Source organism: Rhinolophus sinicus, chromosome 14, assembly GCF_057876585.1.
Source record: "Rhinolophus sinicus isolate RSI-liver-muscle chromosome 14, RSI-T2T, whole genome shotgun sequence".
NCBI classification, from domain to species: Eukaryota; Metazoa; Chordata; class Mammalia; order Chiroptera; family Rhinolophidae; genus Rhinolophus; species Rhinolophus sinicus.
The window spans coordinates 71,787,461-72,075,818 of record NC_142514.1 but is presented as its reverse complement, the minus strand read 5'-3'; the positions used below and the strand labels follow the sequence as shown (position 1 = coordinate 72,075,818).

Here is a 288,358-nt window from a genome sequence, read left to right as displayed (position 1 = left end):
GTGATCAGAAGAAGAAATTAAGAAAACAATCCCATTTACAATTGCATCAAAAAGTATAAATTTAGGAATAAATTTAACCAAAGAGGTGAAAGACCTGTACTCTGAAAACTATAAAACATTGAATAAAGAAATTGAACAAGATACAAATAAATGGAAGAATATATCTTGCCCAGGGATTAGAAAGACTGATATTGTTAAAATGTCCTTACCACCTAAAGCAATATACAGATTCAATGTAATCCCTATCAACATGCCAATGGCATTCTTTTCAGAATTAGATCTAATCTTAAAATTTATATGAAACCACAAAAGACACCAAATTACCAAAGAAATCTAGAAAAAGAACAAAGTGGGAGCCATGATTCATGATATCAAACTATACTACCAAGTTACAATAATCAAAACAGTATGATACTACTATAAAAACAGATATATAAATCAATGGAATAAAATAGCCCCAAAATAAATCCTCACCTGTATGGTCAATTAATATAGAACAAAGGAGGCAAGGATATACAATGGAGTAAATAGTGTTGGGAAAACTAGACAGATACATGCAAAAAAAAAAAAAAAAGAAAAAAAGAAAAAGGAAGAAACTGGGCCTCTTTTTTTACATCATATACAAAAATAAACTCAAAATAAAGACTTAAATGTTAGACCTGAAATCATGAAACTCCTAGAAGAAAACACAGGCAGTAAACTCTTTGACACTGGTCTTATATTTTTTTTGGATATGTCTCCTGAGGCAAGGGAAACAAAAGAAAAAAATAAATGGAACTACATCAAACTGAAGTGTTTTTGCAAACAAAGGAAACCATTAACAAAATGAAAAGACAACCTACTGAATGGGAGAAGATATTCACAAATAATACATCCAATAAGGGGTTAACATCAAAATACATAAAGAACTAATGCAACTTAACACCAAAAAAACAAAAATTCCAAATAAAAACTGGGCAGAGGACCTAAATAAACATTTCTCCTAATCATCAGGGAAATGCAATTTAAAACCACAATGAGATATCACTTCACACCTGTCAGGATGGCTAGCATCAATAAATCAACAAGTAACAAGTGCTGATGAGGATGCAGAGAAAAGGGAACCCTCCTACATTGTTGGTGGGATTGCAAATTGGTGCAGTCACTATGGAAAACAGTATGAAAGTTCCTCAAAAAAATTAAAAATGGAGCTGACATATGATCCAGCAATTCCATTTCAGGGTATTTATATGAAAAAAACAAACAAAAACAAAACAAAAACCACTAATTCGAAAAGATATATGCTCCCTGTGTTCACTTCAGCATTAGTAGTAGTAGCCAAGATATGGAAGCAACTGAGGTGTCCACCGATAGATGTGGTATATACATACAATGGAATGTTACTCAGCCATAAAAAAGAATGAAATCTTGTCATTTTCAACCACATGGATGAACCTAGAGGGTATTTGATAAGTGAAATAAATTAGACAAAGACAAATGCCATATGATGTCACTTATATGTTGAATCTGAAAAAAATGAACAAACAAAACAACAGAAACAGACTCATACGAGTATATAGAGAGCAAGCTGATGGTTGCCAATGGAAGGGGATGGGGATATAGCAATAAAAATAATAAATGTTTTAAAATTAAATTAAAATAAAAACTAAAATAAGGGCAAGGAGTTTAACTCTACATTATAAAAATGTTCAGTTCATATTAGGGTCCCTGAAGAGAGAGGAGAAATTGGGTCAGGTATATGAGAAAATGACAAAAAGGAAGAAAAAGAGCAGAATAAAGAAACAGTTTATTCCATCATTCCTAAGACATACATTCTTTCATAGGCTATTTTCTGAAATTGGGATGTATCATACAATGGATAAGGTTTTATGATCATGAGGTAAATGTTATACCACAGTTTTGTGAAAATCTTCCTTTGACAACTTCTGAAAAGATCAAAACAGCAATAGCATCAGAGCACACTGGAATTGATGAAATGAGAGTAACAAGAAATGACAGCTACTTTGGGGGGGCAGTTCCTTAGGCTTTAGACAAGCACTTTTGTAGAAGATGAACTGTTCTTCTCACATAGTAGAGTTCCCTGGGGATAGAGGGAGAGGAAGCTGTGCCCTGGTCACCTTGCTCAATGGAGAAACTGTCTTTCATATCCTAGAAAAGGCATTCTATTGTCAACCACTGCAATCCGTTTTTTGTTTTGTTTTGGGTTTTTTAATGAGCACCTTTTTTGGAAATTTTACAGTTTTGCAATGCATGAAGAAATGACTTAGAAAGTTAAATTTGAAAGACAAAGGGTCTTTAAGTGTTAAATTCTTGATTTTACAGACTTGTAAAACAAAAAATGAGGTGATCTTTGCAAGGTTGCATTTAAGGCGTATTGAGAATTCAGTATTTCAGATGGCATGTAGGTTTTTCTATTATGCCATGTTGCCTGTTCCTAGGTTTTAGTGAGTCCTTCAGAAAGAGGGATATAAATTTACTACTCATCCAAAAAGCTGTTATATTGTCTTATCATCTTTCAGGGGTTAAAGCTGCTTCATTTGGTAATACTTGAAAGTTGCTGAACCTTTCAAATCAAATACAGACTTCGGATCTAACTGGATCTTAGTTTGTACTATATACGCTGTTTTGTCATTGCAAAAATGTACTGATTTTTGGAGCACTCACCTCAGACACATTGCATACTATGCCTGTTCAATATATAATAAACTCAAATAAAAATGAAATAGGACTCCTTCAGATACAGCTGTGGAAGAAGCAATATTCACAGATCTTCGACTTCTCTTACAAAGCATTAAGTTCTTCTCTAATTACTATGGCCAACAGCAATCCAGTGCTCAGGCATAGAAATATCACACCATTTTCTTCTTCAAGGTCTCACACCTGAGGTACTCCTCTTTCTTCCATCCTTGTTTCTGGTCTTATTTCTTGGCCTTATTTCATTAAGCTTTCAAGAAGAATACCAGATGAACACATACTTTCCCAATTCCATTCCCACTTTAAGCTTTTCAATTCCCTTAACTGTAAGAGGTCCTGAGTATCTCTCTGGAAAATAGTCCCAAATCATTCCTTGTTTTAGACTTAAGCACTGATCACATACATTAATGCACAGGTAATACGGAAAGGGAAATGTATGCATTGTGCCATTATCAGCTGTTACATTGGTAGCTTTAATCTGCTTATCAAGTTGAGCCACCAGTCACCTAAAAGGGCACCAGGAGAGATAACTTTTGATAATAAAATGTCTACATCATCATGGATGCTCTCAGAGGAGGCAAGCATGGCTGAACCAACTCAGGGAGCAGTATCAGGAAAACACTAGAGGAACGTTGGTTGAGACCTGACCTCGAAATAATGAGTCCTGATCTTGATTCTCTCTCTCTCTCTCTCTCTCTCTCTCTCTCTCTCTCTCTCTCTCTCTCTCTCTCTCTCTCTCTCTCTCACACACACACACACACCATTCCTATAATTTTAGCTCCACATTTAGGAAAGACATAATATTCTACTTCATGACAACCCTTACTGTTATTGCTATGTGGTTAATGATTTAATATATGCAAAGTACGCAGAAGTGTTACAGACATACGATAAGTACTATGTAAATGTTAGCAATCATTACTACTATGTCCATCCATTTATACTTTTTTCCACGAAAACATACTGAGAATCTCTAAATGCCTAGCATTGAAGTAGGTACTACAGAAATAAAGACAACCTAAATATGATTACCAATTTTGAAGATTTTCGTACGATGACAATAAATGAAAACAGGAGCGATACTCAAATCCTTTTATAAACCTTATGAGTTAAGAGTTGTTACTGCCTCTGTACTCATGATGGATTTGAGATTTAGAGATATGACTTGTGAGTCTACAGCTGATAAATCATGAAGCTGGGATTTGAAACCAGGTCTGTTCAAACCCAAATCAGAGCTACAACTCAGAGGATGCCTGGTTTATTTAGCTATAGTAGACTTCTGGTTCAATGGTTTTGAAACAAAAAACCAAGACAGAACTAATTCTATCTGGGAGAACCTGTGAAAGCTTAGAGAGAAGGTGACACTTGAGCAGAGAGGATTTCAAAAAGAAGAGAGGTTAAGGAGAAAGAGGGCATTTCAGCCTCAGGAGCAATCTGCTATTAGGGTTTGGGCTATGGGGTCAAATGGAGTCTGACAGTGATTTAATTCCAATAGCTGCCATTTCCTTGTTTGGGACAGTTGATGTGTTCACCCAAGGAGTATTTATTGACCAACTACTCTGGATAAGGCACCATATTGGGCACTGTCAAGGATACAAAGAACATTCCAAAACACTCCCTGCCTCCTGGATCTTCCCTAAATCAGGAGCTGACCAGGTTCATTCCTCCTTTAGCGTCTTCTTCAGTTCTTGAGATTATTGTGTAGTTCTCCTCCCACCCTGGAATAGAAAGCAGGCATACAACGTTTCTCATTAGACATAATTCCTGTTACTTCAAGCAGCGTTATTTGGAATCCTAGGACACAGGTTACAAAAAATAATTTTATTTCAGAAGAAGCAAAATTTTATCAGTGCCCACAATGACAAGCCTGAAATATAATTAGGACTCTACTCTTAATCTAGACTATGATTATGAATATAAAATGTGATACAAAAGTGAGTTGAGAGAGTGTGTGACATTTCCATGGAGACAGCACTTACAATGAGGGAATTCCAAGCTAGAAATATCAAGAGGTGAGCTCATGACACATGCAGGGGAGCAGTCAGAACTTGAATCCAGGTATAGACCAAATGTTAACAAGCCTTCTCCTTTCAGTGTGGGAAACATAATGAAAAGCTTCTCTGGTTCTGTGGATGGAAGAAAGTGACTGGGAAATCTAAGGTGTTTTTAATGACTTTGAAAAAACGATTACATTTTCTATGATTCTATGACACAACATAACTAAACAACCTGCAGCACAATCTACCTGCCCCAGGGAAAGTTCAGCTGTGAACAAGATGTGTCGCTCCCCTGTAGGTTCCATAGTCAAGATTGATAATAGACAAACATCTAAATACCATGTTTCCCCAAAAATAAGACCTATCTGGACCATCAGCTCTAATGCGTCTTTCGGAACAAAAACTAATATAATACCCTGGTCTTATATTAATTTTTGCTCCAAAAGACACATTAGAGCTGATGGTCCAGCTAGGTCTTATTTTCAGGGAATCACGGTAAGTACTACTGCTACAACTGGTGATAATAGTAGTAGCTAACATGTAAGGACTGCCTTTTATGTGGTCAGCACTTTATCTCCAATCTTTACTCATATTCTCGAGGCAAATATTATTATCCCCATTTTACAGGTAAGTTGACCAAGACTGAGAAAAGTTTACAAACTTTCCCAAAATGACAGTAGCAGAGCTGGAACTCAAACCCATATTAACTCCAAAGCCCAAAGTCTAAGGCCTCAGATTGCTGAGAGTAAGAGAAACGGTAGCAGTCTTGGATCTTGCAATTGGTGGTTGGGCAAGATAACAAAGCTAGGGCCCTGAATTCAGATTGCAGTTGTGCCACGAGCTAACTCTGTGAGACTTAGCAAGTTAACTAAACACATACAGGGCCTTATGTATAAAATTAAGGTAGGTTTTGAGAGAATTATGTAAAATTACATGCTGTAAGAATGCCAGGTCAATACGTAGCACACAACAGATTCTCTTGTAAAGCTAGTTGAACTGAATAACCATGGAAACCAAGAATAACATGCCAAAATCAAAATTTACCAAACTTATGCTTCTATTTCCATTTCCAAAGAAAATGATCCCTCTAGAACACAGTTAACAGGAGACTATTCCTCAGGTGTGTAAAATGTAATTTAATTTACAAACACTAACTTTATACAGCTCTCCAGAGACATTTATTTCATTAAATGAGATGCGCCAAAAGTCTAGCAATTGAGATACCGCATTCCCTTTGCATCTCCAGATATTAAAAACTGCTTTCAAAACAAATCATTAAAAACTTCATAAAATTTGATCAGTCTATTATTTACTATTCAAATCGACGATGGCTTACAAATGGGGCAGGAAACTGGAATGTACTAAATGCCTATCACGTGCTAGGTTCACTACATAGGTTACACCAGGAACTTTACTGGTAAGGTTGACAAACACTGGGGTCTTGTCAGTTACCTACATCCTAGAGGAACACTCAACCCACCTGCAGCAATTCCTCTCATCTGTATTTATAGTGGCTACATACGTGTTTCCTGAATTTTCCAGTCAATTTCAAATATTCTCTCGTCATCAGACCATGGCTCCCAATTTTGAGTTTGGAAAATTTGTTTATGTTATCTTTAATTTAGAGCCAATTTAAAGCATGAATTTCTCTGAAGAAGGGAAGGGGGAGGGCGGGGAGGAGAGAGAGAGAGAGGAAGGGAGTAAGGGAGGGAGGGAGGAAGGAAGCAAAGAAGGAAGGCAAGCCTTTCCTTTTTGCCCACACGTGGAGGAAGGGGGAAACTAGAGCCCTCTGTGAGGCAAAAATTATGAATCCATCAAGCTTAGCAGCAAAGCTTCATCCATTTGGAGGTCTGTCTGCCCTACCACTACCCACCCCACCCCTGCTTTTTAAGGTCATTCATGGTCATTTGTAGAATTAATCAACTGCTAGATGAGGAGTGAATTTGGGTTTTTGTTTTGTTTTGTTTGCTTCATTTGGCAAGACTGCTTCTCCTACCCTGACAAATTAATTACCTGTGAATACCTCCCAGCAGCCTCTGACTTTCTGAGATGAAAGAACAGTGGGTACCCGTGCTCACCATTTCTAAATGCGAGCATAATAAATGAAGTGATCAAAACACAAAGCTCTGGTCTGACCTGGAGCCCAGGACAGGGCCTGCTGTGAGTTCTTTTTGACATTGTTCTCATCAGCATCAAGCACCACAGAGCACAAGTCTCAAGACTGCCAGCAGAATGGATTTAATAGTGCCATGTGGGAGGAGGGAAAAGGCACAGGAGCAAAGGAGCTATTAGAAAGAGAGGCCCCAAGTAAGTGGGAGGCTCAGCCTGGAAAGTTCTCCAGGAGAGGAAGAAAGGGCTTTTTAAAAGCAGAGGAGGAAGAGAGAGAGGTGAAGTAGTAGGATCGTGCTGCCACGGAGAAGCTCTCACCTTCCTTGGGGACAGAAGGACAGACAGGCTGCTGCAGCTGCACGGGGTGTCAGAGCTGGCTCTGGGGACAGCAGCTCCCTGTGTTATACTAGCGCTCATGGCTACAGTTTTCATTATCTTTGCAGGAGCTTTTCCCCAGTTGCCTTGCGATTTCTCCGTAATTGTTCCACCTACTAGGTCTGAGCCTCCAGCTGGTTTTAAATATCTCAGGGGCAGGAACCAAGATGGCTATTTCATTTATAACTTTCTACAGTGCTGAGTAGCAAAATCACATTTGTATAATGCGTTACAGCTTACAGATGGTTTCTTGTGAATCAGCCCGTTTGTTCTTCACCATATCCCTGAGAGAGAACTATTATTATCCTTATTTTGCATGGCCAGAGTTCAGTGTATATATGAATGAGGGTTTATCTGTGGATGATTAGCCCATTTTGTTAAAAGGCGACCATTTAAAAAAAAAAAAATACCCTGGATACCTATTAACACATGTATAGGAGACGGAAAGTGAACTATATACAAGATAAAGGCTCCTATTTAGAATGTAGGTTTTAGTTTAGAAAATCTCCCAGGAGTATAAAAGGATGTGACAAAATGAGATGACATGAGATAAGCTTTGATCTTCAAGTAAATGAAGAATGCCCTGGAAGAGGAGTTTCTTATCTGTCAGCACGAGGGGTTCGCCAATCCTTGTAGAACCAAGCACCAGCTATGGCTGAATAAGTAATATATTTTAGACGTATATACCCATTTTGTGAACGGTAAATCACATTTAAGAATTACTTCACTCACAGTAGCCTTTTTTCATTATACATATTCTCAAACAACAATTTCTAGAAAGATGACTGCTTTTCCCAAGAGCTATCATATTTGAAAGGGGTCCTCATATGGCAGATGGTCTCCCTGCCCGGGTCCACTGTAGGATCTGGGAATGGGCCCTGGATTCTGAGCCCCAGGTGACTTTCCAGGAACATGTGAACAAGTCAGATGGCTTATTGGCGTACATATCATAAGCATCACCCTCCTCCTGATTGATGTCTGAACCTCCTCAATCAAAGCTCTCTCCAGAGCTTATCTGTGCTATGTTCTAAGGAGACTTCCCTCAGGGAAAAGGGCTCCTCTCAGAAAAGTAATGGTACATAACACAGATGGCTCATCAGCAGGACTATCATCTTCACTTGTCCTGATCCTGTTTGGAACTCCAGAAAACGTTCTGGCAGAAATCAGAAATCAATCCTACCACCCTCATCAACTGCATCTTTATCATCATCACTTCTCCCAAAATGAATCTATGTATGCAATATAATTTCCGTCAAAACCCAGCCAGTTTCTTCAGGTAACATTCACACTGATTCTAGAATTCCTTTGTTGCCTTCTCTTGGAGTGACTTTCAGGGGTGCTTGGGGATGGCACGTCAACTTGCCCACGTATGAGTCTTTCTCTAGGACAGATGTCAGGAATTTGAATTTCTAGGTCATAGAGTTTGCACAGATTCAGCTTCAAGGATTCGGTGAAACTGCGTTCAAGGTTGCTGTGCCAGTTTACATTAGACTAATGTTTTCAGTTTTCAGAGGAGACTCTGGCCCAGGAACCAAAGACGAGTCTCAGCAGGCCAGGTCACTGTCTTACTCACTACACTCCATGCTATTGCAGAACTCCATTCCAGGCCCAGACTGATGTTTCCCAAACGTTGGAGTGGATGGAGCAACGGTTAACCACCTTCAAGTGAGACTCAAAGGCCAAGCAGTGTGCATCGTCCCTTCAAGGGACCCTGCAGCTACTGGCAGTGGGTTTTAATTGGGTTTTCTATTAAAGCAATTTTCTCCTCAGCGATTTATCATAAAGAAATGAAACAATTAGGTCTCATTTAGAAACACACTAATGAATTATTTAGCATGGGCTAAGCAAAAAAGAAAACATGATCTGCATTAGCCTCATCTGAGGTAGATGAAGAAAATTTTGAAGGAAGACAAGAGTGTAGGACGCGGGGAAAGTGGAGAGTTATGTATTAAAACAGGTGGTCTCCCTCATTCTAGTGGACCTCCCATCCCAATCTATTCTGTACCATTTCACAGCTAAATCTTGGTAAATTCCATTTGCTGAATCTTGTCTCTGTTTTTCACTAACCCAGGAAATAAGGATAAAAATCCCATAGTCTGGCATCTAACTCTCATCCTACTGGTTCTTCCCTTTCTGGTCTTTGACTTTATCCTCCCACAGAAACGGGATGCAGCTCAATGTCTGACCTTCACAAATGTCTTCTTAAAGAGCCTCTCCCTACAGTGCTAAGCATCATATTACAGAAGGAGACCTAACTCAGGAAACTGGTCCCAGTTTGTCCTCATTCCCAGGCCTGTCCACATCTAAAACCCCTGCATGTTCTCTATAGATTTCAACTAAGCGTGGCAGAAGATTCAGCCATAAACGTTTTACTTCTGCCTGTGTGATGAAGAGAAAAAAATGTCACAATTTATAGCAGCCATTTCTGCCTGCAAGGGGCATGAATAAAAAGCTGTTTCTCCATAGGTAAGCTTTCTGAAGTGGTGGCCTGCCACTAACGTGGCTCACCAAAACAACACGAAAAAAATAACAACTAACTTGCAGTATTTGCCAATCTCTGTGGTGTAAATACTCCTACTATGGCCAATTTCAAACTCCCAATAGACCCCCAATTCCTGAATATTTAACAATCAGCACTTTCTAGCCAGTTCACACTTACAGAAGACTCTGATCAGATCCTTTGACTAGGGAAGGTAAGCCCTAAAGACAGAAAAATGTGACTGAATTATCTATGTGTTTATGGAAGCTAGCAGTTGACTCAAGCAACTAAAGCAGTAAATTGAGGCTTTAGGAAGGAGAGGAGGTCAAAGAGAAATTCCTGCGACAGTCTCCTCTGAGAATGTTAAAAATCAGGCAGGTGAAAGGAATCAAAATGTTGCCACCCTGAAGCTGCCTTTCGGGATTTTGATTTGATGCTGTTTATTAAGAAACAAGACTCAAAAACAACCTTTGACTCTCCCCCGTTCCTGTCCAAGAGATAGATAGAAAAACTTGCTTCAGGAAGAGGATATTAGTATTTTGGTTTTAGCCTAATTTGGATTAAGTGTGATAAATAGACCTGTTAGCTAGATACCTCATGTCCCATTGTTTCTGAGTTGCCCAGCAAGAATTTTCCTGCCATGTATGTTCAGCTCTTCCTTAAGTCCTATAAATCACACAGTCTCACTTCTGGAAACTAATACCCCATCCCTCCCCACTTCCTCCTTTGTCCAAAAATGTCATATATACCCAATGTCGTCTCACTGTCTTTGGAATTTTCATGCTTATGTGAATTCTCCATATACATGCATTAAAATTTTGATTTTTTTCCTGTTAATTTGTCTCCGTTAATTTGATTATTGGCCCAGCTAGGAAAACTCAGAAGGTAGGAAGAAACGTTTTAAATTTTTTCAGCCCCCAGACAGGATATGTTCATTTGATTTAAATGATTTGCAATGTTATAAATTCCCACAATAACCCTGACGCTTCAGATAAAGTCAGGCTCCCTCTCGACCCTATGGAGAGAGTATTCTTGGGAGAAATAGCGTACCAGAGGTTTCTAGCATAGAGGAATATAATAAGGAGAAAGGACAGCACACTCAGGGTGCTGAGGCTGAGACAATCCAACAAATTGGATGAATTCAATAGAAGCAGATAAACAGAGTTAATGAAGGGCAAATGCCCATCTCACTGCATTCATCCAAAAGCCCCCTACCCCCACCCCACTCCCACCCCCATAGAGATTGGGAGCATCCTTCTGCCAGAGGAAAAAAGGTTCAAGTGAATTGCATTTGACCTTCAAAAGCCAGGGACCCCAGTGGACATCTGTATTACGGAGTCAAAGTAAATGGCTTCCTTTCATGTTCTGCCTTTAGGTATCATGTCTTTGACACAGAAATAAAAAACTGGGGTGGGACAGACTGGAAGAATCAAAGCTCCATGTCAGCTGACACAAACCTAGCAGAGAGTAAGGTCGGATATGAGCAAAGCATGTGGCCAAGAGGTCAGCAGCCGTAGGTACAACAGCAGATCCAAACCAAAGTCCCGGAAGCAAGCACAGGGGAGAGAGGAGGAGGAGAGCAGCGTTTTCCAAATGGGCAAATACAGTTCTGTGTCCAGAAAGTCAACACAGTGAAGTAGGACAAACATTTAGTGAGCCAAAAATAGATGAGCTGCAGTTGTAGGACCAGGGATTCAGCAGAAGCAGGAGGGGGACGCCGACATCCCAATAAATGGCTCAGGAGTTAAAGGAGCAGCGATCCCCAGGTGGCACTTCAGGACTTTGATTGCTGCTCACCAAGACAGCAGCAGATGCCCTCCGCCCAGGTGCAGGGCGCCCTCCTCCACGTGGGTACAGCAGATGCCAGCCTGTGGCCTCGGCTGCTGGAAGGAGGCAGGCAGCCCCAGCCTGTGGCTCCAGCTGAGTCTCCTCTGGTGATTTTAATAGTCTCCCAGCGCTGCTCTCAGGTTACGTGTCAACACTGGAGGCTACCAACTTCCTTGATTAAACTACGGGTGGACCACAAGTCATCATCTTTTGTCAGTTCGTTCCTTTCTGTGGGAAGGCAGTTCTCACGGGGAAGCGCCTGCCAGTTGATCAAACTAGTTTATCCCAGGCTAATGAGCCTGCTACCTTTACCTGGGCAACGCTCTTTCACCTTTGGAAACCATGAAGGTAAACACAATGTTAACAGCTTCAGTGACAGGAGAGGAATATTTTAATGGACAACATGACAATCTGCAAAATAAAAACCAGCAAGCATTAGTGAACATTAAATACCCAAGGTGCCCAGTAATGGCAGCCTGACTATAGACCCGTAATGTCACCTTTTAGGAGCGGAAGTCCGTTTTGGCCCCTTTGTACAGAGAAGAATGAACTATGGGGCAATAGACCTATGAGAGAACTGATTGTTTTGAGACACTAGTATATTTTTTCCCCATAAGAATACATTGTTTGGGTCCTTAGCGTCATGCAGCTCAGAAAAGGAGCTTGACAATTAGTGTGCTGCCTGCATACTCAGTCAGGTACACTCCGGAATTCATCTCGGTGATTTTATTCTCACTGGGCTCTAAATTTGTGATTCAGAGCTCAGAAATGTCACCGCCGGGGACTGAAAGAGGTCATCTAGATTCCCAACGTTTCCATGTCCTTTTCAGTCGCCTGGCCAACACACCATGGCTGAGGGAATTAGGCACGAACCTAAAAGACCAAACCATGTCTCAAAGCCATCACTTCACGTCAGCCCACTGGTGCCCCTAACTCTGACCCTGGTCCTCTCCAGAAGGTCTTCCTGCACCAGGCTCACTCCTAAGTGCCACATAGCAGCCCAGAGGGATCATTCTCAAGAACAAATCTGATTATGTTATTGCTCTGTTTAAAACCATACAAAAGGTACCTATTGCTCGTAAGGTGCAGGACAAACTCCTTAGTATGACTTAGAAGGCCCAGCATGATTTGGCCTCTCCCTTCATGCTTTGCTACATCCCTCACCACTGCCCTCACCACAACCATCCCATTGCCATGCTCCAGTGACACTGAACTTCAGATCTACGAGTAACCTCCTCTCTCTCATCTCTGGACCTTCACATCTGCTGTTCCCTCTAGATGAAACAATGATCTCCTTGCCCCTGTGCCTAATTCAGTCTGATTTACTCATCCAGGTTAGATGCAGTTTACTCTGGGAAGCTTGTCTTGACCCCAAGGCCTGAGTGACAGACTCACAGCTCCGGCCAGCGTCTGCCACAATCCTAATCACACGTTCATTTGTCATGCTCTGATTGCTTATCTGTTGGTCCAAGTTCTTCAAAGCCAGGAACAGAGCTTGTCTCATTCACATATACATCTCCAGCACCTAGCAGAAGGCCTGCACACCGCAGGTGCATAATCAGTATCTACTGAATATATGGAAGAAAACAAGAAGCACTGAGTAAGTATAGTACATTTCATATGCATTATCCCAAGTATATTTTTTAAAAAATGTCTAACACTTGCATAAAACCTTAATTTTTTTTTTCAGTCTCTGGTTTTTAAAAATATGTTGCAAATGTCTGAGCTCCTCACCATTGTTAGATTAGGGGTTTCACAGGCAAGTGTTGGTTGACATCTTCAGGAATTTCCATACAAGAAGAGCAAGGAAAGACTGAAGAAAGAGACAGCCCACTCCAGATTCGTAGATGGCAGGTTTAATAAGCAAGGGAACTTACGTATGAAGCTTGTCTTGGAGCGCTGCAAGATGAGTAGTTCCCACACCTGCCCTCTATATAAACTTTTAGTATACTAAAAGTTTATATAGAGGCCTTACCTGGGTTCAGTCACATATACCGTCCAGTTGGTCACAGCACCACGTTGCTCTCTCAAGGTTGCATCCTTGAAAACAGGTCCCACCATGGGAAGAGCGGGTAGAATGTGCATTCCAAGGACAAGGGGAGGAGGAGAGGAGCCTCCAATTTCCTGGATCCAGGTTGCAGGTCAATTGGAGGCCACGTCCTCTAGATGACCTCCTCTAATTGCAAGCCATGAAAGTTGGGAGATTTGTACCTTGTAAGGTCTTGCTGGAACCTACACTTGGGAGTCCTGCCTGAGATGCTCTCCACTGGACCAGACTACCCAGAACTTCACATGGGGAAAAAATAAAAAAACTGATTTCTAACACAGAAAAGAGCCCAAGGGATTGTTTTATATAACATTTGGAGAGCAAAAGAAGTAATCGTGCAATCTATGATTATCTTCAGAGAATTTGTAGGTTGTCAATAGTTTTGCATTTTCTTCAAATTTTTGGAAGAAAAAAACTCACAGTGTAGACAATTTTATTTGTCCTTTTATTTTTAAAATGGGAATATATTAAGGTAAGAGGATAAAAATTCTAAAAATCGAAAAAAAGAACCATTTTCATGACACTATTTAGCATCAATCAAAGAAAATACGTAGGGAGGGGGCCAACTGAGCAGGAAGAGAGAAGCTTACCAATAAGAGCTCAACTCTTCTGTTTCTCTGCCCTCCTGAACTTGTTATTGCTGACCAGACCTCGACACACATAAAAAGTGCCACCTACACCCAGCAGCTGCTAAGAAGCCTAACTACTGTTCAAACCGAATTACCTAATTATTGGAAAAAGAGAACGAGAGAGACAGAGAGAGAGAGAGAGAGAGAGAGAGAGAGAGAGAGAGAGAGAGAGAGAGAGAGAATGAACCAGAGCAAGTCTTTCTGAAAATATTTGAGAACCAACTCAGCTGTATGGGTTTGAAAAACATTTGGTGATGACAGCCCTTTCTCCTCTGTCCTCCTTCCAAAACAGTCTACAAATGTTTCTTAGTAGCAAGAAATCACCCAACAAAAAACTAAGCACCCACTATGTTCCTGGCCCTGTGTTTGCTTCAGTCCAGGACATAAGGGAAGTATCTTAGGCAGAGCCTCTGCCGTCACCGAATTCCAAATCTTTTGGAGAACCAACACACATGGAGAAAAAGAAATGTAAGCAGATATAAGCAGAGAGCTCACAGTTGAAAACAAATACATGAAATTCCAACTTGCCAAACCAATGAGTTACCGCTTGACACCAACTAGAAGAGCTAAAATCAAAAAGCTCAAACACCAACTCTCGTCCATTGCTGGTGGGTTTGTAAAATGGTGCACCCACTTTGGAAACCTGCTTGGCAGTTGCTGATAAAACTAAACATACACTTGACTAACAAGTCCACCCTGGTACCCAAAAGAAAAGAAAATATATGTCCACAAAAAGACTTGTATGAGAATGTTTATAGCATTTTATTCCCAGTAAGCAAACCTGGAAACAACCCAAAAGTCCATCAACATGAGAACAGCTAAATTGTGGTGTGAGAGACATCAGGCGTATGGGGGAACTAGAACTCACAGAACTGTGGTGCCCCAGGGGCGCTCCTGCGCTACACGGTGGGGTCTGTCAGCATTGGTGGGTCTGCACCACAGAGACTCTCAGAACTGAAGGGATCCATTGCTTCTGACCGAGAGTTTGGCTTTCACTACTACAGGAGATGGGGAAGAGGCTGCTGCATGGTTTGGTTTCTATTCTTAAGGCTTCTGTCTCATACTGATCACCTCCTGCCTGTGTCTCCTGGCAGTGACAGAGTTGAGTAAAAACAGGTTCTAGTGGAGAGGGGCAGAGACCTGCCTTCACGTCTCTGCTTTGCTCCTTACCACTTTCATGAACTGAGGCAAATCACGTAATTTCTCTGAGCCTCTGTTTCCTCATCTGCAAAGAAGGGATGCGAATAGTTGCTACCCAGTAGAGATATGAAGGATTAATGGGATAATGCAAGTAAAGTACAGCATCTGATACATGGCCGACCCTCAATAGTTGTTACTAGTTTCTAATTATGACATGTCAGGATAAACATCAAAGGTATGGCCACGCAAAATGTGCAGAGAGTACGTTAAGCAAAGGTATATATGTGTGTGCACGCGCGTGTGTGTGTGTGTTAAGGAGAGCAAGGAACCTGAGTCCTGAGCAGAGGTGGTTTAGTGTTTTGATAACAGGGCTATATTTCAAAGAAGCTCTCTGAAGAGTGGGGCTCTCAAACTGCGTTACTGCCCTTTTGGAAAGCCATTAAGACAATTCCCAGGCTTCAACCAAAGACTGCAGTCACCCCAGGTATCTCTCCCCCGCCTGAGCAGCCTGTCTAACATCCTTTCACACACACGGGTACAATTGGGGATCCTGTAAAGGAATGCATTCTAATTGAAAGCTTGCTGTTTCATCCTTCAGCCCTTCAAGTACTGATGTTTTGCTACCTGATTATTGTAAAGAATGAGATGATGCCACAATTTGCTGTGCTTTTGCACCCCAATCATATTTATTAATCAAGAGTCTCTATTCCAACCTCATACCAAAGTGTTATGCCTTCAAATTGGAGATGCCTCCTTTAGCAATTTTGCTCAGACTCTACAAACACTGGGGAAATGAAAAGAAATAGCTTTTCTGTTATCACTCTCATCTCCCACCTGACACTTCTCACATTCCTGCTGTTAATAGAGCAGCACCAATCACAGGAGCTCAGCTATATTTTCCCCACTAGCAGTGTTGCCATGATACTCCAGGCAAGTGACACCAACAGGGCAGAGCCTGGGTGGGGCTGGCTTTCTCATTAAAACTACCTAACACAAGATCTTTAAAAATGTCATGGAGTGGCACAGGAAACAAAGAGGAAGGAAAGATTTTCCAGAACATTCTAGTGTCTCCCCAATTCTACATCAGCCCTTTTCCAAACATTGAACGTTTCCCCAGCAAAATTGCTTGTGCTTTCTGTTTCTTTCCAGAAGAGAAAGAAGAGCAATGGTATACTCTCCATTAGCCTGCCAAAATTCTGGTAAGCTCACCTGGGCACAGCCTGAGCTGACTGGTGGAGGCTGTCTGTGCATCCTTACTAGACATGGCTCAGCTTGAATGTGGGGTCAGATACCCAACAGCCCATCAGAGACCTGGGAATCAGAACACACGACAGGAGCTCAGAAAGCCACAGGGTTGTGGGGGGTGGTGAGGAGCAAGGCAGGGTTGACTCTGAGTGTTGCTAAGGTAAAAGGAAAACTGGGTGGCCACTTCCTGTGGTCTCTACACGAGAGTCTGCCAGGAATATTCCTGAGAGGCCAGCACAGAAGTGTGGCTGCTTCCAACGTATGCAGACCATTGTCCTAACGCCAACTATATAACACAGGAGCACAGCACAGGCCTGGCCCTTGAGGAGCTCACAAGCTAAGGTTGGAAGTTCTGCCTACGTACCTGCTGCTCACCTGGTTTAGGCTGGGTTCCGAAGGCCCAGGTGTGTGCAACACCCAGTGAGAAAGTAGTCGCTGGGCACATGGAATGAGTGGGCAAGGAGCACACGGAGGCGTTACCAAGACAGGTAGTACCTACAGGAGGGACCATCTTCTTCCAGCCTCGGTTCTTTGACGTGCAATGGGCAGGGGAACAGAGATTACCCTGCTTACTGCTTAGATAATGTTAACTCTCTTTTCTGTCCCAAAGACTATAAAACTCCTGTACAGACGTCAGAGGCTCAAGGCCTGACTGGTGCAAAATGAGCCTTTCCTCCCCCTGTGGAGGGACGTCAGCTCCCAGCCCTCTCCCTCAAGCCACATCTCTGACTGGAAGTAAGATTACTCAGCTAAGCAGAATTGTAGCAAGGAATATACATACTCGCAGTATAAAAATAAAAATGCATGCAGTTCTCCAAACGTTTACCAAAACTAGTATAATCATTTAGTTTTTTCACATTGGTGGAGATTTTAATTATGCTACATCTATAAAATAGAATAGTACATAGCCACATAGTACAAAACAGTGACAAAATATCATGCTCTCTGTTATAGCTTGACTTGTATTCCCAAAAAGATATTTTAAACTCTTAACCCTCACTACCTATGACTGTGACCTTATTTGGAAGAAAAGTCATTGTAGGTGTAATTAAGACCAGTTCAGTTAAGGTGGGCCCTAGTCCAACATGATGGTGTCCTTATAACAAGAGGAAAACACCAATGAAGACAGAGACACACAGAGAGAAGGCCATGTGATGACAGAGGCACAGACTGGAGAGATGTAGCTGCAAGTCAAAGAATACCAAGGATTGAAGGCCACCACTAGAAGCTAGAAAGAAGCAAGGGAAAATTCTACCCTTGGGTGGGAACATGGCCCACCCAACACCTTGATTTTGGACTTCTGACCCACAAAACTGTAAGAGAATAAATTTCTGTTGTTTTAAACTGCCCAGTTTGTAGTACTTTGTTACAACAACCCTAGGAAACTTATACACCCACCATACACTGTTAAAACAAACCAACAGAAAAGAGGACACAAACCCTTACTTGATACCCAGTGAATTAAATATTTTTCTATGTTTATTGGCCTTCTTAGTTTCTTATGGGAGTGATCTGTTCACAGCCTTCCAGGAAAGGTACTTCTGGGGTTTTTTTCAATTAAAATTTATTGGGTTAAGGTTGAGAATTAGTCAGCTCTTCAGCCTAGGGCTCTGGGCACTGCAGGGCTGACCACTCAGCAGGCCCCCTGCGTCTCCTTGGCTCTACACAGAGTAGGAACCCGACACTTTGAGGGTTAACATCTGATCCCCTCCATTCCCTTAGTTCCCTTCCAAGGTTTGGTCTGGCCCCTGAGCTAAGCTTCTTCCCTGGCCTGGAACATGTTTAATGCAAAACTATTTTGCTTCCAATGTTTTGAACACATTTCCTGTTCCAGGACTGTAGAATTAATACAAATACAATAGCTTAGGAACATTAAACATTCCATAAATTGCCTGATTGGGCTCTTACTGTTCTCAGGTTCTTGGATGAGCATCCTTGGACTTTAAGATGAGTCAAACTGGGCAGAATGTATTTTGCTTTCCTATCCTTTCCCTTCCTCACCCAAGCCCTCCACTGGCAAAACCCCGGTGCTTTGAAGTGGGAATTCCTAGGCATGAGAATCTGTAGACTTGGTCCCCTTCTGTAGCCCTCCTCCCCATCTATAGCAAGCCACAGCCTCTTTCTCTCTCCAGAAGAAGGGGTCACAGGGCAAGGCTGGTAATGAGGTGTAGGGCATGGTCATTTTACAGGAGACACATCATTGCAACAGTTGTTTATTGAGTAGCTTCAAACTGTACCCTTCTCATATGTAGGGATTTCTAAATATAATATGCAGTCATTGTAATTTTCCACAATAATCCATTATCTGTTTTAATCTCAAATGAATGACTCAAATTAGGAATAGTCAAAGCAGTTGCCATACATAAATCCTGAGTATATTATAGCCCTTAATCACTCTGTGTTGTGTTACATGTATGGATTTCCACACTAGATTATAAGAACTTCAATTCAGAGTCTTTATTTATTTATTTTTGTATCTTTCCAGCTTGTACCTTACCTGGTACATGCTCAATGTATCGATGTTTGTTTAGAAAAGACTGTTGAGACTTATTTTAGACCTCTTCATCCTTTGAATTGGGCCTTGAAATATTACCATAGTTTCATCAAATGGGAAGGGGAAAGATGGAGGGACTAGCGTGAGATGGTGTACAAGCAGGTTTTTGGAAAACTGTAATTTGCTTGGTGTGGCTGGAGCATAAGGTAGGGAAAGAACCCAATGGAAACTTGCAAAAAGTTCCAAAGTATGTTTCCAGACTAACCCTTCAACAATAATGAGCATAATAATTTTACTGAGGTCTGTCCCTTACTTTAAATCCAACCTGTCTTTCTCTCATTCAGCACACATATTGAGCATCTGTAGAATTCGGGGCACTTTGTTAGGATTGAGTATCTGGCTTAGTTCCATTCCTCCAGTGGGTTAGCCATTGCTTTAGATAGTTTGCCTTACATTGTTTGCCTTAGCTCTGATCATTATAGGACAAGCTTGAAATTGCATGTTTAATTCCTTAATATCTTTCCACAAAATCCGCATAAATAGTTGATAGACACTGTTGGTTAATAAATGTTTTTGAATTGAGTTAAGCTAACCTCAAGTGGAAGTACACCCTGTTTCCCTGAAAATAAGACCCAGCCGGACAATCAGTTCTAATGCATCTTTTGGAGCCCAAATTAATATAAGACCCAGTATTATATTATGTTATATTATATTATATTATATTATATTATATTATATTATATTATATTATATTATATTGTATTATACCCGGTCTTATATTATAATAAAATAAGACCGGGTATTATATTAATTTTTGCTCCAAAAGATCCATTGGAGCTCACTGTCCAGCTAGGTCTTATTTTCGGGGAAACACAGTAGTAGAAAGAAGAGGGATAATAGGCGGAAAGAAAAAATATTTTAAAAGACCTAGAAAGGGAAATATTAGTGTAAGGAAGGAAATAATTAGAACTGAGAATAAAAGAGAATTACTTAGAGGAAGTTAAAAAGCATAGAATCTTCGGTTTAGGAGGGATAAATCTTAGGTTTAGATGGATTTCTTGGAGCCACCACTCAAGGACAGTTAAATTAAGAAAAAGGATGGACAGGACTCTACAATTATCTCTAATGCTAAGGTTCCAGGAAGCACAGAGTAATATTACTTTGACTCAAATTTGACTAAGCAACTGTAGGACGATTTAAATAACCCCAAATTCACGTTCCTGATGCCCATGTTCTGAGCCATCTGACAAAAGGTAGGATGGTAGGTATAGCAGCTAAACTATGAGATGTGATCAAGAAATACAGCGAATGTTTAAATTAAAAATATACATATCACAGTAAAAGACACATTGCCATTAATCCCCCTCAAAATACTCCCTCTCCCTTCAAGCACACTTATCCCATCATTCTTGACCCTTTCTGAAGCAGCTCTAGAAGTCCTCCTTTGTGTCTTTACATCATCCTCCCTCATGACAACGTTCCGTGTCACACATTGCTTCAGGTGCAGCAATTTCTGTCAAATAAAAGCATTACAGTGTGTCCTCATCCACCTTATTCACCAGATCTGACACCATGCAACTTCTGGTTCTTCCCCAAAGTCAAAATGACCATGAAAGAAAACGTTTTGAATCGATTCAGGACATCAAGGCAGCCACAATAGCGCAACTAAAGAGACTCATGAAAGAGGACTTCCAGAACTGCTTCAGAAAGTGGCAAGAACAATGGGATAAGTGTGTTGGAAGCGAGGGGGAGTATTTTGAGGGGGATTAATGGCAATGAGTCTTTTACTGTTTAATTTAAACATTCACCGTATCTTTTGATCATACCTTATAACTCCTCACTACTGGGTTAATAGAATTTCAAAAGCATGAAAAGAACCACAATATTCTTTCTTCTTTATTTCCAAAATACGGCGTCCAAGTTCTAGGCCTGTAAAACCAGACGCCCCTGCCTAGATTTCATACTGTATCCACATTCACTACTTTTGACAGGCCAAGTTAACAGCACTGTTTCTGACTTGTGCAAATCAAACTGCCCCTCTCATTTGCTGCTTCCTGATAGAAGAAACAGTCCTCCAAAGTTCCGTTTCTCCTTTATGGTGTTTATGATATGGTCATCACAGTAGTGACACATAACTCTCCTGTAATGCTGTTGTTACACCAGGTTTGAGTGGACCTTGGGCAAGAGATGACTAATAACACCCCCTCTTCCATCAGTGAGGACAAATGAATCAGGTACCACAGCAAGAAGTAGTGAAAAATATGAATCAGGCATCTTATTTAAAGTTTCGTCTCTACCTAGTGATAAAATCTTGCAAAAATCCCTCTAGGCATCATTATTACCTCTTTTTTAAAATGTGTTCCCATTAAATTTTAAGATCTTGACTCGACTATTCTCCCCAAGTCTAATTGAATGGCTATTTATTATGCACTAAATTTTATATTTTCACTATCTGAATATTATGGAGGACAAAGGACTCTATCCAGGTATTTAGACACCTGCTGAAAAAAACACCTAGCTATGCTTAAGATTTATCTCTATGGCAGCAATTTAAAACAGCGGAAGCCTTTGGCACTGATTCCTCCAGAAAGTAGAGAAGCTCCTCTCCACATTTTGTTAGATGGACATTTTTAGGGCATGTGCATGCAGCTGGCAAAGCTGAAGCCAAGATAAGCTGAGAAAAAAAGCTATAGCACAGAAAATGGGCCTCTGAAATCTTAATGCCGAATTGGGATGCAGTCATGGAAGACCTTACATGGTGAAGAGAGACCACAGATAACAACTGTGAGTGTCTTCAGCAGTGAACAAGGCTCATTGACTTCTCTCTGTTTTCTTCCCTAAAGAATGTGATAACATTATTGGTCTCTTCCTTTACCAGCCACACTATCTTAATGCAATTCAGATGGTGTGTCCACATATGCTCCACTCTCTGACTACAGCAGTCATAACAAACTAAGATGTTCGAAAATGCTGGCCAGTGCTAAAAGATCTGTTCAAAGTTATGCAACAGGTGACTTACACATATAAAGACCCAGTTACAGTTTGTTGAACGCTTATAGGTTAACTTTGACTTTGGTGGGGCTCAGAAAAAGCTGAGGGAATGTAAACCTGCGCTTGTGAACGATTTCGTCTAAGAGGCTTGTCTTGAGAATTTTACAGAAAATGCCCGTGTCTTCACATTGGAGATTTTTGTCGCAACCACCAGAGCATCAGCGAGAACATGTTGGCAGATAAATTGAACATGACTCCAGAAGAAGCTGAAAGGTGAATTGTGAATTTGATTAGAAATGCAAGACAGGATGCCAAGGTTGACTCTATATCAGGTCATGTGGTTATGGGTGACAATGCAGTCTCACTCTATCAGCAAGTGATTGAACAGACCAAAAGCCTTTCATTGAGAAACCAGGTGTTGGCCATGAATATCGGGAAGAAACTTAATCAGAATAGTATATCAGAGGCTCCTAACTAGGCAACTCAAGATTCTGGCTTCCACTGAAAAGCTGTAAAGAAAAGACAAACAAACAAACAAACAAACAAAAAACCACAAACCTATAAAAGATGAAATAAGAAAGCTATTATATAACTTTAGAAACAATAAACATATTGAGTATAAATTTTGGAGAATTTGAATAAAATTGGCTGTATGTCAAAGAAAAAGAAGCACATACTTAAGTCATTTTAAATTATAAAACTATGCTTTTGATTCTCCTTCAAGAATTCAAAGAGTTCATTCATTAGACTATCAGGCTATACAATACAACAGAACTCAGAATGAAGCAAATCCTTAGGTGCTTGCTCCCCAAGAGGTAGGCACATTTCAAGTGTTTTGAGCTACACCATTAATATTGTAAAGTAGTATAAATATGCCAATAGTGGCACTGATAGCATTTATATTTACCACGAAAAAAAAAGAGGAAAATTATCCACAATTTAACCGAGAATTTCTTCTCTTGTCCCATTTTTATTGTGATCATTCCCTTTGATGCTCTCAGGCCCTTTATTAATCAATAGATATAAAAAATTACCAACCACTCATGGAAAATTTAACATGGATGAAACTATACACTAGAAGGAAGATACTTTGTAATATTTCAGAAACTAGACAGAAGATGGGGAAGGGCTTTTTTGAGCAATGGGCTTGCTTCCCTGGAACCCTAAAAATCACAGTATTCCTACATATCAGCCAATTTTGTGTCCTATCACATAGAATTCCTTCACCAGGCATGATTTTATGGATCACCAGCAACTTTTAACATGAACCAATTATCTATAAGTAAGCTCAAGCCCTACCAGCTTTTCTGATAGTTCAAGACTAAACAACTAAGTCTGAAATGATTTTAGAAGCTGCCTAAGGCTATAAAAGTAAGCCTGAGAAATACACACCTGGCTCAGGTTACCCTTCATAATAAATCAGAAGGTTGTCTGGTTAGCAAAGGTTTAGAACAAAGGGAATCAACACTTTCCTCCTATCCACCAAGCAATGGTGATTGAATGAGATCATTAGAGCACCTCTGCCAATAGCAGAGCTGGAGATAATCAAATGAATTCTGACTCTTTCATTCTATGTCTACATTTCCCCTACTCACTTCTGATAATGACCTCAGAGCTATGACTTGAGTAATAATGGAGGTGAGTTAGGCCAACACTCAAAGGCTAGTCCAAGTACAAATATGGGCAAAGAATGGCAATTCAGAATCAGGTGAATTGTTGTGTCACTCCATTAAACATTGAACTGGTAAATACGCCACACAGCAAATATGTATGTGATTAAAACATTCCTGAAGGTAACGTATATGGTGACTTTCGGGGCATACCCCATTCTTCCAGAGGTCTATCCAAAGTTTGGTGGCCTCAGCAGCAGCCAGTGTGAAGTGAGTAATTCACCAAATCAGAGGAGCTGACACCTGTAGGCATATTGCCATTTATACCACTTAAGCTTAGCAGATGTGGGGAGACCAGGTGTGCACTCTTCCTTATCACTAGAGAAAAATTCTTGCTTCACCACAGTTACACCCTTCAACTTTTTATTTCTTACTATGCATTCAAGGCTTCAATGCAATGGGCCTAGCTATGACCTACCCCAGAAGGCAACTGAATGGATTTTAGCTTTTTCAGAAACAACCAAAAACTCTTGACTATATTTGAGAGATATTCTGATCTTGCCTCCAAACATCTTGTACATATCCTTAGCCATAAACTGCCATGCTTAGTAAATACGGATATATTTACTACCTTCTGTCTCAAATAATAACTTTATCCTTGACACTGAAGCTACAGTATAATGATCTCTCTACAGTGACCACAAAGCATACCTAAAACTGTGTCCTGTATTTAAAACCCTCAATCCTAGTGTTTAATATGTTTATCACATACCCATATAAATCCCAGTTCGTTCTCACATGATACCAATTAGTTACAAAAGATTCTCCCTCCAAGACCCCCTCTGGGATGCTGTAGATGCTTGATTACTGTGCTGTACATCTGAAGCTGAAGCTAAGTAATAATGAATGTCAACTGTAATTATATATATTTATACATATATATAGTCACAAGAAGTGGAGTATAACATATGGAATAGAGACAGTGGAAATGCAATGGCTGTATGCAATATCAGAAGGGTAGGAGATTGGGGGAGGGGAGTTATCACTTTGTGAGGGGTATAAATGATAAATGTCTAACTATAACAGGGTTTGTACACATGAAACTAAACAAAGAAAAAAAAAAGAAAAAGATTCTCCCTCCAAACATTTGCCATGATTTAATCTTGATTAAATCTTGACATGACTAGATCTTGACACATCATATCTTTATTTTCACAATGAATATATACCTTCAGAAGGCAGCAATCATCACAATCACAAAGCATTTATTGAGCATGTGCAAGGAATAAGAATGAGAAGTACTTGAGAAGCTTCAAATCTAATAGGAGGAGGTAGGGCACAAACAAACCAAAGAACCTGGAAGAAACACCTCACAGACGTGTAGAGCTATAGGAGTCCACTATGTTTCAAGATCCAGGTCATTGGCCACACTTTTCTCAAAGCCTTCCCAGAACTATCTCATTCATCTCCAAATTACATGTAATTTCTCAGTTCTTTCAGTTCTCACAGCAGTTTGTTTCTCTGTTAGAATATCTTCTACCTTGTATCTTAATTATTTATGTTCATTTCCAAGGACAGATGAAATTAGAAACCGCTGGAGACCAAATCTATGAGTTTTTGAATCTCAACATAATGTAGAAAGCATTGACCATAACAGGTAATAAATATTTGAGGATTTGATCATGTTTTATAACCTGCTCATTTGACAGTTCAAGAAGAAACTAAGAGCTAGAGAAACTATTAAGTATCTTGCCCAAGTCATGCCATTGGTCATGTTCTGCTCAGAAGCTCCAATATGACCTTAGGATGTGAGAATATTGACAGATATCTATGTCGGTTTGTAAGTAGCTACTACTGATCCCAAATGGCCTCCTGATGTCCCAGCTGTGCTGAGCCATCCCTTGGAGTCCCCTGGGTCCCTCCCTCATCCAGCAACCACAGAAGTGGTAACCAGTGGAGCAGGAGACGACTTCCAAGACGCTGCATCAATTCTATAGCTGACATCATTTTAATTGTTCCATGCTCCTGCTACACCAAAAGCATGGAACGATTAATATTGTAAGTATCACCCTGGCATATAATAGTTACTTATAGGGCTCTGAACAAATATCTTACTACTCTTCCCCAAACCTGTGCTAATTTAGCACACGATAAACTGAGTTCTATGGAAAAGAATCCAGAGTAATGAGTTATCAGCAACTGGACTTTTTTAAAGAAGCGGAACCAGACCTCAGCATTGGAGAATAAGGGATAATTGAATAAGCCGAGATAGAGGAGGGCACCCCAAACATGAAAATGAAATCAAACAATGGTTTGAAAGGAGCTCTTTCGTTGGTATGTTCAGTGTTAGCCACATAATTAGCAGAGCCTGGTAAAAAGAAAAATGCAGAACTTCTTGTCCAAAAAGCAAGGAAAAGAATTTTCCTTTTTTTTCCATAGTCTCCCAACCTGTCATGATGGGTTTTTTTACTTGCTATTTAATGATGTGCCCCATTGAACAGAAGATATTCACAGGGGTCTAGGGCCCTGCTCAGCACGCAGGGTGTACGTGCCTCACCCCCGTCTCCCAGTGACCCCCAAAAGCCCAGGACAGGAACAGGGGAGCAAGTGGCCAGGACTCTATCCAAGGAAGGTAGGCAGGCAGCAGGAGGTGGGACCACATGTAAACCAAGGCCGATCCATGCTTCAGGTTATAGGCCGAAAGACCTCGGTCATGGCTGCAGACTCTGAAGTGGCCTGTAAACTGGCTCCAGCCTCCTTTGGCCATGGTCCAGGAGTCCCCAAAAAACACTATCTTAGACAATTACTCTCAGACAAAGGGGCTTTTGTGAGAGCCCAGCATATCCTCCATTTTCCCATTAGACTTCACTTACAAAACACAAATTCAAAGATAAAATTATTAAGAATTTCAAGATGGCAACCATGGAGCATTAAACCCCAAGTGTGGGGCCAGCTTTCGAGCAGAGAGCCCTGTGCACCTGCCCTGGTTGCAGGCCCATGAAATGGGAGCTGGATGTGTCCAGAAGTCAGGGAGCAACAGAGTTAGGCTGGGAGTGTAGGGCTAATGTAGGGGAGGAGTAGAATGGGGCAGCAGAGGGTAGATGTAATACGTGGAGACAGCCACAACCCATGACATGCAGAACCCAGGATAATTCCTATGTCCCACAAATCAATTACTTTGGGTATATAAACAAAATTAAGGAATGGATGAAATTTTTGTCTACCCCAACAGGATCATCACCTCAACTTAATTCTAAAAAACACTATGGAGGGAGCCCTACCACTGCTGGCACCATCACCACTGCCTGAAGTCCCACTGGCCGCTTTGCTGCTGCTGGAAGGACGTCAGCATCATGGTGGCATAAAGCATCTCTAATTTTTGCTACTCGCTCAACAAAAATTTGGCATCTATCCATACACACAAGTGTCTTCGGGGGTAAAACAGGATCCAGCCCATATGGTGATGGAGGAACTTGTCCAACCACATGTTGGGTAATTGTAGACAGATGTTGGCCACAGAGGTGGATCCTGCAGTGACCCATGAACTGATTCCAGACCCTCTCAGCTCTGGTCCAGGAGCCCCTGGAAAATACTATCTTAGACAATCATCCACATACAAGAGAACCTTTCTGGAAGTCCAGGTTTCCAGAGAGATTCCAGGTCACCATTGGAGCAAAAAATATGAACTTGGGTTCATTGGAGTGAGCAAGCAGTAAAGACTGGAGCAGTGACTGCTACTTCAAATGTGAAGACAACAATGCAAAACTTCAAGGAACATAAAAAAATCAAGGTAATAAGACAACACTAAAGGATCAAAATCATCATCTGGTAACAGAACCCAAAACATGGAGATCTGAGATTTACCCAATAAAAATTCAAAATCCCTGTTTTAAGGAAACTCAGTGATCTACAAGAAAATACATAAAGACAATTCAATAAAATCAGGAAAACAATACAGAAACAAACATGAAACGTCTAACAAAGAGATAGAAATCATAAAAAAGAACCAAACAGAAATCCTGGAGCTGAAGAATAAAGTAAGTGAAATGAAAAATGTAATAAAGAGCAGATTTGATCAAGAAGAAGAAAGTATCTGTGAAATAAAACACAGGAGCTTTGAAATTATCCAGTCAGAGGAGAATAAAGAACAAAGAGTGAAGAGTACATGATGTATGGGAACCATCAAAAGAAACAATTTGAATTATCGAAGTTCTAGAAAAAGAAGACAGGGAAAAAGGGTCACAGAGATTATTTAAAGAAATAACAGAACAGTTGAGTACTTTCAAAATCTGGAGAGAGATTGGGATATCCAAGTTCATGAAGTTCATAAGTTGCCAAGCAAAATCAACTTAAAGAGATCCTCTCCAAGACATAAACCTATGGGAAATTAAAAACAAAGAGAGAATCTTAAAAGCAGTTAAGAGAAAAAAACTTGTAACTTACAAGGAAATACCCATAAAACTATCAGCAAATTTCCCAGTAGAAATATTATAAGGCAAAAGAGAGTGGGATGATATATTCAAAGATCTGAATAAAAGAAACGGCCAAGCCAGCAAAGCTGCCATTCAGAAATAAAGAAGAGATAAAGAGATTCTCAGACAAACAAAAGCTGAGGGACTTCATCCCCCCTAGACTTGCCTTACAAGAAATGTTAAACGGAGTCTTTCAAGCTGAAATGAAAGGACACTATCTAGTAACATAAAAACATGAAAACATATGAAACATTGCTAAAGGTAAGTATATAGTCAAATTCAGAATACTCTAACAATATAGTATGGTGGAGTATTAATCACTTAACTCTAGTATAAAGGTTAAAGGGCAAGAGTATTAAAAATATACCTATAACTACAATAATTACAACTATAACTATAATAATTTGTTAATGAATACACAATATAGAGCTAAACTGTGACATGAAAAACACAAAAAGGAGGAGGAAAAGGGTCATGTCTTTTATGTGACAGAATTTAAGTTATCTGTGTATAATAGATTGTTATATCTGTACGATGTTTTGCAAGCCTTGTGGTAACCACGAAGCAAAAAGCAGATTCACAAAAATAAATATAAGGAAATCAAAGCATCTCACTACAGAAAATCATCAATTCAAAAAGGAAGGCAGCACGAGAGAAAGAAGGGAAATACAAAACAGACAGAAAACAATTAGTAACATGGCATTAGTAAGTCCTTATCTACCAATAATTACTCTAAACGTAAGTGGATTGAAATGTCCAATCAAACAACATAGAGAGGCTAGCTGGATTAATAAAACAGGACCCAACTATAGGCTGCCTACAAGATACTCACTTCAGTTTTAAGGATACACACAGGCTCAAAGTGAAGGGATGGAAAAAGATATTCCATGCAAGTGGACAAGTGGAAACCAAAAGAAAGCAGAATTCACAATACTTATATAAGAATAGACTTTAAGTCAAAAATTGTAAGAGACAAAGATCGTTACATAATAACAGGGGGATCAATTGATAAAGAGGATAAAACAATCATAAATTATATATATACATATACATATATACACATATACACATATATGTATACATATACATATACATATACATATATATACATATACATATACATATATATATATATATATATATATATATATATATATCTCCACCCAACATCAGTGCATGTAAATATATCAAGCAAATACTAACAGATCTGAAGGGACTATAGGCAACAATACAATAATGGTAGAGAACTTCAATACCCCACTTTCAACAAGAAATAGATCATCCAAACAGAAAATCAATAAGGAAACAACAGATTTCAACTATACTTTAGATCAAATGAAAATAATAGACATATACAGAACATTCCATCCAATGGAGCAGACTACACATTCTTCTCAAGTGCACATAGAACATTCTCCAGGCTAGATCATATCTTAGGCCACATAACAAGTCTTAGAAATTTAAGAGCATTAAAATCAAGTATCTTTTCCAACCACAGTTGTATGAAACTAGAAATCAATAATAAGAGGAAAGATGGAAAATACACAAATATGTGGAAATTAAATAGCACATTCATGAATCACCAACGGGTCAAAGAAAAAATCAAAGGAAAATTTAAAAATCTTGAAACAAATGAAAATGGAAACACAACATACCAAAACCTACGGATGCAGCAAAAGCAGTTATAAGAGGGCAGTTTATAGTGATAAACACTTACATGAATAAAAAAGAAAGCTCTGTAATAAACAACCTAACTTTACACCTCAAGGAACCAGAAAAATAAATTAACAATAATAATAATAATAAGCCCAAAGTTAGAAGAAAGGAAATAGCAAAGATCAGATTAGAAATAAATGGAATAGAGACCAGAAAAGCAATAGAAAAGATCAATAAAACTGAGCTGGTTTTTGAAAAGATAAACAAAATTGAAAGACCTTTACCTAGATAAGAACAAAACAAAAAGAGAGCGAGAGAAGACACAAATAAAATCAGAAATTAAAAAATGAGACATTACAACTAATACCACAGAAACACAAAGAATCTTAAAGGACTATTAAGAACAATTATAAGCCAACATATTGGAAAGACTACAAAAAATTGATAAATTCTTAAAAATATACAACCAACCAAGATTTAATTATGAAGAAATAGAAAATCTGAACAGACCAATATATGATAATTAAGGAGTTTGAATCAGTAATCAAAACCTCCCAACAAAGAAAATCCCAGGACTAAATGGTTTCACTGGTGAAGTGTATCAAACACTTAAAGAATTAACACCAATCCTTCTCAAATTATTCCAAAAAATTGAACAGGAGAGAACACTTCTGAACTCATTTTAGGTGTCCAGCACTACTCTGCTACCAAAGCAAGATAAGGATAAGCAAGATAAGAAAAAAGTTACAAACCAATATCTCTGATGAATATAGATGCAAAAATTTTCAACATAATATTACCAAACCAGAATCAACAGTACATTAAGAGGATCATACAAATGAACAAGTGGATAATTCAACATACATAAACCAATAAATGTGATATAGCACATTAATAGAATGAAATATAAAAATCATATTATCATCTCAATAGATGTAGAAAAAGCATCTGACAAAATATAACATTCTGTTATGATAAAAATGCTCAACAAATTAGGTATAGAAGGAATGTACCTCATTATAATGAAGACCATATAGAATAAACCCACCTATAACATACTCATCAGTGAAAGGTTGAAAGATTTTCCCCTAAGATCCAGAATAAGACAAGGGTGCTCACTCACCACTTCTATGTAACATAGTACTAAAAGTTTAGCCAGAGCAATGAGGCAAGAATGAGAAATGCAGGGCATCCAACTTGGAAAGAAAGAAGTAAAACTGTCTTTGTTTGAAGATGATGTAATCTCATATTTAGAAAACCCTAAGGACTCCACCAAAAAAAAAAAAAAATGTCAGAATAAATGAATTCAGTAGTTACAGGATACAAAATCAACATACAAAAATCAGCTGTGTTTTTATACACTAACAATGAAATACCTAAAAGAGAAAAAAATCCCATTCATAATGGTATCAAAAATAATGAAATATTTAGGAATAAATTTAACCCAAGAGTTAAAAGATCTATACACTGAAAACTATAAGATTTTGATAAAACTGAAAAAGACATAAACAAATGAAAAGATATACCATGTTTATGGCTTGGAAGAAATAATATTGTTACAATGCTCATACTCTCCAAAGTAATCTATAGATTCAATGCAATTCTTATCAAGGTTCCAATGGCTCTTTTTACAGAAATAGAAAAAGCAATCCTAAAACTCATATGGAACCACAAAAGATCCCAAATAGCCAAAGTGATCCTGGGAAAGAAGAACAAAGCTTGAAGCATCACAACTTCCTGATTTCAAAGTATACTACAAAGCTATGGTAATCAAAACAGTATGGCATTGGCATAAAAAGAGACACATAGACCAATGGAACAGAATTAAGAGCCCAGAAACAAACCTCTGCAAATACAGTCAACTAATATTTTATAAGGGAACCAAGAATATTCAATGGAGAAAAGATAATCTCTTCAATAAATTGTACTGGGAATATTCAAATGTACAATAATGAAACTGGACCCTTATATTATACCACTTACAAAAATTAACTTGAAATGGATTAAAAATTTAAACTTAAGATCTGAAATCATAAATCTCCTACAAGAAAATACAGGGGGAAAGCTCGTTGACATTGGCCTTAGCAGTGATTTTTGTATATCAAAAAAAGCACAAACAACAAAGCAAAAACAAACAAGTAGGACTACAACAAACTAAAAAGCTTCTCCACAGCAAAAGAAACAATTAACAAAACAAAAGGCAATGTATAGAAAGGGAGAAAATACTTGCAAATCTTATAACTGATAGGGGTTAGTATCCAAAATACATAAAGAACTCTTACAATTAAATAGCAAAACAAATAAATAATTTGATTAAAAAGTGGGCAAAGGACCTGAGTAGACATTTTCCAAACACATGCAAATGTCTAAGAGGTACATGAAAAGTTGCTTAATATCACTAATCATCAGGGAAATACAAATCAAAAACACAATGTAATATCACCTCACTCCTGTTAGAATGGCTGTTAGAGAGAGAGAGAAAGAGAGAGAGAGAGAGATAACAAGTGTTGGTAGCATGTGGAGAAAATGGAACCCTTGTACATTACTGGTAGGAATGTAAATTGGTGCAGCCACTATGGAAAACAGTATGGAGTTTTCTCAGAAAATTAAAAACAGAACTAACATATGATCTAGCAATTCCACTTCTGGAGTATATCCAAAGATAATAAAAACAGGACCTCAAAGAGATATCTGCACCCCCGTGTTCACTGCAGTTTTATTCACAATAGCCCAAACTTGGAAACAACCTAAGTGTACATCAATGAATGAATGGATAAAGAATATATATATATATATATATATATATATATATATATATATATATATATATATATATATATATATATGCATGCCATGAAAAAGAAGGAAATTCTGCCATTTGTGACAATGTGGATGAACCTTGAGAGCATTATGGTAAGTGAAATAAGTCAGACAGGGAAAGACAAATACTGCATGATCTAATTTATATGTGGAAACTAAAAAAGTCAAACTCAAAAAAACAGAGTAGATTGCTGGTTGCCAGCGTCTGAGGAGTAGAGGAAATGGGGAGCTATTGGTCAAAAGTTATAAACTTTCAGTGGTAAGATGAGTAAGTTCTAATTTACAGTATGCTGTTTCTAGTTAATAATAATTATATACTTGAAAGTTACTAAGAGGGCAAATCTTACATGTTCTGACAAGAAACAGTAATTAGATAACATAAGGGAGATGTTAGCTAATGCTATGGTGGCAATCATTTGCCATACAAATGTATGAAATCAACACTGTACACCTTAAACTTACACAATATATGTCAGTTATAGCCCAATGAAACTGGGGGGAAAACACAGGGGGTGGAAATCTACCACACACGTACTACTCTGAGATCCTGGGGCAGCTTTTCAGGCTCTGAACACATATTTCTTCTCTAGCCCTAACCTCTTCCTTCCCCATCCCCAAATTATTCTGTTACAAGAAAGGATCTCATTGACTCTTTTATTGATAACTAAAAAGCAAGCAGCTAATGTATTTTCTCTTCCAAAGAGAAACCTGTAAAAAGAAATTATTTCAAATCCCACATATTTTCTCGTAGCAATGGAATTATAAGATCAGCGAAGTAGGAGAGAAAGGAATGCAGATGAGCAAATACACTAGGGTAGAGACCATGCCCAGTACTCCCTCCAATCACCTGCTCCACCAGGCGATGCTAAGTGATCCCACCACTCCTAGCCACTGCACCCTTGAGCAATACTCATCTGCAAAGGAAAGATCCTCTGCAAAGGGAGAGGCTGTGCCTTACAACTGGCCAAACAGAATTTTTCAGCCACAGCGTTTCATTAAATGTGAAACTGGATCTTGTTCATTGGGAACCTGCCATCATCATTAAGCAGAAAAAAGCAGACAGACATCTGTTCTGTCCGGGAACACAGAGAGCATACTAATCACAAGCCACTGCCTGGTACAGAACACTGTAGCCTCAGTTTGAACAGGCTGATGGCCAGGCGGGCAGAGGCTGACCAGGCTGCAGTCCTCCCAGAAGCAATGGAGGCCACCACTGAAATGTCTAGTGGCTCCAGGCTCTGCCTCTCCTCAGTGAGTGAATGAATTATATGGAGCTTCCTCTCCATCACTGTCCCATCCTCCTCATATGGACGCTGAATTCTAGGAACAAATCTCTGAACTGAGCCTGCTAGCTCACTCTTGTGTTTTTCATTTCCTGAGCTTATCATAATACTCTCTTCTCTACTCCTTTCACCCAATTTTATCCACCCGTTAATGCTCATCTCTAGATCCACATCATGAATACTTAATTTGTACAAAAATGAGTACTTAATTTGTACAAAGTGATGTACTAGTCACTCTGTAGAATACAAAGTGAAATGTGGGTAAATCCTTCCTTCATGATATTTGCAAGCCTAACGGGGAGAGTAAATAGATACACAAATAATGCCAATCCAAGGCAAATAACAAAGGGGCAGTACCACAAGACAGGTCAGACTAGATGCTATAGAAGTTCAAAATAAAGAGCAATGAATCGTATTCAAGCATATCAAAGAAGGCTTTATTGAAAAGGTGGTGGTCATGCTAGGATTTGAAGAATAGGCAGCATTCAGAGACACAAATCCAGGGGAAGAAGCATAGAGAACTACTGAAGTAAATAAAGAGAAGAAAGAAAATGCAAGCTGTGTTTGAAGAACACAGAATATGTTCAGTGTGACAAGAAATGAACTTTTAAGGGGAATCATGAAATATAAGATTACAAGGGCAGGCTGAGGCCTAATCACAACATCTCTTCTGAAAAACAATTCAGGAATCTAAAACCTCCACTGACCCCTCTTCTCTGTGACTTTCCATAATGCCTCTGTTTGTATCTTACCCTTTGTGCCCTAAATGGCAGACATTCAATAAATGTGTGCTGAATAATGAATTAAGACATTCACTGGTAAACGTTTCTGTGAATCTATTCAGGGAAATTGTGCAATATGTTCTAAGTAAAAACTTAGCTGTTTCAAACTGATCATCTTTGTTCCCTAACATTAGCAAAACTAATAAATAAAAGCTATGGCTTGTGAAAGATAAGACAATAGTGATAATTCACATTTTAAAGGCATCTTGGAATGAATAAATCATATCTTACTTTATCTCACTAATTCAAGTTACTTCTGATTGAGAGAGAAGCAAAGGCAGATGTACTAGTGGAATCTGGAAGACCTGTGTTTCCCTCAGACTCCTGGCTGGGCACGTCCACCCTCAGCAGGAACTTCCACGGAGAGGCCAGTGATGTCACAGGTTAGAAGGAGATCTGGTAAAAGAGGAGATGAGGCAAATGGAGAGTGTCTGGAAGACTTGCGACTCCAAGCTGAAAATTTTCATAGGCTCCAAAACCATTTAGCTAAATAATTAATAATAATAATAATAGATAGCTATAATTTGTTGAGTACTTACTATGTACCAGGCATTATGATAAATACTTAATAAACACAACTTTGTTTAATTATCATAACTACTATATGAAGTAGATATTATTAGAACCATTTTGTAGATGAAGAAAATGGAGAACAGAGTGGTGAAGAAACTTGATCAGGCTAAATAATGGGAGTTGGCAGAGCCAGCATTAAAATCCAGGTCTCTCCAATCCAAGCCTACTAAGACTATCTCTCTGAATTAATGGATGATGGATTCTTCACACATTGTCAAAAGAGACTAGGACACTTAGCAGAAACTAACAAGGTAGACATCAGGAAATCAGCCCTTCTTGAAGCCCAACCTCTAACTGAAGTGTGCTGATTCTTATGGACTTTCTAGGACGGGAAAATACACCAATCTAAGAATAAATAAATGTTCACCAGATCCATACACTGAACATGAGTAAAGCAAACTAACAAGCAACATGTCAAAACTCCAAAAAAAAAAAAAAAGCACTTTCATGAATACTGAGAAGGGAGAAAGAAACCAGTGGCACCTACAAGCTTAAGTAATGTTGAAAAGTACAGTGGTACCTCCACCCCCCATCCACGATTTTGCATTGCGAGGTTTCAGTTACCTGCAGTCAACCACCATCCAAAAACATTAAGTGGAAAATTCCTGAAATAAACAATTCCTAAGTTTTGAATTGTACACTGTTCTGAGTAGCATGATGAAATCTCCCACCACCCCACTCCTTCTAGAGCAGGACAGGCATCATCCCTTCATCCAGCATCTCCACACTGTAGCTACCCCCACCCATTAGTCACTGCGTAGCCATCTTGGTTATCAGATCAGTATCTCGGTGCTTGTGCTCAGGTAACCCTTATTTTACCTAGTAATGGCCTCAAAGTTCAAGAGTAGTGACACTGGCAATTTGGATATGCCAAAAAAAAGCCATGAAGTGCTTCCTTTAAGTGAACAGGTAAATGTTCTTAATAAGGCAAGAAAAAGAATCCTGCTATAAATTGTATCATAGGTGTATGTACGTATAGGGAAAAAACAATAGTATATGTAGGGTTTGATATTATCCATGGTATCAGGGTCTTGCCATGTATCCCATATGGATAAAAAGGGACTGTTGTAGTATTGAAACTGGAGTAAGGGCTGCAAACCTGTGGAACAAAGATCCTTGTCCTTGGTTCTCCATCAAAACATTTGCTCAATATTTACTTCGGTCAATCCACTGTTTAATAAAAATAGTTGTCCCTTAGTGTGTTTAGGCAAAAATATCACTTATACCCTAAATCTTCTCTAGGAGACAACACTGTAGATTCCAATACACGTTTCCCATTTAGTAGTGTGGCCTGTGACAAGTCAATTGTGAGCCTGTATCATCATGGGTGCAAGTCACTTCTCTCTACACCTCAGCCTCCTCATCTATAAAACTGGGATAATAAAGAATACGTACCATGTAAGGCTGACGTGAGGATTTAATGATTTCATATGCATACAATTAACATATATGCGATGCACCTAAAACAATACCTGGCACATAGGAAGCACTATGTAAATGTCAGGTGTTATTATTATTTCATGTGTAGAATGGCTGTGCAAATATTAACTACCTTAGGGATCATTTTCATTCCATTCCACTTACCAATGTTCTGCAGAGTCTTAGGAAGCAAGGGGTCATTGAGTTTATACACTCTCTTGCTCACACCTACACACATTTTCACAGGTACTTTTCTGGTGTGTTCTTATCTTCATGCATTTGAGTTTTTCTTGAATATTATCATTTATTCCATTTTCTTCATCCTTCTTCCATCTCACCCACTGAAACTTCCTGACTTTGAGGTCAGGGGCGAGGTGAGGAACTGAAAGCACCCAATGCTGACGCAGTAAGGCTTTTTTTTTTTTTTTTTCATTTGGGCAGCGCTTTGCCTGTCAGAAAAGGTCCTCACCCCGTGTCTCCTCAAGGACAAAAAACAGGGGCCAGAGAAGTCTCTACACATCCTAAAAGGAGTGGTGGTGGAAGAAGCAGACTTCAGGTGCATCTGCCTTCTCTATTCATTAAAAAAAAAAATAAGTGTATTGAGCCTGCTGTGGCCAGACATTGTGCTGGGCGGGAGAAGAAAACAGTGGACAAGGCAGGCAAGGTTCCCGTCCCGTGGAGGAGCTTCCACAGGGCACAGACAGGGACGAGCCACCCCCCAAGGAAGTACAGGCCCGAGTTGCAAGCCGGAAGGAGGCTCGCGCGCCTGGTCGCTCGGGGCCCCGCCCACTCGCCGCTCGGGCCTCGCCCACTCACCGCCCGCCCGCGCAGCGCCGATCCCGCCCCTTTGGAGGCAGCCGCGGCGACTGCGCGGGCCTCAGATGCGCGGGCACGCGGGGCGCCCAGCTGTCAATCACACGCAGGCTAAGCTTGGTGCGGCGGGAGCCGCGGCGGCGGCGGCGGAGATGGGACCCCAGCGAGAGATCTGCGGCTAGCTGGCTGCACTTGCTCCACGGGTCAGGGGATCGGAGGGGGCAGGTAAAGACATGCAAAGACCGGGATGCGGTGTTCTATGCTAGGTTTGTCTCCAGTTCTCCCTCTCCTCCCTTTTTCTTTCCTCTTTCTTCATGCACAAATATTCGTTCTCTCTCTCTCTCTCTCTCTCTCTCTCTCTCTCTCTCTCTCTCTCTCTCTCTCTCTCTCTCTCTCTCTCTCTCTCTCTCCCTCTCTCTCATGTTTATTATCTCTACAAAAATCATGATATTAAAATCCGTGGACACTTACAAATTAGGAGTAGCCAACACCATGCTTTGGCGATTTGTGGTTTGTGTTATGTAAGAATTTGGGAGGTATACAGGGACAACTTAAGAGTTTATTTTCTGTGAGACAAGAAAAGTTGTATATTAGGTAAGAGTGAAATATATGTACTTGGAGTTTGCAAAGCTGGTTTGATTTGTTTTCTAGGCTGAATTTAACCCCCACGTGCCTTCCCCATTCCTTTGCCAGGTCTAAAAATATTTGTATGTTTTGATATTATCTCAGGACCACTTCTGTGCTTAGAAAGGGGCGTTGGGTGGAGGTAAGACCAAGGCTGATTACCTCAAAGAAAACTGAGCTGGAGTTAAACAGTTGTTTGCTTAATTGGTTCCTGGCTCTGGAGCAGAAATGTTTTCAGCACCTTGGAAAGCTCCAAGGGCTCCAAGCCAGCCTTTGGTGAAGAGCAAGTGTGGAGTCAATTCCTACAGAGAAAATGGGGGAAGGCGACAGATAAAAAGAAGCGAGGTTGAATTGAGAGAGACACACAGCTGAGAGAGAGAGAGAGAGAGAGAGAGAGAGAGAGAGAGAGAGAGAGAGAGAGAGAGAGAGAGAGAGAGAGAGAGAGAGAACGGGAGGGGAAGGGAGGGGGAGGGGAAGAAAGGGAAGAGGAGGGGAGAGGAGAGGAGAGGAGAAAGATGACAGTGGCTTGTTTTCTTTTGCTTATCCAGATCCAGGATACCACAAAATAAAATTTTGATGCAAAGAAAAAAAATGAATCTTGGAGAAGGTTTAGTTATGGTTCATATAGACAGAACCTGCAAAATACTGAAAACAGTTTGTCAGTTCTCAACTAGGCTTACTCATCTCAAGTCTTTGAGGTTCTCCTGCAAATGGATGGGGAACTGTTCATTATCAGAAAGAATTCTTAAAGACCTCTTGAAAAATATGTCCTCAGTTATTATTTTGTTTCACATGACTAGAATAATGTAGGAAACCAGTAACTCTATAGCTGGCAATGACTTTTAAATTAAATCTTGCCTGGGCACCTGGTTTTCTTAGGCAGATGGAAAATAAAATGATCATGATAGGAAGAAAATGGATATAGGAGTGAAAATCAACCAAATAAGTAAATCATCCAAAGAGCCTTAATAAGTCTAAAAGGCATGTAAGTAGATAGATCGGAAAATGCAATGGCTATAAGATTCATTTATTTTATAATATAATGGAACAGGCGCCAAATAGTTCAATTCTGGAGTATCGAGGAAGCAAGTGATCATTTCACTTAGAATTTGTAAAATAAAATGATATCATTGACTGCATGAGATATAAGTATATCAAAATAAGAATAGCATTTGTATAGAATGTTATAGTTTACAGAGTCCTTATCATTTATGTTGTCTCATTTACTCTATAAACTATCAAGAGAGCCCAGTAGAAAGTTACAAAATGTTATACCTTTGTGTGGAAAAAAAAAGCTATCTCTACTCTTGAACAAGAAGTCCTTTGTCAATGTTTTTGTCAACATTAAAATGATTCTGTATAACTTATGAGAATGGCTTATGAAATTGAGGTTTTTGTCTGGATAACATTCTGCAGACATTTTTTTTCTTAAATAGGATTGAAGAATGTGCCGTTAAAAAGAAAGGTCAAAGAGTAAATAAAACAAAAAGAGGAAGAGTAGGACTTCAAAGGTAAGACTTAAACCTTGTCCCATGTAGATTTATAAACACTTTGTGATGCATGTAGATAAAGAAGAGATTTAAAAAGAATATGGGTTCTTCTTTTTATTTTGGTTTTGGACTTTATTGTATACCTTACTTGAAAATACATCTTGAAAAAGTAAATTAATAAGATAATTGCATATCATTACCCCTCTTTTAAAATTTATATGGTGGCTGCATATCCACTGACTTAGAGGGTATAAAAAAAGCACATACTACAGAGCCACAATCTCTACCTCTATTCTAGGAAAATAAAGTATCTCTCAAATGATCCATTGATAGAAATACATTTTCAACTTTTAAGGTCATGCTCACATAATTTCAGAATGCCTGATTTAAAAGTGAAAAAGCTGTTAACAGGCTTTCATGCCTTCCTGCATCCACTGTGAATCTGAGTCTTTTACGTGAATTGGCCTTTTGGTTTGGTGTTAGATAAATGGTCTGAATCATCTATGTGCCTATACCTTGCAGCACTGGCCCTGTGGAAGAGTGGCTCTAATGGGAACTTCACTCTCATTATCTCAGAATGATTTTATGGGAGAGAAAAGCAACATGAAAATTGAATGATATTTCAAATAGAATAAATAAAACAGGGCCTGTGCCGGGCTTCACAACTGACTCACACAGAGCCATGGGAAAACACTCATCTTTTTGTGTCTCAATTTCCTGCCTCTCTTTGCTGAAGGAGATCATGAAGACAAATATATAAAGTCTCTGGTGTTCTTAGAATTTCATGTGGCATAAAGACTTATTTCTGTTTTCATGGCTATGGACATTTTTTCAAGTAAAATAAAAAGTAACTGCACATATGAGACAAATTTGAATTTCCAACAAATTGATACTTTCATGTATTGGCACACATAGAGATCATAGTAACACATGTATGGGTTTGTTTGCCAACCAGGAATTGTTCAAAGGATTCTCAACATTTGTGCTCCCTCCTGCCACAAATACCTCATTTTGGTGCCCATTTTGTTGTATTTATTGCTTCATGAGTGTTTCTCCTTCTAATCCAAGAGTCCATTGAGAGCAGACTATGCCCCACTCATCTTTGTAACCATCACCTCACATAATCTGGCACAGAATTAGTGCTTTAAAAAACATTGAACGAACAGAGGAATGAAAAATGAAGGACCACTCAGCCTATCACCCATTCCAACCCATGTAGAACTCTGTACTAAGAAATTTCAAAGTGCTTGAGATCAACATGGTAAACAGACAGAAAAAGCCCTGCCTTCATGAAGCTTACAGTCTATCATGTATATGGTCTATCAGACCATAAACAAACAAACCACATAATAGAGTATCAGGTAATAATAAGTGCTGTGAAGAGAAACAAATCTGGACAAGGGGATAGAGAGTGATAGAGCGCTGACATTTCATGTACTGATTGCAGAAAGCCTTTTGGAAGGGTTTGGAAGGGGAGTTAAGGTATGATTTTCTCCTATGGGTTTCTGGGATATGATAGTTGTGCCATGTTGCTGAGAACTCAATACCCATTTAATGTATAATTGTCCTTGCAATTGAGATAGATATCATAGACAGATTATATATATAAAAAAAAAGAAAACCATGGATGGATCCTCACTTATCATCACCTAGAATGTCCTTCAGGGAGAACACAAACAATTGCCTCTTCATAGATGACCAAACAACCAGACATTAATGTTGCTTGTGTTCCATCATGCTGGCCATGCTGTCAGTGAGGACACAACATACTCCACTAGAGTGTTCTATAAAATGACTATTCACAAGACTCATTTAAATATAAGATTGGAAAATATATTCCCTCCCCCAGTGCCCCGCTCATGCACTTCCTAGGATGTTAAGGTTTTCTCTAAAAATTGGAGCCCTCTAGGATCTGTCACGTACAACAATTATAGATTTAACATTACTATTTTTGCTGCTGTTGCTACTATAGCTATTGAAATACGACTATCAGAATTCTCATGAAACCTTGCTCATTAAGCAAGTGCTGAGCCACGCTAAAAAGCTTTTGACATATCTTCTGTTTCTTTGCAACCCTAGTTTATTGTATAATAATTACCCAGCTTTTACAGTGACTTCATTAGAAGATTCCAAGTTACTGTAATATTGTCTATATTGTGACAAAAGGTTACTGGATTCTCTATGAGGAATGTAGCTCTGTTGAGATTTTGTAGGTATAAATTCTCACTCTAATATGTTATATTTTAAAATTCATGATCCTGTAAAGTGTTAATTCTCCTCTAGGAGTGAATCCCAACAAGTTATATGTTTGGGAAGATGTATGAATCCCTAAGACCCTCAGGGATTACTGTTTTAGGCAATATTCATGATACTGAAGTTAACTTATTAAACAAATAAACAACACATTATCATTCATTCTACTTAATACCAACTAATTAAGCTAGTTAATAGCTTATATGCTCTTTTAAACTGAAGCTTCATACATACCATAATAAAGCAGAATTTGGGACAATGACAATCAATCAATGAGGGTGTGGGAGGAGGTGGGAAATCATTAAACCTAGTTGTTTATCCAACAAAAATAATTGACTCATTCTGTAGATTCATGGCCAAAGACTCCTGGAAAACTCCATCAGGAAGGAAGTAGAGGCTGTCTGGTCCAACCATCTTAGGTATTTTAAGGGTGATGATACCAGAGCCCAGACACGTTAGTGAGCTTGCCTGAGCTGCCATGACCAGTAAGTTGCAGATGAAGATCTAGGGTTGGATCCCAGTGTGCTTAGCACCGTGCAGGCCATATTCTTGTGCTTAGAGGGGAAAATAAGGCTCATTTGGATTCCTTTTCTGGAATGTATCTGGCATCACTAAAAATCCATTCTGACTTAGAGTACAGCCTTCCATCACTCAGCCTCAACAACATTTGTTTTTGACACTTTCTATCTCTCTTAGGATGTTACCCATGTTGTGTTTAACAAAGTTAGACTACTGAGTCTCGCGCTATAAAGCAGAAACAGTTAATCCGATGTGCCGGAAACAAGCTGTGCAGGGAATGACTACAGTATGTCACATGGTCCTGCTCTGTATGAAAGTTCAATCTGAGAAAGAATGACTTCAGCATCTAAAAATATAACTCTTACTGTTGCTATGAGGGAGTTTTGTTTGTTCCTATCATATATATTTTTGTCCTTTGTTTATGTTAAGTTCTCTGATGCTTTGTAGGAAATATGAAAAAAATATATTTGGATGAGTCGGTTCTGATTATCCAAGTATATGATTCAGTCCATGTGTTAATTGTCATGTTTCATCTGCTCCCTGACTCATGGTATAACCTTTAGCAGATGATTTTTCTATGCCTCAGTTTCTTCAATGACAAAGCAGAATTAGTAATAATAATCCTATCTCCCTTTGACTGAAATTTTATTAGAATGTCTTAAAAAGAAAGCACCTTTAAAATTATGCATTACTAGTAATAGGCCCTTATTAATCATCTTCATTGTATAAGCAGTAAATAAAAGGTACTAAGTAGGTCATACTAGAATTCAAAATATGAAAACTCGTATGAATACTAGGTTAACAAAAGTATTTGATGCATTAGGCTTTGCTCCGCTAATCTGCCAAAGTACATTCTAAACTCTTGACTTTTTTAATGAAATGATATCCTTCCAAAATGTTTATAAGTTAAAAAAACAAAAGCCTCCCCTGCTCTCTCCTCCTGGGTGATATCTTTAGATGGTGGCTATACCTGAAACAGAAAGATGTTTCAGGGAGGTAGGCTAAATGTAATATTACTAAATGTAATATTAACCAATATTTTAAAAGATGAGGTTATTGGTAACCATCTGTAGCACCTGATTGCATCATGTGTCTAAGATCAAGGCCATATTTTCCTGAATCTGACTACATTTTCTCACGCAAACCCATTTGTGCCCAAGGGCGCACATTTACAAGATATTCTTATAGGTTCACTTTGTGGCCATGGGACAGGAAAATGCTAATTCTCCCTGGCTTGAACTTGGGTGGTAGTCCCATGATTCTATCTAACCAAACCAAATGTCCACACAGGGGCACTTGCTAGAAATGTAGATTATTTTTTTTTCTTGTAGATAAACATAACTACTTAGTTTCCTGATAAGTAATTGGAAATATTTAATGTCTTCTGTTAGCCTGGATGATAGCACAAACTCTGAGAAAACCTGATTCAAAGGGAAAATACCCTTCTATGTTCTTCCTTGCTTTGTTATTTTGAGACTGTGTCCACACAGGGGAAACCATCTAGAGGATAACTATAACATCTAAGTAAGCATTTAGCACCTCCGGCTTCATGCTAATCTGCTTATATGGCAATCAGAAAACAAAGGAGCAGAGAGTAACTGAGAATTCCCTTACTCATCAAAATTGCTGTCTCTCAGTAAATCCTCTTTTAAACCATGAATTAATAACCAAATGCCTGTCTCTAAGGGTATTGAGTAGGTCAAATCAAGAAAAATGCAGAGTCCCAAACAACTCACCTGGAATATAGTTTCATTTAACCACTCTCTGAGTTCTTATTTATACCAGACACTTCGTGGAAAATAATACAAGGCAGGGTCTACTCCCTACACTTTAGCATCCCACATGGACAGATGTATCCACAGACAATTACTGAAATATCAGGTGTTACAGTTAGTGATTTGTAAATTATTGGCCAAGCCATTAGTGATTAATAAAGCGTGAAGCGTAAGTTGCTCAGCAGGTTTTTAATAAAGTGTCTGTACAACTTGACAATTAGTTAAAATGTTAGTGCAAGATACATGAGATCCAAAGGCAGAATTTCAAACTACTAAAGGTAACACCATGTCTTTTCCACAAGGGAACATGGTTAAGCAGCTGAGAGGACTGTCTAAGACAAATTCCATCTGTATAGAGTGACTGCCTGCCTAATATCTAAGTGTAAATACTACTGGATTCTGAGAGATTGAAGACTTCTCATCAAGATAATGAAAATCTCGTCTTCTTTATTGCCATTTCTTATGTGCTTCATGGTTAAATTTTTGCATACTTTAAGTGAACTGTGCTGTTATGTCTTATTTCATGTATGAAGAAACAGGTCTAGTCATTGAGTATTTAGTCATGTTTTGTATTAACCTTATAAGAAAGACAGGTCTTAAAAAGTGTCTTATAAGAAAAGAGCATGCATGACTCAGCCTGCTTCTCACCTTTAATGTGCCTTTAATGATTCTGAGGCCAGCGTGCGTGAGGGTGATGCACGTGGATGTTGTCATTCCAGCTGGGAAGGATGAGTTCTTGTAGCAACGTCTGTGGGTCCAAGCAGGCACAGGCTGCTGGCGAGGGCGGCTACCAGCGCTATGGAGTCCGGTCCTACCTGCACCAGTTTTATGAGGACTGTGCCACCTCGATCTGGGAGAATGAGGATGATTTCCAGATCCAGAGATCACCTAACAGGTGGAGCTCAGTATTCTGGAAGGTAAGTCAAGAGCGTGTTTTTAACTCAGGAAATGGAACAGGTGTTGGATATGGTGAGTACTGTAGCTGCAGAGCACCGGGGAGGTTTGGAACTCTGTGTGTGTGTCACTCCTAGGGATGCTAAGTGCAGTTTTCCTCCCTTAGGAAAGGAGACTATAAACCATGGGCTGAAGAAAGCCTCTAAGCACAGCATCATTGTTGATTTGCAGGTTAAACAGCAATAAGTATAATTGCCATTATTATTATTTTTGCTACTGTTAGTCATGTGCCACTAAATTCACCAACTGTGAAGCCATCCGTGGACCAAACATTATATGCTTTCAGCCTCCCTCAGAGGCTTGCTAAATATTACTTGACAAATTACAACCATGATTAAAAGGAAATAATTAGGAGAGTTAATGCTGAGACATAATACAGTGGTCAGCAAGTCAGCTCTAGCTCTGCTAGCTATGTCATCAAGAAGCTGTCTGAGCTTCAACTTTCTCAAATGAAGGAGCCTCATTAGACTATGTATTCAGTCAACCAACACAGTGAGCACCTATTCTGTGCCAAGAAGTTTCAAAGTGCTGGAGATGAGAGTGGCAAACAGGAGAAGAAAAAGTCTTTGCCCTCATGGAATTTATAATCTATCATGGGAAACAGACTATAAACAAATAAAAACATATAATAGAATGTCAGGTAGTGACAAGTGCAACGAAGAGAAATAAAACAGGATAAGAGGAGCGGGAGTGATGGGGGACTGGTATTTACACATGCTGATTATTGAAAGCCTTTCAGAAGAGATGACATTTGAGCACATACCAGGATAAGCGGAGGAAGCAGACCATTAAATTATCTGGCTGAAGGTCATGCGAGGCTGGAAAAGCAGCAAGTCTAAAAGCTCTGAAATGGGAACAAGTTCAGTGTGTTTGAAAAATAACGAGATACAGTCTGATTGGAGTGGAATGAGAGGGAGAAAGGAAAGGCGATGGATTCACAAAAATAATGGCACAGATAAATTATGTAGAGCCCTGTACATGATAGCGAGGACTTTGGCTCTTACCTTGAGAGACATGAGAAGCCACAGGGACATTTTATGCAAAGGAGTGATACGATCTGACTAATATTTTAATGGGATAATTCTGGCTGCTGTACAGAAAGTAGGTGATAGAAGGACAAGTGTAGAAGCAGCTAGATTATTCAGGAGGCTGTTAAAGTACCCTGGTAAGAGATGATGGTGTCTTATATCAAAGTCATGGTAGTGGAGATGGTGAGAAGTAGTCAGATGTAGCATAAAATTTGAAGACCAAGCGCTCAGGACACGCTGATGAATCCGATGTGAGACAAAGATGTGAGACAAGTCTTGTAGCCCAAGCTATTTAGTGAATCATGTTATCATTCACTGGGATGGAGAATATGAGGAGAGCAGTGGGATGGGTGGGGAACCAAGGGTTTGATTCTGGCCATGTTATATTGATGATGCCTATTAGACATGCAAGTGGAGAACTCTAGTGGCAATTTACATACACTAATTTACAGTGCATGGATGGGGAGTCGTTAGCATGTAGAATGCATATAAGGCACCAGACTAGATGGGAATCACCTAGGAAGAGAGTAGGGGCATAGAAGAGGGCATTGAGACATTCTAACATTTAGAAATCAAGAAAAGGCTGAGGATTCAGGAAGAGATGCTGAGACAATACAGCCTTGGATGATATCTCAGGTCCTATACTGCTCTAACATTCTGTGCCTCAGGGATTTCCAATCATCCTGACTTTCTCCCAAAAGATCTCAGAATTTTAAACATTGATATTGATATTGCAATTTATTGGCAAGGCTGTAACAAGAGACAATGTCACATAATGATTATTAGCATGGACTCTGTGTCCTCAGACTGCATGGTTTAAATCTCACCTCTTCCATTTAATAGCTTTGCAACTTTGGGCAAGTAATTGACCTTAATGGGATTCTTACAGTGATACACATAGTACTGATCATATAAAGTTGTGAGAATTAAATAAGATAATATTTGCAAAGAGCTTAGAACAATGTCCAGTATGCACTCAATAAGCATTCAATGTAGAAGTTACTATTACCAGATGCCATATGGGACACTGAGTTCTGAAGTGAAAATAAAACTGGAAATTTAGTTAATAAATAAAGTATTGGGTAACATAGTTGTTACCATAGATTACCCAAGACCTTTGTTAATTCAAAACCTTAACTAGTGTCACATGCTCTGTTTTAGAATTGATCAAGCCATCATCCTTGCCCTGTAGCAGTGTCACCTCTGGTGAATCCTTACTGGCCTGGATCAACGCAATACATAGCCATGCTTGGCACATCTTGTATTTACCCACATAAGTGGGTGGTTGCTTCAGTGTGTGTCAAAAAGCAAATATTTGCTTGACAGTTCTGTTGTGCCAAGAGCCTAAAATGCCACTGACATACAGAATACTGTCAGCATTCGTGTGGATCCAAAGCAGTGGTGGGTTATGAGATTTGCGATGCTGTCAATCCATCAAACAATATATAGGTATGGATTTAAACTAAAGAACTCACAGTAAATTACCAACCCCAGAATTCAGATTTCAATATTTTCTCCTTTTTATTTTACACAAACAAGAAAGTATTTGTTCCTGTTGTGTTGGACCTACTTCGGAGAAAGAAAAAAAGAACAGGCAAAAGTCCATGGCCTCGTAGAGATTATGTCCCAGCAAAATCCAAATCCTAGACTCAAATCCTAATCACTAAACACTGGCCGTTCGGAACCCTACAGTCAACCTGAGTAACCTAAGTATCACTGTTTCATCACCTCCATCTCCTCAGCAGTGGGCAGCATGGACGGGCTTAATGAGAATGGAGACTGGTATCAAATGGGCCTGAGTTAGAATATTTGCTCTGTCCCGTGGATCTACATAGCATCTATCTCACCGTGCTAGTCTCACTTTCTACAGACATTTATATGTCCACTATGCACAAGGCCATGTGGTAGGCTCTAGGATTCAACTGTGAATAAGATGCTATTCTTCACCTGGGAATAAGATACAGCCTTGACTTGGAGGAGTTCACAAGTAGGGAAGGTAGACATGTACGTAGATGATCACAACCCAACATGACCAACACTCCCAAGTCATATTATTTACTGGGAGCACAGGGTTGGGGGAGGGGAGGACCTGATGCAGCCTGGGGAGGAAATAGCTCCACAGAAGAGATCACGTGTGAACAAGCAGCAACATGGCACCCAATAGAAAGAAAGCACTGCAAAAACTGAGCCGTGAGAGAAGACAGCATGTTCCGGAGGCCGCAAATAGTTCAGTAGGGCTGGGGTACAAGTTCAGAAGTTGAAGGAGAGGGGTCAAGAGATGAATGTTGGACTGCATACAAGAGCTGGATCATGGAAGACTTTTAAAAGCCGTGAAACAAATTTCTCTAGAAGCTTCCAGTTTGAGTACAGTGAGGGGGCAAAGTCATAATAAGCCTAGGCTTTCTTGGGGAGGTTATCTCATAATTAGGTGTACACACTCATGCGCACGTGCACACACACACATAGAATATTGCACACATTCTCTGGGCCTCACATGTTCTGCATTATGGCATGGTTGCCTCAGCCACTACTTTATCCCAGTGCCTGCGACTGCTGCCATATGCAAAACTCTATGTGACATGGTCCCACCTACACACTGCCACCCTCTGCTGCTGCCTAAGGTGGAATGTTTCTTTCTTATCTTTGCACTAGACCTTGACTAAGGCTGTTGCCACTTGATTGTGCAGCAAACAGCCTAAGTATGGCAGGTATGAACTAATGGGAGAAGTCTTCTCACTCCCAATCACTCTTTCCTCACCTCAGCATTATTCTCCTTTTCACCTTTTCCTCAACCCGTATAAGAAACCACTCAAAGGGTGTCCAACAGCCATGTTCAGGGATAAGCCAGATGGCCTCCTCCACAGCCTTTACTCAAAGAAAAAGTGCTTCTCGTCCCTCTCTTTTCTCTCAAGACCTTCCTTCTCTCCATCCTGATCGCTCCAGCTTCCCCTGAGCTAAGTCCGAATTTAAACTTCCATCTGAGACTTGTCTTTAAAGTTTTGCTGGATAGTAAGGAGCTGGTTTTACAGTAAAAATGAGAAGAGCTATGGAAGCCTCTTAAGAGAAACCATGTGGCATTCATTCTGTTTTTAAACGTTTTCTCAGATGGTACTTGAAAGATGGATAAAGCAGGATGAGAGTAGCAGTGGAGACCATCAGAATGCTATTGCGATGATATAAGAGTCGCTGCACCATTAGAGTAGATGTAGGGATGGAGAGTAGAGACGAAATTCAAGGGAGCTTTACCAGGTAGAATCAATAATATTTAATTATCTATTGACTGTGAATGTGAGGAAAGACTCAGTGAATGGGTGGCAGGAACACAGAAAAGTTGGGAAGGAAGGAAGTACATTTTTTAATATTTTTGGTTTCCCGAGTCTTGGGGACGTTTTTGTGTAGATCCTCTTATTGGCTCTCAGAAATATGAGGCTAGAACCTAGGAGAATGATTTAGGCTGGCGTTGGAGATTTGGAAATCATCGGTATATGGGTGGGGTTTGAAATTGCAGCCACAGGTTAAATGCTAGAGAGGACATATTGAACAAAAGATGTGAGTCAAGGGTCGAACCCTGGAGAACACCAATAACTTAAGAACAGTGTCCGGCAAAGTGGGCTGAGAGTGGGTTATTAAAGCGGTAGATGTGGAAAGTGAAGAGAGTTGTGTCAGTGGTAACAATGAGTGATGGTTTTCAGGAAGCATGAAGGGCTGCAGAACATTCAAACGAGATCAAAAGAGAAAAGTCATATTTGATGTGACAATTAGGAGATCGTTAGTAACTTCAGAGAGAGCAATTTCAGTGAAGCCGTGGAGGACCAAGCTTGGCTATCAAGGTTAGGAAGGAGTTGAAGCAGTGGCTGGAGAGGAACACGGGGATCTGGGATACATTTTGCAGGAGGAAGCAACTGAATGCTAGAGGGACAGAGCCTCTGTAAGGTAGAAGAGCTAATGTGGGATAATGGGTATCACTACCCAGGTGAAGGGCAACTGTGAGGACTGTAGGAGGTAAAGCATGTGGAAGGACCTAGATCAGACCCCGGCATAGGCCATGACTTTGTAAAGCTCAGTATCTTTACAAGCAGGTCAGGCAAGAAGGTCAGGAGAGATGAGCTAGAATCTGTCATCACTGCTGGCAAACGACACCCCTCCTAGCTCAGATCCTGCTGAGGAGCGGTCAGCAACAGCCCTCAGGGCTAATGAAGAAGAAAAGCCAGGCTTCACTCCTGATGTGCTTCCCCTGAGTTACCTCTAACCCAGACGGCTCCTTTCAGAGTTAGCTGCAGCCAGCACTCCCCGCCAGACGCTGTTCTTCCCTGCCACTCTAGTTCTTGCTTCCAACAGTCATTACTGCCTCGTCTGTGCCAGAACAGCTGCGTTGCTACTGCTGCCAGTTCTGCTTATTGGAATAAACTGCGTTTTCAGAAATCATCAGCTCATGGAGATACAATAAAAGGGATGTTGGTCAAAATAACAGCCGTCTCTGTCTTGTCGCCCCCAGCAGCAGAATTTCTGGAATCCAAATTCTCTTTATCCAGCCCTCCTCTCCAGCAGCAGGGACTGGGTTTTCACACACCTTCCCTGCAGTCAAGAGAGTCATGAGAAATCACAGCTCAGAAACTGTCTTTGCTGCTGTCTTTTAGCTTTGTTACTGTCTGGGGCAGTCTCTCTCTCTCTCTCTCTCTCTCTCTCTCTCTCTCTCTCTCTCTCTCTCTCTGTTGATCTAATCACCCCACAGCCTCAGGCTGTTCTGGTATACCTGGGGGAGGCCTCTTGCCCAGCAGCATTTCAATTCTTCTGCATGGCCCTGCACAGGGCTGCTTTGGTCTCTTAGATCCTTAAAATACCTCTGTGTTGCATTGTTTTAAGTCTATTTAATAGAAAGCCCCCTTTTAGACCTAGGACCACTTCAACTTAGAGCTGTGACCAGAGACAGTTGTTATGATATTGTATAGCATCACCACCAAAGTTCGTTTATTCTTTCCGGTATTCCAACATGGTACCGGGATTAAGTTTATGCATCCCAACATCCCTCCTCACCTCCATTATATGCTTAGGAAGTTAAGAGGCAGGGAGGTTTTGATCCTATCATTGCTCCTTCGCACCTACTAGCCCAAGCTCTCCCTGGCATGTTTTAACAGATCTGGAGTCCCTCTCTGGCCACACCTCTTGGAGATCCGCATTAGCTTTGCTCTGATGACTCCTTCAGAATCTTTGGAGTTAGCTCTTCATCACCTTGTGGTCCCCTCCATAGATGGCAGGCATCTCTCTGCTACTCCAATATAACAAGGAAAAGGGAGGAGGCTCAAGGAGGCCAGCCACTTTCAAGTTCTTAAAGTGAGCAGAAGTTCTGCCATCTGCAAGTCATGGTTTGCCTTTTAGCTTCTGAGTGATATTCCAAGAGTGGATTTTAATCTATAAAGCACTGCTGAGCTGAGGAGCAGGCTGTTCTGAGAATCAATCACCTGGCTCCATATTCAGCAGTCTGGTGGTTTAGGTTAGTCAGTCAGGAATATTTATGAAGCACAATAAGAGCTGTGGAGAGACAAGACAGAAATAGAAGATGCATAACATGGGCCTCAGTTGCTCTTAAGAACCTCATAAACTAAGATGGATACATTTTCGCTGGCCTCAATTTTTGAGAATGAGTGCCAATTCTTGAGGAGGGACGTAATTTAGTGACATATGAAGCTTGTCCCCATGGATGTTTAAGTTAATTTTGTTTGTGCATTCAGAATTTTCCAATGTGAGTCACTATTTTAAAGTTATTTTTAAAAAATAGTCTTTGGAGGTGAATTTATTCACCACCATTTTTAGAAAAATGTAGAAAGCCATTCAAACTGTTGTATTTTATAAACCAACTTTTCTTGTATTACTAATATCTTCTGTAGAATAGTTTCTATTTTTTTCAGAAGACATTATATTGACTCTGTTTTTCAGTTTTCTTTTTACAATATTACATAATGGAATTTTGTCCATTTATGGTAACAAAAACTCTGTTGCAATAAAAAAAATAGCAGGTAGTATACGAAATAGTAATTGGTGAAGTAACATGGGAAAATAAAAGAGGCGGGGCAGCACTTAGAAGTCTTGCACTGGGTTGGAGCCAAGTCAAGCCACCTGCTACTATGGGACCTGCAACTATGCTTCTTCAATCCTAAAAACTTCAGTTTCTTACAGGTGAAATGGGAATAAAAATACCTACCTCTCATAAGATGCTGGTGAGGATAAAGTGAAATATACACCTAGCAATATGCTTAGCTCACAATAGATGCTGTCAACAAAAGGTCACTGTTACCAATCCAATGCCATCAGGAGTCTCCAATCTGGGGTACAGTAAAAGGAGAAACTATATTCAAGTAAAACAGTTTGCAAGCCTGGGAAACACAACCTCCAGAAGAAACAGAAAGTGCATTCCCCTGAAACAAAGGGGAGGCTGGCTTATATAGGGAAAGATCCCACCCTGGTCCCTGATTGGCCCATTTTTCTGCAATCCAAATTTGCACAGTTTGATTGGCTCAAATAGCACAGTATGATTAGCTGGCACCACTCTGATTGGTCAGTAAAGATGCAAATGAGGATGCAGTTGCACAGCTCTGATTGTGCAGCGGTCAGGTCTCAGCCCATTGGTCAAAATATAATTCCAGGAACTTCTTTGTAACGGTCAGCACACACTGTGCAGAAGCATAGTGTAAGACGCTGACAGCTCAACCTGTGGCTTTCTCCAGAAATGCAGCGTGCATGAGAGGCCTCACCAATGGCTTAGAGACTCTGGTTATAAATTTGAGCTCAATTAACCACAAGGAGTCCTTCTTGGCAGCTATATCCCTTTTCAAGGTCCACAATGCTCAATATACTCGTTCCCCTTTCCCCCCTTTGTTAAGGTGATGGATTTGCAATGTTTTCCTTCTGTTATCCAAACCTCTTTATTAGTGTATTACCCTAGAATGTAATACATAAATAAGTTAAACATACTTTAAATGTTCCAGATTAAATGGTATTATGCATTTTGTCATTTTCCCAACCTTGTTATTCTAACTAAAAGTAATTAGAAACAGGAGGAAATGAAAAATGTGTTTAAAAAATAAATAACTATGCTTGCTGTTCTTTGTTCCAAGTGCTGAGCGTTATGTTGTAATTCGGATGCCAATATAGCCTAATTTTATGAGAGGTACATTTCCCAGTAATAACAGCTACTTGTTACAATGTATTACTTAGCCAGGCACAGGAGTAAGTACTTTCATGCATGTCTCATTTAGTCCTCAAAACAACAGTATGAGGTAGGTACTATTACCATTTATCATTTTAGAGATGGGAAATTAACAAGAGAATCATTTAAGTGACTTTCTAGTTGGCCATGCTAGACTCCAAGCCTGAATCTGTTAACTCCACACCTCTGAGCTTAAACCACTAAATGGTATGTTACATTCCATCTTCAGTGTGCTACATTTTATTAGAACTTGAGCTGATGCAATGTAATCTCGATCTGCTATTCCTAACAGTTCTCATCTGCACAAGTAAAGCCCAAATAGTTTCATGTTAGAGGAGAAAGCACTAGCCGTGGGTGAGATCTGTGGCTTCTCACCCTCCTCTGCAACTTGCTAGCTGTCCATTCTGGGCCAGTGACCTACCCTCTGTGAGGCTACATTTCCTCACCTGTAAACTGGCGGTTATGATTCCTTCCGCCCTTACTTGAGAAAAGGGTGAGTAGTTATACAGACTGTCAATGTCCACCAGCCAAAACCACCGGTACATACCGATATATTGGGCGAGTTGTGTTATTACGCATCATAGTGAGAGAGATGATCCCATAGGGTATTTCAGTAAGGGGGTATGAGAAAGGACATATTATAGGCTTTGGTTGGGTGGTTTGGGGGCGGGTCTAAGGGAACAGGAGATCACTGCATTGTCAGGGACAATTCTATGATTTGATTTCTTAATGAATCTTGTCTATATGGAGAGCAGCCTAGAGCCAGACTAAAGCAGTAATTGGTAAAGAAACAGCAGTCATTCATATAAGTGTGGGGGGGGGGGGTAGGGAGGGGTGTGAGGGGAAGTGTTGTGTATTTTGTGGCTTGCACAATGACCTTGTTTTTGTCTGTGCTTAGAGAAAACGATGAAGTAGTCGCACTTCATCACAGGCACAGAATGAGCTTGTCTGATGTTATGTTCTGTGAGATTGATTTGTGCTGACAGGAAAACAACATGGCCTCGCTGTGAGCTCCAGGCGGCTTCTAACAACAGCTATGCCTAGCGGATAGAGTCAGGCCAGCTCCTGGATATCAGGGCTGCTTTTCTCTTTCCCAAGACCTAATGAGACAATGTAAGCAAAGGGGGGCTTTGTCAACTGCAAAGCATTGTACAAACTGAAAGCTCAAAGGAAAAAAAAAAAAATCAAGACAGCACTGCAATTTCTGGCTGGCATTAAAATCAGAAAGGTCTTCCTCCTGCCTTCTTTTTAAACCAGAAAATCGTGTAGGCATATAAATTAGGGGTGACTAGGAAAATGCACTTCCCTTCAAAAAAAAACAAACCAAGACAAGTCCTGCCCTGGGAAGCTCAGGCATAGCGGAAGCACCGTGCTTATCTGTCTTGTTTCACTGTGTCTTTCTCTAGGTCGGACTCATCTCTGGCACAGTCTTTGTGATTCTTGGACTGACGGTTCTGGCAGTGGGCTTCCTTGTGCCCCCCAAAATTGAAGCTTTTGGTGAAGCTGATTTCGTGGTGGTCGACACGCATGCCGTTCAGTTTAATGGAGCCCTTGACATGTACAAGCTGGCAGGAGCCGTGCTCTTCTGCATTGGGGGCACATCCATGGCAGGGTGCCTGCTGATGTCGGTGTTTGCAAAAAGTTACTCCAAAGAAGAAAAATTCCTGCAGCAAAAGTTTAAAGAGCGAATTGCAGACACCAAGGCGCACTCCCAGCCCATTACAAAAGCTCCGGGCCCAGGGGAAACAAAGATACCAGTCACCTTGTCCAGGGTTCAAAATGTGCAGCCTATCTCGGCAACCTGAACCAGCCCCACGCCACCACCAGTTCCCCCCTCTCTGATTTACTCACAGGGTTACAACAGAGCAAGCCAGCTTTTGAAGTGACAGAGATTTGGTGTTGATTTGCACTGGCCTGTGCTCAACCATGGGCAGCACGGGCGTGAGCTCACACTCGCTCAGCTCAGTGGCTCTGGTGAAAGTGGATGCCATGTGTCCAGCTGTGCACGGGCTCCCAGCTGCTTAGAGGGTGTTTCTGTGTGCCCACCAGAGGTCCTGTCACACTCCCCTCTCATAGATTGTGACTTAGTGTCATTTTCCGTGTTTTTGGAAAACGCTGAAACAGTTTAGACCAGCCTAACAATCGCTAATGTGGCCCATTTTATTTTCTAATATTGGTTTTTCTCATCTCCCCTGTGTGGTGCTGCCTTCCATTCCTGTCTCACTAAGTATAAGATATTGTCATAGGTATTCTTAGAAAAATGAAGTTCCCTGACTTTGAACCAAACATTAGTCCTTCAACTATATCTTAACATGAGGTTCTTGAGATTGGATACAAATTTATCAGAGTTCTCCATACATCTTTTTTTTCTTTAGTTTTTTTCTCTTAAAAAGCTAAAATTGCCAACTGTAGAATCTTGGGAAAGTTAATGTTGGGAGCATTTATTTACACAATGTCCAAAACAACTGACTTAGAAGCCAAGAAATTGGAGTTCCTACTATTAACTAGCTATGTGACCTTAGGGAAATCATTTAATCTCCCAAGCCTCAGTTTCCCCATCTGTATAATGGGAATCCCGGAGTGTGATATCTGAGATTCCTTTTTTATCATGTGTCACCATGTCTCCCCCCTCCCAAGGATGTTTATGATGTTCTTTGGCCCTCACCACAGTGGGACTCTTTCAGACCTGGACTCTTGGAGAGTCGGCCAGTCAGCAGCCTCTGTCCACCTACCCTTAAATATCCAACCCCAGCAGTTTATATGATGCTGCCATATTTTTATAAAGACTAAAGTAAGCCATTGTCAAATAAGAAACTCCTGAGTAGATATTAACCTTAAAAAGGGTTTTCTTTCTCCAAGAAGACCTCTTATTCTCCAGCAAGATGTTTGTCTCATACCTTTGCAATTTTATTTAATCTGTGGATTTCAGTGGACTGAGGAAAATGGAGGATGTGACCTTGGTATTCTCTCAGACTTTGTGCACCTTTGTATTCTTTTTTTTTTTTTTCTCCTCCCTTCACTGGATAAATAAAATACATGAACGAGTGGAACCTGAATTGCATTGTCATTCCCTCAGTGTGGCTCTTTTCTCCCCAACATGTAATTTTCCATTCTGAGGCTGAATGAACTCTGATGTTTCCCTGGCTAAATGGAGGAATAAATGAAGCAATTAGTGCTCTCTGTGCACACTGTTTATTTTGCCCAGTCCAGCATAAAACACAGGGCAAATCAGCCCCCTCAACAAGGATCATTGGCCAGATTGGGGAGAAATAGTTCCAGTTTCCTCGGGAACTCTACCTGCTCGTGGAAATACCATTGTAATTCTATTCTTTGAAGCCATCTACAAGCCCCCAAGTATCTGTTCAAGGCAACAGCATTTGAAGCTTCCCATGCTTGCTTCTGTGCTGTAGACCAATGGATCTCTGAGGAGGAGACCTGACTTTTAAAAGCCTCCAGAACAAAAATTAATGGCTGTGGGGCATGGGAGTTTTTAGGTACAGGCGTGATAGCAGCCACGAAAAAGCGGCTCTATTCCTCAGACAAAGGCCGCAAACAAGCCAAGATGGATAAAGTAGGAGCTGGGTCAGAGTGATTCAACCTGCCTTGTGTTTCCTGTCCTGCCCAAGCTTTGTGGAGGTGGGAATTTATAAGGAACAAGGATTGGGGGCTCTTGTAAGGAAGCAGAGGAAGAAGCTGAAAGGTATTAGGAAATACACCTTGACCTTTGGAAAGAGCACAGGCCTTCTGTAATCAGAGGGCAAGGAGCAGTAGACTGAAGATTTTTTAAAGCAATTTTCAGGCCCAGTTGGGGAGACACCAATGGTACGGCAAAGCAGAGGGTGTCAGGGCTTGGCCTCAGCCTGTTTGCTGACACTGAGCCAATCCTTCAGCACTGAAATTTCTAAAGCAAAGTGAAACCACATGCCTATAGATGGGGAGAGAGGTGGGAGAGAAGGTGCTGAGGCTGCAATGGAGAAACTGAGAAATGAGTTCTGGCCTGGGGACCATATGAGCAGAGGCATGTGGGTGGAAACCTTGGATGATTTGGGCCCACCCCAGGCAAAAGACCCCCACACCCCCACGTCATGTCAGCACTGATCAGCCACCTCCATCTGCTTGAGCACTTCCAGTGGTTGGACCCCTCCTGCCTCAGAAGCAGACCACATCTTATGTGGCTCTACATGGTTAGAAAGCTTACCATTATGTCTTTCCAAAGTCTGCCTAACCCTTCAGCACACTGGACCAAGACCTAGAAGTCAAAGTTACCCACAAGTCTAACCCCTCTTACAAAAGACCACCTAACCCACCCCTGCTATGAAGTTTTTCACTCAATCACTTTAAATCCTGTCATCTCCCTGACTGTCTTCTTCAGGGAACATTTCCACATATTCTCAAAATTCCTAATTGTCCCTGTCACCTATTAAATGGGGTCCGTAGAAGTTTTAAAATGTATTTAGGTTATTAGATTCCCTAACTTCATGAATTGCCTTACATGTGAAATGCATAGGCACCCAGCACCTCAAGCTAGAACACTGATAACGAGAGATGTGTACGCAGCCCCTCTGTGCATGTCCCTGGCCTCCTGTGACCTGTGCAGCTCCTACCCAGCTTTATTCTGTCATGTGTCCTGGAACCTGCATTCTAGCCACACTTAGTCATTCTCCTCTCTAAATGTGCCTGCATTTCAAGCCACTGTGCCTGCTGTGCTCACAAAGCTTATTTTCCCAGCAATAACCATCTGCCCATTCTCTGGCTATCAAACGCTTCATTCAAGGCCATATCAAGAAATAACAGCAATAACGATGAGCTGATTTGTATCCAATGTGCTACTGATGCATTTTACGTATAGTAATAAATTTAATCCTCACAAAAATTCGAAGAGGTCAGGGCTATTATATGCCCATTTCACAGGGAAGGAAACAGGCAAAGAGGTAACTTGTCCAAGGAGAATCAGTAAATGACAGAGTTGGGATTCAAATCTGAGTAACCTGGCTCCAGAGGCAGCAGCTGCACTTTCATCCAATACACTCTTTTGCCTCTGGAAATGTCACCTTCTTTCTGCAGTTCTCTCACCCACTCACTCTCTCCCTCTCCATCTCCTGGTTCAGACTTAATGTCTCTTTCTCAACTGCCAGCATTTTGTACAAACACATTCTGTTGCACTTATCTCTCTTTATTATAGTGATTTGTTTATACATCTGTTTCTTCCATTAGAAGCTAGACTATTAGTTGCTTGGGTACAAGGAGTATGACTTAATGAGTCGTGAACCCTCAAAAGCAAACACATAAAAGCTGTTTGCCACTATTATATGGTCATTTAAAACAATTATTGTATTTTTACCTCGAGCCAGGCATTGTGTGTCCACTACAGAAAACAAAAAGGTGCATATTAGGGACACTAAAGTTGTTGCATATCTGACATACGTGCGTGGACTAAGAATGAGAGTATGGCTATGGCTGCCCCCAAGCAAAACTCTCCTCAATCTACCATTCGGGTTGTGGGGAGTCCAGCCGAATGGTGATCTTGCCATTAGTCCATGTAAAAGCAAAATCCTCCAGCCAATAAGCTGAGCCATAATGCTACTGGTCCTCATTCCTGAAGAGACTGATGGAAGATCTAGACCCATCTAGTCAGGAGCAGAGTGAATTGTTTCCAGCAGACCTGAATAAGTAACCTGATCCTTAACCCTTAAATAGGAAAGTACAACCAGAATCATCAGATATCTGAGGAAAACCAGCACCTTGAAAGAGAATCTATATTGGGAATAAGAGACTCCATGGGAAACATAAGTATTTCAGGTATCACAGGAGAATGCTTTAAAAAATCTAATTAGTCTTCAAGAAAAACTGCATCAATAAGATAAAAATAGAATACTATGAAAAGGAATATCAAATAGTTTAAAAACAACAATTTCACAAGAGAGTAAGTTGAAGGCATTTCCCAAAAAGTAAAATAGCCCCAATAAAAATAACAATATGAGACAAAATTCAAAGAGAGTCAAAGAGAAAAAGATAACAGAAAACAAACAGAAAAAATTATAAATAAAATAATAGAAGAAAATTTCTCAAGGCTATAGAATACAGAAATTTTCATATTGAGAGTGCCTGCTAAATATTCAGCAATGTGAATGGTTAAAAAAAAAAAAATCAGACACATTCTTGTGAAATTTTAGAACCAAAAGATAAAAAGGATCCAAGAAGCTTCCAGAAAGAACCACCAACATCTACAAAGCACTAAAAATCTGAGTGAGAAAAGAGAAAGGCTGCGATTTCATGTAACTAATGATAAGGTAACTTTTAGTCTACAGAAAACACATATGCTTTTATCAAAAAGAAAAAAGGAAAGCAATAGAAACCCAGAAAGAAAATTTAAAATAAACTGCAAAAGGAAATTGTGGTCCAAATATTAAGCACAACTGTGGATTCATGGGGGATAATAGACTGAGAGTAAGAAAAAAAGAAGCCATTTGAAATTTCACCTTGCTACTAGGCACATTCTATTCCTAAGAGAACAGGAGCTGGCATGTTGAACTCACAGAGAGAGAACTGAACTCTGCTGCCTCAGTAGCTCCGCAATGAAAAACATTTTACAAAGTCAAAGGAAAGTATTTGTTTTCTACTTTCAAAATCAAACTATAGACAAAATAATAGACTAAATTATGATTATGAAACAGACTGCATTTGTGACAAATTTGATGATATTAAAATAAAGGTAGAGCTTGAAAATTTTTGAAAGCAAAAGGGAAAAGACAAGAGGAGATCATGGTAAGAATACAAATATTATTGTCTTATTTAGTGAGGAGTCAAGAGTAATGGGGTGGCCAAATGGCTCAGTTGGTTAGAGCATGAGCTCTTAACAACAAGGTTGCCGGTTCGATTCCCACATGGGATGGTGGGCTGCGCCCCCTGCAACTAAGATTGAAAACGGCCACTGGACTTGGAGCTGAGCTGCGCGCTCCACAACTAGATTGAAGGACAACGACTGATGGGTCCTGGAAAAACACACTGTTCCCCATATTCCCCAATAAAATTTTTTTTTAAAAAAGTAATTTAAAAAAAATAAATAAATATCTCATGTTTATGGAAATAAATAATTGCCTAGGTTTATTATTTGCAGTTATAAAGATAACCCAATGAAAGAACTCAAAATTAAACATAACAAATGTTGGAAAGAAGAGAGGGAATAAAAAGAGATGTAGAGAAAATAAATTAAACCCTATCTTTCATGGTAGGAAACCAGTCATTGTTGTCTCAGTTAATAAATCAAGAAATAATAAATAACTATATTATTCAGAGTTATGGGAAAAGCCACTGGAAGAGTTTCAAACAGGAAATATTATAAGAGGTTGACTCTGGGGGGACGGGGAAAGGAAGCGGGGGAAAGCAGGGCTGTTTTCACTCACATAGTCACCGCCAGGACAGATACAGTGTCTGACCTATGGCCTTTATATAGACTTGAAGCAAATCACTGCTGTATTAGATACTATTAAATTTTTTTTTTAAATCATCAAGGGATTCTGTTTACACAAAGGGATTTATCCTAGATTAAGGCTCTGGGAAGGCCTCCCTGAGGACATATTTAATCTGTGTCTTGAAATTTGAATAGAAGTTAACCAGGTGATCCTGGCCAGGGGAATTTGTTCCTTTTGCAGGAGGGGGACAGTGGACTATGGGAAGAGTGAGAGAAGAGCTTTCAAGGCAGAGGCAACAGCGCCTACAAATTCCCAGAGCACGTTGAAAGAATTGTATTACTAAGTGTCTTGTAGCTGAAGGAGCCGGTGTCCTGGGGGGAGTGAGCATGTGTGATGACAAGGGCACCAAGCTGCGTGGCTCCAAGGTGAACGTGGCTAGAGTTGTGGAACAGACCAGACTGGCGCATGAGGCTGCGTCATGGCCGAAGGTGAGGTTTCCTACATAAGAACAAGATCAGACCTGAGGAGAAAGGGAAGCTTGAGGATAGTAGAAGCAGCTCAGAGCAGCAGGGAGCGATCAGAAGTGAACACAGAGCTGACAAGGAGAGTGGATGCTCTGTGCCTCGATGCTTAAGGTGGTGTTGGCTTTCACTCAAGGTCCTGGTCTCCAGCACGTCACCAGCACGTCACCAACATCAAACGCTAGTCCAGAGCACTCCCTGGTTACTTCCATTGCCTTCCATAAATGGAAAATGTCGGCAAGAAATTTTGAGCACATTATTCTCATATCTTGCCCTTGGGCTAATTAACTATCAGCCCTGCGGGTGAAAAAGAGAGAACCTACAATCTGTGTTTAGCTAGAGAGTGTCTTCCGGAGTCCTTACTGCATGAGGAGATGAACTCAGAAATGGAGCAATGCCAGGGAAATAATCAAAATAGATTACACCTATTGAGAGCTTTCACCGTGGCATGCAGTGTGATCAACACTGTCATGCATTTTTGCTTTCAATTTATCCTTGAAAGAATTCTAAGGGTGACTACTTTTATTTTCTTCATTTTACAGATAAGGGAGTCTAGGCTCAGAGAGATGAAGTAGTTTGCTCAAGCACATGTAGCCAGAACCGATCATACCAGCATTTACACCCAGGTGGGATGACTCTAAGACGGCCTTTCCTGTGAATAGATTCCTCTGGAAAGGATGACAAAGTAGCTGCAGCTCATCTCTGTTCAAAACGTCCAAGATCAAACATGCCCATCATCACAGAGCTCTGCATTTTTATAGAGCATAAAAAAAAAAAAAAAAAAAAAAAAAAAAACGGGCAGGAAATATACACATATGTCCATTATGTGGGAATTCTGTCTAACCCAGTGCAACTAATGAAGGCAAAACTCCCTCTGAACTTAAGTGCTGAGTTTACAAAAGATCAGTCCAGACAGCTCTTGTCGTTTTCGCAGAAATTTTATACAAGGCACATCTGCTCACCTGCGAGCTCCTTGAAGGGTGATACCATGTCTTACTCATATTTCTCCCCAACACCTAACACAGTATCTAGTTCACAGGAGAAGCTTGATAAATGTTTGCTGAATCTAGGTGTTGTAGTTCAAACAACTGCAATGATTTTTCTTACCAGCCCAACCTCCTGGTGACCTCCACCACTTTGTATGATATTGATGAGAATCAGGTTTCCCATGCAGCACCAAAGTGCCTTGCATGCTTTGACCCATCCGAAAATGCCTCTGCAGGTGTCATGCAGGGACTCTGGTCCCGCTTGCCACACAAGAACGCAGGATATGGTGAGGCCAAAAAGGACCACCCACGGAGCCATGGATAGGGGGTTTCATACCAGTATACTCTCTCTGGCAGCTGGGTTGGAGACACAGGAAGCAGGAGCCACACGATGTGCAATCCGCATTCCACTTCTCAGCCAACAAACCAACCCCCTAGCTTACCCACGGCAGTTATATCAGTGGCTAATGCCTAACCGGTAACAGCTGATGGCCACCCAGCCACAGCGGATGGCCATCTGATTACAGCTGATGGCCATCTAATAACTGAGCCAGCACCTTTCCACATGAAGCTGAGAGCCTGGAAACTGCTCTCCGGGACTCTGTCCCCACAGCAGGAATTCCTGGAAAGTATTAGTGCCTCGAATCCCATGGGTGGCTTGTGTATGTTTAACTACGGAGCACAGCCCAATCTGATTCAAGGAGGCAGCAAAGCCTAGCAGTGAAGCAGTCAGGCTCTCCAGTCAGACTCCATGCATTCAGATCTTGACTCTATCTCACTGTGTAGGCTGCAGAACTTTGGCCAAATCATTTCAACTCTCCATGCCTCAGTTTCCTCAGCTATCAAGAATTATAACACCATGTACCTATCAGGGTTGCTGCTGAGAATCAAATGAGTTAAAACATCGAAAGCACTTGGAACAGTGACTTACACAGACCCTTAATGAATGTCAGTTGTTATTAGCTGGGGCGTGGCTCATTTAAAATACACCCATTTTAGGTTCCAATGGAAGGCTCCCAATTGCCTGTGTACACATTTTCTGTCACTTCTACAGTCACCCCTACTTTCAGGTCTGAAGTGATTTGGAACCCACCAGACAGGGCACTGACCTTTTCAACATCAAGTTTAATTAAGGCCGGTGAGTAGCTAAAGTGTAATGTTTCATGTCTTTCCATGTAGTTCAGTGAGAAAGATTTATTAACTCGTTAAAATGTCTTGTTAGCTATTTTCAGCTACTCAGAATGACTGCTACTTCCAGCCAGCAACTTGTCCCAGAAAAGACCAAGAATAGAATCTGACTTTATTGATTTCCTAGGCTGGCATTTGTGTCACTAGATCACATTGCTCCAACATTAGGATAAAAAGCTTAAACAAGTGGCGGCTGATAAAAATTCACCTGCCTCTAATGACATGAAAAGGCTGTGGACGGGTCATGGTGCAGCCATATCAGGCTGCCGCCATGCCCTGCTTCTCTGTGCTCTAGAGTGGAGCTGCTTGAGCCAGCTGAGCAATCGGTTCCAAGGAGCTGGGTCTCTGTGATGTGCTGACCTTGCTCCCTGCAGACCAATTGGTTGAATCCCCAATCTCAAGCTCCTCTACCCCCGTCTCCCTGTGGTCCATCAAACTAGTCGTTTCCTTTTTTAAAACAGAACCTCAGCCACTTCCCCAGCTCCCTCACTCACCCTATCCCTTCAATCAAGTTGCAAATGCATAGTCTCCTCTGTGGAAGCTCACTTTCTGGAAGACAGCAGAAATTCCCATCAAGACACAATTCCCCGAATTTCCATCTCACCCCCATCCTGCAAAATGTGCTTAACTTTATTGTACAATAATGAATCCACATTTATATTTTTGGTCTAAATGTGCATACTCTCTATTCTTTCTAGTTTTGTTTTTTTGTTGTTGTTGTTTTTTTCCTGGTTGGATTATAGAAGCAGAACACAGCGGTTAATAATACGGGCTGGGAAGGGGTGAATCCAGACTCTGATTTACTATTAGGTTGGTGCAAAAGTAATTGCAGTTTGTGCAATTATTAACCTTTTAAACTGCAATTACTTTTGCACCAACCTAATAGTTGTGTGATTTTCAGCCTATCACTGACTTCTTATCTTATGGACCTCATCAATAAAATGAAAGCAATGATAGTACCTTCCTTACATGGCTGTTGTGAGGATTATATTTTTTAAAAACCAACTAAGGTGCTTAGAAGAGTGTCTATAGTTAAATACCATATTTAACTTAGAAGAGTGTCAATAGTTAAATACCAAATTAATACTTTCATTTTTGTTCTTGCAGTTATTGTTACAAGCTGCTAGTGGATGGGGGTCCGTTCACTCTCATAGTGCCACGCAGAGATCGATATTTAATAAAGTTCTTTTGATAATGGCTATAAAGAGACTAAGAATGAGGGGAGAAAATGCAAAGTAAGGTCTAGGATTTTAATAAAGTGGGCAAAAATGATTTCCTGAGCAACCAAATTTCTGAATGTGTTTCCACCCTCCTCTCAAGCTTCCTATTTATTATGACAATTTCCTGCTTTCAAATATTGAAAACTAAACAGGAAATTAGTTTGAGGATGATGGTCTCCAGCCAAAGAGAGGAAAGCAATTTCCGTGGCAAGTAACCAGACACTCTTCCTAGGAAATTTTCTTCAGAAAATGAGTAGAATGAACATGGACCTTGAGAAAATCTCCATGGACTTAAATTTTCATTCCTAGAAATGAAGGGTAAAATTGCACTTCCTCGTCTTCAGAGTCCAAAATCATCATCACGATTTTATTTTCTAACTGAAGATTGCCTTTTGGAAATGCAAAGGCTGACCTGATGCTGCAGGTGGCTCTCTGGTGAATTCCTTGCTGTTTGAGGTCACATCACTTACGTGTACAGGAGCAGAGAGGTGGGGAGGCAGAGCCTGGAGGCACGGTGTGGTACATGCAGGGAGCTGAATGAAAATTTCATTAATGATGAAGATAATTTTTAAAATGTTACATTAACGTGATGTCTAAACAGGTATCTGGTTACCCACTAGTGTTTCATAGGCAGCCTTATACTGGCTACTTCACAGATAACCATGTTACACATGTAGAAACTTTCCAGTACACATCCCCATCATCTGTGGCTACCCCACTTGGGCTGCATGGGCTGGGATCAACAGTAATTAAGGCTCTAAGGTGAATACGAGGACAAAACCTCTGAATTTTAGATGTAAACAGTTTGTGCATTCAATGTTGTAAGACTTACCAAAACCCAATGCCAAGATGATAAAACATCAAGCAATGTGGGCTTGATTCATCTCACTCTCACACACACACACTCACACTCCATCAACACCATCTCCCCCTCTTTATACGGCACAATATGAAAGTTAATCAGCAGCTTTAGTAAGAGACAAAAGTTGTGAGCCTCGCCGGTCCAAGGTAATATAGAAACAGACAAATGGAACTTCGGGGAGTATTTTTGTCAACAATGAAAAAGCACCAATAAAGAATCAATTCTGCCTCAAAGGTAGATAATAAAGAAGCAGTAAGAAGCTGGGAAAAGTTGGCAGGAGTTTCAAAAGAAGATGCCAAAAACCAAGTCAGAAAGCTAATAACCATAATTTCTAACAGCTGCAGAGTGATTGCTCTGTGCTGAGTGCTGGACACGCATTCTCTCTATAGATACGCCAGGCCAACAGAGTAGCTACTGCTATTTTCTCCTTGGCAGAGGTTAATTAGCTGGATTGTGGTAATCATTTCACCACGTATATATGTGTATATCAAATTATCACATTGTGCACCTTAAATATATCTAATTTTCATTTGCCAATTGTACCTCAATAAAGCTGGAAAAAATGATTGGTGTTCATTTCTAGAAGCTCTGCTTGGTTTTTCAAAGTCATTCTTTTGTCTATTCAGAGACCCTGTTCTTGTATTGTTTTCTCTGCATTTTAGAATTTTAATAACTTTAAACATACTTACATTTAAATATTTAATTATAGACCCATAAGACTTTAAAAGTTATTATTTCTGCTTCCTTGGGTGTCTATTTCGCCACTTATTGTGTCTGCTAACTTTACCTCATGAGGGTCCTTTCCTTGTATGGATTATTCATTGTTAGTGTGAGACATCTGTGGATTATTTTGCATGAGACAAGTATACTCAGGGTATGGAAATATCTCTAGAGAGGTTTTACATTTCCTAGAGGTTTCATAGTTCTTCTATGTACATCCTGTGGTTTAGGAGTCCCACACTACTGGGGTAGTATAGAGACCTCACGAACGTTGCAAGAATGGATTTTATTTTGCGTAATTATTTTTTTCCACCAAGACGTAGGGTGGATAGCAAAAGGTCCATGCTATCTCTAGGAGCCTATGAGTATGGTTATGTAAGAATGTAAGAATGGTTTAATATTAGGAAGAAAATTAACATAATTCACTACATTTAAAAAACAAAAGGAGAAAAATAATAAAAACCTTAATGGAAGCAATGCAGTCTTGTAAAATTCATTCATAGTTCATCCCTTCAGAGCTTTCAAATAAAACACCTCTTATAAGAAATTTAACATGATATAAAGTATCTACCAAAAACATAAGCAACCATCACATTTAATCTTGAATACTGGAAGCATCCCCTTAATTCAGGAGAAGACAAAAATATCTGCTATTGCTACCTCCATTCAACTTGTTCTAGTTAGTTCAATAAGAAAAAAAAAAAAATGACTTTAAGATTTTAAGAAAAAAAAACCACAAATGTTATTTTTATAGATAACATAATAGTCTTAATAAAAATCCTATAGAAACTTACAAACCATTTCTAATAATGGGTACAGCAAGGTGAATACAAAATCAATTTATAAAAATCAATGGCATCCCTACATATCATTAATAATTGGAAAACATAAATAAAAAATTATTCCATTCAAAATAGCCACAGAACTAGATGATATCTGGGAGTAAATATATTAAAAGATTTCCAAGTTCTTTACAATAAAAATTATACAAATTTCTGGAAGGACTTTATAAAGACATGGCTAAATGGATGTTTCAAATTTATAGAGAGGATATCTCAATATTATGAAGAGCTATGCAGTTCTAATCAAAATCTCAAGAGGGTTTTTCACAGAACTTGACAATTTGATCTTAAATTTTTATGGAACAGTAAAGAGCCACCGTATTTTTTAATTAAGTAGGGCATTGCAAACCAGACACCACTTCTTATTAGAAAGCTACAATCATATAAACATGAAGTTTTGGCATAGGGAGCCCAATAGAACAAAATGGAAGCAGAACATCACGCCAGAGAATCTATGGACAAACCCTCCTCTATAGGTCATTTCTCATGAACAATGTTTCCTTCATCTAGGACTACAAGGACTTAATACACTATTACAAGAATAGCTGGGCCTCCAGGCTTGGGTCATTCCCATCTCAAGAGATCGTATCTAAAAGTTATAAAAATGAAGGAATAAAACATAGACTGCCACATGCTCTTTTATATTGCACTTTGTCATGGTATTTTTTGAATGTTTTGTTATATTCTTTTCTTTCTTTCTTTCTTTCTTTTTTATATTAGAGAGGAACCCTGCCTTTCAATACGTTAGATGGAACATGTTTCCCATTGTATTTTACTATTGTCAACCATCTTGGACATAAAAGAATATAACAGTCACCACATAAGTAAAGAAACATTGTCCAGATTATACCCAAGGAGCTGGACCCCAGGCAGCCCTCTTTGGATCCACTTCTCCTGTAATCTAATACCCATCTAATGTTGGGTATTTTCATAAATAAGAATTTTATAACCAATGCATGCTAGCCATCTTACGCTCCTTTGAAGAAATTACCGTCATTGTTATTGTTGATTGTGGGAAGGTTCTAATGTTGATTAGCCACATTGTCAAAAGAGATGTGACCTTGGAACTCTAGATGCCTCCTTTGCTGCGGAGGTTTGCTTTTTCACTCTTAGGAAATAAGATATAAGGGTCAACTGCACAGCAGGTGCAGTAGTGTAGTCACCTCAGTTAGGGTGCCCGAATCACACATATTTTGTTATCACATATCTAGCAGACAAAATGCTTCTGCTTAACTGCTTTTTGTTTCTCAAACATGAAGAAAAATAAAACTACTTTAATTCAATAGAATGAAAGCAGTGAATATCTCACAAACTGAAGTAGAATTTTAGCCAATTTCTTCATAAAATTGTAAATTTATTCCTATAACTATTCTACACAAAATGTATAATGTGTAATTTATTCTTTGCTTTTAAAGATAACTTTATTTATCATAGAATTCCCAGACTTGTGTTATTCTAATACCATTTCATGAAAGAAAACAAAATTTAAATACGTGAAATTTTTATCAACTGAAATACATGTACATGAAAATATAATTTTTTTTTCTTTACAAAATGAAGTTTAATATTGAAAAATGGAGAAATGCCAGTCAAGATGGCAGAGTAAGTAAACACTGCTCACCTCCTCTCAGTACATCAATTACAACTAAACCACAGAACAACTATTATTGAGAATCGCCTGAAGTCTAGCTGAACCAAAGCCCTACAACTAAGGACATAGAAAAGAAGCCACCTTGAGACTGGTAGAAGGGGCAGAGACACAAAATGGGCTGGTCCCACACCAGCATGTGACCATCAAAAATTGGGAGGGATAGATCTGCTGTGGAGGTACCCACTGAGTAGCGAGGGGTCCCAGCCAAGGTTTCAGCACTGAGGAGAGAAGTCCCCATATTTCTCACTGTGAAAAGCCAGCAGAGATTGTGGCTAAGTGAGATGAAGGTGGCTGCACTCCCAGGTGCTCCTCTTAAAGGGACCACACATAGACTGACTTATTGACAGACTCACTTGCTCTGAGCTCCAGTGCTGGGGCACTTGCTTGAAAGGCACCAGGTATAAATGGAGAGAAAATAAATTGTCTAGCTTCAGAGTGAGGGCCAGAGGGGCAGCTTGCTCCCAGATGGAGGAGCTGGTGGAAGCGATTGTTTCTTTGTTGAGCCCTCCGCCTCCCTACATGCAGACAACAGGCCCAACGTCATATCTGAGTCTCCATCCAATTGGCTAACACCTTTCATCTGCCCTGCCTTAGTGATTCCCTGAGACCATGCCCCACCAAACTTCCAGACACACAAGCCACTTCCAGTGGCTTTTCCTTATAAATGGTCTGCTTTGGTTCATGTTGCTGACTTTCCTACAATCTTTCAAAGGTTCACAAAACCCAAACAAGCAGCATCTGGCTTTGGCATGTCCCACAACTCTGGCTGAGCAACCCTAAGTCTGGCACCAGCAATAGCCGGCCTTGGTTTGTGGCTTGGCCTCGCAAGGCACCTCCAAGCACAGCATGGGCAGTGGCCATCTGTGGATTACTTTGGGGCTCATGCCAGGTGGCCTGAACAGGCAGGGCACAAACTGCGGCTGAACTTGGCCTGCAGCTGGTCCTCTCCCAGGAGGCTCTGAGTCTGGCATGCCCAGTGTCCAGCTTCCAAGTTGGCCAGAGCATTACCCGGTCACCTCCAAGGACAACACACCCAAAGGGCAGACTGAGCAGGCACCAGAGCCCTACTAAAGTGAACCCTGTTCTGTAGGGTCAGCCTCTGCACCACAACTCCTCCACTGTAGTCACAGCCAGGAAGTGAAGGTCAATTCCTCCCACCTACATGCAAACAGAAACCAAGGCTCAACTACAACAAGAGGACACACACAAGGACACACCTGGAGCACCCAGCTCTGGCGACCAGGGAAATTGCACCACTGGGTCCCATAGGACACCTACTATACAAGGCTACTGTACTAAGACTGGGAGGCATAGCCGCCCTACTAAATATACAGGAACAGACAGAGAGACAGCTAAAATGGGAGACAAACAAACATATCCCAAATAATAGAACAGAACAAAGTTCCCGAAAAAGAACTAAACCAAATGGAGACAAGCAATCTACCAGATGCAGAGTTCAAAACACTGGTTATAAGGATGCTCACTGATCTCAGGGAGAACTTCAACAAAGTGACAGGAAACTTAAAACTGGAGACAGAAAACATAAAAAAGAACCAGTCAGAAATAAAGATTATAATAACTGAAATAAAGAATACATTAGAGGGAATCAACAGAATAGATGCAGAAAAATAAATCAGCAATTTAGAAGATAAGATTGCAGAAAATACCCAATCAGAACAGCAAGAAGAAAATACAATCAAAAAAAATGAGGAAAGTTTAAGGGGCCTCTGGGACATCAAGCATACCAACATTTGCATCATAGGGATATCAGAAGAAAAGAGAAAGTAAGGGATTGAGAATCTATTTGAAGAAATAATGACTGAAAACTTCCCTAATTTGGCAATGGAAATAAATATACAAGCCCAGGAAGCACAGAGAGTCCCAAACAAGATGAACCCAAAGAGACCCACACCAAGACAAGTTGTAATTAAAATGCCAAAGGTTAAAGACAAAGACACAATTTTAAATGCAGCAAGAGAAAAGCAATTAGTTACCTACAAGGGAGCTCCCATAAGATTGTCAGCTGATTTCCCAACAGAAACTTTGCAGGCCAGAAGGAATTGGCAGGAAATAGTCAAAGTGATGAAAAACAAGGACCTATAAGTGAATTACTCCACCCAGCAAAGCTATGATTTAGAATTGAAGGCCAGACAAAGAACTTCCCAGACAAGAAAAAGCTACAGGAGTTCCTCACCACCAAACCATTATTACAAGGAATGATAGAAGGATTTTAAAAAATAAAATAAAAAATATGAATAATAAAATGGTAATAACTACATCCCTATCAACAATTGCTTTCAATGTAAGTGGATTTAATGCTCCAATCAAAAACATAGGGTGGTTGTATGGATAAGAAAACAAGAAAGACCCTTACATATGCCACCTACAAAAGACTCACTTCAGGTCAAAAGACACATACAGACTGAAAGGGATGGAAAAAAGATATTTCATGAAAATGGGTAAAAAACAAACAAACAAAAACTGTGGTAGCAATACTTTAACCAGACAAAATAGACTTTAAAACAAAACCCATAACAAGTAACAAAGAAGGACCCAGTAACCCTACTTCTGGGTAATTATCTGAAGAAACCTCAAATGCTATTTCGAGGGGATGTGTGTATCCATGTGTTCATTGTTTACAATGGCCAACATGTGGAGGCAACCTGGGTGTCAAGGATGAACGTATAAAGAGAAGCTGGTACATATATATATATATACAAAGGAATATTGTCAGCCATGAAAGGCAATGGGTTCTCGCCACCTGAAGCAGCATGGAAGGACCTGAAGGGTATTGTGCTGAGTGAAGTATGTCAGACAGAGAAAGACAGATGCAATGTGATTTCACTTACATGTGGAATCTAAAGAACAAAGTAAACAAAACAGAAACAAACAAAAAAAAGTTTAATATCCATCTCAAATAGAAATAGAAGATTTTTTAATGTACTAAATTTCTATATGGTTTAAATAAAAAAGTTTCTATTGAGTGTGTGAAAAATGTCATGCAAAAAATTAATACATGAACTATTTGCAATACATCATAAACAAGCAATAAACCATCCAGACACATTTGAATTAAAAAACACAGATCTATTTACTTGTAAGATACAGTAAACTTTTATATTTTAGAGTGAATACTAATACAGAAGTAAAAATCTAAATGCTCACAATTTGATCAAACCACAAATAATTTTCTGAACAAAGAGTGGTTCTAAACATAAATCATATAAAAGTGAGGAGCTCAACTTAATCTTTACTTACAATATCGATAATCACGCATTATCAGGTTAGTACACATTAAAGACTTAAGGCATAAGAAAAACACTGAAGCAAAAGAAACAGAACAGATTTTCTTCAAATTTCTAAAACTTACTACACTCATTCCCTCTTCCCACATGCCATGACATTTGTGAGAACAGCTCCAACACTCAATTACACTGTGTGGTTTAAGCTCATGAAACTACAGAATTCATTTGGTCTCATTCATGGATTAAAGCTAAATTGTTGTCTTAAGTCAATGGCGCTCCATTAGTTACCTCCTGATTTTATAAATGCTTTATGGTTATCCAGAAATTTTAAAATTCTTTCCTGTTTCCCCATATCCTACAGGATGTTATGCCTCTTCATAAATACCATTTTTCTTCCTTATCTGTACTTGTGGGGACACACTTTCATTCTCCATCCGAGTCACTTAAACTTCATGGTAGGAAATGCACAAATTTCACGTGGTAAGAACAAAAACCAGACCCATATACATACCAAGATTATTTCCTGAAAAGCAAAAATCGTATAGTATTTACAAAAATGATTATTTAATAACAAGAACTGTATGTGCTCATCACCTTAGACAGACTAACCTTATAAAAAAAAAAGAAAAAAAATGGTCCCATTCCAGAATATCACATTCACACAAGGAAGCTAAAAAGCTTCTGCACTGAATATGAACATTAGGTGAACTAGTGGACTAATAAGTCCGTCTTTTATTCTGTTTGCAGTGAGCCTCATTGCTTGGTACCAAAAAGAGTCCTCCATTCATTCATGTAAATCACACATTCACAAGCAGTAATAACCTTCTGACAGAGCCTATGTTGGTATGAAATATTCTGCTTAAGATTGATTCTACTTAAGATTGATGACAAAAAACTAAAGAACTATGTGCTGTAATTATTTCAGGAAAACAAGATTATCTATTTACCTACCTACCTACCTACCTACCTACCTACCTACCTACCTGTCTATCTGAAGTCACCCCTCCCTATAATAAATTTTTCATTAAAATGCTGGTAGCCTTCTTATTTTGAGAAGAATTTTAAATCTCTTAAAGTGTTTGGGAACCAAGTCATAAATCACCATGATGTACATCTTTTCTTAACATTTCATCTCCTTGTGATTTTATGCATTGCTTCTCTAAACAGAACCTTATTCCATTAATAACGCTGTGCCTAAGGAGGCCTTTCAATATTTTAAAGTGTGTGAGGGTGTCTGTGTAAGTACTTTCTGTGTGCGTGTGCGTGTGTGTATAGTCTATTTCTGTTCAGCTTGGCAATAATTCAGATGTAATGCTTTCTGTTTAGCAATTAATCTATTCTACTTCTTAAAATTTTGCCTTTGCTCCTTATTGAGAAAAAAAAAAAGAAAGTACAGAGATAATTCTGCAGGAGAGTCAGTTAAAGAAGCTTTCCTGTTGTTCTGTGGCCACAATTATAAATACACAAATGCTTCATGTTTGCTAGGTGAATTCACTTTATCCTTTGGGAATACGGCAGGTTATTTAGTGAAATTTTTGAGGATGTTGGTTTGTGAGCTATAAGCTGGAAGAGTTAGTATGAATAATTTCATATTAGCATGACTTCGTAATCATGAGCCTACAGAGATAGCTGACTGACTCCAAGCTACATATCCGTAGGATAGTTCTGTCTTTATAGATAATAGCAGAACTAACACTCTCTGAATAAAACAGAAGACATGGAGCATCGCACTTGTCCTATGAGTCTGGCATTCTAATATTCCCCCCCAAATATAACCAAAAATGTCTTAATAAATAAAAAGTCACCTTGTGGCCATTGAAAAAAAAATTAGTGAGTAAAAAGTTGTCTTATGGGCATAGTATCGTGTTTTATAACTAGAAGTTCATGAACGCTCATTAGCTATTTAACAGAAGCTAAGACAAGTAATGAATCCTTAGCAAGAAAATGCCTTTAGCTAAAATCTTTATTTGCTCTGCAAAACTCCTAATATTCCAATTCAATTAATAAGCCACTTGTTTACAAATTTCATAAACCAAATTAAGTTTAAGAAGAGTTCCATAAAATTAAAACTAAGAAATCTATCACAAAGAACTAACATCTTGAAGCATTCTATTTGGTATCATGTAAAAGCTACATGAGTTTTTTTATAGCACCCTCTCTTTATAAAACAATACCTGAAGCCTAACCAAGATCTCTTCCACGCACTCACATAAATGGTCTTAAACCTGGCAGTGAGTCTCACTTTATTTATGGAGCTACTCTGCCATGAATGTCACCATTCCCATGAAGAAAATTTCCACATTTGGGAGGTGAATTAACTTTCATCATTTATGTTAAAGTCATCTCCAAAATGATGTCCACAATTTTCCTTCCCTATAAGTAATCTATTTTGTGGTTAGACAATATATGAGTATTTCATTCTTTTTTTAAAAAAAGTGATTAGTTGTTGTTCATCCCCCCCAAGTTATATCACAACTGTATCTTGTCAACAGGTGGTAAAATATACATGCATATACAAGAGAAATATCACACCGCCAGTTTTCAATTTTTTGTTAGTTACTGTGACCTATCACCACCTTGAAATATACTTAAAATGCCGAACTTTGTTTTTCAGGTAAAATAACATTGTGCTTCATTAAGATGACTCCTAAAATGTTCTTGAAAACCAAAGCTTTCTAGTATGATGAAGAAAGGAACAGGAGAAAAAAGAGAGACAGAATATCTTTATTAAAGACGGAAAAGAGAGAGAGAAAAACTCCTCATTAGAGAAAGGAGCATCACCTTGATAATTAGTTATACTTTCTTGTATTTAATCTGTTATTTTTATAAATGATTTAAAATCAATTAACCTCAGGCTCAGTAATAATGTGAGAATTTAACATTATAAAACCAGATAGTCTTATTTCCCTAGCAACGCAAGATTGTTGCCCGTAGTCTATGGTATTTCATATTGTCTCACTTAAAAAATAAGCCTACTAGGAGACAGTACGATCTAGATTTTATACTAGAAATATAGTACTCCATTTATAATTCATCCTCCCAGATTAATATACCTTTATATCATGATCTCTTTCTAATACTGTTACATTATAGTCTCTGCTTATACTTCCTGTTATGGAAAATATTAAATAGCTGCTAGAAAATATACATCCATTTTCTATAGTATTATTAAGTGCTTTATATGACTACTCTGATTCCAAATGGTTATAAAACCTTGAGAAAAAAAACACCTTTTGTACTTATTATTAATAATGAATTCTATGAAAGCACTAGAAGTTTAAATTTCAAATTTATAATTTCTACATAATTAACAAAAATATCCTTTAATATAAGAAAAATACATTATTTAGATACTTAAGGAAGAACTGCATAATGTCTTGAGAATGCAAAAAACCAATACGATTATGTTTTTCCCCATATATACCTAACAAGGCAATTTTGAGTTAATCAGCCCACAAAATAGTAATTGGGAACTGGCTTCAGTTTGACAATTTTTAAACTTTTTTTCAACAATTTCTATCATGGGACTTCTAATTATATAGAAAGGCATTTGCTTGAGAGTCTAAACATTGAAAATAGATGTTTGCTGATATCCTTAGGGACAAAATATGACACGGCAGTCCTAATAGAAATAAAGCAAAAAGCAAGAGAAAGTAAGCAGTGTCAAACTCTTCATAAGCCTACTTTTTCCTTTCTATTACACTGTCGTGATTTTGTTTTGTTTTGTTTTGTTTTGTTTTTTGTTTTTTTTTTGTTTTTTGTAAGAAAAACTGTTTGGAGAGAATTCAGTCTTTGGAATAGCCAATGTTGTTTCCTAATATAATCACATAAGGGAGAAGAGAGGGATATTATAGGTAAAGGCAGACTGGATCAGTGAAAATCCATAGGATACCAGAATTTGAAAACCATCCAGCCAGGCTCAGTAATATAATTGGATATTCCTTTAAAATTCCATCCTGAGTGTGTGTCATGAAAATCACAAGGATTAAAACCTGCAGCGCTTAAGAGAGGAACATTACAATATTAATCACTACTGCACAGAATGAATACTTCCTCCTTCCAAAATGAATACCTTACATTCTTTTTAATTCTTTTAAGGTGGATTTTGGCTAAGGAAGAAGAAAGGAAGGAATGTCAACAAGTCATGGAAACATTTCAATCCATTGCCATCTCCAAATTATCTCTGAAACTAAATTGCAATTTGTTTAGTCAAGAGTTTATTGCTTTAAAAATATATAGTACATGCTTTCCTATTATCATTTCTTTAATATTCTATGCCTTTTTAGATAAGCGCTTTAGCATAACCTGCCATCTAATAATCTTGCTTCTAAATTTATAATCAAGTGTAAAACAAGAATAATCTTATTCTTTTTTCATCCTTTACAAAAACAATTGCCCAGTTGTCTTCCAGTGTAAATTCCCCTTTATCCCTTTTATTTTTCCAAATGACTTTTAAAAACACATCCCATAAAAAGAACTCACTCTCCTTTAGCAGTTATTCAAAGTTATCTAGTCTTTCCATTAGGCTTCTCGTTTTAAAATTCAGTAGGTAGTATTCAACCATATTGTCACGTGTTTAGCAATAACTATACTTATTCAAGTACGATAACCCTTCATTTTTCGTACAATCAATATACTCTTTAAAAAATCATCTATGCTACGACAGCATAGTCCTTGCTTTGTTGGTTGTCACCGTTTTCTTGTGGACTAGTGATTTTTACTTCTGGCCTTGGTGGTCTTTGAGGGTCTAAGTCAGCCTGGAGGAAAAGAGATCAAAACAAAGATATTTAGCTTTTTAGTTACAAGGGTAATAAAACACACAAAGAAAAAAAAGTACTTACTATTCCATTTAAACATATAAATATTCAACTAAGAACAGTTCCTTGGGTTCCTTTGTTTTTCAGTCTGTCATACCCAGTGGACACCCCAGTCTCAACACTACTGGTGCAGAATCCCTTTCTGGGGCCATAATCCACTATGGGCTTTAAGGGCACAGACTCATTTCTTGTGCTGCAGGCTTTATTTTTTCTCAATGTTTTTCTTTGTTTCTCTTTGAGCTTTTATTTTCAACAGTATATTTATACTTTTCATATTAACATTTTCAGAGAAAAGAGAAGAGAAAAATGCAGCAATTCTACCCTCCTGTCACATTAACCCAAACCCACACCAGCTGTTCTTCTGTTAGTTTTCTACTAGAGTCCACAAATTCTTTGTGAGTATGGTACCAAGAGCATCAAGTATCAAGTAGATAAGAGCAGGACAGGAAATGAAAACACAGAGGCAGCATTTCTCCAACAGCAGCCTTTGTCCCTGCCACTTAGATCTCTCATTTGTTATTAATGATACTGTCTCATTTACCATTTGTTTTTCCCCACTAGACTGAAAACTGAGGCAATGAGATTAGAATTAGCTGCTTCTCAAACTCTGCTCCATGGAATCCTAGAGGCTCCACAGCCCCCACCGCAGCCACCAGTGTGTGCAGGACAGGACTGGCTCCTGGTCTCCCTCCCCTAGAGGCCATGGGTTATGCTCCAAAAAAGAAAATAAGATTACTGGGACTAGCTCTTATTTCACATTGTTATCTTGTGAAGTGTCTCAAATAGCATCTTGAATATAGTATAAGCTCAGTAAATATCAATTGATTGTTGTGTATTTCTCATGTAGAGCTTGCTGTTTTCCTACAATCATATCACATTTCGTTTACAAACTGTTGCATTGAACAAAATGTTACATGGTAAAGTGAATTTTTACTCATTTTATAAGTAAAGAATCCTTTTGAAAATGTTAATTATTAATGTATAATTTATAATTCATATAAATCCGGTTTTTCATATAATTGGAATGCATATACTAATACTTTAGTGAGAATAAAAACAAAATATATCATCATTATAAGAGAGATAAGTCAAGTAAGAGTGAATCTCTTGTGGGTAACTGCTCTGTCTTAGGCATTTGTATTGGCCTTAAAATCCCTAATGAGTCACATACCAGACACTTGTTCATTTGGTTCCCAAGAATTTAGATTTGCTCTCAATACATATTAACACTATACTTCAAATTACATAACCTTCATCTTTACTAATGCCCAATTCCTATGAAAGACCTACTTTTAAAAGTTAAATTTGTGGAATGGAATGACAAGAACTCTACTTACTTGCGTAAAATCTGTTTAGGTTATAACATTGAATGAAGCTAGACCACTGGAGAAATGCATACTTGGATTTTACTGTCTAGGTCCGACATAGAATTTACACTTGATTTTATGCTGTAAACATTCATCAAAGGCCACTATATATAACAAAGAGCTTCATGAAAGCTACCATTGAAGTTGCCATATAAATAACACCGAGGACACTCTACATTATTGCGCTTCCTATGTGAATCCCCAGACAAGAGATTTTGCTTCCTTTGGAAATTTTTTTTTGCTTTTGCTTTCCTTGAGAAATTAGTTTTGTTTCCTTATGGAGGTAAAGGGAATCATGTAATTGACTGAATTCTTTTTGTTTATTTTAGCTACAAACAACTTCAGAATATACTTGTATATATTAGCTAAATTTTAATAACCATGTAGAACTACATATGGGAAATTTCTTAGGACTGTGATTACCTCATGCTGAGAAAAGATGAAAGACATGTTGAACATGTCCCTTTAGATGCTAAGACATTGTTATATAAGCCACACAGTGGATTACAGATAACTTTGTACTGGTTGTTGAAACCTGGCCATAAAAACATTTTGCAAAGTTTTACCATTACTAAACTTGGTCTCCCTGAGTAAGATAAAACTGATGAGTCAATAATAAATAATTAAGAAAAACCCATTCATCAGACTGAGTATCAGGGATGAATGGACCTAGACCCATGTCAGAGGTTCTAGCCTTGAGGGAGGTGGGCCCTGAGAAATAGAAAACAGGAAAGAAGGGCACAAACAGATGGTGACAATGCTGTGGAGGGCACCTGCCTCTTATACTATGAGACTCAACTTGAGCCTGTTCATCAGCATCTAACTTTATCCTATAGAAGAACGTCAGGACTTGAGAATATCCTGCTTCAGGGCCAGTGGTGGGAAAACAGACTGGGAAGTAGGCTTCAAAACATATTTCTTCACCCATGATGTATAAAAAATAGAACCATATATTATTAAGTGCCTGGTATACTGAGCACTTAATTCCATTAATTCGTTTAAGCTTGATTAAACAAACTAAACTTTCGTATTTCTAGAGAGCAAAGAAGTCACCCACAACAGAGACGACATTCTTTATATCATGTCTAGGTCTCACTGGTCTTGTTATTCTTTCCTGGTTTATATATTCCCTGGTCTTAATTTATTTGTACTTTATTTATACATCTCTCTTTTGTTGTATATGCCTTAAGAGCCTCTGTAAATTTTTTGTACAATAAGGTAGAAAATGGATGGATGGATGGATGGATGGATGGATGGATGAACAGACATATAGATTGTCAGAGATGTGGTGGACAGCACTTCTTAACTGATTGAAATAATGTAGTCGAGCAAATGATATTGGATCTTTCCTTACTCAACCATAAGTGGTTTCAATTCAAGTCTTAAGTGCTTGAATCATTCCTAAGTGTGTGCGTGCACACACACACATTCATGCAGGCAAACAAGTGAGCAAAGGCAATAGAAATACCTCCTCTTGTCCACTGCCAGCTCCTGGAGACCTGATTTCCTCATCCACTGCCTCCTGAAGCTCATTATTGACCTGATCCAGTTCCTTGCCATTTTCTTCATCGGTGATGCCATCGACACGAGCAGGACCTGCCTGCTCCTCCCCCTGATCCGGGATCTCCTCGGCTTGCTCGGAGGCAGCCACAGCTTCCCCATCTCCTTCCTCTTCAACGTCACCATTCATTCCTATGAGCTCTTCTTTTTTTCCTGCGTCCTTGCTTTCTTTCTCGCCATCTTCTTCCTCATCTACTATTTCTGCTGGCCTCTGGTGGATCAAAAGGAAGAATGAATAATAGCACAGTAGTGTAACAGAGATTTCCCACTGCACATGATAATAAGGTAATATGATGCTACAATGAAATAAAACTCCCTTACCCCTGCATAGTACTTTACGGTATATAATGTGTTTACCTTTACTGAGTGCCTATTGAACATCACTCTTCACAAGTATTTTCTCATTTAATCCTCACAATAATACTGTGAGGTTGGTATTATTCCCACTTCACAGGGGAGAAAACTTGAAGTACACACAGATCAAATATCTAGCCCAAGATCTCACTGTTTATAAATGAAAGAGCCAGAATTAGAACTAAGCGTGTGACTCCAGAATCAATGTTCTTAATCCCCGTGGCAGGGAGGAAACTACACTGCAGGGTCCTTAGCCAATAGCTAGTGGAGGGCCTGGCCCAGAGGAGGAGGTAAGAGAAACTCTTGGTGGAGAGAATGTCATCCTCACCCCTAGTGCCTGGTATGTATTTATATCTCTAAATACAAAAAGAGCAATGGTGATGGCCCCCAGATGTGAACCTATCAGGTTTCCTAACGTCAGATGTGGACAGCTTTCCACACAATGCCCAAGAGAATTGACAGTATACCCATAGGTACCAACATTGATTGTCATGCAAATCTGAGACCAAGAAACTAGTAAAACTAGTAGTCTTTTCTATAAAAATAATTAATGCTCAAGTATTCTATAAAGTCTAATTAGGCATTTTTACTGTTATTTGGATACATGTAAGGCTGCTTTAAAAGAGAGCAGGAGGCTAAATTCTAGAGCCAAGACTTTGGAGAGAGAAAGACTCAGGGTCCAGTACTGGCCAGGCACTTACTAACTGTTACCTAACTTCTGTGAGTTTCAGATTCCCACTTGTAAAATAGGAAAATAATAAAACTTCCATGGGGATCAAGTGAAATAAGTTATACACAGTGCCTGGCACATCACAAATCCTATTAAAAATTAAATTAAATTAAAATCCCTTCTCATTTGTTATGATACTTTTTTTCCTGGAGCTATCATATTTCTTCATTGCCCCCAATAAAATAATAGTTTTTAGACTGTTAGGACCACAGACCTGCCTCTTTCTAGCTGTCTGACATTGGACAGGTCACTTAATCCTCCGGCATCTGTAAAATGAGGGTTTCAGGCACACAATTAACCGTGACCTCCCTCCAGCTTTGGAAGTCCATTTTCCTTGCACTGCCCAAATGCTTGTTATGGGACTATTAATAGCCTTACCAGTTAACATAATGCTTTTAGTTTTGGAAGTGGAAAAGGAATGACATGAAGAGGAATAGACTAAAAATTCAGGATAAAATTCCACACGACATTATTTTGAAGAGGAAAGAGTTAGAACCAAAAATTTCTATATTCTGTCAAAAATAAAGTCACAAATCTGATTACATTATATCAAAGATGTACTTTTAAAAATGAAGGGAAAAAGTTAGTTGTCCTTAAGATATTCCAAAAAACACAGTGACTGTCATCATATAGATTAACTGACAGTACAGTGAGGTTGCATCTTTCAAATTTTCATTCAGATGCTTAATTTCCAACAATGTAGGCAGGGCCCTAGCCATCCCTAAGCATGCTGCCCAGGGTGAGGCCCTTGAGAAGTCCAAATGCAGGGCAGAAACTAAGATGGGAAGAGAGTAGACCTCCCAGATGGTGCTAAAATTCAAGAGATTCATGAAATGTAACCCACAGTGCTTGGTAAGGATTTCTGGTTTTTATGTACAAGACCTAAATGAATTAAGGTGAGAAAAATCTCCAATTTCCAAAAAGAGAAAACAGTATGTTCCTATCTCCACACCCATGGCCCACCCTGTCTCTCTAGAGAACAAACATGGCAAATCCTGGAAGCAGACACACTTGAAGTGATGAGCAGAGGAGAGTTTAGTGAAGGAAAGGGTGGGCACTGTCTTTATAAAAACAAACCTGAGTATATACCTAGGAGGGGCATTGCTGGATTATATGGTAATTCTATTCTTAATTTTTTGAGGAACCTCCACACTGCCTTCCATAGCAGCTGCACCAATCTTCATTCCCACCAATGGTGTATGAGTATTCCTTTTTCTCCACAGCCTCTCCAACACTTGCTGTTATTTGTCTTGTTGATGATAGCTATTCTAACTGGTGTGAGGTGATATTTCATTGTGGTTTTGATTTCCATTTCTCTGATGATTAGTGATGTTGAGCATCTTTTCATATGTTTATTGGCCATCTGTATGTCCTCCTTGGAGAAATGTCTATTCAGGTCCTCTGCCCATTTTTTAACTGGATTGTTTGTCTTTTTATTGTTGAGTTGTATGAGTTCCTTATATATTTTGGATATTAGTCCCTTATTGGAAGCATTGTTTGCAAAAATCTTCTCCCATTTGGTTAGTTGCTTCTTTATTTTGTTGATGATTTCTTTAGCTGCGCAGAAGCTTTTTAGTTTGATATAGTCCCATTCATTTATTTTAGTTTTTGCTTCCCTTGCCTTTGAGGTCAAATTCATAAAATCCTCTTTGAACCCAAGGTTCATAAGTTTAGTACCTATGTTTTTTTTCTCTGAAGTTTATTGTTTCAGGTCTTATGTTTAGGTCTTTGATCCATTTTGAGTTAATTTTGCTACATGGTGACAGATAGGAGCCCAGTATATACCCCAAAAATCAGAAAACATTTATCTGTAAAGATATATGTGCTCTGATGTTCACTGCAGCTTTATTCACGGTGGCCAAGACAGGGAAACAACCAAAGTGTCCTCAGATAGATGACTGCATAAAGAATATGGAGTATATATACACAATGGAATACTATTCTGCCATAGAAAAGATGAAATAGTGCCATTTGCAACAACACGGACAGATCTTGAGATTATTATGCTAAGCGAAATAAATCAGACAGAAAAAGTCGAGAACCTTATGACTTCACTGATATGTGGGATATAAAACTGAAAACAACAAGGCAACAAAACAAAGAAAGAAACAAAAATTCATAGACACAGACAATAGTTTAGTGGTTACCAGAGGGTAAAGGGCACAGGGGTGGTAGATGAGGGTAAATGGGGTCAAATATACGTTGATGGAAGGAGAACTGACTCTGGGTGGGGAACACACAATGTGATATACAGATGCTGTATCACAGAATTGTACACTTGAAATCTATGTAACTTGCCTAACCATTGTCACCACAATAAATTTTAATTAAAAAACAAAACAAAAACACCTGAAAAAAATGTCCTGGGCCAAAGATGATATTATGGATCACTGAGGAGCAAGGGCTTCTAGGGGGCAGAACCAGGAAGTCAGGGGGCTTCTCAATAAGACACTAAGACAGGGAGTGGACGCCATGGGGGAGAACTGGAATCAGGAACTAAGTCAGAGAAACATGGGTGGCTTTCCACTAACACATCAGAGGAGGCCAGGAAAAGGTGCAGACACAGTTGGTTCCCTTCCTGGTGGCTCTGAGGGATTTAAGGGGATACTCACCATGGGTCCCTACGAGACATTTGTGGGGCTCTCAGTCACCATGCTTGAGTGAATGTGCCTAGAGCACTGGTATGTGGTAAGCAGTACTCCAGACACTGGGCATTGGAAGACAAAGACAACAGTCTCTGACAGCAAAGAGCTCAGAGCAGTGCAGTAATAGTCGCGGTATAATAGGGCATAAGAAGAGAAGCAGTAAGAGTACATGTCAGGAAAGGGACACCCAAGGTGGGGTGTGGCAGCCTGCTGCCAGATCTCACATGTCTGTCATTGAGACTTGTGTTTGCTGGTGAAGAGAATAGATAAGAAGCTATCCATCACCTGTCTGTGCCAAACGTCATGCTCTGCGCTTACAGAGTCATCATTTCATGTAACCTTCACAGTAACCCTATGAAGCACATTTCTTATGCCCACTTTACAAATAAGGAAAGTGGGAAATCATTCAACACTTCCAACATCACACATAGGTGAGCAAGTAGGGCTAGGATTTGACCCCAAGACCATCTTGTCCCAAAGTTCTGGCATTCTCCTTTAAACAAGGCACACAAGAAGCTGCTACTTGCATCTAGTTTCTCCTGCAAGCACATTCCCATGTACTTCAATAGTCAGCAAACATGACATCTGCAGGAAGCAACATTACTTTTGCTGTTGTAATTACTGACCTGAGAACAAAGCATTGATGGATTCGTATTACAGACCTTTGGTGTGATCTACGGAGGGAACATTATAGAGACTGTTAGGCGGAGTACTTGAAGCAGTACTTTAAAAAAAATCCAGAAATACTACAGTACTAATGGGCAGTAAGAGGTTTTTCTTTTTAATTATCACTGAGAAATAAATAATTGTATATCACTCTCCGAAAATAGTTATTGATATTACTCTACCTAAACATCCCTATGTAGAGCAACTTTTGGTTTGGGTTTTAAAGAGAAGTTATACACCATTTCTTAATAAATATATTTAGTAATAATAACAGGAAAAAAATGTAATTTACTATAATCATTTAGGAATCTAGATATGTTCCTTGCTTCTCTGAGAACATATTACAAGAGATTGTTAAGGTGACTGCTTTCTGTCTAAATGGAAAAACATCTGTTTTTCTTTCTTGACATCTGGATTTATACCTGAGAGTTGTAAAATGATTGGTCTCAATAGTTTTTCCCGTGTTACCCATTTCTTTACTCACAGTTCCCAAACACATATATTTTTGTTTCTGTTTTTAATGCAGAGAGCTGGTAAATACCTTAATCTCTTTCTAAGGGGAAGGGGACACCCAGTCCTAAATTTAGGCAATGTTCTCTTCGCTATGATTACCACCATCACTAACAAGCAGAATTATGCTTTCCTACCATTATTTCTATTAGACTTTCCCAGCACAGCTATTTCAGTAGTCATCAAATGAATCCACATCTGGCTAGCTCAGCTTTAAGAAATGCAAGATTATGGTGCTGAAATACCAATTTGATCAATTTAAATAAGACAGTAACATTAGTTAAAAGGCTTATAACTCTTTAAAATATCCTGAGTGTAGAACAAAATGTATTATTACTATGATACTGTAATTCAGGGCAAAAAAAAAAAAAAGGCTGCTATGACAGAGCTGTAATGAATAAATGAAAAGCAATGTGCTTTTTGGTGTAATCTCCTTTGAAGCAGGCATTGAATTATTAAAGATGTTTCCAGTGTGTACATCAATCAAATCATCCCCAGAAGGAACACTGGGTTTTACACCCATACACACACACAGAGAGAGAGATAAAATCTATATCATGATGAGGGCTTGCAAAAAAGAGAAAGAGCGCTCCCTTCTACAAGAAGGTGGGTGTCCACTGTGGAAGGGAGTTATTCTTTAGGATAAAGAGAAATACAAGAGGCAGAATGAGTGAGCTGCATACTTCCTCTTTCTTTTGCTATAGAAAAACTATCTCTCGAAGAGGAATCTGGTACCCCTAACACAACCCAGAACTGACATCCAGCCCTGGCAGTGAGCCTCTCATGAAGGAGAACTTACCCAGGTGAATGGGATTCTTTGGAGGCCAAGGGCAGGACTACGCTTCTGTCATAGCTAGCACATCTCTACCCAGAGAGTCAGGCCAAGAGCTAAAGAGCTATACTCAAAGCCAAACACAGAAAGTCACATATTGTATGATTTCATTTATAGGAAACATTCAGAATAGGTAAATCTATAAAGACAAAAGGCAGGTTAGTGGTTGCCAGGCTTGAGTAGAGGGGAGACTAAGGAATGACTGCTGAGTAGGTATGAGGCTTCTTTCTGAGCGATGAAAATGTTTTAGAACTACATAGAGGTAAATAGTTGCACAACGTTATGAGCGTACTAAATGTCACAGGATTGTATATTTAAAGACAGTATGGAAGGCAACTGGAGATTCCTCAAAAAATTAAAAATAGAATTACCATATGACCCAGCATCTCTTGGATATCTACCCCCAAAATCTGAAAGCATTTATCCGTAAAGATATATGTGTTCCATTTTTCACTGCAGCTTTATTTACAGTGGCTAAGACATGGAAACAACCAAAGTGTCCTCAGATAGATGATTGGATAAAGAAGTTGTGGTATATATACACAATGGAATACTATTTGGTGGTAAGAAAAGATGACATAGGAACATTTGCGACAACATGGGTGGAACTTGAGATTATAATGCTAAGCAAAATATGTCAGAAAAAGTTGAGAACCATATGATCTCACAGATATGTGATGTATAAAACTGAAAATAACAAAAGAAGAAGAAAAACAAATGAAGAAACAAAACTCATAGACACAGACAATAGTTTAGTGGTTACCAGAGGGTAAGGGGGGAGGGGGGAGGCAGATGAGGGTAAATGGGATCCAATATACGGTGATGGAAGGAGAACTGACTCTGGGTGGTGAACACACAATGTGATATATAGATGATGTATTACAGAATTGTACACCTGAAATCTATGTAACTTTAATAACAATTGTCACCCCAATAAACTTTAATTTAAAAAAAAAAGATAGTTAATGGTTTATTTTATGTTATGAGACTCATTTTTTTTTTAAAGCCATATGCCTGAACTCTTGACCACCACATATAACTACCTGGCCACCTCTTGGTGTCTACTAAGACACCCACAGAATGTGCCATGTAACTGAGGAACCAACCTCAGGTTATTTCCCTGCTTTATTCCGTAATTTATTCCATAATTTGACTGTTGGCAGCCACCTAGCATGTCTCAGATATATAAAGCTTCCCTTCACAAAATATCTGGTGATTCTTGGTAGGAGGTCAGTGGTGGTGACGAATGAATGAGAAAGCCGAATGAATGAACTAACAAAAAAATCTGAGAATAGCAGCGTTACTTAGAATTGAAATATAGCAAGTGCTAGAAAAATACTTATTAGATAGCCACATTATATTTTAATAATGTGTTCCCACTCCCCTTCATTCAAAAATAACCCAAAACTTTCCAACTATTTAATTTCCTCAAAATCCCCAAGTTGTTCTCAGCCTCTGCCTATTTAACTGAACCTGTCTGACTGCCCAGCGAAGTGGTGACAGTCACAGCTGGCCAGACACCAGAGTTAGCTCATTGAGCAAAGGATGTCATGTGTACAATGGCCCATATTCCACCTCCACCTCAAAGAATCTTACAAATATTCTGACGACATCTAACAATTTAGATAAAGAAAAGTAGACACAGCAACCAAAAGGGAGGAGTTGGGGGATGTGAGGAGAAAGGAGCAGGGGTACCAAAGGAAAAGGTAAAGTAAGAAATCGCAAATTCAGTTTGAGGAAAGGAGGAAGGAGGAAGAGAAACAAGAAGAAAAAAATCTTTTTCCAGGGTGTCCCTTCTACAGTACAGAGAAGCAGAGCTTCCACATATGACTGCATCTCTCCTCCCTACAGAAGCCAGTTCTCCTGTGATCCCAAGAGAGTGTGTTCGTACCCGAGGAAGATCACTGGGAGGTTCCTGGACAAGACTTATGTCTTCTGATGTTTTCTGCAGTGGAGATGTCAGCTGCCAATGCAAAATACATGCTGTGCAGGATGAGGCACCTGTGGTCTAGTGGAAAGGCAGTGACTACGCTACGGCTTCAGGCCAGAGAATTCACCTCACTGGTCTCAAAGTTGGTTCCCTTTGGAATTTGAGGATGATAATAATGACCGCATAGGATTGCAGTAAGGCCCAAAGGAGACCATACACACAAAAGACCATTGTAAACTGTGCAAGTTATACACACACAGAGACCATACACACACACACAGAGGGTGCCAAAGAAATGTATATACATTTTAAGAAATAATATACTGATAGCAAAACATGAATACAAATCATGTTTGACTTCTGCAATTACAAAAGGTGCTCAAAGTGGTGACCAACAGTGTCCAGACACTTTTGATTACAGTGAACCACTGCTTGAACAATGTTGACCAGTGTTAACATCTCTTAAAATGTGTACACATTGTTTTGGCACCCCAGTTTACACATTTTAAGAAAGGAAAAAACTGTATTAAAATTGTAACACTCAATATATACTGATAACAGAAGATGAATACAAGTCACATGTGACTTCTGCAATTGCTCAAAGTGGTTACCATCAGTGTGGTTTTAATAGTCTTTTCCTTTCTTAAAATGTGCATTCATTTTTTGCCACTGTGTGTACACCGTGTGTGTGTGTGTGTGTGTGTGTGTGTGTGTGTGTGTGTGTGTGTAAAATTGCTGTTACTCCATTTTTCTTGCCATTGAATGAAAGGAGTTGAGAGGTTGTCTGATGAAATATTATAGCACAGTATTGGTACTGATGTTACTGATGAAATTGTAACCTAGTAGGCTACTTAGAGCAGTATGCTGTCTGAATCTCATGAAAACAAACACAAAATAATATCAAGACACTTAGCTATTGTCTTGCTCTTAACAGTTAACACAATTAAAATGCAGGTTAATGTTCAACTTTTGGTCCATTAGACTGTTAGGTGTGATTTACATAAACTATCATTGGTCTTAGTTGTGTTTATTCTTGGATTCCAAGTTCCTCACAACAAATTTATTTTTCAATACCTTTGTTTGTTTCTGAATTGCTATCCAGTCTCAAAAGTAATACAAATGTGCCAGAAAGAGATACCAAACAAGGATGACTTCCACAAATTAATATTTGGACTTAAGTAAAACACAAGTTTGTTTTCAGTTGGAATGACAGGTAGGCAGCAGTCAGCTAGGGGTTTAATAATGACAGACATTTACATAGCACATCATGCTTCTGAAAGCACTTTCATATCTATTTTCTCACTACATCTTCCTAACGGGAGAGCAGGCATCATGATCCCCATTGTACAGAGTGGGAAACAGCCTGAAGAAAAGTCAAGCAACTTGCCAAGGGGCATAGGACCAGTAGGTGATGAGATCTTCCATCTGTGTCATAAAAAATAAAGTCAACAAAGGTTCCAATTAAAAGACAGTGGTCCTGAGGTCCTGATTGTTTGCAAACTGTTCACCATGGTAACTAGTCACCTAATAAGCCCACCCCTAATATATGAGTACTGGTCTAGTGAGGCAGAAGCACTGGCTGAGCTGAGCTGGATTTCATGTCTCTGCTTGCCCCCTTTCTAATAATTGGTGATCATCTCTCTTTCAGACACAGACTCTAAAAGCTAACTCTGTTCCCTGAATATTATTCTTTGACCTGTCAGGTAACATCTAATCAGAGACAAACCCCTTTTTCTCACTGATTGGGGCTGAATTGTGTTCTCTCAAAATGTATATGCTGAAGTCCTAACTCCCAGTAAGTTCCTCAGAATGTGAATTTAAAGAGATAATTAAGTTACAAATAAGGTTGTTACAGTGGGCCCTAATCCAATATGACCGATGTCCTTGTAAGAAAAAGACACAGGCATGTACAGAGTCAAGACTATGTGAAAACAGACAGAAGACGCAATCTCTAAGCCAGGGAGAAAGAGCTTAGAAGAAACCCATTCTGACGACATCTTGATCTCTAACGTCTAGCCTCTAAAACAATAAAAAAATTAATTTCTGTTGTTTAAGCCATCCATTCTGTGAAATTGTGTTATGGCTGCCCTTCAAACACCATTATCTTCCCTCCCCCCAACACACACATTCATATTTACATTCACATTCTTTCCTCTCTCTCTCCCTCTGTCTCCCCTCCCCTCAATTTCCTTAAAAAGCCCTTGGGCACAAACTAGGGAAGTTGGGTTCCTTATAAAGGAAAGAGGGCTGGCTGGAGGTGGCAAAGCAGGAAGGCCAAACTCTGCCCTTCCCAGAGGGCAATATTGCGGGAAGAGGCAAAGAGAGGGTGAGTCCTCTGTGGAAGTAGCTGAAAAGAGCCTTGGCTGTTCCCCCTGCACCATACTATATTATTAATTCTGTTCCTACACAGAATGCTCTTCCTTCCCCTCTGTTAGACCCACCTTACCTTCTCCAGTCAGCCTTCTTGGCTCCTGCAGGCAGTGATGCCTTCCTCACACCTGTCAAACTTCTTTAATACACTCTAACCACAGTGTGCAGTTATTCTCTATTTATGTGGGATATGAAAACAGTGAACAGGAATTGCTATCAAGTAGACACCAAAAACAATGTTAGGAATGATTACGGAATAATGGGGAAATAGAAGTCTTGGCTCTATGAAAGTTTCTAGAGAAAGGGCTCTTACTTATTCATCTTTCTGTCCATCACCATATTCATCATACTATTGTAACAATGTTGTCTTAAATTAAATACAAACCCGCTTCCCACAAATAAAAGCCAGCATAATTATGTGCTCTCAGGAAAGTATAGATGATGATGATGACAGCCTCACATTTATTGCACACTGTCCAGGTATCTGGTACTGTGCTCTATGTACCTCATATGCATAATCATATTTAAACTAACCTCACAACCATTATTTGAAGTAAACACTCAGTATTCGAATTTTCAGATAAACAAAACTGACACATAATTAGGTAAACTTGTTCAAAATCCCACAGACATGTCCAAAGTTGATAAAGGGAAAGGGACTCTTCTTTGACCGCTACATTGTAATAACTATTTCCCCGAGATAATGTACAGAGCAATACCCCAAACTCAATACTATGTTAAGTAGTTCTTTCCAGCCTAGTGTCCTCTAAGCCAGTTCTTCTCCATCATCTGGGGATCCTGTTAAATGCAGATTTTGAGTCAGCAGTTCTGAGCCTCTGCATTTCTGATAGCTCTTGGGAGCTGCTAATCCCCACATAACACTTTCCATGGTAAAGCTCTAAACCACATATAAAACAAGATGGCCATAAATACACAACTTCAAAAAAGCATTTTTGGTTAAAATTTCTAATTGTAATAATACCTCTAAATGAAGATTGTATTTTTATCTTTAAAAAAAATATCAATTTTATTGAAAGCTGGGAGAAAATAGGATTGATTGCTGATAGAATGATGTTTGGCCATAAAGATAGTAGTACTAGATTTATTCTAATTACATCACCGTGTCACTCTTTAGTAAGTCATCTTATAAAAAAGAAACACATAATTGCAAAGGCAATGACTCAGGAAGATATTTTTATCTTTGCTTAAAACCTTCTGCCCTGACATTTATGTCACATTTTAGTCAGTCTGTGACTAAAATTTGAACAGAACCAATTTTCAGGTAGAAATTGTTTCTCCAAAGAGTACATCCATCCTGAAACTTTAGGAGTAGCTCATGCCTATGAGTAATTGTGTAATACTACAGTTTGTAGAAAGCACAGTTCTTATGTTTCACTGGAGTTAAGAAAGGATATTCATTATACTCTATCCTATATATTCACTAAATTGAACTGTATAATAATACAACAGTGATTGCAGAAGTCATCTACTTGATTCCAGCTTCACAACCTCTCTGACAGAAGAACATCCAGAGTGCAGCTAGACTAACAGACACATTACACACACACACACACACACACACATATATATATATATATATATATATATATATATATATATATATATATATACAATTACAGATAATATGTACCCTTAAACACAGAGGGTTTTTAAAGAACTCTATGAGGTCTTTTCCCTTTTTGAGACTTTCACCTTTTAAAAAGCACATTATTTATCCTAAGTGATTGCTGTTGATATTTATTTTAAAAGTTACACCAGATTTTCCCCTTAACCTGACACCAGCACTGGCATCTCAGGTGCCTTTGTCTGAGTTTGCCTACATGTGTATTATTTTGTGATGGACAGTCGGAGAAAATAGTTGATTTGTATGGCAAGACAGAAAAGGTCCAGTAGCTCCTGTCACTGGATACATCCTTGCGGGGACAGCTCAGGGGAAACCATAAGTATTCAGGTTTCCTAGGGATTATGCATGCAGTTACTGAGGTTAACTCAGGATTTCTGAGTGATAAGAGGAAAGAAGATGGAATATGGAAATCACATGGAAATAAGCCACAACATATCAAAAACATCAATTATTTGGAAGGTATTTTCACAGACAGGTGGGGCTGCTCAAAAGATTTCCACGTTAAACTCACACCTTTGACATTATCAGTGTCCCCAAAACTTAGAAATGGGAAAAGCATATAAACAGCTAATGTTCCATCCACATTTAAGTAAATGTTTTGTGTGTTTTTTTTATATTTACATCAGAATTTCCTGAGGAATATATTTTAGCATTTCAAACCTTTGCTGTCTGAGATAATAACACAAGTTAGAACTTTCTAGTCAAGGTATCCTACCTAACCAACCTACACTTCTCCCCATGCCTGCCTATCAGCTCTCTCGCTCCCTGAAATATACTAGACCTAGAAACTGGAGGTCAAAACCAAAAAGAAAAATAATTTAAAAAAATGAAAAGACTACCTCAGATGTCCACTTCTCTATGTAACATTTGCTACATTTGAAATTTGGTTAAGAGTTGAGGATTTGTTACAGGCTTTGGGTGGAAAGCGTTTCTGTGGATTTTAAGGCAGAGTTCAGGCATACATGTTCAAAGTACAGAAGTTACTGCACTTGTTTTTATTTCTATTGCCATGGAAACTAAAATCAGCTCCTACCCAAGTTGAATGAGGTGTCTTGAAATAATCAGTTTCAATTTTTCATGATAGCAAAGCACTGCTTCCTGTTTTCAGCTTTCAGAGGCTTACTTTCACAGAGGGGGGAGAAAGGTTTAGATACGGTCTGAAGTCTCACAGATGTGACCCTGTAAGGACACAAGTAGCGTGAAGCCCTATCAGCTGAAAGCTGGCTCACCAGGCCCATTCAAGTTCCACAAGTTCCTGCAACACCCATATGAAAAGAAATGGAAACAAGCTTTCCATTTAGCTTGCTTTTCAATAATACATTAAAAACTTATATTAGACAGCATGAGAATATTTAGTGATCATTAGAAAAAAATTCCCCATTAAGTTTTCTCACTTTAGAAGTAAATACTGATTTGCTTTCACTTACAGCTGAAATCCCTGAAGGCTACACTTAAGCGTTTATCACCATCTCTATCATTTAAACACAAATCTATAAACGTGATGTCACAAAAAGCCTTGTTGACTATGCACACAGAAATGAAGAGCCAGGTCATCTTCATCTTCATTCTCCCATCGGTGTGTGATGCTTATAGCTCCAAACATGAATATCATTCACTAAGACGATATGACTTGAAAATAAAAAAATGGTGAAAATACTCTTTGTGCCTAATTCCTTTTATTTCAGGGAAGGCAGTGAAGGTTGAGTGGCCGTCCACACAGATAGAATATATTACTGTTTGTGGAATAATAAGAAATCCCTAATCTCCCCCACTTCCCTTGAGGTGTTCAGAAAGAGTATCAGACAGGAAGACAGGAGCCCTGGGCGCCTGTGTGGACTCCCCATCAATAGCTGTGTCTTTGCGGGAAAATGGCATTCCTTGCTATGGGGCTTTGTTTCTTCAACGGCAAAGTGAGGAGTTTGCACTAGCTCCCCTTCTGGTTGTAAACATTTTATAATTCTCATTTTAATAAGTTTATTTCATTGAAGTAGATTTAGAGGTCTGGTCAGAGGAAGCAGCCTCCTTTATCTTTCTGTGTAGTATTTTATTACTATGAAAAAGTAATACAAACCAGCTTTCCATTTAGCTTGCTTTGTATAAGAGAAGCTGGGAGGATTCTCCCTAAGCAGCAAGTAGAGGAAGTGAGGTGACCAAGGCAGGGAATGGGGAACAAGCTGTGTCAATGGGCACATTTGGATTTCAAAGCTTCTGCTTCCACTTACAGCCCCTAGGCTGCAGGTTCTTTACAATGGCGTTATGTTCTATATGTGCAGACCAGCAATCACACACTCAAATGCCACCAGGGGCTGGACAAATAACTACATGAGAATTCAGGACAGGTGTTTGATAATGGGGAGTCTATGGCCTGTCGTCAACTGAAGAATACAACGCCTACTAAAGAGATTTAGGTGTTTAGCCCTGTGCTAGCCAAACAAGATTGTCTCACAGGAGATCTAGTCACAGGCTACCAGTTGACCATACTTAGTAGAGAGTCTATGAAGACAGTTTATTTTCCCTGAGATGAATTAGTGTGAAAGTGATTTATGGTGAAACCCAGCAGTTTGAACAAATGTGTGTGTGTGGTTTTTTCCCTTAGCTCCCTTCTGATACTCCTCTAAATTCTCAGTAAAGGCAATTTAAAAAGGGATAAACCTGTAAGGGCACAGAAGCCTGAAAAGGAAATAATAGCCACAAAATGGAAGGAACAGTCAAGCCGATGGATGTACGGTCAACAACAACAGACCGCAGGAGGGGGAGGGCAATCCCAAAAGCAAGCCTTGGCATGCTGAAAACCCAATAGAAGGCTTGAGGATTGGAGGCACCATCTGTCTCTGGAAGACGGGGTGTGGTGTAACTAAAAATGGGTGGATTGGCTTAAAGTCTTTAAAAGAAGCATATGACTCACAAGGCCCTCCCTGCCCTTGACAAATATAGGAGGCTTATTCTCAAAAGAAGGTAAACTACAGAGAAGCTGGACTCCAGCACAAGGCACCATGGTGAGAAAGGGCGCTGTACTGAAACGAAGAGGAGTAGTCTATTTAATAGCAAGGTCCCCAAGCCCCCTTCCCATAGTAAGAAGAATGCTCACAGCCAGCCTTCTACCACAAGGCAAGAGGTTGGAAGACTCCAATCAGAGGAAATAAAACAACCCAAAAACAACACAAATACTGAAATTGGAGGTCTGCCAATGAAATGGCAAAAACCAATCACCCTACAGTGAAACTCCCCCAACTTGAGGAGCCCTGCCTGTGCATACAGAATTTCCCTAACGCTTCACTCTAAAATCTAACCAGACATACATCTTAAATTTATAGTGTCATATGTCAAAACATTTCAATATTTTAAAAAAAAAGTTAACAAGACAGCTAAATTTAAGTTTAAAATAACAGATTAATTCTTGGAGAGTGAAGGGAAGATATCACATCCATAAAACAGGAATAGGATGCTATAAAAAAAGGGACATTCAGAGAATATGAAAGCTCTTAGAAATTAAAAATATGATAACTAGAATAAAATCAACAGAAGTTAAACACTGACACTTTTTGATTAAAAAATTTTGAGAAAATAGAAAAGAAATGCATAGAGATGGAAGCAGGAGAAGCAAATATAGGATGCATGTAAGAGGGCCTATATCCAAATATTTACTGTTCCAGAAAAGTAGAGAAATGAAGAGAAGGAAACTATCAAAGAAGTAATTCAACAATTTTTTTTTCAAGAATTGAAAAACAAATGTTTCCAGAATAAAAAAGCCTACTAAGCGTCCAGTCCATTAAGCAAAAAGACCTCCACCAAGGCACAGAACTGGAACTTTTCAGAACATCAGGAACAAAGAGAAGAGCCTAAAAGCTTCCAGATAGGGGAAAAAGGGTTATTAACAGTGGCTAAGGAAACAATGTCATCAAAACTTTCCCACTGCCATTCTGGATGGGAAGGAGAACTGAGCAATGCTTTCAAAATTCTTAGAGAAACTATATCTAACCTAGAATTGTATACCTAGTCATACTTACAGACAAGTTTGAGTAGAGAAAAAAGACATTCTCAGGCATGCAAAGTTAAAAAAAAAAAAAAAGAAAGAAAAAGCATCTCCATGAAGCTTTTCTTAGAGGGCTCCTGGAGGTGAGTTCCACAAAAGAAGGTGTAACCAAGAAAAAGGAAGATGTAGAATCCAAGAAATAGGGGCTCCATCTACTAGAGAAGCAAAGAAAATTACCAAAATAACGGTGAAGAAAAATGCCAGGATAACCCTGAAAAGCAGATCTAGAGAACAACTAACCAGCTTGAGGCAACGATTGAAGAGCTTAAAAGATGTGAAATTTCATTATCACTGTGTATGTTCAATTATACCAAGAGGGTAATAGTTCTAGCAGAGTTTGGAGATAGGTTGGTAATAACTACATCAAAAACTAAGCAAATTAAAAATAAATAAATAAACAATTACTAAAATAGGGAGGAGGAAAAAAGGGTTACATAAGAATGGAAATGTAACCAGAGTATACTATATGACTCAACTAATAATAATACTTACATAGTAAAAATAATGTATAGATTAAATATTGACTTAGCCAAAAATATTATAAAATTATAATGGAAAAATATACAATGGGGTAAGGACAGTCTACTCAATAAATGGTGTTGGGAAAACTGGACAGAGACATGTAAAAAAAAATGAAACTAGACCACCTTCTTACACCTTATCTAAGAATAAACTCAAAATGGATTAAAGACTTAAATGTAAGAGTAGAAACAATAAAGCTCCTAGAAGAAAATATAGGCAGTAAACTCTCTGACAATGCTCTTAGCAATATTTTTTCTGATACATCTCCACAGGCAAGGGAAACAAAAGGGGGGAAAAAATGAACAAATGGGACTACATCAAACTAAAATGTTTTTGCACAGGAAAGGGAACCATCAACGAAATGAAAAGACAACTTACTGAATGGGAGAAGATATTTGCAAATGATACATCTGATAAGATGTTAACGTCCAAAATTTATAAAGGACTCATACAGCTTAACACAACACACACACACACACACACACACACACACACACACACACACACACAAATCCAACTAAATAATGGACAGAGGACCTAAGCAGACAGCAAATTAAAACCACAATGAAATATCACCTCACACCTGTCAGAATGGTTATCATCAGAAAATCAACAAATGTTGGTAAGAATGCTGAGAAAAGGGAGCCCTCTTGCACTGTTGGTGGGATTGCAAATTGGTGCAGCCACTATGGAAAACAGTATGGAGGTTCCTCAAAAATTAAAAACAGAAACTACCTTATGACCTAGAAATTCCACTTCTGGATATTTATCTGAACAAATCCAAAACACTAATTTGAAAACATATATGCACTGCTATGTTCATTGTAGCACTATTTACAATAGCCAAGATATGTATGGAAGCAATCTAAATGCCCATCAATAGAGGTCTGGATAAAGAAGAGGTGGTAACTGTATAGAACGGAATATTACTTGGCCATAAAAAGAATGAAATCTTACCATCTGCTACAAAACAGATGGACCTAGAGGTTATTTATGCTAAGTGAGATAAGTCAGACTGGGAAAGACAAGTACCATATGATCTCACTTATATGTGGAATCTAAAGACAAAATAAACAAACAAACAAAACCAAAACAAGCTCATAGATACAGAGAACAAACTGATGGTTACTAGATGGGAGGGGGATGGAAGGGGGTTGAGTGAAAAAGATAAAGGGATTAAGAAATACAAATTGGTAGTTACAAAATAGTCACAGGAATATAAAGTACAGCATGGGGAATATAGTCAATAATACTGTAATAACTATGTATGGTGCCAGGTGGGTACTAGGCTTATTGCAGGGATCACTTCGTAAATTGTATAAATGTGTAACCACTATGCTGTACACCTGAAACTAATATAAAATAATACTGAATGTCAACTGTAATTGAAAAATTATAATGGAAAGGAACAAGGGGAAAGACATGTGTATGTGGTTTTTTGTGCATATGGCCTTATTTGGGCAGGAGGGGCGGAAAGGAGCTGGTAAGAGATCTAAATAATCATCTTCCATAGTCATTAGAGATAAGTTAATAAATAACACCTAAATTTGAAAAATACAGCCAGGAAATATATTTTATCAAATTTGAGATGTCACCAATTAAAAGGATCTCCATTATTCTATGTACTTAGAATGAAACAATAAAAAAGCCAATTAAGTCATACCATGCCATCATTTGTAGGACCCAAAGTCTCAGAGATACTAAAATGGAGGGGTGGGAAGGATGCATGGTTTAGAAATATAGAAGTGTATTCCATGAGAAATAGCAAACTTCGTTCAAATCAGTTACCTCTGTGAAGAAAGAATCCAGGTGGGGAGAGGTAGGGCAGGAGGTCGCCATTTTTGTTATCATTTTTGTTGAACTAGCTGACTTTTTAAAATATGATATGTGTAACTTCAATTAAGAAGTTTTAAATAAATATATCAATACATAAATAAGGAAATAGTATCACAACCTACAATTAAAAGATAAATAAAAGCTTTCGCTGTTTCAGTGTTCATGGCACTGGCTTAATTAAATGCTGTTCAATGAAACTACTTAGCATAAAAACGTTTTGCAATTCTCATTATTTTATTACACAAGATCAACTACAAACTGATGGGGAAAGCTATAAAACAAACCAAAACCACTCTAAAGTTACGGTCTCCATCTTCTGCTCTCTTCTGTCGAATGGAACAAATTCTAAAACATAACTGCTTATTTACCTATTTTATAGTTATTTATTTGCCTGTGCTTCTGAGATGGTAGATTCTCCTGCCTGATGCTCACTTACTAGGGATAGTTTACTTAATGCAGCAGTCTTATTTCTTACCTCCTGAACTTGGAAAAACACCATTTTATAAATGAAGCATATTGACGCATGCGTAGTGAGTGCCAGGGTGTAGCCATAGGTATTAATCAGGCACTACTTATGGACAACCTGACTGATTTGGAACGTAAATGCAAAAGAAATTAATTTTTAAAAGAGTACCAAATTCTTACTAGACCTACAGAGTCCCCTAAGAAAAGATATTTACTCTGGCCTTCCTGAATACATAAAATAATGTGACATTATTCAGTTTCCCGTGAGTTTGGAAGCAGCTTTAACTTGTCTCTGAAAACTGAAAAGAGTCTGGACCCTGGGACAAAGTTCAAACTCTTTCTTGGCTGGAACTTGTCTACAATGCCCCATCACACACACTTCCACACACAAACACACATGCTAACTGATGCCAGTAGAGGCTACCAAGGATGACAAAACTTCTGAAATTTTACCCTACCTGCAAGGTAACGAGGATGCTGGCAGGAGACACGATACTCCAGGGTCAGAGACAGAGGACTTGATCAGTCACAACAATGTCAGAAGCTAGAGTATCGCCACCTACACCTACTCCCCAGGGCAATGTGAAGGGGGCTAAGTGATACACACACTGGCCTGCATTTCAGGGGAAGAACCCCAAGCTTAAAGAACCCAAATCTTTTTTTCTTTTCCAAATATTTTTATAGTGGTAAAATATATGTCACATAAAATTCACCATTTCAACTAGTTTTGAGTATGCAAGGCAACAGCACCAGATCTCCTACCATGAGTGGTAAACCTGTCTGACTTTTGCACCATATGGAGACATCATCTTTATTATACTGGACAATAAACAAATCTGGCCTTTGCTCTACAGCACAGTTTCTCAGTCTCAGCCCTTTTGACATTTTGGACTGGATAATTTTTTTTTTTTTGGGGGGGGGGTCTGTCATGTTCATTACAATATACAGAAGGTGCCAAAAAAATGTACGCACATTTTAAGAGAGGAAAAAACTGTATTAAAATTGTAATAATATATACCAATAACAAAAGATAAATACAAGTAATGTGTATACATCTTTTTGGCACCCCGGTATTTTAGCAGCATTCCTGGCTACTACCCACTAGAGGCCCTCAGTTATAACAAGCAAAAATGTCCCCAGAAATTGCCATGTAAGTATCCCACTTGGAGGCAAAATCGCCTCCAGTTGAGAATGATTGCTCCAGAGAAGTCACTACCCTTGTTTTTCAAGGCTGTTCACTCTCCAAACACCTGGAAGAGTCCAGAACGAAGACAATCAGTGCCTCTGCTCATGGGACAGGCAGAAACACGAGAGCTCCATGGAGAATTATCTCCCAGCAGAAGCCTCAACATTTACTTCTGAAACCTGATCTGCTTTTCAGGCACAGATAAATTACTTGGCCAATTTGCACATATTTTTACAAACACACAACACACACCCTTCTTCATGGCCCTTTGACTAAAGTTACAACGTGAACCATTTAGGTGATGGGAAACCAGTTCAAAGAAGTTTAAGTAGGAATGGCCTGACAGGGAGTGTAAGTATCATTTACGGCTGAGCCACGTAGTATAGGAGGACTGCATTTCCTTTCTACATGGGATTTTTTTCCTTCCCTGTGTTAATGGTTGGTTGGGTGTTTTGTTTTGGTTTGTTTGGTTTTTTCGCATTTAATACTCTTAGCTCAGATCACTCCTATGCTTTGAAGTTAGACACAACTGTATTCAAATCTCAACTCCTTTATTTGGTGGTACAATGTTGGGCAAGTAATTTCACCCATGTGAGCTCACTTTCTTCCTCTCTACAAAGTGGGAATGACAAGACCTATCGCACAGGGTTGTCATCACAATTGCATGAGATAAAAGTGCCTAGTACTTAATAAACAGTAGGTATTGTTCAACGAGGATCACCACTAGGGCACATGCTCAGAGTTGTTCTTACTATAATGGAGGTTACTCTAATGGAACTTGACAATCATTTTTCCACACTCTTAGTTGGTTGTTGACAATAATTATAACATAGTTCCTTAGGATGTAGAGCGAAAGGTCACCAGAACCAAAGAGAATGACTCTAAGCCCTGAACTGATAAGCAACTCATGCCAACCACAAGAGTTAGAGAATCCCAACTCTATTACTAATAGGGTCAAAGAAGAAAGTAATTCTCACCTTTTGTTACCTGGTTTCATTTCCTTTAAAATGACATCAATTTGTTGCTCTTGCCCGGCTTTTACTAATCTAGCCAATCAGTCTCTCTTGCATACCTGTATTTCAATAAGCTAGTCCCCTCCAGTCAAATAAGAAGACAAGTTCTGTAGACACTTATCCAAGGCTGCTTGACATTATCAGTGACCAATTTCCCCTGCAGCCACCCTTCCTGTGAGCATCAAACTTGTAAGAAATATCTACCACAGATTTCATAACTTGTTAAGTGACTAACAAAAATATTTCTCTTTTGGTAATAATGCTATGATTTTTCTCTTGATATCTGGCATTTTGTCTTTGGAATAGAAGTTAGTCTTAGTTTCGGCAGCTATTAGATTTTGTATATACATGATGGTTACTCTTCTTTGTCTTATAATATTTGATTATAGCTTCAGAGAAGGCTTAAAATTCCATTTTCCCCCTGGAAAAAGATACCTATAACTGGAGTTTATGAAAACTTATTAGTTGTAGTTAATCCTGGATAATAAATTGGATTTTTGAAATCTGTGGGATTTTTAACACATTAGGCTTTTCATCAGGAAAGCGATGCTTACAGAAAATGCCTGTGGAATAATTAAGCGGCAACTGCACCACTGAACTGGTAACACAAATGCAACTGAGAAGATCATCTATAGAATTTGCTGGATTGTGGAATTTGCTTTTTGAAAAGGAAATATCACCTAATTGTCAGAGGACAAGTAACAATTCCTAGTGACTTTTCATTCCCTTGAGCCTGGTATTAAGATTTCCCCTCGTGACCTAAATTCCCATCCTCCACTTAGAAGTAAGAAACCGGGTTGAATTGTATTAAAAAGCTTAACTGACTTCTATTTCTGGTATCATTTAACCAGAATTAACACTACTTGGTCCCTTCTATAAGCACATGTGTACACACACACCCAGCACTGTTCCACTGCTAAGCAATAAAATCAATACACACAGCAAATATTTGAATTGCATTTATATAAGCAATTCCTTTACGGAAAAAAATTCCAAACACAATAATTTCAAAGACGCCAAAGGGGAGAATATAAAGGTATTTAAAAAATAAAATAAAACAACAACAAAAACCCTTGCTTTGCTAAATGAAGGCCATTTTTTGTAGATAAAACCCCAAGCCAATACTCTTTTTTTCTATCAAGCTTTCTCCCTCTTTATATCTCATACCTAACTCTAATCCACCTTATTCTCCAGTGCTGTTTATTAAAGATACACCATTTTCCATAACAATTAAAAAAGGACTCTGTCGGAATGGTTATTCTTTCTAGGAATACTAGGAAGAACTGAAGGAATTTTGTTTTGTTTTTTAAGGTCATTCAGCCACATCGCACCTAGAGGATTTAAGTAACATACGCATAGTAACAACATGGAGCAGGTAACACAAAACTTGAAAGGAAAATAGCACTAATTGGTTTATACACATATTTAAAGGCATGGAGATTACCTGATCCACTGGAATCTCAACCTGAGTATCTTCATCTTCTTGGACTTCTGCTGCCCCCCGCGTTTCAGATCTCTCTGCTCCAGCTTTAAAAATGCCTTCATCTATATTATTTGAGACAAGTACACAGTGAAAATCAAAATCCAATTGTGACATCGTGTGGCTGGATGTAGAAATTACAATCAAATACCCGATGAAGATTGTTTTTAATAGGTATTTTTGGTTCCCTTTGTATTGATAGGATTTTTGTGGCCCCCTCCCCACAATCTCACATTTTCACTGGGAAAAGGTTTAGTAGCCAAAACAAGGCTGATCCGGCAGAGTAGGGTTTTGTTCCATTGTCCTCCGCGTACTTTGGCTCTGATTTAATAAGACAACCTGTACAGGCATTGAGATGGGAAGAACTTCACATCTAAACCATCCCTGTTCTCCCCACCTATCCATGAAATAGCGATGATGCTTAGTGCTCTAAAATACTACCTGTAGAAGTTTTCCTTTCCCAAGAGAATGCTATGCACTGAATATAATGTATAATACCCTCTATTCAGAGTAATATACAAAATATTTTTACTGCAACAGAATCATAGCACTGACTGCATCTCACACAAATCAATCTTTTATTTTGAAGATTTCCACAACCTATGTCTCAAAATCCCTAACTATAAATGTAACCTAAATCTCTAAGACTACAAGTTAATCTCCTTTGACTTGTTTTCCAGCAATAATAGCTGTTTTCCATATTTGAAGTAGTTTTAATGTCTTCTCTTCTCCAGGCCAAGGATTCAAGAAATCAAAGAACCATTTGTCATTATGTCCATCTACTTGCCTGAAGACAGGTTTAATGCCTCAGTTACTCTCACAGATGTTTTCTCTGTTCAGTTTTTGAGGATCTCCCGGGATGGGGATATCACCTCCTTCGCTGGTTATCTACTACAGTATATTACCCCTGCAGTCTAGAAAACGTGTTTTTCGTCTTTTGTCTTAAAACTCCCTCTGTTTCTCTAATGGAAGCTGATTTCCCACAGTACAATTATTGAACATGTTTCACATAATACTTCATGTGGTTAAAGACTGAAATCATTCTTAACTAAATGTAAAATATATTTTCACATTTGTTGAGAACCAATTCTGTGTAATGTATAACGTGACAGCCTAAGATATGAATGGGATGTAGAGTGGTCCCTCAAGGCACCTACAGACCAATGAGAAGACAGAGATATAAACACAGCAAAGTGCTGTAATACCATGTTTCCCCAAAAATAAGACCTCGCTGGACAATCAGCTCTAATGCATCTTTTGGAGCAAAAATTAATATAAGACCTAGTATATTATATTATATGTTATAGTATATTTTATTATATTAATTATATCATATCATATCATGTCATATCATATTATACTCGATCTTATAGTAAAATAAGACCAGGTCTTATATAAATTTTTGCTTCAAAAGATGCAGTAGAGCTGATTGTCCAGCGAGGTCTTATTTTTGGGGAAACATGGTAGGTAAGACAACAGAGCACTACGGAGGCTGAGAAGATGCAACCAGGTGAAAAAGAAAGGGACGGAGGGAAGTAAAACCATACTCAAGTCCTTTTTGTTTCTCCTAAAGAAACCTTTTAATTTTCTTTTGTAATTTGCCTGGATGATGGCTTCTCTACTTTCCTTTTTGAAACCTAGGGACAGCAGAGCTACCCTCAAAGCTGATTAGATTAATTCACACGGATTAATTCAATTTGAGGATTATCTACAGCAATTGTTTAATCCCAGACTGCTTTTTCCTATCGTCCAGCAAAGTATTTTCACATTCTCATTCCTTCCATTAGCTCTTGTATGCTTAAGCAAAGCATAATTCTAGTGAATTTTTCATTCAATGACGATTTCAGCATTGGCAGCTATTTTGGATGATCTCCACAACTAACCTCTGCAAGGATGTGGCCCACACACCATGCCCAAGGATTGTGTCCTGATTCTGTTGTGTCTTACAACTGAGGACATGGGTCCAAAATGAAACTGCAGCCAAAAGCTCAGCGATATCAGAAGAAAGAATACAGAAAACGAAACAGAGAATGTGATGATGTTATCATCTGTGCAGGCCTGGAGTAAATGCAGAGTTGTGGTCATACACTCAACAAAACAATCCCTAGGCTAAGAAAAGCTCAGGGAGGGACACTTCAAGGGGTTAGTAAAATAACTTTCAATTACTCTGTCCCAAAGGAGGAAAAGTGAAAGGGAGTAATCCAAGTCTATAAAATTGGAGTCAAAAGGAATGGGGTAAGCTGATATACGTGTCTCCAAATTTTGGAACCTGGAACTCAAGGAAATAATGATAGAAACAATAAAAAACAAATTCTGCTTTATTCACATGTGGAGTTCATAACTCTGAGAATGTGCAGAGGCAGAATAAACCAATTTCAGAAAAGGGGTATACAATTTATTAACTGTTACCCCCAAAATGGTTTAAAAAGGAATATTAGGTATGTTTGACACTCATTTCTACCTTCTGAATTACCTTAGGAGATAACAATCACACTCGTCCACAAAATGCCCCTTGAGTCAACCTGCAGAGATAGATGTTGGACTCAGTAGACTATAGCTGTGACCTATGTACATAACTTTTTGTATAACATTTTTGTGTCCAAGTGTTGCACTTACTTTCAAAGAGACTATAAAGAAAAACCTACAGATACGAAAGGATTATGTTCTTAAATACATTCAATAAAATGTTTAACTGTATCCAAGCAGTGCTATGAATGGCTTGCAGATGTGTCTTAGAATAAACATTTCATCAGAAAAGAAGAATATGATCTCGATAATCACAAATAAAATAAAATTGAAAGGGCACTGGAATGAAAAATGGCAACCATAAGGATATAAACAGCAAAGAGTCAAATCAACAAAAGTCAACATTGTGTACAGTGACACAGATACAGAATTCAAAAATAAAAGCATTTGGCTGAGGTGTGCAGGAGGGTTTTGTTTATCAGTGAACTGAGATGTGTGAGCCATCTCCCTCAGCAGCACAGATCTAGAAATCAGGTCAGAAAGGAATTCATAGGAATAAACAGTGACCAAAAAGGGAAGACCGGCTAGAAGTTACTTTGTGATAGGAGAAAGCCTATTAGGATTTTAATTCTATAAATGCTTTATAAAATTAAAAATGGGGTAATACAAAAATATTTTAAATAGCATTTACTGATGATAAATTGCTTATAAAATACATATGCATTTTAGAACACTTGGGAGATGAAGAAAATAAACATCATTCTAATCTCATGACCTAGAGATAACTACCACTAATAGTTTGACCACTAACTCTCCTCTCTTTCTCTCTCTCACACACATACACACACACACACACACACACAAACACATACACACACATTCATAAAACTAAGATTTTATTGTATATATCATTACATCATTTTTGAAAGTTTTTTTTTTTACTTTAAAATCATAGCATGAACATTTCCCTTGTCAATAAACGTTATGAGAACACATAATAAATTGCTGCATATGATGGTACTATATTGTAATTAAGGGATAATACTGAATAACAAAAAATAGGAGTTCTTAAATGAATAGGGTAGATTTCATTCATTTAATCGATTGGCAAATACAGTAGGTCTTTGGATAATGTTGTTTCATTCAACGTTGTTTCATTATAACATTGATGAGACAAAAAATGTCAATTCCTAGCCGGGGCCACTGTCTGTGTGGAGACTGCACGTTCTCCCCACATCTGCGTGGGTTTTTCTATGGGTACTCCAGTTTTCTCCCACAGCCCAAGGATGTGCACAGGGTTTCCAGATGGGAATTCCCGCCCGTTCTCAGGAATTTTTTTCGCTTTCCCGTTTCCAAATCCCAAGAAAAGTTGGTCGGGAAATTGGGAAAATCGGCTCCTTGAACCCAGTAATACCCACAATGGGAAATAAATGTACTACTCACAATGTATCTCTTAGACATTTTTCCTATTTATCACTACAGTTTCCGGGCGCGAATTCCCGCCCGCTTTTGGGATTTTTTTCGCTTTTCCATTCCCGAATTCCAAGAAAAGTTGGTCGGGAAATCAGGTAAATCGGCTCCTTGAACCCAGATGGTTGGCAGTATCGGCCATCACTTTGTGGAAATGATTCATCTTGGAGAACAGAAAACAGTTTATATCTCAGGATTCGGGAATGGAAAAGCGAAAAAAATTCCTGAGAATGGGTGGGAATTCCCACCTGGAAACCCTAGATGTGCATATTGGCATGTCCAATGGACAGTCGGAGTGAGCATGGGTGTGTGTGATGGGCCCTGCAATGGAACGGTGTCCTGTCTAGGCCAGTCTAGGGTGGGTCCCACCTTGCACCCTGACCTGCTGTGAGAGAGGCTCCAGCCACCCTCTACCCTGAACTGGAACCAGCAGGGTGGAAAATAATGATCTGACTTGTTTTATAGGCATCTTTCTTAAAAGTATGTGGAGCTCACATTTATTTCAATGTCTAACATTCAAAGTGTTTTAGGTCTTTATTTAGAAGTTTGGTGATGACTTTGTGACCAGAAATATACCATAGGAACCTAACTCTAGTTTCTATTAATTAGCCTGGAATAAAGTTGGTTTCACTATATGTCGTTTCACTTAAAATTCCAGTTTCCAAGAACTTATCGATGACATTAAATTAGGACTTACTGTATAGATCACGATCAACTGTGTAAGAGTCACTCTGGGAAACCCGAAAGGGTTGTTCTTTACAGACTCAGCATCTTGTGTTAAGATCACAGATAGATAGCTATTTATCTTTCCATGTACATGCCCTGTGGCCTTATGAGTCCCTTCTTGCCTTACGAGTCCCATTTCCCAAGAGTAAGCCTGGGACATGGCACACAGTAAGTCCTCAATAAATGTTTACTGAAATGAGAAAAAGCAAGTTCCTAGTTTAATCTCATTCTCACGGGCTGATTCCCTTCCACCTCTATGCCCCCTACAATCCTCTACCTCACACACTCTGCTACCATGTTTCCCCAAAAATAAGACCTAGCCGGACAATCAGCTCTAATGCATCTTTTGGGGCAAAAATTAATATAAGACCCGGTCTTTTTTTACTATAATGTAAGACTGGGTCCTATATAATGTAATGCAAAAAATATAATATAATATAATGTAATGTAATGTAATATAATATAATATAATACCTGGTCTGATATCAATTTTTGCTCCAAAAGACACATTAGAACTGATTGTCCGGCTAGGTCCTATTTTCAGGGAAACGCGGTAGTATTTAATTCTCCAATCCAAAACTTCCCCCCAGACATGCTGACAATTAACTCATAAATCCTCAGCCTCTTTACTGAATGTTCCTTCTAGCTCTACTTAAAGGAAACCTCACCAGCCCATGTTTCTTCCCGTTCTGCATCCTCCCATCTGAGTAATCTCAATGCCCACATGATGAGCCACTGTACTCCACTGACAATCCCCTCACCTCCACCTCACCACATGTCCTTCCCATCAAGTGAAGTGACTTCAGTCACAGCCCACACACAGTCATGACCAAAGAACGTGCAGGTCATGGTAGTGCTGTGCTCATTCCTATCTTACTCCACTGCCCCCAAAGTCCTTCCCTGCTTTTATCCTTGTCCCTATGGCTGACACTGGAGTCTTACTCATGGTCTAAATCCTATTCAGTGCTATAAGGTCACCTCAGATCTCATCCTCTAACCCCACAAGCAAACAAAACCATTAGCTTCCCCCATGCACTACTTCTCTATCTCACATACTTCTTTTATTCATGAATTACACCTACTTTTAATGATTTCTTGTACCAATTCTGCCCCCTCCATTTACCCGCTATGCAATAAGCTCCTTCAGGCACAGACCATGACTTTTGTCTGGCAAGTCCTATGCCTAGCATAATGTCAGCCAGAAAAGAGGTTTTGAAAAGATGTTTGTTAGAAATGAACAAATATACAAAACATTATATAAACACCAAATTTTAGGCATTCTCTGAAAGTATTATTTGTAATGGAATTTCTATGTATACATACTTCATCCAGGGCCAAGAGCCGTGAGCTAAAGTGAATGCTCAAAAGTATGTGAATATTCAATATGAAAGTTCAAAGGCAGACCTTAAAACCAGAAAATTAAAATTATTTAACACCAAAGAATTGCCAACAAAGCCAAACTACGATGGAAAAGAATTTGAATGATACAATAACAGTATGCTCCCCTTCTGTCAATGTCATAGTAAAAAGCAACTAAAGATGCACTCCAAGAAAAAGGCAAAGATAAAACATTAAAAAATTTAAGACAACTGCTTGCAAGATTCCACAAGAAATTTGCAAGAATATTAAGTTTTTTCATCAAGGGCAATATTATTCAAGTACTTCAAAACCTTACCACTTTCCCATTAGCATTACAGCCAATTTAAACTTGCATAGTAAATTGGTGAATTTATATAATAATGGAAATTGTTATGTGCAATGGTTGTATAGTTATTGCTGTAGGTACCTCAGACATCCCAACCATAACTCACTGAGGAGAGGTGCCGCCTAGGGCAGGGGGTTGCCTCCAGTGGGACACAGATTTGTGTTAGCATCACTGTCTCTGTCTCCCCCCCAATGTCCCCCATACTTTCTAACCCAGCTTCTGCAGCAGCACCCCACAAGGAACGCTCTTGTCAAAATTTTCAATGACCATAATGGTTAGCTTTATGTTCTCATCTTACTTGATCTCTTAGCAGCTTTTAATACAGGTGATCTCTCCCTCTCAATCTCTTTGTCTCTCTGTCTCTCTCTCTGTCTCTGTCTCTGTCTCTCTCTCTCTCTCTCTCTCTCTCTCTCTCTCTCTCTCTCTCCCCTCTCTCCATTTTACTCTCCTGGTTTCAGACTGGTTTCTTCTCAGTCTCCTTGGCCAACCTATCCTCTACTGTTCAACTTCTAAGTGTTGGACCACCCAGAGCTACATCACGGATCTACTTGTCTAATTACACTCTTCTCAGATAATCTCAAGATCGTGTTTGAATACCGTAAATATGCTGATGATTCTCTAATCTTTATCAGCCCCTTCATAGATCCCAAAACTTTATATATCCTATTGTCTAACTTGACATCTTGCCTTGGATGTCTAACAGGCATTTCAACATTAACATGGTCAAAACAGAACTTTGGTTTCCCACCCTAAGCTGCTCATCCTCTACATAACCTATCCCAGGAAATGGCACCGCCACTCAATCCCAAAACCTGGAAATTATCCTCATTTTCATCTTGCTCTCACTCCCTATATACATTCAATTGTTGTCTTGCCAGATCAATCTCCTTTTAAATATATCCCACATCTGTAAATATTATTTCTGTCTCCTCTATCAACTTGGTCTAATCACTTGGTCTGTTGGATGGGCTACTGCAACAGCTTACAGATTAGTGTCTCTCTTCTATTCCTGCTGTCCTGTAATTCATCCTCCACATAATAGCCAAGTGATTTTAATAGATTATAAAAATTCCTTAGAAACTCTCTGATGTCTTTCCTCATACACAGAATCCAAGTTCCTTACCACGGTTTACAGAGATGTGATCTGGCATTTAACTCCCTCATGGACTGCATTTCATACCACTATCCTTTTGGCCATTAAACTCTAGCTACATTCTGTTTCTCCAACAGAAAACTCATTCCTATCTAGTGGCTTTGTACTTCTTACACCCTCTGCCTGGAATGTTCTTTCCTTCCACCCCCCCAACCCCCCAAATATGATTGCCTGCTCTTTGTCATTCAGATCTTAGGAAACCCTCCTGGTTCCAATTCCAGGAACTACTCAGTCATTCCCATTGCTCTGTTTTAATTCTCTCCCTAGTATTTCTTACTAGCTGGTATTTTTCTTGTTTATTTAGTGCCTTAGTATTTGTCAGTCTCCAACAAAGTGTAAGCTCCAAGAGAGCAGGCAGCAGGCCCATACTGTTCACTAATCTACCCCCAGCATGTAACAGGGCTCAGCATAGAGGTGTTCAACAGATATCTGTTGAAAGCATGAAAAGCAAGCACTCAAAAACATTTGCTTCATTGAGAAAGAACATAAGGAGCAAAGAATTTAAAAGTCACTGGACCAGTTTATTAATTATTTGTATTGTTATGGGGGTTTTACCCCAATCTGGCCACACTTGGCATTATAGCATTTGGACGAGGAGGAGGGGGACAGAGTGGGTTGAAGAGAAAGAAGACTCGAGTACGACCTATACAGGGATCAACAAATTATGCTGCATGTGGTAGGTAAATTAGTCGTCTCCCCAAAGAGATCCACATTCTAATCCTCAGAAACTGTGAATATGTTACATTGCATGGCAGCGGTGAATTCAAATTGCAGGTGCAATTCAGATTTCTAATCCACTGACCTTGAGATGGTGAGATTACCCTTGATTATCTGTGTGGACACAGTGTAATCACAAAGGTCCTTATAAGTAAAAGAGAGGCAAGAGAATTAGTGTCAGAGTGATGCGCTGTGAGAAAGACTTGACTGGCCATTGCTGGCTTTGAAGATGGAAAGAGGCCATAAGCAGAGAACTGTAGACAATCTCTACAGACTGGAAAAAAGCAAGGATACCAATGTTCCTCTTAGAGAGTCTAGGAGGAACACATCCTGGCCAGCACCTTGATTACAGTTCAGGGAGGACCATTTGGGAATTCTGAGCTCCAGAACTGTAAGACAACAAATTTGTGTGTTGTTTTAAGCCGCCAAAGTCGTGGTAATGTGTTGCAGCAGCAATAAGAAACAAATGCACCATATGTCTAAAACGTATGCTCTAGAAAGAATATTGGGGTCAGTAGCAGCTGCAAATCCTCTCTGATTCCTACAGATAGCTGCTTGGCGAGGGCAGACTGCTTGATACCCTCTGCTCAGTCCTCCTGTGACTATGCTGCCTTTTGTTCTCCTTTTCTGATATTACTTCTCTTGTTCAAACCCCTACAAGGTGCAAAGACCACCCCCATCTCCCCACACCCAAACATCTGCCAGAAGAAAAGGGACTAGATTTCTTTTTTAAAGTCTTCCCCTACCCTAAAACCTTTGTAATAAAAGCCATTCATTAACAAACTAAAGAGCAAGGATAAATGTGAAACACAATACTGCTCTCATTCAATTACTACACTGAGGATCAAATTCAATGCTTGGATGCACACTGCACACAAATTCAGCTCTAATCTTTTCTCTTTGAATCACAAATAGACATTTTAGTGTATATTACACAGTAAAGCAATAACAAACACTCTAGTAAAACTAAAAATGCTCCTCAATTATTTCTCACTTATCCCTATGAATTTTATTGCCTAAAAATTGAAAGCAGAGCTGCTGAGGTAGGGCAGTCATATCATTATTGTGAAGTTCCTAGTAAATAGGAATCTGTTTTTCCTACAGAAATGGGAAATAAATGCTTGCGTTCTGTTTGGGTTTTTTTTTGTTTTGTTTTTTCTTTTTAGCTTTTCTGCAACCAGAGCTGTTAAAATGAAAGTATTTCCTAGTTTCAACTCATCAGTATTTCACTTTAGTAATATTGTAATACTTTGATGTTTTCAAATAAGAAAAGTTTCCAAAGCATAAATGGTATAGAGGTCAGACAATTAAGTTTGCAAACTCATCCTAGAGAAAGTGCTACATACCTCATTGCTGAATATCACTATGGTCACCTTCGAAGACTCCCCTTGGGAAGCTATGCACGATGCCAGCATCTAGTCTAGTCCACCCTTCAAAGCAATTTTGCAGTTTTTTTCTGGAATGGCCATCAAAGCTGACGTTGTATTACCCTTGATGTCCTGAATGTCATCAAAATGGCGTCCTTTCAATATTTCCTTTATCTTCAGATAAAGAAAGAAGTCATTGGGGGCCAGATCAGGTGAGTAGGGAGGGTGTTCCAATACAATTATTTGTTTACTGGCTAAAAACTCCCTCAGACAGTGCCGTGTGAGCTGGTGCATTGTCGTGATGCAAGAGCCATGAATTGTTGGCGAAAAGTTCAGGTCGTTTTCATCTAACTTTTTCATGCAGCCTTTTGAGCACTTCCAAGCAGTAAACTTGGTTAACTGCTTGTCCAGTTGGTACAAATTCATAATGAACAATCCCTATAATATCAAAAAAGGTTAGCAACATCATTTTGACTCTTGATTTGGACTGACAGAACTTTTTTGGTTGTGGAAAATTGGCTGACTTCCATTGTGTACTTTGACGCTTTGTTTCAGGGTCGTATTGGTACACCCATGTTTCATCACCAGTGATAACATGGCCCAAAATATCGTCTTGCCTCTCCAAAAGGTCTTGGCAAACTTCGACTCTCCTTTGCTTTTGTTCATCCATGAGCTCCTCCGGGACCATTTTTGCACATACTTTTCTCATGCCAAGATTTTCAGTTAAGATTTTCCCAACTGTTTCTCTTTTGATGTTTACTTGGTCCGTTATGCTTCTCACAGGCAGCCGATGATTTTGACGCACAATTCGACAAATTTTTGCAATGTTTTCATCAGTTCTGCTCATTACTGGCCGCCCTGACCTCTATTCATCAGTGACGTGTTCTCTACCCTCAGAAAAACGTTTAATCCATTTGCACACTGCCATATATTTCATGGCATTATCCCCATAAACTTAAACATGTCCCTGATTTCACTTCCACTCTTGCCAAGTTTAACAAGAAATTTAATGTTTCATCGTAGCTCTAATTCAAGTTCAGACAGCCTCACAATGGCACACAAAAACATGCAACAACGATAATGAGCACCACTCAGCAAGACACTGCCACACATCAACACGAACACAGCTGTGAGACACTGATACACCAAGGTTATGAAACCTTACTGAGCTGTTTGTACAGTGCTGCCAATGTAAGCGCACGGTGGCAAGTTCATGAACTTAATTGTCACACCTTGTATTCATGTAATTGATGATACCTAGTTATTTAGGCTGAACAATATTATTTAAAGAACACCTACCTTCTTACCAGAATTACTACAAATTATTTGAAGTATTATTACACACCATATTTTAATATGTTCAGTGTTTTAGTTGAAACCTATAAGAATAAATAAGATGAAAAATAACAAAACAGTGCCCAGTTCTGAATACTTTATGGAAATATTAGATATCTATGAAGTGGAAGCTCTATATATAAACAAGAAAATTCAGTGTGACTATAAATATTTTACTACTGAAACTGCCTCATAAAAATGTTAAATTAAAAATGAAAGGTTAATATCAAAAAGCAGCTCATTAAGCCCAGATTATTGAGAAAAATATGAGAAACAAGGAGTTTATGGCTTTCAGTATATAAGGTAATATTCTAAGAAGAAAAATTATATTTACAAGGAAAATCGTGCCTTCTTTATATGTGTCACATAAGTTACCAGAGGCAGAATTAAAATTGGTAAGAATGTGTCATAAAAATGATTTTCATTATCTAATGTTTATGTGAACTATATTCATATGTAAAATACACTGAATTTCTAATATATAACTCTTCATAGATACAGATTGTTGTCATCACAACATCTTATCGAAAGTTAAAGAAAGCACTACCCAATGTGCAGCAGTCTTCATGAAGGTGAGCAGGAGTGAGGTAGAGAGGACGGGCAGACTCACATGTAGTGACACTTTCTCATGAGAAGATGTCGGCCAAGCCTCCTCTCATCCTTGTTACAGCTTGTACAATCTCCTCATCACACTACTCCTCTGAGCTAAAGTATATTATCATTAGGAAGAACGAAAAACTAATCAAATAACAGCTAATGTTCTGCACGCGTCTAACTTAGTACACCAATAAAACCCAAATGTTTTTTAATCACTAATCTTCTCCATGTTTTACTATGGCCCATAAACGTAAATGGGAACGCTTTACAGAGACAAGAATATCACAAGTGATATTTTTCTGTGGCAATTTAGAATATTACATGAAAATAACTTTATCCATACACTTATATAGGCTGAATTTTCTTGACTGCAGTTTGAAATATTTGGCTTCTTTCTATTCCCTGACTCCCATTCCAGGGTATGAAATATCATCTGTTATGTAACTGATATTTAAATTTGACTATTAATTCTTTGCATAGACTTTATGTTAACCACTGTGGTTATTTTACCTTGACTTTCAGCAGGTGTAACAAAATTTTCTAAGTGTAGACAGAAAGCAAATGTAGGATTATTATCATCGATTTCCCCAAATCACAGGTAATTTTACTCTTATCCCTACATTTCTATTTAATCTTCTTAGATATGAATCATTTAGATTTTCATCAAAATCAGAAATATTCAGTGTACAAAGAGTGAAGTACATATTTATAATTATGTAGAATTCATGACTCTTAACTATTCTACAACCTATATAAATTTTGGCATAATTTCCAAAGTTCATACCAGATATGTGGGACTGAGAATAATAAATTACCTCTGAGTAGATTTACCTAAACCAGTAAGTATGTACAGCTCCCCTTGTTCATTTTTCATTTTGTAACCTTATAAGAATTATACTGCAAATTATTTTTAGTTCATCAGAATAACTGAATTGTTCCTCTTTGCACCCCAGTGACATGGCATCACTTAATAAGTGGCCTAAGATTCATGATTCCTGTTCTTAATTCTGGCTGGTCCAGCTACCACCAAATGAACTTGTGTATTCCATTCTATAGAAGAGCTAGCCATACTTCAAATACTCCTCTATTCAAGAAGATTTACCATGGTAACAAACGGAGTACTTGAATAGAATAGAATTACATTGTACTCTTGAATTCCTCAAGTTTTTGTTCATCATTCATTTATTACGCCAAAATTTACTGTGCCTCCTTAGGCTCAGGCATGTGCTGGGTACCAGCCAGAGAAAGATGAACAAGCCACTGGCCTCAAGATGCTTGTTGTCTACTGGGGAATATAAATGGAAAAATCAGCAGCACAGAACGAAAGCATAACAAGTGCTACGCGGGCTGTGAAGAGTGCACAGAAGTAGAAAAGGGTAAAGGTGGGCAAGTAGCAGTCAAAGGCAGCTCTGAGAGACAGAAGGTGCAAATCGAAAGACAAACAGATGTAGTCACTGGAGAGAAGGGAAGGGAGTTCTAGACAGAAAGCTCAGATAATGCAAAGACTTGGAGGCACTGGAATGTATGTATGTTCCAGCAACTGCAGGCAGATGAGCCTGGCTGCAGCAAGGTTGCAGGCTGCAGAGTGGCAGATGAAGAGGGGAATGATTCAGAAAACCTTGTCTGATAGGACCAAGAATTTGAACTTGATCCTTAAGATGATGAAGAGCAAGTGAAGGAGTTTAAGCTGGGAGCAAGATACACAGGGCTGAGGGTGTGTCCTGGAAGTCGGGACGCCTGGAAAGATGGGAATGAGGATTTACAGCAGGGTGTGTAGACGGCAAACATGGAAGGTATCACTCAAGGCCCTCTAGGAAGATACTGCTGAGGTACAGATACCAGGTCAGGGTGAGAAGAGTAGCTGAGATTATAAAAAGGAAAGCCCGGAATGTGGGTCAGGCTGAAGTGACAAAAGGCTGGTAGCCTGGACAGTTCAAAGAAATGGAATGGGAAAGAAAGTGTGGAAAGATGAGTCATGAGGTTCTGGAGAGCAGGAATCAGTAGTGGGAGAGGCATTGCTCTCTGGGATTTTGGCGGTCTGGTAGACACGGTAAATCTGGCATGAAGGCAGTGGTGGTGGGACAGCCAGGAGGGGACACATGAGAGGAGCACATGACTTCCTGGATGCGGAAGGTGAGCGAGATAAGAGTCAAAGGGAAACTCTAGGATTTATGGTTTGGGTGTCTAAGTGGTTACTAGTGTTATTCGTTAAGGCAAGGGAAAGAAGAGAACAGGGGTGGTAAGAAGGGAAATGATGAATTCTAATTTTGATATATTGGTTTGAGTCACCTGTTAAGCATGTTGATAGAAATGTCAAGTAAGTGGTCAGAAATATGTCTGTTAAGTAAGATAAAGTTCTAGGATAAGGATATAGATTTGGGAGCCATCAGAATATAGTTGGTGAAGTCACGGGTCTGAATGAGAACAGAAGATGGTTGGGGACAGAATTCTAGGAAACAATATATAAAGGATGGGCAGAAGAGAAACAAAGATTGAAAAGAAATAACAAAAGGTACAAGAAAAAATAAGAGAGTGAGCGATCGAGGGAAAAGTGAAAGTCTACAATAAAAGAGTAATCAGTTTTAAAAAACGTCCTCCAGCTTTGCCATCCCAATGATCTGGTTAACTAGGTGAGGGTAATTTTAGTAGAGGGCGATTATATTGAGGTGCGGTATAAAAGTAATGAGGAAGTAAAGAATGCACTATAGACCAGTCTTTCACGGTGACTGGCTGTGAAGTGGAGAAGAGAGACCATAGCTCTATAAAACTTAACTCAGAGGCCTAAGGCCATGGACATCATAAGAGACAAAAGGGGGTTAAATCCCATCTCGCTGACTCCTCTCTTCCAATAAACTTGTCACAGGTGTGATGTAGGCACCCTAAAGATGATACTAAACCTATGTCCCTAATGCATAAGCTAGAGACATTACACAATAATGTCTCAGCGTTCTTATGAAACTCAAACTCCTGGTCCCATTCACTCCTGGTCAAGTTAAACCAAAATAGATTGTCTTCATCTTGATAATATCAATGTAACTAGAACTGTATTTCATAAAAACACCAATCATCCTTGCTATACAAACATTTAATGAAGTTTGAACTTTAGCTAAAATACATGAATGAATTACAACATGGTAATCTGCCTGCAGGGAGTAAGGGCCTGGGAGGAGGTAGGGCAAGAAAAAGAGAAATCTACAGGGCAGCACTCACCCCAGGAAACAAGGCTCCTTGAACTAACCCCACTGAGTTAAATCATGCTATGTAGTACGGTCATTAACAATCATTTCAGACAAAGAAATAAAAGACTCCTTAGCTTCAGAAGACTACTAAGAATTCATGCAAGGAATCAAGAAAGCCAGAGAGGATAAAGAGAAACTAGAAATGTAAATTTTCAACATCTATCTGCAGTTGATAAACTTGAGATGGAAGACTAAAATAATCCTCTCAATATTTGTTTCCAAATTATACACATAGCATATACTTAAGGGATTAAACAACTAGCTCAGCTCAAATATGAAAATAAAAATGAACTGAAGATGCATTTCTAAAACTTTGTTGTTAATGCTAATTATTACTAAATTACAGGTTTGATAATTGAAAGTTCCAACATCAACATTTAACTATTAGCAATAATATGCTATAAAACAATAGGCTTAGCAGTGCCGACCTTACTATACGTATAAAGCAAGTATTACCACTTTCAAAGCTGATTTAATCCCAAGACAGGTACCAGTGATTCTGTGAACTGTGGTCCTCACTCAGGGTAAAGTGACATTCAGTGAAAATGTGAAAATCAGTCCCAATCAGTCATCCTGAATGGATTGAATTATTTTCTATCTAATCTCATTGGCACTGGAAATATACTTGAATTGTTCATTAAATCTGAGTGAGGGTGTTTTCAATTTACTGTTTCAGCATTTTACAAATGACTATGCTTCTATTTGCTTTAGCAACTCAAAGTGAGATCTCTTGAATACTTAGCATTTCAGGTGTTTATGTAGGTACCATAGAAATTTTTGGAGAGGCTGATAAACTTTTATCAGAGTTGATGTCTTGCTGAAGACATAACTTAGCTTTTATTGGTGGCTAATCTTCCATCTTAACATAAAACGGAAGTTACAATATATACTCAGTTTAGCCTATCTTCTTTGACAATGCAAAAAGCCTACAATTCAAGAAACTGTTGTCAATAATGGTAGATTGAAAACAAATAATTTCCTAAGGTATTTTTATCTTTAATATCTACCATGTTCCAAATTTTATTTAAAATAACTTGAGATAAATCCATCTAAATAATTCTATTGAACTCCATTTTAACATGATTATCTAATCATAAATATCTCCCTATATCAGTAATTGATATTGATATAAAATGACTACATGTCAATTTAGTACCAAATTTTAGAGAAAGAAATAAACATAAAATGTCAAACCATCAATGGGAAAAGATCTCAGCAGCCTCAATTAATGATGGAAAATATGTAAATTTGCTACAAAAAGTACTATTTATTATAAAACTATCAAGGAAGAAAATTGAAAACAGATAAAGACAAATCAGCCAACATTTTGCTCACTCTGATTTAACAACAGGTATTGACTGAGATTCCACCAGATCTGCACTCTTTTCAATTAGTGTTTGACTTAGGAATTGAATCTGTACCTATAACAAAAATGTATGTATGCTGTATTTCTGCAAAGATAGAAAGATTCTCCTTTAGCATTTTAACCTATAACTGAAGTTTATTATCTAATAATTTCATTCCAAAAGGAATAATTCTGGCTCCTTAAGCTCAAGAAATGGTATATTTCAGATACCCTTGCTTCTTTCTTATAATTAAGAAATACCAATAACCTACTTGTTTTAACGTGAGGAGTGGAAACAAAAATAAAGTAACCTTCATTGGATTTTTCATTAAACTAAAATTTTATATATTTCCATGACATTAAGTGTGGTACGAACTAACTTTTGTTCGGTTATTATAATAATTCACATACTTCTAGTCAAGGTAAAACAAATATTGGTAAACCTAAGAAAATATCTATTTTAGAATAACTGGAAATGCTTGCTATTCAGTCAAGAAACATTTTTTCTTCAGCATTTGCCTAGAGCAAGATGTACATTAATAATAATAGCAACAATATTAATAATGATGATGATTAGCTAATACTTATTGGATGGATACTTATTATACGGCAAACATTGATCTAAGCATATCACATGTATTAACTCATTTAATGCCCATAACAACTTTATGAAGTAATTACAATTATTACCTGCATTTTATATATGAAAAATGGAGGTACTCCAAAGTTCATAGATAGCAAGTGGTGGAAGCAGTGTTCAGATACAGCAATCTGACTCACGCCCAAGTTTTTAATGGCTTTACAACTTTTAATGGTAGTTTTCCAATCTGCCTGTCATGACCCATTAGTGGATTCTGACATCAATTTAATGGGTTGCAACTAGTGTTTTCTATTTAAGTATAGTTAGTATACAAAATTATATGGGTTTCAAGTGTACAGTATAGTGATTCCAGATTTATATACCTTACTGTGCGATCATCACACTAGGCCTAGTAATCACCTGTCACTGTGCACCATTACCACAATATTATTAACTATATTCCCCTCCACCTTTTCACCATCTCCCAAACCCCAAACCCCCTCCCCTCAGACAACCGTCACTTTGATCTCTGTTTCTGAGTCTGTTTTAGTTGTGTTTTATTTCTTTGTTTTGATTTTTTTCAGATTCACGTATAAGTGAAATCATATATTTATCTTTCTCTGTCTGACTTATTTCACTTGGCATAATACCCTCTAGGGTTCATCCATGTTGTTGCAAATGGCAAGATTTCATTCTTTTTTATTGCTGAGTAATACTGTATTGTGTATATATACCACATCTTCTTATTTCATTCCTCTGTCAATGGACATCTAGGTTGCTTCCATATCTTGGCTATTGTAAATAATCCTGCAATGAACACAGGGGTGCATATATCTTTTTTAATTCACATTTTGGATTTCTTTGAATAAATACTCAGAAGTGGAACTGCTGGGTCATATGGTAGGTCTATTTTTAGTTTTTTGAGGAATCTCCATACTGTTTTCCATAGTGGCTACACCAATTTATATTCACCAACAGTGCATAAGGGTCCCTTTTCTCCACAACTTAACTTTATACCTAAACGAACTAGAAAAAGGAGAACAAATAAAACCCAAAGTAAGTAGAAGGAAGAAAATAATAAAGATCAGAGCAGATAAACAAAACAGAGACTAAAAAACAGTAGAAAAGATCAATGAAACTAAGAGCTGAGTCTTTGAAAGGGTAAACAAAATCGACAAACCTTTAACCAGATTCATAAAGAAAAAAGAGACCAAATAAATAAAATCAGATATGAAAAAGAGATTACAATCAACACCACAGAAATACAAAGGATCATTAAAGAATACTATGAACACTTATATTCCAACAAATTGAACAACCTAGAAAAAATGTCTCATATACACTAGAAAAGAATGTGTAGTCTGATGTTTTAGGATGAAGTTCTCTATAAATTATGTCCATTTCATCTAATGTGTCATTTGGGGCTGCTATTTCTTTATTTATTTTCTGTTTGGATGATATATCCATAGCTGTCAATGATGTATTTTGATCCCCTACTATAATTGTGTTTTGATCAATTTTTCCCTTTAGTTCTGTTAGTAGTTGCTTGGTATATTTTGGTGCTCCCTGATTGGGGGCATAAATATTAATGACTGTTATGTCTTCTTATTGTATGGTCCCCTTTATCATTATGAAATGTCCATTTTTGTCTCTTGTTACCTTTTTTATATTGAAGTCTGTTTCATCTGATGTCAGTATGAATACACCTGCTTTTCTCTGCATACCATTTGCTTGGCGTGTCAATTTCCTTTCACTTTGAGTCTATGCTTGTCCTTGTAGCTGAGATGTGTCTCTTAGAGGCAACATATGGTTGGGTTTAGTTTTTTGATCCAACCTGCTACTCTGTGCCTTTTTTTATTGGTGAGAAATTCTTAATAATTGTATCTTTGAACTTGTGTTTTGTAAGCAAAGTCCTTTGAGACAATATGGCATGTTTGTCAGGAGAGGATATATACACAATAAGCGTGGCCATGGTTCTTTGCCCCATTCATATCTACTGTTTGCCATGAGCCATTAGTACAGAATTCAGGTAGACCCTCAATGCATGGGAGTTTGTGGCGACTCAAAATGAGTATGAGATAAGCGTGTTATGTTTGCATCTGAGTAAGTGATAGTGGGGTTACTGACCGTCCCATAGAGGCCACACTTTCTATGAAAACTAGAACTTGTTTCCAGGAAGAAAGAGGGCAATGGAATTCTAAGATATAGGAAAGACCCAGGATAATCCTGCCCTACTCTTTCTTACTCATGTCATTTCCCTAGTCAATCACTTAAGTCAATGATGACATGGAAGGAAAGGAAAACATTAGGCAACCCAGTGTTTGGTTTCTTCCCAGTCCTTCCTTACTCATCAGTCGCTAAGGTAGGGAATGCTGGTAGAATGCATGCATATCAAGAAATTAAATAAACAGTAGAGTTAGTTTTAGACAGTATTTTTACTCTTCTGATTAAAAAAAATGTGTATGCAGATATGAGCTAGGAAATACAAATTGTATAATTTTGGTAATTCCACATATGAGTTAAATGCTCTGATATTTTGCTTTTAAAAGTGGCATTTCACAATGGTAAAATTTAATTTTTGTTTACTTAGAATTACAATACTAGCTAATAAAAAATACCATGCCATGTTGAGAAAGAGACCATGGAAGAAAGGAAAGAGTATATATTTAAGTACTTCTAATGGTACTTTTTTTCCCTGCTATTTGATCAGAAGGCCCTCACATCTTTAGTTTGTACTGAACCCTGTACTGGATCTTTAGTCAGTCCTGTGCAATACACATAGGAAGGGTGATTACTGTTTCACAAAACTTTTATTTCATTAAACAAATAAACATGAATACATGTGGATGCACTGAATCATGATGTAAATTTTTTCATACTATGGGTCGCAGAAAGTTTAAAAACCACATTACTATACGGGAGAAAATAAAAGGCATAAGAACCCTTTCTCCTTGTCACCCTGAAAGATAATCCACTTACGAGGGCAACAGAGTTACCTGAATTCCTGCTGCCTGTTATGTTCTAAACTCCGGGCTGTCATAATTTGACCTAACTTCGACTTTCCAACAACGTGTCCACGTCTCTACAACTAGACAGCTCAACCCCAGAGGAACCATGATGGCTGTCACTTCCCTGTCCTCCCCTCTCATCTCCCTTCAAGTGGCCTGAATTCTCCTCAACTCTGTGCCTTTCCTCAAGCAATCTCCTCATAGCCATGTGCCTGTCCATTCTTCCCTTCAAGATGCAATTCAAGGGCCACCTCCCCAGAATTCTTTCACTTCTCTGAAATGTTTATACTTACTCTCTATACCCTAGTAGTGCCACATTATAGGTAATTTAGATATGCACACAAGAGAGGATATGTAATTGCTTCATACTCACTTCTCCCAAAGCCCATGACATTAACATGGTTGGGCGACACAGAGCATTCAAAGCAGGGCCACGAGAGGGAGAAGGGACCTAGTTTTTTTGAATGCCTACTATGTGCTGAGCACTGTGCTAAGCTCATTCCTCACAATACCCTGTGAACAAGGTATTTCTATCCTACTTTATGGATAGAGAACCTGAGGTTTAAATAACTGGCCTAAGGTTACAGAGAGCCAGGACCAAGGTCAAACTTCTCCCACTATGATGCCTTATAAATGGCACCCACCTTAGAAGAAACCTGGAGGAAGGATCACCACTATTAAGATAATAACTGTAATTTATGCCAATTAGACCAAACCTGAACAATGGTTTTAAGAGTTACAGGGGAGATCTATTTTACTTTTGAATTTTCAGGCTGCCTTCTAAGTTATAGATGAGAAGAAGGAAATTCAAAAGTTAAAAACAGAAATAGCAGGCCTGAGTGGGGAGGTGGAGAGGCATGTGGGGGAGGGAGGGTAAGTTTTTGAGATCATTTTGGGAAAACAAATGAGTAAAAGAGAGAAAATACCTGAAAAATAAATCAAAATTGTAGGACAGTGTAAAAAATTAAACTTCGCAGGAATAATAGAGAATCAAGAGCTTTCAATTTAAAAATTTTTGGCAACTCAGGCACAGAACATAAAGTATGAGTTTGAGTCTGGTATATGCCCTGGAGGGAGCTGGAGAAAGAAAAAAGTTTGTCTGTTTTTTGCTTAATGAACGGAAAGTTGAGAGCTCTATCTGTGAGTTTTTCTTTAAAAATTTTACCCTACTATTGAATCTTCTAACCATCTTTTAGGATAATTATTCTTCCAGATGAAGTAAAAGTATATTTTTTCCTCACTTAGGGTTTAACTGTTGGAATCCTTCCATAAAAGGCATAATTGACAAAATAACCACAGGTTTAATACCTGATTATATCAGAAATCCCAGCAGAAATAAAAATGTTAATGTGGGATATGAGTGTAACATGTACTAATACACAGTATGAGACCATCCATAACAATTTTATTCTTAGCTCAAAAGTGAAAAGCAAGAGATTTAATTTCAGAGGAAAGAAATTCTGAAAAACGATCTATTTTCCTTAGATGTTCCTAAAGCTTATGTATGTTCTTTGACATTGAAAGAAGAGTTAAAAATAAGTAAAGAATAATGAGTTGAACTACATATATAACAATAATATATCCATAAAGCAGTAAAATAAACTAGAATAAAAAATAAAAACATTGAATAACAATTTAAACAGTGAAGTCACAAAGTTCCATCATAATCAAAGCTATTTTTATTTCCAATCATATTTGCTTATTTGAATATATTTCCTTTTTGGGGAGCAAAAGCTGAACTTCCATGAAAAAAAGAGTCTGATTAAAGTGCATAGTTTCATATGAGTAAGTATGTATAAGAAAATCAATATATTCCTTTTCAAAAAGTCAGTGGCCAAATGAATTTAGCACACATTAATGAATTCCACAGCTGGTTTTTTAAAGGGATCTGGCAAACCTGTATCAGAAAATGTTTGGAAAAGCTTTTAAGTAAGGAGAGCACTCATAATATCACTGAAATTGTGTCTAAGTGAATTGAGTTCATTATGAATGCTATTCTAAGAACATTCACACAGTCCAATTTAAATGCACTACACGTTCTTAAATACATTTTACGCCGCATGTTTTATAACTAGATGATGAAACCATATGCAATGGTTTTGCGTGGTCACAAAAGAACAGAGGAAAGGTTGACACTTCTGCACACATGAGCAGGGTTAACGTAATGCCAACACAAGAGTACTTCGTGGCTCCTGCTTAACTCTGCAACCACAAGACTACCTTTTGTGCCTCACGCATCCCATCTAAGTGTTCCAACTTATCTATTTTACAAAATTCATGCAGTTTGCAACAATTTTACCTTAATTTTGAAAAGGTCTTTGAATCATCAGAGATGGTACACATTGGCAAATTAACAACTGAAGAAACAAATGCATAAAGACTTTTTTACGTTAAATTAACAGCCTATGCAAATATTTTGCACATCTGACATACTTCCTTGAAATTATTAGCTTGCAAAAAGAAGCTATAAATTGCATTGCACAAGGACTGGGTTCCTTAGTGAAGAACATTTTATATAACAGATTCCGTAATGAAGGTCTATACAAAGGGCTAATGGTACCCTAAAAAAAGAGAGATTATCTATGTCTGAGGGCTCAATGAAGATTTCAAAGGAGACTAAAATCCGAGCAGGCTCTTGCAGGACAGTCGTAATCCTGTATGAAGACTAGAGCAGGCCTGGTAAGACTTAGAAGCTACGAGAAAGAGACAGGACCTGCTCCGGTGAGTAAGAACCACCCAAGTTTCTAAGACAGAGTCACGATCATGTTTGTATTTCAGATGATACTTTGTGACTATCAAGAATAGTCAAGAATAGATTTATGGGGAACAAGACAGGAAGCTGAGAAACCCTGAAAGTAGGATCACTCACGGGCAGAGAGGATATGACCAAGGACAACAGCAGTTGGGTCTAAAGGTAGAAACAAGCCCAGTGATATGTAGGAAACAGACTAAACAGCCTCCTGTGGGATGTAGCAAGGGAGAAGAAACACAGCTGAAAGATGATTCTGAGGTTTCTCACTTAGGCATCTGAGTAGAATATACCAGGAAGACATAATTGGAGGGGATCCACAAAGAATACAATCTTTTGTCTTAAAATCCTGTCACATCAGATGAGGTGTGCAGCTCATTGGGATGCAGGCAGGTGATCCAGAGAGAATGGAGGCCAGAGATACAGAAGGGAGCACCTCTGAGGGACACCACACTTAAAGAAGGGGGTTTCTTCTTCTCAGAAGAGAAGGAACAGAAGAAACTGAGAGGGAACAGAAAAGTAGAGGGGAAAGCAGCAATCCCCTCACAAAAATTAGTAATATTACAAAAATCTAGGGGACAGCATGTGAGAAGATGACAGGGTAACGACAAAACACCAGCGAGATGCACTGATTTAATTAAACAATATGGAGCATGAATACCTTTTTGAAAACAAACCTCTATAAAAGATGCCAGTTTTGTAACTCAGTGAGTAATTGTGAACGGTTAAGATTAAAGAGGGTGAGGATTATAAAGTTTCCCAGGCGTGGCTGTACTTCCTCGGGAATTTGAGTCTGTAGACATGGAAAAGCAAAAATGGAGGAATGGGACATGCCCGGCAACAATTAAAACTAAGAACAGAGCAATGAAGAAGCAGAGATCATCAAGGAACCTAACTAAAGAGACCAGCCTGCTTGGATTCATGTTGAGGGGTTGTGGGAGATGAAGGGGGACCCGTTGAAAGGGCTATCGTGGAGAGCCTGGAGAGTCAAGCAAGACACTGGCACCCACAGGCCCCGTCTGCGAGGAGTTCCCTGCTCTGTACTAATAACTGACCACAACAGCCCCAAGTTGTTCTGGCAACTCTTTCCATACCAGCGCCTGCCCTGATAACTGTCTGGGCAGGAACACAAGATGACAGAAGAATCTGCCTGCTGCATTTGCTGTCCGCACATGCTGCAAATGACCCTGCCTGTCCAGTTTTCAGCTGACCCTGCCCGACCAGTGTTCACAGCCGACTGCCCCCTGATTAATCTGGCAAACAGAAGGGGGCATGTCAGAAACGTCCAGGGGCTTTACCCTTGGAAATTCTCATTCATCTGACTATCAGGGTGGGAAGGAAGAGATAAAAGATCTGGACTTTCCCACTCCTTCAACAATTCCTCCAAGGTGGTGATTCTCACACCTGCAGATTCCATCTTAAAAGAGCCTTGCAAGGCAAGAAAGAACACTGTTCTCTCTTTTTCTCTCTCCTCCTTCCTTCCTTTCTATGCTTCGTGCAAAAACACCCTGGTTTTAATTCACAGGTGGAATGTTGGCAAGCTTCAATAATCTTCTTTCACAATTTCTACTGAACACACATAGCAGCAGATTATATGTGAATTCTCATGATTTTAAATAACTGAACCCGATGTACAGAAAGGGGTTTAGCTCTTTAATTAGGTGAAAACCAGTTCTGGCTTCTTTTTGGAATCTGGAAGGCACTTCCTATTGTAGACAGGAGCAAAAGGTTACAGTAAATCTGAACAAATGTCTGCACCCAGCTTGCAGAAATTTACACATTGGCTTTTTAAATGAAGGCACTTTTTTTATAGCATTAATTGGAGATTTTAAGCAGCAGGTGGTGGGATTTCATTTTATTTTGTAAGGAAAAGTCTAACAGTTGTCAAATGGCCTGGGTAGAAGTGAATTATTTTGAGTTTTTGCTCAAGCTCTCTGAAATGAAGCTTTTACTGCCTGCAGTGTAATGGCCTTCTTTTGCCATGTAAATGTGGGATCAATCTAGTTCTAAATGGAAAGATTTTTCTAATGCATTTTTGGTATTTTTCAAGCTGTGATGTAGCTGATAGGAGTTCTTGTAAAATGTGAATTACAGGAAAATTCATATTTATAAGCTTCTGCGAGTAATTTTAGAGCGCTGACTTTTAAACATCTGCTAATGAGGAATTCCAAGAGCAGCACTGTGCACTAATTCTTAACATTTCCCACATATGCCTCTTTCACTGACACAAGCCCGGTAGAAGGCTGGAAGCCTACCCAGAGTCTCATTCTGTCAGCGTCTGGTCACTGTCCTGAAGTGAGGGAGGGCAGACACTGCAGTGGAGAAGGGATGAGGTCACAGATCCCAGTTCCTCAAGGGCAGTCTACTTCCCTAACAGTTTCACAGTAGCCACTGCCAGGTTTGGCAGGCACAGACTTCTAAAGTGCTTTGTGGTTCTGTTCTTTGGCTTTTAATTTCCCCTGGAAGAATACTGGAAGTCATAGCATTGCAAAGTGGACGTGTAGTAAACACACGTGGACAGGTTTTCCTTTCCTCTTTCTGTATTGATTTTCGATTGCTGCTGTGACATTACGACAAACTTGGTGGCTTAGGACAACACACGTTTTTTTATCTTACAGTTCTGAGGTCAGAGTCTAGATGCATCTCACTGGGCTGAAATCAAGGTGCAGGTAGGGCTGTGTTCCTTTCTGCAGGTGCTAGGGGAGAATCTTATCTTTTCCAGTTTCTGGAAGCCATCTGCCTTCTTCAGTTTATGGAGCCCTTCCGTGTCCGAAGCCAGCAACAGCTCGTCATCAAGCCTTTCTTACAATGTCATCCCTCTGGTCCTGACTTTTCTGCCTCCCTCTCTCACATATAAAGGACCCTTATGATCACACTGGACCCACCAAGGTAATTCAGGTCCATCTGCTTCCTTTCAGGCCACCTGATTAACAACCATTGTTCCCCCTTGCCTTACAACGTATGAGAACATTCACAGATCCGGGATCTTTGCGGGCCATTATTCTAACTACCACATTCCCATTAAATCTTTCAGGGGGAAAAAAAAAACACAAAAGAAAAACAGTTCAAAAGGTTTTCAAGACATTTTTAAAGTAAATCAGCTAGTCAAATGGCAAACCTGGTTTAGTGTGCACGAGTACTTCATTCAGAATATTCACATTCTAATATGATTTTCTTTAAATCCCAGACTCTTATGATCATGTCTTCATACAACCTGTACATGAAGGTGAATTATAGATGTCTCTCTATTACATTATTTTATACCCGTGTCCTTCAGAACCAAACAACCACAGAGATGAGTCCCCATGTCCACACTTACACCTGACTAATCTCAGGACTGCAGGGGAAATCAAAGGGTACTGATCCCAAATCCCAGCACCAGCCAGCTCCCAGTCATGCCCCGGGTTTGGCTACCGCTCCCCTCTGCCCCGACCCAGCCTGCTGCTTGGACCACACGCCTTCTCCTTCCCTGGACCAGGTGTAGCACTTCTTTCCCAACCCCGAAGTCCCAAAAGCAAACAAACAGCCCTGTGAGATTGTTCTAAGGGATTTTACTGTTAGAACACTTGAGAAATACATTCTTTTAAAAACTTTATTAATTCAAAAATAGTTATTGAGCACCTACTCTGTGTCAGCCCTTGTCCTAAGTACCAGGAATGCAGAAGGGAATATTAGCAGAAATATTTGGCTTCGTGGAGCCTGGGGACAGGAGGGACGAGAGAGAAAGAGAGACAAATTAAGAATATATCATATAAGTGCAATGAAGTGTTAGAAAGAGGGTGAGATTTTAAATAGAGTAGTAAGGGTAGGCCTCATTGAAAAAATAACATGTAAATAAAGGCTTGAAAAGCATGAGGAATGGATATGTGAAGGGAGAATGTTCCAAGCAGAGGGAATGGCCAATGCAAAGTTCTTGAAGAGTGAGCAAACACAGAAAAAGTTACTAAGTATTAGGAGGTTATAGGTTATTCACTACAAAAGCTACCCTTAATATGCATTAGAATGCAAAAAGACTAGATCTCGTCTTTTAAAAAAATTCTTCTCTCCAACCATCTTCATTTTGTATCTTAACACTCTGTCTAGTCTGTTCTTTTAATCATCAAACATTCTGCACAGGCCATGCTCCACTCAGGGACAGTACAGGGCCTGTACCAGGCACCTACGAGAAACTAGAAGTCATCACTGAGGGGCAAAAATGACACAGAAAAGAGGGATCTATGGAAGATACACTCTGCCTGACCATGACTTGCCCTCCATTCAGGCATAATTCCAAACGCGGGAATAGGAACAATGAGAAGGTGTGTGCTCAGGTCACAGTTCTCCCTCCCGCCATGTTTCTGTCACAGCTTCACTGCCATCTGACCAGGCCTTACTCTGTACCTGTTCCCTGGTTTTTGTCTATTGCCTTCATGAGAATATTCCCTCACTAACAGCAGGGATCTTGCCTGACTTGCTCATATCACCAAGAGGACTCAGGCCCATTCTAGACCTTGGTACCATTTTATGTGGGATTTCTGAGACCAGGCCAGGAGTCCTGGATACAGAAGCAGGCCTGTAAAAGATACCAGGCCAGAAGCTGATTCTTTCTCCCGACAAATACTGTACTTTCTACATGCAAGAAAGTTTCCTTTTAAAAGAACACACACCTGTTTCCTGAAACATTCCTTTCCAGCTAGCACAGATTGTCTTGGTGGGGCAAAGAAACAACCCTCCTCCTTAACCCCACCATTACTACCAAGTACCTACTTTTTGTCAATATTTGGGGAAACTTTTACCTGAGGGGAGTGCTATCTTCTTTATGCAAATGGAAAGCAGTTGAGCGGGGTAGGAAAGTAATGGCAGAAAGCATTAAAAAAAACAGAACTGTAATTATTTATGTGATGAAGGGTTGTTCTCAGCATGCTGTGCAGAGATGCGATGTGATGGAATTATTCCCATTACATTAATAATAATAATAAAAAGGGCTTTCACCTCCCATGACAAGAAGATGCAAATCTAAATAATTTTATCTTCTCCTCTGAATATTTCCCAGGATACAACAGTAGCTGTCAGGCAGAGAAAAATTATTCACTGAGAACATTAAAATACTCCCTTTCAAAAATGACTTTGAGATAATATTTGTTATGTGACTTTGGTAAAAAAAAAAAAAATATATATATATATATGTATATATATATGTGTGTGTGTATATATACACACACACATATACAGATATATATTCATATATATACAAACACATAAATTTACTAAAATATTCAATTCTGTTGATGGAACAATGTAAACTTTATACAGCAATTTTATCTACTGTAACAGATATAAAATGATATATGTTTATGCCACATCTGAAACAGTAATATCCATGCAGTTAAGCAATGCACTTAAAAATTTATTTATATAAAATGTCATAAAATCAAAGTATCCCATCTCAATTAACTAGGCACAGAAATATTCTAACTATTCTCTTAAAGCAGAATAAATATTAATGCATTAAGATTTCAAACCCCTAAGCAATGAAACTTTACACCTCTCCTACAAACAGAAGGATGTCTTTTCTTTTAAATGAGCACACTGTTGTCACTGTGTTTCAGAACTTTATCTTCTCTGCAAGTTCACAAAGTCAACTCAATCAGCATGTTCGGGCACTAAACAAACTTACAAATACCAAAGTGTAAGCCAGGCGGCCATCAAAATTAATTAGATCATTATATTTTAGAGCCTCAAAGGACTCTAGAAAGCAAATGGTTCAACCCTTTCATTTTCCAATTGAGAATGGAATTGCTGAATAATTTGCCCAAGGCATGACTAGACCTATATTTCTCACACAGGCAATGCTCTTTAATTTACAGTGGGCTATATCGGGTTGATGGACAAAGTATTATGGGGGGGGGGTGAACATGGGAAATCAATTCATAATGTTGACTTAGCAACCATGGAACGCTCTATAGCTTAACACAGTGCCTTCCAGAGAGTTGGTGCTTAATAAATAGTTGCTAAATGTGAATGAATGAATGGAGTTCTTGAAAAAAAGTACACTTGCTTCAAATTATATTTCCTTCTGGCCAGGAGAAAACCTAGTAACTTTCCTTTATGTAGGAGCAACCTGAAAAAGTTTTTCCAATCTGAAGTATATTAGAGCACGCCTATCCCAGGAATCACTTGATGGTTTTCCCTATGTTGAACTCTTTTTTTTTTTCTATTTTTAATGTGCTACCAAGTGGACACAAACTCAGTAGACAAGGTGTCCTATCTAATTACAGTGCTATCAGACTTCGTGAGAAAGTTCTGATGAAATCATCATCCACCCCTATTCCAAAGGTTATGTAATTGTGCAATGCAGGTGTACTGTTATGTCTATTTCTAGAATAACCCTATCAGCCTCACAATTAGCTCAACATAAAATCAAGAGAGGTTCTGTTTCCTGCATCTTTGCCTGATTCCCTTCATAAATAATTTATACTTTTTATAAATTAAGCCTCTGCCTATTCCTATGTGGTGTGGTTGGTGGTTTGCTTTCTGTTTGTTTAAATAATCACTGTTTCATAAAAACGCCAAACATTTATCGTATGTGCCATTGTTTTTGATACTTGACCACTTGCTGAATTTACTGTTACCTGTTTCATGCATATGTCTCCTTCCCCCAATGAGATTACTGCTTAGTATGAGAAGACACATCTTACGATCTTACGATATCACAGGGTGTAGTCAATAAATTCAGATTTAATTGTTTGAAGCTATTGGAAAGAAAGAACCATGTGAAAAGTGCTCTCCAGTCAGGCAATTTTAATTAGAAATCCACTCCTTCCAGAATTGTTTGTGTGCATTTAGGAAAGGGTGCAGTAATGGAAAGAAGTCCAAAATATGTTCACGTAGCACATCGTTAATGAAAAATTTTCTTTTTTTAAACAAGGTTGCTAGTTTGATAGATGAAAAAAACATCAAGCAAAATATTAACACTTCGACATAATAGTTAATGGAGTAACTAGTCCACATATCTTTTTGTAGGTGATGGCAAAATTGGGTTGGGAAATAAGATAATTATGTGCATTTAAGTAGGTTCATTCACCCATTATTTTACTCACCAAATATTTACTGAGTATCTGCTAAGGACCAGATTAAATGCAAATTATTCCAAAATGAGTGAACCATGGAACCTACCATTAACTAGCTTACTATCTATTGAGGGATAAACATAACATGTGGATAGATTTCTGCACAAAGGTATAAACACTACCTATTAGCTATAAACACTAATAAGCCAGACTTGGATGGGAGCAGGAGTCAGGCTCCAGGAGGTCTGGGGAATATCTCAGGGGAGGAGCACACCTAAGCTGAATCTTAAGACAAATACGTTTTAACAAAAAGAACTTTGGGTGGTAGTATAAGGGGAGAATTTCCGACAAAGAAGACTGTAAAAACCAAGACATTATGGGCATGGAGTAAATTACAAGCCATTTAATGTTTTGAAACCATCAAGCTCAGTTTAGGGAGTGACGGAAGACGATGATACAGAGTCAGACCATGAACTTGAATGCCGTCGTGAAGACTGCAGCTTTGTCCTGTAGGACAAGGAGCCACTGGAGGACTTTAATCGTGTGAATCACACAGAGTCAAATTTTCATTCAGACAAATGACAATGGAAATGAGTACAGAACAGAATTCAAGGGGAAGAGACCAGAAGAAACAATACCCATTATGAGGTTACTGTTGCCTCTTGAGAGCAAAGAAGAACTTCACCAAGGGCTGTGGTAGAGAGATGAAAATCAGGGAACTTTCCTAATATTTAGCAAGTAAAATTAGCAGGTGCTGAACAATTGGGAATAGGTGGTAAGGGGAAGAAGTCAAGACGCCCTCGATTTCAAACACAGGCAGATATGAGTAGTGCTAACATTGATGAAAATAGAAAGTTTGGGGGTAGAAGGTGGTTAGGTTAGTTTTAGAAATGTTGGCTATAAGGTCTTTAAACCCCAGAAATGGTCATCAGTGTCTGGGTGTCAATATGAAAAAGAGTCTCTCTCACTGAGCCCTATTTGTGTCAATAAACAAAAATAGCTAAATACCACATAGATAGCACACCGCCAAATATCTAAATTATCGTAAGAGAAAAAAGATAACAAGTGAGTAACAAAATCAAGACCCAAAATGATCCTGACAGTCTGAAATATAGATCAACAAAATTAAATTTAATAGGCAAACATTAAAAATCTTGTATTAAAGGATGGCAAGATGTGATTTGACAGCTGTTCATGTAAAAATAAATGGAAATTTTAGTAGCACTTAAACTTAATATAACCTCTATTGAGTCTGAAAACTTGGACTCCATTCAAAGAAATATGTAATACATTTTTTTAACAGTACATTTTTCAGGTTGAGGTGTGCCACAAAACCCTCAGAGTTCCACCAAAATATTTCACTGGCCACAACAGTATTTATGAGGGAAAGCATGGGCAGGTGGGCCTCCCCACCTGTCCAGAAAACTCCCTTCAACCTGAAAATATCTCCCTTTATTTATTATACAAAGTGGACTTTGTGTTAAAGTTCCTTTAAATAAAGGTTTCTAGAGGAGGCCAGATGGCTCAGTTGGTTAGAGCATAAGCTCTGAACAACAGGGTTGCGGGTTCGATTCCCATGTAGTCCAGTGAGCTGCGCCCTCCACAACTAGACTGAAGACAACGAGCTGCGGCTGTGCTTCCAGAGGGGCGGCCGGATGGCTCAGTTGGTTAGAGCACAAGCTCTCAACAACAGGGTTGCAGTTCCCGCATGGGATGGTGGGCTGTGCCCCCTGCAACTAAAGATTGAAAACGGCAACTGGACTTGGAGCTGAGCTGCGCCCTCCACAGCTAGATTGAAGGACAACAAGTTCGAGCTGATAGGCCCTGGAGAAACACACTGTTCCCCAATAAAAAGTTTAAAAATTAAAATTAGTTAGTTAATTAATTGATTAATTGATTAATTAAAGTTTCCACCTTCCAAACCACTGATTGTGATCCTAGGTTGTAATCACCCATAGTAAACTGCACAAGTCAAACCACATCTTAGATGTTTGTCTCTGGCCCCAGGCATCTCTTATTAAGGTGGCCACTGAAGCACCCAAAAGTTTACAGGTAGAATGTAACCAGGATGGGAGGATCCAGCAACCCTTCTCCCTGAGGAATTGCTGAAAGAATCAGGGACATGTTCACTAGGGAAGACTTAAATGAACATCAACACATGTCTCCACGTATCTAAAGGGCTATTGAATGGAAGAGTCATATTCTCCATGTAGTCCTTCTGATGGCTCCACCAGGAGGCAAAGAGTAGAGGCTATGAGGAAGGAGGTTACAGACTAACACAGGAAGGCACGGAGCCCTTTCAGAGCAATAGAAATAGGTGCATTATAGGATGTGGGCTCCCTGAAGGTATGCAGGCAATTCCATCTGCTAGAGAAAAGTTCATTAGCTTTAACAGCTTTGCTTTGCAACTCCAGAATAAAAGGCACGCACAACCCAACTATATTCTTGTTTGGTGCCTCAACTCTGTGGGAGACTGCTATACTTCCCAAATTCATTTATTCAGCAAGTACCAAGTATTCATGTCTTTACTGACGAGCGGGGAAAAAGGAGAAGGAGGACACGCCAGGGAGGGAATTATTGATTTTTTTAGCAATATCTAATCAATAGTAGAAGTCAAAGGCAACCAAGGCAATCAAAGAACACAATCACATGCAATGATGATAAATGCAATGATAGTAAATAAAATGCAGTTAAGATTAAACTCACATACCTTAATAACAATGTTATGCCAAAGAAGCTCACTGAACTGTGGGGGATAACCCTGGGGAGGTCGGGAACCAGCCAGACCTCACCAGGTCCGCGTCTCCTGATGCTGTAGACTGTAAGCTGCATACAAGTTCCGAAGCATTCTAGAATGATGACAATTCACCAACAAAAGAGCTCTCCCTCAAAGAACTCAGATCTGTCTTATATCTTTTCTCAGACGTGCCTTAGAGTCAAGCCCCTTGTCCCTGCCTCTCACTCCGGAAATGGCCAGTTCCGGGAGGGTCCGGCAGTTACTGTCATAAAAATATTGTTTATCCAGCTGAAGGGCTAGTTCATCCAGACAAGTAACATCTAGTGTTCCTGCCTTGGACCATCAGCCCGAGGCCTTCCAAAGCCTGGCAACGTGCCTGTCACATCCTCCTGATATAACTTAGCTACTTCATCCCTTCATCTGCTGATGCAGGCGGAACAGACAGAAAGCAACCTCATCTTATATCTCCCCTACTCAGGAGGATGAGACCCAAGGGGGAGTCTCTCAACCCTGATCACAGAATTCGTTTAACCCTAAGCTAACCATCACCTCACGTGTGGTAACAGACAAAAGCCTCACAGCACAGACAGAAAGCAACATCATCTCGTATCTCCCCTGCTCGGGAGAATTAGACCAAAGGGGGAATTTACTCAACCCCTAATCACAGCACAGACTTCTTTCAACTCTAAGCTAACCATCACTTCTCATGCAGGAACGGACAAAAGCTAATAAGATAAAAGCTCACATCAACCAATGAAGGCAAATTTTCTTGAACATCTTCCCTACAATGTCACAACATAAACATTTTCAAACTTAAATAAGACACAGTACCAGCCCTCAGGTAGCTCACAGACCAATGGAGGAGGCAGATTTGTGAACAAATTCTTAGAGTACATGCTACGATACCAACCTGGGGAAGGGATACCGTGAATGGCATCCCTTTCAGGCCAAAAGGAAGACTCACAGGATACTATCCTCCTGCTAGACCCAAGTCCCTTTTAGAAAAACACGTTTCCCCAGCACCATTATCTTATTTTGAATCCTAGGTGGAATCCTAGTCGGTCGCTAGGTCAAGATCTCTCTCGTTTTACTTTATAAAAATCTGATTCACTTTAACTGTTGCAGGCACACATTGGGATGACTGCCTGATTGGCAGACAATCCTTTTTTCTTCTTATAACAAGTATTACCTTTCTAAATAGTGAGGTGGTCATGTGACCTAGCTAATCTCCCAGAGAAGGGAACATTTGATGTAACTATATTTCATGCCATCATCCACTAAACCTTGACTGTGTCTCAAGATCAGCTCTCATTTGTAGGTCACAATAAACAGTATAATCACTGGCTTTCTTTGTGATTTTTTAATGGGAAGGTTACAATGAAAAAGTCAAAATTAAAAGATTTGGAGAAAAAAATAAGCAGTGAACTGTATCTGTAGAATACATATATCTTCTGGAATTTTAAAATAATTTCTAAAATATTCCTTAACTAAAAAACTCTACAGCAAATAAAACCAAAAAACTATTTTTCCATATTCATGAAAAGTTCTCTAGGGAGACTGTATATCGTTTGGCAGTGTTTTTAAAGACTTAGAAAGCACTCAGAGAGTAATCTCCAAAGAGCTTATTTAAATAAGCCACCCTCCCCCATGTTCTTCAAACCCGTGACTGTTTACTTTTGGTCTCTCTCTGTTTTAATGTCTTATTCCTAAAGGATAGTAGGATATATGAGTGTACTTCATATTTTATGGGCTTTTCAAATGGAAAATACAATTTTCACACAAAAAGAAATGGCCCAAATAGCAAATTAATAGTTTATTATTGTTTAATGGCACCCATATCATCCGCAAAATAATATCCGACTCCTTAGCCAGGTCCCCAGCTCCCTCCGAGTTCCACACATGGTCGCCTTTTCCAGCCTCCCATCTTCTCACCTCATCCCACACACTTTACTGACCAACACCCAGCTCACTGTGCTGTCCCAGGCCTCAGAGCCCGGGCATATGCTGGTGCTCTGCCTAGGACATCTTTCCTGTTTGTCTACCTGGAGAAGCTGTATTGCAACCTCAGCTCCAGAGTTTTCCCCAACCTTTCCCTGTCCTCATCCACCCCAGGCAGAGTCAAGCCTCTGGTACAGCACTGACCACAGCATAAAAGCACACTTCTAATTCCTCACAGGAGACCTTGAGTTCCCTGAGGACAGACACTGCACTTTGTCCACCCAGCACAGCGCCTGACGGAGGGAGGAAGTCCATAAATGCTGAATGAATGAATGAATGAATGAATGAATGAACGAATTCCACTGAAAAGGCACTGGACACTTCCAATGAGGACAGCCCAGGAGTCTGGCCTCTGAAATATCCCCTCTATCCAAATACATAGTAGTGAGAGAGAAAATAGAAGAGAAAATTTAAAAAGATATAGCTAGACTCAGAAACAAGCCAAACCTCTCAGTCATCAAAAACAAAATAGAGAATCAAAGTGGTAAGGCAGAAACCCTGGGCTTGTGAGTTCCTGATCCAGAAAGAGGAAAAAGGGAGTAGTGCAGGAAGCTCCACACCTGCAGGGTAACCGAGTCTCAGCCCACAGGTGATGGGACCAAAGCCAGGCCTAGCATGAGGCTGCACCCTCTAGAGAGTCAGGGAGATAGCATTTAATCCAGGCTCTCCACCAGCTAGCCACATGATTCTGGGCAAGTTACCGAACCTACCCTGCGCCATTTCAGTTTCCTCACGTCTCAGTTGAGGCTAATAAGAGGCATACCTCGTGGGGTTGTTAGGACTAGATGAGTTTATGTATTTAAAATGGGCAGAGCAAGAACACTTGGCATTTTACATGTGTGGACTATGGTATTATTGTAATTCTTACGATTTTGAAGTATTATGGTTATCCTCGTTAAGAAAATGACAAAACCCCTCTTGTTGTCAGGGGCTGCAGCTTTTATGGGGCAGAGGGGCTAGTTTGGAAGGAAGGTCCAGGCATGTTCTATGGTCATAAGCTGAACCAAGTTGTCACTGATTCATGACTGATCATACCATGCACTGGAGAGTCCATGGGGCAGGAACCCCAGACTTCTGAGGTAAGGCTGGGTATGGTCTGCAGGATCAGATAAACAGAGGCAACCCCAAAACCACAGGAATGGAAGTGGAGGGCAGACTACACAGTCAAGAGAGGTCAGGAGAGAGACAGAGGAGAGAGACAGACAAACAACAGTCTAGAGATATAACTCAGTATGTCCTTACCATTTGCTTCCTAACAGGAGTTAATATCTACTTCCAGTCTCAATGTCTGTTTTTCATTTCAGAACTTACACCAATAATGAACATTAACAAGGGTTATTATGGAGTCACCTGCTAGAGAACTTACCTTCTAATCAATATATACAGTATCATCCAAAAGATCTCTAAACAGACAACCAAAGTTTATGCTTTAGAAGCAGTTGCCATAACAGAAAATATTCAACCCAGAAAGTGTCAGAAGACTTCAAAAAGAATAGATCATGTCACTGCTAACAATCAAAATCTACTTCTGTTCCTAATATTTCTTAAGAAAAATTCAGAAATGGTGAACTTCGGGGTTTGCTTCTAATAGTCCAGATGAAAATATAAGTAAGTACAAAATGATTTGGAACCAAGAAGCCTAATCAAAAGGCTTTTCTTAAAACAGAAGTAGCTGAGATTGGTTTAAAAATAAATCAGGGGTGGAGGGAAAAGGACAGAAAACTTACCCACTGTAAAATTACATGTGATGAGTAGAAACTGCCCTGACCTTTCAGCACATGGCTGCCTCTTACACCTGAGACTCTCTTCTTCACTTGATCTGGCCGAGTAAATGTCACCATGCTCAATGAGAACAAATTCTGTATCTGGAGGGTGAGGGCAGTCACCCTTATGCAGAGTACGGAGCTGGTCTCCCCTGCCTTCCCGTCTGCCTCCTGTGCCCTTCTCCTTTTCCTCTCCATTCCTGGGCCTACAGACCAATGCTCCTTGTCCTCCTCCCAAGCTCCCATTAATCCTTGCCAGTGCTCCAGGTCCTAAACTCCAACAGAATCCCTCAGTGCAAACTCATGTAGCTGAAACTTAAAGTACATGACGGACTGAGGTGACACAGGCTCTCTCCTGCTACAAACACATGAAATTGCACATAAAATGTGAATTCGGAAGTTTTATTCATAGCCAAACTCAAAAGAAAGGGCAGTCTGCAGGTAATATAAATAAAAAAGGGTGTCTCAGTGTTTCAAGGAACGATGGATAGAGCCTTAGGCTCTCGGGGCTGGGAGCTAGGATTTTAATGTCGACAAAATGGAGAGCTAGATGGAGGGCTGGAATGGAGACCACAGCATAAAAGTTGCACTGTTCCAAGGGTTCTCAAACTGTGAAAAGTGAACTTTAAAACTGAGCTAGATCAGAAAGCAGCAAGAAAGCCTGGCATCTGCCTGAGATCCTTCAGAAATCAAAACTTCAACCATGTACTGTGCACAAGGCTACAATATCTAAATTTATACTACTAAAGCAGTGAAGAAACCTCCAGACAAGAAATCGACCATAAAACTACTCCCAAACTAGGGCAACTCCCATGGCCTCAGAAGCAAATGCAGACACTGAAGGATGCTTCCTCCATCCTCGGCACACAGGACTGTCTTAGCAAAACAAACAAACCTCCTATGGAGATTAGCTCACAAACAAAACTTACAAATGAAGTGTAGAAACTAACCACCATGAAGGAGTCAGTAGGCATCACAAACAAAGAGAATTAGCACCCCAAGGGCAGGAGATAATAGAACAATTTTAAAAGATATTACTTAAAAGTGCATTCATTTGCATTCCTATCAACAGTGCACAAGGATTCTCTCTTCTTCACATCCTGGCCAACACTTTCTTCTTGTCTCTTTGATGACAGCCATTCTAACAAGTGTACAATGATATCTCATTGTGGTTTTGACTTGCATTTCCTTAATAGTGACGTTGAACATCTTTTCATGTGCCTAATCACCATCTGAATGTCTTCTCTGGAAAAAACGTTTATTCAACTCCTCTGCCCATTTTTTTAATTGGGTTGTCTGTTCTTTTTGTTGTTGTTATTGAGATGTATGAGATATGGTGATGGATAGAAACTAGACTTTTGGTGGTGAGTACGATGTAGTATATACAGATGTCAAATTATGATGTTGTACAGCTTAAACTTATATAATTTTACAAACCAACATTGCCTCAATAAAAAAATAAATAAAACATAAAGGTACATTAAAGTGATTAGAGAAATAAAAGAAGATAGAAACAGTGCTGACAGAAAACAACAGTATAAACAAAAACTCCATGGACAAATTAAATACCAAATAGATTAAACAGATTATCCCAGCTGAAGAGAGTATTAGTGATCTAGAAGATAGATCTAAAGAAATCAACAGAAAGCAACACAGACAAAAAAGTAAAAATCATGAGAGATTAAATTCCATCTAGTCAAATTCTAAGATAGTAAGCTGAATATTTTTCCATAAGATAACTATAAATCATGAAATGATATAATGTTTATTCTCTAAGGATTATTTATATTTCTTTTACAAGTGTATTATTCTGAATGACTAGATTTTTAGAGTTAAAATGTTAAAGAAAATAAATACCCTAACCCATTTAAATGATATGCCATCTTATAAACATTCACTTAACGAACCTTCTTATAAGATCTGTCTTATACAATAATAATATGTCTTAACTTGGCAAGTGGAAGAGAGTCAGTTTTTTGGTTTTGTTTTTAAATTAACTCTTGTCTTTCCTATATCCATATACATGCTTCCTCTGGCTTTTCTTCATGGAGTATATATAATGAAGTGAAGAGGAACTGCTGTGAAATGAGTCCCATTTTCAGGTTGGTCTTAATATATATAAAAGGAGTCAACTACTGTTATGTTTTAAAGAATCCCAAGAAAACTACACTAAAAACCTTCTTCAGCCACTGCTTAGTACCTGAAATTCTACTAAATTATCCCAGTAAATGCTCGTAATTCTGGAAAGAGCCAAACAATAAAAAATTATTATTTGTAACTTGGTGCAACTGAACTTACTGTAGTCTTTTCAACATGTAATTTTATTGGGGAGGGAAAGAAAAAAAAGATGGTTTAAGGGCCCAGTCATCTAAAGATGGGGTACACTAAAGATAGGTATGCCAAAGAAGGGAAACAAATACTGAAAGAGAAAGAAGAATGCTCCAAACTTTCTAAATAAAACTCTATTCAGTCACTCTCAAATACATGCTGTGCTCTCTTCAATTCAAATAAGGACTGCTTATGTATCATTCCTACACACAAAATGAAACCGGTTTAAAGAGGGCCCGTTTGGACCACAGGTATAGTCATGGGCTTTGGAGCCAGAGTGATCTATGCTGAAACTCAGCTATGTCCCTTAATAGTTGTATAATCTTAATATGTTCTTTCACCACTCTTCAGCTCAGTTTCTGCATCGGTAGATGGGAAACAAAGCATCTTTAGCTGTCATGGGTATTAAATGAAAATATGTTGTTAAGGGCTTAGTAAAACACCAACACTAAGTAGCTGCTCAAAAAATGAAGCCATCTGTGTTACCACCAGATGTGGCACAGTGCAGCTCTGGGGAGAAGGGCTCTGAATGCAAATACCAACCCTTTCTCTTACCAGATCTAGAACTTCACACACAAGGTACAAGTCTCAGATTCCTTACCTATAAACCTGAGATAGTCTCTGCCTCATGGCACTGTTATGAAAATTAAATTATACAACGAGCAATAAGTATAGAGTCTAGTGCTTGGCACATAGGAAGCCCTTAATCAATGGAAGGGATTATTATTATTATTTTTAGGCGCATTTGCTAAAACCAGTGTAACTGGCAGCAGACATATGATTAAGCAAAGGTCACACTGTATGACCTTTAGACTAGTAAGACACCAAGAGGCGGATTTTAATTTGTAATTCCCTGGAGGGCAGAAACTTTTGGCTAATGCTCCATGTATCGATGACTAATCCACATATAAAAGATACAACAGGTGAAAAATGACTATAAACATTTTCAAAATATGAGGTTCTGCATAAATGTTCAATTAAAATGGGAGCTCAATAGGGAATAACTACTAAGATGTTCGAAAATATAAGGCATGTCTTCACATTATGCCAATTAACCTAATGTCCTTACTCCTTAAAAACTAACTACTAATTCCCAATGCCCCATCCAGTGAAAAGCTTTAGTTTCTTTTTTGCATTTAATTATTTTAGGTATTTGTGTTTAGAAATGAAATAGAAAGATGTAAAAGGAGGTGACCATAATCTCAAAGGTCCCTTCTACTTTGGTTTCTGTTATTTCTATTCAATATATTAAAACTCAATCCTACAATAAGTCATTCATTCTGAAGTGACTCGTTTAAGAATACTTGGTGACTCCCTAAACAAAAGAATTGGCAGAGTGAAAGGAGGTGCTTTCTGATTCTATTTAAAAGAAAGTTAACGTGAGTTAATTGCTTTCAATGCCACCATAATTAAAAATGTACTACAATCTCAGCTTCCTGGATATGGATTTGAATGGCTGAAACCTATGTAGTATAAATCGCTAAAATTCTACTTAGGAATTTGATGGGTCGAGTTCTGTGTAGAAAACAGTTCTTTATTCACTAAGATACTTTCTTTTTTCTTTTTTTCAATTGAGAAATCCAATAGAGATTGGCTTCTAAAATTTTCAAATAGTAAAGTCTCAACTTTGCCCACAGCTGTGCTGTTATGACAAACAGCAATGTAACCTTTCCTGAAGGAATAATTTCAGGATGCAACAGTTGCAAAGTGCCTATATTTTAGGTTTCTATTTCCATTACACCCTGTGTGTATTTTATCCAAACCTAAATAAACCCAACCAAAAGCATTAAATTAAAAAACAAAATTGTTAAGGGATGGAGAGTGACAAGAGCCTTCATTGTAATGACTGCTGATGGTTTTGAGAACCACATTCCTCAGAAATATTGTACCCTTAGCTCAGTGCTCGGAGACAGTAGATATTCCACATAGACTTGTTGAGTGAGTGATTCTGGTCCCTCCCTGACCATATTTCCCTTTACATTAACTACATTTAAGTTTCAATGCTCTTTGAATAGTAAATTTAAGAGTTCAAGCTCTTCTGTTCTGTTTCAGTATGGAAACACTACCCACTATAGCATAACAGGATGAAATACCGGGGTTGCCAAAACAATGTATACCCATGACTTGTATTCACCTCTGGTTATTGGTATTTATTGAGTATTACAATTTTAATACAGTTTTTTTCCTTTCTTAAAATGTATATGTTTTTTGGCACCCTCTGTGTGTTACACAGGGGGCAGGAAATAATTTTTCCTCTACCCTCTAAGGTTAAGTGACTAGGATGTGTGAATTGACAAAAATAAATAAATAAATAACAGGACAAAAGGTTTATTTCACACGCACGTGAGGGCATCCCAGAAAATAACTGAAAACCCAAAAACGTAGTTAGGGCGGCGGGGTGGGGTGCTTATATACCATTTTAACAAAAGGTGATAAATTATAGAGAAGTAACTAGACAAAGGAAAGGAGTTGGGCCTTCTCAGGGGGTAAATTTTGGGATGGTAAATACACGGGAAACTAATAGAAGGTGTATTTCAGTAAGGTTTATTTGTGCAGTCTTAAGTCAGTGCCATCTCTAGTAATAAGAGCCTCTCCCATGATTAAGAGGTGTTCTCCTTCTCCTGGTATGAGAAAGGGAGACAACTTGACAAATGGAAATAAACGTACGCTCTGCTTTTAGGCACAAAGGGAGAGGACAGTTCCTCTGATGTCTGTTCCTCAATGATCCTCAACTCAAAATCATTCTTATGCCCAAGTGTCATAGCTTGGGGTGGCATATTCCGATCCCCTTCACTCACTTTAAGAATGTCTGCTGTGTAGCCACGAGTGAAGACAGCAGCTGGCTCCTTCATTATCCATGATGACGGTGGTATGTGCCTTAAGCACAACTATAATTTAAGAGGCTTAATTAGTAGGCTTACGTCCTTTGATTTGTTGGTTTTCACCCCACTTCCTGGTAGCCTCCTCCCCCATCTTCTTGACCTTATCTGATAATCTCTCACCTAAGGGAGTAAAAGTTGGGGGGGGGGGGGGCGGGGGGAGAGGAAGAGGGAATAACTGTGGAAGACACCAACTGGTTAAAAGAACCTCCAGGCAAGTTGGAATCCATTAACCAGAGGTGAGTGCAAGCAGTGATCAAAAGCAGAGAAGCCAAAATCAAATTGTCAAGTCCAGGTTACAGAGACAAAGAGAAGGGAATAGGGCCAAGGGTAAGCAGAGGGTGGCCTGAATCAAAGGCCCTTGTCTTTTGCCAGTAATTATGGCTGATTAAGGGACAGCACCAGAGTGGCCCCACTGTGTTCAAAGGGAAAGGGCCAAAGGGACACTATAGAGGTAATAATTTTGCAAATATTACATACTTTCCTTAGGGCAATAAAAAAATATGTCCTGAGCATACATACATTTTATGCATTCAGTTTTTTAAAGCATGCCGTGCCTTCTAGGGCTATCAGGCAAAAGCTATTGGTGGTACAACCATAATATGCACAATTTGCATGCATAAGTATATACAAAATAAGTGAACAGTTCTTTAGGAAAAAAAAAAAACAGACTGCTTTAGAAGAATGGGTATAATACAAATTATCCTGCAAAATCTCATTTCCCAACTTACATCCCAATCCTTACACCTACCCTATTAATTCAGTACTTAAAAAAAAACAAAAAACATGCACACACAGAAAATATAAATCATACCCCTAAAGCACTACTACACCAAGCACCAAAATTACATAGCATGATGTGGCATAATTATGGCACTTTCAAACAGCATTTGAGAGCATGTCACAAACGATGAAAAATGCAATTTATTTCTACTGACAGATATTAATTGCTCTGTGTTACAAAATTTTTGAACCATTACTGATAAGCAAAAATGGTAACATAAATGCCTCGCAAACAACTGCAAGGAAAGAGGTATAGTTCTAATCATAAAAATTCCCATAGCACAAGGAAAGGCAATTTCTCAAAGAGGACATCTATTATTAAAATTTGCAAATTGTTGCCATGACACAGTAGGAAGAGACTCAAATGTGAAATCACTTCCAGCAGGTCTAAAGCGTTATTAATCTCTAATAGCACTGGCTAATTGGAGTTTAGAATTTTGCCCTGTTTCCTCAGCAAATTGTCTTTGTTAAGGCAAAACTGGATGGTTGCAGGGGAACCTTCAGAAAAGGAGCATACATGACGAATAGATTATTCCTTTAAAATTGAACCCCAGATGGTCAAATGAATTGTACTTGTGGTTTAGGAGGGCTGTGCTTTTCCCTTATTACTATTAGTGCTAGTATTATTGTTCATTGATTTCAGTCTGTTACTTTAGAGATTGTGGAATTTGGACACCAATGTTAGGTTATGTTGGCTTCCATAGCTGGTGTGGCTAAACGTAAGTCATCACAAATCTCATGAAACTGCTATCTTCAAGAGAATTCTAGGTGAGTTCCTCACAATCCATCATCCTCACCACCTTTCCAAACCTTTGTCAACACCCATGTTCTTTCCATTTGAGGAGCCGCCTGAGTTAACCCTCACCTGTACAGCCCTGCTTCCAAGTGTCTGGTCTTGGGCACCATTCTGACACATGGTGCCTAAATTCTGCTCCACATCTTTATATCCCTATTTCTGTCAATAGCACCAATGGTCTCTTGAAAACCTAGACTGGATTTCTTGAGTTATCATTGAATCTACATTATCCCTTCCCCGAAGACTACTTATTAATCTGTTACCACCTTGCTACGGACATTAGCATCTCAAATCACATAATTTTTCCAGGGTCTTTCTGGACCCCTTCTGACTCTATTCTGTACACTGCCATCAGATCATTCTCCCTAAAACACTGCTTCCACATCAAACCACTATGCACACACTCATAATCGCCAATGCCTTGCCTCTGTAACTGCAGGACAATTTCCAAATGCATTAGCTCAACATTTAAGGCCCTTTATGATCTGACCTCAGCCCACCTCTATGGACCAGGCTACTAATTGCCCCCTCTAGCTGGTGTGATCTGTGAAATACAAACACAGAGTCGTTAAGCTTTCTTGCCTCTGGTTTTTCATTCAGGCAAATTCCCAGGGATTCACATCCTTGTTTTCCCAGTTTTTTATTTCAGATCAAATTTCAGGTTCTCTACAAAACTATTTTAGCCTAAAATAACTGCCTTCCTCTTCCTACTATACTTATATAGTTGGGATTATATATACTTCCTTGCGATGTTCAGTATCTGTAGATGCGGGTCCTGATTCCAACCAGATCACAAGCCCGATAAGGGCGTGGATTATGGCAAAGATTTCTAGAACCCCATACTCTGTGCTCAATGAATGCCTGCTGACAGCCCTGCCTGATCACCTCCTTTAACAAGTGTAGTCTACAACCAAGGGAGAGTGCCATGCTGGCCTGCTGAGGAAAGCCACAGACCCAAAGGGATAGAGGCAATGGCTGAAACCAGAATTTTAAGCAGAAACTAGGTCAGAGGCAAATGAAACCATGTGAAAACATATACAAACTCAAATACAGATTAGACCAAAAGAGGAAGCCATGGCAAAAGCAAATAAAAGAGCAAGGGGACTTAATGATCAAGAAAGCGGTGATCATTTCCCAGGGTACACAAATATTGAGTGGTTACATTTTAACTTGAAACTAATATAAGGTTAAATGTCAATTATACCTCAATTTTTAAAAAAAAAAGATCAAGAAAGTAAAAAGCAGATGGTAAGGGTATGATCAGCCTGGGGTCATTCCAAAGCCAAAGTGCAAAATTAAGCAACTTGACCTAACTGGCAAATACAGGACACAGTTCTCAGCAGTGATAGCACACAAACATTTTTCAAGTGCCTCTGGAACTATCACCTAATTTGGCCCTATGCTGAGCCATAAAGCAAGTCTCAACAATGGAAAGAGATCGATATTAGTTAAGTATATTCTATGACTGTGATAAACAGAAAAGCCAAAAAAATTACTGTTTTGAAAATAAGTAATACAATTTTAAATAACACTGGGTCAAAGACAAAATGACAATAGAAACTTCAAAACATTTTACATAAATGATGAAAATAAGAAATAAAACATGTTGGATACAGCTAAAGCTGTGCTTACAGCAAAATTTATAGGTTTATATGTATATATTAAAAAAGAGAAAGACTGAAAATTGATGTTCTAAATATCCATCCCAAGAATTTAGAAAAAGAATAACAAGTTAAACTTAAAGAAGCTGAAGAAAGGAAATAATATGAGGGTAGAAATTAAATAAAAAATAAAACAAATACATAGTAGAGAAAATCAGCAAAGTCAAAATTAGTTATTTTAAAAGACTAATAAAATTGATGGACCGTTGGCTAGACTGATTATGAAAAAAGAGAGAAAGCAAGATTTACCAATATGGGGAAATGAAAAATAGTACATTAGTATAGCTCCTATAGACATATTTTAAAGAGAATATAGGGATAACTTTACACCGATAAATTTTATAATTTAAGTGAAATGAACTTTTAAAACATAACTTAAACCAAAACTAAAGCTGGAAGAGATTAAAAACATGAATATCCCTTTAGCTATTAAAGAAATTGAACCTGAAACTAAAAACTTCACATAAAGAGAACTCCAGGTCTAAGTGGCTGCAGCACTGAGGTATCAAAAGAATAAAATATCATAGCCAATTTGGATGTATTCCAGAAATACAATATTAGTTTTAGATCCAAAAATCAATGCAATTTAGCACATTAGGAGAATGAAGAGGAAAAAAAATCATTTCAACAGATACAGAATAGGTATGTAATATGATTCAAAACCCACTGCTATTTTAAAAATCTTAGCAAACAAAAAATTTCCTTATTAAACAGAACCTCCTATATCTGACAAAATGTACAAAATCTTAAAACAAACATCATTCTAAATGGTGAAATACTGAAGGTTTCCCTGCTGGGATTAAGAATGAGATAAAGATGTTTGCTACTACCATTTGTATTCAATTTAGGATTGGAAGTACCAAAAATGTAAGGAAAAAGTCTGTAAGAGTAAGAAACAAGTAAAACTGTCATTGTTTTCCAGCAAAATGATACTGAGTTTAGAAAATCCAAAAGAAACTATTACAAGTAATAATTTTAGGAATGTTACTGGAAACAATGTCAAATATACCAGTCAACTGTATTTCTAATAAACCAGCAAAAAAAAATAATTAGAAAATTAAAATTTCGAACAATAGTATTTATCATAGCACCAAAAAGCACAAAATACCTATGAATAAATCTAAGAGCTATGCAACACAGACTACATATAATACGTAAGTGAGAAAACTAAGACTTAAATAAATGGGGGGACATACCATGCTTATACACTATTTGACTCAATATTTTAAAGATTGGTCTATTAATTCAATTCAATCCCAACAAAAATTCCAGTAGGTGTTTCTGGGAAAATTGGAAAGTGGATTCTAAAATGCATATGAAAATAAAAGGACCTGGAATAGACAAAACAATCTTTAAAACGAACGAAATAAGTTGAAAGTTTTATACTAACTGGCATCAAGATTTATGATAAAGCTAAAATAATTAAGACAATACGGCACAAACATAAACAATAGACCAATGGAACAGCATAGAGAGGACAAAAACAGATCCACACATAGATAAACATAAGACATAGGAGAGTGATATGGAATTTTGAAGAACTAGTACAGCATCAACAAGTTATTCAAATGTAGAAAAACTAATCTTGATCAACCTCATACCATATCCAGATAGCAGATTGTGGCTTTAACAGTAGAAAGTAAAATAATCAAGCTTCCAAACAAAACAAAAAACCCCATAGGAGTCCTTGAGATGGGCAAAGGTGATTGCTTTTTAAACAGGACACAGAAAACATTAATGCTAAAAACAAAATTCATAAATTAAACTTTGTTAAGATTATGGACATCTGTTCTACAAAACATGTCATTAAGAGAGTGACAAGGCAAGCCACAGAATGGGAGAAGATAATTTTGATAAATATATTCAACTAATGAGTCATTTTATAAAGAACTCTTACAAATAAATATGGGGGGAAAGGCAGACAATGCAATAGAAAAATGGACATAAGACTTGAATAAAAACTTTACTAAAAACATGCCAAAATAGCCAAAAGATATATATGAAAAGTTATTCAACTTTACAGTCATCAGGGAAATGCAAGTTAAAATTGCAATGAAGTACCACCATTCATCTACTAGAATGGCTAAAATTCTTTAAACTGGCAATAATGTAGATTGGGGAGGCTGAGTGGCAACTCCAATTTTCATACACCACTGGTAAGGGTGTGACCTGGTACAGCCACTTCGGTACATTATTTTGCAATATCTATTATATTAAAGATAAAATATGTATCTCATGTGACCCAGTAATTCAACTGAAGTACTTACATGTGTTCACCAACAGATATATCAAAGAAGTTTATAATAGCACTACTCACGAAAGCCCCAAACTGGGAGCAAAACAAAATTCCATCAACCGTGGAATACATAAATACGCAGTGCTATAGTAACCCAATGGAATACTCTACTGCAATGACAATAACAAACTATTGTTATGTGAAACAAAAGGAATGGATCTCACAAACATGAATCTCACAACTTCTTTGAATGAAAGAAGCCAAACATAAAAGTTTATAACACAGTATATGATTCTATTTTTAAAGTTCAAAAACAAGAAAAGCTAATCTATGATGATAGAAGTCAGGGTAATGGTTTGCCTCAGGGGGTAATGTCTGGAAGGGTAGATGGGGCAGGGCTTCCAAGTTGCTCATTGTGATATAATCTGTATTTGGAAATAATATATTTGGTCTTTGTCTGCGTTCCTGACATAGAACTCCTACAACCCTTTGAATTTCCTGAGTGACGAGGATAAAGGGAGCTGCTTTTGTTCTAATGAGGTAACTCTTAGCAGGCACCTAGACGGCTTCAGGAAGCAGGCTGGTTGACAGAAAGACTAAGCCCTGATTAAAAATTTGGAACTTTCAGGGCCACCCCTCAACCTCCAGGGAGGGGAGAGGGCCTGGAGATTGAGTTCATCATCAATGGCTGGTGATTTAATCGATCGTACCTGCATAATGAACCTCCATAAAACTCCCTAACTGACCTAAACGACGGGGTTTGGAGAGCTTCTGGAATGAACATATCGAGATGCTGGGAGGGTAGCACACTTGGAGAGAGCCTGGAAGCTCCGGGCCCCTCTTGCCGTACCTTGCCCTACAAATCTCTATCATCTGGCTTGTTCCTGAGTTGTACCTTTTATAATAAACCAGTAATCGTTAAGTAAAGCACTTTCTTAAGTTCTTTGCATTGTTCTAGCAAACTATCAAATGGTGGGCATGGGGGTGTCAAAACCCCCGACTTTGTAGCTAACTCAGACAGCAGTGTGGGTAACATGGGGACCGGCTACTTGCAGCTGGCACCTGAAATGAGGGAAGTCTTGTGGGACTGATCCCTTAAAACTGTGGAGTGTGAGCTAACTCTGGGGAGTTAAGAGAATTGAATTGCAGGACTCCTAGCTGGTGTCGGAGAGCTGGAGAAATGGTGCGAAAACACCACCACATATGTGGTGTCGGGGACGAAAAAAAAAACACCTCGCACTGGTTGTGTTCTATTTCTTGATATGGCTGCTGGTTACACAGATCTACTCACTTTGCAAACATTCATCAAGAAGTCCACTCAGGATCTGAGCATACTTTGGTATGTATGTCATATGCCAGTAAGAGGTTTAGTTTTTTTTTTTAATGTGCTCAGTGTTGAGTGTGTATGTGTGTCTGTATAGCCACTCACCCTTCTGACAGATAGTTGGATGCTCAGGTAAAGAGAAGAAGCTTCACAAATTGGGATATTCCTGCTAATTAGAGTCTAAGAGAATAGACGTCAAGAAAAAAATAAACAGAGAAGAGTGAGTGGCCTGAATCTGTGTGTGAACAGAAAAGGGATTCTCCCCGAAACGGAGGCTTTAGAATTATAAATAATCTTTAGTCCAAAGTGGCTTTTAAATCCCCTAATAATGGAAAATCTGATATCATGTAGACAGCACAAAGAATAATTTCACATTATAAATTGAGGAAAATTTATCAACTCCGTTTGGTTTTAATAGCCTCCAGTTTTTAGTGGTGTCTTCTTAAAGCTGTTATCTTGGCAGCACAGTGCACCCATTCAGGGGCCATTCGACCATGACTTTTTATTAAATTACAACAAGATTAATTTTTCAGTTTTCCCCGCAAAGAGATATATATTGCACCTCAGCTCTAATTCTGATTGCGTAAGTCAAGTAAGCAGTCTTTTCTCTAACCTATTACTTCTTGAACTTGACTAAAATGTCTCTGCTTACAGGGACATATACCTACTTTGTCTCAAGGCTGTGACAGGCAGAGAGCTTGCTAATCTCTATGCCACTAGGAGATATTTGATTAGCAAATCTGATTTAATCAACCTAAACTTGATGAAGAAATATCATAATAAATATTTGCAATGTCTAAATTCAAATAAAAGCACAGCAGGAAAAAATAATCATACAATATTCAGAAAAATTTGATCATTCTCTCATCAACCTTTAGAGAGCTAACTGCATGTCAGAAACAGGGCCAGATGATGGGCTCACACAGATGAATAAGGCAGCCATAATGAGGAGTCCTGACTCTCAAACCATTTAGGAACCAGTGGAGAAGAAGGGTGTGAGAACAAATGGTTCCCTTATGACAGAAGGCACACACCACTGTCAGGTCGGAAGCCTCTGTGGAGGCAGAGAGGAAAGGCTCTGCTCTGAGACTGTAGGGACAGTTTACAGAATAGATGATGCCACAGTGAGTCTTAAAGAGAAAAGGGTTGATGAGAACTGGGAAGGGATTCTAGGCACATGCAAAGGGGTGTGGAAAAGGCTCCTGCAATCGAGAAACTCTAGAAAGTTCTGTAAGTCCCATATGCATGTAGGAAGCTGGTGGAAGATGGCGCTGGACAAAACCCACGAAAGTGAGAACTTCTGAAGGAATTTCACTAACAGTGTTTTGTGTTTTGGGCACCACTCTGGCTGAGCTGTGAAGGACACACTGGCAGGCACTTGGTGGACCATCTAGAAGGCTGCAGGAGCAGGTGTGAAAACTAAGGAGCTTAAATTAGGAAAGGGAGAAGGGCCAGATTCAAGAGATTCTGAGAAGGTAAAATCAAGGCAAATTAGCATTGACTGGGTGTGAAGAGTGAGGAACAGGAAACATCTAGGCTGACTCCAAAGTTAATAGGATTGAAAGGATGGAAGGGGTGACTTGGAAGGGATTAGAAAGGAATGGGGCTGGGTCCATTCAGGTCCTCATGTCCTGAGTTATCATGGCAAACTGACAGGAACTATGCTCTCTTCCTCTGGCTCCCACCCCCCACACAGGTCACTGCTGGGTGTCTGTCTGCTGTTGGTGCCCTGAGACAGGGAATATGTGAGGCCTGAAGAGGAGAGAATGGATATACATATAAGAGGCAGCACAAAGAATATATATATATATATATATATATATATATATATATATATATTTACCATACACATGTAGGGTGCCTGGGAGAAATCAAGGTAGAAATTTCAACTAGTCGAAAATGGACCTTAAACTAAGAAAAGTGGTTTAGCCTGAAAACTAATTCCAATGTCATGTCTATAAAGAGGCTGTTGAAACTGTTAAGGGCCTTTTAGTGAGGGACACATAATAATGAAAAATGAAAGCCTATCAGTAACTCTAAGGAAAAGTCACACTTTTTTGTTGTTTTGGATGGCAATGGTCGTTAGTGTAAATGGTGACATCACTGTCACTATCATGATTTTTAAGAAGTGTACATGGGAAATTTTGAGCTAATCTGAGAGAGTATAAAAATAACAGTGTAAATTTAAACCATCAATGAAAAGCTTCCCCACCACAGCCAAAAAAAAAAAAAAGAGAGAGAAAAAATTACAGCAATTCTCCATTGTCCAATAAACAAATTTCTGAACAATCCCTCCCCTTCCCTGCTCATATTAAATTACTATACTAATTTGGAGGATTAACACTTAACTACTCTGGGTTTAAAAAGCATTAGTGATTTAACTACTGAGATAAGTCTTGGTTTTCCTTTTTTTTTTCCCCTTCTATATTCTATGCTGAGAACTTCCTCTCAAATAAACAGCAATTCCCAATCTCCGTCAGATTCAGCCTCTCTCCCCTGTCCAAGCCACCACATGTACGTACTCTGTTCTGCTACTCGCCATATTCCTACCTTGACCTAAAGGCACTTCTGAGTCTCCAACTCAATCTTTATCTTCATTTTTACAACTCTCCTCCAAGGAGAGTACTCACCATGCTGCCAGCAAAATGCAATTAAGCAAGGGGGAGTCGGATTAACCTAGATGCTATCTACAGTGAAAGAGAATGAACAGTTCAGGTTATTGTTAGTTTTTTGAAACTTTATTAGGAGAAATTATTTTGTCTGCCCAGCTCCGCTTTTTCTTCACTCTCTCTCCTATTCCTTTCTAAACCTAATGACCTTCTTTAACTTCATCATTCTTCGAAGATTTCTTTAGCTTTGGGCTTCAGACTACAGTGGCAACTGTGTCTTGGATGGGAGAGAGAGGGACGAATAAGAAGGCAGCTACCTAGGGAACCATGAATAATGGGTCCCCTCCCTCCCCGTCTCTAGGCTCCCTAATTGCAAGTACTCAAGTTCCTCATTTCTGGCTTGGAAACCAGTCAAAACTAATCCATATCTCCTTACATAGATACTGCTATTAACCACTTTCTACTTTATAAAAGTGTTTTCTCATTCATTTTCATTAATGTCCCATTATTATAAAAATGTTAAATCACCATAACCGTGCTTCTAAATTATAACCTCAAGGTGAACTTAGAATAAAGTCTAAAGAGAATTTGATTATTCTCCCAAATAATTTCTAAAAATTAAACAGGAAAACTGCCTCAATAATGAAAAAGAGCCTGACATCCATCCATCTACTAAAGAACCTTTTTATTTTTCGTTTCCCTCTTTTCTCTGAGACTTGCTCAGATAATAAAAATTCCTAAGGGATGGACTCATCCATCTAAATATTATTGAGTGCTAGACTGATTAAATCTGGAACTGTTTTAGTTAGCAAACCTTACGAAATTGGAAATGTAATAAATCTCAAACCTGCTATCACGGAAGCAATGGAGAAAATAGGGAGTCCATCTGTCCATCACAGTATTCGCTGGTTCCTTTTAAGTTTTTGTCCCAGGTGGCTACTCACCTTGTCTCCCAAAACAATGAGAGCCCACACCACTCATTCCAAAATTAGATAAAATTATTGAGAACTTTGGTACCACTGAGAGGTAAATGATAGTATTCTTTTCTTTAATTAAGAAATATAGCCATCATTCCCCTTTGCTCCTAGTATGTTCTTGGGCACGTCTGACACAGGAACTGTTTATTCTTTCAACTGGACCTTTTTGGTGATTTTAGTTATAAAGGAATAGTCATTCACTCTCAGATTGAAAAATTTCCACCTCATATAAAAAACAATTTTAGAATTCTGAACTATCATTTTCTGTGTATCCCTCATTAGGTACAGTTTAAGTCAATTTTGTTGCTATTATTTTTTTGGTGTTGAATTACTCTGTGGAATGACTCTGCCTCTGTCTTTGATCTGAGACATGATGCTTTTTTTGCTTTTACTGGTGCTATGCACACAAGGTTTACAATACTGCCGTGAGTACAATGTATGGAAGATCACTGCACTGATATGACTTAGGGTTTAGTGCCTTGGATTTGGTCTTAGCTTTACACAAAACATACACAGAATCTCTCCAACACATTTAGGCTACAGAATAACTATAAAGTCTGATTAAGGCCACTGTAATCATGAGAAAAACTCTAAACTTGGGGGTAAAACAGGCCTTGGTTCAGGAGCTATGATACCTTGGAAATAAATAGCTGCTACTTATTAAATGTCTTCTGGCTTGCTGCAGGCTGGAAGATACTAAAGCTGTCTGTACTTCAGTCTTCAGATCTGTGAAATGGAAATTAGTACTTCCATTTAAGAATAATATGATTTCCATTTGTGAATAATACCTACCCCTCAGTGTTTGTTCCATAACAAGTGAGGTAATTCGATGTATAAGTACTATACTAGTGTTTGCATTTCTGTCTTCACATCCTCTTCCTGCGCTTGTTCCTGAGCCAGGGTTGCCCCTTCTTTTCTAACGCTATGGTCCTCCTAGGGCATTTTCTCCATCACCTTGGCTTCCACTCTCACCTACTGGCCAATGACCCCCGATCTACATCTGCAAGGGGAGTCTTTCCATTTCCAGTTGATCCATGTGTACCCCCACAGAAGCCATATAGGTCCCTTTCACTCAACACGTACAATTTTTCTCTCCTCGTGCACATTCCCTGAAAGGTAATGACACTAATCACCTCCCTTGTGACCCAGGCCAAAATGCTCAGTGTTCCCTTGGATCCCACTTACTCTTTCACACCTTCCCTAGGATCTCAGGCTTTATGCTTTCTGTCTCCTACATATTTCCCCAATCTGTCCTCTCTTCTGTATCCCACTGTCAAAGACTGCCAAGTCCATCGTTGCTCCTCTTCTTGTCTACAGCGGGTCCCCAAGACTTCCATTCCTCCAGGAAACCCTCCTCTAATGCCCTGCCCACATCTTTTGAGCCCGACCCAGAGGTCTGTTGCAGCTGCAGTGGACAGTTCCCCTATACTTCTAGGCCTTCCCATCTCAAATTCCTGAGATTCTGTCTGAGGCCTTTCTCTGGCCACAGAAGCATGTTCAGCCGTGGTGTGGGACAGGCCACAGTACCAGGAATTAAATGTTCCAAGAACAACTCTTAACCAGTGAAGGGCAGGAATTGGCGGACAGAGGTCCCAGTTTCCTCATTGCTGCAAGGGATAATCCTGAGGTGTATTTCCTACACTCAGAGGGTTCCAGCATGATTGAGCCCGTTGCCCACAGGGGACCCTATTCCACAATGCACCCCTTAGTAGCTGTCCTCCCTTCCATGTCTTACCTGCCCATGTTTTCTGCGATCACCTCAAATGAACTAACTGTACCCAAGTCCTTTTCTTAGATCCTCACCTATTAAGCAAAGTTTTGGGGGAATCCAAATTAAGACGAACAGGAATGAGAATGTTATCAGATTTCTTAACAGCAACAATGAAAGTATAAAGGCAGTGAAGTAATACATTCAAAATTCTGAGTGAAAAGTATTTCTAACCAAGAATTCCATGTCTATGCAAAATAAAAATTAAACGTGAGAGTATGATGAAGACATTTTTAGATATGCTGAATGTGATATTGTGATATAATAACAAATATATTTTGGACTATCCATGGTTCTAGGCACACAGCTCCTAAAATCCTTGTAATTCCCTAAGTGACGAAGAGGAATGGGGGCATCTTTTGTTATAATATTTGGTCTTTTTTCCTCAAATAACTCAATAACTCAAATAACTCCAGTTCCTGAAATAGCTTCAAAGCTAAGGTGAAAGGAATGTCTTATTATTCATTACAAGCCCTTTCAACCACATCTGAGTTTATGCTAATGAGGTGACTTTTAGAAATGCTCCTAAGGATTTGGGGCTGGTTGCCAAGGGAACCAACCATGTGATTAGAGGACTGGAACTTTCAGTCCCACCCCACCCACCGCTACCTCTGGGGAGGAGAGAGGGGATGGATGCTGAGTTAATCACTAATGGCCAATGATTTAATCAATCATGACTATATAATGAAACCTCTATTAAAAAATGCCTATGCAAATGAGTTTGGAGAGCTTCCAGGTTGGTGAACACATGCAGTTTGCTGGAAAGACATGGAAACTCCACATCAGTTCCCCCATAGCCTGCCCTATAGATCTCTTCCACCTGTCTGTTTCTGAGTTATATCCTTTTTATTCTAGTAAGTAAACTGTTTTCCTGAGTTCTATAAGCTACTCTAACAAACTGTTGAATCCAACGTAGGGTGGCAGTCATGAGAACCTCCGATTCAGAAGCACAGGAAACAATCTGCACTTGATATTGACATCTGACGTGTAGGGTCAGGGGCAGTTTTGTGAGACTGAGCCCTTAACCTCTGGGGTTTCTGCTAACCCCAGGTATTTAGTGTCAGAATTGAATTAAATGGTAGGACACCCAGCTATTGTCCACAAAAATTAGAGAATTGCTTGGTGTGGGGAAGAAAAAAACCCACACATCTGGTATCAGAAGTGGTGAGTAGACTAGAGAAACAGTGAGAGGTATTCCTTTCACTGAGTCTCAAAACCTAATGACCATCTAACTACCCAACCTCAGGAAACTATTAGAAGATGTCCTCTGCCAAAATTGGAGTCAACCAAGAAACAGGTAGGCATAAAACCCTGGAACTGAGATCCATACAGAAGAGAAGCACAAGGAATTCCCAGAATGATGGTCAAGGAAAATCTAAGACAACATATGTGCTGCAGGCCTAGAAAACAACCTTTGCAGACCGGAACTACAGCTGTGAGGACTCCACAAGGGAGTGTTCCAAGAAAAAATAAAGGAAACTGATGAAACACAGTGAGATTTGCTCTACGTATTTTCTAAGGCGGCAACATCAACACTCCACTCTCCAGCCCCTGTACCTCAAGATGGCCTTCAGAAAGAAGATCCATTTTGTTTTTAGAAAGAGCTTGATTTGGTCATTAACTAAGCATGAGAGAACCCCTTGTGAAATCCTGATCTGGAAACCCAGAATTTCAAATGTCTGCCAGTGGCTGAGTGGTCTCTATGTATAAACATAACTTAGAGGAATACAAAGTGCTGAATAAGATGGTGTCAGAGTGGTAGGGGGCTGTGTATATTGTGTGTGTGTGTGTGTGTGTGTGTGTGTGTGTGTGTGTGTGTGATTAAAAAGGGTAGAGGATGCCTCCTCAGCAGCAGGGGATACCAGACCTCTGAAAGGGGGTCACAGAGGAAGTTTTCCTCACCTTGATCCTGGATCCACCATCTTACTCAATGAGGACAGCATACCTTCTCTCCCACTACCATGAAATCTCATTAAATTCCTATATAGCCAGTAAGGGAACCAAACCTGGTGAAGCAGAATACGAAATAAACAGTGGCTTTGCCTCTTGCTATGAGTCCTCAACCTGTCCAAACATGAGGGCTTTTAAGAGCATGCTGTCAATTTTACTTTTCCCGTCACTAATAAACATGACACTAATAGATATGATTAGTGTGCAGGCCATAGTGAATTCATATACTGTTTGCTGATCAAGGGGATAGTACACTATAGCCCTGATGAGCATAGGATCCAGTTTCACTGGAATTGGGTTCATATAAGCCCAGACAGCAACCTATACAGACTGAAGCAGCAGATCTGAGCTTCCACTATGAGCTGCTTGAAGGATCATATGCAAACTTCTTAACCCTTCAGTGCTTTAGATTCTTTATCAGCATAATGGGAGCGATGATAATAACACCTACATCACAGGGCTGATATGAAGATTAATGAGACTGTCTCCCTAAAGTACTCAGTCTAGTCCCTGACACATAGAAAACACCCAGAAAATGTGGGCTGTTTATGTTAGCTATTGATCTGGTCAGAAACACACACAGAAAAAGGTGTCTCATTTAATTTTCATCACAAATTCCCCCACGCCTTACAACCTTCAAGGAAGCCGCAACGTGTGCCAAGTCGAGCACGCCAGTGCTTCTCAAATTGTGCTCTAGAGAACAATAATCCTGCCACAGGTTCCTCAGTAACAGGGACCCAATGGAGGATTTCCATAAGAAAGGCTCTGAGAAATCCTGTAGCAAACAAAATGCCTTAACTTTGGACAATCCAACGTTTCCCAAATTTATATTTGAGTCTGGAACTCTTATTATAAGAAACACCTACAAAGAGTCCACAGAACTACCATCCCATGGAACCCACTTTAGGAAATGACAGTAAGTTCTCTGGGTAAGAGCTTCCGCCTTCAGACCATTCAGAAGCTCTATGCAACCGTAAGGGGCCACGGAGTAGTGCAGGCTCTGCCAGCCTAGGCTATAGGAGTTGCCCTCAGGGATTTGGGTGGAGGCTTCTTGTTTCTCGGTATGACACAGCACCCGCCATAAAATGACTCCCCATTTGTATCGGCACCCTTACCATTAAGCAAAACAAAGCCTGGGAGAAAGCCAGCTACAATCAGCTTAAAGGTGATAGACCCATGCTTTTACCCTGTGCAGTGGTAGAGGGGGTCTGTCAGCTTTGCAGCTCTCCCAGTGAAAAGTGGTTCTTACTATGGCAGGGAATGAATCCTTGCCCGATTGCACAGAAACAATGTGGTATTATCATCCAATTGCATAAAATAAGAATAAATGGGTAGCTTTAAATCTGCAAAGCTCAAAGGCACTTTATAGATATTTTCTCTTTATCCCCATTGTGAGAGAATACTGCACACTGATTTGCAATAAACTTTTTATCTTATTTCAAAAACAACGCGGGGAACTGAGTAGGATAAAAAATAGAGTTCATATATAAACAGGCCACAGTCTACAAAAGAGACCCACCATGTTACATGTGTGGGGAAATACACCTCCCCTGCGTTTACTACCAAGTAGTGTTTACCAGAAACTATGCTAAACATATGTAAACAGAAATGGCGTTGTTCTCTGGTTCTGTGTTGCCACTTTCTACGTGGACAAAATTGATACAAAGGCCTTACTACCAAGAAGGAAAAACCTGTCAATGCTTACAACATAAACACATTCTGACATTTATGAGTTGTGAATGGAGTTTGGTCATTGAAATGAAGATGGAAATTGCTGCTACTTCATCGAGGAAAATTTCTTGATAAAGATATAATTCTGACTACTGGAACTTTTCTATAGCTAAGTTATAGATTCTGCTAACTTTGGAGGCAGAATCAAGGAAATTCTATGAAATTTGTCGGGGTCCTTGATGGGCCAAGAAAGAAAGAGCCCTTGCTTAGAAGTAGCATCTATGAAAAGGGAGGTTGATACGCCAAAGCCTGAAGCTAGCGGAAAACACAAAGATGAAACAATCTCAACATTATCCTCTTGCAGAGGATCAACTAAGAAAAGAATCTCAGCCCAGACCTCAGTGTCCCCACCCCTGTAATTCCAGGTCCTCCTCAGTTGGCTCCCTCGCCTCATGGCTCAGGTCTACACCAGTAATTTGACCCTTGGCAGTTCTGCATCCCGTGGCAGCAGAGAAACGTGAGTTCCTGGCAGTCTGAAATGGAACTTCCAGTTCACTTTCCCACTAGCAACCAGCACTGCACCCTGCAGGTACCTTACATGGCATCGGGAGTACAGTGTGAGAACTAAGATGTATTATGGCTTATATAGAACTTTAAGGGCCACTTATATGGAAAATGTCAGGTGATTGCCAAAATACACACTTAAAGTTTTGGCATAAAATCTTCCAAAGGTTTGGCAATAGCTATGTAATTCAACAGCTCACGAACTTCTCCTTTTCAAAACAAAAAGTCTCTTCGCATCCCAACCCTGGGCTACATAAAAAATAGTCCCCAGAAGAAATTTACTGCACAGCCTCAACCTATGTCAGAGGTAAAAAATAAAAATACTTTTCTCACAGCACTTCTCCAACCAATGTACAAATTGTATAAGAGGGCAGAATATGAAAAGAATCTTTTCTATAAAGGGCTAGTATTGTACTCCTCTCAGACTGAGATAATCATCTTACCAGCATTCAGCCAGCCTCTACTTTTTCAATCTCTCATCACTGAACCGAACAGCAAAGTATACATTCCTAAACGAATTTTCATTAATAGAACGTAAATGCCACAATAAAATTTCAAGAAATGACTGAAGCCTCTTGCTGTACTAGAATTTTGTTGTACAATATGTGATTCCAACAGGGTCACAAGGCATGGGAAGATGCTTATTTTATAAATTTTTAACATTCTGGTCCTAAATGTGACCCATATGCCACAATACCCATTGCCATTGAGATGGGACGTGATAATCAACAGAAGAACAGATAACCAGTATTTCTCTGTCCTTGGGTTAATGTGGTGGCAACAATGAATCACAAATCTTACCTTACCTTATTAAACAAAACCAGGGCCCTGCTTTGTGAAGTCTCCTTAGTGCCTTCTCATATACTTTCCTCCAGTAGACGATACCCTCTTAGAGGGTGAGACTTGGGAGAGCACATTTGGAGAATGTGCTTCCTGTTTGATCTTCAGGCTCCTTCGTGAGTGGGAACCATGCAAGTGCCTGAGCTGGTTCACCGGTTGAACCAAAGAAGCTCAAGTTTCAATGTCCCTGTGATCTGACTCTGAGGATGGATTGCAGTAATGCTTCATGCTTGGGGCGACACAGCAAGCCATGTGCAGGCTGTAGCTATTAGAAAATTCAAGAGCATGACTGCTCAAGGGCAGTCACCCAGCAAGGTCATACTATTCCGACATCCTTTCCAGGCGTTGCACCTGCTCCCTATCATTCATTAGGAATCTAAACAACACGAACTCCTTGGGAACTATCACAGAATGGTGCTGGGAATAAGCCAGAAACTGCAACAGGAAGGATATTAGTCCGCGTGTGCCCATGCGCACAAGAGCACCCACGTGCAGAAAATCACATCCTTCAAAGGAAACAAGTCTTGGTTTTGCTCACATTTTAATACTCTGCTTTTAAAAAGTATTTAATTATCAATACCACGTAAACCATAGCGATACAGACCAGGCTGTTTTCTCTACAGCCTTCCCAATATTTCTAAAGAACCCTAAATTCACTATCCTTCCTGTGTTCTAAGGGTGCTAAAAACACTAATTTTTTTTCACGTAGAAAATATTTAAAACATCAGTGAATATAATCAATCCCCAAATTCTATTTCAAAGCAATCATCATTACTGCTTTGCTCGTAGTGGAAGAGTGTAGCTAGTTAACAGCCTCTAAAACATATCCCAAGGCACCACAACTCAAGTGGAAAAGTGTAACAAAAACATACGCTGGCCAGTTAAGCTGGTATTTAAATGCAGCACTAAAAATGCATTTCACACCCAACTTCATCAATCACCAACCAATCTTACTTTGCATCTTGGCTACCCAAAGAAAATGGGATTTGTCTCCCTGAAGAAATATGTCACTGCTCTGCTTGAATTATTAAGCTTTAATATTACAGAGAGAAACAGTCAGAGAGAGAGGAAAAAAAAAAAAAAAAAGAAAAAGAAAAAGAAATAAAATTAGACCCAGGTTGCCATCTACAGACTGTTATCAGTACTGCTCATTCACACAGCATTAGATATCAGGATATCAGTAAATACCAGCAGTAAAAACACAAAAAAGAGGCAAAATTTATTACTACAATCTTAATAATAAAAAAAATAAGAAAGCCTACAAAGTCTCTTTTTTTCTAATTAACATGAGACCAGTATAAAAGTAAAGAACACTGGGTCAAAAAAAATTGCACAATTTAACATATTCTATGAAATAATCATAGATATTCATCCTAACTCTAAAATTTAACACTATGAAATAAAACTGAATAGGTTTCTTAATTCCAAATTTAAAATATTTTTAAGTAGAACAAACTGTTTCATCCCTCCAACCAAATTCTTGTGTTTTTATTTTTTGTTTGATATCTGTATACAATGTGACATGATTACTGCAGTAAGTCTAGTAAACATCTGTCCCCATATGCAGTTACACATTTTTTTTCTTGTGATGAGAACTTTAAAGATCTACTCTCTTAGCAGCTTTCAAATATGCAATACAGTATTCAATTCTTGCCTTTTTTTACTCATTATCTTGACTCACCACACACCTTCCCTTTTACTTTGCTTCAATTATCACTTTTATCTTTGTAAAGAATAAGAGCCCTCCTGAGACATGAATATACAAAAGCACACGCTTGGTTCTAATCACTAAAATAGATGACATTAAAACAAAAAAGCAACTGCAATAATAAATAAATATAAAGTCTAAAGGAGTAAAAAAAAAAAATGAGTGCGAGAGGGAGAAAGAGAGATAGACTTCTGATATTATAACCTAGAACATTTCTATAGCCAAAGACATCTGGAGGGACATCTGATAAAGAGAAACACCTCAGTGTTCAAAAGGATAGATTTAAGCTAATAGCCTTAAATTTACCAAGTGATGATTTAATCTAGTAAACTACACAAAATACATATTTCTTCATTTTCCCTGGAAAAACTGTTTTTGGAAGCCAAGATTCATTGTCCAGTTAGTCTGTTCTTTTTATCAAGATGAAAAGATACAAAATGCTTCGGCCAAACTCTTACATATGCTTCTGAATCAGTGGTATAAGCCTCTTACTGGGAAAAATATTCAGTCCCCAAAACTTTCAATTGAAAGACACCAGCAGTTGTTCTATGTAACAATGAGATCCAGCAGTTAAAAAGTCATAATCTGTACATTATAATACTACATTGGAAAATACCCACTTAAAATGGGCAATTACATAAAACAACTGCCAGAATCTCTAAAGACAAGGAAAGAATAGCTGAGAGTTCCTAATCTTTTAAAATCTGACTTGTTTCAGTGTTCAACATTCATCCCCTCGGATACAATTTTTGTTGAAAACTATTTGTGAATTTCCACAAAATCAAAAATACTGATAATTCAACTTTTTATGATTAAAGGCTTCTTTCCTGTGAAAGAGAGAAATGTGGATAAAGCCTCTTGTGTTCGTTCCCAAGTTTGTACAAAAGAAATATCGGACAAGTGGATGGTTTTCCCTTCTTCTGAGGGACAACTACCAAATCTAAAGACTTTAAAAAAATATATCGGAAGTAGGAGTTGAGATTTTCATAAGCTAATAAGAGCCTCACAGAAAATAGCAAGAAATATTTTGTAAAATATCTTCATCAGAAATAATTCACAAAAAATTTAAAATGAGTCCAGTTTCTTAGTGGGTTTTAAAGTATTAGAGAAACTTATCTCTTCTGTAACTTTCATCATTCATTCCTCAGTATTTATTGTCTCATAGCTACCAGACCTGTGCCAGTTTTGGGGGATAAAAAAAAAAAAAAAACTAGTAAGGCATAGCCTATGGCATGGGGGCTTCACAATCTAGTATATATTGATTAGAATAAATATTTGTAATGCTCAAGGTATGGTATGTTCTTCCAGACTAGCTTTTTTCCTTTGGTGTGTGCCATACAATAAGAATCAAAAAAACATTTGTTGACTGCATTTCCCCTTGGCCTCCATGTTTCATGGTCACTGAAAAAGATTGCCCAAACTTAAAAATAAGCAAAGCATTAAAGGAAAATCTTAATATGAACCCACATTTTGCAGGTGGCTAATGGGGCCCCAAAAAAGTTAGGTGACTTGCCCAAGGTCAACAGCAGAACTGGGACAAGAATCTAGGACTATGAACTTCCATCTAATCTCCATCATTTAAATTGTTGAATATTTATACCCCCTTCACTCTTTCTTCTCTATGTAATTAACTCATTCATTAAGACTCTTCTTTCAACTTAGTCTCAACACATCTTTCCTCTTACTCTTTAATCATCTGTGCAGCATCCTCTAAACCCTGACACAAGTTCATGCTGCCTCCTCAATTGTGAAGCCCACATAAGCTGTAATTCTAATGTGATCCTTCATATAGACTGAAATGAGCTGGAGCTCCCAGATGGAAGATGGAGCTCTGGTTATGAATCCAAAACATAATCCCATCCATTCTCTTCCTGGGCACTCCAGTATGTCCAGCCAGCCCTCCACGCTCACAGCATCACCCCATTCTCATGTACCCCACTGAGAACATGCTTGGAATAAAACCAAAAAGAACCTGTCTTCACAAAAAAAAAAAAAAAAAAAAAAAAAAAGCCTACTGTGAAAATTCAAAATTCTACTGCCATGTGTCCTTAGTTCATCACACTTTTATCCTGAAATCTTGCACTAATGCAAATTTTTTAAAAATTAGTTTATACCAGCTCTCCTCTGGTAATGCAAGATATTTCATTAATTTTGGTACATACTGTTTACTGGTAAAGTTTTGTGGGTTTTTAGTATTCTAGTGGATATAAGCAAAATTAGTAAAACATTTTTTTGGGAAAAGTGATCCGTGATTAAAGGTAATTCATAATGCATGTTGACACTGTTTGTAGACACACAAATAAGAGAGATTGGTGTCAGGAGTAGTTGATAAAAATGTTAATCAAGCACTTTCAGTAGGAGCATGGGATGGTAGAATTCACCTTGTTTTATAAGACCACTACTAGAAATATTTTATCTCAAAACACGTGTCCTTGTAGCACAGCCTCTAATTACAAATAGAAATTAAGCATCTCTCGTACAAAAAAAGTCTTCTGTGAAAACTCTCACATATGAAGAAAAGGGGACAGGGAAACAAATGGATCTATTTAGGAGTTAAAATTGTACCAGAGCTTTAAGATCATAATAATATAATAACAGTAACTAACTTACCACTGTTGGGAATTGTTTGTGGTGAATTCTTTAATTTAATATTTTGTTTCCCTTTTGTGGGTTTTTCCAAATTCACATTCTCTTTTTTCCCTTTCCTCTTTGGGGGTTGAGGAGATGAGTTGTCACTGGATCCGACGGTTGACTTAGATTGGCGATCATTTCCCTAAATGGCAAAAGATGAGACCCTTACTACCAGCTAATGAACTTCCAAAGTGATTCCTAGTCAAATACAAGTCATTAACTAGTCATTAACTAGTAGAAAATAGTGCATGGGCAGAAAATGGATGTACTGTATAGTGCTGATTCTGCTGCTGTCCATTTTAGATGTACAATTAACTCTTCCTAGCAGCAGAGGAAGGGTCTCTAAAAGAGGAAGGAGCATAAAAATAATGACAATTGTTGAGCACTAACGATTATTTAGTATTTAATAGGCACCAGGTATGCTATAAAATTATTTCTCTCAATCATCATACCCCTGTGAGACAGGTACTGTTACCGCCCCATTGTACAGAGGAGGAAAAGAAGCTTAGTGGTTGAGCCTTGCCCAAGGTCACAGAGCCAGCAAGGAGCAGACCAGGTCCTCTGCTTCAAGCATTCCTTCCTCCCTCCTGCGCCTGTCTGAAGAATCACCAGCCATCTATTGGATGAGGAATAGGGATAGCCCTCCGTTTGATAAGTTAATGTAGAAACACTTTCTTCACTAGTTGTCACTGTGAATGTATAGGTGTGTCGTCACTTGAGCAGACATATACTGTGCTTGTAGAAATCTTCCAATATTTACCCATATGTTGGTGAATGCCGTGGTCTCCATGAATCACAAATCCAGAGCAACAAGACCCCAGCAGTTCAAGACCACATGCCCCATTCCTGCAAGGCAGCCACTGATGGTCACACCTTTGGTGGTTGCCTCTGGTCCCCATGTGCCTCTCAAAATGAAGACTTTGCATCTGCAAAGAGGGCCCCTCAGCATGAAAGTGAGGCTGAGTGTCAGCGGCTCCAGTCACTAGCCCAAGCGCAGTTCCTGGGGAGCCCCAAAGTAGTCACGACAGTGGTGGCAACTGTAAGTGCCCAAAGAACAGCTGTGCTGATACTCAGCCACTGCTTGGCCATGCTACAGCAAGTAACTCCCTCCCTGGCTCTCAGATGCTCAGGTGCTAAACATACCTGAGTGTGTAAGGTGCCAGAATGTAGGTAATGGAAAGAATGCAAGTTTTAGAGACCCAAATTACCTGGCTCAGAATCACTTCTCTGCCACTAACCACCTATGGGACCTTCGGCTAATTTGTACTTTCTTTGAGCCAGTTTCCTCATCTGTTGAATGGAGTTAATGTACCTGCCTTTAGGTCTAGCATGAAGCTGAAATGGTAACATTTATAAAGTAACTAGTCCAGTGCCTGGCATGTAGTATTCGTTCAATGAATATCAGAGTGCTTTCTCTAAGAGCAAAGAGATAATATCTTTTTCTTAAAAATCATATCAAACACACACCATATTGGATGCAATCTTTATGCAACATCTGTACTATGCTAGTATCTGAAAATGAATGTAGTAATATTAAATAAACAAATCTGCTTAGGAAACTACAACTGCCCATTTTAAACATTTATATATTCAGTCATCCAGAAGCATTTAAATAGTTTTAGCCATCACCCAATTAAGAATAGAAAAATTCACAGGCTTACAAATGAAGCTATTTATGCTATTTTGTCATAGCCTACAAGAAAATGAATTATGCATAGATTTATTAACAGTATGAAAACTTGTCCAAATCTGTAACACTTTTTTGCATAATTTAATTTTTTATTCCAACTGCAGTTTAAACATACAAGCTTCCATTTAATTATTGCATTAACTGCTACGAGAGTTTTTCTTTTTTTTTTTTTTTCTTTTCTCTTCTTTCCTTTTCTTCAATGGTTATTTCTCACAAGGCCATAAAACAGCCTGGCAGAAGAAATAGATAATACGATTATAGCAGAGATTCCAAAACCATCATCCAGGGCTCATATTCCAGTCTATTTTCAACCAAGTCTGTCCATCCCAAGATTTTAAAACTTTAAAAGCCTTGAATGAGGGAAGTAACCCTTCTAGCAAGCCTACTGGAATGTTCAGAGATGCTGTTGGACTTTCAAGGACTAAAGTGAACCTTCATGAATGACAAACTCTGGATCTTGGCACAATACTTTTTACAACTCTCTGGGAAAAGTCTTATTCACAAAAGAGGAATAATAAGGGAGAAGCAGAAGTCCCATCCTGGAATGCCTGGAGATTCATATAATTTTATAAACTCTCTTATTGAATATTCAGGAAGTTCCTGTTTACTGCATTTCTGATAGGGACACTCAAAAGGGTGATTGTAGAGCATCAAAAATGACTAGTCGATTCCAATAACTATATACAGTAATTGACACTCATGCATTCAATTATCTATTAATGACTAATCACCTGGCATTTTGTAGAACTAAATTAAACTGAGAGCAAGGGAAGAATTGTTTTGTAATTAGAAAACTAGAAATAATTTAAATGTTTGTCTTTAAAAAAAAACAAAAATGTTGATTCATCTAAAGTGTTAATATAAAACAAATACATACTAAACTATATAAAAATATATAAATTATACTCATACTTATTTATATAGTTCATTATATAAATTATAGGCAATATATACATAAATTATATATATACCCACACAGAGGGTGCCAAAAAAATGTGTACACATTTTAAAAGAGGAAAAAACTATTAAAACTGTAATACAATGAATGACGCTAGTGTTCATTTGACTAGTGCCATCTTTTGAGCAATCATCATACTATACACATTGCTACTGTAATTCAATTCAACTTCGGAAAGTATACATAACTAACATCTCTTAAAATGTGTACATTTTTTTGGCACTCCCAGTGTATGTGTGTATGTATGTGTGTGTGTGTGTGTGTATATACATATATATATATACATATATATATATACATACAGTGTATATATGCAACACATATATACACACATATACGTATACATATATACATGTATAAGAGAGAGAGAGGACAAAGAAATGGAAAGGGTGATTTTCCTTTCTTTTTTGGGATTCCCACTTGTGACTTATACCTTGGACACACAGATTGTCACTGGTATTTGGGAAGAATAGGTAATAAGGAAGTTTTGCCATCTCATACAGCTATCCCAGTTGATAAAATAATGTTACTATCTCTTATGCGCTAACTACCCACTAACACAAATATTTACCAAATTTATAGATCACTAATCATCACTTTACAGATACAGGAATTCACTTTCTCAAGGTCACTCCAGTCTGACTTGTCTGCTACACTGCAACTTCCTGATGCCAAGGCATTAGAAACACGTATTATATAGTATGGGTCCCTTAAAAAGCCATCCAGAAATGACAAAGTGTGGCTTTATCCCCAAGTGGAAGGAATCCAGAAGCAGTTGAATTTTACAGCATGTCCTATACAGAAGCTAGATCCCAGCGATACATACAACTATTGTCCTGCCTTTTGCCTCGCACACATCTCAGCATACCTGATAGGAACAGCAAATCTCTGGCTCAAACAAACAACTAAAAAGAGCCCTTTCATCATCCCCTCACGCCACTGAAATTGGGATTTTTAAATAGTTCCCGAGGCGACTTTCAACAAGATCCAATCAACTCAGGTTTCTTTCATTACCACAGAAAGCCATTTCCAGCTCCCATGAAAATGTGCCAAAGATACATTGGTCATAAGACATCAAGTTTAAAATAATTCTGTGAGGGCTTTGCCTCACAGGGCAGCCTTCACCACGTGTGTATCTCAGTGATGCCCAGGGAGGGAGACCCGAAGAGCGGGGACTAGACTGGCTCAGGCTGGCGCTCTCACTTGTGTGTCTGGTGAGGACAAGCGTGAGAAGCCCTTTCATCCACACTGGACTCAGTTTCCCCACAAGGCAAATGGAGTTTGGGGAGCATTCGGAATTTTCTTGCTTCAGAGTCTCTCTGTGATGTGTAGATAATCATGATGCTTATTTTTTTAATCAAAAACTTAGTAACTATAATATTTGAATCAGTAAGTTGCCGATCACAAGATACATTAGCCACATGGTAGTAAAAACAACAAAAGACAATTTATTCATTGACTTGAACTTTCAAATACATCTCTGATTTTGCACCTTTCCCACTAGAGGGTGCTTTGATGCTACATGGAGTGACCTCGAAGCTAGAGAACAGCCTCCCGCTGATGGGTTTATTTTTCAAACTTAATAAAACTTAAGAGGACTCATTTATATCTTTGTTTTGTTTTTAAAGTTAGAATCGCAACTTAAAATTATTCACAATTTGCTCATTTGTGTGACTCTCCCAGCACTTGGAGTCTGTATCAGGGGTGGCTCTGGTCTTGTCCTGCTCCCCACAAGGCATTCCCTGGCTGATCCGAAAGGCTCTTCTTGACTCCCAGAAGCCCCTGCATTCCCCACACTTCCTACCATACAGATGGGACCCAGATGACCAGTCGCTGATGGACCAGCAGACTCTGCAGACTATGGCAGCTTTCTGGATTTTGTTTTGTTTTGTTTTGAAGTTCTTTCAGGCCCTCAGCTACACTCCCCTTCGTGATACAATACAGCAATTCTTCCTAGGAAAGCTGTGTGGAAAAATGAATTCCTAAAGATCCAGTTCTGTGCCCCCTTTGACTTGCATCTGTAGTTCAGGGATGTTTTCGCCGCTGATTTGGCAGTTGTTCCTCAAGTTTTAAGCTAGCTCTCCCCAAGTCCCATTCACTCCCCGCACCCCAGCCTCACTCAGTGCCAAGCAGTTAATGATCTTAAAAACATGTACATTCTCCAGGGAACCAATTAATTAAAGGAAAGGAGCGAATTAACCCTTCTCTTAAAAACCGAGTTTGTGACTTTGGAACTACCACATGAGAGGTTCTCTCTGTGCGGCTCGCTGGCAGCCATGCACACGCCCATTAACAGGTTGTGAGAACCTCCCATGTGCCAGGCAGGTTATTCCCCTCAGCTCAGATGAGACCATCTAAAAGAGGCTTTCCCTGACCACTCAGGTGACACAGCGCCCTCTCTCACTTTGTCTTCCCATTTCTTGATGTATTTTTTTTCAAGCTTCTCCCTGACTGATATCAAATGTATTGTGTATTTGTTTGTCTTTCTCCTCCTCCACAATGTAAGCTCCATATATTTAGTATCTTCTCTGGAATCTCTGCCTCCCCTCCCCAATGAGCATTAAAACAGTGCCTAGGACATAATATACACTCAATAACTGGTTGTTGGATGAATGCATCAATCAATGACAACAGTTATACTAGAAGAAGAATGATCACAGACGACCAACTCCCCTGCGGCCACCGGTCCAAGTCACTGGCATCACATGCCGAGGCTCCAGACGTCCCACAGATTCCTGCTTCCATTCTTGCCCCAACCCACTTCTTAACCCGCCACAGCCACCATGATCTTCTTAAAACGTAAATCAGATGATACCACTCTCTTCTAATCCTCAAATGGTGTCCCATCAAGGAAAATGCAAACTCTTTACGTGGCCCCAGGATCAAGCCTCTCCGCCCCCCGCCACCCAATTTCATCTCAGACCACGCTGGCCTTCTTTCTGCCCTCCTCACATGCCAAACTCTTTACCAAGGGCCTTCGGGACTGTTTCCTCTGCCGTGGAGGCTCTTTTCTCCCCTGCCCCAACCTTGCATGACTGGCTCCATTATTAAGTTCTCAGTCTCAGAGAATTTTATATGAATTGGTGTCCTGCCACATTTTATTTTCCTCCTAGCACTTATCACCATCTGAAATCACTTATATATTTGTTTACAGGTTGATTGTCTATCCCCATTCTTCCACCCGCCCCACCACACAGGTGCTAGAATCAAAGTTCCATCAGATCTGAAATCTGGTATGTCTGTTCACCTCTATATGCCAGCTGCTTAGAGTAGTTCCTGGTACTTAGTAAGTGCTCAGTTAATACATGCTGAGTGGATGACTGAATGAGTAGATAAATAGATGGATGATGAATCTATAGAATGCTTTGGGAGCACTGTGGAAAAAGGGAGAAACTCTGCTATCATTTTATTGTTCTAAGTCATAGCATAAAAATGTAATTCTGAGTGTTTGCTTTCTAAAAGATGGAAACAGTCTTTCTTGAAAGGTCACTTTCTCAAAGAGGCCTTTCCTGACACACCTATCTAAGTTCTCCTTTGTCTCCCATATTGTTCTGTACTTTTCTTACATTTTCATACCAAGGTTACTGCTTGCAATTGCCACACAACTGATCACTACTGGTCTGGCAATTCAAAAGGTGTCTAGAAAGAGACACCTCAGGCAGAAAAAAACTGTCAAAGCGCTACTCCAGCATGACATAAAACTCATCTCCATGAGGGAGTACAGACAAAAAATACAAAGAAGAAAATACCTACTAAGTGCTTGTCATAGTTCCCACCTAATAGGTATTTAATAGATATTTGCTGAATTAAATAAATGAATGAATGATGGACGGATGGAAAAGATTTTGATAGGTAACTAAATATTTGGAATGATTCTCAATCTTTTAAAGGACTATACCTCAGGATTAACCTGTTCTTACAAAAACTTCCTTTTTAGTCTTTGTCAGACATAGAAAACCAGACTGGGTAGACACTGATGTCACCGACCACAGCATTTCTTCTAGTTTTATGTGTTATTACATAGCTTTCAACTGTGATATACATTATACCAGGTCTATACACAAAGAAAAAGATACCTATTTTGAAATCTGTATTTTAAAATGTTACCTCTCTTTTAAGACCTTAATTGTAACATTAATGTTCCAGTCTTGTTCCACATAATTGCTTATATACCACAAGATGGCTAAGTTTTATTTCTTCAAATTTAATTAAAACCCAAAGGACAGTCTCTCTGTATCATATAGAAATATAAAACATTAATGAGTAAACCATCTGATACTTACACTCCCTTTAGACTTTTTGGATCCGACAATAGGAGGCAGTGAAGAAGCTTTCTGACTGCAGAAACAAATTGCAATTAGAAATATGAGTGTCACTTACAAATAATATATAATGCAAAATAATTGTCACCCTAACTTGTCGTCCCAACCTGGAAGTCAACTGTACCATATACTTTCCCAATTTCACAAAGACTGCATAAAATATCCAAATTCCATTCCAAAAAACGTTTCATGTTTTCCTGTATACTATATTAATTGATGCTTACAATAAACTTTTAGTACCACCTTAAATTTTTTCATGGCATTTTTATTCAGTTTTCAAAATTTTACACATGAATTTCAAACAATAATTTCCCAAGCTGAGTAATGGTTTTGCCAGATTGAGTTTAAAATAATAAATTCATATACACTTTTTAATGTCTACAATTTCTACCTCTGATAGAAGCTCAGGATGGTAACACAACTGGCATTTATATTCAGGGAGTTTCTAAACCAGTTATTCACACCAAAGAATGAAGAATTCTCTCCAGCTATGAGAATGTTGTTTCACAGATGTCTGTATCATAGAGAAAAGACCTATCCTGGAACTCAACTGAACCTCTGAAAATAAGAGGACATATAGATGAAGGAAAATCTTACTAATTTATCTGAGAAAGGCCACCATGAGTTATAGTTTTCTCACTGCTATCAAGTACACACCGAAGCTCACAGCAGACGAATCTAGTGTTGCTTAGCAGAGATTGTAAAGGATTTGGTTTCATGGATGGGTAGGGATGGTTAGCAATAAGTCTGCTGGTAAACAATTATAATAAAGTACTGGAAAACCACGTGTTCTTGCATACTTCAAAGGGCACCCCTGAAACTTCATTTCATCTAATACTTATCTAGAAACTCTTGGCTAGCCTCTCCATTAGGCTTCCCAAATTGTGAATTAACGATGCACCAAATTGGTGACATTCTGCTTTACCTCTGCATGCATCAACCACCTTAGCAGTGAACGACCACAAAAAGTCAGTTCCCAATAGCAAAGTGGCCATGGAATCTCTGGGAAATGCAGCAGAGGTGGCTGATGGGGCATCATGAACAAGCTGAGGCCAGAGTCTCTCCATGTGCCAGGCGCCAGAGCTCTTCACAAATGCCTTGCTGCAGTCCATCCACATGGCTAAAACAAGGCGTTTTTCCCACATATATGACATTGCATAGAGAAAAAAGTTCATAATGCATTATGTGTAATTAAAATTGTAATCTTTAAAATTATGCATATATGAACTATAAACCCAGTCACTCTACTTATTGTGCTCAAGTGAAATTATATATATTTCCAGAGATAACTAAAATATGAGAGGTGAATGAAGATTTAAAAACTTACCCATAAGACCTTCTCATTGTTGACTTGTCAAAAAGTAATTCACTGTAAGGCAATTTCTTAAACTTATCTCTGCCGACAGCCACATAAAACTGCCCGTTCTCCAACTCGGCCCCATTCTCAACCAGTTTTCCTTCTAAAGTATAAAGTCTGCCAAAACAGGAACGTCAACAATTAAAATTGTAATAAGCATTGAAATAACTGATTAAAATTACAAAGTAAATAAACACATTCTGTTCCTAATTTGGCTCATCATCTGTTATTATCCTAATTATTGAACTACAAATGCCTCAAAGTCATTAGATTCAACTAAATGCCAATGTTATAATGCAGGCACAGTTGTTATCTGGCTGTACAGTGTTTCATCCCAATGAACCTGACAATCTAACATAAGTATCCCCTGTGGCTGCGATATTAAGATTTTAGAGGGACACATTCAACTTGTACAGAATATGGTGCTTTAAATAAAGCTCAGCTTCTACTGATGTTGGATTGTTCTGTTTCTATTTAGTGAGCACTTTAAAAATTTATTTTCTTAATTTATCTGTCAGGTTGATAAGCCTCTTACAGTATTCTGTATAAGAGCAGCCCTCAGCTGAAATATTATATCCAAACACACCAAACTGGGTAGAAAACATGAGTTGAGAGGGTAGGAGGTGAAGGAACCCATCGCCAGTATTAATGATGCAGAACTGCATAGCATTTGTGTTTCTTTTTTTTTTTTTTTTTTTTTTTGGCCTTCCCTCATCTTCCCAGTATCAAGGGATTTCACAAGAACCTCCCTTTACTGTAAAACTATTGCTGTAAGCTACAATTAATATGTGACTTATTAAAAGAACAGTGATAATTGTCTGGACAATTTAACGTGTGCACAGAACTTTTTTAAAGAACAGGAAAAAATACAGACTATTAGAAACCCACACCAGAATGACAATGAATGTTTTTGAAGGTTAGAAACAAGAATTAGTAACTGGAAGGATTTCAAGATACTCATTTAAAAAATTCTCAGACTTCATAGATTACATAATAAAGGTTAGTGACCTTTGCAAAGGAAAAAAAAAAACACATCCATTTACCTGTCTGCTTGTTTACTGATTATATAAGTGGCCATATTATATGGAGCCATGAAGCACAAAAAAACAGCCACCCAAATCCCTGGAATGTGTTTGTGTTGACTTAGTATAAAGATGCTAAAATCTCTTCCTTTATAACACTGTACCCCTACCCCTACAAGTCTAAATATCAACGCTTCACCCAGAGTTCTGGTTTTCTTGCCTTGACCTGGACTAGGATTTCTGACAGTGGCACTGTAGACATTTTGGACCCAACTATTCTTTGTTAGAGGGGTGGAGAGGCTGTCCTGTGGATCGTAGAATCACAGCACCCTTAGCCTCTCCCCACTACATGGTAGTAATAGCTACTGCATCTCCAGATGTGACTACCAGATATGACTGTAGACATTGCCAAATGTCCCCAGAGACATGACTGTAGACATTGCCATGACCTGTCCCCCGGTTGAGAAGCACTGGCCTAGACCCAGACATGCTTCTTCTTTCATTTTCTTTTAAAATAGGAAGGTCTGAACCTGCGGTTAACTTTTATAGCTGGAAATTAACAGGCAGCATAGCTGTGGATCTGGAAACAGCCAAGATTTTACTGGTTTCCTCTGCAGGTAAGTAAAAGGGTACTGAATAAATTCTAGCCCATGATGGTAACCTTTCTTTATATGAGTCTTGTTGACATGCTTTCTTCCTTTGCTACAAAGCATAAAACATAAAAAGGGAGTCAAACCAATTTTTATGGGACGCTTTTGATATAGAAATATACTGATATATGGGGATGATCCAACCATGAGACTTTTTAATGTTTTATTAAAGGAAAACGAGCATCTCCTAAGTGAACAACAACCTAATCTCACTCTGGAATTACATTAAGAATTAAGTTTCTCCAGTTATTCCAGTGTTCAGGGGAGAAATAACTGTATGTCCTTGTCCTGTTCCAGATTTTAGAAGAAAAGCTTTCAGTTTTCCACCATTAAGTATGATGTTAGCTGAGGATTTGCCATATGTGGCTTTTATTATGTTGAGGTACTTTCCTTCTATCCCCATTTTATTAACTGTTTTAATCATAAATGGATGGTGTATCTTGTCAAATGCTTTTTCTGCATCTACTGATATGATCATATGATTTTTATCCCTCATTTTGTTTATGTGGTGTATCATATTGATCAATATTGAACCATCCTTGTGCCCCTGGGATGCATAATCTTTAATATATCATTGTATTCGATTTGCTAGTATTTTGTTTAGGATTTTTGCATCTGTATTTATCAGAAATATTGGTCTGCAGTTTTCTCTTTTTGTGTTGTCCTTACCAGGTTTTGGCATCAGGGTAATGTTGGCCTCATAAAATGAGTTAGGAAGTATTGCCTCATCTTCAACTTTTTGGAAGTTTGAAAAGGGCAGGTATTAAATTATCTTTGAATGTTTGATAGAATTCACTACTGAAGCTATCTGGTCCTGGACTTTTGGGGAGGTTTTTGTGATTGTTTCAATTTCCTTACTGTTGATCTGTTGAAGGGTCTATTTAAATTTTCCAGTTATTTGTGATTCAGTCTAGGAATGTTATATGTTTCTAAGAACTTGTCCATTTCTTCTAGGTTGTTGAATTTGGTGGCATATAGTTTTTCATAGTATTCTTGTATGAGCCTTTGTATTTCTGTGGTATCTGTTATAACTTCACTTTCATTTCTGATTTTGTTCATTTGTGTCTTTTCTCTTTTCCTTTAGTGAATCTAGCCAGGGGTTTGTCAATTTTACTAATCTTTTAAAAGAACTAGCTCTTTTTTGCATTAATTCTTTCTATTGTTTCATTTAATTCTGCCCTAATTTTTTATTATTTCCTTGCCTGTAATTACATAAAACACCCTGTTATTACCACTTTTGCTGCATCCCAAAAGTTCTGATATGCTGCATTTTCATTCTCATTTGTTTCTATATATCTCTGATCTCTCCTTTTACTTCTTCTTTGACCCAGCGATTCTTTAGTAGCATGTTGTTTAATCTCCACATACTTGTGTTTTTTCCCACTTTCTTTTTGCAGTTGATATCCAATTCCAGAGCATTTGTGCTTGTAGAATATGCTTTGTATGATTTTAATCTTCTTAAATTTGTTGAGGCTAGTTTTGTGTCCCACCATTATGGTCTATCCATGAGAATGTTCCGTGTGCACTAAGGAATGTATACTCTGGTGCTCTTGGATGAAAGGCTCTGTAAATGTCGATTATATCCATTTGGTCAAATGTATCATTTAAGGCTAATATTTCCTTATTGATTTTCTTTTTAGATGATCTATCCATTTAGATGATCTATCAGTGGGGTCCCATATTATAACTGTTTTTGCCAGTTTCTCTCTTTAGTTCTGTTAGTAGTTGCTTTATATATTTTGGTGCTCCCTATCTGGGAGAATATGAGGCGTGATCAAACAATATGGGGAATATTTAAATTTAAAAAATGACTACAGTAAAAGATACATTGCCATTAATCCCCCTCAAAATACTCCTTCTTGCTTTGAACGCACTTATTCCATCGATCTTGCCACTTTCTGAAGCAGTTCTGAAAGTCCTCTTTTGTGAGTATCTTTAGTTGCACTGTCATGGCTGCCTTGATATCCTGAATCATTTTGACTTTGAGGGAGAGCCAGAAGTCACATGGTGCCAGATCCTGTGAATAAGGTGGATGGGGACACACTGTAATGTTTTTATTTGACAGAAATTGCCATATACTAGAAGCGATGTGTGACACAAAGTGTTGTCATGATGGAGGATAATTTATGGCACACTTTAAAACACATTTTCTCTCAACTGTAGCTCACACCCAACTCACAGCACTGAACAAGTTGAACCTTGTCACACACTGTTACTAAGGTTCCACACGGTACTTCCGGTAGTGAAGATCCCTGCCTTTCCATTGGATGGCACTCGGCAGCAGCATTCACTGTATTTTATGATCACAAAGGCTCTGTGTCACACATCACTTCTAGTATAGCAATTTCTGTCAAAAAAAAACATTACAGTGTGTCCTCATCCACCTTATTCACTGGATCTGGCACCATGCAACTCTTGGCTCTTCCCCAAAGACAAAATGACCATGAAAGGTAAATGTTTTGAATTGATTCAGGGCATCGAGGCAGCCATGACAGTGCAACTAAAGACACTTGTGAAAGAGGACTTCCAGAACTGCTTCAGAAAGTGGGAAGAATGATGGGATAAGTGTATTCGAAGCAAGGGGGAATATTTTGAGGGGGATTAATGGCAATGTGTCTTTTACTGTAATAAATTATTTTTATTTAAACATTCACTGTAGTTTTTGATCACACCTCATATATATTGATAAGTGTTATGTCTTCCTGTTGTATTGTTCCCTTGATCATTATGAAATGTCCATCTTTGTCTCTTGTTACCTTTTTTATCCTGAAGTCTGTTTTGTCAGATATAAGTATGGCTACGCCCATTTTTCTCTGGATGCCTTTTGCTTGGAGTATTGTTTTCTACCCTTTCACTTTGAGTCTATATTTTTCCTTGCAGCTGAGATGTGTCTCTTGAGGGCAGCATATGATTTTTTTTTTTTCCAATCTGCTACTCTGTGCCTTTATTGGTGAGTTCAGTCCATTTACATTTAGGGCAATTATTGATACCTGAGGATTTCCTATAGCCATGTATAGCCATTTTATCTTTTGTTTTCTGGTAGCTTGGTGTCTCCATTGTTTCTATGCCCTTGTGTTTTTCTCTGTTATTTTAGTTTGGTGGTATTGTATGATTTTTTTGCTCTGTTTCCTCTTTTTTTTATTTTATATGTCTCAGTTCTGGATTTTTTTGTGTGTGGTTACCATCAAGTTTACGCAAAAGAAAGTTTCATATATATAATATTTCTTTTCCTTCTGCATGCATCTTATATCCATTCCCCTTTGCAAATTCAGACCTTTACCCCCCGCCCCTTTGGTTTTTTTGTCACAAATTATCCTTATTTATGCTATGAGTTCATTTCCGAGTTGCAGTAGCTATTTGTCTTCTTCTCTTTTTCTTTTTTATATTTTTACCTCCTTTAACCTTCATGCTATATTTAAGGATATAGTGCCCTATTCTGAAAACGGCTTGCAATTTTCTGCTTCTGTCTGTCCATTAGTCATCTTACTGATAGTTTTGTATCCTTTTGTCTTTTTGTTTCAGGTAGAATAACCCCCTTCAGTATTCCCTGTAATGTAGGCTTTGTGGTTTGACACACTTTTGGTAAGAGTACAACTTAGCACAAACTCTTTGGAAGACAGTCGGCAGTATTTATGAAAACTTAAACTGCATTTAACACCAGACACAACAATTCCACTTCTAGACCTGAGTCTCCTAATAAACTCTACTTATATATAAAGACATGTACACATAATAGCAAAAAATTGGAAATGACCTAAATTTCCACCAAGAAAAGACTGTTAAATTAGGTACCCCTATAAAATGGAATATCCTGAAGTCATTACAAATAATTAAATAGAGCTATTTGTGCTAATAAGAAAAATCTCCAAGATTCGTTGTTACAGGAAAAAAGTAAGGCATATTTATACATTTATTTGTGTGTATATATGTGTGCTCCCATTTATGTTTTTAAGAAATAAAAGATGCATGTGCTTCCATATGCAGAGATTATTTCTGGAATAATGTAGAGAAATACTGGAGAGAGGCACTAGGGAGTCTGAGGTGAGAGAATAGTTTTTATTTATATCTTTTATCCTGTTTGAAATACTTTTTACCACATGTAAATAATTGCTTTCCATTATATTTATATATTTATGTAGTAAAAATATATATTTATATATACCTAATCATATTTAAAATTCAAATGGCAGTGAAACTATATATACCAATGTATATGAATATACATACATTAATCTGTATACACATTTAACTGAAAGAAATAATATTCAATCATTTAAGAACTTATTTTATCACGTGTGTGTATATATATATTAATATATATATATACACATATGTATATATGTGTGTGTGTGTGTGTGTGTGTGTGTGTATATATATATATATATATATATATATATATATATATATATTATTTGTAATCCTCCCACCTATAAGAAAATAAATAAGACAGCTTCCATCAAGTGGTAATTTCATAGGCTTCACAATTTAAAACCCACAATTTTAATCTTCACCTAAATTTCTGAACTTGACAAAAATGCTTTTGATTTCTCAAATTTAGTCAACCCCACCTAATTATTCTCTCTAACCTGCCTCTTCTTAAACCCACTAACAGTTCCAGATATCTAGGCAAACAGTTTGGACCATCAAAGAATCATAAATGTCTCCTGGACAAAAGCACATTTAATTAAGAGCCAAGAAGCTAGCTCACTCGAAAAAAGGTCATTCTCAACTAAAAGAATGTTGCCCATTTGCTCTAAACCAAAAGAATAAAAATAGTTACAATTTTTTGATGTGCTACTATGTGCCAAAATTGTTTTAAACTCTTTATGTGGATTATCTTTATTCCTTAAAATAATCCCAGAAGGTAAGTATTATTATGTACCCATTTTATAGATAAAGAAACTGAGGCATATAGGGCCTAATTGATCAGCTGAAATTCAAATCTAGGGACCAGTGACTTCAGAGACTCCTGGGAATATCTTTGCAACTCTGAAACCCATCCACTTATAAGATTACTTTGACATACCTGTGGACAGCCCCACTCCTCAGGGTTATTTTTTCTGTGACCATTTGTAGCACATGATCCCACTGATTCAAGGCTTTTCTGGGGATGAGGAGGCGAGCAGCGGGGTTTATGAGGTCTCCATTTGCAATCAAGCTGGACAAAAAGCAAAGCCAGTGAGCCACACGATTTGAAATAGTAATGCCTTTAAAGCTACAAAGCAAACCCCAAACCAAAAGGAAACCACCAGCCAATTTCAACTTGAACTGTACAGGACTCCAACTTACAAGATAGTGCAGGGTTCCTGAAGCGGTTTTCTAAATCGAGCTGATACATTGATCTTGCTGTGAATTACTGGTTTTACCTTTAAAAGCAAAGAAATACAAATCACTGAGCTTATGTTATTTTCTTTTTATATTGAGGAAAAACTACAGGTTTCTAGGGAACTAGCTGAGACCTGTTGTGCCTGTGTTAAAATCTTGCCCTTTTCCCACTTATATAAACACTATGGGCTCACACTCTGTCAGTATCATGTAGCCTTAACATAATTCTCAAGAAAATTTTCCTTTAAGCCCTGTGAATACTGCTCATGATCTGTGCCAACACAGAAATTGTTGGGCTATTATGAGAATTTCAAGGCAACTTTTTAAAATAATGCTTTCAGTAAAATAAAAATAAAATAATTCTATAAAATCTTCAATTCTGAAGTTCCACCTCCAGCCACACATCCTATCTCCTGTCATCTCTCTTCGCCCACCTTCATTTCACCTACTCCCTCATCTAGGCCCCTACTGGGTGCTTGAACCCATCCTAGTATCTTAAGACTGACTCCGTCACTTTTTCTCAACTTCACTTCGTCCGCCGTCCATCAGCCACCCTCCCACCAGCGCCCTCAATTCCCATCTGGGTGGGTCTGGTCATCTTTCTCTCTTCCTTGCTTCCAGGGTCCAGGCTGCTGTTAGCAAAACCCACATGGCTCCACGGTACCCTCACCTATGACAGAGCTTTGGCGTCGGCCAGACCTCTCCCCTTCCCAAGTCAATAATTTCTTATATTTCCAGTGGATAGTCCAAATCCCTACTTCTCATCTCAAACCCTAAAATCCCACTCCAGGGAAACACTCACTCAGCAGATCCCTTCCCTCCAAACGTCAAGAACTAGAGGCCAACAAGCATGAAGCCTTTCAGCCTCCTTCTCCTCCACAACCCACCTCATCTACATCTTCACCACTTTTCACCTTTCCTGTCTGTCTTAGAAGAGGGATCTTTATCCCTTTACAAAGCTAATCCCCATCTGGATGTTGTCCCCTGTGGGCCTCTACCTGCTCCATTAATTACTAAGGACCCGCCACCCCACTCTGGTGTCTTCAATTTCTCCCTTGACCTTTTGGCCCTCTCAAGCACTATCCCTCCTTTCTCTCCTCCTCATCCTCCATATTCCTCCTTTCTTCTGCCCCACCCTCTCTTCCATCTTCTGCTATTTGATTTCCACCTCTACCACTGAAAGATAATGCCCACCTCTAAAGCATGGCCTACAAGAATCCCGGTGACCAGTCACTGCTTACTCAGTTCCCTCGCCTCCCACCCACACTCCTTCCATGCAGACCCCTAGTCGTGCACCTTAGTCTACCTGGCCTACTCCCCTCCACTCCCAAAACAGCCTGCCTCTGTCATCTCAGCCCTCTGCATACCATGCCCTCCCCTTTTCTCCACCTGCTGAAATTCCACTTGCTAGGCCCAGCTCAGTTATCAGCAGTCTTCCTCTATTCATCCTTCCTCAGCTTTTCGTCTCAAACTGCTACTACTACTATAGCATTGATGACAGCACTTTTGTTTTTAGGGATTTTTTTTTTTCCTGATTTGAAAAGAAAACTTATAAGCAAAGGAAACTGATTAATAAAAATAGCTAACATTTATAGCACTATATTTAATGGAAAGCACTATACTAAGTAATTTACATGCATTATACATCATTTAATCATTAAAGGATGCCCTGAAGAAAGTATTATTACTACAACCCCATTTTACAAATGAAGAAATTAGAGCTTAATTAATTAATTTGCCTAAAATCACACATAATAAGGGACAGAGTTGTTAGTGAATCCAAATCTATGAACATCTAACAATCTGTTATGCATTTTACTAGTTATGTTAGAGATTGAATATTAACACTAAATAATTTATGGGCTCTCTTTCCTCGGTCAAATTATGCCATCTTTGAGAGGAACAAAGAGCATGAATTTTTCTGTGACTCTCCAGTGACTAAAATAAATCCTTGCAATGCCTGCCAGTTGCACAATAAATGTTTGATAAAATTTAATTTAAAACATTCTAATTTAAAACACATGGATCAAAAGAACAAAATAGAGAGCCTAGAAATAAACCCACATATGGATGGTCAATTAATTTATGACAAAGAAGCCAAGAATATACAATGGGGAAAAGACAGTCTTTTCAATAAATTGTATTGGGAAAACTGAATAGCCACATGCAAAAGAATGAAACTGGACGACTACCTTACATCACACACAAAAACAACTCAAAATAGATTAAAGACTTGAATATAAGATCCAAAACCATAAAAATCGTAGAAAAAACCATCGGGGGTAAGCTCCTTGACCAGAAATAACAAGTGGTGGCGAGAATGTGGAGAAAAGTGAGCTTTGTGCACTGTTGGTGGGAATGCAAATTGGTTCAGCCACTATGGAAAACAGTAAGGGGAGTCCTCAAAAAATTACAAATAGATCTACCTATGACCCGGCAATCCCACTTCTGGGTATTTATCTAAAGGAAATGAAAACAAGATCTCAAAGAGATATTTGCACTCCCATGTTCATTGGAGCATTATTCACAATAACCAAGATATAGAAGCCACCTAAGTGTCCAGTGAGGAATAAATGGATAAAGAAATGTGGTATGTACATACACACACACACACACACACACACACACACAGTGGACTATTATTCAACCATGAGAAAAAAGGAAATCCTGCCATATGGACCTTGAGGGTATTATACCAAGCAAAATCAGCCAGACCAAAAAAAAAGAAAAGAAAAAAAGAAATATATTGCATGCTATCATTCATATGTAGAATCTTGGGGGGAAAAAAGAAAGTCAAACTCATACACACAGGGAGTAAAAAACTGGTTGCCAGGGGTTGGGGTGGAGAAAATGGGGAAAGGTTGGTAAAGGGGTATAGACATTCAGCTGTAAGAAGAATGCTGTCTGAGGATTTAATGTACAACATGGAGGAACAAAAGACACTCCGATTTCAAGCAAAACATTTTTAATTGAATGATAGTTTTACATTTTAAACCCAGAAATTCTTGACCCTAAACTAACATTTACAGTGATAATTTCTTTTCAAATGTTTAACAGGTAATGCATGCAACTAAATAAAATTCAAGTGGTAAAGTGGGGCCTACTGTGAAAAAGAAGTATCCTCTCTCTTCCTGTTCCCCAACCAAAAAGTTGTGACCAGAGTTAGCAATAGTCCTTCAAAGACAGACTATACATACATATGCGTGTTATCTGATGTCCTTCTAATTTGTAAACACAAGTGATAACTCGCTGTACCCCTTCTCCCGTACTTAGCTTTCTCCATTTAACAATTTATCATGGAGACTATTCCATATTGGTACTTAAAATAAGGATTGCTTCATTCTTTATCATAGCTGTGTATATTCCACTCTAAGAACATGCCATAGTTTATTTAACTTGAATGATGGTTTCCAAACTTTGATTATCAGTTTCCAAACTTTTGCTACTGCAAATAATGCCATGATGGGTTTCCTTATAAATACTTATTTGTGTAAATATGTAAGTGTATCTGTAGAATAAATTATTAAAACTGAAAATTTGCTGATATAAAGGATAGCCAACTTTTTTTTTTTTTTTTGAAGATTTTATTGGGGAAGGGGAACAGGACTTTACTGGGGAACAGTGTGTACTTCCAGGACTTTTTTTTTTTTTCCAAGTAAAGTTGTTGTCCTTTCAATCTTAGTTGTGGAGGGTGCCATTCAGCTTCAAGTTGTTGTCCTTTCAGTCTTAGTTGTGGAGGGCGCAGCTCAGCTCCAGGTCCAGTTGCCATTGTTAGTTGCAGGGGGCGCAGCCCACCCTCCCTTGTGGGAGTTCAACCAGCAACCTTGTGGTTGAGAGGATGTGCTGCAACCAACTGAGCCATCCGGGATGAAGCTCAGCTCAAGGTGCTGGGAGGCAGCTCAGCTCAAGGTGCCATGCTCAATCTTAGTTGCAGGGGGCAGAGCCCACCATCCCTTGCGGTACTCAAGGAATTGAACCAGCAACCTTGTGGCTGAGAGCCCACTGGCCCATGTGGGAATCGAACCGGCAGCCTTCGGAGTTAGGAGCATGGAGCTCTAACCGCCTGAGCCACTGGGCCGGCCCCGCCAACTTTTTTTAGTTTAATGAAATTCATGGCAAGCTTCCTCCTGATGGACCTCCAGTCCCTGGATTTATTTAGTTTATACTATAGCACAAGAAAAACAGATGGATCTACAAGGAGTGTGGCTTACAATGCCTTTAAATGACTATGAATCCCTCTCCCCTCAGACTGCTTACTCATACGGCTCAGCATGTTTGACTGCAGATGAGTCTTTACCTGTGTGAGGAACAGGCCTTTCTGACTCTGTGCCTGTGCTAACAGTGGCTTCCTCTTGACATCCTCCCCACCTTTTACATATGACTATACTGCCTCCCTGACCACTCAACTTAAAGCTACTGCCACATCCCTGGTTCTCTGCCACCCTGCCCTGCCTAATTATTTTTCCATGACATATAACTATCATCTGACATGTTATATATGTTATTAATTTGATTTTTATATTCTTGTCCCTAGTGTTACTTTTTAGTTACTCTCAATATTAACTAGTAATGTACTGAGCACATACGTCATACTCAGTTGTTATTTTTTCAAATGTTTTGCCTACCAACCTTGACTGTTTAATACCTTGCAGGACTGTTGAATTAAAAATGAAGATGAATAAGCTATACAAATAAATAACTTTAAAACTCTTTTTGAGTTGGTCAAAATATGCTACTTTTCTTGAGAGAATACACATTTATAATATACAAAAATTCATAAGTAAACGATTTTAAAAATAATGAATAATTTTATTCTGCGTCTATAAATCAAACCACCTATCTTGAACAGTTGTTTTCCTCATTCAGCATAACAAAAATATTTCCCAAATGTTCATGATTAACTAATTGAAGATTAATCTTAAACATATATTTGGAACTTTTTTGGGGAAAAAATATTATTTTCCCTTTAAAACGCAGTTTTCTATTTGGCATTTTAAATAACTTAAGTCACAAAAAAATTTTAAGTGAGCTCAACTGCATATAAGAGGAGTTTTTCCCAAGTCCTTATCTGGGATGAAGTATCGGTCACTTGGTGTTAATCTGGAGACATTATGGCTTTAGATAATGAGAAATATAATAATAAACTAAAATACGTTTCTTACATTTGCAAATTTCCTAAGTAGCCATGCGCTTTCCCTGGCCATTTAAAAATAAATCATATTTGAAATATGAGAATAATGTTAAGTGTCAACACACCTAGTTAGGGAGGGATAGAGACAGAGAACTGGACTATGAAACTCCCACTCAGACCCCTGTGCACAGAAATGGCTCTCGGTGAGCAGGCCGACCAGCGTTAGCTGAGTAATCTGTGGCGGCTATGGATGCAAATCAAATGAAAATAAATCAATGCAAAACTAAAGCTGTGGACCCAGCAGAGCTAATATATTCCTGTTTGGCTTTGTCAGTTGGTGAAGGAACCAGGACGAAGCAAAAGCAGGACATGCTTACACCTGACGTGTGCCTTGATTCTCTGTACTGGGCCAACACTGTCTTAGAAATCCCCGTTTATGTGGATATTCAGAGGTAGGTCAACCCAGTGAATCAGAGAAAGGAGTCATTCTCTGAGTAGAAATGGATGGATGGATGGATGGATGGATGGATGGATGGATGGATGGATGGACGCATGGACTAAATATTTAGCTAACATTTTTCTTGGAAATATTTCCGAAGTCAAAGGTGGCAAAAGTGACTTAATCATGCTCACTCTGCTAGAAAGGGGTAAGGCAGTGTGCTAGCGCTGGTCTTCGGTAACACATCACATACACTTTCAAATACATTACTGTCTCTGTCTCTGGTATCTTATTTAGACTGTGTTTATATCATGAATTATGTCACAAAATTAAAAATAAATAAAAAATAAATAAAAACAATGCTTCATGTGAATCCGATAAATCTAAGTACGTAATTTAACTCAAGTTCACAAATTCCACATGACACATAGTAGGACAATATCACAGCAGCTGGGTCAAACTGAACTTAAAACCTGTGATTCAAAAATATGAATCTATTTGTTATAAAAAATAAACTCAATGAAATTAAAATTGTTGCTTTGAAAATATATATTTGGAAAAATAAGATCAAGGTCTATGATCTGAGTAACTGACTAAAAGTCTGAAATTCTAAATTCCAGGACTAAGTGCCAATTCAATGCCTTATTTTCTTGATCTGTAAAAATAGGGATAATCCTGCTAAACTAGCCCAAAGGGATGTTCCATGTACTAATTAATGAAGTGAAAATACCACCCCCGGGGGCTGTTAGGCTGCCTGAGTTGGAGAATCCACCTGCCTCAAATCTCTGCACTCACTACCTCTTGAAATCCCAGGCCAAGGAAACCAAAGTCAATCTACTGACAGCATCTAAAGAAATGATGCTGCTAAACATTTACCATCTCAAAGTCTAATGACCACTGACCTCTTAAAAAAACTCACTACACAACTTAAATATTCAATTTTAAATCATACATTAGAAACTTTAAAAAATGTATCAGATTTGTGTGACTGTTTGTAAGAGAGACTTAATCATTAAGGGGGAAAAAATGTACCAAAGTTTTTTATTTGTAAAATATATAAGCCAACCTACACAGACAGGTTTCAATTCTACCTTTCTTGTTGCATGGATTTCAGAAGAAGTGAGTTCTCAAAATGGTAACCTTTGAGGAAACTTTGAAAAGAGCACACAGCATCAAAAAAGACAACAAAGTACTCTACAAGCTATTCAATCAATTTTCATCACTTTTTGATAAATGAGAAGAAAAGGAATAAAAATTTTCAAAAATACCAGAGTAGAAAATAACTTACCCTGGAGTCAACACAACAGATGCATCCAAACCATAGGTTATTCTGAAGAGCTTTTAAAAATAATCACCCTTTTTTTCCCAATAATTCTATTTTTTAAGTGGGAGAAAGATCAGCTAAGATGCCTGAAGCATGGAAATGGTACAATCCACCAGGCTGAGCGTGTCCTGTGTTGATAGTATGTATGTATCATCACTAACAATTAGAAAGTGCCTCTATCCGAGAACATTTCATGCTATGAATAACCTGTTTCCCCGAAAATAAGACCTACCTAGCTGGTCCATCAGCTCTAATGCGCCTTTTGGAGCAAAAATTAATATAAGACCCGGTCTTATTTTACTATAATACAAGACCAGGTCTATATAATATAATATAATTATAATATAATATAATATAATATAATATAATATAATATAATATAATACAGGGTCTTATATTAATTTTTGCTCCAAAAGCCACATTAGAGCTGATAGTCCAGCTAGGTCTTATTTTGGGGGAAACAGGGTATCTCCTAACCTTCATGGAATGCAACCATTTGTCATGGAGATACTCCAGATATATGGACTGAAAGAGAAATTTGAAAAGGAAAGGCTATATATAACAAGAGGTGAGGACAATGGCCAAACTTTGCAAAAGAACAGCTGACTCACCATCTCCTTGGATTTCTACTGATGGTGTAACATTAAATGTTAATTTGCCAATACCCTAATCTGCAGATTAAGAGATCTTCTGAGACAGGAAAATTGCATAGTATCACCATCATCTGCCACTTTTTCATACCTAAGGAAATAAGTGCTCATAATTGGTACAAAATTTGATAAACAAAGTGCACCTGCTGTGTTTGTGTCATTAAGATTCTGTTTCCATCACTGACTATGTCGGTGTTTTGGTTTTTTTTTTTTTCCATTTTCAAGCAAACTAAGAGATAGTCCTACTTCTAGGAGGCAGAAGGTTGTGGGAGATTACTGTTCCAATTATGACAACAAAACTGAGAGAAAAGATAAAAATCATAATTTGTAAAAATGCATTGAAGATCTTAGGATGCAAAGAAGCCTAAATGAACTAAATGAGCCCTTTCTAAGTGAGAAAGAAACCTATGGCTGCTTTCACCTTGAAGGGCACAGCAGGCAGAGAAACAAACCTTGTATAGATGACCAGCCAGGGTGTGGGCTTGCATGACATAGAAGACGCAAGAGCAAGTCTACATCGCCCACCAATTCTTCCCTGTGGGATCTTCTTTACATACACAGAAGTGTAACAGAGATAAGTTAAAGACATGTATTATAAGCTCTAGAGAATCAATAAAAAAATCACAAAGCGGCACAGCTAAAAAGCCAATAGGGAAATAAAATGGAATAACTTTAAAAACATTTTATGAATCTAAAGAAGGTGGGGGAAATTATTAAAAAAAACAGTCAGGGGGATGCAGAGTACAACAGAGAGAATATAGTCAATAACATTGTAATAATTATATGTGGTGCCAGGGTCACCTTAGATAGACTTATCAAGGTCATCACCTCGTAAGTTATATAATTGTTTAATCACTATGTTCTATGCCGGAAAGTAATATAATATTGTATGTCAACTGTGATTGGAAAATAAAAAAAAACGTTTCAAAATAGTTTCTCTCCCCTTGGCTACTACCTGTCAAATAATTTTTATTTGATTATATCAGCATAATTTATGAAACCCCAATGGAATGAAAATTGAAATCCTTTCATGCCCCAAAACTTCTAGAAATTCTAGAAAGGCATGGTGGCAAAATCAGCCCAGCCAGTGATATATTTTAGAGAGAATATTTTCATCAGCATTGATATATAATAATAAACTTTCCAACCACTCCAACTTCAGTGAGAACCTAGTTATAGAAGACGTCTCTAATTATAATGAACAAGCTGTTTGGAACACTCCCAGAAGGGTCCAATTAGTTTCCCTGAGCTGATGAAACCACTCCTCTGTACTTGGGTCCTCTACCCGTTTCCATGTTGTTGTACCCAGTCCAGGGGCTGACTCCCTGAGGAAGGGTTAGGATTCATCTGCCAGGTGTGGCTTATCGTCTCTTATTCAGAGGGTTATTTTTCTGCCAATAATGGATACCTTGGGATCAGTTTGCAGATTTGTCTTTTGAACTATTCTCTAAGTGAATGCCTTCCTTGACTGAAGCAGGAAAATAACTCAACACAAATTTTGAATGTAGGTTCATCAATTGTAACAAATATACCACTCTAGTGGGGGGCTATGATAATGGGGAGGGGGGCTGTGTACGTAGGGGGTTTATGGGAAATCTCTACCTTCCTCTCAATTTTGCTGTGAACCTAAAACTACTCTAAAAAATAATGTCTACTAAAAAATAAATGATCCAAAAGATAAGATACCAGTCATAAGTAATACCTTCCTTGGAAAACTCTTAACTGCAAGCATATATTTAAATAAAGTGTCCATATTGCTAATCTTCTCGTCTTAAAACAAAATGCCCATCGATTTTCATCAATTGTGAACCATCAAATTAATTTCCCAGTATATCACATATTTTTAAACTATTGGCACTCTGGTTTAATTTTCTCTTTATTGCACTTGGTGGGCTAGCTTTAAAAAAAAATCAGATAACCCTAAGCATTCTGAATATGTAACGTTGAACCTCATATTAATTAACTTTATTCTAAAATAATTATTTGCAATGGCCACTTCATCTTATAGGAAAACTGAACAGGACTTGAATCATTTTTAAGGCATTCATAAGTAAGTCTACATGGGTTTCCCTAACGTTATGTGCTAAAGAGGATAATATAACCCCCATCAAGTTAAAAAATAACCAATTAACCCAAGAGAACTCTTAGGAGAAATCATGGGAACTACCAATAACCAAGCATTGAAAAAACTGTTTTTTCATTATCCCTTTTGTTTTTGTATTCCTTCTTAACTCACTATACCATGCTTACTTTTCCCCATTGTCATTTTTGTTTGCTTTCCCAAACAGGATTTTGGTTACCAAGCCAATCTAGGCAGTGGAATGTAAAATTTCCACTAAAATTGCAGGGCAGCTGAGTGTGTACATAACAATGCAACATGAAAGTTAGCAATGTTGAGTATGCAGGGGCAGTCCATGTGGGCGGAATGCAGCTTCCACCTGCATTTAAATAAGTCATTTAGTCCCCAGGACTCCCACTGAAGAATGTGCCAACTGTACATGATCTACACTCAGTATTTCATAAATACTAAGAACACTAACAACCCGCCATCAGATAGCAAAGGAAGTGCCACTGACATTTTTAGCAACTATTAGTTTTTCACCCACATTGCACTGCTCTGTGCCCCATACTAAGGACTCTGTACTAAAGAGGGAAGATGGGGGCCTCCACTCTCACTGAGCTGACCTGTGGGACGGAACGTTGGAGTGAGAGGCAATAAAGGAGTAAAGGAATGAATAACTAGCACAGCATTATTCAGGAGCACCGGACTGGGAGTCAGCTCCAAGCCCTAGAAGCTCAGCCCCTCACTGAGTTACCTAAGGCAAGGCACTTCACCAACCTGTGTGCACTTGTCTAATCAGCTGTCTGTAGCAAGAGGGGACTACAGTTTGATTATTTCTAGATTCCCTTCAAGTGTTTATAGTCTCCAAAAATAGTGTTATTAAAATGCAACTCATCTTGAAAAAATAAAAAATAAAAGTTTTTAAAATTAAACTATGAAAAATACGACCTTGCTAACCCTAAGTGTCAAAGAATTGCTAAAGCAATTGGGATTTGAATCTTCATGATTTGCAACAAAACATCATTATGTACACCAAATGGGATCTAAGTACCCGCTCATAACTGTCAGAAAAACATATAAAACTGTCTAGGTTAACCAGATTTTTTATAAAGTCATCTATAAACTTCAGTTCCAACTGCTGAGTACATACCACACAACCATACACTGCCCAAGGAAATAGGATAGCAATTAAATTTGAGTTAACAAACATCAATGTTTTAAGAAAGTCCTGAAGGCCACAGAGGTTCCCTAAGGTGGCTGTAATGCTTTGCACTGTTCACAGGTAGACCGATGACACTACTGACTCACATCGTTCTAAATGGTTCAGTTTTCATATATCACAACCTTAACCAAAACTATTTGATGTGCCAGTGCTATGTGCTTGAGACCTTTCAAAAGAAATATATTTTTCTTGGGCTAGGACTACAACCTAAATTTTAAAATTTAGAGGCATGTTTACCTCTCAAATTAATCCAGCCCCAAAAGTCCATGTCCTCTTTTCCCATTTTTATAATAATAAATATATTTCTCTAATAGAAATACAGTGAAATATGTACTTTGATTTCCAGAAATACACTGTAAGGTCAGGGTTTCAGACTATAGAGTAATACATATATCTACCTATGTTGTTTTGTTTCGTTTTTTCAAATACCCAGCCCCATAATTTGTCCCAGATAATGCATATTTCTGTAGCTCCTTAGTAAAGCACTTTTGAATGAAGGAACCTCCCAGGAATCAAGTCACCCACACCAACCACCAGCCATCACTGCAGTAGTTGGGGACACATGAAGGAAAAAGAAAAGTCATCCAGGGGTGGCACTCTTCTTCCAAAGAGGCACGTCCGAAGAGACATCCCACATTCTGAAATCTGGAGCTGTCTGCAGTAAAATTATGTGAACATCTCACCATTTATTCACTGTCATTCAATGACATCTACCAGGCGTCACCGTTATCTACTATGTGCCAAGCACTGGGGTAAGTGTTGAGTATTCATTGATAAATAAGTCAAGACCCCTACCTTCATGAAGCCCACATGAGTAGAGGGGGTCAGTAACAAATAAAAAAAGAAAAAAACAAACTAAAAGTACATGTAATTACAAATTATGAAAAGTGCTCTAAAGAAAATGACAGTCATAAGATATGATGTATGTGCTAAATCTATGAAGAAAGAAAGAGCTGAGCATGCTTAGAAATGGAAAGGATGCTGGAGCAGCTGGAATGTAATAGGTAAGAGGAGAAAAGGACACGCTGGAAGGCACAATGCAGGGCCTCTTAAGCCAAGGGAAGACGGTTGGATTTTAGCCTAAGTGCAATTAGACTCCAGGGCAGATTTTTACAAAGATCATTCTGGCCGCTACATGGAGAACAGATTGGAGAAGGCAAGACTGGAGGCAAGAAGATCAGAAAGGAGACTGTTTGAGTTACACAAGTAAGAGATGGTGGTGGCTTTTCCTAGGGAACAACGAGGAAAAGAACAAAGGCGGTATATCTGAAATAAATATTAGAAGGAAAAATTAGAACTTGCTGGAAGAGCTTGAGCAATTGGGTGCACAGTGGTTGCTACTTATGAGACAGAAGAAAAATGTGCACTGGCTGTAGACTCAAGAGTCTAGTTTTGGACATTACATCTGAGATGCTTATGAGACCTACAAATAGAGGTGTCATCCATGTAGGCAGCCTGAAGCTCAGGAAAGAAGTCAGGGCTGGAGACACAAATTTCGAGGGTAATCAGCAGATAGATGGTATATAAAGCCACGAGACTGAATGAACTCACCATGAAAGGGAGTCAACAGCAAAGAAAGGGGTTCAGGATGAAGCCTTGGAATTGGAGAAAAGGAACAGGAGAAAATTTTCCAAAGGAGATGGAAGAAAAGTAGACAGAGAAATAAGAGGTAAATCCAAAGAGTGCAATGTTCCAGAAACTGAAAGAGAAGGACCAGCTGCTAGGAGACCGATAAGATGGAGACAGGAAAATGCCCATTGACGAGGTCAACACAGCCACCCCTGGAAAGCTGGACAAGAGTATTATGAGAGGAATGCGGGAGACAGGACCCTGCTGAAGTGAGCTAAGGACCTGAAATAGAGATAAAGAAGTGGAGAAGACTCTTTCTGCTTAACATTATTAATCTCTGTAGGAAACACAGAACCAGTTTAGGACAAGCTGCTTACCATATATATACGTATGCTAAAGCCAGGACACATAGGAGGTATTTAGGACAGGGAGAAAGAGGATTTTCAGCCTCCCTTGAAGTACAGAAGCAGCTAAACTCAAGACGCTCAGCAAGGGCGGAACTTTGAGGTTTTACAATTACCTGTGTCACATGCATGGGGTCATAAATGAGGAAGATGTGGGACCCAATCAGGAGAGGACTCAACATGGGTCTTTGTTGACCAGAGAGCAGGTTGGCTGGGCAGAGAAGGAAGGATGACCCCCAGGAAAGCAAAGCACCACAATTGCACCAGCGCATAGGCTGGAAATCTAACAGGTACCCTGGAAAGTTCATTACTTGATTTTCAACAAACAAATAAGAGAAACACATGCCAAAATACTGCCAAAAGTCAGAATGCTTTAAGAAAATCTAAATTCTGTATTCTTGAGAATAATCAAAAACCATTCTTCTAATACTAGAAAATGTGGGGCAAAACTATGTTACTGATAACATTTTAAATTAACATAATAGTTTTTCAAAACTCTGTGGAATTATATACCCAGAGGCATAAAAGGTGCTTTGTATGTCCTTTGGCACTGAACTTGTCACTGATTTATCCTGATAAAATAATTCAGAATTAGAGAAAATTAATACCTAAAGATATTGACTAGAATATTACAGAGGAAAAATAATGGAAATTATCTAAGTATAATTACCTAAATATATATGTATATCCGCATATACATATATACACATAAATTTGACTAAATAGAAATAAAAATTTATATTGCAAATTCATGGCAAAGAACATCATAGATATACACATAGACAGACAGACACACACACACACACACACACACACACACATATATATATATATATATATGAAGAAAAACTAGAAAAGAATTTACAAAAATTAAATCCAATTCTTTGAATGATGGACTGAGGAACAATGTAGCTTTTACTCTAAAATTTTTTTACTTATTCAAACTACTAATAAATTTTTAAACTAAAATTTTAAAAATTAATTTTAGCAGGCAGGATGGTACTTGTGCATGAATAGACAAACAGACCAGTGGAACAGACTAGAAAGCCAGAAACAGACCAAAGTAAGTACACTGGTAATTTAGTATATGATAAATGTGGCATCTCAACTCACTGGGGCAAAGATGGATTTTTAATAAATGATGCTGAGACTGGGTAGCCTAGGTTATCTTTGGAAAAAGATAAAATTAGATCTATATCTCACACCATAGACAGGAGTACATTCCAAATGAAATAGTGATATAAAAGTGAAAAATAAAACCATACAAGTACCAAAAGAAAACATGGGTGAATTCCTCTTTGATCTTGGTGTAGAAAAAGGCTTCTAATTATGACTCCAATAAAGACATAAATTTGACAACATAAAAATAAAAAACATCATTTTCCACGACCAAAAAACACCGTAAATGAAGTCAAAACACAATAAACTTGGAGAAGAAATTTGCAACATATACCACAAAGAACTAATGTCTTTAATACTATATAAAGACCTTTTCAAAATTGAGTGACAACAGACCAAATACCTGAAGAAAGATGGAGAAAAGACACAAACAGGGAATTCACTAAAAAAAAGAAAAATGTAAAACTGACACTTGAACATATGAAAATGTTCAAACTTGTAATCAGAGAAATGCAAATTAAAACAATACCAAGATCCCATTTATCACCTAAAAGATCATTAAAAATTTAAAAACATGACACATTTTGTTTCCAAAGCTGTGGAAATAGGTACATTAACAATGGGAATGCAAACGGATACAAGGCTTCCAGAGTACAATTTGGCAATGTCTAACAGAACTACATATTCCCTTATCTTTTGCCCCAGCAATTCCACTTCTAAGAATCTACTCTGACTATACACCTCCAACAATACAAAAATACTTATGCACAAGGTTACTCATTGCAGTATTGTCTGTAATTGAAAAATATTAGAAATAACATAATTGCCCACACATAGGAGAACGGTTGAGAAAAGTGTGGTACAGCCATATAATGAAGGTCTCTGAAGTTGCAATAACGAATGAGAAAGATCTTTATATATCAATATGGAGAGATTTCCAGAACATATTGTTAAGTGGAAGTCAACAAAGTGACAAAGACTATCCTGTGGACCTTCATGTAGGAAAGAAAGGAATAAAAAATATACGTGTGAGTGTGTGTATCTACTCACCTGTGGAAAACAACAGGATAAGCACAGGAAGGATAAATCAGAACTAAGGAGAACGGTTTCTTCTGAGGAATAAACAGGAACCAGTTGTAAAGAAATATGGGACTAGGAACTAAACAGCAGGGATGGAGGGAGAGAAGGGCACTTCTCTCAGTACCTCTCTGTACAGCTAGTGACTTTTAGGACCATGGCAAATAATTAAGATCAACTATGATGTGGGGGGAGGACCCAAAACAGAACATAAACAGTAACAAATAAACCTAACAACCACACTGAAAGGGAGGAGGAAACTCCTAACCTAAGTAACTGGGGGAAATAGTATTCTGACTGTATGCTGGAAAGATAAAGACAAAAAGAACTACACAAATGGTTACGTTACTTAATTAAATGTTTCTCATAGAAGTATGGGTTAGCAATTCTAAAACTATTTTGTGTGTACACTAAAATTGAGCAAATACATACATATATTGTGGCTAATGACAGTGGGGCTTCCCACTGTTAGAAAAAGTTACAAATAAGGAATGGGGAAGCCTAGAATGAACCCTGTGGTGCTAGTGTGGAATTGGAGGTATCAGCATGAACTCATTTTTTAAATATATATTTGCATATATACACAGATGGATGCAGAAATAAACATAGATATGTATTTGCATATATGCATATATTTTCTAGCTCTGTCTACTAAGAGGGCCTAAAAGCAATGACTTTTCAGTAGCAAGGAGCCTAATGCTCAAATATTGGTTTCTAAATACCATTCTCCAATAAAAGGAGGTAGGGTTCTTTGGAGAGACAACGCATACTAGAGCTGCAGAAGGAAAAGCAGAAAATGAGCCTGGAACATCTTGTGGTGCTAGAAAGTAATGAAGTGCTCAAACAATGGCAGGGCCCTGTCAAAAGGACACAAAGGCCATCTTGAAAGAGTTCCCAGTGGCCAAAGCAGGGATAATTTAAGTAATCAAATCAACAATGATGGTACTGGATTTTTAACCCAGAGAACAAAATAAATATCCATGAGTTCCAACTAATAAATGTAGAAGGAACAAGGGAAACAGAAAAATCATTATTAGACAAACACCACAGTAGTAATATTTACAGGTAAGAACCATCTATTGACGATAAAATTTGTGGGTGAAACCCTGGATGATGAGAAACAGTGTATTTGCGTAGTCTCAAATTATCTCCCCACAAGATACTATTTATAAAGAAAAAAACAGTAACTGTGCAATGAAGAAACCTGGCAGATACCACCTTAACCAAGTGGTCAAAGCTAGTATCACCCATACTCATAAGAAGACATACAGCATCATGTACTCAAAGGACAAATAAAGAGGATTAATTCTCCCTGATGAAAAGAAAAGATTTTCCCCTCCCTTTTCTCAGAGCATTTACTTTAGAAAACTTGCAATTGTAAGTACTTTCTCCTCTCTTTGAAATGTATATAAAATCTTTTTGAAGAGTAGATATCCTTTTGTCACCTTTATGACCCAGAAGCTAGGATGTAAAGGTCAAGGGAGATAGCACCCCTACCTATTTCCCAGTTTCTGCCGGAGGACAGGAGCCTAACTTTGGTGGGCACCTTGCTCCAGGTTTCAAAACTACTTCCTGTCATAAAGCTATGAGTAGTTTATCTTCTGCATAAAGCTGATTGGCTAACACAGATGGTCAGTCCAACTACCAGGTGAATGTAGATCAATCTATGACAAATCGTGCTGTCAAGTCCTCTACTTGAGGACCAGTTATTGTTTATCTTGAAAATATGTATGTAGTGGGTTGCATTGCGTCTGCTGCGCTATATAAAAGAGTAAGATTTGTCTGTCTTCGCAATCTCTTAGTGGATTGCCTAAGATGAGTATCATATTCTGGTTTAATGCGTATTCAAGAATAAAAGTGCTTTCTTTCTCTACTTACCTTTGTGGAGAGGATTTCTGGATTGAGAGAAGATTTTATGTTTAATTATAGTATTTCCTAACAGTCCCCTCTGATATGATGTACTGAGCAGGGCACAACATCATTTCCCGGTATTCTTGCCAAAAAATAAACAACTTCAACCCCATCACAAGAAAACATCAGGCAACACCATATGAAGGACATTGTACAAAGTAACTGACCTCCAAAGTTCTCACGGTCATAACAAACTGGGGAACAGTAACAGTAAATAAAAACTAAGGTGTGAGAAAAAAACAAATGCAGTGTGAGGTCCTGGATTGGATCCTAGATCAGAAAAAAGACACTAGTGGGGAAACTGGCAAAATTTGTTCTGCAAATTAGATGACTGTATCAATTTTAATGTCTTGCTTTCAATAATTATACTGTGATTACATAGGATGTTAACAGACAAATCTGGGTGGAAAAGGTATATACAGAATTCTCTGTATAATTTGGCAACTTTTGTCTAAAATTATTTCAAAATAAAAAGTTAAACAAATGTAAATGTTTAATACCCCTTAAGATCCGATATATGAGAGGCTGTCCAAACCTGTCTTCACCTTCCTCACCCTGTTTTCTCCCCATAATCTGCCACAACCAACTGTGCACTTAAAATGTAATTTAAAAAATACCTCCTGAGACCGCCAACTGTAGTTTTCATTTGTAACTAGAACAAATTAAAAAACTTCTGTTGTGTAATTACATTTGGTTTGGGGTTAGTTTCAAAGAAACTTGACCCTCTATTGGTTTGTGAAGCTAAGAGACAAGTTGAAAAGAAAGACCAAAAAAAAAAAAAAAAAGTCAAGCTAAATTTGACACTAAACTATTTCTTGCATGACTAAGACAGAGAAGAAAGCAGTTATCTCCTAAAGATCAGTCATGGGTTTTTGTCACTAATATGCAGAAGAAGGGAGGGGGGTCTTTTCTCACATACCAAGCTTACTAGCTCAGAACAATAAGAAACAATGGTTTGTTGTTAACCAGTGAACCCTAGCTTAATTGGGAAAATATTTGCATTCCCTTAGGGTAGAACTAGGTCAAAAGAACCTCACCTCCACATCACAACTGCACCATCCAGGAGGTCAAAGCACATGATGTAGATAAAGAAGAATGTTCAAGGTTCAGTGAAGTTTTTCCTTAATTAAAAGCATAAGAAAACCTCCGAAAGTAATAGTCCAAGACTATCAATGTCACAGTGACCCTCCTTATGTGATTGGCCCAATGTGACTTGTCTTTTGCCCACCCCCAATGGAATACATTCATCTGAGAATAGAAAACCAAGGAGAGTGAAACTCAAAGGAAAACATGAAGAAATAAAATCTGTATATTTGGCCTAAGATCTGCAGAAAAACAAGTTTATGATACTTTATGTCTCACTTGTAAATAATTGTTAGCAAAAACATCAAAGTCTGTTTCCTGTTTCTGTCCCATCTTTTTCATGTTTTGCTTCCTTCTCTGTCTGGATTGCTCCAGTGAGTGTAGCTCATTAAAGAGCCTTGGCACTTTAGTATCTGAAATATTTCGACTAAATCAAAGACAGCACAAGAGAGAGAAAAAATGGTCTCACATCAGATACAATTAAATAAGGCCAAATTCATTTTACTCCCAAGGAGCCTGTCGCAGATAAAGCCCTGGAATCAGGAGGCCCCTGAAGTGAAACTCGCCCCTTGGAATAATTCAAAACCAGAATCTCCAGAGCTGCCTGCCCGCCAGGTCCAAACTCAAGCACTCCCCCTAAAAGTGAAGGAGCAAGACATCCACTTTCTCACATGCTACCCCTTTTCTTCTCAGATTTTCAGGCCACCATCTTTAATTACTGCATTACAGTAAATACTAAATCACAAACTCCTGGTGGTAGGAAAAGCAGCATGGAAGGTAGGTTATGAGCCCCATGGAGGAACTCTGAAAGTCCTGAAGCCTCAATCAACTCTCCACCTTGGAAGGATAACTTGGCTCCCACCTACAAAGACAGTGGGCGTTCTGCCCTCTACTCTGAGAGACTAGACGTCCCTCATATCCTGAAGACATCTCCAGGGAGTCCTGGTGTCCTCATCTCTATAAGGTTGTTGCACAAAGAATGAATCAAAATTTCAGTTACATTAGCACCATTCTCTAGTCCAGAAGTTTTCAGCAAATGTGTTCCACAAAATTTTCTATAATTTCAAGGTATATTAGCAGGTGGAGTGGACTTTTATTATTTTTAAAAATAAATTACTAGAGAAAATCCAGAACATTTTTCTTACTCCAGCTCTCTCTTCTTTGTCATTTCACTCACATCTCAGCCTAAAGTAGGGTTTATTCCTTACCATGATAGCAAGGCCCATTTACAAAAAAACAAGTACATACCTATAAGTGTGAGATGAATTATTTATTTTATCACGTCTCTGATTTTTAATAAAATGAAAAAGACTGAAAAGTGTTTTTCAGTCTCACAACCTCCCTATTCTTACTACCATAATATTTACTTGCCATTTTTTCAGGCTTCCCTTCCCCACTCCCATGTTGAATCCCAAACCACAAACTAGTATAATTTTTCATTATTACCAGCATATGTGGGAATACAGAACTTAAATTGTTGATCAAGTTTCACACATAGTTCCAAAAAGAAAGAAAGGGAGGGAGAGGAGGAGGGGAGGGGGAAGAGAAAGGGACACGGAGGGAGAGAGAGGAAGGAAGGAAAGAAGGAGGGAGGGAGGGAGGGAGGGAAAGAAGGAAGAAGAAAGGAAGGAAAGAAGGAAGGAAGGAAGGAAGGAAGGAAGGAAGGAAGGAAGGAAGGAAGGAAGGAAGGAAGGAAGGAAATGAGGGAGGGAGGGAATTTCTACTCTAGTCAACTGAGGTAATTGAGGAAGCATACTGTGTTTCCCCAAAAATAAGACCGGTCTTATATTTATTTTACAGTTAAGTCTTATTTTCAGGGAAACACGGTATGTACCTGTGCATAATTTGCAATTTTGTTAGCAAGCACACCTACATAAAACTTCCAAGTTTCCCTGTTGATAGAGAGAACCGATATGGGTAATCAAAGTGCTGGCTAATCCAAAAGTCATTTAGAATTAAAATTCATTAAATTGACCCTTTTCATTTTGCCAATTTATTTACTATCTCCCTTTTAGATTCAAGCTAATGTTAAATTAAGTCATTTTTAGAACATACCAACCAACAAAACGACATCCTCTCTTACTCCTAGTAAAAAAAAAAATCCAAATTTTAAAGTTTATTATAAATGAGCCTTAAAATTGAAAATCACACAGATTATTAAGAGCTGGCTCACATATATATTAGCTATAAAGAGAGCAGATACAGAAAAGAAGCCAAAGTTTACCTAACAGAAGAACAAAAACCCACCATCATTCATATCAATAAAAACCAAGAATGAAAAAAAAAAAAAAAAAACACAAAAATGTATGAAGAACTGTCACTTACATCCTCATTTCACGCATACCATACTGTATTCTGGTTATAGTATTTGTTGATCGCTGATCAGCTAGATGTCCCAGCAAGAAGTCCACTCAGCAAGCCCAGGGACTGTGTTTTATCACATCCTCATCCTCCAGTGCAGCCCGCGTCAGGCGCCTGCCACACTGCAGGCAGCCACAGCACGCATCTACGGAGCCCTGCCTACGGCCGCGAACAAGGCAGTCAGGGCTCCTGGACTATCAGAGCTTACAATTACCTGGACGGTATGGGTTGGATGAGTTCAGTTGAACTGAATTACAGGGAAACCTAGGTTAGGACAGGTATTGTCATAACCAGTTCACAGCGGAAGAAACAGTCCATAAAGCAACGTAGCCCAGGATTTTTTACTATAAATCCTGAGCTCTTTCTACTTTACACAAGCATTTTGTCATACATAATTTCTATTGACATTTTCTTTGTTCATCTACTTACTTGAAACTAATCTCTTCTAATATCTGTAGGGTCTTTAGCAACTGGCAGCATACGATATGTCATATGTAATTAGTTTTCACTGAGGTAATCCACTTTTAATCAATCTAATAACACTAGTAATAAACTTATAATGAAGATACAGATGTAACTAGTGAACAAAATGAATAGTCTTTAAAAAATTTTTAAAACCTAGCTAATATGCTAATTTGTCTTTCTCCTTGCATTTATTATTTTCTGCTCAACGTATATTTAGCTTGATTTACACTTTAATGCCCAACATTTGTTAATCCCCAACAGATGGTTAAAATGGCTAGCACAAGGAAATGAGATCTAGATTAATGTTCTTCCATTTCCAAGGAAGAAAATATACACTATTTTCTGAGTGAAGTACACATTCCCTGACAATGAACGAGAAGAATTTGTTTGTCAACGACGTCTAACAAATGTCATTTGTTCAAGAACCAAAGCAGAATACTTTCTCTAAGAGCATACGTCTCCTCCTGATATACAGAAAATTGACAAGCTTTCCTGCTCAGGTCACAGAGTAATTCTAAACCCCAGCCATTGGCATGGAGTCGTTGACAACTGAGGATTTTAAAGTGTGTACATTTACCTTTATGGGTTATTAGATCTCCAGGTAACAAACAGTTTAGATTCCTGCAAAGTACACTACAAGGGTACATTGAACTGGCTGTGCTTTGGACATCTGACTATGCATTGCCTATGGATTCAACTAATTGGGGCCATGACTTGCATATGAATGTCTCTGGGCAGAGGAGAAATAGTTGAGAATCAACTGCTTTGGGAACTTGTAAAAGCCAAAGTGCATTTCTGTCAAGTTTGCAGCCCAGAGCCCATCATATCCCGGAAGTCTGTTGCCCAAACTAGTGGCCAACACAGCTACGAAATGGGATGCTGCTATGTCCTTGCCCATGACCTTTTCACCTCATCCTCAGCAAGTCTACCCAACTACTGATTTTCCGAGACCCATCTACACTGGGAGATGGCCTCTCTCTGATCCCCTTGCCATGGAATATTAAACCCATCTCCCTTGGTACATTGGCCTTAAACATTGCGGTGCATATTCCTGCTGTCCTACTGCTATCTGTGTGCACACATCATTCTGGCTAAACAACAAGCTAATCCCTGGAAAGTAGGAGCCACGTGGTTCTCATTTTTCATCCCAGTCATCCAGTGCTGCATCTGACACATGGCAGATATTCATTTAGTATTTCTTGACAACTACAGCAACAAAAGAGGTATGACTTTTTTTCCAGTTTCCAATGAGGAAACTGTACTTTGGGTTCCAGAATCAGGATTAAAATTCAGACCTGTTTGGTTCCAAAATCCATGTTCTTTCTACTATCCATGCCATTTCTCAATGAAACAATGCTAAACTAAAGCATTCATATAAAAAGAGATGGACATTCCCTGCTGATGAAAACATATAAATTAACCTTTGGAGAGATCATTCAGGCTAACAAGCTTAGTTACCTACAATGTATACAGATGCATAGAAAGCAGGGAGAAATATACAAAATAATAAATGACACAATTAAAGAACAAAGGTTACCCTCATTCCCTTTGCATGTAAGATAGCCTTCTGGAAAGCCTTTATCCAGTTTGTCTGTCTGTCTGTCTATTTGTTTGTTTTCCTGAGTATACAGTATCATATTAAGGAGAAACACAAGTTTAATTAAATCTTTTGTCAACTTAGGTTTGTTGAAAGATTAGTTGGAAAAAAAACACTGCATGTCTGCTTCATTTCAACTCCTCATTTTTACCCTGCAATCCCAAAATTATAAAGGTAGGGGTAAGGAAGAATGGTGATTACTCGGATCTAAGGATGCAGTGGAGGAAGACAACTGAGGTAATACTTAACATTAATTGCCTCATGTTCTAAACAGAGAGAGAAATTGGAGAAGGATTCCTTCTATCACCCCCAAATTGGAATCTACCTATTTCCATGATTCATACAGGTTTTGCAACAAGAGGCCTAGCTTACTTTGTGCCTTAATTTCATTCAATACAAATAATTCAGGGAATCCATGAAATGACACAAAATCAGTCCCACGTAATACACTGAGTCTTCCCTGTACAGTCTTCTATTCCACCAGCATTTTATTGATAATAAAGAAACAAATGAATAAAGTGGGGGAAGGGGTCTTGTGTTCAAATTTCCATGCTCTGTTCCTTTATATTTAATTGTAGTGCTTACATGATATGAAACACTGAAGAAGGAAAAAAGCACATTTGTTTAAGAAAACAAGTCTCTTACACTTTCTTAGACATGGGAAAAAAACACACAGCTACTTAAACCTTCAAATGAAAAAGAATGTTAGTCCATCCAGTGTCAGTCCCAACGAACATCTTCAGTGACACATTACCAAGAAATATGGAATAATTGTTTTTTTAAAGTTTCACTGAACATGCTTCAGAATTACTGTACCCCAATTAGCACTAACCATAAACTAGAAGCCAATCTTGTTTGCAACGGCTGTCTAGTCAATTCCTGGCTGATCCCTCCCGGTATTACTTTCATTACGAGCACTCAGAAGAATAACTGTGTTTGGATGGCTTATTGTTGCAATTAGGTTTCCAGGTTACCAACTACCAAACAACCCTTTGGCTGAAAGTAACTTCCAGACAAACTGTTCCAAAGACTCTAAAACCTGCCATAGGCATCAAAAGATGAACTGCAGTCTCCACACCCATGGGGAGTAGAATAATAAAATCGAAGGAACAGGTCACCCTGTATAAATAGTATTGGTTGGGCAACCTTGTACTAAAAAGTCATTCTGTCTAGCTTCAAAAAAGGAGGAATTTGGCTTCCTAAACTATCGAAAACTTGGCCTTTGAAAATGGACCACCTCGAAGAACACTTAAGAATTTTTGCCTTGTAAATTTGCTTTGCTAATGTGGAAGGCAGGCTGTCTTCTTGATTCAACTCTAGTTCATCTCTTTCTAGATTACTGTGGGCAGATGGGATCCCACAGCTCAAGAGGGACAGAGAAGATTTGGAAGGAAAGGGTAGAAAGCATACAGCTACTGAGGGGCAGCCTGAAAAAGAGAAGGCTAGGCTGAGGTTTACCATATATATATATATATGTATACACAATGTTAATAAATCAATCAAATCTTAGTTTAGTCTTTTTTAACTTGTCTTATACCTTTATCAGTACTTCCGACCTGTCTTACATTTCAAGCACTTAATTGACTGCTACTCTCTCAATAAGCGACCTAGCACAGTGGCATGATGACTTTAAAACATCAAAAGAAAGAAGCAGAGACTTACCTTCATGCAGTGAAAATGTTTTGATATAAACATCAAATCATATATATATATATATATATATATATATATATATATATATATACATATGATGACTTTAAAATATATATTGTATATACCCTGTTTCCCCGAAAATAAAACCTAGGTCCGGCTAGGTCTTATTTTCGGGGAAACACGGTATATATATGATCCTGTGTTGAACACTTTCCTAGCACAGAGGTGCCAGTTGTGTTCTCCAAAGGTTTAAATTGCAGTGTTAGAAACTAGGTATTGTCACCATTAAAGTGAATTACAGTGAAAAGCACCAGGACCATTTTCCCTACTCTACAAATCCAGTATTTGGGGATAAAAGGAATATTAAAATAAAAGGCAAAAATTGGACGCCCTTTCCTCGTCTTTCCAGTATGATAAAGACATATACTGGCATACATCAGCTTGCCTTCTTGTGTTCCCGGCGCCTCCAGATGTCTCCCTTCTTTTTCTCCAACAGCTACTGTAATCTCACTCATTCTATAAAGTCTTTCCTATCTAACTGAAGACAGGAAGAGAATGCTCTGTGGTGACATGTAATTCTCACAGCTCTCCCTTAACTCACAGCCTTACAATGTACATCAAGCCACTGCTCCTACACAATGTTAATAAATCAATCAAGTCTTAGTTTAGTCTTTTTTAACTTGTCTTATACCTTTATCAGTACTTCCGACCTGTCTTACATTTCAAGCACTTAATTGACTGCTACTCTCTCGATAAGCAACCTAGCACAACGGCATGATGACTTTAAAACATCAAAAGAAAGAAGCAGAGACTTGCCTTCATGTAGTGAAAAAGTTTTGATATAAACAGTTTTATTTTATAATTCCATGTAAAGTCTTTATTAATTTCTTTAAGTAATAATTGACAGGTATCTGCTTCTGAACAAGAAAATGTACCTCAGATCAATTAGGAAAAAAATCCTTGTGTGATTTTAAATAGCAAATGAAACTGAAACATTATTGTTTGCAGTTGCACTTCTAATAAATATATGAAAATCTTTCATTTTTATTAAATTCTAAATAATATACATCTACTCTATTTGAAGGAAACGGGAATACTTTTGCCAAATTACTAGCGAATTCTCTCTCTACATACCTTCCAATTAGATAGGAAAATTTTATATCATATTCTTCTCCATGATCTCAAAAAATTTTAACAAATCAGTCTTCAAACACTGGAAACAGGCAATTATATTTCCTTTCATTACAATGCATGATATATATAAAATGGTAGTATTCTACATCCAATCCTTTATTAGCCAACAATCACTAAACATGGTGCAGAGCCGCTGACATTCAGGTGACATTTAGATCACCATGGTATTGTAAGGAGTTACCTAGCCACTTATTCACTCATTGCATTCATTTATTAAGCAACCCTTTCATTTATTAAATTTTGCTAATCGAACTTTGTTTGTTCTTACCTATAACTTTTGACTCCCTGATATTTCATTCCTTTTTTCTGTTCAAATCATTAATTCACGTCAACTTCAAAAACCACGTACCAAAATGATCTGGAGTATTTTTTGCCAAAATTAACATGTTAATAAAAATAAAAATCCATTAGGCTGTTGTAGGTGGGGTCAACAGTCCATATACCTGACCAAAAACAATCTGCATTTAATCAAGACAACACAGCACATAGATTTGTTTAACTTTCAAAATAAGATGTTCAACACACTGGAAAAAGATGAAGTGACAAGCTGGCTGCTGAAAAAAACATTTTTTTTTAATAGTGCTTAATAAGCACAGTATAGGCTAGAAGGGGGAGTGCAAAGAGGTCAAAGATTAGTGAATAAAGTAAGAGATAAAGAAATGAAGTCAGGATGGGAGAAATTAAGAAGGGAGGAATGGAAATTTCCAAAATGCTCATAAAAGACATGAAGAAAGAAGAGAAAAATGTTTGCAAAAAATGTAAATGTGATCTAATATAAAACAATTAAGCAAAAAAATATTAATTATATTTAGAATTAACCTCTATTTCTTGTATCAAAATACAAATATTTGGATATAATAAAAATATTTAGATATATTTAGAAATATCTAAATGTGTTTATATATTTTGTAATAATTATATGAAGTCATATTTTTAGATTATCTGCATGTGAATTTTCAAATTTATCAGATTAAATTCTACATGTTAATATGTTTCCACTCAGTTCTAGTGATAAATCATACTTCTGAAGATCAAATTAAATAGCTCTTTCATGTTCCTTGTCCTGTGTTAGCAACAGTGTACAGGAAAAGTACCCCAGAACATAGTGGTGCCTCCTCACCAATCAGAAAACCAAGAATGAGAATTTGTTTATAGATTGCAATAAACCATGTATAGCGTGTAGTTAATTCTGGAAGCAATTAAGTGGAAAACCAGTTCTTCACTTCAGGATGCAAACAAATAAAAGACATGGAAAGGAGGAGAGCCTGTGTGCTAATTTACAAAATAATCATCAAACCTATTGACACCTGAAGGTTTGCAATATCTGTACTTAAAAGCTGTAAGCGAAAGAAATTCCCAATATTGCAGACTGCGTTTTCCAAACTGACCACAGCAATATTTCTGGCCCATTTCCTTTTCTAGAATCTTGACACTCCCCCTCAAGAAGTGAAGTCTATTTCCCCTCTCTGAAAACTTGTACAGGACTTGGGACTGCCTGGAAGAATAGAATGCAACCAAAATGACACTACATGACTTCTAAGTGCTGTGATCGTGGGGGGGGGGGGGGGAGTTTCTCTCTCTCTATCTCTATCTCTATCTCTATCTCTATCTCTCTCAGCACTTGCCCTTGGAACCCCACCACAATTCTATGAAGAAATCCAATCTAGCCCACAAGGAGAGAGCACATGGAAATGAGCAGGTGTAGAAGAACTAAGGCCCAGCTGACAGCCAACATTAGCCACCACTCACGTGAATGAACAAGCCTTCAAATGATTCCAGCATTCAGCCTTCAAGTATTCAGCTAGGGCTCCAGACATCATGAGGCAGAGAGAAACCATCTCTGCTGTGACCTCCCAGAGTTCCTGACACACAGGATCCATGAGCAAAATAAAGTATTGTTTTATGCTACTAAGTTTTCAGGTGATTATTATATAGCCTTAATAACTGGAAAACCTTGTTTTCAAATCAAAATCTAAATTTTTTTACACATAAAGGAAAAGGTAGTTTTTAAGCAAAAACTGACTACAGCCAATTTCATACACCAGGAAAACTGTGATTACTACTCATTTACAAAAAAGATTTTGTGTGCCAGACATTGTGTTTGACGCTGGGATGGTGGGGTGGTACAAAATGAGTATAAAAATGAGTATAAAGAGACCTCATGGAGTTTACAATCCAGGAAGAGAGATAGATTTCAATCAACTATTCAAGCCCATAAATGTATACTAGGCTGTGACAAGTGCTACGAAGCAGCAAGATCCAATGAGTACCAACAGGGGGGGAACTTGATCTCGTTAGAAAGGTCAGAGAGGGCTTCCCTGAGGAAATGACACTTGAGCTAGGTAGGGTAAGTATGAGCTAAAGAGGTGAAGGGAGAAATGGGGGAGGAGGTTCCAATCTCAGAGAACAGGGATGCACAGAGGCCTGAGATAAGAGATAGTCTAGGATACATATGGACCGAAGGAAGGCTGGTATTCTTCCAGATCTATCCTTTGTATGCTAGTCTTCCAGGCCGTCCAAAGTCCTATCCAGGTTCACCAGGAGGAAAAACAGACTCTATCACTGGATGGGGAGTGGCACAGTCAGAGCAAATGGAACAAAGGGAAGCATTAGAAGGCTAGATCTGGAAGAATAAGAAGGCACAGGGACACACAGCACAGCATCTTTCAGACTTTAATGGACCACTCAGAGTAAGAAATACATCTTACACTGCAACCTAATTCACACACATACACTAAATCAAAATCACAGTTTCACAAAACAGTACTTACTCTCACTATCTATAGTGCAATCTGATATTGTCTATTTTATTTTTATATGTAGTAATCACAACTAAATTGATTTTCAATGTACTAAAGGGTCATGGCCTGAAGTTTGAAAAACACTGATGTAAGGCTTTGTAGGCTAAGTTAAGGTATTACATTTATCTCTATGCTAAGAGTAATGGGAAGTCACTGAAGAGTTTTAAACTCAATGGTAACAGGATCATATTTGTGTTTACACAAATAAGAAACAGAATGCAGAAGCAGAAAGGGTACAAGGAAAGCTATTGGGAGGCTATTGAGATAAATCAATAGTAGCTTGAATTATGATGGTAGTGGTGGTAGTGCAGAAAGAAATGGATGAATTTCAGATACTTAGGAGTTACTACTGATGGGAGTGCTTAATTAAACACTAAGGTTGAGGGAGGTTTGTGATTCTCAAAACTGGATGGTCAGTGGTACCATTCTCTGGAACGATCACAGGACAGAAACCAAGTATAGAGCACAGAAGACAGCTCTTGCAAACAAAACTGGCTTCTAGTTTAGTAACCACTGCTAATTAGGATACAATAATTCTGAAGCATGTTTAATGGAATTAAAAAATAATAATAATTCCACAGTCCCTGGTAATGTGTTCACTAAAGACTTCACTTGAGACTAACACTCCATTAGGTATCATTCTTTTATCACCATGGCTGTACTTACTAGAGATTCTGGACAAAATAATCTATCTTGAGCAGCTAAGAATAGCCCTAAATCTTTGCATAGCTAGTTGATTAAAATTGGGACTTAGTTGGTGACCCTCATTAAATGAAGCTAAATACCAAGTTCAGAGCAGATTGGCAACCTATCGCCCATGGGCCAAATTCTACTTGTCTTCTGTTTTCCAATAAGGTTTTATCGGAACACAGTCACATCCGTTCACTCACAAATTGTCAATATCTGTTTTCGTTCTATAACAGCAGACATGGGTAGTTACAACAGTCACTATATGGCCTGTAAAGCCTAAGATATTTATTGTCTCTTCCTTTGCAGAAGTTAGTTGACAACTGATTCAGAGGAAGGGATCCAAAGACAAGGAGACAGAAATTAGGGCAGATTTCTCATGAATACTCCACCCACTAGTCTCCTTTCTTTGTGACTCAAGTGAGGATCCCAAATACACGCCCTTCAGTTAGGCCTTGAGACACACACTGGGGAGAAATGTTGCTCTGACAACACTAAAAGTGCTCTAGCTGCTGTTCTCTCCAGACCAGACATGCTGATGGAAGATGTTGCATTTGAAACGTGCTTTCTGGTTTCAATGTGGTACCAGGATTCTGGGTGGCAGAAGAAAAAGCAGCATTCTCCAGGGACAAAGCAGGCACAGCAACCGTAAGAAGCAGCCAAGTCAACGTGGTAACTACAATGAACTGATCTGTGAGGACCTGATGCCAACTAAATGATCGTGGTATTTCTAAGATTAAAAGAGTTATACAACACACTACATGATTTCTGTAACAATAATCTCCAGGTCTTATAAACAGAGGCCTGGCTTAAATGACCAGTTGTCAACCCACCCCACCCCACCCAGTACATTACCAGAACTAACAGCCCCTGGCAGTACCCTTGTACCAGGAGGCCTAGTACTCTTGCCGAAGGATCCTACAATATCACACATAAATACTTTTGAGCTTTCCTCAAAGTAGTTTCAGTAGACCTGCAACCATTCACCAGAGAAATGTGCCCTTGGGGGAATGAAATACTCAGCCCATTGAGGAATAAACACAAATTTTCACCTAGAAGGTCGCTTCCATCCATAGCTTTATATTTCTTATTTCTTAGGGAGAACCGCTAGCACCTGTGAACTGATATATATATATATATATATATATATATATATATATATATATATATATATATATATATATAATATATAATATATATTATATATATTATATATTATATATAATTTTATATATTTTAATACAAAATTTTACATATTTTATATATAAAATAATAATTTTATATATTCAATTTTATATAATTAATTTAATTTTATATAATAATTAATTAAATTTTATATAATAATTTTATATATTTAATTTTATATATTTTATACATATAAAATATATATATAATTTTCAAATAGTAATACAAAAATAAATAAATAGGCAGGGAGGGATGATTAAAAATAATCCAAATGTCATCAACTAGAAGATGAATAAATAGTGTTACATACATATAACAGAATACAGTGCCGCAAGGAGAATGAAAGAACAACAGCTCCTCACAACATGAATGAATACTATAAAACAATGTTGAGCAAAAAAGCAAGTTGTAATACAGTGTGAGTCCATTTACATAAAGTTACAAACTTAACTATGCATTGTTTAGGATTACATATATATGGAGCAAAACTACAAAGAAATGCAAAGGGACGATAAATCTAAAATCCCAGATTGTGTTACATACTGGGGAAAACCAGGAAGTGAGACTGAGGAGAGACACAAGAAGCTCTAACTATAGTTGTTCTGTTCTGTTTCTGAAGCTGGATGTAGTATACATATGTCGATTTTATTGTTCTACAAACTATAGGTATAGTTGCTCTTTTGCATGTAACATGTAATCATAGTTTTTTTTAAATAGTCAAGCTAATGGACATCAGCAATCCTATATAGAGACAACTACCAAGAGCTCCGATACCTCCAAAACAAAAATGTGAGCCACCCCACCAGTTGAGAATCCTAAGCAAAGGAAGTATTAATTAAAGGTAAGAAGGGAAGATGAATGGATAGCAGAAAAGAAAGTCATAACTACTATCTCCAGTCTCATGATTCTTATTTCCTTTCTTGTGGTGTCATGTAAATATTGGATATTGTGTCTATAACTAACATCCGTTTTTCCCCTAACTCTTTACCCCATTGACCTAAGTGACATAATAATAGTGATATTTACAACTTAGTATACAGGTTGCAAAATATTGATATGGGACAACAGCAGAACTAGAAAAAGAACAGACATCACTTAGAGATCCTGACTTGGAACAGGATGCAGTAACTAAGGAGAATGTGAGTAACTTCCTTTTGAAGAAGAGCACAGGTATGTTTTCAGAGGTATGAGAAACATCAGCATTGATTTTGGCAGAAACAAAACATATGCTAATGTTGGACCATCAAGGGATGTGTAAATATTTGTCATATTTTGGCTTTCCAGTATCTGAACACATTTTTTATTTGGATAGAGGTCCCACCACATGAAGCTTGGAGGGAAGCAGATCCCACCACACCCACAGAAGGTAAAAATGCCAGTGATCACTTCATCAGCCATTTCGCAGTTAAGGTACCAGAACATGACCTTTGCTTGGCCCAACAGTCCCACCCAGGGCTTTTACACCACTACTAGTGGTACAACAAAGCAGAGAAGGTAAAAGTGATGCCATCAATAGCAGCGAAGTCCAATTTTTAGGGGTAGTGTTTGCAACATCCATTATAAAAAGTTTGGGGCAATGGTCTGAGAAGCTGAATGTCTCCGTTTTTCAATGGTGGTGGTAGAACTGTCCTTAACGGCATAATGAGGCCTGGGTCTGGCTGGTGAAACTCCTTGTAACTGCTCATTTTCTGAGCTTTCTCCAGCTCTACCACAGGTTTTAAAGGATATCTGACATATTTTCAAAAATTCCTTTTCTGCTAAAATAAGACATAGACATTTTCTTTGGCTCACTGAAAATATCCTGGCAAAATCACATCTGTATTTTTCACTCTCTATAGTTCAGTCTTTGTGAAATTATGTAAACCCTCAATATTTGAAGAACTCCAAGATTCAGTCACATACAGAAGTTTATTACATGCTATTTTATTTACTAATATATTTCCTCCTTTGTGTATGTATATATAATAATCTCATCCATTTATCAAACAGCTACTCTATAGTCACTTCAGTCAGAAGGCATGATAAATATCACCTAGAACTTTTGTAGAATTTTGTAGTTGAGCAAGCACTTACACGTACATTTTCTCCTTTTGACCAGAGACTGTAAAAGCATTCAATGTGATGTCTTATTCCACTTACCAGCTACTCTAGTCACATGGCTGTTATTAACATCAGCTGCTACGTCACATAATTTCTATTTACTGAATTTTAACTCTATGTCAGGCAAAATGCTAGGGGCTTAGTACATGTCTCTGTATTTCTAATCTTCACAACAATCCTTTAAAGAAGGTATTATTATTTCCATATTTCATGTGAAGAAAGTGGGGCCCACAGAGATCAAGTGACTTACACCTCAAGATCTTGGGGAAAAATAGTCTCCAACATATGATGCCTTCCTTCTTCTATTCCTCCAATCCTGCAAGTTACTTTGTTTGCCTGGTAACTTGGTATATGTTACTCAAAACATCTGGTCAGAATAACTAAAGAAACCAAATGGCCCTTTGATAGTAAACATGATAAAAATTTAAAACAATCATTCATGTCTCTTGGCTCAATATCTCCTTCTCTAATGTCTTCACACTCTATAGTAAATTTCCATGTAAAAATATTCTTGGTTTCCTGTGGGAGCCCTTTTCTAAGTAGACATGCCAAAGCCATTTCAAGTGCTGTGTTGGAAACTTTCAGCATAAATATCCTGTTCTATAGGGAATAGTAGTGAAAGAAAAAAAAAGTCAATTGAGAATAATACAACTAAAATAACTCCAGGCAAGATTTTGTGATTAATGATTACTTGGTAAAGGAGGATATAAAGGAAATGAAAAGAAAATTGTGCCCCTTTTCTGGGTGATTCACTTCCTAATTTTCAGTCTTCCTTATAGTTGTTTTCTTTTATTATCATCATTAAATCAAAGTGTAACAAATAAATCCATATAATAAATAAATCCGTTCACCCTCCAAATGCCCTTTCAAAAACAAGAAGACACTGAATGATCAATTTTATTTCATTCTGTTGACTTGGTAGGAACTGCTTCCCTCTGCACTCACACACATGCGTTAACACAGTCTTTCCTGACTGAGCTCTGCAGGACCATGTCTTGGTCACCAACTTCCTCCTCCATAAAATGGGCATAACCCTACCCCTTCATAAGGTTGCTGTGAAGATTATATTAGACAATCTATGTAAAATGTCTAGAACACTACCACGCACACAGTAAAGAAACACACACTCTCACACACAATGAGTTCTGGTTTTTGTTAGGTCTCTGAATGTTAGATACCTTGACTTAATGTTAGGTCTCAGAGACCTTGACTTACAGACAGAGCCATGTCTACAAGAAAACAAAATGTCTGTTGGCCTGCACTTGCTGACAGAGCCAAACCTGCAATAAAAGAAAATGCCACAAAACAGCTACCAGCTTGAACATTTTCTGTTCAATCAATACTACCCTGTCAATACCGCCCCTATAAAACCTTCCTCCGGGGCTGCAAGTCTCCTTTAGGCATGCAGCCTGGACTGTAGCAGTCCTTGCTCAGTCCAATATATTTTCTCTCTTACAATAAAAGCTTTCTTAACTTGCCGAACCATGCGCATTCCTTTACCAGCCAACCTATCAGTTTTGTACATCTTCCAACATTTGGGTTGGCTGGATGCTCAAACAGTTAACACTTCAAATATTTCTGACTGCCACTATTATCAAAAAACAAACAACTTATCCCCTTGTCTCAATGAAGGACAATAGCATCTGTCCAGTTGCCCAGGCCAGAAATCCAAGAATCACCCAATTACTCACTCTTCATTACTCCCACATCCAGCTAAGCACTAAGTCCTGTCTCTCAAATCTGATCCTTCTACCATCTCCACAGCCTCTCCCATCACGAGTACCATATTCATCTTCATTACGTGGTTTCCTGGCCTCCAACTTTGCTGTGGCAGCAAGAGTAATCATGTCAATTAATTGCTTAAACCCCCTCAATAACTTCCAATTGGTTTTAAGAGAAAGCCGAAACTCCTTTTCAAAACCCTTTATGGCTTGGTCCTTTCCTGTGCCCCAAGTCTCAACTCTCACATATCTCCAAACCACCCTTCCATCCCAGACTTTCCCATGCTTCAGCCAAACAGAACGTGTGTACATTTTTCAAATGTGCTATACACTCACTCATTTGCAGACATTTACACATGCTGTTCCCTTTGCCTGGCACACTCCTCCTCTCCGTTGGCCTGGCTGACATCTACTCATCCCCTCTAAGTCTCAACTTAAATGTCACGTGTTCAGGACGTTTGTAAGGATTCCCCTGGTCTGTGGCAGTGTCCCCCTCTCCCCACCCAGCACCTGTGCCTCTGTATTCTCCCATGCAGCATGCTTCATGATGATGGTTTGTTTGCTCATGCCTTCTCCACTAGACAAGCTTCATGAAAGCTGTGACTTTGTGTGGCTTCCTTGCCATTTAAAGTCCAATTAGCACGATGTCTGGCACATAAGTAGGCACTCAAAAAAATTTTAATGCAAGAATTTGTGATATTATTTTTTTACTACCAAAAAGTAAGAGCCATAAATTTGCGATTAATGTCATTCCTTTGAGCTCCAAACCCTCCCATGTGCAACGAGGCATAAAATAATAGCAGAGGCATAGAGCAATTCATCTCCAGACTCTCCTTCCCCAGACACTGCAAAATCATCATCTATAATCCGTTAGGATCACTGGAAGGCTGCCATTATGATTTTATAATTCAGAGTCATCACGTGGTGTCTGGGACACATAAGCTAAACTAATATTGCTACAGATTAAAATGCAGATGTCTAACCAAGATAGTCTTTCTATGAATGAATACATTTATAATAAGCACTGGTTAAGTCCTCCTGATGCCAAATTTGATGCACAGGACCCCACTAACTTGATACCATAAGACAGAACAAAGGGAATTCCTACACAGATGGAGAATTACAGTTTGAATGTGGATAAATATAAGCAAGTGAACTAGGGAAATAGGAGGGAATAGTTTAGAAATAAGTAAGTAAGAGTCAGTAAGTAAAAATGCTAAAAATTCCTAGCAACAAATGCCTATACTTCATCAGATACTGGAACATACCCATGTATATGTTTAAATCAACTAATAGGCAAGAAGAGCCAAAGTTAATCAATATTATTGATAAAATAATAGAAACAGGAATAACACAAGGGAATAGCAATCTGATTAGGGGAAGTGCCAGCTAGAAGAAAGGTAATTTAATCTAATTTCCACATACCACTTGACTAAATTAAATATCAGCCAATTGTGTGTCCATGAGAAACAAACTACACATTTGCAAAAGCCATACTAAAATAATCTTTGTTATTGTAATATATATATATATATAATTTAAAAATTGATATTTCAGATCATTGTTTTAAATCCAGCTTTTGAAAACCAGCTGTGGAAAATCCCATACTAGCTAACACAAAACTTGTAGTACTGGAAATTGAGTTATTTGTTCACTTCTAGGAAAACAGGCTGTGATTAGGGAGTTTTATCAGTTAGCGCATAATTTACAAAATGTAACTTGTAAATGACCTGTTTTATTGCAATTTCTAAAAGTTGGCAGCCCAGGTACATTAAGTTGTGTAACTGAAATAGCGAAGATGGCCATGGAAGTCCATAAATCTTTGAAACTCAAAAATATTTACTGCCAGAAAGTGAGGGAAAAAAAACAAAAACCACAAAGCAGCACAGACTGCCTTTAGAAATTTCCTAGAGAGAAATATTCCAAGTTAAACATTAGACATTGCAAATATACCAAGTTAATTTAGTTTTCTCTTTCCCACAATCCCTCACCACTTACAGTTTTGCCCCCAGATAACAGGTGGGCTCAAATCAACCTTAGTTCAACAAACCAAACATCTAAAGTATGTAATCATAGATCACATCTGAGCTTGATCTGGCTGGCTGCTTAAAAAGGAGTCTTTCACAATGACAAACGGGAATTTTCATTGTTGACCAAGCCAAGCTAAACACTAAGGCACACCACCTTCATACTTCATGCTAAAATCAACCAAATGCAAATAAATAGCCCTGCCTTTCAAAAAATGCTTCCATCCATTTGAAGCACACTGAAATATGTTTTATTTTGTACATAAAGATAAGACTATCCAGTATGTTTTTCCAATATGGGGATAGATGTAAGTTGAATTACATATACACATTTGCCCATGCCTTTAGCAGCACCACACTTGAAAGGACAGCTGGATGTTTGGGGGCCAGTCTGGGGCCTGGGACCTAGCAGAAGAGTCCCATGGTCTCCCAGCCCTTGGTTTCATTAGCACGGTGTTCCCACCATGCTACTCCACTAGAAAAATCCCAAGGACTTACCATTGCTCTGTGCTACTCTGGATCTTTAAAACAAAGTTATGCATTTAAGAGTAAATACACACACACACACACACACACACACACACACACACACACACACACACAATTTGTTCTAAATCAGAGACAAATAAAATTTAAACTATCTAAACTGATAAGTTTCTATATCCTAATCAAAAATCAACGTGTTGTCACAGATAACTTCTTAAGCTTGTTTCTTATTACTGATTCCTCTGAGTTTCACTTCTCTTATTTCTTTAACACATCGCTCTCTTGGGTTTTCTTTTCTGGATGTACAATGTGTGAAAAAAAAATTGAAACATCTCTTTAGATGGTTGCTGTATCTATCAAGAAGGCTACAATACCTTCAGTTCCACACACAAAAACCACACTCCAGAACAGGAATATTCGCTAAGTCCTTCACTTTCATGGTGTTGCTTCAAATTTTCTTATTTGTTATTTTAATATTCTGATTTAAAGGGCCAGCAAATCACAGCACCACATCATTACTTACATTGAAGAACTCTCTGACACTTGAGAAGTCATGATGGAAGGAACCAACATGGATTGCTTCCAGTCACTCCCACAGGTCCTCACACTTCCTCCTCCATGGAAGAGGGTAACAACCTGGGCAGTGATTCTTCTAAGCTTCCAAAAAAATTTCTGACATCAATCTAACCCATAAAACCTTAGATTAGAGCGCATTCTGAAAGTTGAGCCAATCTCAATTCATCTCCACCATTTTGATTTACAGCTGAATTACGCAAGTCAGAAGAATGTATTTGTATTTTAGAATAGTTAGAAAGGGGATATGATACTTTCTTTCAGTAAGTGTTTAGTAGTCTTCACCAGATTCTTTTTTTTTAAGTTTTCTTTTGATTTGATCTAAATTCTTCAACCTTCACACCACAGCTTAATTTTGTTTCCACCTTTTTGGTACCCAGCTGTCATGGAGAAGAGCTACTCACCATATTCTTTATAAGCACTGAAGCCAATTATTAATTAAGTCTAATAAATCATTCTCTTCCATTGGATTAGCAATCTCATATATTATTTTTCAATCTTTTTATTCTTTTTCATGTAGCTTTTCTTTTAAAACTTTTTTTCAGAGTCCTTCTATGACAATTACCTTATTGTAATGTCTGATTGGTATTTGGTCAGTGGTTTTTTAGGTCTATGTGGCTAGAACCTAGCCCACTGCCTGACAGTCAGCAGGCTTTTAATAAGTATTCTTGATCAAATGTGAAATCATACTTGAGCAGTGCTCAATAAATGGTTGATCATAATATTTGTCTTCCTTGGCTATACTTTGCTATTAATTTAGTCATATTTTCCTATTGTTCCTACTGTTTGGAAATAATCATACATCCATGATGAAGAGTTGCTTTGACTTCACCAGAAAAATCAATAAGCTCCTTCTAGCAATTATCCTAAAATACGAAATGAAGTAGAAATTTTCTAGGAAGTACACAAGTATCCAGCAACCGAAAGCTTGGTGAACCTTGGCAGAACTTCAAATAATAGTACATATTCCTGAAATTCATATTCTAGATTTCTGAATCCCATGAAATATAGGAACAAAAGTTCTTCTCAGTTCAGGAGGTGTTGCTGTGGAGTAGCCAAAAAGACCTTATTTTAGTAGGGACTGATATGAAATATCTTATTGAGCATAGCTTGATACTTCAATTAAGAGGCATTTTTAAACATACATATTTAGCTAGCAATTTAACTATTTTATTAGATACTTTTTCTATTTTTTTCTTAAATGGTTGGTAATTGTTTTCTAAATGTTTATTAAATTTATATCTTTCTTTAGAATAGCTTATTACTATAAAAAAATTATGCATGCTCCAATTTGCATGTTTTCCAATTTCACAGACATTCAATTTCCTAAAAGCATGTCTAAATGCCAAATAGAGAGAATGTAAGATATTTGGAACAATTGCCATAATACATGTTAATGGACAAACTAAAATCACCAACGTTTTACTTTTTGATCAGAGCTCATTAGGGTTATTAATGGATATTTTACACTAGACCAGTATTTTCCAGGCTGACATAAACCCTTCTCTCTTTCTTACTCTTGTACACACACACACACACACACACACACACACACACACACAGCTCAATACAGACAAAAGTAAAACAAGAAAGTGTGAAATAAAATAGAAATTTAGCCAGTTGTCTTTAAAAGAAAATTCTTGTCTTCATGGAGCCTTGGAAAGGTCATACTCACCTTGGAATCACCATGACCACTGATATGAACTGGCTGTCCTTAAAAGAATGCTTCTTACTTAGCAGTTACATTAGAGAGGTAGAGGAAAAGTGTAAAATAAAAGATTGGGGAGGGGCTTCAATTACTGTTGGAAGAACTCACAAAAGTGGGTTTTATTCTCTTTGATTCTTCGAAACATTCGCAAACCTGACTAACATAATCTGGAAATCTTTCCCCAAGTTAAAGAAAGAAATATTTAGGGGTTTAACTATTTAGTAGTTCCCCCTTTGAACCCAGAATTCCCAGGCTAAAGATTAGTGAATTAAACCACACAGCTGTATGCCTTTCTGCAAGAAGGTTAATAATTACACCCAATTTAATGTCTAGAATCTCATTCCCAACCAAAAGCCTTTAAGTAGCAAATCTCATAGTATGTTTCCTCAGAGATTATGCCTAATGATTAAACTGAAATGTGAAGTTTTAATAATGATATTCAAAAGCTTAAAGACATTCACAGGAGTAACCAACCTGAAGTACAACCCACGTTCCCACAAACATCTCAGAAACTCAGAGGTTTCAAAACCTCTCTTCCTTTCTTTCCTCCTCTCCAAGGGACTCCTGCAGTATTCCACCCCATTAAGAAGAAACGTTTATTCAATTTCTCCATAAATGAACATCTAAAATGAGGGAGTATTCAAGGGGATGCAATATGACGACTTATCCAACAAGGAGGCTTCCACTCCTCAGGAAGGCATTTACTGGGTCTTACTTCAGATTTTGCTCTATATTAGAAATACTCTATATTGTTCTAGAGTAGAAATATTGCAGATTTCTTTTTAAGGCAGCACTTCTCAAAATTATAAATAGCACACTTATCCATGGATGGATCACTGAGAATAAGGTGAGCATGACCACCTTCTGTTTTCCCTTGTTGATCATGGCAATTGTGATTGGCACCTCCACTAACGGATGAGAAAGAGTAGATAGAAGAAGGGCAAACCCAAACAGACCCTTGATTTTTTTAAAAATATAAATGCGAAGACGGTAGTAAAAATTATCCGTTTCTTCTGACCCTCAGAATACAGATCAGCATGATCCAAGTTAACAAAATAAAGCTCTAAATTGTTCTATATTAGAAATCAATAGGAAGTTGGGGTGGGGGTAGAGTACAGAAGAGCCAGACAGAGAGAGAAAAAGAGAGAGGAGACCAAGAAGAAAGGACAAAGACTAGAGCCTGAATTGACATATAAGACCAAGGTATTTTTGAGAAAGTCTGTTATTAAGTTTTGAGTTGTTGATATTGCTATACAACCTATATAACCTACTTCACTTTGACAAACCACTGGTAAATTTCACCACACACAAACTTGTGTGAATAGGGTATTTGTGTAGACATCAATGGAAAGATTTCACCTCTAAGTTGGTGTAGTCTTAAACAGACACAACCTACAGGGGAACAAGACAGCACATAAATTCAACTGGAACGAGAAACTCAAAAGAAGAGGTGAGCATGATATAATAATCCCTTCAGGAATTCACAGAAATCTTGGCAAGAATGGTGGACATTCCAAAGGCAAAGTAATGGAGGTTCAAGCCAATTTCACCATGATCAGAAGGAGATGGACAACCCCAGCTGTTATTCAGGTTACAATTACAGTTGGTAGTTTAAGTATTTATAACTCCAGAAAAATAGGACTAATTTTCCAGAAAGTAGGTGTTTATTACTCCTCAAAATTTAGTCCCATTATTCCCTGACCCATTATTAACAATGAAGTTCAAAAACTATTTAGCCCTCAAAATATAGCTCCTGAATCAAAGAAGTCTATTTTCCACCAAGTTTTACAACAAAGGTCAGTGTTGTTAGAGTTAAAATTAAGGCACAGCAGGCAAGGAAGGCTAAAAATTTGTAAGTTCCATGAGGTAAGGGCCATGTTCTTTGGTTCCCAAATGACAAGCACAATGCCGAGCACATATCAGGCACACAATAAATCCTTGTGAAGTGAACACATTCATTTAATATAGCTCCAAATTATACTAAAGAAACAATCAACATATCACACAAAGGTTTAATTACAACTAATTTTATCCCTGAAACAAAATCTAAATAGGTAGTCGCCATAACGACTTTTAAGTGGAGCCATTCCACCCATCTGTGAAATGCAGAATAATCAGGTATGCAGAGGCTAAAAGACATCTCCCTTAACTATGTGATAGGAACATTCAAAACTACAGAGAATTAAAATGATTACCAGACTATTAATCCTAGGTACTATACAGAACTTGCAGACCTCCTAGACACTTACAGCCTAATAGACAGTTCTGCCGCATATGTTAATGTCTATTCTTCTGAGACTACCAAGAACAGGAACAAACCTGCCATGTGACAAAATCAGATTTACTGGGTTGGTGCAGCAAGAGATGGCATTGGGAGAAAGTACAGAATGATGCTTTGAAAGAGAAAGGGGGGATCACCTTCTGAAAGATTTGGGTTCTCAATGAAGGATTCTGAGAACGGTCTAAGGCAGGGGTGTCCAAACTTTTTTCAACGTTTTTCACCAAGGGCCATATGTGGTAAAGTATACAAACAGCCGGGCCACTCACTCGAGGTGAAGTACGTATTGCCTCACCTGGTTTATTTAAGTAAACTAAATATATTTTTTGAATTTGCTGCGGGCCAATAAAAAATAGATCGCGGGCCGCAGTTGGCCCACGGGCCGCAGTTTGGACACCCCTGGTCTAAGGGAAGCAGAGATCAGTTCTGGACAAATTCCAATTTTTGAGTGATAGTAGGAGAAGTAGGGATTGACTAATGGTCATTACGAGGCAAGGGTGGGTTAGCAATTAAAAATCCCCAGTAAAATATGGGAACAGCAAAGCAGGTCTGGGAGTGTCAGCAGTAAGAAGGCACTAATCACTTTACTAGGTAGCTCTCCTGGCCTTTTACAGCTGCTACATGCCAGTGGGATAAGCACTTTCTCTGCCAACTTTGCAGCTGGCTGCTCTGTATCTATTGTCCAAGCCTGAAGAATGACAAGGCTGCCTTTGTCTCTTTTCCATTCAAGTCAGTTTTTAAAAAGTCTTCCTGTCAGAGACAGGCTTTGCCTCTATCATACATGTAAGTACTAAATAATTTCTCTTAATCAAGTTGTAGAAAGGAACATTCTCAAAATTTTACCCGAAAAGAAACAGGCCAAAAATAAAAGATTCTATTATATTTAAAACAATTTCAAACTGGCTGACCCATAACCCTAATCCCATCTGTACTTCCTCAGTCCTCTGAGAATACATACCTCTAGCCCAGCACACATGCCCTGTAATAGTTGTAATTGATAACAACAGTTGGTTTGTTTCCTTGTCACCCGCTAGACTCCAAAAGAGCAAGAAGAGTGTAGGATTCACTTTCTGCCCAGTGCCTAGCAGTTCCTGGCATATCATAAGGGCCCTATCAAGCAGTGTGTTCCCTCTGTATATAATGTATACCAAGGCTTCGTACACAGCAAACCAGATTTTGTTCTCTAAATAACTATTTACGAATATCATAACCTGAAGGCTTCACTACACAAAGGAGACATGGGGCAGGGGCTGATCGGTGGGGTCCACAACTCTAGGTCAAAGGAAGCTTCCATTTTAAGAGTTCACAAATGGCTTTGTTGCAACATGACAGTCAAAAGCACTTGAAACAAACAGCTCAGCACAAACTAAATTGAATCCCTATCCAATTGAATCACTCAGTATGTGGTATTAGGGATGGTCATACGTCTGTCTTCTCATCAACACTATACATTCCTGGAGGAGAGATGTTTTGCGTGTATTGTTCATTTTTACTCCCAGCACTCTACCTACCATGCTGAATAATACAGGCATCGATCACATGGAAGCAAAGCAGATGAAAGTACAAAAACAAGAAAGAAGGCAAAAATCACAGTCAAAGCAAAAAGGTAAGAGCTCAGGCTGGGCTGGTAAGGAAGAGGAGGGTTCCCCACATGCATCAGAGGCTTCCCATGAGGACAGTCAGGAGGCTGCCCACAGACTGCTTCCATAAAAGAGGAAAGAGAGGCTGGTGAGTGGACTTGGAACGTGGAAGCAGAGACTCAGATCTGAAACTGACAGGGCTGAGAGGAGTGGGAGAAGCAGGCAAAGACAGGACTGGGAAGATTTACAGAAGGGGATGAGCTACCAAGATCAGAAGATGAGAAAAACGTCTCTAGTGAAAACTTCCAGCGATACAGGGAAAGCAGGAAGATGAAAATATAGCGATACACAGTGCCTGAGGAGTAGAGTCAAGAATGCAGGGGCATCGGGAAGATCTCTTTATTTGGAAATTGGTAGAAGCAAGCCCTGTGTGGAGAGAGGCAAGGGAAGTCTGCTCTGAGCCCACAATGCACCTGACTCTGCAGCCAGTCACATTTCTTTTTTCTTATTCCTGTCTCCTTTTTCTTCTCCCTCTTTTTATCCCCGCCCTCCCTTTCCTCCTGCTGCCAGGAGTATTGGCCCAATATGATCATGTGCTTCTTCTGGGTTAGAGGAAGAGGCCCATTAGAGTTCTGCCTTTCTCTGTGCGATGATCCTGCCAGAGAGGGAGAGGAACAGGACTGGTGGTCTTTTCGGTGTCTCTTCAAAGATGAGCTTCATGGAACAGAAAAGCAATGACAGGAACCAGAAAAGAACTTCGCAGGTCAAGATGACATGCACATTCTAGTTACTGTGACCTGCAGTCACCACACGGGTAGCATCATGTCTAAATTATTACCATAAGCAAATCACAGTATGGACTTGGGTGAGGGTGCCCTGGAGGGAGGAAGGAACGCTGGGAGGGAAGAATGCTGGCTGGGACCTAATGCCACTCGTTCCACACAACCCCAAACAACTGGAAAGGTCTTTCTACAGTAATATGTTGTGGAGACGATTAACATAATTTAAGCAGTTAGGACAACTGAATAGTGTATACCACTGTGGTGGCTTTTATTATGCAGCCCCAGCACTGAACACTGAAATGGTATTAAATTACCTCAGATTTGAAGGAGATGCTCCCAATTTTGATAAGGAAGTGATTTTACTCACCCTTTATACTGAAACTTATTTGAATAAACACTGTTTCTGCTATTCCTATATTGAACAACTCTAATTCTATGACTCATGTTCTAGACCCATTTCGAAAGTAATTCTGTGAATCCTTGCCTCTGATTCAGAGTGAGATATATCATCTTACTCCAAAGAATATCGATCATCACTAGTATTTAACAAGCTGTGTAATCTTTTCTCACTAGACACAGATGTTGAAAGGAAATCACCATCTTACATTAAAAAGATAGAATCTATAATTGTTGTGAAAGTCCAATGTCTACCAAGTCTGTCCTCAAAATCTGAACATAGATATTGCTCTAACTTAAAAATGTACTGAATTCTACAAGTTGGATTGTAAATCAGTTGCAGGGAAAAAAAGAGGTATTTCTCCACAGTAAGAATTACATACACAACAGTTAGGTTCTCAGGGCAGCCCACAAAAGCTTTTTAAACTTGTGCTCTACCTAAAACAGCAGTAAGAATACTGGAGAACCAACAGTTAAAGTGATGTCTCTCTGAGGAAATGCATTTAGAGTTCCCTTTTGGGATGCCAGGAACCGAAAACTTTCCCTTTCTGGCAATGAAAGTAGGGCATCCCATCACTCAAAGCAGGCTTCGAGTATGTCCATCATGTGGACTTTGGAGAGGAGAACCTCTGTGTTGAACATCAAGACTGGGAATGCAAAGTAAGAGAAGTGAACACACTGCTTGTCTCAACTGGGCAGAAACGCTGGGCAGACAATAATGGGAGAGAGGGCTTGGGGAGCAAGAGGGAATGTGGGCTTGGGTAGGTGAGGGAAGGTGCTGAAGAGCATGGGCAAGAGGGGTTTTTCACCACCTCTTCCCATCCATTTCCTTGGCCTCCCCAAGTTTCTCCTGCTTCTTTCTTTCTATCCCCTTAGAAGGCTTTGTGCGGAAAGACTAAGAAACGAAAGGCTACAGCAGTGTGTGTGCAGTAAAAGGAAAGGAGAAGGGGAGGGAATTACCAGGAAGAAACAAAGTGGAAGAGATACAGTCTTCTAGTTGGAGGTAAGGGGTGGGTTGTTCACATATAAGATCCACATTCATAAATCAGAAGTTTGTCCATGTGGCTCGTGCATAGCCCCAAAGTAAAGAGAAAACAACAGCCCCAAAGTAAAAGAACAATTAGCAAATTAAATAAACTTGAGTCCTTGTGAATGCTTCCATTGTTAAGGATAATCTTTAAAAAACAAAAAGTATATGCAAAAAATTTATTGCACATCTATTTACACTTTATCAGGTACAATCTCTTACTGGAATCCAGATTAAAAATATGCTCATATTTTTAGGAAAGTCACAAATCTCAAATTCTACTGCAGAAATTCAAATAGTCACCAATTTCATACAAGGTAGCCTACTTCAAACAGTTGTGTATCCTTCAAACAAAGTTATATCCAGAAATAACTCACTAATCTCCTTTCTTTTTACTACTTGCTACAGATATTAATTAGTGCTCATTCTTTAGCTCTAACATAAGCACAACCTAAAAAAAAATATACCTTTGTCTACCTTAAGCTCAAAAGCTTATACTTTCACTAATAATTTGACAAACATTGAAAACTAAACTTACAAACAAGAACATTAATTACTTTAAATAATGTCTGGGATTAGCACATCTTTCCACAAATCATTTGAATAATAAAATTAACCTCACGTTCTTCAAATATTGCACAATTAGAATTTTTTCTTATGTTTTTCATTTTTTTCTAGAGACCCTATTTGGTCCTGTTGGGTATAAACACAATATGAGAGGAAATGGTGAGAGTTGAGTCTCTCTGGGGCTCTGCCACTATAAATTAGAAAAAATTCCTTTTTGTGTCAGCCATTTCTTCCCTGGCAGAACACAGCCTTGGAAGCATTTGTTTACATGGGGTCAAAAGGGGGAGAGAGGAAGTCGGAGTTGGTAAACAGAGTCCCAGTCTGGGTTTAACAATAATTTTCCCTGTCCTACTGGGACATTTAAAGCTATTGCCTTAACTTTGTTTTAATCTATTTTTTCATCCCCAAACTAAGAAATATGTCCTATATTTTCAGAATATCTGAAAATTCCACTAGGGATTCAGAAGCTATGGAGTATGTAGAGTTCTGAATATCTATTTCACAAGACTCATTTCCAATCTTCATGCAAGCTTTTGAGGACTACACTCACGGGGATTTTAACGCAAGTTACACTGGAGGTGTATTCCTGACGTCATGGAAAGTCCTACAGGTCCAGTGAAAACCTCAGGGGCTGTCAGGGTGATCCTGGCTCTTTCAGACACAGGACTGTCAGAAGCAAGTTAGGACGGGGGATGCAGTTTTGGGAAAGATTGGTATAACAATGCTCAGAATCTCTTCTCATTTGACAGAAAAATCCTATGGATTTCAATCAGAGAACACATAGCTAGAGAATGGGAAACAGGAACATGTTGTATCTAAACCTACATATTTAGGACACCTACTCAGTCTCTTCATTTCTGATGATGATCCAAAGAAAGAGTTATCTTTGCTGTAAAAGATGTCGCATTTATGTGCATTAGACAACTCATCTGTTATGATTAGAATTCCATCTAAATCTCTAAACACGGCGTAAAAAACACAAAAATGCCACTTTATTTATTTGAACCTTCAAAATATTATTTGCTTTACCTCTGTGTTAGCAACTTCCATTGGTCTTTTCTTGATTTCTCCTATGTCCAAGTAACTGGGGGGAAAAAATAATAAGGATTTCTTTTATTGCATTTGAGTTATATAAATTTTTTAAAAATTATTAAAAAGTAAAACAAGCCACAGGAAATACTTAAGCCTAATGCAAAAATCAATAGCTACTAATTAAAAGCAATTATAGTAGTGGAAACTGCTTTCAACATCACCAACCAGAGCTGACACATGTCTACTCTAAACTTCAGTGAAATTGAAGTCTTAGAAATACATACTTCTATTGGAAAACTTTTTCCCCACCATGTTTGTCTACTTACTATATATATGGTATTTCTAATTCTTATATCAATTTTGATATAAAGAGTGTTTTGTGTGTAAAGGGCTTAACAGTTCCATTAATGACAGGCTTTAGGTCAAAAAAAGTACTGATAGCATGCATTTGAGTATTAACGGGAAAAGGCTGGGAAATCTTTTTCCCAATGAGAGCCCTTTAGTGATACAGACATGCTCAGCCATGTGGGGTGGTTTAGGCATTGGTTCAACTAAGGGACAGATGGGTGGATTAGTTAACCTTTGGAAACCCCTATTACTCCATTACTTTGCTACAGATATTAACTAATGATCATTCTTTAGCTATAGCATAAGCACCACCTGAAAATGTGATACCTTCATCAACTTTATGCTATAAATCCATCACTGTGATCTGGGTCCACTGTGCTTCATACATAGACAGTGCTAAATAAACGTTTTAATATAAAAATAAATACAAATCTAGCATTTAATTTATAAGCTTAAAAAGATTCTCTATCTCAGCTACCATAATTGCTGAGTTGCCAAAGTTCATATTTAATTTCTTTTGGCTATGTTTCATTACTGTTGTTTGCTTTTTGGATAGAAAGCTTTAGTTAATCCATACTTCTGGAAATTATCATATATTTCCCTTACATAAACAGTATTTACATAAGACAGTGCAAATACTCCCTCTGTTTAGCAATGAATGGCTCTTTTGCAAATCTGCAAGGACTGATTTCTGGCATAAAAAAAATTCTGTCACGTGCAAGAAAGCAATCTCAGATCCACGAGATTAATGTAGAGTCAACTTCCAAAACTTCACAGGGACAATAACAATCTCTAGAATTCTGTGCTATAAAATAAAGGTTTAATAGCAACCTAAAGTTTAATTATGGCTTCAAAAATATTAGAAAAACATCTGTAAAAGAAATTCAAGAAGTTGATCATTTTCATTTGAAAAATATTTTTCCACCATTGCTCTTCCCAACATCATTTAGGCTCTAAGTGATAGGAATAACCCTTGATATCTTTGGGGCTTCTTTTGTTCTGCCAGTTGCTTCATTTGTTACATAAACTTACAACTGCTAAGCTTCACATAGGTTCAGCATTTAAATCTTCTTGGCTTCTATTATTATAACCATAGATACTACTATTTTAACACAAATACACTGTTCATCTGTCAGCATGGAAAACTAACCATGGACACTGTTACAACAAACTCAGTGTGTGTGTGTGTGTGTGTGTGTGTGTGAACTAAACGCAAAAATAACCATGCAAATCTCTTACATATAAAGAGTGATTTTGAAGTACACTTTCTATTTGGTTTGGAACTGTATCTGTCTTTATCTTCTGAGTTGGTAGTGTCAAATAAACAAAAGAGAGAATGAATTACTAAAGTGAGTCTACAATTTTGAGCCGTTAATAGATTCTGAAGCAGATTTCCAATCCCATGAAATTGCTTTATATAAAAATTACTTAATAAAAATAAAGTATATGATAAAAGGAACTGGACACAGAGATGCTTTACATGTATGTAACATTTTGATGTTTACAAAACAATGTTCACATCCACAGCATTTACTTTTTACCACAACAACCCTATGAGGTAGGAATAATCCTGTTCCTTTTCTGTATTAGGAAACTGAGCAGCTAAGTCAAGTGGCTTGCCCAAGAAGCTCAGTTTTAAGTTCTAAGTTTCTCTGGAGCACACAGTTTCATTTAGTGCTTTTCTACCTAGTTGGACAATACATACTAAAAGTGGTTTCAGGAAGGGAAAACTAAGTCCAAATATATCCTTCACTTCCCATAAAAAGAATGTTTGGCAATAACAAAAGCAAACCACTAGAACTAATTTAAACAAACTTAGGAAAGGAAAAATGATATTAGAAAACTTCAGTGATATTCAGAAAATATTTCTATACAGTTAAAATCAGAATTTGCAAGCATGGATTTTATGGTAATTTTTTTCTTTTTTTACTACTTGAATGCCAAGCTGAATTTTAATTAAAATACTGTATTAAAAACCATGGAATATAGAGTTCCCTTATGATCCAGCCATTCCACTCGTAGGTATATAATCAAGAAAAATGAAAACTTGTATATGATTGTTAACTTTATTCACAATAGCCAACAGTGAAACAACCCAAATATTCATCAATTGATTAATGGATAAACAAAACTATACTATGAAATATTATTCAACCATTAAAAAAATGAAGTACTGATACATACTACAACATAGATGAGCCTTGAAAACATTACGCTAAGTGAAAGAAGCCAGAAACACAAAAGGCCATGTAGTAATATGATTCCATTTATATGAAACGTCCAGAATAGACAAATCCATGTTACCAGAGGATGGGAAGAAGGGAAAATTAGGAGATACAGGGTTTCTTTTTGGAGTGATGGAAATGTTCTAACATTAGTTTGTGGTGATGGTTGCACAACTCCGTGAATATACTAAAACCCAGTGAAATGGGTGAAGTTTGTGTTACGTGAACTATATCTCCATAAAGCTATAAAAAAAAAAAAAACCTATCAAATACTAAATTCTACCTGTAATACCATACCCACCCCCACCACACACAATCTCTCTCAACTCTGAACTCCCACATAATTTTAATTGCTTTTCTAGTTTGTACTCTACATTAAAATTACTGGTTGCATGGAGTTTTTCGCCTGTTCGACTGTAAACTCCTAAAGAAAAACAAGGGGTCATGTCTTGTGAATCTTTGTTCACTTCCCAAACCTAAGCACAGTTTGCTAATTGACTGAACACCTACTCTGAGTGACCTCCCTGCCAGGATCTGGGGATGAGCACCAATAATGAGCCGTCTTCTTGATGGTCTAGCCATCAGGTGCCTCGAGACAAACCTGTAGACAAATACTCATATAATAAGCCAATAAACTTTTCCAAGCATTATGACAATAGCATAAACATGCAAGAGGTGGAAGAAGAGTCACAGTGGGGGGTGGTCAGTTCTATTTGGAATGAAAGGTTGCAAGAATGTTAACAGTATGGGGTGGGGGATTCAGAGAGCTGTTTTGTCCTCTAGTGATGATATTGTAGCCAATATCTCAAAATGATTTGACAACTAAAAAGGCTGGTTCCAAGAAAAAGGGAGGAAGAAAAGAAAAAAAGGGGGAAAGTGAAAAAAAAACAACAGAAAATGCTCAATTATCAGTTTGGTAACTTTTTTAAAGATTCCTGTTTCTTGTACACAAGTTTTAAGTCTGTTCTTATTGCTACCCAAGGGAAATTCCTCCGCCAGTCAGGCTTTCAACCTCTAACCCCAAATGCAGCGGGAGCTTTCAGAGTAATCAACCCGCGCAGTCACAGCTCCCCGACCCACTGAGGTTTGGGTGTAGCGGGGGTCATTCCTCTCCTGGTGTCAACTGCACACCTTCATGCACCCTGAAATGGTGGACGGTAGGACAGACCCACTCACTTAAGTTTTTTGAAGGCTTCTTGGCCCCCAGCCACGTAGTTGCCCCCGCTCTGGATCTGGTCTAGTTTTCGGATGCGGTGCCCGGCCCGCGGGGTGTAGAGGTTCCTGACGGCCCCAAAGGGTGCCTGGACGCCGCCCGTGACCTCCTTCAGAAAGACGTCGAAGGTGGACATCTTCTTCTCGTGGATGACGACACGGCGCCCTGCGAAGAAGGGGTCCCCGTTGCGATACACCAGCACGCTCTTGACCACCGGCTGAGCTCGGTGGCCCGCCCGGGCGCTGGTGCCGCTCATCCTCCCGCCGACTCTGCGGGCTCGCGCTCAGGGGACCCGCTGTCCCGCGGCGTCACCGCACACGTTGAGTCACCGGCTGAAAGAACGGGAAACAGACAAACCACTGATCAGAGCGAGCAACCGCCGAGCGCCGGGCGTGCGCCCAGCGGAGACCCCACCGGCGGCAGGGCTCACCGAGCACCGGCAAGCACTTCACCGCGGTCCGCGCCGCCAATCAGCGCCCGCCGTGCGCACCGCACCTGTTCTCTCGGCCCAGCAGAGTCCAGGTGGTCACACCTGGGACAGCAGCCGCGCTGGGCGCTATACCCGCAGGCCGCGTGGGCGCAGGAGCGAGAGATGGGGACCCACGCGCGCACACATACGCACACACACGTTATAAAGATGATGAAACTCAATTTCTCACGTCATGTTTGTGTTACTCTTTGCAAAAGGCTTAATTTTCCCTTCTCTCCTTGCTCCCTCACCTCTCAACCTCCTGCTTGCTCCCAAATTAAAGCAATTAAGATTCTGGCTGGAATTGCCCAGATTTTTCTTTGCCAACAAATGAACGCCTAAGGTGCACTGAGAGACAGAGGAGACTGGAGCGTCCGTGACCCCCGCCCCACCCCATGGCTGGCGCTGGGAGGCCAAGCTCCCAGCGGCACCATCTGAGCACTGTGGGCGGCGCGTGTTGGAGAGCTCGGGCGGGGTCGTGAGGGGTCCCTACCGACGCTCTGGGCTCGTGAGGGAGGTGCGCCGTGCTGGGCGGAGGCTCAGCTATCTGGGCGGTGACTTAGGCGGCGCGGCGCGTCCCTCCCGCTGCTCCTGCTGCTGCCGTCGCCTCCGAGGGCTCCGATCACCCAGCTGGGAAGCGAGCTGTTAGTTCCCCCCGTTTCCATAGCAACTGCAGCCGTACAGGGATCAGGGTTCGTGAATGCCAGGCCCCTGGGCTTTGCTGCCGCCTGGGGTGGAGTCCCTAAAGAAGTAGAGCGGTTTAGGGGCTGAAGGGAAGCGTGGAGGCATTATAATGCGGTCATTCTATAAACGGACGCCTAGTGTGTGCCAGGCACAGTGCTAGGTAGGAGTCAGGGATACAGCAGTGAAGACAGTAACTTGCAGTATTTTGAGTGCCTACCATGGGCTGTCTGAGCCCAAGAGCCCACACCCATACTGTTTGTATGGATTAGATGAGTGTGTGGGTAACACAGGGGAGAGGAGCTTTGAGAATATGAACTGCTTTGTCCAGTTTCACTCTGGGACATATATATTGTGGGACCAGGAAAATTGACTTGAAAGTTGAAATCTTCCTGTTCATCTCGGCCAGTGTTCTATTTATGCCTCCTAAGACCTTGCTACATGTGTCATGTGCAAATTTGATTACTGGGTGTCCCTAATTCATCACATATGAATAAAATAATAATTGTAATAATTACCATTAATTGATCACTTACCATGTGCTACGCATTGTGTTAGGCACTTTACATAGATTATCTAATTTAATGTTCACGATAACTTTCAGAGGTAGATATTATTCTTTTCTCAGATGAGGAAACTGAGATACAGAGAAACCAAAAAAACCCACCTCAGATCACAGCAAAAATTCAAACAGAAAAAGTCCTCTGTGATTCCAGAACCACCTTAACCACCACGTAATACCAAACTGAAAGACAGTGTGTGGGACATTGCAGTCTGGGCAAAGACATTATTAAAGTGTTTAACATATCAATACCTTCATTCAATCACCAAATTCAATTCATTCTACCTCTCAAATATATCTCTTGAATCTATTTGTTTATCTCCAAATCTATTTCCACTTTCTGAATTCAGGGCCACCATCATCTCCTAAAAGGTCACCCTGTCTCCAATTTTGTTTTCCTACTTACTAATTCATTCTCCACAGAACAACCAGCCTGAAGACTGGTGAAAAACACAAATCTATTTGTGTCACTTTCCAGCTTAAAACTCTTCAAATGCTTCCCATTTTTTCCTAAAATGAAATCCAACATCATCAATACTGATTACAAAGCCCTTACTGTTTTAATTCCCATCTCCCTCATATGACTTTCCCTATGATTTTTCTTTTTCAAGATTTTTTATCCTATCACTTCGTAGAATATTCCTTTGGACATATTTTATGGCCCCTTTTCCCCCTTTGCCATTTATTTGACTTCTGCAAACTAATACTTCAAGCCCCAACTTAAATGTCATTTCCCCAGGAAAGCTTTCTTACCCACCCTCCCCACATCAGAAGAGCCCTACACCTATTAGGTTGGTGCAAAAGTAATTGCTGTTTAAAAGGATGAAAATAAGTGCAAAAACCGTAATTACTTTTGCACCAACCTAATATATTTTTTCTCCATAGTTCTTATTAATTATAATTATACATCATTGTATAATTATATGTTTAATTATGTTTTTGTATACTTGCATGTTTAATCTTGTAGAATTATATATGTATATGTATAAATTCCCTAAGAGAAAGGACTGTGTCCATTTTATTCATCAGTGTATCCCTGGTAAAGAGGCTGACACGTAAATATTGAACAATTATTTAATGAGTGAATGCAAAATACGTTAAGTTAAAAAATTAAGAAAAAACTTCCAAAAATTAGAAACCACTCCTTGAGAATAAAGCATGTTTTCAGATTAGCAAATAAAATACTTGACCACTAAAGAGATTCTGAAACTTAGCTTTAGCTTTAGAAAGAAAACGTACAGCTGGATGCAGAGAACACCTACACAGGAAAGCAGGCTTTCTTACCCAGCGTTGAGTTTCCATAATCTTTCAAGGCGATTGAGATATTCAAGAAATCTGGGACATGTTCTGCTAATTTTCCCTTAAAGGGTGTCATCACCTTTACAATCGATGTCCCTATCTCAACTCAGAAAGAGTGAGAACTTCTGTTTCTTGTGACTCTGTTTCCTGGATACACACTTAGATAATGATGACAACTTCTGATACGCCCTCTATGCCTCTTGTCAGGTTAACACAATTGTTTCTGGTAGTGGCTAGAGTTCTTCATATCCATGAACTGGGCTGCCTACCCCGGTTGGCTATATCTAAAGTACTTAAAGGTGGCTGTACGAGGGAACATCCTCACCTCCTGTACACATGATATAGATGCTACCTACTTAATATGTCTTAAGCTTTCCTCTTCTCATTATGCCCTCTGTCCCTACCTTGGTTTAGAGCTTGGTAAAAATGCTGTTCCATAGTTTGCTATGTGACTAAGGAGTTAAGAATAATATAAAGTAAGTTTCCTACTTTAGTTGATTTTTTGCCTTTTAGAGTGTGAGATGAGTAGTCAGTCTCCTGAAACAATAAACACTGAACCTTCTTTTATTTTTCACATTGCTCTCTGTCGTAAAGCAAACCCCCAAAGAAACCTATACCTATTTATCTTTAAATTCTACATGAAACAATTATCACATTTCTCTAAGTTGCCATTTTCTTCCTTTGAATAATATATACCACTTTATGTTAAGAGATTTGACAGCGAAAAAATTGGCACTTCAGTAGGGCATGATCTGCAAGTCCAACATTAAAATGACAAGGTTAGAGGCAGAGAGGAAAGGTGAGAGAATTCAGAGAGCTTCTATTTTCTCTGCATTGCAGAAGGAAATATTATCTTGCCTGGATCTTCCAGCACTTAGTATCATGGTAAAAGTAGGTGTTTAATAAATATTTGTTAAATGAATGGATCTGAGAGTGAAGGGTGGTGCAGACATGATTCTGGGTTGAAAATGCTCTCACGTGTCTGAGAAAGTCAGTACAAATCCTATCTGAAGGAACACGACTTGTACTCAATCTAAAAATAATTCCCACAGATGATGTTCCAAGGAACATGAACTCACAGAGCCTGAAGAAACAAGAGGAAAAAAAAAAAAAAAACCCAGACCAGCAAAGATTTAAGATACTAAGATACTGAAATTTATCCAGTAAGAGGTTAATATACTAGAATACCCATATCCATTCCTGAAAGCCAGGAAAAGTCAGTGAGGCTGCCTGAGAGGAGCCCCACCCTGTGGTGACCAGTGTCTCTTCTGAGGAGTTAAAAGGGAGACCCCAATCCTCATGGGGGTGCATGGCCATCTTGGGGAATCCAGGACTCATGCCCCTGCTCTATCAGAAATGCTCCACAGTGATTGGAGAAGTCTCTACTCTTCATCTTCTAGAGCTTAATTATGTGGAATCTGGAATGCCCTGAGAATAATGGGAATGTGGGTTTTCCACTGCCTTTTCCTCACTGATTCTACACCTGGCCTGGGGTTTCCCTGAAGGAGTGAGGTTAGAAACCCTGAAAATCATATGCCCAGAGGCCCCATTAGAGTGTGCATAGATTGGGGAGTGTGGTTGTGCCCAAGAGGGATCTGCAGAGGATCCCTACCGAGGGCCCTGTGAGATGGGTGGCTCCTACAGGGTCTCACTCCAGACAGGCTCCCATGTCATCCCTGGGTGAGTGGAATGAGCCAGCCAGGGGTGAGTTCAGTGTAAAATCCCATTTCTTACATCTTTTGGGGGTCAGCGAAGCTCTAGGGGCAGATTAAACATACAAGGTAAATAAAAACAGAAATACTGCTATTCTCTCTGCATGGAATGCTTAGATGCCAGATTTTCACATAGTTGGGTCTTTCTTGTCACTCAGATCTTAGCCAAATGTTTACCTCATCAGAAAGGCATTCTAATACCCCCTGTGATATGTCCCCTGGTTACTATCTGTCCACATGTAAAGTGTCCCCTAGTCACTCTCTCTTAACACCCTAATTCTATCCCCTGTTCATAGGAGAGTGGGACATTGTGTATTTTGTCACTGCTCTATCTGAAGTGCTTAGAGCATTGCCTGGCACACAGTTGGTGGTCAATGAGTAAAGGATTACTATGTATGTATGTGTATAAAGAAGACAGAAAAAAGGGGAGTAGAAGGAAGGGAGGGAGGAGGGGAGGGAAGGATGTGCTAACCTGAGTCTCAGGTCTATGTCCACTACAGGGATTTACCTGTATCTGAGCATGTCTGCCAGACTGTTAGGTGGACCCACCAGGAATATGTTTTTGTGAGAAATTAAAGCATCTCCTGGTTGGGGGGGGAGAATCATCCTGAAATACTAGGTTGGTGCAAAAGTAATTGCAATTTAAAAGATTAAAAATAATTGCAAAAACCACAATTACTTTTGCACCAACCTAATATTAAAGGCAGTAAGAGAAGTAAACTTGATCCCAGTAAGAAAGCCTAGATGGTGCGAGAAGGGCAAACTTGATTGGCTCTCATTTGTCAGCTCCCAATCCCCTTGTACTCATTAGGGGGAAGTGGACATGCCTGTAAGGAAAGCGTGACAAAAATTTCTCACTGTAAGTTCTCTAAAAAGCATTGAGCACACATAGCTCTTCTTTTATACCGTGTATAAAATACATAGGAGGGGGGGAGAGGCATTCTGGGGCAGGGAGCAGAGCTGTCTTGGCAGTGCCTCCGTAGACCCTGAGGACCCTAACATGGCATCCATGGCAGTGGTGTCTGGCCAGACACTGAGTCACCTCACAAAGATAAAGGTACACAGGTACCGGCACCTGGCTTCACAGCGGTGGAGGCCTCAGAGGGAAATAGCACTGAAAGGAGCTAGAGCAGGAGTGAGGGGTATGCAGAGCTGTGCAGACTTAAGGGTTCACTCCTAGAAATAACTTGGGGGGGAAACTTCAGGTGTACTTCTCATAGGAAGCAAGAGCTTGCCAAGCTGTGCCTTATCCATTCTGACCAATTTCCCCCTCCCCCAGCCTGACACGGTCTGGGAAAATATAGGGCTTTAAGCCATGAGAGCAAGGAAGAAAGGTATATGCAAAAAAATTAATAGAATCTAGTAAGGGTGAAAAAGACAAGTTAGTAACTATTTTAAATATCAGTGTGGGTTTTTTAAGATGAGAAACATCTCTGCATTCGAGCTTCATATAGAGATGGTAAGATACAGAATCACATCTAACTTGAGGATTGCTTCACCAGCACACCAGTTCTAAAGATGCCATTCTAAGGGCTATGATTAATGAGATTCTTTGACCAAGAAGGCCACTTGTAAACTACAGAGATCCTCAGAGGGACTCATCAATGTCCCATGCCTTCTGGAGGCATTTAACTAGCCACCTGGGGGATTCCCTGTCTCTAGACAATTATTTCACAGCAAGGAAGAAAAAAATTGCCTGAGGTTTTCAGCTAGTCAAATTCATTGGAGTCCATGAACATGTCAGTTGGTCTGTGGAGCTGCCATAGGTCAGGTAGGGACAAAACTTTACTCTTGAAGGACTGCTCTTTCCTACAGTAGATAGCATATAGATGTGACCAAAAATCCTATAGTCTAGATGACAAAGAACCTGACCTCTGAAACTGACTCACTCAATATTTTATCATTTTCATTGCATACACATTACAAAGCACTCATTAAATTATTTAACTGTCTTAACTCAGAGATATTTCACAGAGATAGTACCAAAACTGATTTAATTCACTTCACTAAAAATGTCACTACACTTCAAAAATAGATTGGTTGTGTTGTTTTATTTATACATGATACGTGTAACCTGATTTTGAATCTTGACTCCATCACCTAATAGCTGTGCTATCATGGGTGTGGTACTTACCTTTTTTAAGCCCGAGTTCCGTCATTTATAAAATGAATATCAAACCTTATTTCTATAGGTTTAGAAGACGTAATAAATGTATAGTGCTTTGAGTAGTGCCTGGCACAGTATGCATGAAATAAATATTATCTCTTATTTTTTAAAGATAAATCTTTCTTCTTCACTTGTGCAGGTGAGCGTGGTCAATTATTGACCACACATACACAGCAAATGTCCAGACTCACAGACTACAACAGAGCACAGAGAAAACAACCCTGACTTGGTTTAGCCTTGAAGCCAGTTGTCTCACTACCCAAGATAGCAGTTGTCAGCGCTCAGCCCAGATTCTCTCAGATCCACGGAACCCTGTGTGTGTCCAACCCTTGGCTTACATGTGCCATATGTGTGACTCTTCTTCGTAGGTGGCCTGCAGTACAATAATGGCAGTATCTGGACTGGCAGAGAGCAAAGAGTGCCTGAGAATTTATTTCCCTCCCACCACCTCCACCTACCACCACCCTACAACTACCTACTGCCCTTTACCCTATGACCAACCAACCTTGCAAGGGTGTGAAAGCCCAGCTCCCTTGCTTTAGGTTGGGCTAATTCTGAGGTATAGAGTATACTTCAGAGCTCCCCCGTGGAATCAAGGTGAAGCTGCCTCGGTGGGATGTTTGAAATCACATCTTTACCCGGCTTCTCGTCAATTACCCTGAAAGCACTTCTGTAATAAGTCCGTGTATCCAAACCTATGACCCTACCTATTCTCCCGTTCTGACTCTCTAACCTCCAGTCTTGGACCTTAGCTGCCTAACTCATTCATTCATTCACTCATTCATTCATTCATTCATTCATTCATATCGAATATTAACTCAGCACCTATTCTGGGCAAAGTAGTATCTCTCATTGATACAGTAAAGCTAATATTCGGCCCTTTGTCCACTCATCTCTACCTTCTATTTCCCTGTCCTGTAGTTCCCAACACTCAGCTGTATACTGTAGAATGAAGGGACAAAGGGAAGGGGGAAGAAGGTAAGAAAAGGAAGGGAAGAAAGGTTTGTTGTCAACTGAGTTCAAGCAATAGATCTTGGGAATGCGTGCGCTCACACACACACACACACATACACACACACACACACACACACACACCATCAGCATCCCCTCATCCTCTCACCTGTGGTGAAACTGCAAGTTAGGACCAGGAAGTGGTCAATTTTTCTTCAATTTGCTAGACATTTCTAATCCAACAATGCAGCAAATATGGGGGCTCAGAGTTTACCTTTGGTGCCTGCCCTTCTCTCAATTTTCTGCCTCATTTTCACTTAATGGCACAGTGTCTTCACTGTCTTCTAACCACCACCAAGAGGATGTTTTCTTGAAGGGAGGAGACAGATGGTCCTGCAGAGATATGACAAGGTTTCTGGGTCCCCAAAAATTCTTATATATAAATTCTAAAGTAGTTTAAAAGGATTGCCTTGACTTATGTTAAGTGCAATAAGTCAGACAAAGACAAATCCGTATAATCTCACTTATGTATGGAATCTAAAAACAGAACAAGTTTATAGATACAGAGTATGTGCCAAGTATGTCTTGGAAAGGGGAGGGAGGCAAGTAGCAGATGGGTGATTGCCAGAGTTGGGGGGGGGGGGGTGAAATGGGTGAAAGTAGACAAAAGGTACAAAGTTCCAGTTATAAAATAAGTAACTCCTGGCCATGTTATGTGCAGCACGGTGACTCTAGTTAATTATAATATATTGTATATTTGAAACTTACTAAGAAAATAGATCTCAAAAGTTCTCATCACAAGGAATTAATTTTTTGGATAATTACATATGGTGATGGATGTTAACTGGACTTATTGTGGTGAACATTTCACAATGTATACAAATATCAAATCATTACGTTGCATACTTGAAACTTATATAATGTTATATGTCAAATATAGGTATATAAATATATTATATATAATCTCCTCAATAAAAAAAAAGATTGCCCTGACCTACTCATTATGTTTCTCAATAGGAAAATCCAGATTAAAAAAAAAAAAAAAAAAAAAAAAAAAATATATATATATATATATATATATATATATATACATATTATTGGTGGTTTCAAATGAACACAATCCTCTAAATAAATTCTCATTTGTCCACATAAAAATTATTACTTCGTAGTTCCATTATATTGCCTTTTTTGAGTAGGGTATCCACTGTGGTTGGGTTTAGAATATCCAAATAAACACATTTCCAGGTTCTGATATATGATTCATAGTATCAGCATGTTATTCGCCTGGTTATGAATTTTCCCATTGTGCCAAGTGTATCTTGGAAAGTGGAGGGAGGCAACCAGCATTTAGTAACTACTATGTGCCCAGCAAGGACCATGCCAGGCACTTTACACATGTTTCGAATCAAGGAATGCAGTGCTTAGAGGAGCCAGACTGCCCGACCTTGAATTCTGGTTCTGCATATTGGGCATGTCACTCACCCTCCCTATGCCCACAGTGTCCTCATCACTAAGAAGGTAGAGGGACAATATTCCCTGTTTCATAGGTTGTGGTGACAACTAAATGAGATAATACACATAGAGCATTTAGTACAGCTAATTATGCATTCTAGTGCTTGTTCTATCTTGAAAAATTATCTATTATGATTATCAGGGGGAAAGTGTAATATGTACATGATGGTAATGTTCTGAGGTTAATGTATTTTGCCTATAATATAGATAAAATATGATATCTTTCCATCTTAAAAGAACAGCATTAACTTTAGTGTCTAAAGTGAAAAGGTGCTGTGGAGAGATGTTTCCTATTTGCAGAATATTTATATGTCATTTGCATTAGTTTGCTGGGACTGCCATAACAAAGTACCACAGACTGGGAACTTAGATAACAGAAATGAGTTGTCTCACAGTTCTGGAGCCTGGAAGTCCTAGATCAGGGTGTTGGTAGGGTTTGTTTCTTCTGAGGCCTCTCTCATGGCTTGTAGTTGGCTGTCTTCTCCCTGTGTCTTCAAATGGTCTTCCCTCTGTTTGTGTCTGTGTCCTCATTTCCTCTTCTTATAAGTCATATTGGGGTAGAGCCCACCCTAATGACCTCATTTTGACTTAATTACCTCTTTGGAGACCTGTCTCCAAATACAGTTACATTCTAAAGTAAAAGAGCTTAGCATATCAACATATGAATTTTGAGGGGTACATAGTTCAGGGCATAGTATCCATTATTTCTGATTCTAGTAATGCCAATTCTAGCCAGTCACCACCCCCTTTATTTTACAAATCTATTAGTTATCCCTATTTACTTCCTTTCTGGGAAAGCCAATAGGCCTACAGGTGTTAGAGTGACTAGAAGCTGAGTTTAAAGCTGGAGGTAAATGAAAACACATTAACCATCCAATGTCTTGAAGACCCTTTAAATGATGGTCCAGATGCCTGAGACACCAGAAAACGACATGGCAGGAGTTGGGACTATAGTGATTGTGATTTCATTCACTAAAGTAATTATCAATTTATTTTTTGACTTGTTTCAGCAGCTATGTGATTTGTATCATTGATTGTTTAGTCCTTACACACTCTAGTTTCTGGAAACTGAAGAACAAGGTACTACACTATCTTACAGAAAACCAGAACCTCCTGTGAGACTTTATCCGTCATGACAAGTGAGGACCAGAGCAAAGAGCTTGGTTTTTTAAATGATTTGTGTCTCAGTGGAAAGTGTAAGAAGCTGCTAGGCTGACTTTACTTGCCTGCAGAACAGCTGGAATTAGATGTAATGTTGCAAATTTTCATTGTGTGAAGCTCCACTTATGGCACAATTTACTCTCTCTTACTAGGAGTTTATTGTGATATTTTGATTCTTTGAACAGAAACACTATTTAAACAAAGCAATTTCTCCTCCACAATGAGTTAACAGTCCAGCTATGGGGAGAAAACAATTTTCATGAAACTAGGCAACATAAATTCAAAATGCTTTCAACACTTCAGGCAGTCTCCATTCCCTTCACTTACAGTTATTTTTGTCCGTCTAAACAGGAGCAATATTCTCTAAGATTCTGAGTTAAAATTGTTAATAATGTTTTTTGGCTTGACTCTGCAGATTGGCAAATACTTTAGGAAGGGTTTCACTATGCCAAAGGAAGTTTTGTTTTTCTAATCTCTCAGCTCTCAATTATTTATTTGCATAATCACCAAGTAAGTAGGTATAAATATCTTATTTACATAAGTCAGAAGCAGTGTTTATGAAAACAAATCTAGCCAAAGCTTAGAAAGCAGTTAATGCCTTCCCCCCAAAGAATTCCAGGTCAATGATTTGACTTGCTACTTATACTTAAAATTATTATCAAATTTCATTAAAGTGATAGAGTAATGCACATCTGAGGTTGCTGATTTTTCTGTTGGTAAACTACTAATCCTTTTGTAAGTCAGATTTGGAACAATACAGCAATGCAATGAAACTGGATTAGGCTTGTCTCCAATATTCCAGGGGCTTCTTTCATATGTTCATACTATTGACAAGCTAAATTTCTCCACTGACCTTAATTCTACACAACCTCAAAACAAATTTTCTTTTCTTTCTTTCTTTTTTTTTTTTAAACTCCAAAATTAAAGTCACTATCCTTTAACACCAACAAGTGTGCTTGGATGGTTGTTTCTGGTTCCATCATCATTAAAAGGCTACTACTGCTAGGAAAATCTTAGATGCCCAGTTTGGACCCTTAGTGTTTTAGTCAGTGCTTCGAAAGATTTTCCTTAGTTCACTAACAATTATGGAGGTAAAACAGTACTATTTCTTAGTCCCTGAGAAGGCTTTGTTTTGTTTGTTTTGTTTTAGGGCAAAATGTCTAAGCCACTGTGAATAATAATAAATAGAAGACTTTGATGAAAGAAAACTACCCCCTGCAGTGAACAGTAAGACAAAAGTTAACCATTACAAAATAACAGTTTTGCAGGAAATTATGTCACTGATACAGAAGTTATTGGTTAACCGCAGTCCAGTTTCTGGATTAATGGAAAGAGCTGTTTTAGTGAATTATGATGTTCTGATGTCACTCAAAGTTTGAAAATTCTAATTTAAAAAAATATTTATCAGGTTTATAAGACCATGACTAGCATAGGAGGCAGACACCTTTATTAAGGCTAGACACCCTAATATTTTCTATTCACATATATTGATTTCTAACTTAATTATAAACTAACTGCAGAAGTTTCAATGATTGCACAACATAACATTTTTCAACCCTTCAGTTTTATGACCTATTTGATCATTTCCCAATGACATTTTCAGATAGTGCAGTAAAACCGTACTGGGGGTAGATTTGAAAAGTTCTTTTAAAAAATCCATGTGAACAAATGAAAAGCCTTTAAGAACATCTAAGTTAAAATGCAGTAAAACCATACCTAATAAGAACCCAGTACACCCCAAACTCTGACTACTGGTTTTTCCCATAATTAATTTTAATCTGAAAAAGACAAATGACAAAACAAATTAATATTAGGAATTCACTCAAGGCTGAAGGAGCACAGGAAGGAAGAAACAAATCACCACATTATATTTTTTCCATGTCTTTAAATCGCTGAAACAGGATGTGCCTTACAGTCAAAGAAGTCTTACACTTGTCCTTTATCCGGTGATGTATTTCATGAGCAAGTAAGAAGTGCCACCTGGTCATATTTCTCACATTGCCACACTTGCGCCAAGATATGGGCATGGTTAATACTTCATATGCTAATTCTACCTGACTTTTAAAATGAATTTTTTTCAAGATCACACCATGACTTAGCATTGAAACAAAGATAACTTTTAGGAATACCTTAACCAATATTTGCCTACATTTTCCCATTTATATATAAGAATGTGATATGATAAAAACCTCTGTCTACATAAGTCTAAAAGAGCAGTATCAATAAGTATAAAATTTGTGTCATGAGAAAGCATTGTTATTGTTTATTGAATTTTTTTCTTTGTTAGGAATACATAAAATAATGGTGCATTTTGTAACCAGATATATCTTAGATTCGAAGAGGTAGTGTCAGTCTAGTCTGTGGGGTCAGTACCCATAAATCTGTCCTACAACTTTACTTCTACAGCTGGATCCCTCCACTTAACCTGCCCTGACAAGTCTATGCCTGTCATGCGGGGACTCAGCTCCCACTCCCAGCATCAGAACGCAGGATATGGTGAAGCCAAAAAGCAACACCCACGGAGTCATGGATAGGGGATTCATACCACTATACTCCTGCTGGCAGCTGGGTTGGAGACACAGGAAGCAGAAGCCGCCTGACCCGCAATCAGCTGACCACTTCTCAGCCAACCGTACTTGCTAGCAGCAATCCATGCTTCTTTTCCAACCAACCAACCAACCCAGTCATGGCAGTTATATCAGTGGCTAATGGCTAACTGGTAACAACTGACAGTTACCTAGCCACAGCGGATGGCCATCTACTACCCAAGCCAGCATCTTTCCACATGAGGCCAAGAGCCTGGAAACTGCTCTCTGGGACTCTGTCCCCACAATGTCCAAGCTGCCACCATCATTTCTCCACCCTCAAAACCAGAGAGTTTCCCAGTCAAGGAGGAGGCAAAGCCAGAGGGTGCTTTCTCAGTATCAGCCACTACCTTTCACTCTCATCAGCCAACTTTGATTATGAGACAGTATGGAAATCAAAAGTTAAATGCACCTGGTGCAAAACCTAGTGTTAGGGTATTAATCGCTAAGAAATTACATTTTGAATCATGACCCCGATTACCAAAGATTCATTTACTGTTGCAAAAAAGAAAAATATAGTTTAGAAACATTCCCAGAAGGGTTGAAACAAAAATGGGGTCTAGCTAACCCATCAGCTAAATCTGTAAACCATTCCCTGCACTTTCTGGTAAACCTAAATTATGCTATTGTAATTGGGATCCTATGAGACCTGTTCGTTAGGCTTTAGGGTTATATTAAAAATGAATGGACGTATCTCTGTCAGTTTCAAAGCTTAACTTCAATGTCTGGTAAACTGGGGAAGGTCTAGAACATGTCCAACCTTCCTGAAAAAGTGAAATTAAATTCTTCTCACGTCATTCTAGATCATTCATTTCTGAACATAGCTTCCCATTGTGTTGGCAAAGGGAGCAGAAAGTACAATGGCATATCCTAGGACAAGCCAGGCTTTCTAAAGAGTCAAATGGTAAAATTTAATAAATATCACACCATGTCATACAAGGTTTTACTCTATTTATTAATAACTTTTATCTCCCCGCAATCTAAATTTTCTAAATTATTTAAATTTTCATCAAATTTGCTGTATCATTCTTGGCTATCGTCTACAGCCTATTCAAGTATATTACAGTAAGGAGGGCATGTATATTTATTTTTCAAAGCCTACAGATGTACATTTATTAAGGCCTTCTATCTTCACAAGGCAAAATCATAAACATTTTTGACAGACACTGAATCTATATAAAAAGAAAAAAATATTGCTTTATACTTACTGCCTTCTCAGTACACCTGTAGATAGCATATAAAAGCAGGACTGCACCGATTGTCAGATGCCTCCACATACCATGTGTTTTCTTCCAAGGAGAGCATGTTAGTTTTAACAGCTTTATTCTGAGTTCTTTAAAACAACTGGGTGGTGCAGCAATCTTTCATCTGCAGGTGCTACCTTATACTACTGATTTCAAAAATTATAATTTAAAAAAATAAATGCAGTGGCAGGTGGGCATGAGCTTAGATCATAAGAATGGAGATGTGGTTAGATTTTTGATATAAAATTGAATTATGATTATGTGTCTACTTGACTGGGTCACAGAGTACCCAGATTATACATGATTTCTGGGTGTCTGTGAGGGTGTCTCCTGATGAAATTTGCATTTGAATCAACGACTCAGCCAATTGTTGTCCCCAATGTGGGTGAACATCATTTAATCCTTTCAGGGCCTGATTATAGTTTTTAAAATGCAGAAAAGTAACAAATGCCTACTAGAACAAACAAAAACAAATCCATACATATAACAGAATGGTGGGAAGGGGTAGAGGTTGGTGGAGGGCAAATCGGGTAGAGAGAGTGAAATATATGGTAATGGAAGGAAACTAGACTTTGGGGGGTGAGCATGCAATAGCGTATACAGATATGGAATTATAATGTTGTACATTTGAATTTTTTTATAATGTTATTAACCAATGTTACCTCAATACATTTAATTTTTAAAATAGGCAGAGGAATTCATCACTTTTTTTTTCTGCCTCACATCTTATCTCATCTTATCTCATCTTCTGCCCTCAGTCTGGCATTTACACCGTCGGCTGTCCTGGTTCTCAGGCCTTCGACTCAGACTGGTTGGTACCACCAGCTTTCCTGAGTCTCCAGCTTGCAGATGGCAGATAGTGGGACTTCATAATCATATGGGCCAATTCCTTATAATCTCATTTTATCCTATTGGTTCTGTTTTTCTAGAAAATCCTGATTAATGCACTAGCTGTTTTTCTGATTTCTAGATTAGGCATTCCCGGTGTCATTTAACTCTCTCTGACAAGAATGTACTAAAACACTTAATAAATAAGCAAGCATATGGAAAGTGCGCCCTCCTGTGGCCAAATCCCGTGAAAAAATTTCACACATGGGAAAGCTGTTTCTTGCAACCCAAAGCAGATGATGGACCCAGAGCCCACAAAAGCCCACTTACTGGGTCTGTGGGTCAACAGGAACACAATTTTAAACGCTGGGCTTTGGATTTGGGATAATGAACACAAATCAGGACGCATGTTTAAGTCATAAAAACAAAGAAAAATTTTTGAAAGAAAAATAAAATGTAATTCAGTGCTGGAGTCTGTTAATATTAGATTTGTACTTTTTAAGGTCTACCATGTGTGGAGAAAACGTCTATCAACATTTAAAAGGATATATCTTCAAAAGGGAAAAAGTGGTTTTGGGGTTTGTGGAGTCCTCTTTATTGTAAAATACAGTGGTTCTCAACCAGGAGTGATTTTTGCTCCCCAGGAGACAGTGGCCATGTCTGGAGACATTTCCGGTTGTCGCAAATTAGAGATGGGGTGCCACTGGAACCTAATGGGTAGAGGTCAGGGATGCTGCTAAACATCCTGCTATGCTCAGGACAGCGCTCACCCCAACAACTAACTATCTGGTCCAAAATGTCAATAGGGCTGAGGTAAAAATCCTGATATAAGTATAGTCTATCGTCCTTTTCATTCATATACAATATGTAAGCCTCCGACTTGTAAATCCTACTTATTCATTGCAAAACTAAATGCATTTTGAAAAAATTCCAGGAATAAAATCAGAAATTCATGAAGGATGAATCTTATCTCAGTCTCCTGTCTGACTACATTATTTTGGATTATATATTTTGTCTTATCATGTGATGTATTTACAATGTTTAGCCATTATTTTCAAAATAGAAAACACATTGGGGTGGCTTAGTTGATAGCCACCATGAGATATAAATTCAGGTATTCTTGTCCCTTGGAGAAACACGAAGACAGTGAAGTTGTTTAAATTAACTCCAAGTGGGTCTGAAATGTTTTCATTAGAAAAGCATGCCTGCTGGTGACAGATCATTGAGAGCAGGAGAAAAGAGAGAGAACAGAGTGACTGTGACACGGTCATCCCTCTGGCAACCAAAGAAAAGCAATTCTTTTAGGACCAGATTCCCAGCCTGGGAATCCCTGAATTCTTAGGCTCTATGAAAATAAGAGTTTGAAAGCTATTTTCAACATTTTAGAAATGATCTAATAAAAATTGTACATTTATCTACAAGAAAACTTATCAGACTCACTAAAATGAAAAACTCTGTGTAGACACTTATTACATACAAGTTCATTTCATCTGATGTAATATTGTAGGAATTTCTAGATCCTTTGGGGGAAAAAAAATAATATAAGGAGTCCTTTGTGACTAAACAAAAAGTTGGAAACTACTGCCTTGAGGAAGCCTCGCAGTTGAGATGAATAAGTATGGGAAAGTAAAAACCACAATGCAATATCGCACCGACTTTTTTCCTCCAGTGTACTACTTATAGTGCTTCGTACGGTGCTTCGTATATAATGATGAACTCAATAAACATTCTGGCTGAAGTCAGAACTTTAAAAAGAAGTAGGACTTCCTCAACTTCAGAATGGTGGTGACCGCAGTAAGGAAGCCCCAGGGGAAACCACAGAAGGAAGATGGGCCAGACTTCTAAGCCCACCTCAGAGAACCCTCCTCCTATATCAGCCCTGAGGACCTGCATGTTATTAAGGAGACCTATGGGCGTTTCCTAATGGAGCTTAATGAAAATCAGAGCTATAGTAACTTCCAGTCCCTTCACTATCACTACTCCACCACCATAGTCAAAACCAGTGTCTTTTCTGGGTAAGTCCACTATTTTATTTGGGGTTACTACTGTTTAGGCCAGCAGGACCTAGGAAGAAAGGACCTACCCCCTCAATCTTCTTTGCTGGCCCTTCCTCAACCTTCTGGTGTTGGCTGGTTGCCTTAGGACTGTGTTCTAGACCCTTTTCTCCTCTCTGTCTCTCACTCCCCCAAGACAATCTCCTGCACCCCCACAGGTTCACTTATTATTGACAGGCCAAAAAACTACCTTTATATATCTAGCCTAGACTTTCTTCCCAGCTCCAGCCAATGTATCTAACTGTTTATTCAGTTCGATATTTACATGACAATCTTAAACTCAACAGGTCCAAATAGAGTTCCTAACCTTTCCTCTAAACTACCTCTTCTTCCAGGTTTCCCTAACTCAGCATGTGGCTCCATAATTCACTACATATTTTGCTTCTCTCAGAGTCATGCATTTAAGCCTTACCTTCTGTTATTGAATGAATTGTGCCCCAAAATTCTTATTTTGAAGCTTCAACCCCCAGTACCTCAGAATGTGGCTATATTTGGAGATAGGGCCTTTGAAGAGGTAATTGAGTTAAAAAAAAAAATTGGCCATGAAGGTGGGTCCTAATCCAGCTAACAGGTGTCCTTCTAAGAAGAGCAGATTAGGCCATCCATACAGAGAAACACCAGGAATGTGCATGTGCGGGACAAAAGGCCATTTGAGGGCATGGAAAGCCAAGGAGACAGGTCTCAGAAGAATCCAAACTTGCCAACACCTTGACCTTGGGCTCCTTGCCTCCAAAACTGTGAGAAAATAAATTTCCGCTGTTTAAACCACGCAGAATGTGGAATTTTTGTTATGGCTCCAGAGCAAACTAACACCTTCTCCCTCTCACCAATCACCAAGTCCTACCCACTCTACCTAAATATCTCTTCACTATGTCCTCTCCACATCCATTGCACCTACCCTCATCCCTTCCCCCGTCAGATCTTTTATGGATGCCTCCCAATCGTCTTCCTGCTTCTCTCTCTCAGCCCCTACAGTCCAGTCTCCAAAGAGAGACTGGAGTGAGCATTTAAAAGTGAAAATGGAATCCTTTCCCCAAGTTTAAAAACCCTTCAATGGTTTCCCATTTCTCAAAGAACAAAGTCAAAACTCAACTTGGTGGGAAAAAATCCACCGTGCTCTGTCCCCGGCCAACCCCCTGGCCTCATCTAGAAACACTTGAACTCCTCATCTACCATGCCCCACACACGGCCACCTCTGATAGTTCTTCCAATGACCAAAAGACGTGAGTCTCCCCACACATTTTATTCCTTTGCTGGAAATTTTTCTTAGCCCATCCTCTTCATTTGGTCAATGCTTCTGGACTCAGCCAAATGGTCACTTCCTAAGAAAGGCTCTCTCTGACCTCCCTTGCTGGTTCACCTCTTATAAGTCCTCAGAGAACCCTGCGTTGTTCTTTCATAGTACTCTTCACAAGTAAACTTAAACAGCTATCTCTACAATCATGTTTTTAATATCTGTCTCTGAGATGTAAGCTCCTTGAGGCTAAGTAGTACATCTCTCACTCTTTTGTATTCCCAGAGCTAAATACAGTGCCTGGTACATATTTGTGGAAGGGAGAAGAACACCCAGAAAACATAATTACTTACCTGACAGGTGCTGCCCTCCCAGCCCCGCAGTGCTCATTCCCAGGCTGGTAGGGACTTCAGCTCCCTGACCTACCGCCAGACACGCATGGCTGTGGCTGCCCCACGTCCTGCACAGCTGCGGCCCCTGGGCCCTGAACGTGGCGGTGCCAAGGCCCTGCCAAGGTCTGGCCACCCAGCATTGCCTTCATCCCTGCCCCTCTTACAAATATCCCCGCTATGTACTCTAGTGAGGTCTTTGTTTTCACTTTTTAAAAAACAAGTTTCATGCTTATTCATCATAATAATTCTGAAGTCAAGATTGGGTCCATCCACCTGAAATATTTGTGTAGCTATTTATTTTCCCTGTCTTTTATCTCTTCCTTGTGGACACGTTTATACATTTGCTCAGGTAAGGGGTCGGAACACACCTAGAACTGAGACTTCGGGGTAAGAGTTTCTCTGAGAAAGATCTGACTTTGTTTTTGAATACAGTGCAACCAAACAGCCAGAGGGGTTGGAGGGGGGGAGGAATCTGAATTGTTACTGATTTTTTTCAACAAATGGTAAAGCATGATGACACGTTAACATTTTCACAAATGTGAGAATGCAGATGCTAATACTGATCAGAAACAAAGGCATTAAAATGTATGGCTTCTCAAAAACACTGCACTGTCCTCAAATAAGTGTTCTCAGTTGTACTCTCTAAAGCGTCCCAAAGTAACTCACCGTCACCTCCTTTCCCACACTCATTGCAGGGGTTTTCTGTATTGGGCTCATCCCACATTCCCTCCTTTGATTGCTTGTGAACTCAGGTTCAACCCATCTAATGTTTAGGACAAACATTTAGATTCAGAATCTCCATCCTGGTAAAGCTTTATCTAACTTGTGACTGATTAGCAAATGCTGATTTACAACTCTTTTACCTTTATTCAGATGATGCTTATAACATAATTTGTACTTTGTCAAAAGGAAACCGCAAATTCCAAATGCTAGCAAATTACGTGAAGTCATTAAATGTATGTAACAGAGAGAATAAGATCAGAAATGAGAATGTATCTACACATTCTGTGGAGTCAGCACGATGACCTTGGAAGAGTGAATTAATTGGTAATATTTTTACACCTTCTGCTTGTTCCTCTAATGTTTAGTATTTTGAAGTGTTTTTTATCAGGTATTAAATTTACTTGGTTAGACTTCACAGCTCATTTCAACTCATTCTAATCACATGTTTTAGTAGATTTATTTTCAAATAAAGATTTGTCTTCATTCCGGTTCACAGGGGTCTGCATTCCAATTCAGTTGGTTATTTCATAAGTATTAAATCTGTGGAAAAGAAGTTAATACGTAGAAGTAAAATCTGTAGGTTTCATATTATAGGTCAATCAAATAATCCTGATACTGGAATCCTTAAAGGTCAGGTTGTACTTGGGATCTGTTTTCCAAAATGTATCTACCAATATAATTAGCATGAAGAAACTCCTTAAATTACGAAAAAAGATGGACATTTTCTTTTAATCTCAGAACACTTTTTTACATTTGTTCATTTAACTCTTAGATATCAATAATGATTAGAAAGGAAAAGGGTGGTTGGAATCTATAAATTATTCTAATGCTTTACTTAAGCCTTTGCTTTTAAAAATAATATCCTGCCAAACATAACATAACCACCTACAAATATTAAAATTAACAAATAAGAGTGTTTCTTTCTTTTTCCTCTAGGAAAAAAGTTTAAAAAATAGAAAAATAGTCTGAAGACCTCCATGTACCAAGAGTTGTATCTTAGCAATATGTGCAAAACAAATGCAAGCCTAGTAACAACATTATATACATGGTTACATTTTAACCCAGGAGATTCAGTTTTGGAATCATCTGGAATAGGCATTCCAGCAGTGACCGTGTTCTGAAATGTTCCAGCTGTCCTAGCTATTACAGATTTCTCTATTTAATCAGGATCCGGAGTATTCTAAGAAGGTTGTTTTAATTCTTATAAAAGGTCATGTTGTTATCAACACACTTCAGGAGAAACTTTGCATTTTGCAGCCACTGATCGTTGAGACATTAGAAGCTTCCCAAACACTCTTCTGTAGACAGAAGCAAACTGCGTATCTTGCTACAAAATGGCAGAAGGTCAATGTGAGTGATTTACCAAGTTGGGAGACAGACACAAATATCTTAAACTGTTGCTTCAGTACTCCTAACAGTGAAATGTTTCGCATGAATTCAGATAATGTGTAATATTGTAAATATTGGAAAATGACTAACCATGAACACAAATGCATCTAAGAATTTTGAGATGCTTAGATGCAAATCTTTTGAGAAGGAACTATTCCTATTTCTCCTGAATTTTATTAATCCAATAATCTTATCTGTTCTGAGTTGGGGGAAGAAGAAAAAGAAAGAAGAGTGAGAGAGAAGGGAGAAGGAGACGTGGTGGTATGAGCGGAGAAAGAGCAATGAATAGAGAATGTGTAAATTTATAGGATATTAGGCAAATCTCATTTCTCTATTAGCCTCCTTGTAAAATAAGGGAGAAGAGCTAGGTTCTTTTATGCCTACATCCAGCCCTGAAATTCTAAAATTACATGGCATAGGTTCGGAAACTCAAAACCCAAAATAAGTAGAAAGAAGCAAATGATAGAGATGAGCTGAAATAAGTGAAAAAGAAATGAAAATATACTATAAATGATCAATAAAAACAAAAGCTTATTCTTTGAAAAGACTGAAAAGGGAAAAAAGGCAAGCCTGTGTAAGACAGATCAATCAAATAGACTAGAGATAAAATATGCAAAATACCTGCCACATACTAAGAGGTAGATATTAATGACAGTGATTGGTGATGTGACACCACCTCCCTATTTTGCTTTTCTTTTTCTCTCCCATCCTCCTTAGTTTTCCTCCTTTTTTATTTTTATTCTTATTTTTCCCTTCATTCTATATCCACGCATTATATCTGATACTGGCACTCACTCTGTTAAGACACCTGGGGGTAATAAAGAGGTTATAGCCCTCAGACCCAGATCCTAGAAAAGCCCTGGCGCTGCGGGCTAATGCAGTTGCCACCTTCTCACAGCAGGTGGCACAGTAAGCCAGTGACTGTGTAGTCACACCAGTCACATACAGTACGGTAGTATGGGGTTTTCTCCTATTGATTCTAAGATCTCCTCCTCCATCTTTGTTTGTTTGTTTGTTTACTTACTTATTTTTTTCACATTCAAAATTGTGAGCCATTTTACACTCAATATATGGATTTAATGTGCAGTTTTATGCCCCCTGAAAGATGTTAAGTTAATGTTGCTTCATATTAAATCTTAACAGTGTCTTAGAATGGAGGACGTTCAATATGTTACAAACCCTAACACTATCTGGAATCAATTAAGTACCTGTAGGGAATATTCCCAATCAGTCAACATAAGTTCTTGCTGGAGAATTAACTGAAAATGATACATTGTTTAGTTGCCTGAGAATCACTGAACCTTTGGGGTTGGATGCTCAGGAGTTTGAAACCAGGTTCAGACACTTATCAGCTGTGTGATTTGGGACAAATCTCTTATCCTCTGTTTAGTTTCTTCATTCTTAAGATGGTAATAACAATGGCTAATTTGGAAGATTGTTATTGTATGCCTACCCTATAACTTGGCTCAAAGCAGTTTCAGTAACCTCCAGCTAGTGTTATATAATGTTTAAAAGCTTAGGTTAACAGTGAAATACAAAACAGACCCCTGTTAATTTATAACAAATAAGGAGAATGCGTCTGTGATACTCAATGAATTAGCTAATTGACTTGAATTAGTCCTTGTTTGGCATTCAGCCTAGATGGCTCTGCTTTATCGTCTCCAACACTATCATTCTTGGAACAGAATCTGCTGAGGTGTTTGTTAACCAGACCTCGTAAATTAAAATCTCTGGAGGTGGGGCACAGAATATGTCTTTTAAACAAGTTCTCCATGTTGTTTGTAGGGACACTGAATATGGTAACTGACCTAGAGTGTGATTTCGTACAGACTAGTGTTAGGATCATATCAATTGAGCTTAATTTCTGTAGTACTTGAAAGATATGGTGATTTTAATTTGTCTACTGGGTAGTAGACAAACAAAACCAAAGGACAGCTCTGGTTCCTTCTGTTTTTTCCTGGTTCCCTCCCTGTGTCATTTCTCTTTCACAAGTTGGTTCCATTTGCAGTGGTTTCTACCACCATTATGAACAGGTCTTGAACTTGCAACTAGGAGATGAATAAATTCTGGAGATCTAATGCAAAGGATAATGATTATAATCAACAATACTGAATTATGTACTTCAGAATTGCTAAGAGACGAGATCTTAAATGTTCTCACCACAAAAAATAAATGATAATTATGTGATGAGGTAGAGGTGTTAGCTAATGCTACAGTGGTAACCATATTGTAATACCTAAGTATATCCAGTCAACACGTCGTACACCTTAAACTTCCATAATGTTATATGTCAATTATATCTCAATTAAAAAAACAACAGATGTTGTCGTGCGGGAGACCCTGCTCGCTGCGCCATTTGTCGTGCAGGGCGTCCGGCAGGGTCTCTGCTCCCGCTCCCCATACAAGAACGCAGGTTATAGTGAGGCCAAAAAGGAACACCCACGGAGCCATAGATGGGGGAGTCATACCACTATATTCTCTCTGGCGGCACTATACTCTCACTGGAGGCTGGATCCACACTGTCCGCAAACCGCCATCCACACTTGCCAGCCCAGCTGCCATCTTCTTGCTAGCCCCCATTCTTCCTCTCTTCTGCTAGTGTAGCCACAGCAGTTATATTAGTGGCCAATGGCTCACTGGTTACAGCTGACGGCCAAGTAGCCACAGCTGATGGCCATGCAATCACAGTTGACGGCCATTTACTACCTGAGCCAGCACCTGTCTATGTGAGGCCGAGAGCCTGGAAACTTCTTTCTGGGGCTCTGCCCCCACAGATGTTAAAAAAGAAAAATGAATGGGTCTTGCATGAAGGCAATACCACTGATAATGCGTCATCTCCATCGTGTGAAATAGAAAATAAGAATTCTCGATCGGTGAGTGAGAGTTCTAGATAACTGAAATTTAATTTCTATTTTAACATTTTTGATGCAAGTTATTTATTCAACAAATACTTGTTGATGGCTTCCTAGGTCCCAAGCTCAGGCTCTTTCTCAGTACACAATACACAGGGAGTAGAGCACATGGTATTTGGAGCTGGGAGAGCCAGCCAGACCAGCTCTCCACACATACGTAGCTAGGTTTCTGCGAAGAAGGCCTCCCGGCTCCCTGCAATGCCCTCAGTGATGACTTGTGTCTAGGCACGCATTCTTCCAGCTGCTGTTCATGCAACTGTCAGACTTTTCAAGGTTCCTGTGATATTTATGATGCCCCTCAAAATATCAAGTTGTCTGCTGAACATAATTTCTTCTTCCTCATGTGTTTTCCTTGAAAGCAACGTAAGGTGCCAAAAATCCTAAGTATATAGCTGTATCTATTATGTATCTATTATGTATTATAGCTATGTATATTATGTGTGTATGTCTATGAGTATATTTGCTGGCAGGTCTAGCACTATCATTTCTGTATACTTGGTCTACCATTCTAGGTCAAAATTGTTTTCTAGGACAGCCACAGTGGAGTGGTATCAGCTCAGAATAGGGCAGTATCCTGGCTGAGAGCATTTGCAGATGTGAGTTACTACTGCCAGAGAACACAGATGTCATTGTCCTGTGGCTTACAACAGCACTCAGAACATGCAAAAATATAGATCACTGTCTCCTGTATGAGTTGACATATCTATTTACTTTTATAGCATATTATTTAAGAGACCCGTGGCATTATAATGAAACAGAGTAGTATGGCTGCTTCAAATAGGGGGTATGTTTGTCTCAACTTTCTTAATGACATAGGGTAATTATTAGGAACATAAGTTATTGTACTGTGTGATCATTCTGAGAGTTATATGAGCAGTTTTGGTGGGTTCGTGGTGGGCAGGCCCATCTGTCCCCCGTTAAGTGATCCAGCCCTTTCTGTTCCTGGCCCCTCTATGTGCTCATGGCCCTGCTCCCTGTCCTAGGGTCTTCTTGTTGCTATGTGCACCTCTTGCTCCTTCTGTCACCTTTCTGCTCTCTGATGTCTCCTTTCATCTTACTGGCTCTTGTTTTTTGTTTTTGTTTTTGTTTTAATTGAGGTATAATTGACATAAGAGTTGTGATAAAAAATACAGTGGATGTTGAAATAAATTGATTACAATAAAAGACACACTGCCATTAATCCCCCTCAAGCTACTCCCCCTCGCTGGGAACACACTTATCCCATCTTTCTTGCTTCTTTCTGAAGCAGTTCTGGAAGTCCTCTTTTATGAGTGTCTTTAGTTGTGCTGTTGTGGCTGCCTCAATGTCCTGAATCATTTTGACTTTGGGGAAGAGCCAGAAGTCTCATGGTGCCAGATGTGGTGAATAAGATGGATGACGAGACACCATAATGTTTTTGTTTGACAGAAATTGCTGTACCAGAAGTGATGTGTGACACAGAGCCCTTTTCATTGTGATCACAAAATACAGTGAATGCTGCTGCCAAATGCCATCCAACGGAAAGGCAGGGATCTTCAATATGGGAAGGGGCGCACTGAATCTTAGTAACAGTGTGTGACAAGTTTCAACTTGTTCGGTGCAGTCAGTCAGGTGTGAGCTACGGTTGAGATAAGGTGTGTTTTAAAGTGTGCCGTAAATCATCCTCCATCATCACTACGCTCAATGTCACACATCACTCCTGGTATATGACAATTTCTGAAATAAAAACATTATGGTGTGCAATATATGGTGACGGAAAGGGAACTGACTCTGGGTGGTGAACACACAATGTGATATACAGATGATGTATTACAGAATTATACACCTGAAACCTATGTAACTTTACTAACAATTGTCATCCCAATAAACTTTAATTAAAAAATAATAATAATAACGGTGTGTCCTCATCTACCTTATTCACTGGATCTGACACCATGCGACTTCTGACTCTTCATCAGAGTCAAAATGATTCAGGACATAGAGGCAGCCAAGACATGTACCTAAAGACACTCACAAAAGAGGACTTCCAGAACTACTTCAGAAAGTGGCAGGAACAATGGGATAAGTGTGTTTGAAGCAAGAAGGAGTATTTTGAGGGGGATTAATGGCAATGTGGCTTTTCCTGTAATAAAGTTTTTTTATTTAAACATTCACCATATTGTTTGATCATACTTCATACAACATTGTATTTGTTTCTGGTCTACAACACAATTCAATATTTGTTTATATCGCAAAACATCTGTCATCATACAGTTAAAGAATGTTTTTTCTTAGGATAGGAACTTTTAAGATTTACTCTCTTAGAAACTTTTAAATATGTAATACAGGATTATTAACTATAGTCACCATGCTATACATTATATACCCATGACTTATTTATAACTGGAAATTTGTACCTTTTGACCCCCTTCACCAATTTCTCAAGGTTTATTTTCACTTTCCTTTCACCTCTCATTCTGATTTTTATTATCTTAGATTTGTTTTTAGAGCCATTTCTAACTAATGAGAATGTGCTCTCTATTGTTAACTAAGACAGTTAAATAAATTTCTCCTCACCCAAACCTCCCCTTCATCTTTTGATTTACTGATTAGTATTTATTTCAAAAGGCATAGAACTAAAGATAAAAATACACATCAAGGTATTGAAACATCTACTAAATATAAACAGCAAAAACCAAAAAAGCATTTTGCTGTGTTTGAATAGCATACAAAGACTATAGAATCAAGCCTCACATTTATCCCCCCCACCACCATATGTAGGTTGTATGATATATTTTATTATAGTTGCTTTCATCTGCTTATCTCCAGCTCTTCCTGGATTTTTTAACTGGCTCTTGTGAGGAAGGCTTTTCTGGATACTTCCAAGTCAGTGGTTGTTCTGCACAGTTAAGTGGGACAAAGGCCAGAGTGCAGGCTATGACGCCATTGACCAATGAACTAATTCAAAGCGTTTCTCAAATTGATTGGTTTTAGGGATCCTGTAAGAAGAGCATTCTGACGGGTGTCAGGCTCTCAGATTGTTTTAGCTTGCGTTTTGATAGCATCTTGCTATCAAAATGCAGCAGTGACCTCAGTAAGCAAAGGTGGGGTCCAGTCAGGCAGGGCTAAGAGATCCTCCCAGCTGGGGACAACTGAACTTCCACCCCTGCAGGCCCTGAGGCAGAGTTATGGGTGCTTCCTCTCCCAGCTGCTTGCCCAGCACTATCTGGCATGCAGCACACAGCCAGCCTTCTGGGGGAGGGTCAGGGCCAGGGTGAGGAGAGTGAGGCACCCAGGGTGTGTGAGAGCCAGTGCCGCCTTCATTCTGGCACCGCACCTGCCTCACTCTTGTCCTGGCCCTGTTCTGGGGACTTCCAACTGTCCTTACTCCAAATATTTGGAATTTGACCCTGAAGATGGAGCCAAGTAACTCTAAAAAGAACACATGACCTCCATATTCTAAGTGGTTATTAACCAGACAAAACAAATGGGTTAGAGAACTCTAACCTTTTAGTTACAGCACTAGGCGCTTAGGCAACACTTTTGTTAAATTATTGTTTAATTAAAGGAAACTGATCTAGGATTTCTCATCTGCAGTAAATAAAAGTCCTATTGTGTTATGTTTGGATGTGCATTCTCTAAGGAAACAGGAGGACACAAAGTGAAACCAAAGTAGCACAGGAGGAGGGGGAACCAAACTGTGGCAGATAAAAATAAAAGCACAAATTTTACCGAGTAACGCAAGGGAAGGCTGGAAGAAAGAGAAGGCCTACCGTGCTGAGGAAACTAAACATTGTGAAGATGTGACTGCATTCCAAATTAATTCATAGGCTCGATGCAATTTTAAACTAAATCCGATGGGGTTGTTTTGTGGGGGAGAAGCGTTAAAATAGTCTTCAAATTTATCTCAATGTAAATTCAGGCAAGAGCACATCAAATTCTAAAGAGGAGCAGGAGGTGACTGTGCCATTAAGGGAATACCGTGTGATGAGCTGGTAGCCCATAAATAATGATGAAATAATAATGAAATGAGAGGATACAGTCCCTGAAGCAGAAGCAGTGGCCTAACGGTAGTACATATTACGTGTACATGAATTCAATATGGATGATAAAAAGAAAGAATAAATAATAATAAGTAAAATGAATCCTGTTGTAACAAGGCTGCACATAAACAATATATAAAATAAATACCTAATAGTAATAAATGAAGAGAAAGAATCGGTGTAGATTCTCATCTCACATCCTTGCCCCAAATACATTCTTGATGAGTTAGACATTAAATAGACATTATATCACAGAAAATCTTCACGAATATAAGTTTTAATATTTGTCAGATTTCTAGAGGATGAAGGATTAAGTTTCCAAGTGATAGAAAGAAAATCATAATGGAAAACACTTGACTACAGAACATAAGTTAACATAAAATTATTCAAATTCAAAATTAAAGAGGAGGTTGTTATATTTGCTTCAAAGAGTTTCTAAAAAGTTTAGTATCTTTATTCTAAGATATGATCATAAAAATTGTAGGGGAAAACAGTAGAAAAATGGGTAAAGGAAAGAACTGACCAATTCACAAAAGAAGACACACAAACACAGAAATAAACACGCATATGGAAAAATGTCAACTTCCTGCTATGAAAATGAAAACAACAGTGATATAACATTCACTGAAGTAAACATTTTAAATATACACATTTTAAAATAAAATGATCCATTGCTGGAGAGAGTGCGATGTAATAGGTATGCTCACACTTAGAAGAAATTGGTTTGTGATTATCTTACGAATTTTATAATATCTTCTGTCTCACTATTTACCTGGGCCACTGGAAAGCAGACTCTTATTTTTGCTCACCTCTAATAAAGTTACCTCAGCATTGCCCCAAATGATGTACAGCATAATAATTAAGAACTCAAAATTCTGAAGTTTGGTTATCTACTCTGTCCCTTACTGGTTTTGTGAAATTGGGCAAATTATTAACTTTCCAGGCCTCAGTTTTCTCATCTGTAAAATGGGCATAATAATACCCTCCTCTTTGCTACAGGAATTAAATGAGATTGTCCATAATGAACTTAAAACAGTTCCTGATACACAATAAGTACAGTATTCAGTAAATGCTAGCTGTTACTTTTCTTCTTCCCACCCTAACTTTCCCAAGTTTAAAAATACTTGTTTAGGTGTGTTTGCTTTTGTAAACTGCTTCAAATCCTTTTTGGAACAAGGCTGCATATAAATTAATAATCCATCTTGACAGTGCCTTCTACGGAGTTGTAGCAGTTTATGACACCAGCACCAGTGCAGGGGAGTAATTAAACAACAATGTCGGTTGTGATGTGCCAACATCAATCCTAAGGCTTAAAATGCTCAGTACCTTTGACACAGTAATTTCATTTTTTGCCTCTACACATGAAAACCAGGAAACAATTTTAAAAAGCTCATTCACAAAAAAATATTTAGTCCTCTTTATAATAACTGCAACTTGAAAACAATCTGAAGGTCTTTTAAAAGTGAAATGGTAAATTATTTACTCAAGAAAACTTTATGCACTCAGTAAAATAATGTTTTTGAAAATTATATGATCACATGGTAAATGCTTATGATATACTAAGGGGAAAAGCAATTTACTTATTTGTATCTGCAATATGACTATAGCAATTTTTATAGATTATGATAATCTATAAACAAAAAGACTAGAAGGAAATAGGCTAGCATGTTAATAATGGATTTTGAGTGGAGAAACAATGGATGATTTTTTCCATGTGTTTCTGTAATTTCTGGTTTTCTTTAACAATGAATCCCCCCACCCACACATAATGCCATTTAAGGTTTCTGTTTATAACTCATGGATAAACACAAAGGACAGCTCAGTTTGGACTGTTTTCTTTAGACAGGGTGTCATCATGATTTCATGAGAAGTACAATTGCCTTTGGAATAGGGGAGCTGTATAATGGGGCAATTTAATACAGATTTCTGTCAGTGGCTTTGCTTCAACTGATAAGATGAGAGATAGCAGAATACCTTTAGAGAAGAGGGGGGGGAAGCAGACTCTGTACCAGTCACAGAAGTTACAAAAATTCCAAAACCAGGGAAATGGAATTCCAGACAGAATTCATTACCTCATTGGACAAAAAAAAAAAAAACTCCCTCAAAACTTCTCTCTTTAAAACCAGCAAAATCCAATTAAAACATGTTATTATTGTCATTTCTGTTTTAGAATTATTTATTTCTTAGCCTAAAGTCATCAAATTAAAGACATTTTAGAAGCTGAAGATAGAAATATATACTTTTAATGTTTATGCTCTGTACTGTCTTTTCTGATTATAAAATTTAAGTACACAAAATGTATAAATTAATGAATCAAATTCATTAGTAAGCCCAGCGTCCAGAGAATGACCACTGTTAGTTGGGATTTATGATGTGAAATTTCTCTTTCTCTCTCTGGTAGAGAGTTAACATTTCCTGAGTGATTACTACGTGCTTGGTACTGCTTGGAGAATTTTACATGTGTTAACTAAATTAGTCTCACAGGAGTCTTCCGAGGTAGGTTACAATATTTAGCGCAAGTGCATTGGTGAAGTTAGGCTTCTTGTCTAAAACCATGCAGCTGGGAAGTGGCAAAGCTAGGACGCGGAACGCAGGTATTCCAGCTCCAAGTCTGTGCACTTAACTTCTCTCTCTGCGACTTTAAAATATTTATAACTACATACTTACCAAAGTGGGATTATACTTCATCTAATGTCATATAACTTGCTTTGTCTTTTTAATGTAGTATCTCAACATCATTTCAAGTCAATAGAAATAAACCTACTTCAGTATTTGTCATGGCTGCATCGTATTTTATTTTGTGGGTATCTCATAATGTATTTAACCCCAACTCACATGGTTGGATATTTAAATTTTTTTTACTACTATGAACAGAAACAGAATGTACATCCTTACATACACAATGTGCATTTGAGAGATTATGTCATTAGGATAAGTCCTTAGATGAGAAACGTCTGGATCAAACTGAAGATTATTAAGGCTTTAAATACCTGTTGCCAAAAGGCCCTCCAGAAAAGTAGTGCCCATTTGCATTCCCTCTGGCAGCACAGGACAGTGTGTTTTTCTCTACATTCTAGAGTGTTTTTCAGACTTTGGCCCCTTGACTTACTGTAAGAAATACATTTTATATAGTGATTCATTATATATACATTAATCAAATTCACCAATTTCCTGACTAGACTCAGTGACCTCTTTTCCCTCCTCTCTTCTTATTTTCCTTTCCAAAGTTTTATTAAATACCAGATATGGTCCACTAACTATACCTTCCACAAATGGGTAGTAAATCACTGTTTTGCTGTTTGAATATTAGCATTCTCTTTAGTATTTTCCTGTTTGATAATCTGAGAAAATGACAAGTCATTGTTTTTATCTTAACTTTTTAAATTACTTGAGAGGCCGGACATTTTGAAAAATCATGTTTTTGGAGAAAGTAAATTATAGCTCATTGTTTCTCATTTTCCAGTGCACATTAGAACTTTTAAAAATCCTTTAATTAATTTGTGGACCAAATAATCTCTAAACATTGGGCCCAGGTATCAAAATTTGTGGCCAAAGTTGAGAATGAATACTGTAGATTGTAAATTAGAGATTTGTGTGATGGTGGTGTTCATGATATACCTAGATTGTCACTTTATAAAACTGCATGTGGTTTGATGTCCCTTTGAATTTGATATTTATTTTTAAATTTACTTGACAGGCATTTAAACAAAAAAATATGATTAACTTTTTTAAATATTTTGTTCAATTGTAAGAGTTCTGACTTATTAAGCACATGTCACTTCCAAAGGACACTCTATTTAAATTTAAGTCCTATAACATTTTTTGCAAACCTACTATGTGCAAAGCATAGTGCCAGACCTGTGGGGTTAGAAGATTCACCATGTAATAGTTACTTTAACGTATGCAGGCAAATAACTATTACACCAGGAAGAGAGTCACAATTTCATAATCATATGAATTTAGAAATAAGATCATTAAAAAACTATGTTTCCAATATCCTCATTGTATAGCTCACTTATGAAAATTACTATTACTTACACCAAAAACCAACCCAAAAATTTGGAAACTCTTAGATGGATTTGAATAGACTGCCCTTTAAACATTTTAAATGCATATTTTAAAAATATCATAGTCATCTGAAGGTATGACTTAATTCTATCTTAAACATGGAATTAAAGAAGGGTTTTGGCTAATTTGGGCTTATGAACTGTCAGTTGTACAAATCATAGTTATGCTTGCTTAAGTCTATTTCGTGGTTAATTAAGGCAATGAAATTCAAGGGAGGTAGTTTAGAGTCTCATGAATAAAATCACATTGTGGGAGAACTGAGGTGCTATTTAGTAATTCAGAGTTTCATCACATAGAGAGCTCCAATTGCCTACTGGAACCTCAAATTTAATATATATCCCCAATAGAGTTCTTCATTCCCTCCTGTCTCATCCCCAAACTCGTCTCTGTCCTCTAATTGGGGCAGAGTGGACAATCGTGCGCTTTGCAATAAGACAGAGGTTACTTTACATCTCTGATGTTGTCTCCTATTCTCCTACAGGATGACTTCCCTTATGGTCCCTGCCATCTTCTCCTGCAGTGTAAAATGTTCAGCCTTTGGGGTAGTGCAGACTGTGGCAGAGACGTAGCAGAAACAGTTATGGATCCAGTCAAATGATGGATCAGCTATTTAGTTTTTACCTGCTCTTCACCTGCTTCGGGAGAGGAGACTACCAGTCATCTAGAGAAAGAGCCGAAAGGCCAACAGTCTTCGATGCTCAGATTGTTGGAATTTGGGATTTCCTCTTGTTGGCCATGGTCACCAGAGGTCAGTGATCAAGTCATCAAACCCAGACATCAGGTTTTCAGAACTGGAAAATGAAAACAAGGGAGAGCTACATCCTGTTGGCTTATATCCTGTTCACGAAGGCAGGAAGTGGGGCAACAGACCAAGATGATTAGAAAAACATGACACCTACAAGGCATTTGCACGCTATATGTGTATGTATGTTTTGGTGTAACATTTTTTTTAAGATCCTGTGAATCAAAGCCCATGTATATCATGCTTTTGGGAAATCCTCAAGCCTCTTGTGAAATAAAATTGGCTAAAAGCCAGCTCTTTGCTACGTGACTGAATCTAAGAAATAAAAAAATCACCCTATTTGCCATTTGAAAACTGGTCACAAGTGCACTGAGTGTTTCCTCCAGGAGTAGAAATGCAATGTTGGGAATTTCTCAGTGGCAATCCTAATGAGTTTGAGATTATAGATATCATTTTGAAATAAGAATGTCTTTGCCTCTCTCAAAGGGAAGGTTTGGTTGTCACAGCCACGGGCAGCCCACAGGGCATTGCCTGAGAGGCCTCAGGCTTGCATGGAATTGCCAGCACATAAAAGAGATTGAAGAGAAATCATTGCCATCTCTTGGGTTTTATGTTGATAATTAGCATCCTTCTGAGAGGCCCCTTCCAGCTCTAGACTATCTAGGAACTCAGGGCTGCAGTACTTGTTAAGTAAGTCAAACATTCAGGGAGATAGTTGGTGCTCAAACTGGTGGAGTGCTGGTCCCAACAATCTGGCTTTAAGATTTAAAACCCATGTGCTTTGCAATCAGTGCTCAGTGGTTGGCTGGCCTCCTTGGCTTTCTTTTGGTCTATGGTAAGTAATTGTGCTAGGAGTGGGTCACAATTACTAGGAAATTATCTCTTAGGAAAATCCATGCATCATGGAGTTAGATAGGAGGGAACCTTCCAGGAAGGTAGGCCTGCTAAAGGCTTCACCTGTCATCAAGTGATTTCAGTTTTCAGCATTTAGACAGAAGGAAGGAAGGAAGGAAGGAAGGAAGGAAGGAAGGAAGGAAGGAAGGAAGGAAGGAAGGAAGGAGAATGATATTGACTGTTCTAAGATCTATGCATAGGCAGTGTCGTTTTTAATTCTCACATTTGTACATAATGAAAATCCAACACAAATATTACATATGATTTTATCGCAAAATAAAATTTTTATTTGTCCATGTGCTCTTCTAGTTCTTGTGACATGCAATTTTTAACCTATTTACAGTAGCATAGTAAATATTGTATATTTTCACCTAAATTCAGGTACAAGTGATGTTTTTTTTAAAAAAAGAAATGACAATTATACCCATTTTTTAGTGCTCAGGAACAGAGCAGCAAAATGACCACAGTCAGTTGTAGGCTTCCTTTCTGGTTTTGCCCTTAGGGCTTTCCACGATTTAGTGTTTCAGCTCAGCCTACGAAAAATGGGAGCTTTTGACAAGTCACCTTACTTATATATTGGGTAGGAAAACAGCTGGTGAGTGATTTCAGAATCACCAAGATGGAAAGATGTGAACTCAAATGGCTGCGGTAGTTAGAGGACCTCAATGTCTGGGCAGGTCACCAGGCAAAAGTCCCCTCTCCTGTTGTTAATGTCCTTTCACTTCTAAATCTCTTTTCTTCTCTTTGTTCCCAACCACTCCTTCCTCAAAATCCCGTGTAATTCTAAATGTGAGGGTCCTACTTATTAATCCCTGTGGTGCTTGTTGTGTGACAGGCAACTTACTAAGGTCATTACTTGCATATCTCATTTAATCCTATTCCTTGATGAGGGAGGTACTATGATCCCCACTTTACTAAAGATGAAACTGAGCGGCTAGTGATTAAGTAAGTATATTGCTCAAGATCAGTTGGTAAGTGATGGAGCGGCTGTTCCCACACTTATCTTTGCAATTAGATCTTTCTAATTATAAATCAGGCTTTTTCGAAACACTGCACCGCCTTTCAATGTGGAGCCTGGGACAGAAATATCAGAAAAAGAAAGCATGTTTTAGAGTCGGCTGCGTGTTTTTTGAATGATATGACTTCTCACTCTGTTTCTCTCCCTTTACTTTCCTTTTGTTTTTTGCATCTTGAATTTACTGTCACTGCCTTCTACAAGCTGGGGACATTCATTATCGGACATAATTGGTTAGAGGATAAGGTTTTATGTAATAGGACAAGGTATTTCAGAAACGTAAACTGGAGGAAAAGAAAAACACAACGAGTTTCCAGATGTCTTGGTTCCTTTTTTTCTTCTTTTGTAAACAATTCGGTTGGCTCCACTCAGAATATAAAATTAACCACCTGGAGGATAAAAATAACTTCTTTTATAGTTTTACCTCATACAGCAACAACATATTGTGCTTTTTCATGGAAAGATCTATTTTTAGAAAGAATGCAAGTCACCCTCAGCCCCGTGAGTAATAAGTTTTTGGCAAGATGATGCTTACGGCATATAATCACTCTAAGACCTTCTTTGGAAGGTTTACAAACTGCTTGTTACACAATTTGTACGTGTTATTTTGCGATGCGTGAGAACTCATTTGATAAAAAAAAAAAAAAAAAAACTCCAAAGGATATATGTATAGAGCTTTGGGAATTCCTTTTAGTTCTTGTATAATGACTCACAATTTAAATGTACCAAGTTGGGTAGAGGAAGCATCTCTCTATCACTGTCTCACAAAAATAAAAACTCTAAACCTGAAATGGAAACTGCAGACCTCTGCCTGCTCCCCTGCCCTCCGTTGGCATCGGTGGATAGTCTCTGAAGTCTATAAAATGAAGTGACTGGTGGGATGATCCTGGGGGCAGGACAGGGACCGTTTTCTTTCTGGTGCTTCAATTCATGACGTTTACTTTTTATTTTTGGTATAGTTCTCCCCAGGTTCCGTAGTCCAGTCATCTAATTCATGTGCATTAGAACTCATTCCGCATTCCGTACTCCGTTTGAAGTATACAAATGGCTAAACAAAATAGAAAAAAAATGACTACAATATGAAACATTAGAAACATTGGAAATTATTAGAAAAATTAAAATATGAAATTCCAATTTTTGAGAGTCATGGTTTCCTAGAATTATATAGAGGAGCACCAGGGAAATTATAGGGATGAGGCCTGAGTTAGGCAGGTGGTCTCCTTCACCTCTGAGCTTATTTCATTTTATGACATTTTACTCTTCTAAGTCAGATAAGTTTCTTCTGGGTGACAATTTTTCAGCCACTCAGCCTCTCAGAAAAGTTTGACCAAAATAATCTTCTGAACAACAGCTCCGTGACAGACACTCCTTTCCGGAGAAGCAGTGCTGTCAGTAGCTGGGAAGAACTGGTGATCTTTTAATGAAAAACAAATTTAAATATATAACTATCATTTCCATTGGAGAGATAACCATTAGCTTGATGTAAAAGTCATATTTCATCTGAAACCCATGATTTGCAAATAGAGCCATGGGTTTTCTGCTATGGGATTTGAGCAACTCTTCCCAGAACGATGTATTTTGTTTTGAATTTCATTGCACAGACTGATAGGTACAGTTTGTTCAGATTTCGTCTTGCTGTCTTATTTGGAGTGATCGTTTAATCAACAATCCCATTAAGCTGAAATTTATAGATTTAAAAAAGTATCATGAACATGACTGGGTTTAGGTTTTATATTTTGTGAAAATGTAAAAAGTCTTTTAAACCACTCACAGAACTTTGCAAGAACAAAAGATTTGCAAAATGGGTCAGGTAGGTTTACCCAGTGTTTCCAAGATCCCAGAACTCAGATCCTGGGTGGCACTGGATCTGAACGGCATATAGAACACACTCCAGATAGTGGTTTCACAATTAACGTAATTTCATCTTTACATTAAATGGGAGTGAGACTTAATACAATTAGAAATTTAAAGTCTTCTGATGGGTTTTCAGTCTTTAAAATGCAGTCATCTTGGCTCTGAGCAATCATTGCCATAGATTTAGAAGCAAGATGATACATAAAGGGATGGAATCATACCTGGGCCTCATGATTACGGTGGATTCTTGTGTTCTGACCCAATGATCGAGCCCTTCCCGAGTGGAATAACAGCAAAGCAGCAAAGATTTTGAAGGAGAAGGAATCAAAGGAACGTAACATAAGCCATTGTATTTTCAAAATGAATTACAGAATGATGAAGGCAAGTGGCCAGTTTTTCTTCAAACTGATTCTCATAGTAAGAAGGATAATTTCTCCTTAAGGAAAATTAAAGCTGATAAAATAAGTAGAATTTAAATCTGTAAACTCAAGTATGTAAGAATTAGCCCATTTTTTAAAAAAAGCTTTATTGAGGAATATAACTCATCCATTATAAGTACATAGTTTGATGATTTTTAGTAAATGTATGTGGATTTGCCTCCATCACTACAATTCAGTTTTAGAACACTTCTATCACCCCCCCAAAAGTTCCTTTTTGCCTGTTTGCAGTCCCTTCTCCCACCCTCAGCCCCAGACAACCACTGATGTGCTACCTATCTCCGTAGTTATGACTTTTCCAGGAATTTTGTATAAATAGAATTAGGCAATAAGTAGTCTTTTGTGTCTACCTTCTTTCAGTCACATGATGTTTCAAGTTTCATCTATGTTGTTGCATGTACTTTCCAGTTCAATTAAATCTTGCTGTTTCTCCTTGTGGAAGAATTTTTCCCCTTGGAACCAAGACCTCTAGACCAACAGAGGATTAAATTGGGGACAGGAAGCAAAAATTTTCCTGGTGGATCACTAGGAGTAAGAGTAAACTGTGTCACTCCAATTTTTACCCCTTAATGTCCTGAACTTGTGACTCCTGGCGATGGGAGAAATAGCACCATCTATTGGATACTGATTCAGAGCATATACAGCCTTCTGGAGAACCTTGCCCCAGCTCTGCAAGGCATTGCCACCTCGCTGGTGCTGTAACTGAGTCTTTAAAAGGCCAACCCACCTGCTTCGAGATGGTGAAGAACATGAGAAGACCAGTGAGTTCCATGAGCGTGGGCCCATTGCTACACTTCGTTTGCTGAGCAGTGAGTTCCTGGCTAGAGAATGCAGTGACAATACCGTGATGATAGATAGGCGTTCTGCAAGTCCACAGATGGCAGTTTGGGTGGAAGCATTGTGTGCAGGGACCACAAATCCATATCTAGACTGTCTATTTCAGTAAAAACAAAATAATGTCCCTTCTATAATGGAAGAATTCTAATATAATCAATCAACCACCAGTTAGTGGCTGGTCACCCTGAGGAATGGTGCCATATTAGAAACTCTGTGTTGGTACTGCTTCTGGCAGATTGGACACTTATCAAGCTGTAGCCAGATTGACATTGGTGAGTGGAAGTCCATGTTGCTGAGTCCAGGCATAACTTCCACCACTGTCACCATGGCCACTTTGTTCATGAGCCCATTGGGCAGTGATCGAGGTGGCTGGGGAAGGAGGCTGACTGATATTTATAAAATGGTCATCTTATCCACTTGATCATTAAAGTCTTCTTTTGCTGAGGTCCCCCTTTGGTGAGCATTAACATGAAACACAAATAGTTTTATGTTTTCACCCATTCAGAGAAGTCTATGCTCATGCTTCTTCCCCAAATGTCCTTGTCACCGATTTTCCAATCATGTGCCTTCTAAGTCCCATCCAGCTAAACCATTAGCCATTGTCCATGAATCAATACACAGTCACACATTGGGCCATTTCTCCTTCCCAACAAAATGAACAAGCAAGTGCACTACTTGAAGTTCTGCCCTCAGGTACGATTTCTCTTCAACACTATCCTTCAGGGATGTCCCAGAAAGGGGCTGTCAGGCTGCAGCTGTTCACTTCCAAACAATGCCTGCATATCATGAGGAACCATCTGTAAACCAGGCCCACATTTTCTATTAGTCAACTGAACACAGGGAATGCCCCATGAGGCCATAAGTGGGGCTGGTAGAGAGAAGGTAATATTAACAGAAGGGGGGACCATTGGTAATGGGCATTTGGACCACTTCTTCATATAACTTGCTTGTGCCTTCCAGGTCCACTCAGGCCCAGTTTTGTACTTGCCACTTCCATTTGATGATGGAGTACTGCTGTGCCTGCCCACCTTTATATCTTTTTTTTTTTTTTTTTTTTTTTTTTTTTTTACAGGACTTTATTGGGGAACAATGGTCAAATTGTTGTCCTTTCAATCTTAGTTGTGGAGGGTTCTGTTCGGCTTCAAGTTGTTGTTCTTTCAGTCCTAGTTGTGGAGGGCGCAGCTCAGCTCCAGGTCCAGTCGCCGTCGCTAGTTGCAGGGGGCACAGCCCACCATCCCTTGTGGGAGTCGAACCGGCAACCTTGTGGTTGAGAGGACGCGCTCCAACCAGCTGAGCCATCCGGGAGCTCAGCGGCAGCTCAGCTCAAGGTGCCATGTTCAATTTTAGTTGCAGGGGGCAGAGCCCACCATCCCTTGCGGGACTCGAGGAATTGAACTGGCAACCTTGTGGTTGAGAGCCCCGCGCTCCAACCAACAACTGAGCCATCCGGGAGGCAGCTCAGCTCAAGGTGCCGTGTTCAATCTTAGTTGCAGGGGGCAGAGCCCACCATCCCTTGCGGGACTCGAGGAATTGAACTGGCAACCTTGTGGTTGAGAGCCCACTGGCCCATGTGGGAATCGAACCGGCAGCCTTCGGAGTTAGGAGCACGGAGCTCCAACCGCCTGAGCCACCGGGCCGGCCCCCCACCTTTATATCTTAATGGATCAAACAACACCCAGTTCATGGCAGGTAGCTCAGATCGAGTGGTAACTTGGTGGCCCACAGTTAAGTGTTCAGTCTCTACTAAGGCCAGTAATAGACTAAAAGTTTCTCAAAAAGAAAATTGTTATATGTAGAAGACAGCAGGGTTTTGCTCTAAAATCCTAAGGGTCTGTGCTATGATTCACTTAGAGGGATCTGCCAGAGGCTCCACACAGCATCTCTATCTGCCAGTGACAATGTAAGCACCCTTGACTCTGCTGGGCCATATGTCAAAACTAGCAGCTTTTCAGGTCACTCAATAAGTGGGCTGGACTAGCACACCCAAATGAGAAATATGTACCCTCCAAAATCCCGAGTCCCACTTTTTGGTTGTAGGGGGAGCCAGATACAACAATTTACCCTTCACGTTAGATGGTCTATAACAGTATAAAATTCTGTCAGTGTAGTGGGGTCCCACCTTCTCTTCATTCAAGCAGTTCTGGGTCTGTAAACTGGCTCAAGTCCAGGAACTGATTGAGGGACCATGACTCTCTGCTTTTATGATTCAGGTTAGACTTTGGTTTACTTGGCTTAGATCTTCTGTTTATACAGATAAGTAAGAATTTAGTAGACTACCTATCTGTATCACTTCTAGGGACACCATGATCAACTACGTCTCTGTGAGTCCTACTCTTCTGATTACTGCTTTGACTCTACTGTCCATTAGGGTAACCACACCCACCTTGTCCTCGACAATTAAGTACCAGCACTTGGGCCCTGCCACCCCAGGATCTAATTACTCCCATTGCATCTAAGGATCACAATTTAGTGGTAGCAGTTACCATGGAGATTACTGACCTACAGAGAAGAGTGAGCACAGAGTTCTGTAAGGATTCTAGGGCTCCCCTCAGAAACTTATTCCTCATAGTCATAGTGAAAAATGTGTCCTCTGGACCTTCCTAGGATGAGAAGGCAGGTCTTACATGATAAATCCACTCTAACATTCCTATCTCCCTAAGCTTTTGGATACCTTATTTTATAGTACACCAAGACAGCTCTGGAATTTCAACTTCATTTGGTGTAGACCACTCTTTGGTCCATGTTTCAGTCAACCAACCAAACTGCTAGAACCCTTTCTAACCACTCGAACTCCATCATTAAATCCAGAATCTCTGCTTAGTGGGCTCGTATCAATAAACTTGGATTGATCCAAGTTTGTATTCCTCTCACTATTATCCCACACCCTCAGTATCCATTCCCACACATATTCCCGATTTCTGTCTGAATAAATTGGAAAAGTCATGTACTTCTTTTGGAGTGTGGTTTGCACTTTGTTCCTCATCTTTCGGGACCTGCTGGAACTTGAGTCTAGTTATGGGTCTAGAAGTGAAGAGAGGTGATATGGGTAGGTCCTGAGGAGAATCACTGTTGTTTTGCAAGGCAACTACCTTGGGGGAGGCTATTACCATTTCCTCGGGCAACTCAGGGTTAATCTCCTCAAGTGGCGGTGGAAAGGCTGCTTCTACTGGTAAAGAAGACTCATTTGATTCCCTGTTTAACTTGACTAGTAGGAAATTCCAACCCAGTTATTTTGAGGACTCAGCCTTGTCCTGGGTTTTATGGACTAAGGCATGAGGGAGACCCGCGCCCAGTTCTAGGCCGTCACTAATTCCCACCTGTTTGCCCTTCTCTGTATTCCCTTCAGGTCCAAGCCTGGACTCCAGGGAGCATTGGTGAGTCTGTAATCACTTAGTCACTTCCTCTCTGAAGTCTTGTCCTCTCTTTTCCAGTTCCAGGAATCTCTATTTGCTACCTTACTGCTCCTCAGACACACTCTTCCTGCCCTGACCACTAGAAGGATATAGAGATTTCTATTGCTCTAAAATTGATGTCTGCTTTCCACTTTGCCAAAATTCCCTTTCAAGAAATTATAGAGCTTGGTTTCCTGACTGAAATGAGAGTAGGGGAAAATACAGGGAGCTATATAACACAGTTTAAAGTTTTAGTATATTACCCCGTTGTGGGCATGAGATACCAAAGTGGGTGAAGATAGAGGGCAAGACTTCTAACATTGTTAGAGACTTTACTTTCTCTAAATACATGAGGAATGATAGATTTCCCCCAGAACTGGATGCTATTCCTCCCTCTATATCCTCCACCCCTAGCCTTGGGAGCAAAGGTTTATGTTTGGGAAGTTTGTTAGTGTTGCAGTCTGCCTGACTCGCTTCTGGCAATAAATCTGGTGTGCGAATTGTGGGGATGGCCAGCATCCAAAGTAAATAGTGATTGTTGTGGGGACGGCCAGATGGGCAGCCCCGCCAGCTGCACTTCAGCTTTCTGAATGCTGATTGGGTTCCCCGAGACTGTGCTGGAAGGCTGGCCCATGTCTCTGGGGAGAGCTTGGGCCCCTCATCTCCCTCAGCTAGGATGTTAGCCACTCTCCTTCCCGCCAGGGAGCATGCAGGGCCTCCTCTCCTTACATCAGGGTGACAGCAAAAAAGTTCCAGGGTTCCACACATTCCTTCCTTTGGAATCTCCCTATCAGCCCAGCAGCACAAGCTGTGTTTTCCGGGCAGTAGAAGGCAGAAGGTGATTGTCTGCAATGTACTAGAAAGGGGGAGGCCTAGGCTGTTGTACATGCAGCTGTGCGAGCTCCTCTTGCTCATTTATGTGTTCGTGCCTCTGCCCTTGACATTTCCTCTGTCTGGAGTGCCTTTACCTTATTCTCTCCTTTCTCCTGGTGAAATCCCTACTTCTTTTTAAAGAAAACACCATCTCTTCTGGGAAGCCACCTCCCCTCTCCCCCAACCCTATGCTCTCACAGCATTTGTTCCTAGCTCTGGTAAATATTTAACATGTTGTATTATAATAAGCTATTTACCTGCCTGAGTGCAAAAGCTTTTCAAAACTCTTCATCCTTAGGGTCCAGGGTGGTGTCTGACACTTCGATGATGATGATGATGGTTATGATAATAATAGCTGTTATGCATTATATGCTTTACAGTTGCAAGGCACACAGCTAAGAGCACCACACACAGTATATCATTCAATCCGCAACACAATTCTAAGGGTAGCTATTTGTGTTATCCTAATTTTTGGTGAAATTTTAGGAATTTCTTAGATGGAGATGCAGAAGAGAATTTCAGTTTAAAAGACCAGCAGGAGCCTGTTGAGGGCAGGATGGATGGTCCTGGGAGGAGATACAGAGGAGAAAAATGAGGCTGACAGTTGAGCTGGTACCCTATTGTAGAGGTTTTTGGATGCCCTGCGGCACTGTACCTTCTTGATAGATAGATATGGAGCCATCAATGAGGGGCAGATGTGAGCCTAGCTCAAGACTAGAAACCAGTGGCAAGCTGTGGCTGGGACCTAGGTGAGGCCCAAGCATTCATCACACATCTCCTGGGGGCCTACGGAGGGGGAGGGACAAGGCTGGGGGCTGGAATCCAGAGACAAGCGGCACTGAGCCAGGCTGAGCAGGCAACGCTGAGTTGCAGACATCACTGTATATGTGGTGGGCACACAAAGGCAGGGGCATGCAGGGTCCCTGGGGCTGGGGGGCATCAGGAAAGCGTTGTAACGGAGGTGATGCTTGAGCTGAGATTCTATTTACCAGGCCAAGAAGGTGGTAGGGTGGTGGAGAGGGAGGCACGGGCAAGGAGAAAGCACGGAGGGAGGCATCAACAGGAAGACCTGTTAGTGGGACCTGCTGGGTGCTCTTTGTCTTGTTTTATAAAACTTGTTTTGCTTACTTAAGTAATGCTTGTTTATTGTAGAAAATGTGTCAAATATAGAAAAACAAAAATGATAAATCTATAAGCCCACTACTTAGAGATAATTAGTTTAAAATTAGGTAAATATCCTTCCATTTTTATGTGAGTGTATGTGTGTGTTTGAGTAAGAATAATCTGCATATATGCATATATATAAATACACACTCATATAAATGTATCAATAAGTATAAAAGAGTAAGTGTATATACTAAAACCTCTCCATCTTATCTCTATCTTATTGAATATCCTGCTTCACCAGCTCTAGGGATAAAATAAGTTTATATTTCTTTAATAGTCACACAATACTGACTTAGAATACCCATCAGCCCAGCCCAATATGAAGTCTAGTCTTCCTCTAAGGTTCCTGAGTAATTTCTAGGACTAGTCAAGACACCTCTACATATTCCTCAACCTCTCCTAATGGTACTGCTCCCTGTCTGCCCCCTGACTTATGTCTCAGATTTAAATAGGAGAGGAAAATATGGGGAGATGATTTATTTCAGCTAGAACGAAAATGCCCCCGGCCAGGAACCAGGTATTTCTTGTCCACAGCTATACTCCCAGTGCTTCAAATAACACCAAATGAAGTGGAAATTCCAGAACTGTCTTGGTGTACTGTAGAATAAGGTATCCAAAAGCTTAGGGAGATGGGAATGTTAGAGTGGATTTATCGTGTAAGACCTGCCTTCTCATCCTAGGAAGGTCCAGAGGACACATTTTTCACTATGACTATGAGGAATAAGTTTCTGAGGGGAGCCCTAGAATCCTTACAGAACTCTGTCTGTGCTCACTCTTCTCTGTAGGTCAGTAATCTCCATAGTAACTGCTACCACTAAACTGTAATCCTTAGATGCAATGGGAGTAATTGGATCCTGCGGTGCCAGGGCCCAAGTGGTGGTACTTAATTGCCAAGGACAAGGAAGGTGTAGTTACCCTAATGGACAGTAGAGTCAAAGCAGTAATCAGAAGAGTAGGACTCACGGAGACATAGTAGATGTTCAAAAAATATGCTGAATGAATGAATGAATACAAATCTCCACTTGTTCATGCAATGAACATTTATTGAACATTTCTGATGTGCTGAGTTCTGTGCTGGAGATTAGGGGTGTGCATGCAAACAACATGAAACTTTCATCTGTAATAGATATAACTTAAAGATAAGCAGCCTTTAAAAACAAACTGGGCTTCCATGGGAGGCAGTGAGCTCCCCAGCATAGGAGGTATTCAAGCAGACTACTGACCAAAATTATAGAAGGAATTATGGCTTTAGGAGGAATACTGCACCAAAAAAGACTACTGACGACCCTTCCAAGTGTGAAATTCTAACTGAATACATTTTAGATAATCTTTTCTAACTTAGGAGTCATAATAACCAAACAGATCACAGAAAGACACCAAAGGAGATGTATTTACGAATGAAAAGCAAATATTCTGATGGGATCCAAATGTTCATTGTTAATAATAGAGATTTCTCGAGAAGCCCTCAGGATGTTACTCTTGATAAGAGACAGATCATTTTTAAATAATAGAATTTAGAGAAGTATTAAATTTCAGAATGTTTAAATATTTATTCTTTAATTCCATCCATTTGCCGTATTCAAAACCCATATTTACTAACAAAATGGCCAAGAACTAAATAAGACAATAAAAATAAACTTTTGATAAATCTTTTCTGAGAGAGCCCGAAGATCAAGACTTTGATCATTGTTTGGGAAATCCAACTTGAATACTTTTAAGTCAAAAATTTCAATGTGTTTGTCTTATATACTTGGGATTCAAAATTCATTCATTTACTCCTTCATTCAACAAATACATACTGTAGAGTGGGGAAATAAAAGAAAAATAGTAAGCATCCACTAATTTTCAGACACTGCACACTGAGCAATAATTCCAAAAGAAAAATCAGATAAACTATGATATGTGATTTTTATTACAAAGTGATAATCATCCATTAAATAAAAATTATTAAAAACTGGAAATAGTAATAAGATCTCCCATAATCACACCATTTAATAAATAGCTAGTGTTAATATTTTTGTTTTCCTCATGTTTTTATGCATGCAATATTTATAGAATTGAATATCACTGTAGAAGCTATTCTGAACTTTAAAATACCAATCTTATGGTATTTATCTTTCTCTCTCTGACTTATTTTACTTAGCATAATGTTCTCTATGTGGAATCTAAAGAAAAAAATAAATGAATGAACTAATCAGAAACAGTCTCAAAGACATAAAGGAAAACTGAGGGTTGCTGGATGGGGGCGGTGGATAAGGGGGAAGGTGAGGGGATTAGAAAGCACAATCGGTAACCACAAGATTGCCACGGGATACGAAAGTCAATTTGGGGAATGTAATCAATAATGTTGTAAAGATTTTGTAGGGTATCCGATGGACATTTGTCCCATTAGGAAGACCACCTCAGGGAAGATGTAGATGCCTGATCACTGCACTGTACACCTGAAGCTGAATAATAATGAATGTCAACTACTATATATATATATAGTATATGTATATGGTTACAAGAAGTGGAGTACAGCATTAGGAATAGAGACAGTGGAAATGTAATGGCTGTACTCGATGTCAGAGGGTTAGTAGATGGGGGGTTATCACTGTGTGAGGGATATAAATGATAAATGTCTATTACATTGTTTTGTACACCTGAAACTAATAAAAATAAATAAATAAATAAATAAATAAATAAATAAATAAATAAATAAAATTATCCCGCCTCAAAAAACTAAATAAATAAAATAAAATACCAGTCTTTGGATGGGCTGGTAAAACTTTCTTTGCCTGGTAGAATTTAAACCTGATTCCCTAGAGCTTTAATACATGTGTCTTCCTTTGTGGATCTTAAATATAAATCTTTTTAATTGAAAAAGCATTATAACATAACAGTTATAATTGAACAACACCAAAGTGGATTTGAAAAACTAGAATTTTGTAAGTATAATGGCCAGATCGCAAAATTAGATTATAGATTAGCAGCTGGATGCCTCGATGGTTGGAACCGACAAATGTGACCATTAGCCTTAACAGTGCACATAGCCTTAAGCGTAACTAAATGATTATTTAGTCACTGTTTGTTTAATGACCATCTTCCCTATTAGACTCTAAGCTCTGTGAGGCCAGGGCTGTATCTGTTTAGTTCACATCAATAAGTACCTAGTTCATTGCCTGGTGCAGGCTTGGTTCTTAGTGAATATAGCCTGAATAAGTGAATGAATGGTTCATTCACCGGGAGATATGGGGGGAACCCATGCATCCATCCATCCATTCATCCATCCATCCATCATCAAATACCTCCTGGAATACCTGCCATGCACCAGGCGCTGTGCTGAGTACCACAGACACAGGGTTAAGCACACATGGCCTGCCTCGCGGGAGGGGCTTGCTGTCTGGTAGAGAAGCAGGAAGGACCTATACCCACAGCCCTCAAACACCTCTTCCATGGATCTCTGGTCTACTGTTCTACATGGAAACTATTCTTTTATATTAACTCACTGTTCCTTTAAATCACAAATATGCTAGGAGGTGGGCTTGTCAATCATTCACAACTTAGGGTTTGGGTGAACTAGTTTCTCCTGTTTTAGAGGGGAGGAAGCGCAGCCAGGCATGTGACTATAGGGCACTGCCAGGGAATCATTTATCTTCTGTATACTAAGAGGCCCTGGGCCATGGGGAGGCAGCAGTGTAACAGCAAGCATGCCCCGTTGGCTGAATCCGTCACCACCTAGCTGTGTGGTGACAGGCAGACAACCCTCTGAGCCTCAGGTGCCCTAGGTGTCTGAAGGTGATGCACACAAATGTGGCTTCAGATATGGAAGGGTCTTGTGAGCCACACCACCCATGCTTTGCCCCCGTCAGCTTCATGCTCCCCTCTCCTGTGCAGCAGCTTCTCCAGAGGAAGCCCTTCCAGTCTCTTGTACCTGGACCACAGGGATACCTGCTGCATCTACTTTTTCTTCCCTCGTGGGGACAGAGTCTATTGCTGCATTCCCAGCTGCCCCAGGCAGGAAGGAGTCTGTGCTGGAGAAAAGTCAGACCTTGGGGGAGAGGCAGGGCTTGAACCAAACTCCACTTATTGTCACGCAGCAACCCTCCGACAGCCCTCCTGGCACCCTGCAGCTTGCCACCCCTGAGCTGAACCCTGGCACCAGCGAGCCCTGGCCCTCGGGGCACTGAGCCTCCCAGGAGGCAGCCCACAGAGGTCTGCCATTCTCTGTCCTGTCATCAGGACCTCATTCTACGCCACATCTTTGTGACACGGGCATGATGACAAGGCAGTCCTCCCTCCTTCCGTGACTCACCTGGAGGGACGTGCTTCAAAACCAGGGCTGCCGTTGGGGACCTGGAGGTGTCCTCAGTAAGGGTGAAAGGTGGACAAGAAGCGGGAGTGGAGACCTCCCTCTGCATCTTCCTCAGCTCCAGAGGACCCCCAGTTTCTATCCCATTCTGTTTGTAGTTCCGACGCTGTCTCCTTGTGAGGTGGACTGTGGTGGAGAAACACACAATAAACATGAGACCATGGCTCCCTCGGCTGGTCTCAGATGGGCAGCTCCATCTCTCAGGCCTCAGGGACGGCATGGGGAGGGCAGGAGAGGTGACCATCCTACGCTGAGGAAAGCATGCATCTTAGTCCACATGGTTTTACCTTTTAGCACTGCTACAGTCTATTTAAAAATGGGAAAAATTATAATATTAAAAAAACCTGGAGTCGGGATGGTTGAGGAAATTAGTTCTGTTTGTTGAATATAAATCTGAACTCAAAGAAATAACTGCTCATTTCTGTAAAAGCTTTTTATTCAGTACTAATTTCACCCACTATTTTTAAAAAGAAAAAGTGCTTGAACCTTGATTTTGCTGTTCAGATGTAAGGTTGCTATTATCTCTACTTTTCACAGATGAGGAAACTGGGGCTACAGAAAAGCCATAGAACCTCCTTAGGGAGAATCTCATGTCTACCCTGAGTTTGTTCTTGAGGGCTGTGGTCCAATGAGCCAAGTCTGAGCATTGCAGGGTCCCTGACACACAGTAAGTTCTTAATGAATGCCAGCTATTCAGGCCCTTCCCCCTTGTATAATCTCTGATGCTGTCCTGTACTTTTCCTTTATAGCATTAACTACAGCCTCTAATTATATACTTATCTAATGTCAGTACTCCCACACCCACTTCAGGATGACAGAGACCAATTCTGTTTTGTTCAACACCATGCATGTTGTCATGAGGGGTCTCAGCTCCCGCTCCCCGCACAAGAACGCAGGATATAGTGAGGCCAAAAAGGAACACCAACAGAGCCATAGATAGGGGAGTCATACCACTATATTCTCGCTGGCGGCTGGGTTGGAGACACAGGAAGCAGGCTTCACACGATGCACAACCTGCCATCCGCTTCTCTGCCAACCAACCCACCAACCAGCATAGGTACGGCAGTTATATCAGTGGCTAATGGCTAACTGGTAGCAGATGATGGCCAACTAGTCACAGCAGATGGTCATCTGACTACAGCTGATGGCCATCTACTACCCAAGCCAGCACCTTTTCATGTAAGGCCGAGAGCCTGGAAACTGCTCTCTGGAACTCTGTTCCCACACATGCCTAACAAAGTGCCTGGCACAGAGGAGGCCTGGCCTAATAAGTGCTGAGTTAATGAATGAAAAACTGGCCTTCTCGTAGCAAGTCTGCAGAGTGGTGACTCTTGGCCCTGGAACTTTGCTGCCTCGGTTTCTCATGAATCAAATGGGAATAATAATCTAATCTTTCAGAAGGATCAGTTGTCTCTCTCTACATCGAGGAATGCCAATGCTTGAAAAATGTGCCTATTCCCATAGAGGTTCCAGGCTCGTGTGTCCTTGGGAGCCAGGGCCCATTTGTTCTCTTTCCCCACCCATGAATTCATTGGAAGGAAGATGTTACCATTGACAAGACCCAACAAAATGATTAATGTATACCCCAAAGTATGGACATTGCCATCTTATGGAGGAAAATGAGATAAAATATCTCAAGCAGCTCCTGGAGTAGGAGCCCTTTGAAGGGTGGCACTTGATGATTAATCATTTGTCTGAATCTTTTGTTGAGCTCTTTCTTTGCCCCCCAATAAGCCAGGCACTTGGGCCCCACTCAGAAGCTGCCCTAAATGCAGACACTGGCACACAGTGGTAACAAGGTCACGGTGTGTTTGTGCCATGGGAGACAGGCCAGGAGCTCAGGGAGAGGCCTTCTGATCTCCAGTGAGTCTTGAAGGACAAGCACAAATTAGCCAGTAAAAGCAGGTGTTCTAGGTGGAGAGGACAAGATGATGACACAAAGGCGTGAGAACTCTCGGCAAGTTTGGAATCCATCTTTGCATGTTTTCTCAGGGTGTGTGTATGATTTGAAAGTTACTGTTTGTTCCTAATAGTGAAAGCCGCGCTTGTAGGTGTTTGTTCCAGGTGACAATGGGCTTTCTCCGCTTACAGTGTCTACAAGAGCAGTCACCCAGTCTGTTTCTGAGAAGCTACACTCCTGGCCTGCTGACACCAGTGGGGGGATGAGAAGCATCCCATTTCCAGCTGTTCCCTATCATAGGGATCCCAAGAGAGTACTGTGAACCATATTTATGATTCATTTTGCCATGTTTTTGGAAATGGCAAAGCCCTGCCAACAGAGGTGGGAACTGGAATGAGGTGTCCCGGGCCTGGGAAAGGTGGGTGGGCTGAACCTCGGAGGTTCCCAGAATCTCAGAATTGAAAGGAGCTGAAATAGGCAGATTGGCTGGCCTCCCCTAAACTGAAGTCTCTGTGGAAAAGTCCAGTGGGCTTCACATTTTCCTCCCCCGCCCAAGCTGGCTTGTGGAAGAAAAAGGCCTCAACCAGCCAGTTTGGGCTGGTTTATCTTTAGGGCGGACCACTGGGCAGCAGGCCTGGGAGAGGCACACCCTCAGTTCAGCCTGTTTCTCAGCACAGCAGGCTGTCTTGCGTTCCTTCAAGGCTGGTCTGGTTATGTTGACATTGATTCCTTTTATAAAAGTGATTGATGCAAGGGCAGGGTTTTATTCACAGGTGAAAAACAATACGGCCTGGATTTCCATGAGATCATTTTGTTACCACCTAGGAGGGAAAGCCTCCTTTGTAACTCAGCTAATGCAGGGTTTCCTAACACCTTTATCACAATAAACTGATGAGTGACCCATTTTGTTATTAAGACTCCCGAGAGTTTCCACGTTCAGCAGCTCAGGTTTCTGTCCCAGTGAACGAATGTTCCCATTACCGGTGCCTTCCAATAAGCTGAGGAAAGTGGTTAGTTCAAGGTTTTAAAACATTAAACAAGCGTGACAGGGAAAAGTGGGCTCTTAAACTTGTCCCTTGATCAGTGATCCCTTTGCTCTAGTCTAGTCTTCTCAGGAATTAGGGGGCAGTGAGAAGCTGGTCTGTTATTTATCTCACATCTTTTCATGTCTCCTTTCTCCATCTTAACTGGAGCCACAGACTGAAAGTTTCCGCTGGGATGATTTAGCCCACCCCCTGCGTTGTACATCTGGTCACACAGGCCAGAGACATTGACTGTTCTGCCTGAGATCCCAGTTACTAAGTGGAAGGGATGGGCCCAAGACCCTGACACCCAGCTCCTTGCTGAGTCAACCACCCCATTGCCTCCATCCTGAAGTCCAGCCCTGAGCGTTTTAGTGCATTGTTTTCCTCCCTTAGAGGCTTTGTAACCAAAACACAGTGTTCTGTACATAGATAGTACTTAAGAAAAGTATTGCCTAACATTTTATTTGTTTGGGGTTGTGATGTCAGCTTGCACAGGAGGAAACTCCACAAGGCATCCTCCATGATTTTTGCACTGGGCTTTCAGGGAGTGAAGCAGTGATGCCTTTCATTCTTGAACAGAAAGTACAAACCACACTTGTTTTCAGGGTCTAGCAGAGCACCTCACACAGAGGCTAGAATTCTCCTACTGGTCATCATGCTGAGTACAGGGCACTACCAGTCAACTGTTCAGTGTCTGGATCTTTGGGGCTTAAATGGAAAAGCATTCTCTCCAGGTGGGGAAGAAAGTGTAGATTTTGTAGTTTCACATAAATTAAACCCAAGTACTGTCCTATGGAATACGAGCTACCATTTTGGCCTGTTTTTGGTGTGCCAGATATGGTGCCCTGCTATGCTGTATAAATGTTAACTCATTCAGTCTTTAGTCCTAAGTGGCAGAATTTATATTATTCCCAATTATATGAATGAGAAGAGTTGCTTGTCCATAACCACGCCGCTAGAAGGGGACAGAGCCTGGAGTCAAATTGGTTGACTTTAAGCCCTCCAGTCCAGAAACATCTGAAGACACAGCAGGAGGGCTCCTGGAGATAAAGACCATGGAGCTGCTCTCTCCTGCCCAATGTTCTCTATGTTCAGATTCCTAAAGGGGACAGGACAACTCTTGCTTATGTCTTGCTCTTCTGTTTCCACCTCTACCTGCTACCTTCACAAGAGGGTGTAAATGAAGGAGAGGAGGTCCAGCCTCCTCCACCTGCCCTCTCGATGTTTGGTACCAATAGCCACAGGGATGAAGCTGGACCGGACTCCAGTGTGACGGGCTGGCACATGGCCTCAAGTCTCTGGCACTGAGGTTTGGAACACAGCTGTGCTAGTTCCGGGGAAGACAAAGGAGTGCTGTTTACCACCATCGAGTCTCTGAATTCATTCTAGTGACCTTTGAGAGGTCACTCTCTACGGGAATAAAAGTTATGGAGAAAGAATTTTTTTATCTTCTACATGTGTTCAGGTCGAATTTATGTTTGCCAAATAAAACAAGTATAATTTCCCCTCCCATAATCTTAAACAGACATATTCCAGAAACATTTTGTTTGTGTCCTTAGAAGGTTGCTTTGCTTTCTCTGGCGCTTGGTAAATAAAAAAATGTGACACCCTGGGCCAGTGAAAGACTGGCCAGTTTTTAAGCAATATCTGCATAAATGTTAGATTTTGTTTTATCTATTAATTTAACAGTATATACTCAACAGGACTGAAGACATTCCCTGTCCTACAGAGGCTCACAATCTAATGATGCCATTGATAAGTCATTGGTTATTATTGGGAACATTTTGCATCCTCACCAAAAAGAAAAAAAAAGTTAATGCAAGTTTTAATTCATATAAATAAATGTATTAAGAAGGAAAAAGAGAGGCTATAAAATGTCATGGAGATTTATTCTTCTTGGAGTGTGTTGTGCTCTCTGTGAGGAAAAAGGTTTTGTTTTGTGTTCCAAACCAATCCCATAAATCATTAAACATAGTTGGCAGGAATAAACCTATAGGACCATTTTATAACGAGTAATGGGCATTTGAAAGTTATCAAATTTTTTTTTTTTTAGATTTAGGAATACTTTGGGCATTCTGAGTAAATAAATGAGGAGTAAAGAGATGATAAACACATAGACTCCATTCAGCAGTTAGTTTTGTAGCAGGATGTTCAGTTACTGAGGAAGTTATGTTAGAGACATAAACAGAGTCCCAGTGAAAAGACCCAGGAGGTTCTCCCAGAGCAGTTGGGAAGCAGAAGAATTTAGCTTCTTTCTTACCTTCAGGATTGGCTAGAAATCCACGGGTCTGGTGGTTCCACTGGTGTGAGGAGCATCAGCATCAAGCCCTTTCAAAATTCCCAAGTAACCTGAAGCCCTCAGGCTAGTCCAGCTCCACTGAGGCTCTAAGGGCCTTCCCGGATCTTATCTACCACGTGGGAGAAGGAAGGATATTTCTTATCTTGATGATTTGCTTCTAGTCCATTTGAAAATGAACAGCCAAATGTGTAAAAAAGGGATACAAAGTGAAAACTAGAACTAAACGTTGCTTAACGTAGAAAACTGACATTTTGAGAGTCCACATTTCTGCACTTAAGGGTATAAATGGAAACTTACCTTTGAGGCATACTAGTCATTTTGGAAGAAAGAGTTGGGTGGCCCTTCCTCCATTAGGCTGGCTGGTATGGTATTGCTGACCTCTGTCCCCATTTTAGAATATACGAGGAGTGAATTTTGTTCATTGCTATATCTCTAGCACTTAGACCAGTGACTGATACAAAATAGATATTCAATAAATATTTGTACGAACAAATGAATGCTTCATCAAAAGTGCTAATTCATGCTGCTAGGATGAATGTGGGAACTGGGAAATGTATTCCCATAACCCTGCATTGGGGCTTAAAATTCATTTTCCTATAGAAGCAATGTCATATATAGTGATTGGGAGTTATTGAAATAGTGTTTTTGGTACTATGGTTACTGCAAGCACTTATGGCTTGAAATGAGTCCTTATATACTCTGTGACACTGTTTCCATGGGGAAATACATCTGAGTAACCTTGGGAAACACAAACCAAGATGAGTTGAGACCTGCCTGAAACTCTGGTTCAACAGTGACTGTTTTGCAATTTGAGCACAAATAAAGCATTGCTAGGAAATCTGAATGGCCTTTGCTCTTGTGGTTTGCTCCTAGCAGGAAGAGTGGTGTAGTAACAGGAATCTAGTCTTGGAGTTCATAAACTACTATGCAGCTATGACATTTCCTTAAGTGGCCCAGGAAGACCAGAGCATCTGAAATGGACCAGAAAAGTGTCCTTTCAAGGTATGTTAATATCTCAGATGGTCCAGCTGAACAGAATGTGACCCAGAAACATCACAGTGAGCCACCAGCAATCATCACTTTCAGTGAGCTGTAGATGAACCAGAGTAAATCAGGGCATCATCTCAGAAGATGATAAGGTTAGCCACAATGCTGTTTAATCAGCTCTTGGAGATTGCTGGGCCACCACACATAATGGACAGCATACTGAGTCTAAGCTCTCTGGCCATTAGAGAGTGTCACACAGCTAATGCAGGACTTGATAGTGGCTCTGAGAGAGTTCCAGACCGACTGCTCAGATGTACCTCCTGGGATGTAAAGAAGGGATTGGCAGGTCTTGGCAGAAATCTGACACTAAATCAAAGGGAGATTTTTAAATAGTTAGAGAGGTTATGGGCTATCAATCAGGATGTGGGAAATCACTGTAGGGGTGAGGGACAGCAGTGACCTCTTGAATGAAGATGGCATCAGTAGACACTGTGTATCCCATCAGGAGTTCCTCTGGTAGTGTCCAGTTGCAGTGACACTAGTAGCCTCACGTTTGCATAGGGAGAAAGCCATTAACGGCATTAATCTGTCTAAGCAGAAACAATGACACTGTGTTAGCTTCATTCTCAAGTAGGCTCTTCTTAGGTGGTGGCAAAGATGGACACTGGTAGTTCATATCTGACCACCTTTGTTACCAAAGTGAGAAGAGTTTTCCTCTTTCCCAAGAAGATTAAGTGAAAGTTCCAAGGCTGATGCTCATTGGCCCAGGTCATGTAGTATGATTCTGATTTTGATTGGCTGGGACTGGGGCAAGTAACCACTTTAAGCACTTGGATTGGGATTGGGGGAGAAGTGGTTCACCAAGTAAAACTGAGTTGTTATTATCTAAAAGGAGGGCATGAGTGCTGAGCAGGAAAAATATCAGGTTTCCATGCTATCTGACTTGAAAATATATGACTTGATATATGAGGTGTGATCAAAAACTAGGTGAATGTCTAAATTAAAAGAAATTTATTACAGTAAAAAACACATTGCCATTAATCCCCCTCAAAACACTTACTCTCACTTCAAATACACTTATACCACTGTTCTTGTTACTGTCAGTTCTAGAAGTCCTCTTTCGTGAGTGTCTTTAGTTGCGCTGTCGTGGCTGCCTCGTGTCCTGAGTCATTTTGACTTTGGGGAAGAGCCAGAAGTCAAATGGTGCCAGATCCAGTGAATGAGGTAAATGAGGATACACTATAATGTTTTTATTTGACAGAAATTGCTGTACCAGAAGTGATGTGTGACACGGAGCCTTTCTGTTGTGAATACAGTGAATGCTGCTGCCAAGTGCCATCCAAAGGAAAGGCAGGGATCTTCAATACTGGAAGCAGTGCATTGAACCTTAGTAATGGTGTATGACAAATTTCAACTTGTTTGGTGCAGTCGGTGTGAGCTTCATTCAGTTGAGAGAAGGTGTGTTTTAAAGTGTGAGGTAAATTATCCTCCATCATCTTGTACTACAGGGCTACAATAATCAAAACAGCATGGTGTTGGCAGAAAAACAGACACATAGACCAACGGAATAGAATTGAGAACCCAGAAATAAAACCACATAAATATGGACAGATAATTTTTGACAAAGATGCTAAAAACATACAATGGAGGAAAGACAGCCTCTTCAATAAATGGTGCTGGGAGAATTGGATAACCACGTGCAAAAGAATGAAACTGGACTGCTATTTGTCACCATGTACCAAAATTAATTCAAAATGGATCAAAGAATTAAGCATAAGACCTAACACAATAAACTGCATAGAAGAAAACATAGGTACTAAACTTATGGACCTTGGGTTCAAAGAGCATTTTATGAATTTGACTCCAAAGGCAATGGAAGTAAAAGCTACAATAAACGAATGGGACTATATGAAACTTAAAAGCTTCTGCACAGCAAAAGAAACCATCAACAAAATAAAGAGGCCACCAACTGAATGGGACAAGATTTTTGTAAACAGTGCCTCCGATAAGGGGCTAATATCCAGAATATACAAGGAACTCATGCAAATCAACAACAAAAAAATAAACAACCCAATTCAAAAATGGGCAGAGGACCTGAAGAGACATTTCTCCAAAGAGGACATACAAATGGCAAATAGACATATGAAAAAATGCTCAACATCACTAATCATCAGAGAAATGCAAATCAAAACCACAATGAGATATTACCTCACCCCAGTCAGAATGGCTATCATCAACAAGACAAATAGTAACAAGTGTTGGAGAGGCTGTGGAGAAAAAGGAACCCTCATACACTGTTGGTGGGAATGCAGACTGGTGCAACCGTTATGGAAGTCAGTGTGGAGGTTCCTCAAAAAATTACGAATAGAATTGCCATATGACCCAGCAATCCCTCTCCTGGGTATCTACCCAAAAAATCTGAAAACATTTAGAGATAAAGACACGTGTGCTCCAATGTTCATTGCAGCTTTGTTTATGGTGGCCAAGACATGGAAACAACCAAAATGTCCTTTGATAGATGAATGGATAAAGAAGTTGTGGTATATATACACAATGGAATACTATTCGGTGGTAAGAAAAGATGATATAGGAACATTTGTGACAACATGGATGGATCTTGAGAGTGTAATGCTGAGCGAAATAAGACAGAAAAAGCAGAGAACCATGTGATTTCACTGATATGTGGTACATAAACCAAAAACAGCAAAAGAACAAGACAAACAAATGAGAAACAGAAACTCATAGACACAGACAATAGTTTAGTGGTTACCAGAGGGTAAAGGGGGTCGGGGGTGGGAGATGAGGGTAAGGGGGATCAAATATATGGTGATGGAAGGAGAACTGACTCTGGGTGGTGAACACACAATGGGATTTATAGATGATGTAATACAGAATTGTACACCTGAAATCTATGTAATTTTACTAACAATTGTCACCCCAATAAATTTAAAAAATAAATATTAAAAAAAAAATTATCCTCCATCATGACAATCCTCCGTGTCACACATCGTTTCTGCTATATGGCAATTTCTGTGAAATAAAGACATTACGGTGTGTCCTGATCTACCTTATTCACCGGATCTGGCACCGTGTGACTTCTGGCTCTTCCCCAAAGTCAAGATAACTCAGGACATTGAGGCAGCCATGACAGTGTAACTAAAGACACTCATGAAAGAGGACTTCCAGAACTGCTTCAGAAAGTGGCAAGAAAGATGGGATAAGCATAAGTGTGTTTGAAGTGAGGGGGAGTACTTTGAGGGGGATTAATGGCAGTGTGTCTTTTACTATAATACAATTTTTATTTATTTAAACATTCACCGTATTGTTTGATCACACCTCATAAGTCAAAGCCGGAACTGAAATGAAAGGCAAAGATGTTGAAGCTGCCAATGTTCCTAGAAAGTGAAGGGGTTTTCCCTGACCTGTTCTAGAACATTTCTTAAGAAATAAAGTGTGCTCAAGCACTTCATTCTAGAAAATAACCATGTCGTTAACAAACATGTGATCTGGAAACTGGGGGAAGGGCAGGCAGGAAGCTAAGAGAAAATGCTCATATCCTTTTAACAAGTACAGGCAGGATTACTTAAAATAAAGAAGGAAATGAAGCAACATCTGAAATTATGAAGTGCATTTGTTTTGACCAAAAAAAAAAAAAAGGTGCAGCATCTGTGTTGATATATAGCCTAACGAAAACTCAAGTAACTTCCGTTATTGTGATATTCTTAGATGACAATGACATTTTTTATTTCTTCTTTCTCATTTTCAAAGTTATGAGTTAAGCTAACCTGGTGATTAGATTCTTATCCATCAGATAAAGTCCCTTCATTCTCATTCTTCAATGCTACCTCTTCAAAGATCTTTCCAAATTCATGTAGGGAGACATCCTTTTTCTCTCTGCCTGTCAGCTTCTCTGAATTTGTACACACTACTATGGTAGCATTCGTCATGTTGCACTGTGACTTTTCATTTGTTCAAAAAGCGCTGTCAGGTAACAGCTGTGAGATTTGAGATAGGTCATTTGATTTCTCTGAAACTCAAACTGAGTAACAGTTCCTTCCACATAGGGGTGCTGCAAGAATTAAATGAGCTGATGCAGGAAAAGGACTTAGCATGATACCTGGCACATAGTGAGAGCTACATAGATATTAGTAGTTAGCATTTTACTGTTTATTAAAACAATAGTAATTATTAACGATATGTGCTTTCCTAGATAGTGAACTCCTTGAGGGCAGGGACTTATTCTGAGTTCATAGTAGATATACTATATAAGTAGAAAGAAAAATAAACAAAGAGAAAGGAGGGGAAGATAAGGGAAGAGAAGAAGTGGTGAAGGGAGGAGGGAAATTATAGTTTCTTTTGATCTCATTAGATTGAAATCAAATCTTATTACTTTGAAAATGGCTGAACATTTCTGAGTCTATCCCCTTTAGTCAGCATCTTCTTCCTGTATTTCCAGAAATTAGATGTTCTGAGCAGGTTTTTCTATTTGGGCATTAAGGTCATTGAACAGAATAGAAGCTGGGGTAGCCAGGTAACACCCTTGGGAGAAAATAGGCTCCTGCTGTGAGAAATTGGGTTTCAGAGCCTAGTTCGTCTAGAGTCCCACCGAGTACAAAGGTGTTTGTCCAGGCTTTCAATACTGTGCCAGTGGCAATTTGCAGAAAGTCCCTGGGAGATTCAA

At 38.9% G+C, this 288,358-nt stretch overlaps 2 protein-coding genes, 1 long non-coding RNA gene and 1 pseudogene across 9 annotated transcripts; 2 read left to right on the top strand and 2 right to left on the bottom strand.

Annotated features, from left to right (window-relative positions):
• Window positions 1-11,465: 11,465 nt before the first annotated feature.
• LOC109458534 (eukaryotic translation initiation factor 3 subunit E pseudogene) lies at window positions 11,466-22,532 on the top strand (annotated as a pseudogene).
• A 14,972-nt stretch (window positions 22,533-37,504) lies between these two features.
• NRSN1 (neurensin 1) lies at window positions 37,505-56,358 on the top strand. Of its 2 annotated transcripts, XM_019752452.3 has the most exons (4): window positions 37,505-37,680; window positions 39,516-39,590; window positions 44,836-45,033; window positions 54,709-56,358. In XM_019752452.3, the coding sequence occupies exons 3-4, from the start codon at window positions 44,845-44,847 to the stop codon at window positions 55,105-55,107; spliced, it is 588 nt and encodes a 195-aa protein (XP_019608011.1). In that variant the 5' UTR covers window positions 37,505-37,680; window positions 39,516-39,590; window positions 44,836-44,844; the 3' UTR covers window positions 55,108-56,358. The 2 variants fall into 2 exon arrangements, with proteins under 2 accessions (XP_019608011.1, XP_088647475.1); XM_088791349.1 differs by lacking the exons at window positions 37,505-37,680; window positions 39,516-39,590 and having other exon boundaries at window positions 44,806-45,033.
• A 15,418-nt stretch (window positions 56,359-71,776) lies between these two features.
• On the bottom strand, window positions 71,777-231,066 carry DCDC2 (doublecortin domain containing 2). Of its 6 annotated transcripts, none has more exons than XM_074335170.2 (12): window positions 230,923-231,066; window positions 229,924-230,292; window positions 226,172-226,226; window positions 179,928-180,004; window positions 179,665-179,796; window positions 172,937-173,083; window positions 171,571-171,625; window positions 164,619-164,781; window positions 101,875-101,975; window positions 84,049-84,096; window positions 79,602-79,904; window positions 71,777-76,706 (listed from the first exon to the last, which is right to left on the bottom strand). In XM_074335170.2, the coding sequence occupies exons 2-12, from the start codon at window positions 230,214-230,216 to the stop codon at window positions 76,602-76,604; spliced, it is 1,479 nt and encodes a 492-aa protein (XP_074191271.2). In that variant the 5' UTR covers window positions 230,217-230,292; window positions 230,923-231,066; the 3' UTR covers window positions 71,777-76,601. The 6 variants fall into 6 exon arrangements, with proteins under 6 accessions (XP_074191271.2, XP_074191272.2, XP_074191268.2 ...); XM_074335171.2 differs by lacking the exon at window positions 230,923-231,066 and adding an exon at window positions 230,620-230,892; XM_074335167.2 differs by lacking the exon at window positions 230,923-231,066 and adding an exon at window positions 230,681-230,892.
• Window positions 231,067-263,794: 32,728 nt separating this feature from the next.
• LOC109458661 (uncharacterized) lies at window positions 263,795-284,140 on the bottom strand. The gene is made up of 4 exons (XR_002139279.3): window positions 282,988-284,140; window positions 282,652-282,847; window positions 277,410-277,592; window positions 263,795-265,603 (listed from the first exon to the last, which is right to left on the bottom strand). It is a non-coding gene; the product is annotated as an uncharacterized LOC109458661 (long non-coding RNA).
• Window positions 284,141-288,358: the final 4,218 nt, after the last annotated feature.

Bases quoted from the DNA above. Each gene is read 5' to 3' on its own strand.
- NRSN1 (XM_088791349.1), top strand. From the start codon at position 44,821: ATGTTGTCATTCCAGCTGGGAAGGATGAGTTCTTGTAGCAACGTCTGT. The intron at 45,034-54,708 runs GTAAGTCAAGAG...GTCTTTCTCTAG, and splicing joins GGAGCTCAGTATTCTGGAAG to GTCGGACTCATCTCTGGCAC.
- DCDC2 (XM_074335170.2), bottom strand. From the start codon at position 230,216: ATGAGCGGCACCAGCGCCCGGGCGGGCCACCGAGCTCAGCCGGTGGTC. The intron at 179,797-179,927 runs GTAAGTTGGAGT...CTTTTTGTCCAG, and splicing joins CAGGAACCCTGCACTATCTT to CTTGATTGCAAATGGAGACC. The intron at 84,097-101,874 runs GTAATCTCCATG...TTCCCTCCGTAG, and splicing joins TTGAGATTCCAGTGGATCAG to ATCACACCAAAGGTCTGTAA.